Source organism: Topomyia yanbarensis, unplaced genomic scaffold (assembly GCF_030247195.1).
Source record: "Topomyia yanbarensis strain Yona2022 unplaced genomic scaffold, ASM3024719v1 HiC_scaffold_6, whole genome shotgun sequence".
Classification (NCBI taxonomy): domain Eukaryota; kingdom Metazoa; phylum Arthropoda; class Insecta; order Diptera; family Culicidae; genus Topomyia; species Topomyia yanbarensis.
In genome coordinates this window covers 83,210-334,817 of record NW_026683824.1, presented here as the reverse complement: position 1 = coordinate 334,817, position 251,608 = coordinate 83,210, and the positions used below count along the sequence as shown (strand labels likewise).

Sequence of the window (251,608 nt, the reverse complement as noted above, 5' to 3'; positions counted from 1 at the left end):
TGGCAGTTACTACCGCCTTTTCAGTGACTGCGTTTCTTAGCCTTTGGCTTTTTGGCCTTCTCACCGCCACCACCGTTTTTCCTCTCTCCGGTGGTAGCCAATTTGATTGGTCGTCCGATGCAGCTTCTCACGACCACGCACGTCTGTTATGCACTGCGTCTTACACACGTCTGGCTTTGAGAAAAGCTGCGACACCCCTATTTATAGGTTTTATCATTAATGTTGATTCTCATTTAAAGTAGTTTTTGAACTATTTAAACAAATTTTATATAGCAAACAACGTATCGGTAGCAAGCGTTGAACGTTTTCCTTCCGATTTATGAAACAAGATTGGCAATCCGTTTAGTAGAAGAAAAGTTATTAAGGTTCAAATTGTACGTAACGCTTTCGCTAATATTCACTACTATCGCTTTCTCGCTCGTTCTCGTGGCGTGCATATGGGCCTTTCCTTTCCGTCCGGCTTCTAATGGCATAACCAAAACTAATATGCCGGCTTTCCCCCACCAACTGCTCTCGTCAAGCAACCCAATACGAATAATCATAGGAACAAACATGTAGTGGACCTATATATAAACTTTTCATTATTTTATTGTTCGGTTGCTGCACAATATTGACGGCTGTGTGCGGGATGGGCTGAAAATTTTCACTTTTCCGAGTCGTTTTCGAAAGATTATTCAAAACACTATGTTTCCGTTGATAATGAATGTCCTACATATTCCAAAATTTAATACAACATTGGTACAAATATTTTCGACAAAATGCCGAAGAAATTGATTAAATCCATTCAGTACAACAAAAGATATAAGCGTTCAAAATCTTACATCATTTTTCTTCCGAAATTTTGAAAAGGGGCCCCTATATTGAAAGGTAAGTCGTTAGTCACGACAAAAGAAACTTTCTAATTAAATTCTTTTTCCATTTTGCCTTCGTCCTGATAAGGCCGGTTTGTCTATGTTGATACAAGACGGGAATCTTTTAAAACAATTCAAACCTTGCCGACGATTGTTTTTACTGCGTACATACATCTTTCCCCTTTCGCAGCTCACACCGAATGAGCACAGTTTTCATCATGGTGTTCCTATTTATAGACTTTACAATGCAGATGGAAGGCCGTCCTTTTGTTCGATAAATGAAAATATTTTCATCATTCGTTTTGGTGTAGCTTTCGCTTAGTGGCAGAGTTGCCACATTCACTGATTTTCTTGGAAGGATTTGCAAAAACCTTCGGGTTTGTAGATTAGAAAAACATTTTCTTACGATTCACAGGTAAAAGTACAGAATTACCAAGCGCAAACTTAATACTAGTTAAAAAAGAAACTTTCTAATTAAATTCTTTTTCCATTTTGCCTTCGTCCTGATAAGGCCGGTTTGTCTATGTTGATACAAGACGGGAATCTTTTAAAACAATTCAAACCTTGCCGACGATTGTTTTTACTGCGTACATACATCTTTCCCCTTTCGCAGCTCACACCGAATGAGCAGTTTTCATCATGGTGTTCCTATTTATAGACTTTACAATGCAGATGGAAGGCCGTCCTTTTGTTCGATAAATGAAAATATTTTCATCATTCGTTTTGGTGTAGCTTTCGCTTAGTAGCAGAGTTGCCACATTCACTGATTTTCTTGGAAGGATTTGCAAAAACCTTCGAGTTTGTAGATTAGAAAAACATTTTCTCATGATTCACTGGTAAAAGTACAGAATTACCAAGCGCAAACTTAATACTAGTTAATAAAAGAAACTTTCTAATTAAATTCTATGTTTGTCTATGTTGATACAAGACGGGAATCTTTTAAAACAATTCAAACCTTGCCGACGATTGTTTTTACTGCGTACATACATCTTTCCCCTTTCGCAGCTCACACCGAATGAGCACAGTTTTCATCATGGTGTTCCTATTTATAGACTTTACAATGCAGATGGAAGGCCGTCCTTTTGTTCGATAAATGAAAATATTTTCATCATTCGTTTTGGTGTAGCTTTCGCTTAGTGGCAGAGTTGCCACATTCACTGATTTTCTTGGAAGGATTTGCAAAAACCTTCGGGTTTGTAGATTAGAAAAACATTTTCTTACGATTCACAGGTAAAAGTACAGAATTATCAAGCGCAAACTTAATACTAGTTAATAAAAGAAACTTTCTAATTTAATTCTTTTTCCATTTTGCCTTCGTCCTGATAAGGCCGGTTTGTCTATGTTGATACAAGACGGGAATCTTTTAAAACAATTCAAACCTTGCCGACGATTGTTTTTACTGCGTACATACATCTTTCCCCTTTCGCAGCTCACACCGAATGAGCACAGTTTTCATCATGGTGTTCCTATTTATTGACTTTACAATGCAGATGGAAGGCCGTCCTTTTGTTCGATAAATGAAAATATTTTCATCATTCGTTTTGGTGTAGCTTTCGCTTAGTAGCAGAGTTGCCACATTCACTGATTTTCTTGGAAGGATTTGCAAAAACCTTCGAGTTTGTAGATTAGAAAAACATTTTCTCATGATTCACTGGTAAAAGTACAGAATTACCAAGCGCAAACTTAATACTAGTTAATAAAAGAAACTTTCTAATTAAATTCTATGTTTGTCTATGTTGATACAAGACGGGAATCTTTTAAAACAATTCAAACCTTGCCGACGATTGTTTTTACTGCGTACATACATCTTTCCCCTTTCGCAGCTCACACCGAATGAGCACAGTTTTCATCATGGTGTTCCTATTTATAGACTTTACAATGCAGATGGAAGGCCGTCCTTTTGTTCGATAAATGAAAATATTTTCATCATTCGTTTTGGTGTAGCTTTCGCTTAGTAGCAGAGTTGCCACATTCACTGATTTTCTTGGAAGGATTTGCAAAAACCTTCGAGTTTGTAGATTAGAAAAACATTTTCTCATGATTCACTGGTAAAAGTACAGAATTACCAAGCGCAAACTTAATACTAGTTAATAAAAGAAACTTTCTAATTAAATTCTTTTTCCATTTTGCCTTCGTCCTGATAAGGACAGTTTGTCTATGTTGATACAAGACAGGAATCTTTTAAAACAATTCAAACCTTGCCGACGATTGTTTTTACTGCGTACATACATCTTTCCCCTTTCGCAGCTCACACCGAATGAGCACAGTTTTCATCATGGTGTTCCTATTTATAGACTTTACAATGCAGATGGAAGGCCGTCCTTTTGTTCGATAAATGAAAATATTTTCATCATTCGTTTTGGTGTAGCTTTCGCTTAGTGGCAGAGTTGCCACATTCACTGATTTTCTTGGAAGGATTTGCAAAAACCTTCGGATTTGTAGATTAGAAAAACATTTTCTCATGATTCACTGGTAAAAATACAGAATTACCAAGCGCAAACTTAATACTGGTTAATAAAAGAAACTTTCTAATTAAATTCTTTTTCCATTTTGCATTCGTCCTAATAAGGACGGTTTGTAGATAACTATGTTGATACAAGACGGGAATCTTTTGAAACAATTCAAACCTTGCCGACGATTGTTTTTACTGCGTACATCCATACGATCTTTCCCCTTTCGTAGCTCACACCGAATGAGTACGCTTTGCAGCCTTCGATGTTTTGGTAGCATTTTTAGTGGCAGTTACTACCGCCTTTTCAGTGACTGCGTTTCTTAGCCTTTGGCTTTTTGGCCTTCTCACCGCCACCACCGTTTTTCCTCTCTCCGGTGGTAGCCAATTTGATTGGTCGTCCGATGCAGCTTCTCACGACCACGCACGTCTGTTATGCACTGCGTCTTACACACGTCTGGCTTTGAGAAAAGCTGCGACACCCCTATTTATAGGTTTTATCATTAATGTTGATTCTCATTTAAAGTAGTTTTTGAACTATTTAAACAAATTTTATATAGCAAACAACGTATCGGTAGCAAGCGTTGAACGTTTTCCTTCCGATTTATGAAACAAGATTGGCAATCCGTTTAGTAGAAGAAAAGTTATTAAGGTTCAAATTGTACGTAACGCTTTCGCTAATATTCACTACTATCGCTTTCTCGCTCGTTCTCGTGGCGTGCATATGGGCCTTTCCTTTCCGTCCGGCTTCTAATGGCATAACCAAAACTAATATGCCGGCTTTCCCCCACCAACTGCTCTCGTCAAGCAACCCAATACGAATAATCATAGGAACAAACATGTAGTGGACCTATATATAAACTTTTCATTATTTTATTGTTCGGTTGCTGCACAATATTGACGGCTGTGTGCGGGATGGGCTGAAAATTTTCACTTTTCCGAGTCGTTTTCGAAAGATTATTCAAAACACTATGTTTCCGTTGATAATGAATGTCCTACATATTCCAAAATTTAATACAACATTGGTACAAATATTTTCGACAAAATGCCGAAGAAATTGATTAAATCCATTCAGTACAACAAAAGATATAAGCGTTCAAAATCTTACATCATTTTTCTTCCGAAATTTTGAAAAGGGGCCCCTATATTGAAAGGTAAGTCGTTAGTCACGACAAAAAATACTTACGAGTAGACGGCATATTTACCGATGTACCTTCTGAAATGGCCGATTCACTTGCCGATCACTTTGCAGCAGTTTCGGCTACTGATGGCTACTCCAAAGATTTTCAGGAACGGAAAGCTGAAGAGGAGAAAAATATGCCTGACCTCGACGTAGCGCCATCGCCGTTGGATGCCAATTTTAGCTTCAGAGAATTAAATTGGGCACTCAACAAGGCTGCCGGACTATCAGAAGGCCCCGATCGAATAGGGTATCCACTTTTGAAGCATCTTCCCACAAGAGCAAAGCTGATTCTGCTTGACATATACAACAGCGTCTGGAGTTGCGGTATCGTCCCCGATGAGTGGAAAGAAGCCACAGTAATACCCATCAAGAAACCCGGAAAAGAAGGTACCGAAGCGGACGAATACAGACCGATATCGCTAACGAGCTGTGTTGGGAAGATCCTAGAGCGCATGATCAATAGGCGATTGATCCAGGAAATTGAAAATAACAATCGAATTGGAAACCGGCAGTTTGCCTTTCGGCCAGGCAAAGGCGTTGACAGCCATCTAGCCGAATTGGAAACAATTCTTGAAGACACACTTGAATCTGGCATGCACGCGGACGTAATAATGCTTGATCTATCCAAAGCATTTGACAGAACCTGGAGACACCCGATTATTACTACTCTCAACGAATGGAACGTAGGGAGCAGGATGTTGAAATACGTCTACAGTTTCCTGGACGAGAGAAGTTTCAGAGTATTTGTTGACGGCTCTCTTTCAGATCTGCGACTACTAGAAAACGGCATACCACAAGGCTCAGTTATTTCACCAACACTATTCAATGTTGCAATCAGCTCGATCTGTAAACACATCCCGGAAAACATTGAAATATTGCTGTATGCCGATGACTTGATGCTCATCGCTATAGGGAGTTTTGCTCGAGCCGTTCGACTAAAAGCCCAAGCTGCGCTTAACAATGTGCTGACCTGGGCTGAACAGCATGGACTGCAGTTCTCGACCACAAAATCCAAGCTACTTCACATATGCAACGGTGGCAGACACAAAAACGTGCCAAACCTTGAAACCGAGGATGGTACCATTGAAAAAGTTCCAAGCGCCCGAGTCCTTGGAGTACAAGTAGATGCCAAACTGAAATTCACGAAACACACCGAGATTCTAGTCAAAGAGTGCCAAAACCGATTGAGTATAATAAAAGCAATAAGTAGAAGGTACGCCGGCGGCAACCGTCAAACACTGTTCAGAATCTGCGACAGTCTTCTTATAGCCAAAATCTCCCATGGTTTTGGGCTTTACAGTCGAGGTGGAGAAAAAAGATGGGTGGGTAATGTCTAGGACATAACCGGAGTGTCGTGACTACTCGTTTGACTTGTAATTCAAATCGAATGATACTCAATGAAATATGTGGGATTGTTTCAAGTTATTCTTTATAATAATTATGGTGGTTTTGAAAAGAACCTTTATTGTTGGCGTCTGCGTTGATAGGGGATGCGCTGGATTCTAAGCTGGTTGAGACATTCATTCATGAAATGAACAATTTTCTTCCTTTGAAATATCAATGTTAAAATCTCTCGAAACAACCATCGGAATCTTTTTCGTACAAAAATGAACACACTTAGCAAAAACCTAGGAGCGGGTAATGTCCGGGACATAACCGCGATGATCATATTCTTAAAATTCTGCTTGTATCTCTTTCAAATGGCTAAATTTTACGCATTAAGTTCGATTCACCGGGCTCAGCGAAATTTTCCTGGGGATCCCGTTCGTTAGTATATTCAGCAAAACAATTTTATTAACGAGTTCTCCGCATTGAATACAGGTCAATAATTTCATATAATGATTTCAACAAGCAGACAATGTGCATGTATGACAGGTGGGAGTGTTCTGAAGTGTTTTTAGTGGAGGTAACAACATAAAATCATGTATTGGACATTTTACAATGATTCTCCTTAACCCTGCAAAACCACGGGGTTGGCAGCAGAGGGTTAAGTTGTTTGGAAGAGATGACAGTTAATATATGATAACTAAAAATATAAAATTGTTCTATAAATTGCAAAGTTATTGCCGCGTTGACCTGAAAATTTGTCATTTCATTCATAAAGGAACAATCATTGAAATTATGTCAATTTATGCTTTGCAAGATTTGAAATAACTTCGAAGTGTGGTCACGACACCCCTGTTATGTCATATACATCACCAACCCATCTTTTCATCATTCGTTTTGGTGTAGCTTTCGCTTAGTGTCAGAGTTGCGACATTCACTGATTTTCTTGGAAGGATTTGCAAAAACCTTCGAGTTTGTAGATTAGAAAAACATTTTCTCATGATTCACTGGTAAAAGTACAGAATTACCAAGCGCAAACTTAATACTAGTTAATAAAAGAAACTTTCTAATTAAATTCTTTTTCCATTTTACATTCGTCCTAATAAGGACGGTTTGTAGATAGCTATGTTGATACAAGACGGGAATCTTTTAAAACAATTAAAACCTTACCGACGATTGTTTTTACTGCGTACATACATCTTTCCCCTTTCGCAGCTCACTCCGAATGAGTACGCCTCGCATCAAGGTGTTCCTATTTATAGACTTTACAATGCAGATGGAAGGCCGTCCTTTTGTTCGATAAATGAAAATATTTTCATCATTCGTTTTGGTGTAGCTTTCGCTTAGTAGTAGAGTTGCCACATTCTATGATTTTCTTGGAAGGATTTGCAAAAACCTTCGAGTTTGTAGATTAGAAAAACATTTTCTCATGATTCACTGGTAAAAGTACAGAATTACCAAGCGCAAACTTAATACTAGTTAATAAAAGAAACTTTCTAATTAAATTCTTTTTCCATTTTGCCTTCGTCCTGATAAGGACGGTTTGTCTATGTTGATACAAGACGGGAATCTTTTAAAACAATTCAAACCTTGCCGACGATTGTTTTTACTGCGTACATACATCTTTCCCCTTTCGCAGCTCACACCGAATGAGCACAGTTTTCATCATGGTGTTCCTATTTATAGACTTTACAATGCAGATGGAAGGCCGTCCTTTTGTTCGATTAATGAAAATATTTTCATCATTCGTTTTGGTGTAGCTTTCGCTTAGTAGCAGAGTTGCCACATTCACTGATTTTCTTGGAAGGATTTGCAAAAACCTTCGAGTTTGTAGATTAGAAAAACATTTTCTCATGATTCACTGGTAAAAGTACAGAATTACCAAGCGCAAACTTAATACTAGTTAATAAAAGAAACTTTCTAATTAAATTCTATGTTTGTCTATGTTGATACAAGACGGGAATCTTTTAAAACAATTCAAACCTTGCCGACGATTGTTTTTACTGCGTACATACATCTTTCCCCTTTCGCAGCTCACACCGAATGAGCACAGTTTTCATCATGGTGTTCCTATTTATAGACTTTACAATGCAGATGGAAGGCCGTCCTTTTGTTCGATAAATGAAAATATTTTCATCATTCGTTTTGGTGTAGCTTTCGCTTAGTGGCAGAGTTGCCACATTCACTGATTTTCTTGGAAGGATTTGCAAAAACCTTCGGGTTTGTAGATTAGAAAAACATTTTCTTACGATTCACAGGTAAAAGTACAGAATTACCAAGTGCAAACTTAATACTAGTTAATAAAAGAAACTTTCTAATTAAATTCTTTTTCCATTTTGCCTTCGTCCTGATAAGGACGGTTTGTCTATGTTGATACAAGACGGGAATCTTTTAAAACAATTCAAACCTTGCCGAAGATTGTTTTTACTGCGTACATACATCTTTCCCCTTTCGCAGCTCACACCGAATGAGCACAGTTTTCATCATGGTGTTCCTATTTATAGACTTTACAATGCAGATGGAAGGCCGTCCTTTTGTTCGATAAATGAAAATATTTTCATCATTCGTTTTGGTGTAGCTTTCGCTTAGTAGCAGAGTTGCCACATTCACTGATTTTCTTGGAAGGATTTGCAAAAACCTTCGAGTTTGTAGATTAGAAAAACATTTTCTCATGATTCACTGGTAAAAGTACAGAATTACCAAGCGCAAACTTAATACTAGTTAATAAAAGAAACTTTCTAATTAAATTCTTTTTCCATTTTGCCTTCGTCCTGATAAGGACGGTTTGTCTATGTTGATACAAGACGGGAATCTTTTAAAACAATTCAAACCTTGCCGACGATTGTTTTTACTGCGTACATACATCTTTCCCCTTTCGCAGCTCACACCGAATGAGCACAGTTTTCATCATGGTGTTCCTATTTATAGACTTTACAATGCAGATGGAAGGCCGTCCTTTTGTTCGATAAATGAAAATATTTTCATCATTCGTTTTGGTGTAGCTTTCGCTTAGTGGCAGAGTTGCCACATTCACTGATTTTCTTGGAAGGATTTGCAAAAACCTTCGGGTTTGTAGATTAGAAAAACATTTTCTTACGATTCACAGGTAAAAGTACAGAATTACCAAGTGCAAACTTAATACTAGTTAATAAAAGAAACTTTCTAATTAAATTCTTTTTCCATTTTGCCTTCGTCCTGATAAGGACGGTTTGTCTATGTTGATACAAGACGGGAATCTTTTAAAACAATTCAAACCTTGCCGAAGATTGTTTTTACTGCGTACATACATCTTTCCCCTTTCGCAGCTCACACCGAATGAGCACAGTTTTCATCATGGTGTTCCTATTTATAGACTTTACAATGCAGATGGAAGGCCGTCCTTTTGTTCGATAAATGAAAATATTTTCATCATTCGTTTTGGTGTAGCTTTCGCTTAGTAGCAGAGTTGTCACATTCACTGATTTTCTTGGAAGGATTTGCAAAAACCTTCGAGTTTGTAGATTAGAAAAACATTTTCTCATGATTCACTGGTAAAAGTACAGAATTACCAAGCGCAAACTTAATACTAGTTAATAAAAGAAACTTTCTAATTAAATTCTTTTTCCATTTTGCCTTCGTCCTGATAAGGACGGTTTGTCTATGTTGATACAAGACGGGAATCTTTTAAAACAATTCAAACCTTGCCGAAGATTGTTTTTACTGCGTACATCCATACAATCTTTCCCCTTTCGTAGCTCACACCGAATGAGTACGCTTTGCAGCCTTCGATGTTTTGGTAGCATTTTTAGTGGCAGTTACTACCGCCTTTTCAGTGACTGCGTTTCTTAGCCTTTGGCTTTTTGGCCTTCTCACCGCCACCACCGTTTTTCCTCTCTCCGGTGGTAGCCAATTTGATTGGTCGTCCGATGCAGCTTCTCACGACCACGCACGTCTGTTATGCACTGCGTCTTACACACGTCTGGCTTTGAGAAAAGCTGCGACACCCCTATTTATAGGTTTTATCATTAATGTTGATTCTCATTTAAAGTAGTTTTTGAACTATTTAAACAAATTTTATATAGCAAACAACGTATCGGTAGCAAGCGTTGAACGTTTTCCTTCCGATTTATGAAACAAGATTGGCAATCCGTTTAGTAGAAGAAAAGTTATTAAGGTTCAAATTGTACGTAACGCTTTCGCTAATATTCACTACTATCGCTTTCTCGCTCGTTCTCGTGGCGTGCATGAGCCTTTCCTTTCCGCCCGGGTTCTAATGACATAACCGAAACTAATATGCCGGCTTTCCCCCACCAACTGCTCTCGTCAAGCAACCCAATACGAATAATCAAAGGAACAAACATGTAGTGAACCTATATATAAACTTTTCATTATTTTATTGTTTATTTGCTGCACCATTTTGACGGCTCTGTGCGGGATGGGCTGAAAATTTTCACTTTTCCGAGTCGTTTTCGAAAGATTTTTCAAAACACTATTTTTCCGTTGATAATGAATGTCCTACATATTCCAAAATTTAATACAACATTGGTACAAATATTTTCGACAAAATGCCGAAGAAATTGATTAAATCCATTCAGTACAACAAAAGATATAAGCGTTCAAAATCTTACATCATTTTTCTGCCGAAATTTTGAAAAGGGGCCCCTATATTGAAAGGTAAGTCGTTAGTCACGACAAAATATTCCTAAAAAGAAAAACTATGTATGAGCAAAAAAAATCGCCTAGAAATCAATAAAATTCCAACAGTAGAAGAATATCAAACAGAAATAGTTTGTTCATCAGTAACAATTTGTTCCATCATAGATCAGTATCAGATATCGATATTTAAGTACCATAGAAGCCAATATAACGTACCATGTAGACGGATGTATAGAAAATCTTTATAAGTTAAAAAAAAAACCCGTTTGTTTTTCGATTTACTTTTTCTTTCTTTCTTTTTCAGGAGAATCAATTTCCGGGCAATCGTTTTCCAGGGAAAATGCTACCATGTCAGCATTAGTCCGGATAAAGCAGATTTCGGCAATCCCAAGCTACTAAAACAGTGGCAACAGTGAACTTCGTGTTCGCGCTATTTCCCCTTCAAACCAACACATCACGAGTAAGCATATAGATAGCAGCCATGGTAATCTTCCTATGCGGCGGCGACTGAGAATGTGTGTGCATCAGTATAAAAGCGCTACTCAATGGGCCGAATTGCAACATTCGGTATTGGAATCTCGCTGCTGCAGGTGTGCTGCGCTAGCCTACTAAGTTATTACCTACAACAACCAAGAAGATGACTGGCCGTGGCAAAGGGCTCGGCAAGGGAGGCGCTAAGCGGCACCGCAAGGTGCTTCGTGACAATATCCAGGGCATCACCAAACCCGCCATTCGTCGTCTGGCTCGACGTGGAGGAGTGAAGCGAATCTCCGGTTTGATATACGAGGAAACCCGTGGTGTGCTGAAGATTTTTCTGGAAAACGTTATCCGGGACGCTGTGACGTACACTGAACATGCCAAACGGAAGACCGTCACTGCGATGGATGTCGTCTATGCGCTTAAACGCCAGGGACGCACATTGTACGGTTTTGGTGGTTAAGCCCTACCACGACGTTCACGACAACACAAAAGGCCCTTTTCAGGGCCACCAAATGTTTAGAAAAAAGAATTAGTTTGAAATGTATCCTTCATAATTTTCATCCACGTTGCAGGGGCGTACTGTTTAATGTGCGATTTTGATGGATATGCGAGAGACCGTCGTAACACTACAACGCGCTCAGTCGCTGGGTTTCCCTTTTTTCATATATGCATTTCCTTTTTCTTTCTCCTGAGCTTGCGTATCATGGGACAAAACGGCTCGTTTCTCGATAGCAACGAACCGCCGACCGACTCTTTTTTTCGCGCGCGCACGTTTTAGCTTACCACGCTTTCACCTACCTGTCTACCTATGAATTTGCGTACCTTTAATTGGTCTGAATGATAAAAGTAAAGTTGATGGCTGGTGAGTTAGTACTGTATCAATCAGGAAGCAATTACAACACACACACACACACACACACACACACACACACACACAGGAAGAGAGAGAGAGAGAGAGAGAGAGAGAGAGAGAGAGAGAGAGAGAGAGAGAGAGAGAGAGAGAGAGAGAGAGAGAGAGAGAGAGATTGAGCAACCGTAAAAAGATGGGTGGGTAATGTCTAGGACATAACCGGAGTGTCGTGACTACTCGTTTGACTTGTAATTCAAATCGAATGATACTCAATGAAATATGTGGGATTGTTTCAAGTTATTCTTTATAATAATTATGGTGGTTTTGAAAAGAACCTTTATTGTTGGCGTCTGCGTTGATAGGGGATGCGCTGGATTCTAAGCTGGTTGAGACATTCATTCATGAAATGAACAATTTTCTTCCTTTGAAATATCAATGTTAAAATCTCTCGAAACAACCATCGGAATCTTTTTCGTACAAAAATGAACACACTTAGCAAAAACCTAGGAGCGGGTAATGTCCGGGACATAACCGCGATGATCATATTCTTAAAATTCTGCTTGTATCTCTTTCAAATGGCTAAATTTTACGCATTAAGTTCGATTCACCGGGCTCAGCGAAATTTTCCTGGGGATCCCGTTCGTTAGTATATTCAGCAAAACAATTTTATTAACGAGTTCTCCGCATTGAATACAGGTCAATAATTTCATATAATGATTTCAACAAGCAGACAATGTGCATGTATGACAGGTGGGAGTGTTCTGAAGTGTTTTTAGTGGAGGTAACAACATAAAATCATGTATTGGACATTTTACAATGATTCTCCTTAACCCTGCAAAACCACGGGGTTGGCAGCAGAGGGTTAAGTTGTTTGGAAGAGATGACAGTTAATATATGATAACTAAAAATATAAAATTGTTCTATAAATTGCAAAGTTATTGCCGCGTTGACCTGAAAATTTGTCATTTCATTCATAAAGGAACAATCATTGAAATTATGTCAATTTATGCTTTGCAAGATTTGAAATAACTTCGAAGTGTGGTCACGACACCCCTGTTATGTCATATACATCACCAACCCATCTTTTCATCATTCGTTTTGGTGTAGCTTTCGCTTAGTGTCAGAGTTGCGACATTCACTGATTTTCTTGGAAGGATTTGCAAAAACCTTCGAGTTTGTAGATTAGAAAAACATTTTCTCATGATTCACTGGTAAAAGTACAGAATTACCAAGCGCAAACTTAATACTAGTTAATAAAAGAAACTTTCTAATTAAATTCTTTTTCCATTTTACATTCGTCCTAATAAGGACGGTTTGTAGATAGCTATGTTGATACAAGACGGGAATCTTTTAAAACAATTAAAACCTTACCGACGATTGTTTTTACTGCGTACATACATCTTTCCCCTTTCGCAGCTCACTCCGAATGAGTACGCCTCGCATCAAGGTGTTCCTATTTATAGACTTTACAATGCAGATGGAAGGCCGTCCTTTTGTTCGATAAATGAAAATATTTTCATCATTCGTTTTGGTGTAGCTTTCGCTTAGTAGTAGAGTTGCCACATTCTATGATTTTCTTGGAAGGATTTGCAAAAACCTTCGAGTTTGTAGATTAGAAAAACATTTTCTCATGATTCACTGGTAAAAGTACAGAATTACCAAGCGCAAACTTAATACTAGTTAATAAAAGAAACTTTCTAATTAAATTCTTTTTCCATTTTGCCTTCGTCCTGATAAGGACGGTTTGTCTATGTTGATACAAGACGGGAATCTTTTAAAACAATTCAAACCTTGCCGACGATTGTTTTTACTGCGTACATACATCTTTCCCCTTTCGCAGCTCACACCGAATGAGCACAGTTTTCATCATGGTGTTCCTATTTATAGACTTTACAATGCAGATGGAAGGCCGTCCTTTTGTTCGATTAATGAAAATATTTTCATCATTCGTTTTGGTGTAGCTTTCGCTTAGTAGCAGAGTTGCCACATTCACTGATTTTCTTGGAAGGATTTGCAAAAACCTTCGAGTTTGTAGATTAGAAAAACATTTTCTCATGATTCACTGGTAAAAGTACAGAATTACCAAGTGCAAACTTAATACTAGTTAATAAAAGAAACTTTCTAATTAAATTCTTTTTCCATTTTGCCTTCGTCCTGATAAGGACGGTTTGTCTATGTTGATACAAGACGGGAATCTTTTAAAACAATTCAAACCTTGCCGAAGATTGTTTTTACTGCGTACATACATCTTTCCCCTTTCGCAGCTCACACCGAATGAGCACAGTTTTCATCATGGTGTTCCTATTTATAGACTTTACAATGCAGATGGAAGGCCGTCCTTTTGTTCGATAAATGAAAATATTTTCATCATTCGTTTTGGTGTAGCTTTCGCTTAGTAGCAGAGTTGCCACATTCACTGATTTTCTTGGAAGGATTTGCAAAAACCTTCGAGTTTGTAGATTAGAAAAACATTTTCTCATGATTCACTGGTAAAAGTACAGAATTACCAAGCGCAAACTTAATACTAGTTAATAAAAGAAACTTTCTAATTAAATTCTTTTTCCATTTTGCCTTCGTCCTGATAAGGACGGTTTGTCTATGTTGATACAAGACGGGAATCTTTTAAAACAATTCAAACCTTGCCGACGATTGTTTTTACTGCGTACATACATCTTTCCCCTTTCGCAGCTCACACCGAATGAGCACAGTTTTCATCATGGTGTTCCTATTTATAGACTTTACAATGCAGATGGAAGGCCGTCCTTTTGTTCGATAAATGAAAATATTTTCATCATTCGTTTTGGTGTAGCTTTCGCTTAGTGGCAGAGTTGCCACATTCACTGATTTTCTTGGAAGGATTTGCAAAAACCTTCGGGTTTGTAGATTAGAAAAACATTTTCTTACGATTCACAGGTAAAAGTACAGAATTACCAAGTGCAAACTTAATACTAGTTAATAAAAGAAACTTTCTAATTAAATTCTTTTTCCATTTTGCCTTCGTCCTGATAAGGACGGTTTGTCTATGTTGATACAAGACGGGAATCTTTTAAAACAATTCAAACCTTGCCGAAGATTGTTTTTACTGCGTACATACATCTTTCCCCTTTCGCAGCTCACACCGAATGAGCACAGTTTTCATCATGGTGTTCCTATTTATAGACTTTACAATGCAGATGGAAGGCCGTCCTTTTGTTCGATAAATAAAAATATTTTCATCATTCGTTTTGGTGTAGCTTTCGCTTAGTAGCAGAGTTGTCACATTCACTGATTTTCTTGGAAGGATTTGCAAAAACCTTCGAGTTTGTAGATTAGAAAAACATTTTCTCATGATTCACTGGTAAAAGTACAGAATTACCAAGCGCAAACTTAATACTAGTTAATAAAAGAAACTTTCTAATTAAATTCTTTTTCCATTTTGCCTTCGTCCTGATAAGGACGGTTTGTCTATGTTGATACAAGACGGGAATCTTTTAAAACAATTCAAACCTTGCCGAAGATTGTTTTTACTGCGTACATCCATACAATCTTTCCCCTTTCGTAGCTCACACCGAATGAGTACGCTTTGCAGCCTTCGATGTTTTGGTAGCATTTTTAGTGGCAGTTACTACCGCCTTTTCAGTGACTGCGTTTCTTAGCCTTTGGCTTTTTGGCCTTCTCACCGCCACCACCGTTTTTCCTCTCTCCGGTGGTAGCCAATTTGATTGGTCGTCCGATGCAGCTTCTCACGACCACGCACGTCTGTTATGCACTGCGTCTTACACACGTCTGGCTTTGAGAAAAGCTGCGACACCCCTATTTATAGGTTTTATCATTAATGTTGATTCTCATTTAAAGTAGTTTTTGAACTATTTAAACAAATTTTATATAGCAAACAACGTATCGGTAGCAAGCGTTGAACGTTTTCCTTCCGATTTATGAAACAAGATTGGCAATCCGTTTAGTAGAAGAAAAGTTATTAAGGTTCAAATTGTACGTAACGCTTTCGCTAATATTCACTACTATCGCTTTCTCGCTCGTTCTCGTGGCGTGCATGAGCCTTTCCTTTCCGCCCGGGTTCTAATGACATAACCGAAACTAATATGCCGGCTTTCCCCCACCAACTGCTCTCGTCAAGCAACCCAATACGAATAATCAAAGGAACAAACATGTAGTGAACCTATATATAAACTTTTCATTATTTTATTGTTTATTTGCTGCACCATTTTGACGGCTCTGTGCGGGATGGGCTGAAAATTTTCACTTTTCCGAGTCGTTTTCGAAAGATTTTTCAAAACACTATTTTTCCGTTGATAATGAATGTCCTACATATTCCAAAATTTAATACAACATTGGTACAAATATTTTCGACAAAATGCCGAAGAAATTGATTAAATCCATTCAGTACAACAAAAGATATAAGCGTTCAAAATCTTACATCATTTTTCTGCCGAAATTTTGAAAAGGGGCCCCTATATTGAAAGGTAAGTCGTTAGTCACGACAAAATACTAGAACGGCTTCAACCTGTTTATCATACCGCCATCAGATCCATCTCAAGAGCACTTAGAACCAGCCCCATCCTTTCGCTGCTTGCTGAAAGCGGACAGCTTCCGTTCAAACACCTCATGACCGGTCGACTTGTCAGCAAAGCGTGTAGCTGGCTGGAAAAACGACCTGTTGAACAGGCAATGATATGCCCGATGGTTAGACGTGCATCGGAATGGTTGGAACGATTGACATCTTCTCAAATAGCTACTATTAGTTCGCTTAAACGAGTCAGTGACCGAGCTTGGGACGCGGTTGAACCCAAAATCGACTGGAGCCTCAAGAATGAACTACGAGCTCATGAAGCCCCATCTAAGATACAGGCCATCTTCAGGGAGACACAAACGAGGCAATATTCGACATCAGTTCAATTTTTCACTGACGGCTCCCTGGACAAAGACAGTGTTGGACTGGGAGTGCACGGCGAAAATATTGACATCTCCATGCGTATACCTGACTGCTGCACCATATTTTCGGCCGAAGCTTTGGCACTATTGATAGCCACCGAAAATGCCCCGACCTCAGGACATTCTGTCATCTTCAGCGATTCTGCAAGCTGCATACAGGCAATCGACCATGGAAAATCCCGACATCCGTGGATACAAGCGGTGGAAGATGCTTCCACTAAAAAGATGGGTGGGTAATGTCTAGGACATAACCGGAGTGTCGTGACTACTCGTTTGACTTGTAATTCAAATCGAATGATACTCAATGAAATATGTGGGAATGTTTCAAGTTATTCTTTATAATAATTATGGTGGTTCTGAAAAGAACCTTTGTTGTTGGCGTCTGCGTTGATCGGGGATGCGCTGGATTCTAAGCTCGTTGAGACATTCATTCATGAAATGAACAAATTTCATATTTTCTTGCTTTGAACTATCAATGTTAAAATCTCTCGAAACAACCATCGGAATCTTTTCCGTACAGAAATGAACACGCTTAGCGAAAAACTAGGGGCGGGTAATGTCCGGGACATAACCGCGATGCTCATATTCTTAAAATTCTGCTTGTATCTCCTTCAAATGGCTAAATTTTGCGCATTAAGTTCGATTCACCGGGCTCAGCGAAATTTTCCTGGGGATCCCGTTCGTTAGTATATTCAGCAAAACAATTTTATTACCGAGTTCTCCGCGTTGAATACAGGTCAATAATTTCATATAATGATTTCAACATGCAGACAATGTACATGTATGACAGGTGGGAGTGTTCTGAAGTGGTTTTAGTGGAGGTAACAACATAAAATCATGTATTGGACATTTTACAATGATTCTCCTTAACCCTGCAAAACCACGTGGTTGGCAGCAGAGGGTTAAGTTGTTTGGAAGAGATGACAGTTAATATATGATAACTAAAAATATAAAATTGTTCTATAAATTGCAAAGTTATTGCCGCGTTGACCTGAAAATTTGTCATTTCATTCATAAAGGAACAATCATTGAAATTATGTCAATTTATGCTTTGCAAGATTTGAAATAACTTCGAAGTGTGGTCACGACACCCCTGTTATGTCATATACATTACCAACCCATCTTTTTCCATTTTGCCTTTGTCCTAATAAGGACGGTTTGTGGATAACTATGTTGATACAAGACGGGAATCTTTTAAAACAATTCAAACCTTGCAGACGATTGTTTTTACTGCGTACATCCATACGATCTTTCCCCTTTCGCAGCTCACGCCGAATGAGCACACTTTTCATCAAGCTGTTCCTATTTATTGACTTTACAATGCAGATGGAAGGATGTCCTTTTGTTCGATAAATGAAAATATTTTCATCATTCGTTTTGGTGTAGCTTTCGCTTAGTGGCAGAGTTGCCACATTCACTGATTTTCTTGGAAGGATTTGCAAAAACCTTCGGGTTTGTAGATTGGAAAAACATTTTCTTATGATTCACTGGTAAAAGTACAGAATTACCAAGTGCAAACTTAATACTAGTTAATAAAAGAAACTTTCTAATTAAATTCTTTTTCCATTTTGCCTTCGTCCTAATAAGGACGGTTTGTGGATAACTATGTTGATACAAGACGGGAATCTTTTAAAACAATTCAAACCTTGCAGACGATTGTTTTTACTGCGTACATCCATACGATCTTTCCCCTTTCGCAGCTCACGCCGAATGAGCACACTTTTCATCAAGCTGTTCCTATTTATTGACTTTACAATGCAGATGGAAGGACGTCCTTTTGTTCGATAAATGAAAATATTTTCATCATTCGTTTTGGTGTAGCTTTCGCTTAGTGGCAGAGTTGCCACATTCACTGATTTTCTTGGAAGGATTTGCAAAAACCTTCGGGTTTGTAGATTGGAAAAACATTTTCTTATGATTCACTGGTAAAAGCACAGAATTACCAAGCGCAAACTTAATACTAGTTAATAAAAGAAACTTTCTAATTAAATTCTTTTTCCATTTTGCCTTTGTCCTAATAAGGACGGTTTGTGGATAACTATGTTGATTCAAGACGGGAATCTTTTAAAACAATTCAAACCTTGCCGACGATTGTTTTTACTGCGTACATCCGTACGATCTTTCCCCTTTCGCAGCTCACACCGAATGAGCACACTTTTCATCATGGTGTTCCTTTTTATTGACTTTACAATGCAGATGGAAGGACGTCCTTTTGTTCGATAAATGAAAATATTTTCATCATTCGTTTTGGTGTAGCTTTCGCTTAGTGGCAGAGTTGCCACATTCACTGATTTTCTAGGAGGGATTTGCAAAAACCTTCGGGTTTGTAGATTGGAAAAACATTTTCTTATGATTCACTGGTAAAAGTACAGAATTACCAAGGGCAAACTTAACACTAGTTAATAAAAGAAACTTTCTAATTAAATTCTTTTTCCATTTTGCCTTCGTCCTAATAAGGACGGTTTGTGGATAACTATGTTGATACAAGACGGGAATCTTTTAAAACAATTCAAACCTTGCAGACGATTGTTTTTACTGCGTACATCCATACGATCTTTCCCCTTTCGCAGCTCACACCGAATGAGCACGGTTTTCATCATGGTGTTCCTTTTTATTGACTTTACAATGCAGATGGAAGGACGTCCTTTTGTTCGATAAATGAAAATATTTTCATCATTCGTTTTGGTGTAGCTTTCGCTTAGTTGCCACATTCACTGATTTTCTTGGAAGGATTTGCAAAAACCTTCGGGTTTGTAGATTGGAAAAACATTTTCTTATGATTCACTGGTAAAAGTACAGAATTACCAAGCGCAAACTTAATACTAGTTAATAAAAGAAACTTTCTAATTAAATTCTTTTTCCATTTTGCATTCGTCCTAATAAGGACGGTTTGTGGATAACTATGTTGATACAAGACGGGAATCTTTTAAAACAATTCAAACCTTGCCGACGATTGTTTTTACTGCGTACATCCATACGATCTTTCCCCTTTCGCAGCTCACACCGAATGAGTACGCTTTGCAGTCTTCGATGTTTTGGTGGCATTTTTAGTGGCAGTTACTACCGCTTTTTCAGTGACTGCGTTTCTTAGCCTTTGGCTTTTTGGCCTTCTCACCGCCACCACCTCCACCAACGTTTTTCTGCTTCTCTCCGATGGTAGCTGATTTGATTGGTCGTCCGATGCAGCTTCTCACGACCACGCACGTCTGTTATGCACTGCGTCTTACACACGTCTGGTTTTGAGATAAACTGCGACACCCCTATTTATTGGTTTTATCATTAATGTTGATTCTCATTTAAAGTAGTTTTTGAACTATTTAAACAAATTTTATATAGCAAACAACGTATCGGTAGCAAGCGTTGAACGTTTTCCTTCCGATTTATGAAACAAGATTGGCAATCCGTTTAGTAGAAGAAAAGTTATTAACGTTCAAAATGTACGTAACGCTTTCGCTAATATGCACTACTATCGCTTTCTCGCTCGTTCTCGTGGCGTGCATGAGCCTTTCCTTTCCGTCCGACTTCTAATGGCTTAACCAAAATTAATATCCCGGCTTTCCCCCACCAACTGCTCTCGTCAAGCAACCCAATACGAATAATCATAGGAACAAACATGTAGTGGACCTTTATATAAACTTTTCATTATTTTATTGTTCATTTGCTGCACCATTTTGACGGCTCTGTGCGGGATGGGCTGAAAATTTTCACTTTTCCGAGTCGTTTTCGAAAGATTTTTCAAAACACTATTTTTCCGTTGATAATGAATATCCTACATATTCCAAAATTTAATACAACATTGGTACAAATATTTTCGACAAAATGCCGAAGAAATTGATTAAATCCATTCAGTACAACAAAAGATATAAGCGTTCAAAATCTTACATCACTTTTCTTCCGAAATTTTGAAAAGGGGCCCCTATATTGAAAGGTAAGTCGTTAGTCACGACAAAAGAACGTCACATTCTCCTGGGTGCCCAGCCACTCGGGCATATCAGGGAACGAAAGAGCCGATTTTCTAGCCGCCCAAGGACGAACAAATGAGTGCACCGATATTCCAGTACCGGTGAAGGATTTTGTTAAATCAGTCCATTCTAAACTCCGACAAGCTTGGGAAATAGAATGGGGGAAATGCAACACCTTCACAAGAAGTATTAAGTCGACAACTCTATCCTGGAAGGACGTGCCTGATACTTCAGAACAGACGGCAATTACCCGTCTACGTATAGGACATACGAAACTGACGCACAACTTCATCATCAACAAAGAAGAAAAACCACAGTGCTGCGGAGAAGACCTCACCGTGCGACACCTGCTCCTTGACTGTCAACGGTACCAACAGAGCAGGGACCAACATCTCGGAAACATGACTCTAGGAGAAATACTTCACCCCGAAAACGAAGAAAAAATAATAAACTTTTTAAAAGAATTGTCATTGCTAGATAAAATTTAGTTTTTTAAGACATTATACTCAATGAAATGTAAATATTATTCTGAATTGACGTGACGAATGAAAATTTTTTTTAAAGTCACGTAAATAAAAAAAAAAAAAAAAAAGATGGGTGGGTAATGTCTAGGACATAACCGGAGTGTCGTGACTACTCGTTTGACTTGTAATTCAAATCGAATGATACTCAATGAAATATGTGGGATTGTTTCAAGTTATTCTTTATAATAATTATGGTGGTTTTGAAAAGAACCTTTATTGTTGGCGTCTGCGTTGATAGGGGATGCGCTGGATTCTAAGCTGGTTGAGACATTCATTCATGAAATGAACAATTTTCTTCCTTTGAAATATCAATGTTAAAATCTCTCGAAACAACCATCGGAATCTTTTTCGTACAAAAATGAACACACTTAGCAAAAACCTAGGAGCGGGTAATGTCCGGGACATAACCGCGATGATCATATTCTTAAAATTCTGCTTGTATCTCTTTCAAATGGCTAAATTTTACGCATTAAGTTCGATTCACCGGGCTCAGCGAAATTTTCCTGGGGATCCCGTTCGTTAGTATATTCAGCAAAACAATTTTATTAACGAGTTCTCCGCATTGAATACAGGTCAATAATTTCATATAATGATTTCAACAAGCAGACAATGTGCATGTATGACAGGTGGGAGTGTTCTGAAGTGTTTTTAGTGGAGGTAACAACATAAAATCATGTATTGGACATTTTACAATGATTCTCCTTAACCCTGCAAAACCACGGGGTTGGCAGCAGAGGGTTAAGTTGTTTGGAAGAGATGACAGTTAATATATGATAACTAAAAATATAAAATTGTTCTATAAATTGCAAAGTTATTGCCGCGTTGACCTGAAAATTTGTCATTTCATTCATAAAGGAACAATCATTGAAATTATGTCAATTTATGCTTTGCAAGATTTGAAATAACTTCGAAGTGTGGTCACGACACCCCTGTTATGTCATATACATCACCAACCCATCTTTTCATCATTCGTTTTGGTGTAGCTTTCGCTTAGTGTCAGAGTTGCGACATTCACTGATTTTCTTGGAAGGATTTGCAAAAACCTTCGAGTTTGTAGATTAGAAAAACATTTTCTCATGATTCACTGGTAAAAGTACAGAATTACCAAGCGCAAACTTAATACTAGTTAATAAAAGAAACTTTCTAATTAAATTCTTTTTCCATTTTACATTCGTCCTAATAAGGACGGTTTGTAGATAGCTATGTTGATACAAGACGGGAATCTTTTAAAACAATTAAAACCTTACCGACGATTGTTTTTACTGCGTACATACATCTTTCCCCTTTCGCAGCTCACTCCGAATGAGTACGCCTCGCATCAAGGTGTTCCTATTTATAGACTTTACAATGCAGATGGAAGGCCGTCCTTTTGTTCGATAAATGAAAATATTTTCATCATTCGTTTTGGTGTAGCTTTCGCTTAGTAGTAGAGTTGCCACATTCTATGATTTTCTTGGAAGGATTTGCAAAAACCTTCGAGTTTGTAGATTAGAAAAACATTTTCTCATGATTCACTGGTAAAAGTACAGAATTACCAAGCGCAAACTTAATACTAGTTAATAAAAGAAACTTTCTAATTAAATTCTTTTTCCATTTTGCCTTCGTCCTGATAAGGACGGTTTGTCTATGTTGATACAAGACGGGAATCTTTTAAAACAATTCAAACCTTGCCGACGATTGTTTTTACTGCGTACATACATCTTTCCCCTTTCGCAGCTCACACCGAATGAGCACAGTTTTCATCATGGTGTTCCTATTTATAGACTTTACAATGCAGATGGAAGGCCGTCCTTTTGTTCGATTAATGAAAATATTTTCATCATTCGTTTTGGTGTAGCTTTCGCTTAGTAGCAGAGTTGCCACATTCACTGATTTTCTTGGAAGGATTTGCAAAAACCTTCGAGTTTGTAGATTAGAAAAACATTTTCTCATGATTCACTGGTAAAAGTACAGAATTACCAAGCGCAAACTTAATACTAGTTAATAAAAGAAACTTTCTAATTAAATTCTATGTTTGTCTATGTTGATACAAGACGGGAATCTTTTAAAACAATTCAAACCTTGCCGACGATTGTTTTTACTGCGTACATACATCTTTCCCCTTTCGCAGCTCACACCGAATGAGCACAGTTTTCATCATGGTGTTCCTATTTATAGACTTTACAATGCAGATGGAAGGCCGTCCTTTTGTTCGATAAATGAAAATATTTTCATCATTCGTTTTGGTGTAGCTTTCGCTTAGTGGCAGAGTTGCCACATTCACTGATTTTCTTGGAAGGATTTGCAAAAACCTTCGGGTTTGTAGATTAGAAAAACATTTTCTTACGATTCACAGGTAAAAGTACAGAATTACCAAGTGCAAACTTAATACTAGTTAATAAAAGAAACTTTCTAATTAAATTCTTTTTCCATTTTGCCTTCGTCCTGATAAGGACGGTTTGTCTATGTTGATACAAGACGGGAATCTTTTAAAACAATTCAAACCTTGCCGAAGATTGTTTTTACTGCGTACATACATCTTTCCCCTTTCGCAGCTCACACCGAATGAGCACAGTTTTCATCATGGTGTTCCTATTTATAGACTTTACAATGCAGATGGAAGGCCGTCCTTTTGTTCGATAAATGAAAATATTTTCATCATTCGTTTTGGTGTAGCTTTCGCTTAGTAGCAGAGTTGCCACATTCACTGATTTTCTTGGAAGGATTTGCAAAAACCTTCGAGTTTGTAGATTAGAAAAACATTTTCTCATGATTCACTGGTAAAAGTACAGAATTACCAAGCGCAAACTTAATACTAGTTAATAAAAGAAACTTTCTAATTAAATTCTTTTTCCATTTTGCCTTCGTCCTGATAAGGACGGTTTGTCTATGTTGATACAAGACGGGAATCTTTTAAAACAATTCAAACCTTGCCGACGATTGTTTTTACTGCGTACATACATCTTTCCCCTTTCGCAGCTCACACCGAATGAGCACAGTTTTCATCATGGTGTTCCTATTTATAGACTTTACAATGCAGATGGAAGGCCGTCCTTTTGTTCGATAAATAAAAATATTTTCATCATTCGTTTTGGTGTAGCTTTCGCTTAGTAGCAGAGTTGTCACATTCACTGATTTTCTTGGAAGGATTTGCAAAAACCTTCGAGTTTGTAGATTAGAAAAACATTTTCTCATGATTCACTGGTAAAAGTACAGAATTACCAAGCGCAAACTTAATACTAGTTAATAAAAGAAACTTTCTAATTAAATTCTTTTTCCATTTTGCCTTCGTCCTGATAAGGACGGTTTGTCTATGTTGATACAAGACGGGAATCTTTTAAAACAATTCAAACCTTGCCGAAGATTGTTTTTACTGCGTACATCCATACAATCTTTCCCCTTTCGTAGCTCACACCGAATGAGTACGCTTTGCAGCCTTCGATGTTTTGGTAGCATTTTTAGTGGCAGTTACTACCGCCTTTTCAGTGACTGCGTTTCTTAGCCTTTGGCTTTTTGGCCTTCTCACCGCCACCACCGTTTTTCCTCTCTCCGGTGGTAGCCAATTTGATTGGTCGTCCGATGCAGCTTCTCACGACCACGCACGTCTGTTATGCACTGCGTCTTACACACGTCTGGCTTTGAGAAAAGCTGCGACACCCCTATTTATAGGTTTTATCATTAATGTTGATTCTCATTTAAAGTAGTTTTTGAACTATTTAAACAAATTTTATATAGCAAACAACGTATCGGTAGCAAGCGTTGAACGTTTTCCTTCCGATTTATGAAACAAGATTGGCAATCCGTTTAGTAGAAGAAAAGTTATTAAGGTTCAAATTGTACGTAACGCTTTCGCTAATATTCACTACTATCGCTTTCTCGCTCGTTCTCGTGGCGTGCATGAGCCTTTCCTTTCCGCCCGGGTTCTAATGACATAACCGAAACTAATATGCCGGCTTTCCCCCACCAACTGCTCTCGTCAAGCAACCCAATACGAATAATCAAAGGAACAAACATGTAGTGAACCTATATATAAACTTTTCATTATTTTATTGTTTATTTGCTGCACCATTTTGACGGCTCTGTGCGGGATGGGCTGAAAATTTTCACTTTTCCGAGTCGTTTTCGAAAGATTTTTCAAAACACTATTTTTCCGTTGATAATGAATGTCCTACATATTCCAAAATTTAATACAACATTGGTACAAATATTTTCGACAAAATGCCGAAGAAATTGATTAAATCCATTCAGTACAACAAAAGATATAAGCGTTCAAAATCTTACATCATTTTTCTGCCGAAATTTTGAAAAGGGGCCCCTATATTGAAAGGTAAGTCGTTAGTCACGACAAAAAAAAAAAAAAAAATTTGCTACCAATCAGTCAGCGCAGTTCGCATCGAGAGCGTTAACAGCAGCACAACCACGTCGTTACTATGGCACCGAAAGCCAGCGGAAAGGCTGTGAAAAAATCCGGCGGCGGCGGTGGCAAGGCACAGAAGAACATCGCCACAAAAGCAGGAGGAGGAGAGAAGAAGAAGCGAAAGCAACGGCGCAAGGAAAGCTACGCTATCTACATCTACAAGGTGCTGAAGCAGGTCCATCCGGACACCGGTGTCTCGTCGAAGGCGATGAGCATCATGAATAGCTTCGTGAACGACATCTTCGAGCGTATTGCTAACGAAGCATCTCGTCTGGCCCATTACAACCGACGGTCGACGATCACCTCCCGCGAGGTACAGACCGCCGTTCGTTTGCTGTTACCGGGAGAGCTGGCGAAACATGCCGTATCGGAAGGTACCAAGGCCGTTACCAAGTATACCAGCTCGAAGTAAACGTGTCGCCCGCCCCGCCGCCGGATGTCACACACCACCACCCCATCGTCATCGGCCCTTTTCAGGGCCACCAAAACACGTTCTGGTAAAGAGTTGAATTGAAATGTGTACACATAGTTTATATAAACATTAGTTGTTGTTGTTTGTTTGTTTGTTTGTTTCATTAGAGCAAAAACGTCGTTGTCATTTTTGTTTCTCTGTCCATTTTTCAAATCATCACCAAATCAATTGCTGTAGTTTGTGGAAGTAGTCTTTCCCCTTACCGCTAGTTGATTGTTTTTGTTAAGACGGAAAACGGTCTTTTTTCTACCCCTTTATCGTCTATATTCTACTCAGTCAGTCTAAAACAGCCCCTGCGTATGAAAATTCTGCCGCAAAAAGAACACATTTCTGGATCATACTTGTTAATACAATGCACTTCCCAGCCTTCAAACTTCTGATCTGCGTTGAACGTTAATAATTAAATACCCAACACAATTCATAATCGCAAAGTTGAACAATACAATACGTTCGTCAATTTAGGCTAAAAAATCGGTAATTATCGTTCGTTCGTTTGTTTATTGTGCCAGCCAATTTTTCTCTGTTTTATTATAGCCAAAATAAGCGCGTTGTTTGCTAATCAGAGTAATATTATACTTGCTCTGTTTGTTTGTTTGTTTGTTAAGGCAACAGAAAACCACGGCCTACTATTAATTTACCTGTACGTACGTACGTTTATCTGAGCAAGAAACCGCGCCTATTTACTATAGTGATTTGTTTAATCAAACTAACGACGACTGATTTATCTTGCCAATCGGCAGCCAGTTGAATGCGGGTGTGTGCGCGCGCTGCTGCTCAAGCTAGAAAACTCATGGGGGGAACGGAGCATTAACGGAAAATAAGCATCAATCAATTCTTTACAATTTTGTTAGTCCTGAAAAGGACTGTTGTTTTGGGGGGACGCGCACGTTGTCGGGAATTTACTTCTTGCCGGCGGTGACCTTCTTCGGGGCGGTGGCGGCCTTCTTTGGCTTAGGTGCCCTCGGCTTGTTCGCTGCAGCCTTCGATGGTTTGGTGGCTTTCTGTTTAGTGGCAGCCGTTACCGCCTTTGCAGGGGCAGCAGCTTTCGCTTTCTTCGTAGCCGATTTCTTAGCGGCCGGGATCGCCGCCTTTGGCTTGCTGGTCTTCTCACCACCACCAGCCGGCGGATTTTTCTTCTCCCCGGATTTAGTAGCCGATTTCTTCGGTTTTTTCGCTGCACCCGATGGTGGTTTCTTATCGCCAGCCGGTTTCTTTGCTTCGACCGTCACCTTAAACGATCCGGAAGCACCGGTACCCTTGGTCTGGGTGATGTTTCCCTTCTCGACACCCGTTTTCAAAGCCTTCCGGATAAACGGAGCCAGCCTGGCGACGTCACACATGTAGTTGGCGGCGATGTACTTTTTGATCGCCTGCAGTGATGATCCGCTCCGTTCCTTCAGGGTCCGGATGGCAGCCAGAACCATCTCACTCACTGGTGGATGGGTTGAAGATTTTTTCGGTTTCTTGGCGTCACTCTTGCTAGCCTTGGCCGCCTGCTTCGGTGGCGCTTTGGCGGCTGGCGGAGAGGCGACGACGGCAGGGGCCGTAGCAGCAACGTCGATAGCAGTTTCAGCCATTGCGCGTTCGTTTGGTTTGGTTTTCTTCCACACACACAGTTGTAGACGACGAGTCGATGGATGCACGATGATGCAAGTCTGCGAATATGATAACCGGGGGTCCGGTGTCTGTTGTTTAGGATCGTATTCATCGGCTCTGTTTGGGAACGCGTAGATGACGGTTGGAAGTTACTATTCGATCGGTGCCGGTAAAATTTTACGGACTGTTGTTTTAAATCAACCAAAATCGAATTACTGCTTGTGAAAAGTACACTGGAAGTTTGCATTCAATTTACTGCACTGTCCGCACCGTCCAAACTAACACCCGCTGAACATTCTGTTTTAAGCGTATGGCCGAATATTATCAAATCATGTATCCGACTATGGCGGCACGTGCAAACTGAATTGTGGAAAATAGGTTAATTTGAACCTTCTAGCAATTGGAAAACCTTTTCGGTGCTATCCAATCGAAAGAAAACTTCTCTCTATATAAAATTATTTCATTTTTGTACATATTTGCTCGAGCGGAAGTGCTCGTAATTTGGCGACCTGCGGAAAACGTTTCGGTCGGCTGGTCCTTTGCTGAAAACTTTCGTTATTAAAATTACTAAAACAAAAAAAGTTAACGGGTGGCAACACAAATTTTGGATTTTTTTTCTCAACCTGTCAAAAAAAAAGACAAACGATTCGATTGAAATTAGAAGATACGTTCTCCATTGTTGGCCAAAAATTAGTGAACATTTCAAACCGATCCGTAATTGGATGCTGTTCGGCGAAGCTTCCGTTTGATGTCGGAACAGGCGCGTAGTACGGCGTCTACGTCAACTTTGCTAATGCATTTCGTGATCTTCTACCAATCAACTTGTTTGCAATTCGTGGCTCTCAAAACGAAATCCCGAAGAAATCTGCGATTGGGCGACACTGAAGCAAATTGTGAAGCGGGTTGTGCTTTTTAGGGTACAAATGGGATCGAGTGGGTATTCGGGAACGATTGTTTTTTTTTTTTTTTTGCTTTTTTTTGCGAGGGAAGTAACTTGCTTCGTGCAAAACAAAATATTTAGCCAAAATAATTTTTTTTATCAACCGGCAAGCGGCATTGAGATTGCACCGTCGAAAGGTGTTGTAAACAGTCGACGGCGCAACGTTTTCCCCTTTGAAATATTGTACCGTGCACTTTTCGCCGAGATTCTTGTGTTGCTCGTAGAACCGTACAACGCGCTCGCGAAATGCTTTCTTGTTTCGACGGCAGAGACAGACAGAGAGAAATACCTCGAAAAAAATCCAACATTTTAGTTGCGGATTTTGATTTTAGTGCTCTAATCATCAGTGTTATTTCGAATTGCTTTGGCTAACTCAAAATTCTATTATTTAGGATGTACTGATCAACTCGCTACATCGTTGTGTACATGGCTGTGAGCTGATAAACCGCACGCGTCGACCATCACACCCAGGCGCTTCAGCGCACGCATCGATGGGAACGCTTGTCCCCCGACACAGATCACAAGCTGGACTTTTTTACGGTTGCTCAATCTCTCTCTCTCTCTCTCTCTCTCTCTCTCTCTCTCTCTCTCTCTCTCTCTCTCTCTCTCTCTCTCTCTCTCTCTCTCTCTCTTCCTGTGTGTGTGTGTGTGTGTGTGTTGTAATTGCTTCCTGATTGATACAGTACTAACTCACCAGCCATCAACTTTACTTTTATCATTCAGACCAATTAAAGGTACGCAAATTCATAGGTAGACAGGTAGGTGAAAGCGTGGTAAGCTAAAACGTGCGCGCGCGAAAAAAAGAGTCGGTCGGCGGTTCGTTGCTATCGAGAAACGAGCCGTTTTGTCCCATGATACGCAAGCTCAGGAGAAAGAAAAAGATAGGTGGGTAATGTCTGCGACATAACCGGAGAGATGTAGAATACATAAGGAACACGTTCTTCAAATATGTTGATACTCATTAGGATTTTCGGACAAAAGGTGATTTGGGCGAGGAATATTTCAAATTATTCTTTACAAAAATGATGGTGGTCCTGAAAAGGACCGGTTTTGTTGGCGTTGTTGGCCTTGGTGAGGGAGATGGCTAACGATGAAATTAATTGTTAGCATGAGGAAGTCGCGTAGTACTGGCCAATGGAAGAACAGATAATAATTGATTCCTGAAAATCAATTTTTCTTTATTCATGTAAATTATACATACTTACAAATCTAACAGAAGATTCCTGATCATATTTCTGAATCATTAGTGCGAACATTGTGTAATTTGGTTAAGTACAATGAAAGTTACAAACTTTCCAAACTCGACCTTCTGTTCATTCAGAAATATTGAAATGGGGTGTCGTGGTCACAATAAAAAAAGATGGGTAGGTAATGTCTGTCACATAACCGGAGCGTCGTGATTTCAATTCGAGACGTTAATTTAAATCTAATAATATTCAACAGAATCACGTTTGAATGGGAAATTTTCAAATAATTCTCTATGGTAATAATGGTGGTTCTGAAAAGAACCTTTGGTATCGGCGTTGGTGTTGATGGTGATGCGCTGGATCGTTGGATATTTTTGGCATGATAGTTACGTGCCTGGTGAACTGTTTTGTAGCCTCGAACAAAACGACAAGACTGGCTTCTTCGGGTACCATTACGGCTGAACTTTATAAGCTTAGCTCGACTTTGAAATCCTGCACAATCTCACGAATCAGACACTGGTAGGGCCATTTTGTTTGCTACTAGCACGGAGCTGCACAAAAAATCATTTAATGCAGTTAGTTCACGGGGGCTGCCAAAAAGCTTGAATAGAAGCATGCGACTTCAACGTTTCTCTTAAACACATGCAACAACACATTCGTTTTGGTAATACTGATAATAACAGTAGAAAGGAATGGAAAAGCAGTGCACGAAACGAGCGAGAGGATAATTTAAATTTTTGTTCCGTGTGCAAGCTACTTCTTTCCACACAACGTATTATGTTGCTTGTTGAAAATTTGCTACACACCTTAAAATAAAAGTTTCAGTTTAACTCTCACTAGAACACAATTGATTGGTCCTGAAAAGAACCGTTGCTTTTATTGTAATTTACGCCCACTCCCACAAACCGACCAAGTAGGCATCAGTGGCTTCATTACGGCTGAGTTTTGTAAGCGTAGCTCGACTTTGAAGTAATACACAACCTTACGAACCAGACGCTGGAATGTTAGCCAGCGGATTAGTTGCTCCGTTGCCCTTTAGTTGGGGCGAAATACTAGCATGGCGACAGTTCCTGATCGGTAGTTGGTTGCGATGGGCCACCAGTAGCTGGGGCACTTTTGCGGACAGTCATCATCGCCAACTGCTTTCCTCCGGTGGACTGGCTGCTTGCTAGTGCTTGAACGAATACGAATGATAAGAAAAACCGACCGACCAATATTCATATATGAAAACACAAGAAAGCACTACTATCGCTCTCCCGCTCGTTTTCGTGCCATTCCTGTGCCTTTCCTTTCCGTTCGGCTACCAATACTAGCATAACCAAAACGAATATTCTGTCTTTCCATCGCCTTCAATCTAGTGGCCAGTGCTAGCAAACTTGCATGTTCAGTTTTTCAATAACAACATTCAAACAATATTTTCAAAGAATGCTGCAGATTTGAAAAGAAGGAAATGATTTTCACAAATTTAAATTCTTTCGTGTTATTTGTTAGCGCTGATAAAGGCTATTTAGTTTGCTACTAGCAAGGAGCTGCACAAACAAATCGATTTATGCAGTTAATCAACGGAGGCTGCCAAAAAGTTCGAATAAAAGCATGCGACTAGTGTACTTTGCATGTTCTATATTTTATCAATACTAGAGAGGATCAATAAAATAATTCAAATTGTTATAGCGACATGCAATTGTGGCAACACTGGCCATGAGATGGTGGGGGAACACGCACATTCGTTTTAGTTATGATGGTAGTAGCAGCAGAAAGGAATGGAAAAGCAGTGCACGAAAACGAGCGAGAGAAGATAATTTAAATTCTCTTTCTTTCTTTCCACACATCGTATTTCTTATATTGCTTTCTGAAAATTATTGGTTATACACCATAAAATGTAAATTTCAGTTTAACTCTTATTGGAACACAATTAATTGGTCCTGTAAAGAACCGTTTATTGTTTTATTGAGGGAGCATAATTCAGACGCACTCCCCGCGGACACGGTGAGCTAGAAAGCACTATTTTGCATTCTCGAACAAACCGACCAAGTAGGCATCGTTGGCTTCTCGGGGCATCATTACGACTGAGCTTTGTAAGCGTACCTCGACTTTGCAGTCCTGCACAATCTCACGACCCAGACGCTGGAACGATAGCCTACTCTGTTGCCCTTTAGTTGGGGCGAAATTCTTGCAGGGCGACAGTTCCTGATCGGGTTGCGATGAGTCACCAGTAGCTGGGGCACTTTTTCCGCCGTCGTCATCGCCGACTGCTTTTCTTCGGTGGACTGGCTGCTTGCTAGTGCTTGAACGAATACGAATGATGAGAAAAACCGACCGACAGATATTTATATAATCGCGCTAATATGCACTACTATCGCTTTCTCGCTCGTTCTCGTGCCGTGCATGAGCCTTTCCTTTCCGTCCGGCTTCTAATGGCCTAACCAAAGGAATATGCCGTCTTTCCCCCACCAAGTGCTCTCGTCAAGCAACCCAATGCGAATAACCATACGAACAAACATGTAATGGACCTATATATAAACTTTTCATTATTTTATTGTTCGGTTGGTCTACCATAACGACGGCTCTGTGCGGGATGGGCTGAAAATTTTCACTTTTCCGAGTCGTTTTCGAAAGATTTTTCAAAACACATTTTTTTGTTATTAGTACATGTTATACATACTTCAAATTTTAATACAGCATAGAGGAACATATTTGCAACAAATTGGCCTAAAAATCAAATCATTCTGTTAAGTATGATAAAAGTTATTAACGTTCAAAATCTGACGCGGCGCCGCAGCCGATATTTTGAAACGGGACCCCTATATTGAAACCTTAAATGTATTCTACATTAAAAGGAAATGCATATATGAAAAAAGGGAAACCCAGCGACTGAGCGCGTTGTAGTGTTACGACGGTCTCTCGCATATCCATCAAAATCGCACATTAAACAGTACGCCCCTGCAACGTGGATGAAAATTATGAAGGATACATTTCAAACTAATTCTTTTTTCTAAACATTTGGTCGTGGTAGGGCTTAACCACCAAAACCGTACAATGTGCGTCCCTGGCGTTTAAGCGCATAGACGACATCCATCGCAGTGACGGTCTTCCGTTTGGCATGTTCAGTGTACGTCACAGCGTCCCGGATAACGTTTTCCAGAAAAATCTTCAGCACACCACGGGTTTCCTCGTATATCAAACCGGAGATTCGCTTCACTCCTCCACGTCGAGCCAGACGACGAATGGCGGGTTTGGTGATGCCCTGGATATTGTCACGAAGCACCTTGCGGTGCCGCTTAGCGCCTCCCTTGCCGAGCCCTTTGCCTCCTTTGCCACGGCCAGTCATCTTCTTGGTTGTTGTAGGTAATAACTTAGTAGGCTAGCGCAGCACACCTGCAGCAGCGAGATTCCAATACCGAATGTTGCAATTCGGCCCATTGAGTAGCGCTTTTATACTGATGCACACACATTCTCAGTCGCCGCCGCATAGGAAGATTACCATGGCTGCTATCTATATGCTTACTCGTGATGTGTTGGTTTGAAGGGGAAATAGCGCGAACACGAAGTTCACTGTTGCCACTGTTTTAGTAGCTTGGGATTGCCGAAATCTGCTTTATCCGGACTAATGCTGACATGGTAGCATTTTCCCTGGAAAACGATTGCCCGGAAATTGATTCTCCTGAAAAAGAAAGAAAGAAAAAGTAAATCGAAAAACAAACGGGTTTTTTTTTTTAACTTATAAAGATTTTCTATACATCCGTCTACATGGTACGTTATATTGGCTTCTATGGTACTTAAATATCGATATCTGATACTGATCTATGATGGAACAAATTGTTACTGATGAACAAACTATTTCTGTTTGATATTCTTCTACTGTTGGAATTTTATTGATTTCTAGGCGATTTTTTTTGCTCATACATAGTTTTTCTTTTTAGGAATATTTTTTTGCAAATCTAATGAAAAGCTGAAAAAATCAAGTCTGGCAACACTGGCTCCGGAATGGAAATGGTGGGGGAAGTATAGTAGCCGAATCGAACCGTATACAGAACGAAAAGGCACATGGCACGTACACGAGCGAGACAGGCGATAGTAGTGTTTATTCGCGACTATAAAAAAAGATGGGTGGGTAATGTCTAGGACATAACCGGAGTGTCGTGACTACTCGTTTGACTTGTAATTCAAATCGAATGATACTCAATGAAATATGTGGGATTGTTTCAAGTTATTCTTTATAATAATTATGGTGGTTTTGAAAAGAACCTTTATTGTTGGCGTCTGCGTTGATAGGGGATGCGCTGGATTCTAAGCTGGTTGAGACATTCATTCATGAAATGAACAATTTTCTTCCTTTGAAATATCAATGTTAAAATCTCTCGAAACAACCATCGGAATCTTTTTCGTACAAAAATGAACACACTTAGCAAAAACCTAGGAGCGGGTAATGTCCGGGACATAACCGCGATGATCATATTCTTAAAATTCTGCTTGTATCTCTTTCAAATGGCTAAATTTTACGCATTAAGTTCGATTCACCGGGCTCAGCGAAATTTTCCTGGGGATCCCGTTCGTTAGTATATTCAGCAAAACAATTTTATTAACGAGTTCTCCGCATTGAATACAGGTCAATAATTTCATATAATGATTTCAACAAGCAGACAATGTGCATGTATGACAGGTGGGAGTGTTCTGAAGTGTTTTTAGTGGAGGTAACAACATAAAATCATGTATTGGACATTTTACAATGATTCTCCTTAACCCTGCAAAACCACGGGGTTGGCAGCAGAGGGTTAAGTTGTTTGGAAGAGATGACAGTTAATATATGATAACTAAAAATATAAAATTGTTCTATAAATTGCAAAGTTATTGCCGCGTTGACCTGAAAATTTGTCATTTCATTCATAAAGGAACAATCATTGAAATTATGTCAATTTATGCTTTGCAAGATTTGAAATAACTTCGAAGTGTGGTCACGACACCCCTGTTATGTCATATACATCACCAACCCATCTTTTCATCATTCGTTTTGGTGTAGCTTTCGCTTAGTGTCAGAGTTGCGACATTCACTGATTTTCTTGGAAGGATTTGCAAAAACCTTCGAGTTTGTAGATTAGAAAAACATTTTCTCATGATTCACTGGTAAAAGTACAGAATTACCAAGCGCAAACTTAATACTAGTTAATAAAAGAAACTTTCTAATTAAATTCTTTTTCCATTTTACATTCGTCCTAATAAGGACGGTTTGTAGATAGCTATGTTGATACAAGACGGGAATCTTTTAAAACAATTAAAACCTTACCGACGATTGTTTTTACTGCGTACATACATCTTTCCCCTTTCGCAGCTCACTCCGAATGAGTACGCCTCGCATCAAGGTGTTCCTATTTATAGACTTTACAATGCAGATGGAAGGCCGTCCTTTTGTTCGATAAATGAAAATATTTTCATCATTCGTTTTGGTGTAGCTTTCGCTTAGTAGTAGAGTTGCCACATTCTATGATTTTCTTGGAAGGATTTGCAAAAACCTTCGAGTTTGTAGATTAGAAAAACATTTTCTCATGATTCACTGGTAAAAGTACAGAATTACCAAGCGCAAACTTAATACTAGTTAATAAAAGAAACTTTCTAATTAAATTCTTTTTCCATTTTGCCTTCGTCCTGATAAGGACGGTTTGTCTATGTTGATACAAGACGGGAATCTTTTAAAACAATTCAAACCTTGCCGACGATTGTTTTTACTGCGTACATACATCTTTCCCCTTTCGCAGCTCACACCGAATGAGCACAGTTTTCATCATGGTGTTCCTATTTATAGACTTTACAATGCAGATGGAAGGCCGTCCTTTTGTTCGATTAATGAAAATATTTTCATCATTCGTTTTGGTGTAGCTTTCGCTTAGTAGCAGAGTTGCCACATTCACTGATTTTCTTGGAAGGATTTGCAAAAACCTTCGAGTTTGTAGATTAGAAAAACATTTTCTCATGATTCACTGGTAAAAGTACAGAATTACCAAGCGCAAACTTAATACTAGTTAATAAAAGAAACTTTCTAATTAAATTCTATGTTTGTCTATGTTGATACAAGACGGGAATCTTTTAAAACAATTCAAACCTTGCCGACGATTGTTTTTACTGCGTACATACATCTTTCCCCTTTCGCAGCTCACACCGAATGAGCACAGTTTTCATCATGGTGTTCCTATTTATAGACTTTACAATGCAGATGGAAGGCCGTCCTTTTGTTCGATAAATGAAAATATTTTCATCATTCGTTTTGGTGTAGCTTTCGCTTAGTGGCAGAGTTGCCACATTCACTGATTTTCTTGGAAGGATTTGCAAAAACCTTCGGGTTTGTAGATTAGAAAAACATTTTCTTACGATTCACAGGTAAAAGTACAGAATTACCAAGTGCAAACTTAATACTAGTTAATAAAAGAAACTTTCTAATTAAATTCTTTTTCCATTTTGCCTTCGTCCTGATAAGGACGGTTTGTCTATGTTGATACAAGACGGGAATCTTTTAAAACAATTCAAACCTTGCCGAAGATTGTTTTTACTGCGTACATACATCTTTCCCCTTTCGCAGCTCACACCGAATGAGCACAGTTTTCATCATGGTGTTCCTATTTATAGACTTTACAATGCAGATGGAAGGCCGTCCTTTTGTTCGATAAATGAAAATATTTTCATCATTCGTTTTGGTGTAGCTTTCGCTTAGTAGCAGAGTTGCCACATTCACTGATTTTCTTGGAAGGATTTGCAAAAACCTTCGAGTTTGTAGATTAGAAAAACATTTTCTCATGATTCACTGGTAAAAGTACAGAATTACCAAGCGCAAACTTAATACTAGTTAATAAAAGAAACTTTCTAATTAAATTCTTTTTCCATTTTGCCTTCGTCCTGATAAGGACGGTTTGTCTATGTTGATACAAGACGGGAATCTTTTAAAACAATTCAAACCTTGCCGACGATTGTTTTTACTGCGTACATACATCTTTCCCCTTTCGCAGCTCACACCGAATGAGCACAGTTTTCATCATGGTGTTCCTATTTATAGACTTTACAATGCAGATGGAAGGCCGTCCTTTTGTTCGATAAATGAAAATATTTTCATCATTCGTTTTGGTGTAGCTTTCGCTTAGTGGCAGAGTTGCCACATTCACTGATTTTCTTGGAAGGATTTGCAAAAACCTTCGGGTTTGTAGATTAGAAAAACATTTTCTTACGATTCACAGGTAAAAGTACAGAATTACCAAGTGCAAACTTAATACTAGTTAATAAAAGAAACTTTCTAATTAAATTCTTTTTCCATTTTGCCTTCGTCCTGATAAGGACGGTTTGTCTATGTTGATACAAGACGGGAATCTTTTAAAACAATTCAAACCTTGCCGAAGATTGTTTTTACTGCGTACATACATCTTTCCCCTTTCGCAGCTCACACCGAATGAGCACAGTTTTCATCATGGTGTTCCTATTTATAGACTTTACAATGCAGATGGAAGGCCGTCCTTTTGTTCGATAAATAAAAATATTTTCATCATTCGTTTTGGTGTAGCTTTCGCTTAGTAGCAGAGTTGTCACATTCACTGATTTTCTTGGAAGGATTTGCAAAAACCTTCGAGTTTGTAGATTAGAAAAACATTTTCTCATGATTCACTGGTAAAAGTACAGAATTACCAAGCGCAAACTTAATACTAGTTAATAAAAGAAACTTTCTAATTAAATTCTTTTTCCATTTTGCCTTCGTCCTGATAAGGACGGTTTGTCTATGTTGATACAAGACGGGAATCTTTTAAAACAATTCAAACCTTGCCGAAGATTGTTTTTACTGCGTACATCCATACAATCTTTCCCCTTTCGTAGCTCACACCGAATGAGTACGCTTTGCAGCCTTCGATGTTTTGGTAGCATTTTTAGTGGCAGTTACTACCGCCTTTTCAGTGACTGCGTTTCTTAGCCTTTGGCTTTTTGGCCTTCTCACCGCCACCACCGTTTTTCCTCTCTCCGGTGGTAGCCAATTTGATTGGTCGTCCGATGCAGCTTCTCACGACCACGCACGTCTGTTATGCACTGCGTCTTACACACGTCTGGCTTTGAGAAAAGCTGCGACACCCCTATTTATAGGTTTTATCATTAATGTTGATTCTCATTTAAAGTAGTTTTTGAACTATTTAAACAAATTTTATATAGCAAACAACGTATCGGTAGCAAGCGTTGAACGTTTTCCTTCCGATTTATGAAACAAGATTGGCAATCCGTTTAGTAGAAGAAAAGTTATTAAGGTTCAAATTGTACGTAACGCTTTCGCTAATATTCACTACTATCGCTTTCTCGCTCGTTCTCGTGGCGTGCATGAGCCTTTCCTTTCCGCCCGGGTTCTAATGACATAACCGAAACTAATATGCCGGCTTTCCCCCACCAACTGCTCTCGTCAAGCAACCCAATACGAATAATCAAAGGAACAAACATGTAGTGAACCTATATATAAACTTTTCATTATTTTATTGTTTATTTGCTGCACCATTTTGACGGCTCTGTGCGGGATGGGCTGAAAATTTTCACTTTTCCGAGTCGATTTCGAAAGATTTTTCAAAACACTATTTTTCCGTTGATAATGAATGTCCTACATATTCCAAAATTTAATACAACATTGGTACAAATATTTTCGACAAAATGCCGAAGAAATTGATTAAATCCATTCAGTACAACAAAAGATATAAGCGTTCAAAATCTTACATCATTTTTCTGCCGAAATTTTGAAAAGGGGCCCCTATATTGAAAGGTAAGTCGTTAGTCACGACAAAAAATCGGTCGGTCTGTTTTGGTCATCATTCGTCGTTTGAACAGCATCACAGTGGTATCAGTAGTAGAGCAGAATTTTCGCGCCATGGCCCGTACGAAACAGACCGCCCGCAAGTCCACCGGAGGGAAAGCTCCCCGCAAACAGTTGGCAACGAAGGCTGCCCGTAAAAGTGCCCCAGCTACGGGTGGCGTTAAGAAGCCCCATCGCTACAGACCAGGAACTGTCGCGCTGCGAGAAATTCGTCGCTATCAGAAGTCGACAGAGCTACTAATCCGCAAGCTGCCCTTCCAGCGTCTGGTTCGTGAGATCGCGCAGGACTTCAAAACCGATCTGCGCTTCCAGAGCTCAGCCGTCATGGCCCTTCAAGAAGCCAGCGAGGCTTACCTGGTTGGTTTGTTCGAGGATACCAATCTGTGCGCTATCCATGCCAAGCGAGTGACCATCATGCCGAAAGACATCCAACTGGCTCGCCGGATCCGTGGGGAGCGGGCCTAAATTTGGTGTGTGCCCATCACCCCCCAGAACGAAACAGCAACAAACGGTCCTTTTCAGGACCACAACCAATCATATTTTACTAAGAATTATTAGCAGAAATTTTCCGTTTCCCTCCAAAAATGCTCAGGCGGGTGGCTGTGTGTGTTTGTTAGACAGCACGCCGATGGGGGATTTTTTGCCAGCAGCACCACCTCGTACCGATCGACAGTAGTAGCGTGTGAAAAACAAGACCCATTGAGGGAAATCTTGCGCGGCCGATTTGTGATTTAGCACCAAATCGATGAGTGAACTTTTGAGAGATTGGGTGAAATCGTCAATGCCATGATATGAGGGAAACTATTATTAAGCGTCTGACGAGCATTGCAAAAAAAAAAAACTTGTGCAATGCTCACAGAAATGTACGTTGATGATTATCGGAGTGAAAATCAAATTAACTCTTTTTATCAGAAGAAAATAGTCGCCCTGAAAAGGGCGGTTTTTACGGCTAGAAAGGAGCGGGATTTAAGTTGCTGCGGAGGCCCTCTTTTCAGTCTTCTTCGGCAGCAGTGCGGCCTGTATGTTAGGCAACACGCCACCCTGAGCAATGGTCACACCGGAGAGCAGTTTGTTCAGCTCTTCGTCATTTCGAATGGCCAGCTGCAGATGACGGGGGATGATTCTGGTCTTTTTGTTATCGCGAGCAGCGTTTCCTGCCAGCTCCAGTACTTCGGCGGCAAGATATTGTTGATAATACCGTAAGAAAACACGAAGTATTTCTGTAGGTAGGTTTGAGATAACTTTATTTGATTCTTGTTCGTCAAGTTATATAATGCTAACATAGTTCGATATCGATTGATATTTCATGCACTGTTTATCACAGTCCCTTATTGACTGCCATACCCTGTCATACCCTCTGCCTATAGTAAACAACACATCCATGCGCGGCGTCCATATGCAAAAGCTCAAGTTACCCACTTGAAGCTTTTGTCACATGACGTTCTGTCAGATGACATCTCAGAGCTTTTTATAGCACGTTCCGTATGACAGTTCTTACTGTCAACTGCCGTCCCGTGAATGGCAAATTGTTTATATACAAAGAATATTTCGTACGTATATCACTGCGAAATATTCTTTTTCAACACTTCCCCACAATTTGCACATTCAATACACCGAATAACTTTCTGTGTATATTTTTAGGTAACCCCTTAGTGAAGGCATCTGCAGGTTGATCGACGCTTGGGATGAACTGTAGTTTTACTCTACCATTTTTGATGAGATCCCGGATGAAAAGGTATTTGATATCCAAGTGTTTCATCCGTTGATGTGATCTTGGCTCCTGTGCTATGTTGATACATGGGATGCTATCTTCCATTATGATGAATGGTGTTATGTTTACATCCAATTCATTGAGAAGTTGTGTTAACCACACTCCTTCTTTCGTAGCAGCGCAAAGTGCTATCAGTTCTGCTTCACTTGTTGATAAGCTTACAGTCGGTTGTCGTTTCGTTGACCACGAAATAAGATTACCGTATAGTAGAAATGCGTATCCTGAAACTGATTTCCTATCATCAGGATCATTTGCAAAATCTGCATCGGCAAATCCTACTAAAGCTGGATATTCGGTATTTGATGAATAAATTATTTTTGTATTGCTCGTTCCCCTCAAATATCGCAATATTCGTTTTAATCCTGACCAGTGCCAATCGGTGGCGCAGTTAGCATATTTGCTTAGGGTGTTTACCGCAGAGCAAATATCAGGTCTAGAAGTTAGTGAAAGATATTGTAAGCATCCCAGCAGTTCTCTGTATGGCTCTTCAGTGATTTTTGCCTCAGATTTTGACCATTTCGTGTTGATATCCAATGGTGTCCCCACTGGTTTACAATCAGCCATCCCAAATCTACTAAGAAGTTTCTCCACGTATATTGTTTGAGAAATTTCAATAGTCTGGCTTTCCAAATCACGATTTATCTCCATTCCCAGGAAGTGCTTAATCTCTAACATGTCTTTCATTTGGAATAACCTTCCAAGTTTCTTTTTAATCCACGTAATTGCTTCGATGTTTTTGGCAAGTAGTAAAATGTCGTCTACATATAGTATTACTATAATGCCTCTAGATTTTGACTTATAGATGCAGTTGTCATTTTTGAGAGGGACAAAACCTAATGTTTTCATTGCATCATCAAAATGTTTATTCCAAGATCTGCTTGCCTGTTTCAATCCATACAAACATTTGTGTAGACGAACAGTTTGTCTTTGCCCATTTACGTTTGGTGGAAGTTTCGTGTATATTTCTTCTTCTAACTTCCCATGTAGAAATGCAGTTTTGACATCCATTTGATGTACTAACAATTTATGCTCGTTAGCAAGGGCTAGTGCTAACCGAACACTCTCTAGTTTGGCGACTGGTGCAAATGTTTCACAGTAATCGAATCCAGGACGCTGTGAACACCCTTTTGCCACTAATCGTGCTTTATATCTTCCATCTTCTTTCATTGAGAAAACCCATTTTGAGTTAATTGGTTTAACTCCTTTTGGCAAACAGTTAACCACTGTCCAAGTACCATTTTGATGTAATGCATCAAACTCTTCTTGAATAGCATGCTTCCATTCTTGCCAATCAGAAACTTTCTTCAATTCCTCAATAGTTTGCGGAATCTCTTCGTTGAAAATCATTGCTGTTTTTGCTGTATAATCGGAATACCAACCCGGTATCTTTCTCTCCCTCTTGCTTCGACGCAATGATTGACCATCATCGACGTCCTCTCTTTCGTCTGTTGGATTTTCATTTGTACTTTCATAGTCAGTTTCGCCAACTGATTCTTCAAGTGAATCTAGATTATCTTGCTCTGTTTCGATGAGTGTGCATTCTTCATGCTGTTCTTCATCAGAAGGAAGGATAGCATCATCCTCGTCTTCGTTCTGTTCTCCTTGGTTTAAGCGTGTACATCTAATTAAATCTTGACCAGATGATTCTACGAAATCCATGTTTGTGTGGTCAATATCTTGATTGGCTCTGGTAGATTCATTGAATACTACATTTCTGCCAATTTCTATTGAACGCGTATCCTTGTTCCATAATCTAAAACCATTATTTGCGTACCCCACAAATATCAAAGGTTTTGTTTTGAAATCTAATTTCTGACGCCTCTCTTTAGGTATTTGTTTAAATGCTTTACACCCAAAAACTCTTAAATGATTCAAGTTTGGTCGCTTTTTGAACCATTTTTCATACGGAGTTTTGTCCTCTTCTATCCCACTTGTTGGAGATCTATTGATTAGATATGTTGCTGCATATAATGCTTCTCCCCACATATCTTTCGCTAATCCACTTTCGTAAAGCAAAGTTCTGACCTTTTCCATTAAAGATCTGTTCATACGTTCACTTACACCATTTTGCTGCGGTGTGTATGGAACAGTGAACGTCATTCTAACACCATTTCTTTTGCAATGAGCTTGAAATTCGTTACTTGTATATTCCCCTCCATTATCACACCTTAGCATTGAAATACGTCTTTCGAAGAATGCTGTCGCCATTGCTTCGAATTCTTTAAATTTCTCGAAAACCTCCGATTTCTGTTTCATGAGGTAAACCACGAGAAAGTGCGTATAATCATCTATAAAGGTTACAAAGTAACGATAGCCATCATAGGTTTCCTGCTCCATGCTTCCACAAACATCCGAATGTATGAGTTCCAGTGGTCGTTTTGATCTTGGCAGCTGCAAGTGTTTAAATTTGGATGCAGCCTGCTTCCCCGCCATACAACCATCACATACATTTGTTTCACTAATATTTCCAGAAGTTAGATTGATACCCTCAACCATTCCCTTCTTAATTAGTTTCTCCAAACTCGTATCACTGATATGGCCAAGTCTTTTATGCCATGTTTCCAAACTCACCTTCTTTCCGAACAATGCTAAGTTTGTTCCATCTTCCGCCGACTTTTCTTCCCGAAATAGATCAAGGTGGAATAAACCATCAACGAAGATTCCTGAAGCAATTACTTCATCTTCAAATTCAAAGATAACCTCTTCATCCGTAAAAGTAACCCTTTTACCATTTTTGCTAACCCTTCTAACCGAAAGGAGATTTTCTTCAAGACCCGGAGTAAAAAGAACGTTGTACAATTTCAATTCTTTTATTGTATTGTTACCCACAACACTCTTTAATCGCATTTTTCCAACTTTTGTTGCCCGTAAATTCTGGCCCGCTTTCGCCGTCGAAATGGTGATTGGCTTCTCTAATTCTTGGACATCTTCCAGCAGCTTCTCGTCATTAACCATATGGTCGCTTGCTCCTGAGTCAATTACGAATCTGACTCTCCTACCACGATCCGCTTTGGTCATCATTGCAAAGCTCTTTTTAGGCTCCATCTTTTGCTGCTTCTTGAACTTATCTTTCTCCTTCGCGTTAAACTTTTTCATTAGTGGGCATTTATTTTTAAAATGCCCAGTTTCGTTGCAACCGAAGCATCGGGTTACCTCTCTCCTTGGCTTGTACTTTGAAGACAGCGCAACGTTTTTCGTTTCTGTCTGCTTCTCTTCCCCAGCTTCAGCATCAATAAACATTCGTTTGATCTCCATGATCGGCTTGGCACACAGTTCTTCATTCGTCAGTACCATCAGAGCGCCTTTGACGTGTCGGTACTTGTCTGGCATGGAGATCAGTAGAGCATGAACTTTTTCCGATGCTGTCATTTTTGAACCCATACGATCTAGCTCGCGAATAATCAGATCGTACTCATCAAAAATCATGGACAATTTGTCGTGATGTCTTTGTTTGATGGTATACAACCGGTCCCGCATATTAACCATAGCGGCTGTACCGCCCTTTTGGTACGTTCTGACCAGAGTATCCATGGCTTCTTTCGCATAGTTGAGCCCAATGAGTTTATTCAAAACATCATTGTTGACCATCATGACAATCTCGTCCAATGCTTCGACGTCGTCATCAAGCCGTTTTCTGAGCTTAGCCTTCCTGGCTGTTTCTAGCTCTTCCGAGGCACCTACTACTGGTTCGTAGAAGTCCTCTTCTTCGGGCGTTCGTAGCAACGTGTGCTGGAGTTTCATCTTTATAAGATGATGTTCCATTCGCCATTTCCAGGCTGGGAACCGCAACTCCGAACCGTCGAATATCGATTCGCGGTTGACGCTACCGAAGTATGCCGTCGTCGGCACGGTGCGCTCGAGAGTTCCCCTCTCGTAGCCACCACCTCTTCTGTCCTCGAGAGTAACCCTCTCGGCAGATCCTCCAGCTTGCTGCTGGGTTGCCATCCTCTCGGCAGATCCTCCAGCTTGCTGCTGGGTCGCCATCCTCTGCTTGCTCCCGAAACGCTGGTGCTCGCTGGATGCCGTTTCTTCCCGAAACGCTGGTCCTCGCCGGATGTCGCTTCTGTCCGAAACGATGGTTCTCGCTGGCCGTTTCTACCCGAAACGCTGGTCCTCGCCGGATGCCGTTTCTGCCCGAAACGCTGGTCGTCGCTGGATGCCGCTGCTACCGGAACGATGGTTCTCGCCGGCCGTTTCTACCCGAAACATGTATCTTCCAAAACAACTATTTTACAATAGTCCAGGTGGCTAGTTCCAGTTAACTACTGGGCCCATAACCTGTTGATAATACCGTAAGAAAACACGAAGTATTTCTGTAGGTAGGTTTGAGATAACTTTATTTGATTCTTGTTCGTCAAGTTATATAATGCTAACATAGTTCGATATCGATTGATATTTCATGCACTGTTTATCACAGTCCCTTATTGACTGCCATACCCTGTCATACCCTCTGCCTATAGTAAACAACACATCCATGCGCGGCGTCCATATGCAAAAGCTCAAGTTACCCACTTGAAGCTTTTGTCACATGACGTTCTGTCAGATGACATCTCAGAGCTTTTTATAGCACGTTCCGTATGACAGTTCTTACTGTCAACTGCCGTCCCGTGAATGGCAAATTGTTTATATACAAAGAATATTTCGTACGTATATCACTGCGAAATATTCTTTTTCAACAGATATTCCATCACAGCTGCCAAGTAGACGGGTGCTCCGGCACCGACACGTTCAGCATAATTTCCCTTCCTCAGCAGACGGTGAATTCGGCCAACAGGGAACTGGAGACCGGCACGAACTGAGCGGGATTTTGGCTTTCCCTTCACTTTTCCTCCTTTACCGCGTGCAGACATTGTTGTAGGTTTATCGCTGTGCGCGTTCGTGTGTAGTCACGTAGACAATACGAGTAACACTGATGCCACTCGCGCACACAGCACCCCTTGTTATGCATTCGCTTCATTGCACATCGTTCGCCAAAGGGGCGGAGTAGCGAACGAACGAAACGCGCTAAACACAAAAAAGGACGAACCTTCGTCTCGCTACACGATCGTATATAAGCGATATGTAGTGATTTTTGCTACCAATCAGTCAGCGCAGTTCGCATCGAGAGCGTTAACAGCAGCACAACCACGTCGTTACTATGGCACCGAAAGCCAGCGGAAAGGCTGTGAAAAAATCCGGCGGCGGCGGTGGCAAGGCACAGAAGAACATCGCCACAAAAGCAGGAGGAGGAGAGAAGAAGAAGCGAAAGCAACGGCGCAAGGAAAGCTACGCTATCTACATCTACAAGGTGCTGAAGCAGGTCCATCCGGACACCGGTGTCTCGTCGAAGGCGATGAGCATCATGAATAGCTTCGTGAACGACATCTTCGAGCGTATTGCTAACGAAGCATCTCGTCTGGCCCATTACAACCGACGGTCGACGATCACCTCCCGCGAGGTACAGACCGCCGTTCGTTTGCTGTTACCGGGAGAGCTGGCGAAACATGCCGTATCGGAAGGTACCAAGGCCGTTACCAAGTATACCAGCTCGAAGTAAACGTGTCGCCCGCCCCGCCGCCGGATGTCACACACCACCACCCCATCGTCATCGGCCCTTTTCAGGGCCACCAAAACACGTTCTGGTAAAGAGTTGAATTGAAATGTGTACACATAGTTTATATAAACATTAGTTGTTGTTGTTTGTTTGTTTGTTTGTTTCATTAGAGCAAAAACGTCGTTGTCATTTTTGTTTCTCTGTCCATTTTTCAAATCATCACCAAATCAATTGCTGTAGTTTGTGGAAGTAGTCTTTCCCCTTACCGCTAGTTGATTGTTTTTGTTAAGACGGAAAACGGTCTTTTTTCTACCCCTTTATCGTCTATATTCTACTCAGTCAGTCTAAAACAGCCCCTGCGTATGAAAATTCTGCCGCAAAAAGAACACATTTCTGGATCATACTTGTTAATACAATGCACTTCCCAGCCTTCAAACTTCTGATCTGCGTTGAACGTTAATAATTAAATACCCAACACAATTCATAATCGCAAAGTTGAACAATACAATACGTTCGTCAATTTAGGCTAAAAAATCGGTAATTATCGTTCGTTCGTTTGTTTATTGTGCCAGCCAATTTTTCTCTGTTTTATTATAGCCAAAATAAGCGCGTTGTTTGCTAATCAGAGTAATATTATACTTGCTCTGTTTGTTTGTTTGTTTGTTAAGGCAACAGAAAACCACGGCCTACTATTAATTTACCTGTACGTACGTACGTTTATCTGAGCAAGAAACCGCGCCTATTTACTATAGTGATTTGTTTAATCAAACTAACGACGACTGATTTATCTTGCCAATCGGCAGCCAGTTGAATGCGGGTGTGTGCGCGCGCTGCTGCTCAAGCTAGAAAACTCATGGGGGGAACGGAGCATTAACGGAAAATAAGCATCAATCAATTCTTTACAATTTTGTTAGTCCTGAAAAGGACTGTTGTTTTGGGGGGACGCGCACGTTGTCGGGAATTTACTTCTTGCCGGCGGTGACCTTCTTCGGGGCGGTGGCGGCCTTCTTTGGCTTAGGTGCCCTCGGCTTGTTCGCTGCAGCCTTCGATGGTTTGGTGGCTTTCTGTTTAGTGGCAGCCGTTACCGCCTTTGCAGGGGCAGCAGCTTTCGCTTTCTTCGTAGCCGATTTCTTAGCGGCCGGGATCGCCGCCTTTGGCTTGCTGGTCTTCTCACCACCACCAGCCGGCGGATTTTTCTTCTCCCCGGATTTAGTAGCCGATTTCTTCGGTTTTTTCGCTGCACCCGATGGTGGTTTCTTATCGCCAGCCGGTTTCTTTGCTTCGACCGTCACCTTAAACGATCCGGAAGCACCGGTACCCTTGGTCTGGGTGATGTTTCCCTTCTCGACACCCGTTTTCAAAGCCTTCCGGATAAACGGAGCCAGCCTGGCGACGTCACACATGTAGTTGGCGGCGATGTACTTTTTGATCGCCTGCAGTGATGATCCGCTCCGTTCCTTCAGGGTCCGGATGGCAGCCAGAACCATCTCACTCACTGGTGGATGGGTTGAAGATTTTTTCGGTTTCTTGGCGTCACTCTTGCTAGCCTTGGCCGCCTGCTTCGGTGGCGCTTTGGCGGCTGGCGGAGAGGCGACGACGGCAGGGGCCGTAGCAGCAACGTCGATAGCAGTTTCAGCCATTGCGCGTTCGTTTGGTTTGGTTTTCTTCCACACACACAGTTGTAGACGACGAGTCGATGGATGCACGATGATGCAAGTCTGCGAATATGATAACCGGGGGTCCGGTGTCTGTTGTTTAGGATCGTATTCATCGGCTCTGTTTGGGAACGCGTAGATGACGGTTGGAAGTTACTATTCGATCGGTGCCGGTAAAATTTTACGGACTGTTGTTTTAAATCAACCAAAATCGAATTACTGCTTGTGAAAAGTACACTGGAAGTTTGCATTCAATTTACTGCACTGTCCGCACCGTCCAAACTAACACCCGCTGAACATTCTGTTTTAAGCGTATGGCCGAATATTATCAAATCATGTATCCGACTATGGCGGCACGTGCAAACTGAATTGTGGAAAATAGGTTAATTTGAACCTTCTAGCAATTGGAAAACCTTTTCGGTGCTATCCAATCGAAAGAAAACTTCTCTCTATATAAAATTATTTCATTTTTGTACATATTTGCTCGAGCGGAAGTGCTCGTAATTTGGCGACCTGCGGAAAACGTTTCGGTCGGCTGGTCCTTTGCTGAAAACTTTCGTTATTAAAATTACTAAAACAAAAAAAGTTAACGGGTGGCAACACAAATTTTGGATTTTTTTTCTCAACCTGTCAAAAAAAAAGACAAACGATTCGATTGAAATTAGAAGATACGTTCTCCATTGTTGGCCAAAAATTAGTGAACATTTCAAACCGATCCGTAATTGGATGCTGTTCGGCGAAGCTTCCGTTTGATGTCGGAACAGGCGCGTAGTACGGCGTCTACGTCAACTTTGCTAATGCATTTCGTGATCTTCTACCAATCAACTTGTTTGCAATTCGTGGCTCTCAAAACGAAATCCCGAAGAAATCTGCGATTGGGCGACACTGAAGCAAATTGTGAAGCGGGTTGTGCTTTTTAGGGTACAAATGGGATCGAGTGGGTATTCGGGAACGATTGTTTTTTTTTTTTTTTTGCTTTTTTTTGCGAGGGAAGTAACTTGCTTCGTGCAAAACAAAATATTTAGCCAAAATAATTTTTTTTATCAACCGGCAAGCGGCATTGAGATTGCACCGTCGAAAGGTGTTGTAAACAGTCGACGGCGCAACGTTTTCCCCTTTGAAATATTGTACCGTGCACTTTTCGCCGAGATTCTTGTGTTGCTCGTAGAACCGTACAACGCGCTCGCGAAATGCTTTCTTGTTTCGACGGCAGAGACAGACAGAGAGAAATACCTCGAAAAAAATCCAACATTTTAGTTGCGGATTTTGATTTTAGTGCTCTAATCATCAGTGTTATTTCGAATTGCTTTGGCTAACTCAAAATTCTATTATTTAGGATGTACTGATCAACTCGCTACATCGTTGTGTACATGGCTGTGAGCTGATAAACCGCACGCGTCGACCATCACACCCAGGCGCTTCAGCGCACGCATCGATGGGAACGCTTGTCCCCCGACACAGATCACAAGCTGGACTTTTTTACGGTTGCTCAATCTCTCTCTCTCTCTCTCTCTCTCTCTCTCTCTCTCTCTCTCTCTCTTCCTGTGTGTGTGTGTGTGTGTGTTGTAATTGCTTCCTGATTGATACAGTACTAACTCACCAGCCATCAACTTTACTTTTATCATTCAGACCAATTAAAGGTACGCAAATTCATAGGTAGACAGGTAGGTGAAAGCGTGGTAAGCTAAAACGTGCGCGCGCGAAAAAAAGAGTCGGTCGGCGGTTCGTTGCTATCGAGAAACGAGCCGTTTTGTCCCATGATACGCAAGCTCAGGAGAAAGAAAAAGGAAATGCATATATGAAAAAAGGGAAACCCAGCGACTGAGCGCGTTGTAGTGTTACGACGGTCTCTCGCATATCCATCAAAATCGCACATTAAACAGTACGCCCCTGCAACGTGGATGAAAATTATGAAGGATACATTTCAAACTAATTCTTTTTTCTAAACATTTGGTGGCCCTGAAAAGGGCCTTTTGTGTTGTCGTGAACGTCGTGGTAGGGCTTAACCACCAAAACCGTACAATGTGCGTCCCTGGCGTTTAAGCGCATAGACGACATCCATCGCAGTGACGGTCTTCCGTTTGGCATGTTCAGTGTACGTCACAGCGTCCCGGATAACGTTTTCCAGAAAAATCTTCAGCACACCACGGGTTTCCTCGTATATCAAACCGGAGATTCGCTTCACTCCTCCACGTCGAGCCAGACGACGAATGGCGGGTTTGGTGATGCCCTGGATATTGTCACGAAGCACCTTGCGGTGCCGCTTAGCGCCTCCCTTGCCGAGCCCTTTGCCTCCTTTGCCACGGCCAGTCATCTTCTTGGTTGTTGTAGGTAATAACTTAGTAGGCTAGCGCAGCACACCTGCAGCAGCGAGATTCCAATACCGAATGTTGCAATTCGGCCCATTGAGTAGCGCTTTTATACTGATGCACACACATTCTCAGTCGCCGCCGCATAGGAAGATTACCATGGCTGCTATCTATATGCTTACTCGTGATGTGTTGGTTTGAAGGGGAAATAGCGCGAACACGAAGTTCACTGTTGCCACTGTTTTAGTAGCTTGGGATTGCCGAAATCTGCTTTATCCGGACTAATGCTGACATGGTAGCATTTTCCCTGGAAAACGATTGCCCGGAAATTGATTCTCCTGAAAAAGAAAGAAAGAAAAAGTAAATCGAAAAACAAACGGGTTTTTTTTTTAACTTATAAAGATTTTCTATACATCCGTCTACATGGTACGTTATATTGGCTTCTATGGTACTTAAATATCGATATCTGATACTGATCTATGATGGAACAAATTGTTACTGATGAACAAACTATTTCTGTTTGATATTCTTCTACTGTTGGAATTTTATTGATTTCTAGGCGATTTTTTTTGCTCATACATAGTTTTTCTTTTTAGGAATATTTTTTTGCAAATCTAATGAAAAGCTGAAAAAATCAAGTCTGGCAACACTGGCTCCGGAATGGAAATGGTGGGGGAAGTATAGTAGCCGAATCGAACCGTATACAGAACGAAAAGGCACATGGCACGTACACGAGCGAGACAGGCGATAGTAGTGTTTATTCGCGACTATAAAAAGATAGGTGGGTAATGTCTGCGACATAACCGGAGAGATGTAGAATACATAAGGAACACGTTCTTCAAATATGTTGATACTCATTAGGATTTTCGGACAAAAGGTGATTTGGGCGAGGAATATTTCAAATTATTCTTTACAAAAATGATGGTGGTCCTGAAAAGGACCGGTTTTGTTGGCGTTGTTGGCCTTGGTGAGGGAGATGGCTAACGATGAAATTAATTGTTAGCATGAGGAAGTCGCGTAGTACTGGCCAATGGAAGAACAGATAATAATTGATTCCTGAAAATCAATTTTTCTTTATTCATGTAAATTATACATACTTACAAATCTAACAGAAGATTCCTGATCATATTTCTGAATCATTAGTGCGAACATTGTGTAATTTGGTTAAGTACAATGAAAGTTACAAACTTTCCAAACTCGACCTTCTGTTCCTTCAGAAATATTGAAATGGGGTGTCTATATTAAACCGTTAGTCGTGGTCACAATAAAAAAAGATGGGTGGGTAATGTCTGTCACATAACCGGAGCGTCGTGATTTCAATTCGAGACGTTAATTTAAATCTAATAATATTCAACAGAATCACGTTTGAATGGGAAATTTTCAAATAATTCTCTATGGTAATAATGGTGGTTCTGAAAAGAACCTTTGGTATCGGCGTTGGTGTTGATGGTGATGCGCTGGATCGTTGGATATTTTTGGCATGATAGTTACGTGCCTGGCGAACTGTTTTGTAGCCTCGAACAAAACGACAAGACTGGCTTCTTCGGGTACCATTACGGCTGAACTTTATAAGCTTAGCTCGACTTTGAAATCCTGCACAATCTCACGAATCAGACACTGGTAGGGCCATTTTGTTTGCTACTAGCACGGAGCTGCACAAAAAAATCATTTAATGCAGTTAGTTCACGGGGGCTGCCAAAAAGCTTGAATAGAAGCATGCGACTTCAACGTTTCTCTTAAACACATGCAACAACACATTCGTTTTGGTAATACTGATAATAACAGTAGAAAGGAATGGAAAAGCAGTGCACGAAACGAGCGAGAGGATAATATAAATTTTTGTTCCGTGTGCAAGCTACTTCTTTCCACCCAACGTATTATGTTGCTTGTTGAAAATATGCTACACACCTTAAAATGAATGTTTCAGTTTAACTCTCACTAGAACACAATTGATTGGTCCTGAAAAGAACCGTTGCTTTTATTGTAATTTACGCCCACTCCCACAAACCGACCAAGTAGGCATCACTGGCTTCATTACGGCTGAGTTTTGTAAGCGTAGCTCGACTTTGAAGTAATACACAACCTTACAAACCAGACGCTGGAATGTTAGCCAGCGGATTAGTTGCTCCGTTGCCCTTTAGTTGGGGCGAAATACTAGCATGGCGACAGTTCCTGATCGGTAGCTGGTTGCGATGGGCCACCAGCAGCTGGGGCACTTTTGCGGACCGTCATCATCGCCAACTGTTTTCCTCCGGTGGACTGGCTGCTTGCTAGTGCTTGAACGAATACGAATGATGAGAAAAACCGACCGACCAATATTCATATATGAAAACACGAGAAAGCACTACTATCGCTCTCCCGCTCGTTTTCGTGCCATTCCTGTGCCTTTCCTTTCCGTTCGGCTACCGATACTAGCATAACCAAAACGAATATTCTGTCTTTCCATCGCCTTCAATCTAGTGGCCAGTGCTAGCAAACTTGCATGTTCAGTTTTTCAATAACAACATTCCAACAATATTTTCAAAGAATGTTGCAGATTTGAAAAGAAGGAAGGAGAAGATTTTCACAAATTTAAATTCTTTTGTCTTATTTGTTAGCGCTGATAAAGGCTATTTAGTTTGCTACTAGCAAGGAGCTGCACAAACAAATCGATTTATGCAGTTAATCAACGGAGGCTGCCAAAAAGTTCGAATAAAAGCATGCGACTAGTGTACTTTGCATGTTCTATATTTTATCAATACTAGAGAGGATCAATAAAATAATTCAAATTGTTATAGCGACATGCATTTGTGGCAACACTGGCCATGAGATGGTGGGGGAACACGCACATTCGTTTTAGTTATGACGGTAGTAGCAGCAGAAAGGAATGGAAAAGCAGTGCACGAAAACGAGCGAGAGAGGATAATTTAAATTCTCTTTCTTTCTTTCCACACATCGTATTTCTTATATTGCTTTCTGAAAATTATTTGTTATACACTATAAAATGTAAATTTCAGTTTAACTCTTATTAGAACACAATTAATTGGTCCTGTAAAGAACCGTTTATTGTTTTATTGCGGGAGCATAATTCAGACGCACTCCCCGCGGACACGGTGAGCTAGAAAGCACTATTTTGCATTCTCGAACAAACCGACCAAGTAGGCATCGTTGGCTTCTCGGGGCATCATTACGACTGAGCTTTGTAAGCGTAGCTCGACTTTGCAGTCCTGCACAATCTCACGACCCAGACGCTGGAACGATAGCCTACTCTGTTGCCCTTTAGTTGGGGCGAAATTCTTGCAGGGCGACAGTTCCGATGAGTCACCAGTAGCTGGGGCATTTTTTCCGTCCGTCGCTATTGCCAACTGCTTTCCTTCGGTGGACTGGCTGCTTGCTAGTGCTTGAACGAATACGAATGATGAGAAAAACCGAACGACCAATATTCATATATGAACACACGAGAAAGCACTACTATCGCTCTCTCGCTCGTTTTCGTGCCATTCCTGCGCCTTTCCTTTCCGTTCGGCTACCAATACTAGCATAACCAAAACGAATATTCTGTCTTTCCATCGCCTTCAATCTAGTGGCCAGTGCTAGCAAACTTGCATGTTCAGTTTTTCAATAACATTCAAACAATATTTTCAAAGAATGTTGCAGATTTGAAAAGAAGGAAGGAAAAGATTTTCACAAATTTAAATTCTTTCGTGTTATTTGTTAGCGCTGATAAAGGCTATTTAGTTTGCTACTAGCAAGGAGCTGCACAAACAAATCGATTTATGCAGTTAATCAACGGAGGCTGCCAAAAAGTTCGAATAAAAGCATGCGACTAGTGTACTTTGCATGTTCTATATTTTATCAATACTAGAGAGGATCAATAAAATAATTCAAATTGTTATAGCGACATGCAATTTTGGCAACACTGGCCATGAGATGGTGAGGGAACACGCACATTCGTTTTAGTTATGATGGTAGTAGCAGCAGAAAGGAATGGAAAAGCAGTGCACGAAAACGAGCGAGAGAAGATAATTTAAATTCTCTTTCTTTCTTTCCACACATCGTATTTCTTATATTGCTTTCTGAAAATTATTTGTTATACACCATAAAATGTAAATTTCAGTTTAACTCTTATTAGAACACAATTAATTGGTCCTGTAAAGAACCGTTTATTGTTTTATTGCGGGAGCATAATTCAGACGCACTCCCCGCGGACACGGTGAGCTAGAAAGCACTATTTTGCATTCTCGAACAAACCGACCAAGTAGGCATCGTTGGCTTCTCGGGGCATCATTACGACTGAGCTTTGTAAGCGTAGCTCGACTTTGCAGTCCTGCACAATCTCACGACCCAGACGCTGGAACGATAGCCTACTCTGTTGCCCTTTAGTTGGGGCGAAATTCTTGCAGGGCGAAATTCTTGCAGGGCGACAGTTCCTGATCGGGTTGCGATGAGTCACCAGTAGCTGGGGCACTTTTTCCGCCGTCGTCATTGCCAACTGCTTTTCTTCGATGGACTGGCTGCCTGCTAGTGCTTGAACGAATACGAATGATGAGAAAAACCGACCGACAGATATTTATATAATCGCGCTAATATGCACTACTATCACTTTCTCGCTCGTTCTCGTGCCGTGCATGAGCCTTTCCTTTCCGTCCGGCTTCTAATGGCCTAACCAAAGGAATATGCCGTCTTTCCCCCACCAAGTGCTCTCGCCAAGCAACCCAATGCGAATAACCATACGAACAAACATGTAGTGGACCTATATATAAACTTTTCATTATTTTATTGTTCGGTTGGTCTACCATAACGACGGCTCTGTGCGGGATGGGCTGAAAATTTTCACTTTTCCGAGTCGTTTTCGAAAGATTTTTCAAAACACTTTTTTTTGTTATTAGTACATGTTATACATACTTCAAATTTTAATACACCATAGAGGAACATATTTGCAACAAATTGGCCTAAAAATCAAATCATTCTGTTAAGTATGATAAAAGTTATTAACGTTCAAAATCTGACGCGGCGCCGCAGCCGATATTTTGAAACGGGACCCCTATATTGAAACCTTAAATGTATTCTACATTAAAAAATCGGTCGGTCTGTTTTGGTCATCATTCGTCGTTTGAACAGCATCACAGTGGTATCAGTAGTAGAGCAGAATTTTCGCGCCATGGCCCGTACGAAACAGACCGCCCGCAAGTCCACCGGAGGGAAAGCTCCCCGCAAACAGTTGGCAACGAAGGCTGCCCGTAAAAGTGCCCCAGCTACGGGTGGCGTTAAGAAGCCCCATCGCTACAGACCAGGAACTGTCGCGCTGCGAGAAATTCGTCGCTATCAGAAGTCGACAGAGCTACTAATCCGCAAGCTGCCCTTCCAGCGTCTGGTTCGTGAGATCGCGCAGGACTTCAAAACCGATCTGCGCTTCCAGAGCTCAGCCGTCATGGCCCTTCAAGAAGCCAGCGAGGCTTACCTGGTTGGTTTGTTCGAGGATACCAATCTGTGCGCTATCCATGCCAAGCGAGTGACCATCATGCCGAAAGACATCCAACTGGCTCGCCGGATCCGTGGGGAGCGGGCCTAAATTTGGTGTGTGCCCATCACCCCCCAGAACGAAACAGCAACAAACGGTCCTTTTCAGGACCACAACCAATCATATTTTACTAAGAATTATTAGCAGAAATTTTCCGTTTCCCTCCAAAAATGCTCAGGCGGGTGGCTGTGTGTGTTTGTTAGACAGCACGCCGATGGGGGATTTTTTGCCAGCAGCACCACCTCGTACCGATCGACAGTAGTAGCGTGTGAAAAACAAGACCCATTGAGGGAAATCTTGCGCGGCCGATTTGTGATTTAGCACCAAATCGATGAGTGAACTTTTGAGAGATTGGGTGAAATCGTCAATGCCATGATATGAGGGAAACTATTATTAAGCGTCTGACGAGCATTGCAAAAAAAAAAAACTTGTGCAATGCTCACAGAAATGTACGTTGATGATTATCGGAGTGAAAATCAAATTAACTCTTTTTATCAGAAGAAAATAGTCGCCCTGAAAAGGGCGGTTTTTACGGCTAGAAAGGAGCGGGATTTAAGTTGCTGCGGAGGCCCTCTTTTCAGTCTTCTTCGGCAGCAGTGCGGCCTGTATGTTAGGCAACACGCCACCCTGAGCAATGGTCACACCGGAGAGCAGTTTGTTCAGCTCTTCGTCATTTCGAATGGCCAGCTGCAGATGACGGGGGATGATTCTGGTCTTTTTGTTATCGCGAGCAGCGTTTCCTGCCAGCTCCAGTACTTCGGCGGCAAGATATTCCATCACAGCTGCCAAGTAGACGGGTGCTCCGGCACCGACACGTTCAGCATAATTTCCCTTCCTCAGCAGACGGTGAATTCGGCCAACAGGGAACTGGAGACCGGCACGAACTGAGCGGGATTTTGGCTTTCCCTTCACTTTTCCTCCTTTACCGCGTGCAGACATTGTTGTAGGTTTATCGCTGTGCGCGTTCGTGTGTAGTCACGTAGACAATACGAGTAACACTGATGCCACTCGCGCACACAGCACCCCTTGTTATGCATTCGCTTCATTGCACATCGTTCGCCAAAGGGGCGGAGTAGCGAACGAACGAAACGCGCTAAACACAAAAAAGGACGAACCTTCGTCTCGCTACACGATCGTATATAAGCGATATGTAGTGATTTTTGCTACCAATCAGTCAGCGCAGTTCGCATCGAGAGCGTTAACAGCAGCACAACCACGTCGTTACTATGGCACCGAAAGCCAGCGGAAAGGCTGTGAAAAAATCCGGCGGCGGCGGTGGCAAGGCACAGAAGAACATCGCCACAAAAGCAGGAGGAGGAGAGAAGAAGAAGCGAAAGCAACGGCGCAAGGAAAGCTACGCTATCTACATCTACAAGGTGCTGAAGCAGGTCCATCCGGACACCGGTGTCTCGTCGAAGGCGATGAGCATCATGAATAGCTTCGTGAACGACATCTTCGAGCGTATTGCTAACGAAGCATCTCGTCTGGCCCATTACAACCGACGGTCGACGATCACCTCCCGCGAGGTACAGACCGCCGTTCGTTTGCTGTTACCGGGAGAGCTGGCGAAACATGCCGTATCGGAAGGTACCAAGGCCGTTACCAAGTATACCAGCTCGAAGTAAACGTGTCGCCCGCCCCGCCGCCGGATGTCACACACCACCACCCCATCGTCATCGGCCCTTTTCAGGGCCACCAAAACACGTTCTGGTAAAGAGTTGAATTGAAATGTGTACACATAGTTTATATAAACATTAGTTGTTGTTGTTTGTTTGTTTGTTTGTTTCATTAGAGCAAAAACGTCGTTGTCATTTTTGTTTCTCTGTCCATTTTTCAAATCATCACCAAATCAATTGCTGTAGTTTGTGGAAGTAGTCTTTCCCCTTACCGCTAGTTGATTGTTTTTGTTAAGACGGAAAACGGTCTTTTTTCTACCCCTTTATCGTCTATATTCTACTCAGTCAGTCTAAAACAGCCCCTGCGTATGAAAATTCTGCCGCAAAAAGAACACATTTCTGGATCATACTTGTTAATACAATGCACTTCCCAGCCTTCAAACTTCTGATCTGCGTTGAACGTTAATAATTAAATACCCAACACAATTCATAATCGCAAAGTTGAACAATACAATACGTTCGTCAATTTAGGCTAAAAAATCGGTAATTATCGTTCGTTCGTTTGTTTATTGTGCCAGCCAATTTTTCTCTGTTTTATTATAGCCAAAATAAGCGCGTTGTTTGCTAATCAGAGTAATATTATACTTGCTCTGTTTGTTTGTTTGTTTGTTAAGGCAACAGAAAACCACGGCCTACTATTAATTTACCTGTACGTACGTACGTTTATCTGAGCAAGAAACCGCGCCTATTTACTATAGTGATTTGTTTAATCAAACTAACGACGACTGATTTATCTTGCCAATCGGCAGCCAGTTGAATGCGGGTGTGTGCGCGCGCTGCTGCTCAAGCTAGAAAACTCATGGGGGGAACGGAGCATTAACGGAAAATAAGCATCAATCAATTCTTTACAATTTTGTTAGTCCTGAAAAGGACTGTTGTTTTGGGGGGACGCGCACGTTGTCGGGAATTTACTTCTTGCCGGCGGTGACCTTCTTCGGGGCGGTGGCGGCCTTCTTTGGCTTAGGTGCCCTCGGCTTGTTCGCTGCAGCCTTCGATGGTTTGGTGGCTTTCTGTTTAGTGGCAGCCGTTACCGCCTTTGCAGGGGCAGCAGCTTTCGCTTTCTTCGTAGCCGATTTCTTAGCGGCCGGGATCGCCGCCTTTGGCTTGCTGGTCTTCTCACCACCACCAGCCGGCGGATTTTTCTTCTCCCCGGATTTAGTAGCCGATTTCTTCGGTTTTTTCGCTGCACCCGATGGTGGTTTCTTATCGCCAGCCGGTTTCTTTGCTTCGACCGTCACCTTAAACGATCCGGAAGCACCGGTACCCTTGGTCTGGGTGATGTTTCCCTTCTCGACACCCGTTTTCAAAGCCTTCCGGATAAACGGAGCCAGCCTGGCGACGTCACACATGTAGTTGGCGGCGATGTACTTTTTGATCGCCTGCAGTGATGATCCGCTCCGTTCCTTCAGGGTCCGGATGGCAGCCAGAACCATCTCACTCACTGGTGGATGGGTTGAAGATTTTTTCGGTTTCTTGGCGTCACTCTTGCTAGCCTTGGCCGCCTGCTTCGGTGGCGCTTTGGCGGCTGGCGGAGAGGCGACGACGGCAGGGGCCGTAGCAGCAACGTCGATAGCAGTTTCAGCCATTGCGCGTTCGTTTGGTTTGGTTTTCTTCCACACACACAGTTGTAGACGACGAGTCGATGGATGCACGATGATGCAAGTCTGCGAATATGATAACCGGGGGTCCGGTGTCTGTTGTTTAGGATCGTATTCATCGGCTCTGTTTGGGAACGCGTAGATGACGGTTGGAAGTTACTATTCGATCGGTGCCGGTAAAATTTTACGGACTGTTGTTTTAAATCAACCAAAATCGAATTACTGCTTGTGAAAAGTACACTGGAAGTTTGCATTCAATTTACTGCACTGTCCGCACCGTCCAAACTAACACCCGCTGAACATTCTGTTTTAAGCGTATGGCCGAATATTATCAAATCATGTATCCGACTATGGCGGCACGTGCAAACTGAATTGTGGAAAATAGGTTAATTTGAACCTTCTAGCAATTGGAAAACCTTTTCGGTGCTATCCAATCGAAAGAAAACTTCTCTCTATATAAAATTATTTCATTTTTGTACATATTTGCTCGAGCGGAAGTGCTCGTAATTTGGCGACCTGCGGAAAACGTTTCGGTCGGCTGGTCCTTTGCTGAAAACTTTCGTTATTAAAATTACTAAAACAAAAAAAGTTAACGGGTGGCAACACAAATTTTGGATTTTTTTTCTCAACCTGTCAAAAAAAAAGACAAACGATTCGATTGAAATTAGAAGATACGTTCTCCATTGTTGGCCAAAAATTAGTGAACATTTCAAACCGATCCGTAATTGGATGCTGTTCGGCGAAGCTTCCGTTTGATGTCGGAACAGGCGCGTAGTACGGCGTCTACGTCAACTTTGCTAATGCATTTCGTGATCTTCTACCAATCAACTTGTTTGCAATTCGTGGCTCTCAAAACGAAATCCCGAAGAAATCTGCGATTGGGCGACACTGAAGCAAATTGTGAAGCGGGTTGTGCTTTTTAGGGTACAAATGGGATCGAGTGGGTATTCGGGAACGATTGTTTTTTTTTTTTTTTTGCTTTTTTTTGCGAGGGAAGTAACTTGCTTCGTGCAAAACAAAATATTTAGCCAAAATAATTTTTTTTATCAACCGGCAAGCGGCATTGAGATTGCACCGTCGAAAGGTGTTGTAAACAGTCGACGGCGCAACGTTTTCCCCTTTGAAATATTGTACCGTGCACTTTTCGCCGAGATTCTTGTGTTGCTCGTAGAACCGTACAACGCGCTCGCGAAATGCTTTCTTGTTTCGACGGCAGAGACAGACAGAGAGAAATACCTCGAAAAAAATCCAACATTTTAGTTGCGGATTTTGATTTTAGTGCTCTAATCATCAGTGTTATTTCGAATTGCTTTGGCTAACTCAAAATTCTATTATTTAGGATGTACTGATCAACTCGCTACATCGTTGTGTACATGGCTGTGAGCTGATAAACCGCACGCGTCGACCATCACACCCAGGCGCTTCAGCGCACGCATCGATGGGAACGCTTGTCCCCCGACACAGATCACAAGCTGGACTTTTTTACGGTTGCTCAATCTCTCTCTCTCTCTCTCTCTCTCTCTCTCTCTCTCTCTCTCTCTCTCTCTCTCTCTCTCTCTCTCTCTCTCTCTCTCTCTCTCTCTCTCTCTCTCTCTCTCTCTCTCTCTCTCTTCCTGTGTGTGTGTGTGTGTGTGTGTTGTAATTGCTTCCTGATTGATACAGTACTAACTCACCAGCCATCAACTTTACTTTTATCATTCAGACCAATTAAAGGTACGCAAATTCATAGGTAGACAGGTAGGTGAAAGCGTGGTAAGCTAAAACGTGCGCGCGCGAAAAAAAGAGTCGGCGGTTCGTTGCTATCGAGAAACGAGCCGTTTTGTCCCATGATACGCAAGCTCAGGAGAAAGAAAAAGGAAATGCATATATGAAAAAAGGGAAACCCAGCGACTGAGCGCGTTGTAGTGTTACGACGGTCTCTCGCATATCCATCAAAATCGCACATTAAACAGTACGCCCCTGCAACGTGGATGAAAATTATGAAGGATACATTTCAAACTAATTCTTTTTTCTAAACATTTGGTGGCCCTGAAAAGGGCCTTTTGTGTTGTCGTGAACGTCGTGGTAGGGCTTAACCACCAAAACCGTACAATGTGCGTCCCTGGCGTTTAAGCGCATAGACGACATCCATCGCAGTGACGGTCTTCCGTTTGGCATGTTCAGTGTACGTCACAGCGTCCCGGATAACGTTTTCCAGAAAAATCTTCAGCACACCACGGGTTTCCTCGTATATCAAACCGGAGATTCGCTTCACTCCTCCACGTCGAGCCAGACGACGAATGGCGGGTTTGGTGATGCCCTGGATATTGTCACGAAGCACCTTGCGGTGCCGCTTAGCGCCTCCCTTGCCGAGCCCTTTGCCTCCTTTGCCACGGCCAGTCATCTTCTTGGTTGTTGTAGGTAATAACTTAGTAGGCTAGCGCAGCACACCTGCAGCAGCGAGATTCCAATACCGAATGTTGCAATTCGGCCCATTGAGTAGCGCTTTTATACTGATGCACACACATTCTCAGTCGCCGCCGCATAGGAAGATTACCATGGCTGCTATCTATATGCTTACTCGTGATGTGTTGGTTTGAAGGGGAAATAGCGCGAACACGAAGTTCACTGTTGCCACTGTTTTAGTAGCTTGGGATTGCCGAAATCTGCTTTATCCGGACTAATGCTGACATGGTAGCATTTTCCCTGGAAAACGATTGCCCGGAAATTGATTCTCCTGAAAAAGAAAGAAAGAAAAAGTAAATCGAAAAACAAACGGGTTTTTTTTTTAACTTATAAAGATTTTCTATACATCCGTCTACATGGTACGTTATATTGGCTTCTATGGTACTTAAATATCGATATCTGATACTGATCTATGATGGAACAAATTGTTACTGATGAACAAACTATTTCTGTTTGATATTCTTCTACTGTTGGAATTTTATTGATTTCTAGGCGATTTTTTTTGCTCATACATAGTTTTTCTTTTTAGGAATATTTTTTTGCAAATCTAATGAAAAGCTGAAAAAATCAAGTCTGGCAACACTGGCTCCGGAATGGAAATGGTGGGGGAAGTATAGTAGCCGAATCGAACCGTATACAGAACGAAAAGGCACATGGCACGTACACGAGCGAGACAGGCGATAGTAGTGTTTATTCGCGACTATAAAAAAAATCGGTCGGTCTGTTTTGGTCATCATTCGTCGTTTGAACAGCATCACAGTGGTATCAGTAGTAGAGCAGAATTTTCGCGCCATGGCCCGTACGAAACAGACCGCCCGCAAGTCCACCGGAGGGAAAGCTCCCCGCAAACAGTTGGCAACGAAGGCTGCCCGTAAAAGTGCCCCAGCTACGGGTGGCGTTAAGAAGCCCCATCGCTACAGACCAGGAACTGTCGCGCTGCGAGAAATTCGTCGCTATCAGAAGTCGACAGAGCTACTAATCCGCAAGCTGCCCTTCCAGCGTCTGGTTCGTGAGATCGCGCAGGACTTCAAAACCGATCTGCGCTTCCAGAGCTCAGCCGTCATGGCCCTTCAAGAAGCCAGCGAGGCTTACCTGGTTGGTTTGTTCGAGGATACCAATCTGTGCGCTATCCATGCCAAGCGAGTGACCATCATGCCGAAAGACATCCAACTGGCTCGCCGGATCCGTGGGGAGCGGGCCTAAATTTGGTGTGTGCCCATCACCCCCCAGAACGAAACAGCAACAAACGGTCCTTTTCAGGACCACAACCAATCATATTTTACTAAGAATTATTAGCAGAAATTTTCCGTTTCCCTCCAAAAATGCTCAGGCGGGTGGCTGTGTGTGTTTGTTAGACAGCACGCCGATGGGGGATTTTTTGCCAGCAGCACCACCTCGTACCGATCGACAGTAGTAGCGTGTGAAAAACAAGACCCATTGAGGGAAATCTTGCGCGGCCGATTTGTGATTTAGCACCAAATCGATGAGTGAACTTTTGAGAGATTGGGTGAAATCGTCAATGCCATGATATGAGGGAAACTATTATTAAGCGTCTGACGAGCATTGCAAAAAAAAAAAACTTGTGCAATGCTCACAGAAATGTACGTTGATGATTATCGGAGTGAAAATCAAATTAACTCTTTTTATCAGAAGAAAATAGTCGCCCTGAAAAGGGCGGTTTTTACGGCTAGAAAGGAGCGGGATTTAAGTTGCTGCGGAGGCCCTCTTTTCAGTCTTCTTCGGCAGCAGTGCGGCCTGTATGTTAGGCAACACGCCACCCTGAGCAATGGTCACACCGGAGAGCAGTTTGTTCAGCTCTTCGTCATTTCGAATGGCCAGCTGCAGATGACGGGGGATGATTCTGGTCTTTTTGTTATCGCGAGCAGCGTTTCCTGCCAGCTCCAGTACTTCGGCGGCAAGATATTCCATCACAGCTGCCAAGTAGACGGGTGCTCCGGCACCGACACGTTCAGCATAATTTCCCTTCCTCAGCAGACGGTGAATTCGGCCAACAGGGAACTGGAGACCGGCACGAACTGAGCGGGATTTTGGCTTTCCCTTCACTTTTCCTCCTTTACCGCGTGCAGACATTGTTGTAGGTTTATCGCTGTGCGCGTTCGTGTGTAGTCACGTAGACAATACGAGTAACACTGATGCCACTCGCGCACACAGCACCCCTTGTTATGCATTCGCTTCATTGCACATCGTTCGCCAAAGGGGCGGAGTAGCGAACGAACGAAACGCGCTAAACACAAAAAAGGACGAACCTTCGTCTCGCTACACGATCGTATATAAGCGATATGTAGTGATTTTTGCTACCAATCAGTCAGCGCAGTTCGCATCGAGAGCGTTAACAGCAGCACAACCACGTCGTTACTATGGCACCGAAAGCCAGCGGAAAGGCTGTGAAAAAATCCGGCGGCGGCGGTGGCAAGGCACAGAAGAACATCGCCACAAAAGCAGGAGGAGGAGAGAAGAAGAAGCGAAAGCAACGGCGCAAGGAAAGCTACGCTATCTACATCTACAAGGTGCTGAAGCAGGTCCATCCGGACACCGGTGTCTCGTCGAAGGCGATGAGCATCATGAATAGCTTCGTGAACGACATCTTCGAGCGTATTGCTAACGAAGCATCTCGTCTGGCCCATTACAACCGACGGTCGACGATCACCTCCCGCGAGGTACAGACCGCCGTTCGTTTGCTGTTACCGGGAGAGCTGGCGAAACATGCCGTATCGGAAGGTACCAAGGCCGTTACCAAGTATACCAGCTCGAAGTAAACGTGTCGCCCGCCCCGCCGCCGGATGTCACACACCACCACCCCATCGTCATCGGCCCTTTTCAGGGCCACCAAAACACGTTCTGGTAAAGAGTTGAATTGAAATGTGTACACATAGTTTATATAAACATTAGTTGTTGTTGTTTGTTTGTTTGTTTGTTTCATTAGAGCAAAAACGTCGTTGTCATTTTTGTTTCTCTGTCCATTTTTCAAATCATCACCAAATCAATTGCTGTAGTTTGTGGAAGTAGTCTTTCCCCTTACCGCTAGTTGATTGTTTTTGTTAAGACGGAAAACGGTCTTTTTTCTACCCCTTTATCGTCTATATTCTACTCAGTCAGTCTAAAACAGCCCCTGCGTATGAAAATTCTGCCGCAAAAAGAACACATTTCTGGATCATACTTGTTAATACAATGCACTTCCCAGCCTTCAAACTTCTGATCTGCGTTGAACGTTAATAATTAAATACCCAACACAATTCATAATCGCAAAGTTGAACAATACAATACGTTCGTCAATTTAGGCTAAAAAATCGGTAATTATCGTTCGTTCGTTTGTTTATTGTGCCAGCCAATTTTTCTCTGTTTTATTATAGCCAAAATAAGCGCGTTGTTTGCTAATCAGAGTAATATTATACTTGCTCTGTTTGTTTGTTTGTTTGTTAAGGCAACAGAAAACCACGGCCTACTATTAATTTACCTGTACGTACGTACGTTTATCTGAGCAAGAAACCGCGCCTATTTACTATAGTGATTTGTTTAATCAAACTAACGACGACTGATTTATCTTGCCAATCGGCAGCCAGTTGAATGCGGGTGTGTGCGCGCGCTGCTGCTCAAGCTAGAAAACTCATGGGGGGAACGGAGCATTAACGGAAAATAAGCATCAATCAATTCTTTACAATTTTGTTAGTCCTGAAAAGGACTGTTGTTTTGGGGGGACGCGCACGTTGTCGGGAATTTACTTCTTGCCGGCGGTGACCTTCTTCGGGGCGGTGGCGGCCTTCTTTGGCTTAGGTGCCCTCGGCTTGTTCGCTGCAGCCTTCGATGGTTTGGTGGCTTTCTGTTTAGTGGCAGCCGTTACCGCCTTTGCAGGGGCAGCAGCTTTCGCTTTCTTCGTAGCCGATTTCTTAGCGGCCGGGATCGCCGCCTTTGGCTTGCTGGTCTTCTCACCACCACCAGCCGGCGGATTTTTCTTCTCCCCGGATTTAGTAGCCGATTTCTTCGGTTTTTTCGCTGCACCCGATGGTGGTTTCTTATCGCCAGCCGGTTTCTTTGCTTCGACCGTCACCTTAAACGATCCGGAAGCACCGGTACCCTTGGTCTGGGTGATGTTTCCCTTCTCGACACCCGTTTTCAAAGCCTTCCGGATAAACGGAGCCAGCCTGGCGACGTCACACATGTAGTTGGCGGCGATGTACTTTTTGATCGCCTGCAGTGATGATCCGCTCCGTTCCTTCAGGGTCCGGATGGCAGCCAGAACCATCTCACTCACTGGTGGATGGGTTGAAGATTTTTTCGGTTTCTTGGCGTCACTCTTGCTAGCCTTGGCCGCCTGCTTCGGTGGCGCTTTGGCGGCTGGCGGAGAGGCGACGACGGCAGGGGCCGTAGCAGCAACGTCGATAGCAGTTTCAGCCATTGCGCGTTCGTTTGGTTTGGTTTTCTTCCACACACACAGTTGTAGACGACGAGTCGATGGATGCACGATGATGCAAGTCTGCGAATATGATAACCGGGGGTCCGGTGTCTGTTGTTTAGGATCGTATTCATCGGCTCTGTTTGGGAACGCGTAGATGACGGTTGGAAGTTACTATTCGATCGGTGCCGGTAAAATTTTACGGACTGTTGTTTTAAATCAACCAAAATCGAATTACTGCTTGTGAAAAGTACACTGGAAGTTTGCATTCAATTTACTGCACTGTCCGCACCGTCCAAACTAACACCCGCTGAACATTCTGTTTTAAGCGTATGGCCGAATATTATCAAATCATGTATCCGACTATGGCGGCACGTGCAAACTGAATTGTGGAAAATAGGTTAATTTGAACCTTCTAGCAATTGGAAAACCTTTTCGGTGCTATCCAATCGAAAGAAAACTTCTCTCTATATAAAATTATTTCATTTTTGTACATATTTGCTCGAGCGGAAGTGCTCGTAATTTGGCGACCTGCGGAAAACGTTTCGGTCGGCTGGTCCTTTGCTGAAAACTTTCGTTATTAAAATTACTAAAACAAAAAAAGTTAACGGGTGGCAACACAAATTTTGGATTTTTTTTCTCAACCTGTCAAAAAAAAAGACAAACGATTCGATTGAAATTAGAAGATACGTTCTCCATTGTTGGCCAAAAATTAGTGAACATTTCAAACCGATCCGTAATTGGATGCTGTTCGGCGAAGCTTCCGTTTGATGTCGGAACAGGCGCGTAGTACGGCGTCTACGTCAACTTTGCTAATGCATTTCGTGATCTTCTACCAATCAACTTGTTTGCAATTCGTGGCTCTCAAAACGAAATCCCGAAGAAATCTGCGATTGGGCGACACTGAAGCAAATTGTGAAGCGGGTTGTGCTTTTTAGGGTACAAATGGGATCGAGTGGGTATTCGGGAACGATTGTTTTTTTTTTTTTTTTGCTTTTTTTTGCGAGGGAAGTAACTTGCTTCGTGCAAAACAAAATATTTAGCCAAAATAATTTTTTTTATCAACCGGCAAGCGGCATTGAGATTGCACCGTCGAAAGGTGTTGTAAACAGTCGACGGCGCAACGTTTTCCCCTTTGAAATATTGTACCGTGCACTTTTCGCCGAGATTCTTGTGTTGCTCGTAGAACCGTACAACGCGCTCGCGAAATGCTTTCTTGTTTCGACGGCAGAGACAGACAGAGAGAAATACCTCGAAAAAAATCCAACATTTTAGTTGCGGATTTTGATTTTAGTGCTCTAATCATCAGTGTTATTTCGAATTGCTTTGGCTAACTCAAAATTCTATTATTTAGGATGTACTGATCAACTCGCTACATCGTTGTGTACATGGCTGTGAGCTGATAAACCGCACGCGTCGACCATCACACCCAGGCGCTTCAGCGCACGCATCGATGGGAACGCTTGTCCCCCGACACAGATCACAAGCTGGACTTTTTTACGGTTGCTCAATCTCTCTCTCTCTCTCTCTCTCTCTCTCTCTCTCTCTCTCTCTCTTCCTGTGTGTGTGTGTGTGTGTGTGTTGTAATTGCTTCCTGATTGATACAGTACTAACTCACCAGCCATCAACTTTACTTTTATCATTCAGACCAATTAAAGGTACGCAAATTCATAGGTAGACAGGTAGGTGAAAGCGTGGTAAGCTAAAACGTGCGCGCGCGAAAAAAAGAGTCGGTCGGCGGTTCGTTGCTATCGAGAAACGAGCCGTTTTGTCCCATGATACGCAAGCTCAGGAGAAAGAAAAAGGAAATGCATATATGAAAAAAGGGAAACCCAGCGACTGAGCGCGTTGTAGTGTTACGACGGTCTCTCGCATATCCATCAAAATCGCACATTAAACAGTACGCCCCTGCAACGTGGATGAAAATTATGAAGGATACATTTCAAACTAATTCTTTTTTCTAAACATTTGGTGGCCCTGAAAAGGGCCTTTTGTGTTGTCGTGAACGTCGTGGTAGGGCTTAACCACCAAAACCGTACAATGTGCGTCCCTGGCGTTTAAGCGCATAGACGACATCCATCGCAGTGACGGTCTTCCGTTTGGCATGTTCAGTGTACGTCACAGCGTCCCGGATAACGTTTTCCAGAAAAATCTTCAGCACACCACGGGTTTCCTCGTATATCAAACCGGAGATTCGCTTCACTCCTCCACGTCGAGCCAGACGACGAATGGCGGGTTTGGTGATGCCCTGGATATTGTCACGAAGCACCTTGCGGTGCCGCTTAGCGCCTCCCTTGCCGAGCCCTTTGCCTCCTTTGCCACGGCCAGTCATCTTCTTGGTTGTTGTAGGTAATAACTTAGTAGGCTAGCGCAGCACACCTGCAGCAGCGAGATTCCAATACCGAATGTTGCAATTCGGCCCATTGAGTAGCGCTTTTATACTGATGCACACACATTCTCAGTCGCCGCCGCATAGGAAGATTACCATGGCTGCTATCTATATGCTTACTCGTGATGTGTTGGTTTGAAGGGGAAATAGCGCGAACACGAAGTTCACTGTTGCCACTGTTTTAGTAGCTTGGGATTGCCGAAATCTGCTTTATCCGGACTAATGCTGACATGGTAGCATTTTCCCTGGAAAACGATTGCCCGGAAATTGATTCTCCTGAAAAAGAAAGAAAGAAAAAGTAAATCGAAAAACAAACGGGTTTTTTTTTTAACTTATAAAGATTTTCTATACATCCGTCTACATGGTACGTTATATTGGCTTCTATGGTACTTAAATATCGATATCTGATACTGATCTATGATGGAACAAATTGTTACTGATGAACAAACTATTTCTGTTTGATATTCTTCTACTGTTGGAATTTTATTGATTTCTAGGCGATTTTTTTTGCTCATACATAGTTTTTCTTTTTAGGAATATTTTTTTGCAAATCTAATGAAAAGCTGAAAAAATCAAGTCTGGCAACACTGGCTCCGGAATGGAAATGGTGGGGGAAGTATAGTAGCCGAATCGAACCGTATACGGAACGAAAAGGCACATGGCACGTACACGAGCGAGACAGGCGATAGTAGTGTTTATTCGCGACTATAAAAAAAATCGGTCGGTCTGTTTTGGTCATCATTCGTCGTTTGAACAGCATCACAGTGGTATCAGTAGTAGAGCAGAATTTTCGCGCCATGGCCCGTACGAAACAGACCGCCCGCAAGTCCACCGGAGGGAAAGCTCCCCGCAAACAGTTGGCAACGAAGGCTGCCCGTAAAAGTGCCCCAGCTACGGGTGGCGTTAAGAAGCCCCATCGCTACAGACCAGGAACTGTCGCGCTGCGAGAAATTCGTCGCTATCAGAAGTCGACAGAGCTACTAATCCGCAAGCTGCCCTTCCAGCGTCTGGTTCGTGAGATCGCGCAGGACTTCAAAACCGATCTGCGCTTCCAGAGCTCAGCCGTCATGGCCCTTCAAGAAGCCAGCGAGGCTTACCTGGTTGGTTTGTTCGAGGATACCAATCTGTGCGCTATCCATGCCAAGCGAGTGACCATCATGCCGAAAGACATCCAACTGGCTCGCCGGATCCGTGGGGAGCGGGCCTAAATTTGGTGTGTGCCCATCACCCCCCAGAACGAAACAGCAACAAACGGTCCTTTTCAGGACCACAACCAATCATATTTTACTAAGAATTATTAGCAGAAATTTTCCGTTTCCCTCCAAAAATGCTCAGGCGGGTGGCTGTGTGTGTTTGTTAGACAGCACGCCGATGGGGGATTTTTTGCCAGCAGCACCACCTCGTACCGATCGACAGTAGTAGCGTGTGAAAAACAAGACCCATTGAGGGAAATCTTGCGCGGCCGATTTGTGATTTAGCACCAAATCGATGAGTGAACTTTTGAGAGATTGGGTGAAATCGTCAATGCCATGATATGAGGGAAACTATTATTAAGCGTCTGACGAGCATTGCAAAAAAAAAAACTTGTGCAATGCTCACAGAAATGTACGTTGATGATTATCGGAGTGAAAATCAAATTAACTCTTTTTATCAGAAGAAAATAGTCGCCCTGAAAAGGGCGGTTTTTACGGCTAGAAAGGAGCGGGATTTAAGTTGCTGCGGAGGCCCTCTTTTCAGTCTTCTTCGGCAGCAGTGCGGCCTGTATGTTAGGCAACACGCCACCCTGAGCAATGGTCACACCGGAGAGCAGTTTGTTCAGCTCTTCGTCATTTCGAATGGCCAGCTGCAGATGACGGGGGATGATTCTGGTCTTTTTGTTATCGCGAGCAGCGTTTCCTGCCAGCTCCAGTACTTCGGCGGCAAGATATTCCATCACAGCTGCCAAGTAGACGGGTGCTCCGGCACCGACACGTTCAGCATAATTTCCCTTCCTCAGCAGACGGTGAATTCGGCCAACAGGGAACTGGAGACCGGCACGAACTGAGCGGGATTTTGGCTTTCCCTTCACTTTTCCTCCTTTACCGCGTGCAGACATTGTTGTAGGTTTATCGCTGTGCGCGTTCGTGTGTAGTCACGTAGACAATACGAGTAACACTGATGCCACTCGCGCACACAGCATCCCTTGTTATGCATTCGCTTCATTGCACATCGTTCGCCAAAGGGGCGGAGTAGCGAACGAACGAAACGCGCTAAACACAAAAAAGGACGAACCTTCGTCTCGCTACACGATCGTATATAAGCGATATGTAGTGATTTTTGCTACCAATCAGTCAGCGCAGTTCGCATCGAGAGCGTTAACAGCAGCACAACCACGTCGTTACTATGGCACCGAAAGCCAGCGGAAAGGCTGTGAAAAAATCCGGCGGCGGCGGTGGCAAGGCACAGAAGAACATCGCCACAAAAGCAGGAGGAGGAGAGAAGAAGAAGCGAAAGCAACGGCGCAAGGAAAGCTACGCTATCTACATCTACAAGGTGCTGAAGCAGGTCCATCCGGACACCGGTGTCTCGTCGAAGGCGATGAGCATCATGAATAGCTTCGTGAACGACATCTTCGAGCGTATTGCTAACGAAGCATCTCGTCTGGCCCATTACAACCGACGGTCGACGATCACCTCCCGCGAGGTACAGACCGCCGTTCGTTTGCTGTTACCGGGAGAGCTGGCGAAACATGCCGTATCGGAAGGTACCAAGGCCGTTACCAAGTATACCAGCTCGAAGTAAACGTGTCGCCCGCCCCGCCGCCGGATGTCACACACCACCACCCCATCGTCATCGGCCCTTTTCAGGGCCACCAAAACACGTTCTGGTAAAGAGTTGAATTGAAATGTGTACACATAGTTTATATAAACATTAGTTGTTGTTGTTTGTTTGTTTGTTTGTTTCATTAGAGCAAAAACGTCGTTGTCATTTTTGTTTCTCTGTCCATTTTTCAAATCATCACCAAATCAATTGCTGTAGTTTGTGGAAGTAGTCTTTCCCCTTACCGCTAGTTGATTGTTTTTGTTAAGACGGAAAACGGTCTTTTTTCTACCCCTTTATCGTCTATATTCTACTCAGTCAGTCTAAAACAGCCCCTGCGTATGAAAATTCTGCCGCAAAAAGAACACATTTCTGGATCATACTTGTTAATACAATGCACTTCCCAGCCTTCAAACTTCTGATCTGCGTTGAACGTTAATAATTAAATACCCAACACAATTCATAATCGCAAAGTTGAACAATACAATACGTTCGTCAATTTAGGCTAAAAAATCGGTAATTATCGTTCGTTCGTTTGTTTATTGTGCCAGCCAATTTTTCTCTGTTTTATTATAGCCAAAATAAGCGCGTTGTTTGCTAATCAGAGTAATATTATACTTGCTCTGTTTGTTTGTTTGTTTGTTAAGGCAACAGAAAACCACGGCCTACTATTAATTTACCTGTACGTACGTACGTTTATCTGAGCAAGAAACCGCGCCTATTTACTATAGTGATTTGTTTAATCAAACTAACGACGACTGATTTATCTTGCCAATCGGCAGCCAGTTGAATGCGGGTGTGTGCGCGCGCTGCTGCTCAAGCTAGAAAACTCATGGGGGGAACGGAGCATTAACGGAAAATAAGCATCAATCAATTCTTTACAATTTTGTTAGTCCTGAAAAGGACTGTTGTTTTGGGGGGACGCGCACGTTGTCGGGAATTTACTTCTTGCCGGCGGTGACCTTCTTCGGGGCGGTGGCGGCCTTCTTTGGCTTAGGTGCCCTCGGCTTGTTCGCTGCAGCCTTCGATGGTTTGGTGGCTTTCTGTTTAGTGGCAGCCGTTACCGCCTTTGCAGGGGCAGCAGCTTTCGCTTTCTTCGTAGCCGATTTCTTAGCGGCCGGGATCGCCGCCTTTGGCTTGCTGGTCTTCTCACCACCACCAGCCGGCGGATTTTTCTTCTCCCCGGATTTAGTAGCCGATTTCTTCGGTTTTTTCGCTGCACCCGATGGTGGTTTCTTATCGCCAGCCGGTTTCTTTGCTTCGACCGTCACCTTAAACGATCCGGAAGCACCGGTACCCTTGGTCTGGGTGATGTTTCCCTTCTCGACACCCGTTTTCAAAGCCTTCCGGATAAACGGAGCCAGCCTGGCGACGTCACACATGTAGTTGGCGGCGATGTACTTTTTGATCGCCTGCAGTGATGATCCGCTCCGTTCCTTCAGGGTCCGGATGGCAGCCAGAACCATCTCACTCACTGGTGGATGGGTTGAAGATTTTTTCGGTTTCTTGGCGTCACTCTTGCTAGCCTTGGCCGCCTGCTTCGGTGGCGCTTTGGCGGCTGGCGGAGAGGCGACGACGGCAGGGGCCGTAGCAGCAACGTCGATAGCAGTTTCAGCCATTGCGCGTTCGTTTGGTTTGGTTTTCTTCCACACACACAGTTGTAGACGACGAGTCGATGGATGCACGATGATGCAAGTCTGCGAATATGATAACCGGGGGTCCGGTGTCTGTTGTTTAGGATCGTATTCATCGGCTCTGTTTGGGAACGCGTAGATGACGGTTGGAAGTTACTATTCGATCGGTGCCGGTAAAATTTTACGGACTGTTGTTTTAAATCAACCAAAATCGAATTACTGCTTGTGAAAAGTACACTGGAAGTTTGCATTCAATTTACTGCACTGTCCGCACCGTCCAAACTAACACCCGCTGAACATTCTGTTTTAAGCGTATGGCCGAATATTATCAAATCATGTATCCGACTATGGCGGCACGTGCAAACTGAATTGTGGAAAATAGGTTAATTTGAACCTTCTAGCAATTGGAAAACCTTTTCGGTGCTATCCAATCGAAAGAAAACTTCTCTCTATATAAAATTATTTCATTTTTGTACATATTTGCTCGAGCGGAAGTGCTCGTAATTTGGCGACCTGCGGAAAACGTTTCGGTCGGCTGGTCCTTTGCTGAAAACTTTCGTTATTAAAATTACTAAAACAAAAAAAGTTAACGGGTGGCAACACAAATTTTGGATTTTTTTTCTCAACCTGTCAAAAAAAAAGACAAACGATTCGATTGAAATTAGAAGATACGTTCTCCATTGTTGGCCAAAAATTAGTGAACATTTCAAACCGATCCGTAATTGGATGCTGTTCGGCGAAGCTTCCGTTTGATGTCGGAACAGGCGCGTAGTACGGCGTCTACGTCAACTTTGCTAATGCATTTCGTGATCTTCTACCAATCAACTTGTTTGCAATTCGTGGCTCTCAAAACGAAATCCCGAAGAAATCTGCGATTGGGCGACACTGAAGCAAATTGTGAAGCGGGTTGTGCTTTTTAGGGTACAAATGGGATCGAGTGGGTATTCGGGAACGATTGTTTTTTTTTTTTTTTTGCTTTTTTTTGCGAGGGAAGTAACTTGCTTCGTGCAAAACAAAATATTTAGCCAAAATAATTTTTTTTATCAACCGGCAAGCGGCATTGAGATTGCACCGTCGAAAGGTGTTGTAAACAGTCGACGGCGCAACGTTTTCCCCTTTGAAATATTGTACCGTGCACTTTTCGCCGAGATTCTTGTGTTGCTCGTAGAACCGTACAACGCGCTCGCGAAATGCTTTCTTGTTTCGACGGCAGAGACAGACAGAGAGAAATACCTCGAAAAAAATCCAACATTTTAGTTGCGGATTTTGATTTTAGTGCTCTAATCATCAGTGTTATTTCGAATTGCTTTGGCTAACTCAAAATTCTATTATTTAGGATGTACTGATCAACTCGCTACATCGTTGTGTACATGGCTGTGAGCTGATAAACCGCACGCGTCGACCATCACACCCAGGCGCTTCAGCGCACGCATCGATGGGAACGCTTGTCCCCCGACACAGATCACAAGCTGGACTTTTTTACGGTTGCTCAATCTCTCTCTCTCTCTCTCTCTCTCTCTCTCTCTCTCTCTCTCTCTCTCTCTTCCTGTGTGTGTGTGTGTGTGTGTGTTGTAATTGCTTCCTGATTGATACAGTACTAACTCACCAGCCATCAACTTTACTTTTATCATTCAGACCAATTAAAGGTACGCAAATTCATAGGTAGACAGGTAGGTGAAAGCGTGGTAAGCTAAAACGTGCGCGCGCGAAAAAAAGAGTCGGTCGGCGGTTCGTTGCTATCGAGAAACGAGCCGTTTTGTCCCATGATACGCAAGCTCAGGAGAAAGAAAAAGGAAATGCATATATGAAAAAAGGGAAACCCAGCGACTGAGCGCGTTGTAGTGTTACGACGGTCTCTCGCATATCCATCAAAATCGCACATTAAACAGTACGCCCCTGCAACGTGGATGAAAATTATGAAGGATACATTTCAAACTAATTCTTTTTTCTAAACATTTGGTGGCCCTGAAAAGGGCCTTTTGTGTTGTCGTGAACGTCGTGGTAGGGCTTAACCACCAAAACCGTACAATGTGCGTCCCTGGCGTTTAAGCGCATAGACGACATCCATCGCAGTGACGGTCTTCCGTTTGGCATGTTCAGTGTACGTCACAGCGTCCCGGATAACGTTTTCCAGAAAAATCTTCAGCACACCACGGGTTTCCTCGTATATCAAACCGGAGATTCGCTTCACTCCTCCACGTCGAGCCAGACGACGAATGGCGGGTTTGGTGATGCCCTGGATATTGTCACGAAGCACCTTGCGGTGCCGCTTAGCGCCTCCCTTGCCGAGCCCTTTGCCTCCTTTGCCACGGCCAGTCATCTTCTTGGTTGTTGTAGGTAATAACTTAGTAGGCTAGCGCAGCACACCTGCAGCAGCGAGATTCCAATACCGAATGTTGCAATTCGGCCCATTGAGTAGCGCTTTTATACTGATGCACACACATTCTCAGTCGCCGCCGCATAGGAAGATTACCATGGCTGCTATCTATATGCTTACTCGTGATGTGTTGGTTTGAAGGGGAAATAGCGCGAACACGAAGTTCACTGTTGCCACTGTTTTAGTAGCTTGGGATTGCCGAAATCTGCTTTATCCGGACTAATGCTGACATGGTAGCATTTTCCCTGGAAAACGATTGCCCGGAAATTGATTCTCCTGAAAAAGAAAGAAAGAAAAAGTAAATCGAAAAACAAACGGGTTTTTTTTTTAACTTATAAAGATTTTCTATACATCCGTCTACATGGTACGTTATATTGGCTTCTATGGTACTTAAATATCGATATCTGATACTGATCTATGATGGAACAAATTGTTACTGATGAACAAACTATTTCTGTTTGATATTCTTCTACTGTTGGAATTTTATTGATTTCTAGGCGATTTTTTTTGCTCATACATAGTTTTTCTTTTTAGGAATATTTTTTTGCAAATCTAATGAAAAGCTGAAAAAATCAAGTCTGGCAACACTGGCTCCGGAATGGAAATGGTGGGGGAAGTATAGTAGCCGAATCGAACCGTATACAGAACGAAAAGGCACATGGCACGTACACGAGCGAGACAGGCGATAGTAGTGTTTATTCGCGACTATAAAAAAAATCGGTCGGTCTGTTTTGGTCATCCAAGATCATTCGTTCGTCGTGTCTTAACGTGTTCAGACGTGTATTTTTTTTTTTTAATGTAGAATACATTTAAGGTTTCAATATAGGGGTCCCGTTTCAAAATATCGGCTGCGGCGCCGCGTCAGATTTTGAACGTTAATAACTTTTATCATACTTAACAGAATGATTTGATTTTTAGACCAATTTGTTGCAAATATGTTCCTCTATGCTGTATTAAAATTTGAAGTATGTATAACATGTACTAATAACAAAAAAAATGTGTTTTGAAAAATCTTTCGAAAACGACTCGGAAAAGTGAAAATTTTCAGCCCATCCCGCACAGAGCCGTCGTTATGGTAGACCAACCGAACAATAAAATAATGAAAAGTTTATATATAGGTCCATTACATGTTTGTTCGTATGGTTATTCGCATTGGGTTGCTTGACGAGAGCACTTGGTGGGGGAAAGACGGCATATTCCTTTGGTTAGGCCATTAGAAGCCGGACGGAAAGGAAAGGCTCATGCACGGCACGAGAACGAGCGAGAAAGCGATAGTAGTGCATATTAGCGCGATTATATAAATATCTGTCGGTCGGTTTTTCTCATCATTCGTATTCGTTCAAGCACTAGCAAGCAGCCAGTCCACCGAAGAAAAGCAGTCGGCGATGACGACGGCGGAAAAAGTGCCCCAGCTACTGGTGACTCATCGCAACCCGATCAGGAACTGTCGCCCTGCAAGAATTTCGCCCCAACTAAAGGGCAACAGAGTAGGCTATCGTTCCAGCGTCTGGGTCGTGAGATTGTGCAGGACTGCAAAGTCGAGCTACGCTTACAAAGCTCAGTCGTAATGATGCCCCGAGAAGCCAACGATGCCTACTTGGTCGGTTTGTTCGAGAATGCAAAATAGTGCTTTCTAGCTCACCGTGTCCGCGGGGAGTGCGTCTGAATTATGCTCCCGCAATAAAACAATAAACGGTTCTTTACAGGACCAATTAATTGTGTTCTAATAAGAGTTAAACTGAAATTTACATTTTATGGTGTATAACAAATAATTTTCAGAAAGCAATATAAGAAATACGATGTGTGGAAAGAAAGAAAGAGAATTTAAATTATCTTCTCTCGCTCGTTTTCGTGCACTGCTTTTCCATTCCTTTCTGCTGCTACTACCATCATAACTGAAACGAATGTGCGTGTTCCCCCACCATCTCATGGCCAGTGTTGCCACAATTGCATGTCGCTATAACAATTTGAATTATTTTATTGATCCTCTCTAGTATTGATAAAATATAGAACATGCAAAGTACACTAGTCGCATGCTTTTATTCGAACTTTTTGGCAGCCTCCATTGATTAACTGCATAAATCGATTTGTTTGTGCAGCTCCTTGCTAGTAGCAAACTAAATAGCCTTTATCAGCGCTAACAAATAAAACAAAAGAATTTAAGTTTGTGAAAATCTTTTCCTTCCTTCTTTTCAAATCTGCAACATTCTTTGAAAATATTGTTGGAATGTTGTTATTGAAAAACTGAACATGCAAGTTTGCTAGCACTGGCCACTAGATTGAAGGCGATGGAAAGACAGAATATTCGTTTTGGTTATGCTAGTATTGGTAGCCGAACGGAAAGGAAAGGCACAGGAATGGCACGAAAACGAGCGGGAGAGCGATAGTAGTGCTTTCTTGTGTTTTCATATATGAATATTGGTCGGTCGGTTTTTCTCATCATTCGTATTCGTTCAAGCACTAGCAAGCAGCCAGTCCACCGGAGGAAAGGAGTTGGCGATGATGACGGTCCGCAAAAGTGCCCCAGCTACTGGTGGCCCATCGCAACCAACTACCGATCAGGAACTGTCGCCATGCTAGTATTTCGCCCCAACTAAAGGGCAACGGAGCAACTAATCCGCTGGCTAACATTCCAGCGTCTGGTTCGTAAGGTTGTGTATTACTTCAAAGTCGAGCTACGCTTACAAAACTCAGCCGTAATGAAGCCACTGATGCCTACTTGGTCGGTTTGTGGGAGTGGGCGTAAATTACAATAAAAGCAACGGTTCTTTTCAGGACCAATCAATTGTGTTCTAGTAAGAGTTAAACTGAAACTTTTATTTTAAGGTGTGTAGCAAATTTTCAACAAGCAACATAATACGTTGGGTAGAAAGAAGTAGCTTGCACACGGAACAAAAATTTAAATTATCCTCTCGCTCGTTTCGTGCACTGCTTTTCCATTACTTTCTACTGTTATTATCAGTATTACCAAAACGAATGTGTTGTTGCATGTGTTTAAGAGAAACGTTGAAGTCGCATGCTTCTATTCAAGCTTTTTGGCAGCCCCCGTGAACTAACTGCATTAAATGATTTTTTGTGCAGCTCCGTGCTAGTAGCAAACAAAATGGCCCTACCAGTGTCTGATTCGTGAGATTGTGCAGGATTTCAAAGTCGAGCTAAGCTTATAAAGTTCAGCCGTAATGGTACCCGAAGAAGCCAGTCTTGTCGTTTTGTTCGAGGCTACAAAACAGTTCGCCAGGCACGTAACTATCATGCCAAAAATATCCAACGATCCAGCGCATCACCATCAACACCAACGCCGATACCAAAGGTTCTTTTCAGAACCACCATTATTACCATAGAGAATTATTTGAAAATTTCCCATTCAAACGTGATTCTGTTGAATATTATTAGATTTAAATTAACGTCTCGAATTGAAATAACGACGCTCCGGTTATGTGACAGACATTACCCACCCATCTTTTTTTATTGTGACCACGACACCCCATTTCAATATTTCTGAATGAACAGAAGGTCGAGTTTGGAAAGTTTGTAACTTTCATTGTACTTAACCAAATTACACAATGTTCGCACTAATGATTCAGAAATATGATCAGGAATCTTCTGTTAGATTTGTAAGCATGTATAATTTACATGAATAAAGAAAAATTGATTTTCAGGAATCAATTATTATCTGTTCTTCCATTGGCCAGTACTACGCGACTTCCTCATGCTAACAATTAATTTCATCGTTAGCCATCTCCCTCACCAAGGCCAACAACGCCAACAAAACCGGTCCTTTTCAGGACCACCATCATTTTTGTAAAGAATAATTTGAAATATTCCTCGCCCAAATCACCTTTTGTCCGAAAATTCCAATGAGTATCAACATATTTGAAGAGCGTGTTCCTTATGTATTCTACATCTCTCCGGTTATGTCGCAGACATTACCCACCCATCTTTTGTCGCCGCGTGTTTAGTTTTTCGTTCGGTAGCTAGTTGGTTCGGTTGCGGTGTCCGTTCGACAATTCGGTCGTATGTCGAAACGGAAACGCCGGTCGGGCGGCTCGAAGGCCAGCCCCAAACAAAGCAAGAGCGCAAAAGCGCTGAAAAGTCCAAAGGAACCGGACGGCAAGAGATTGCGGTCAGAAAGAGACCGAATGTCAGTGTATTCGGCTCCCCCAGCGAGCATTGCGAGCGCAGCGAAAACTACAACCAATATCAGTGACGTTGGTGATTTCGGCGGATCCATGCAGGATTTGCTTGAAGAAGATTTACAGCCGCCAGTGAAAATTAAAATTCCACCCATCATGGTTAAGTCGGTCCCGCTCGAAAAGCTGATGAAAACCATGAAAGCGCTAGGTGTTTCGGCTGAATACAAAATCTGCCGAATCGGCATAAAAGTGATGGTGCAAACAAAAGAAAATTTCGGAAAAGCTACGGCATATCTGAAAAGCAGTAAAACGCAGTTTTTCACCCACGACTTTGCCGGTGAAAAGCCGTTCAAGGCGGTGATACGCGGGCTGCCTGTGATGGCAACTGAAGATATCAAGGAGGAACTGCGCGTTCACTACAAGCTGGAGCCAATAGAAGTTTTCCAGATGTCACGCCGCGAAAAAGTTAAAACCTTTCGGGACTGCCTGTTTCTAGTGCATTTTCCAAAAGGTACCGTAACGCTAAATGCACTTCAGGCGGTGCGTTCAATCGGATCAATAGTTATTCGCTGGGAGCCATATCGTGGCACAAATCGCGACGTAACACAATGTCAACGATGCTTAAATTTCGGCCATGGTACCCGGAACTGCAATGTAAAGCCCCGTTGCGACTATTGTGCTCAGCCGCATAGCACTGCCGACTGTTTGGTGGAAGGTGCCATCGAATACCGTTGTGCAAACTGTGGTGGGAAGCATCGAGGTTCAAATCGTTCCTGCTGGAAGAGAGAGGAATACAAAAATATTCGGAAACAAGCCTCTACACAGAACCAAGCCGGAAGGAAGCGACAGGAAGTGCCTGCGTTTACAACCACAAATTTCCCCATGCTGGCTCCCAGCAGATCAGGGACTGCGACTCCTCCAATAAGTCCTCCTGATAGTCATCCGGTGGTCCCTACCACTCAACTCAGCACTTCTACCGTTCGTCAGGATACGTCTTTATCTCGACCGTGGGCACCCACCACTAACCCGTGGGCACTTCCAACCAATGGTGGCCAAGATGGTTCTCCGGACCAGCAATCCGCGACATTGTTTTCAGCTGAGCAGCTGACGGGCATCTTTACTGAAATGTGTGGCCAGTTACGACAGTGCCGCACTCGCCAAGACCAGATCTACGTTCTGGGGCTGATGGTCATTCGTTATGGCTGTTAAACCCCTCCGTCTGATGAACTGGAATGCTCACTCTATCCGAGTGAAAAAGATCGAGCTTGTAGACTTCATCAACACAAACGCCATCGATGTAAGTATCGTAACCGAAACATATCTTTCCCCTGATATCCCGTTCTCCATACCAAACTACACCACGGTGCGTATGGATCGAACACACTCTCGCGGAGGAGGCGTAGCGATCATAGTGAAAAAGGGCATCAAATTTCTAATGCTGCCGCAACCTGTCACAACCGTCATCGAATGTTTAGGAGTTGAAATCGAAACTTCAGAAGGGATAATTAAAATCTTCGCTGTCTATTGTCCACATCAATGCTATACTACCAATGGTTTGGCTAGACAATTCAAAAATGACTTGTCCAAACTTACGAGATCGAACGCTAAATACATAATCGGTGGTGACCTTAACGCTCGACATAACCTGTGGAGGAATAGCAGGAAAAATCAGAATGGTTCCCTACTCTTTGAAGATGCCCAACTTGGCTATTATAGTGTTCATTTTCCTGACGAGCCCACATTCCTCTCTCCGGCTGGTGTGCCCTCTACTCTGGATATTTTCTTGTCCAACACCGAAATCTCTAAGCCGCAAACCCTCTCTGAACTCAGCTCCGATCACTTTCCGGTAACTTGCGAATTCGGTGGTGAAGTTGTTGCGTCCCCGATCCATCTTAGGAAAGATTTCCACAGGGTTAATTGGGTGGTCTTCCAGAGAACTGTTGACTCGCTACTGGAAGAAAATCCTCCTCTTACTGATACAAACGACGTCGACAGCTGTCTGGAAAGGTTTCAGCAAGCGTTGGATGGTGCAGATAGGGCATGCATCAGAAAAGTTCCGGTGAAAGCAAACACCATTTCCATTGACCGTGACACAAAATACCACATTCGCCTTCGTAACATTTTTAGACGGCAGTTCCAAAGAACTGGTGACCTGGTTAAAAAACAGCTCGTCTCGGACCTCAACGAAGTTATTAAGAGTAGAATGGATCGGCTGAAAAATGAGAACTTCGGTAAGGTAGTGCAGGGCCTTAAGGATCATTCCAGGCCATTCTGGAAAGTTGCCAAGGTGCTAAAATCCCGACCCAAACAAATCCCACCATTGAAATCTGCCAACAATCTGCATGTTTCTCCCCTCGAAAAAGCAAATATCATCGGTGACCACTTTGCACGCTCGCACAACATTGGCAATGGTATGCGAAGTCCACTCGAAACGGCAGTAGAGGATAAAATGCGCTTGCTAGATGAGACAATCTGCGTTGTCCCTCAGGATCAGCTGGTGACAGTTGACGAAGTTCGCATGGCAATAAGAAAGACCAAGAACATGAAGGCCCCCGGGTTTGATGAAGTGTTCAATCTGATACTGAAAAATCTCAGTCACCGAGCCCTAACATCACTGGCAAACATTTTTAACAAATGTTTGGAGTTACGATATTTCCCTTCCGCGTGGAAAATCGCCAAAATAATCCCTATTCTCAAACCCGGTAAAGATCCCACCGCACCCACCAGCTACAGACCTATCAGTTTATTGTCATCGCTGAGTAAAATCTTCGAGAAGTTGCTTCTGGACCGTCTACTAGTGTTTGTGGAAACAAATAACATCCTCCTGACTGAACAGTTTGGCTTCAGGAGAGGCCACTCAACGACGCACCAACTAACGAGAGTGATAAATATTATAAGGCAGAACTAAGCTGTCTCCAAGTCGACTGCAATGGCTCTACTGGATGTAGAGAAAGCGTTCGACAACGTGTGGCACGATGGGCTCATCTACAAGCTTTGCGTGTCTAACGTTCCAATCTATCTCACACAAATCGTTAGAAGCTATCTCCGCGATAGAACATTTAAAGTCGCACTTCAGGGAGCAGTCTCCAACGTTTATAGCATACCAGCTGGTGTCCCCCAGGGAAGTCTCCTCGGTCCGATGCTATACAACCTGTTTACTTCGGATATTCCTCGCATGCCCGACGGCTCATGGCTGTCGTTGTTTGCGGACGACACTGCTCTCCTTGTGAAAGGGAGGAAAGTGACCGAGCTTCGAAGTAAGCTGCAACGATGCCTCGACATCTTCGTCGACTATACCAACAAATGGAAGATAAAATTGAACCTCCCAAAAACACAAACGATCCTGTTTAAGCATCGGCAAACAGCGAGACTGGATCCTCCGACCAACTGCAGAGTGTCACTTGGAGGAACACAAATCGATTGGACTACAGAAGCAATTTACCTTGGTCTGCTGATGGACTCCAAGCTACTGTTTCGTCAGCACATCGAAAAAACAGTCACCAAGTGTTCTCTTATGGTTAAGTGCCTCTACCCTCTCATCAACAGGCGCTCTAAACTCTCCGACCGCAATAAGTTGGCTGTTTACAAGCAGATCTTCATTCCCGTGATTGACTACGCCAGTGTTGTGTGGCAGACCAGCGCGATTTCACACAAGAAGAAACTACAAGTGTTCCAAAACAGAACATTAAAAATGATTTTAAATTTACCGTTCGATACCAGAACCAATTTAGTTCACACACTTGCGGGTATTGATACCGTCATCGCAAGATTAGATAAAACATATGCAAATTTCAGAGAAAAATGCCAAAATTCAAATTTCGAGCTAATACGCAGACTTTTTTAGAGTTAAGTTGTAAATTTTGTAAATAGTAGGTTAGGATTTAGGTTAGGAAAAACAATCAAACAAACAAATTCCGTCAATTCGGTAGTGCCTGAACAATCAATAATTACCATCAAACAAACACAAAATTGATATAACAAAGATGAAGAGAAAACAATCTATATCACTTAAACTACCAATTACATGTATATACTAAAACAAAATATTGAAATAAACATATATTAAATCGTTAAAAAAAATGTTTTGGTCATCATTCGTCGTTTGAACAGCATCACAGTGGTATCAGTAGTAGAGCAGAATTTTCGCGCCATGGCCCGTACGAAACAGACCGCCCGCAAGTCCACCGGAGGGAAAGCTCCCCGCAAACAGTTGGCAACGAAGGCTGCCCGTAAAAGTGCCCCAGCTACGGGTGGCGTTAAGAAGCCCCATCGCTACAGACCAGGAACTGTCGCGCTGCGAGAAATTCGTCGCTATCAGAAGTCGACAGAGCTACTAATCCGCAAGCTGCCCTTCCAGCGTCTGGTTCGTGAGATCGCGCAGGACTTCAAAACCGATCTGCGCTTCCAGAGCTCAGCCGTCATGGCCCTTCAAGAAGCCAGCGAGGCTTACCTGGTTGGTTTGTTCGAGGATACCAATCTGTGCGCTATCCATGCCAAGCGAGTGACCATCATGCCGAAAGACATCCAACTGGCTCGCCGGATCCGTGGGGAGCGGGCCTAAATTTGGTGTGTGCCCATCACCCCCCAGAACGAAACAGCAACAAACGGTCCTTTTCAGGACCACAACCAATCATATTTTACTAAGAATTATTAGCAGAAATTTTCCGTTTCCCTCCAAAAATGCTCAGGCGGGTGGCTGTGTGTGTTTGTTAGACAGCACGCCGATGGGGGATTTTTTGCCAGCAGCACCACCTCGTACCGATCGACAGTAGTAGCGTGTGAAAAACAAGACCCATTGAGGGAAATCTTGCGCGGCCGATTTGTGATTTAGCACCAAATCGATGAGTGAACTTTTGAGAGATTGGGTGAAATCGTCAATGCCATGATATGAGGGAAACTATTATTAAGCGTCTGACGAGCATTGCAAAAAAAAAAACTTGTGCAATGCTCACAGAAATGTACGTTGATGATTATCGGAGTGAAAATCAAATTAACTCTTTTTATCAGAAGAAAATAGTCGCCCTGAAAAGGGCGGTTTTTACGGCTAGAAAGGAGCGGGATTTAAGTTGCTGCGGAGGCCCTCTTTTCAGTCTTCTTCGGCAGCAGTGCGGCCTGTATGTTAGGCAACACGCCACCCTGAGCAATGGTCACACCGGAGAGCAGTTTGTTCAGCTCTTCGTCATTTCGAATGGCCAGCTGCAGATGACGGGGGATGATTCTGGTCTTTTTGTTATCGCGAGCAGCGTTTCCTGCCAGCTCCAGTACTTCGGCGGCAAGATATTCCATCACAGCTGCCAAGTAGACGGGTGCTCCGGCACCGACACGTTCAGCATAATTTCCCTTCCTCAGCAGACGGTGAATTCGGCCAACAGGGAACTGGAGACCGGCACGAACTGAGCGGGATTTTGGCTTTCCCTTCACTTTTCCTCCTTTACCGCGTGCAGACATTGTTGTAGGTTTATCGCTGTGCGCGTTCGTGTGTAGTCACGTAGACAATACGAGTAACACTGATGCCACTCGCGCACACAGCATCCCTTGTTATGCATTCGCTTCATTGCACATCGTTCGCCAAAGGGGCGGAGTAGCGAACGAACGAAACGCGCTAAACACAAAAAAGGACGAACCTTCGTCTCGCTACACGATCGTATATAAGCGATATGTAGTGATTTTTGCTACCAATCAGTCAGCGCAGTTCGCATCGAGAGCGTTAACAGCAGCACAACCACGTCGTTACTATGGCACCGAAAGCCAGCGGAAAGGCTGTGAAAAAATCCGGCGGCGGCGGTGGCAAGGCACAGAAGAACATCGCCACAAAAGCAGGAGGAGGAGAGAAGAAGAAGCGAAAGCAACGGCGCAAGGAAAGCTACGCTATCTACATCTACAAGGTGCTGAAGCAGGTCCATCCGGACACCGGTGTCTCGTCGAAGGCGATGAGCATCATGAATAGCTTCGTGAACGACATCTTCGAGCGTATTGCTAACGAAGCATCTCGTCTGGCCCATTACAACCGACGGTCGACGATCACCTCCCGCGAGGTACAGACCGCCGTTCGTTTGCTGTTACCGGGAGAGCTGGCGAAACATGCCGTATCGGAAGGTACCAAGGCCGTTACCAAGTATACCAGCTCGAAGTAAACGTGTCGCCCGCCCCGCCGCCGGATGTCACACACCACCACCCCATCGTCATCGGCCCTTTTCAGGGCCACCAAAACACGTTCTGGTAAAGAGTTGAATTGAAATGTGTACACATAGTTTATATAAACATTAGTTGTTGTTGTTTGTTTGTTTGTTTGTTTCATTAGAGCAAAAACGTCGTTGTCATTTTTGTTTCTCTGTCCATTTTTCAAATCATCACCAAATCAATTGCTGTAGTTTGTGGAAGTAGTCTTTCCCCTTACCGCTAGTTGATTGTTTTTGTTAAGACGGAAAACGGTCTTTTTTCTACCCCTTTATCGTCTATATTCTACTCAGTCAGTCTAAAACAGCCCCTGCGTATGAAAATTCTGCCGCAAAAAGAACACATTTCTGGATCATACTTGTTAATACAATGCACTTCCCAGCCTTCAAACTTCTGATCTGCGTTGAACGTTAATAATTAAATACCCAACACAATTCATAATCGCAAAGTTGAACAATACAATACGTTCGTCAATTTAGGCTAAAAAATCGGTAATTATCGTTCGTTCGTTTGTTTATTGTGCCAGCCAATTTTTCTCTGTTTTATTATAGCCAAAATAAGCGCGTTGTTTGCTAATCAGAGTAATATTATACTTGCTCTGTTTGTTTGTTTGTTAAGGCAACAGAAAACCACGGCCTACTATTAATTTACCTGTACGTACGTACGTTTATCTGAGCAAGAAACCGCGCCTATTTACTATAGTGATTTGTTTAATCAAACTAACGACGACTGATTTATCTTGCCAATCGGCAGCCAGTTGAATGCGGGTGTGTGCGCGCGCTGCTGCTCAAGCTAGAAAACTCATGGGGGGAACGGAGCATTAACGGAAAATAAGCATCAATCAATTCTTTACAATTTTGTTAGTCCTGAAAAGGACTGTTGTTTTGGGGGGACGCGCACGTTGTCGGGAATTTACTTCTTGCCGGCGGTGACCTTCTTCGGGGCGGTGGCGGCCTTCTTTGGCTTAGGTGCCCTCGGCTTGTTCGCTGCAGCCTTCGATGGTTTGGTGGCTTTCTGTTTAGTGGCAGCCGTTACCGCCTTTGCAGGGGCAGCAGCTTTCGCTTTCTTCGTAGCCGATTTCTTAGCGGCCGGGATCGCCGCCTTTGGCTTGCTGGTCTTCTCACCACCACCAGCCGGCGGATTTTTCTTCTCCCCGGATTTAGTAGCCGATTTCTTCGGTTTTTTCGCTGCACCCGATGGTGGTTTCTTATCGCCAGCCGGTTTCTTTGCTTCGACCGTCACCTTAAACGATCCGGAAGCACCGGTACCCTTGGTCTGGGTGATGTTTCCCTTCTCGACACCCGTTTTCAAAGCCTTCCGGATAAACGGAGCCAGCCTGGCGACGTCACACATGTAGTTGGCGGCGATGTACTTTTTGATCGCCTGCAGTGATGATCCGCTCCGTTCCTTCAGGGTCCGGATGGCAGCCAGAACCATCTCACTCACTGGTGGATGGGTTGAAGATTTTTTCGGTTTCTTGGCGTCACTCTTGCTAGCCTTGGCCGCCTGCTTCGGTGGCGCTTTGGCGGCTGGCGGAGAGGCGACGACGGCAGGGGCCGTAGCAGCAACGTCGATAGCAGTTTCAGCCATTGCGCGTTCGTTTGGTTTGGTTTTCTTCCACACACACAGTTGTAGACGACGAGTCGATGGATGCACGATGATGCAAGTCTGCGAATATGATAACCGGGGGTCCGGTGTCTGTTGTTTAGGATCGTATTCATCGGCTCTGTTTGGGAACGCGTAGATGACGGTTGGAAGTTACTATTCGATCGGTGCCGGTAAAATTTTACGGACTGTTGTTTTAAATCAACCAAAATCGAATTACTGCTTGTGAAAAGTACACTGGAAGTTTGCATTCAATTTACTGCACTGTCCGCACCGTCCAAACTAACACCCGCTGAACATTCTGTTTTAAGCGTATGGCCGAATATTATCAAATCATGTATCCGACTATGGCGGCACGTGCAAACTGAATTGTGGAAAATAGGTTAATTTGAACCTTCTAGCAATTGGAAAACCTTTTCGGTGCTATCCAATCGAAAGAAAACTTCTCTCTATATAAAATTATTTCATTTTTGTACATATTTGCTCGAGCGGAAGTGCTCGTAATTTGGCGACCTGCGGAAAACGTTTCGGTCGGCTGGTCCTTTGCTGAAAACTTTCGTTATTAAAATTACTAAAACAAAAAAAGTTAACGGGTGGCAACACAAATTTTGGATTTTTAATGTAGAATACATTTAAGGTTTCAATATAGGGGTCCCGTTTCAAAATATCGGCTGCGGCGCCGCGTCAGATTTTGAACGTTAATAACTTTTATCATACTTAACAGAATGATTTGATTTTTAGACCAATTTGTTGCAAATATGTTCCTCTATGCTGTATTAAAATTTGAAGTATGTATAACATGTACTAATAACAAAAAAAATGTGTTTTGAAAAATCTTTCGAAAACGACTCGGAAAAGTGAAAATTTTCAGCCCATCCCGCACAGAGCCGTCGTTATGGTAGACCAACCGAACAATAAAATAATGAAAAGTTTATATATAGGTCCATTACATGTTTGTTCGTATGGTTATTCGCATTGGGTTGCTTGACGAGAGCACTTGGTGGGGGAAAGACGGCATATTCCTTTGGTTAGGCCATTAGAAGCCGGACGGAAAGGAAAGGCTCATGCACGGCACGAGAACGAGCGAGAAAGCGATAGTAGTGCATATTAGCGCGATTATATAAATATCTGTCGGTCGGTTTTTCTCATCATTCGTATTCGTTCAAGCACTAGCAAGCAGCCAGTCCACCGAAGAAAAGCAGTCGGCGATGACGACGGCGGAAAAAGTGCCCCAGCTACTGGTGACTCATCGCAACCCGATCAGGAACTGTCGCCCTGCAAGAATTTCGCCCCAACTAAAGGGCAACAGAGTAGGCTATCGTTCCAGCGTCTGGGTCGTGAGATTGTGCAGGACTGCAAAGTCGAGCTACGCTTACAAAGCTCAGTCGTAATGATGCCCCGAGAAGCCAACGATGCCTACTTGGTCGGTTTGTTCGAGAATGCAAAATAGTGCTTTCTAGCTCACCGTGTCCGCGGGGAGTGCGTCTGAATTATGCTCCCGCAATAAAACAATAAACGGTTCTTTACAGGACCAATTAATTGTGTTCTAATAAGAGTTAAACTGAAATTTACATTTTATGGTGTATAACAAATAATTTTCAGAAAGCAATATAAGAAATACGATGTGTGGAAAGAAAGAAAGAGAATTTAAATTATCTTCTCTCGCTCGTTTTCGTGCACTGCTTTTCCATTCCTTTCTGCTGCTACTACCATCATAACTGAAACGAATGTGCGTGTTCCCCCACCATCTCATGGCCAGTGTTGCCACAATTGCATGTCGCTATAACAATTTGAATTATTTTATTGATCCTCTCTAGTATTGATAAAATATAGAACATGCAAAGTACACTAGTCGCATGCTTTTATTCGAACTTTTTGGCAGCCTCCATTGATTAACTGCATAAATCGATTTGTTTGTGCAGCTCCTTGCTAGTAGCAAACTAAATAGCCTTTATCAGCGCTAACAAATAAAACAAAAGAATTTAAGTTTGTGAAAATCTTTTCCTTCCTTCTTTTCAAATCTGCAACATTCTTTGAAAATATTGTTGGAATGTTGTTATTGAAAAACTGAACATGCAAGTTTGCTAGCACTGGCCACTAGATTGAAGGCGATGGAAAGACAGAATATTCGTTTTGGTTATGCTAGTATTGGTAGCCGAACGGAAAGGAAAGGCACAGGAATGGCACGAAAACGAGCGGGAGAGCGATAGTAGTGCTTTCTTGTGTTTTCATATATGAATATTGGTCGGTCGGTTTTTCTCATCATTCGTATTCGTTCAAGCACTAGCAAGCAGCCAGTCCACCGGAGGAAAGGAGTTGGCGATGATGACGGTCCGCAAAAGTGCCCCAGCTACTGGTGGCCCATCGCAACCAACTACCGATCAGGAACTGTCGCCATGCTAGTATTTCGCCCCAACTAAAGGGCAACGGAGCAACTAATCCGCTGGCTAACATTCCAGCGTCTGGTTCGTAAGGTTGTGTATTACTTCAAAGTCGAGCTACGCTTACAAAACTCAGCCGTAATGAAGCCACTGATGCCTACTTGGTCGGTTTGTGGGAGTGGGCGTAAATTACAATAAAAGCAACGGTTCTTTTCAGGACCAATCAATTGTGTTCTAGTAAGAGTTAAACTGAAACTTTTATTTTAAGGTGTGTAGCAAATTTTCAACAAGCAACATAATACGTTGGGTAGAAAGAAGTAGCTTGCACACGGAACAAAAATTTAAATTATCCTCTCGCTCGTTTCGTGCACTGCTTTTCCATTACTTTCTACTGTTATTATCAGTATTACCAAAACGAATGTGTTGTTGCATGTGTTTAAGAGAAACGTTGAAGTCGCATGCTTCTATTCAAGCTTTTTGGCAGCCCCCGTGAACTAACTGCATTAAATGATTTTTTGTGCAGCTCCGTGCTAGTAGCAAACAAAATGGCCCTACCAGTGTCTGATTCGTGAGATTGTGCAGGATTTCAAAGTCGAGCTAAGCTTATAAAGTTCAGCCGTAATGGTACCCGAAGAAGCCAGTCTTGTCGTTTTGTTCGAGGCTACAAAACAGTTCGCCAGGCACGTAACTATCATGCCAAAAATATCCAACGATCCAGCGCATCACCATCAACACCAACGCCGATACCAAAGGTTCTTTTCAGAACCACCATTATTACCATAGAGAATTATTTGAAAATTTCCCATTCAAACGTGATTCTGTTGAATATTATTAGATTTAAATTAACGTCTCGAATTGAAATAACGACGCTCCGGTTATGTGACAGACATTACCCACCCATCTTTTTTTATTGTGACCACGACACCCCATTTCAATATTTCTGAATGAACAGAAGGTCGAGTTTGGAAAGTTTGTAACTTTCATTGTACTTAACCAAATTACACAATGTTCGCACTAATGATTCAGAAATATGATCAGGAATCTTCTGTTAGATTTGTAAGCATGTATAATTTACATGAATAAAGAAAAATTGATTTTCAGGAATCAATTATTATCTGTTCTTCCATTGGCCAGTACTACGCGACTTCCTCATGCTAACAATTAATTTCATCGTTAGCCATCTCCCTCACCAAGGCCAACAACGCCAACAAAACCGGTCCTTTTCAGGACCACCATCATTTTTGTAAAGAATAATTTGAAATATTCCTCGCCCAAATCACCTTTTGTCCGAAAATTCCAATGAGTATCAACATATTTGAAGAGCGTGTTCCTTATGTATTCTACATCTCTCCGGTTATGTCGCAGACATTACCCACCCATCTTTTTATTCGAACTTTTTGGCAGCCTCCATTGATTAACTGCATAAATCGATTTGTTTGTGCAGCTCCTTGCTAGTAGCAAACTAAATAGCCTTTATCAGCGCTAACAAATAAAACAAAAGAATTTAAGTTTGTGAAAATCTTTTCCTTCCTTCTTTTCAAATCTGCAACATTCTTTGAAAATATTGTTGGAATGTTGTTATTGAAAAACTGAACATGCAAGTTTGCTAGCACTGGCCACTAGATTGAAGGCGATGGAAAGACAGAATATTCGTTTTGGTTATGCTAGTATTGGTAGCCGAACGGAAAGGAAAGGCACAGGAATGGCACGAAAACGAGCGGGAGAGCGATAGTAGTGCTTTCTTGTGTTTTCATATATGAATATTGGTCGGTCGGTTTTTCTCATCATTCGTATTCGTTCAAGCACTAGCAAGCAGCCAGTCCACCGGAGGAAAGGAGTTGGCGATGATGACGGTCCGCAAAAGTGCCCCAGCTACTGGTGGCCCATCGCAACCAACTACCGATCAGGAACTGTCGCCATGCTAGTATTTCGCCCCAACTAAAGGGCAACGGAGCAACTAATCCGCTGGCTAACATTCCAGCGTCTGGTTCGTAAGGTTGTGTATTACTTCAAAGTCGAGCTACGCTTACAAAACTCAGCCGTAATGAAGCCACTGATGCCTACTTGGTCGGTTTGTGGGAGTGGGCGTAAATTACAATAAAAGCAACGGTTCTTTTCAGGACCAATCAATTGTGTTCTAGTAAGAGTTAAACTGAAACTTTTATTTTAAGGTGTGTAGCAAATTTTCAACAAGCAACATAATACGTTGGGTAGAAAGAAGTAGCTTGCACACGGAACAAAAATTTAAATTATCCTCTCGCTCGTTTCGTGCACTGCTTTTCCATTACTTTCTACTGTTATTATCAGTATTACCAAAACGAATGTGTTGTTGCATGTGTTTAAGAGAAACGTTGAAGTCGCATGCTTCTATTCAAGCTTTTTGGCAGCCCCCGTGAACTAACTGCATTAAATGATTTTTTGTGCAGCTCCGTGCTAGTAGCAAACAAAATGGCCCTACCAGTGTCTGATTCGTGAGATTGTGCAGGATTTCAAAGTCGAGCTAAGCTTATAAAGTTCAGCCGTAATGGTACCCGAAGAAGCCAGTCTTGTCGTTTTGTTCGAGGCTACAAAACAGTTCGCCAGGCACGTAACTATCATGCCAAAAATATCCAACGATCCAGCGCATCACCATCAACACCAACGCCGATACCAAAGGTTCTTTTCAGAACCACCATTATTACCATAGAGAATTATTTGAAAATTTCCCATTCAAACGTGATTCTGTTGAATATTATTAGATTTAAATTAACGTCTCGAATTGAAATAACGACGCTCCGGTTATGTGACAGACATTACCCACCCATCTTTTTAATGTAGAATACATTTAAGGTTTCAATATAGGGGTCCCGTTTCAAAATATCGGCTGCGGCGCCGCGTCAGATTTTGAACGTTAATAACTTTTATCATACTAAACAGAATGATTTGATTTTTAGGCCAATTTGTTGCAAATATGTTCCTCTATGCTGTATTAAAATTTGAAGTATGTATAACATGCACTAATAACAAAAAAATGTGTTTTGAAAAATCTTTCGAAAACGACTCGGAAAAGTGAAATTTTTCAGCCCATTCCGCACAGAGCCGTCAAAATCGTGGACCAACCGAGCAATAAAATAATGAAAAGTTTATATATAGGTCCACTACATGTTTGTTTTATGATTATTCGCATTGGGTTGCTTGACGAGAGCAGTTGGTGGGGGAAAGACGGCATATTCCTTTGGTTAGGCCATTAGAAGCCGGACGGAAAGGAAAGGCTCATGCACGGCACGAGAACGAGCGAGAAAGCGATAGTAGTGCATATTAGCGCGATTATATAAATATCTGTCGGTCGGTTTTTCTCATCATTCGTATTCGTTCAAGCACTAGCAAGCAGCCAGTCCACCGAAGGAAAGCAGTTGGCGATGACGACGGCGGAAAAAGTGCCCCAGCTACTGGTGACTCATCGCAACCCGATCAGGAACTGTCGCCCTGCAAGAATTTCGCCCCAACTAAAGGGCAACAGAGAAACTAATCTGTGTTCTAATAAGAGTTAAACGGGCTCATCGTGTCCGCGGGGAGTGCGTCTGAATTATGCTCCCGCAATAAAACAATAAACGGTTCTTTACAGGACCAATTAATTGTGTTGTAATAAGAGTTAAACTGAAATTTACATTTTATGGTGCATAACAAATAATTTTCAGAAAGCTATATAAGAAATATGATGTGTGGAAAGAAAGAAAGAGAATTTAAATTATCCTCTCTCGCTCGTTTTCGTGCACTGCTTTTCCATTCCTTTCTGCTGCTACTACCATCATAACTAAAACGAATGTGCGTGTTCCCCCACAATCTCTTGGCCAGTGTTGCCACAATTGCATGTCGCTATTACAATTTGAATTATTTTATTGATCCTCTCTAGTATTGATAAAATATAGAACGTGCAAAGTACACTAGTCGCATGCTTTTATTCGAACTTTTTGGCAGCCTCCATTGATTAACTGCATAAATCGATTTGTTTGTGCAGCTCCTTGCTAGTAGCAAACTAAATAGCCTTTATCAGCGCTAACAAATAAGACAAAAGAATTTAAATTTGTGAAAATCTTCTCCTTCCTTCTTTTCAAATCTGCAACATTCTTTGAAAATATTGTTGGAATGTTGTTATTGAAAAACTGAACATGCAAGTTTGCTAGCACTGGCCACTGATTGAAGGCGATGGAAAGACAGAATATTCGTTTTGGTTATGCTAGTATTGGTAGCCGAACGGAAAGGAAAGACACAGGAATGGCACGAAAACGAGCGAGAGAGCGATAGTAGTGCTTTCTCGTGTGTTCATATATGAATATTGGTCGGTCGGTTTTTCTCATCATTCGTATTCGTTCAAGCACTAGCAAGCAGCCAGTCCACCGAAGGAAAGAAGTTGGCGATGACGACGGTCGGAAAAAGTGCCCCAGCTACTGGTGACTCATCGCAACCCGATCAGGAACTGTCGCCCTGCAAGAATTTCGCCCCAACTAAAGGGCAACAGAGAAACTAATCTGTGTTCTAATAAGAGTTAAACGGGCTCATCGTGTCCGCGGGGAGTGCGTCTGAATTATGCTCCCGCAATAAAACAATAAACGGTTCTTTACAGGACCAATTAATTGTGTTGTAATAAGAGTTAAACTGAAATTTACATTTTATGGTGCATAACAAATAATTTTCAGAAAGCTATATAAGAAATATGATGTGTGGAAAGAAAGAAAGAGAATTTAAATTATCCTCTCTCGCTCGTTTTCGTGCACTGCTTTTCCATTCCTTTCTGCTGCTACTACCATCATAACTAAAACGAATGTGCGTGTTCCCCCACAATCTCTTGGCCAGTGTTGCCACAATTGCATGTCGCTATTACAATTTGAATTATTTTATTGATCCTCTCTAGTATTGATAAAATATAGAACGTGCAAAGTACACTAGTCGCATGCTTTTATTCGAACTTTTTGGCAGCCTCCATTGATTAACTGCATAAATCGATTTGTTTGTGCAGCTCCATGCTAGTAGAAAACTAAATAGCCTTTATCAGCGCTAACAAATAAGACAAAAGAATTTAAATTTGCGAAAATCTTCTCCTTCCTTCTTTTCAAATCTGCAACATTCTTTGAAAATATTGTTGGAATGTTGTTATTGAAAAACTGAACATGCAAGTTTGCTAGCACTGGCCACTAGATTGAAGGCGATGGAAAGACAGAATATTCGTTTTGGTTATGCTAGTATTGGTAGCCGAACGGAAAGGAAAGGCACAGGAATGGCACGAAAACGAGCGGGAGAGCGATAGTAGTGCTTTCTCGTGTTTTCATATATGAATATTGGTCGGTTGGTTTTTCTCATCATTCGTATTCGTTCAAGCACTAGCAAGCAGCCAGTCCACCGGAGGAAAGCAGTTGGCGATGATTACGGTCCGCAAAAGTGCCCCAGCTACTGGTGGCCCATCGCAACCAACTACCGATCAGGAACTATCGCCATGCTAGTATTTCGCCCCAACTAAAGGGCAACGGAGCAACTAATCCGCTGGCTAACATTCCAGCGTCTGGTTCGTAAGGTTGTGTATTACTTCAAAGTCGAGCTACGCTTACAAAACTCAGCCGTAATGAAGCCAGTGATGCCTACTTGGTCGGTTTGTGGGAGTGGGCGTAAATTACAATAAAAGCAACGGTTCTTTTCAGGACCAATCAATTGTGTTCTAGTAAGAGTTAAACTGAAACTTTCATTTTAAGGTGTGTAGCAAATTTTCAACAAGCAACATAATACGTTGTGTGGAAAGAAGTAGCTTGCACATGGAAAAAAAAATTAAATTATCCTCTCGCTCGTTTCGTGCACTGCTTTTCCATTCCTTTCTACTGTTATTATCAGTATTACCAAAACGAATGTGTTGTTGCATGTGTTTAAGAGAAACGTTGAAGTCGCATGCTTCTATTCAAGCTTTTTGGCAGCCCCCGTGAACTAACTGCATATGATTTTTTTGTGCAGCTCCGTGCTAGTAGCAAACAAAATGGCTCTACTAGTGTCTGATTCGTGAGATTGTGCAGGATTTCAAAGTCGAGCTAAGTTTATAAAGTTCAGCCGTAATGGTACCCGAAGAAGCCAGTCTTGTCGTTTTGTTCGAGGCTACAAAACAGTTCGCTAGGCACGTAACTATCATGCCAAAAAAGATGGGTGGGTAATGTCTGCGACATAACCGGAGAGATGTAGAATACATAAGGAACACGCTCTTCAAATATGTTGATACTCATTGGAATTTTCGGACAAAAGGTGATTTGGGCGAGGAATATTTCAAATTATTCTTTACAAAAATGATGGTGGTCCTGAAAAGGACCGGTTTTGTTGGCGTTGTTGGCCTTGGTGAGGGAGATGGCTAACGATGAAATTAATTGTTAGCATGAGGAAGTCGCGTAGTACTGGCCAATGGAAGAACAGATAATAATTGATTCCTGAAAATCAATTTTTCTTTATTCATGTAAATTATACATGCTTACAAATCTAACAGAAGATTCCTGATCATATTTCTGAATCATTAGTGCGAACATTGTGTAATTTGGTTAAGTACAATGAAAGTTACAAACTTTCCAAACTCGACCTTCTGTTCATTCAGAAATATTGAAATGGGGTGTCGTGGTCACAATAAAAAAGATGGGTGGGTAATGTCTGCGACATAACCGGAGAGATGTAGAATACATAAGGAACACGTTCTTCAAATATGTTGATACTCATTGGAATTTTCGGACAAAAGGTGATTTGGGCGAGGAATATTTCAAATTATTCTTTACAAAAATGATGGTGGTCCTGAAAAGGTACCAGTTTTGTTGGCGTTGTTGGCCTTGGTGAGGGAGATGGCTAACGATGAAATTAATTGTTAGCATGAGGAAGTCGCGTAGTACTGGCCAATGGAACAACAGATAATAATTGATTCCTGAAAATCAATTTTTCTTTATTCATGTAAATTATACATACTTACAAATCTAACAGAAGATTCCTGATCATATTTCTGAATCATTAGTGCGAACATTGTGTAATTTGGTTAAGTACAATGAAAGTTACAAACTTTCCAAACTCGACCTTCTGTTCCTTCAGAAATATTGAAATGGGGTGTCTATATTAAACCGTTAGTCGTGGTCACAATAAAAAATGAAATGGGTAATGTCTGTCACATAACCAGAGCGTCGTGATTTCAATTCGAGACGTTAATTTAAATCTAATAATATTCAACAGAATCACGTTTGAATGGGAAATTTTCAAATAATTCTCTATGGTAATAATGGTGGTTCTGAAAAGAACCTTTGGTATCGGCGTTGGTGTTGATGGTGATGCGCTGGATCGTTGGATATTTTTGGCATGATAGTTACGTGCCTAGCGAACTGTTTTGTAGCCTCGAACAAAACGACAAGACTGGCTTCTTCGGGTACCATTACGGCTGAACTTTATAAACTTAGCTCGACTTTGAAATCCTGCACAATCTCACGAATCAGACACTAGTAGAGCCATTTTGTTTGCTACTAGCACGGAGCTGCACAAAAAAATCATATGCAGTTAGTTCACGGGGGCTGCCAAAAAGCTTGAATAGAAGCATGCGACTTCAACGTTTCTCTTAAACACATGCAACAACACATTCGTTTTGGTAATACTGATAATAACAGTAGAAAGGAATGGAAAAGCAGTGCACGAAACGAGCGAGAGGATAATTTAATTTTTTTTTCCATGTGCAAGCTACTTCTTTCCACACAACGTATTATGTTGCTTGTTGAAAATTTGCTACACACCTTAAAATGAAAGTTTCAGTTTAACTCTCGCTAGAACACAATTGATTGGTCCTGAAAAGAACCGTTGCTTTTATTGTAATTTACGCCCACTCCCACAAACCGACCAAGTAGGCATCACTGGCTTCATTACGGCTGAGTTTTGTAAGCGTAGCTCGACTTTGAAGTAATACACAACCTTACGAACCAGACGCTGGAATGTTAGCCAGCGGATTAGTTGCTCCGTTGCCCTTTAGTTGGGGCGAAATACTAGCATGGCGATAGTTCCTGATCGGTAGTTGGTTGCGATGGGCCACCAGTAGCTGGGGCACTTTTGCGGACCGTAATCATCGCCAACTGCTTTCCTCCGGTGGACTGGCTGCTTGCTAGTGCTTGAACGAATACGAATGATGAGAAAAACCAACCGACCAATATTCATATATGAAAACACGAGAAAGCACTACTATCGCTCTCCCGCTCGTTTTCGTGCCATTCCTGTGCCTTTCCTTTCCGTTCGGCTACCAATACTAGCATAACCAAAACGAATATTCTGTCTTTCCATCGCCTTCAATCTAGTGGCCAGTGCTAGCAAACTTGCATGTTCAGTTTTTCAATAACAACATTCCAACAATATTTTCAAAGAATGTTGCAGATTTGAAAAGAAGGAAGGAGAAGATTTTCGCAAATTTAAATTCTTTTGTCTTATTTGTTAGCGCTGATAAAGGCTATTTAGTTTTCTACTAGCATGGAGCTGCACAAACAAATCGATTTATGCAGTTAATCAATGGAGGCTGCCAAAAAGTTCGAATAAAAGCATGCGACTAGTGTACTTTGCATGTTCTATATTTTATCAATACTAGAGAGGATCAATAAAATAATTCAAATTGTAATAGCGACATGCAATTGTGGCAACACTGGCCAAGAGATTGTGGGGGAACACGCACATTCGTTTTAGTTATGATGGTAGTAGCAGCAGAAAGGAATGGAAAAGCAGTGCACGAAAACGAGCGAGAGAGGATAATTTAAATTCTCTTTCTTTCTTTCCACACATCATATTTCTTATATAGCTTTCTGAAAATTATTTGTTATGCACCATAAAATGTAAATTTCAGTTTAACTCTTATTACAACACAATTAATTGGTCCTGTAAAGAACCGTTTATTGTTTTATTGCGGGAGCATAATTCAGACGCACTCCCCGCGGACACGATGAGCCCGTTTAACTCTTATTAGAACACAGATTAGTTTCTCTGTTGCCCTTTAGTTGGGGCGAAATTCTTGCAGGGCGACAGTTCCTGATCGGGTTGCGATGAGTCACCAGTAGCTGGGGCACTTTTTCCGACCGTCGTCATCGCCAACTTCTTTCCTTCGGTGGACTGGCTGCTTGCTAGTGCTTGAACGAATACGAATGATGAGAAAAACCGACCGACCAATATTCATATATGAACACACGAGAAAGCACTACTATCGCTCTCTCGCTCGTTTTCGTGCCATTCCTGTGTCTTTCCTTTCCGTTCGGCTACCAATACTAGCATAACCAAAACGAATATTCTGTCTTTCCATCGCCTTCAATCAGTGGCCAGTGCTAGCAAACTTGCATGTTCAGTTTTTCAATAACAACATTCCAACAATATTTTCAAAGAATGTTGCAGATTTGAAAAGAAGGAAGGAGAAGATTTTCACAAATTTAAATTCTTTTGTCTTATTTGTTAGCGCTGATAAAGGCTATTTAGTTTGCTACTAGCAAGGAGCTGCACAAACAAATCGATTTATGCAGTTAATCAATGGAGGCTGCCAAAAAGTTCGAATAAAAGCATGCGACTAGTGTACTTTGCACGTTCTATATTTTATCAATACTAGAGAGGATCAATAAAATAATTCAAATTGTAATAGCGACATGCAATTGTGGCAACACTGGCCAAGAGATTGTGGGGGAACACGCACATTCGTTTTAGTTATGATGGTAGTAGCAGCAGAAAGGAATGGAAAAGCAGTGCACGAAAACGAGCGAGAGAGGATAATTTAAATTCTCTTTCTTTCTTTCCACACATCATATTTCTTATATAGCTTTCTGAAAATTATTTGTTATGCACCATAAAATGTAAATTTCAGTTTAACTCTTATTACAACACAATTAATTGGTCCTGTAAAGAACCGTTTATTGTTTTATTGCGGGAGCATAATTCAGACGCACTCCCCGCGGACACGATGAGCCCGTTTAACTCTTATTAGAACACAGATTAGTTTCTCTGTTGCCCTTTAGTTGGGGCGAAATTCTTGCAGGGCGACAGTTCCTGATCGGGTTGCGATGAGTCACCAGTAGCTGGGGCACTTTTTCCGCCGTCGTCATCGCCAACTGCTTTCCTTCGGTGGACTGGCTGCTTGCTAGTGCTTGAACGAATACGAATGATGAGAAAAACCGACCGACAGATATTTATATAATCGCGCTAATATGCACTACTATCGCTTTCTCGCTCGTTCTCGTGCCGTGCATGAGCCTTTCCTTTCCGTCCGGCTTCTAATGGCCTAACCAAAGGAATATGCCGTCTTTCCCCCACCAACTGCTCTCGTCAAGCAACCCAATGCGAATAATCATAAAACAAACATGTAGTGGACCTATATATAAACTTTTCATTATTTTATTGCTCGGTTGGTCCACGATTTTGACGGCTCTGTGCGGAATGGGCTGAAAAATTTCACTTTTCCGAGTCGTTTTCGAAAGATTTTTCAAAACACATTTTTTTGTTATTAGTGCATGTTATACATACTTCAAATTTTAATACAGCATAGAGGAACATATTTGCAACAAATTGGCCTAAAAATCAAATCATTCTGTTTAGTATGATAAAAGTTATTAACGTTCAAAATCTGACGCGGCGCCGCAGCCGATATTTTGAAACGGGACCCCTATATTGAAACCTTAAATGTATTCTACATTAAAATATCCAACGATCCAGCGCATCACCATCAACACCAACGCCGATACCAAAGGTTCTTTTCAGAACCACCATTATTACCATAGAGAATTATTTGAAAATTTCCCATTCAAACGTGATTCTGTTGAATATTATTAGATTTAAATTAACGTCTCGAATTGAAATCACGACGCTCTGGTTATGTGACAGACATTACCCATTTCATTTTTTATTGTGACCACGACTAACGGTTTAATATAGACACCCCATTTCAATATTTCTGAAGGAACAGAAGGTCGAGTTTGGAAAGTTTGTAACTTTCATTGTACTTAACCAAATTACACAATGTTCGCACTAATGATTCAGAAATATGATCAGGAATCTTCTGTTAGATTTGTAAGTATGTATAATTTACATGAATAAAGAAAAATTGATTTTCAGGAATCAATTATTATCTGTTGTTCCATTGGCCAGTACTACGCGACTTCCTCATGCTAACAATTAATTTCATCGTTAGCCATCTCCCTCACCAAGGCCAACAACGCCAACAAAACTGGTACCTTTTCAGGACCACCATCATTTTTGTAAAGAATAATTTGAAATATTCCTCGCCCAAATCACCTTTTGTCCGAAAATTCCAATGAGTATCAACATATTTGAAGAACGTGTTCCTTATGTATTCTACATCTCTCCGGTTATGTCGCAGACATTACCCACCCATCTTTTTTATTGTGACCACGACACCCCATTTCAATATTTCTGAATGAACAGAAGGTCGAGTTTGGAAAGTTTGTAACTTTCATTGTACTTAACCAAATTACACAATGTTCGCACTAATGATTCAGAAATATGATCAGGAATCTTCTGTTAGATTTGTAAGCATGTATAATTTACATGAATAAAGAAAAATTGATTTTCAGGAATCAATTATTATCTGTTCTTCCATTGGCCAGTACTACGCGACTTCCTCATGCTAACAATTAATTTCATCGTTAGCCATCTCCCTCACCAAGGCCAACAACGCCAACAAAACCGGTCCTTTTCAGGACCACCATCATTTTTGTAAAGAATAATTTGAAATATTCCTCGCCCAAATCACCTTTTGTCCGAAAATTCCAATGAGTATCAACATATTTGAAGAGCGTGTTCCTTATGTATTCTACATCTCTCCGGTTATGTCGCAGACATTACCCACCCATCTTTTTTTCTCAACCTGTCAAAAAAAAAGACAAACGATTCGATTGAAATTAGAAGATACGTTCTCCATTGTTGGCCAAAAATTAGTGAACATTTCAAACCGATCCGTAATTGGATGCTGTTCGGCGAAGCTTCCGTTTGATGTCGGAACAGGCGCGTAGTACGGCGTCTACGTCAACTTTGCTAATGCATTTCGTGATCTTCTACCAATCAACTTGTTTGCAATTCGTGGCTCTCAAAACGAAATCCCGAAGAAATCTGCGATTGGGCGACACTGAAGCAAATTGTGAAGCGGGTTGTGCTTTTTAGGGTACAAATGGGATCGAGTGGGTATTCGGGAACGATTGTTTTTTTTTTTTTTTTGCTTTTTTTTGCGAGGGAAGTAACTTGCTTCGTGCAAAACAAAATATTTAGCCAAAATAATTTTTTTTATCAACCGGCAAGCGGCATTGAGATTGCACCGTCGAAAGGTGTTGTAAACAGTCGACGGCGCAACGTTTTCCCCTTTGAAATATTGTACCGTGCACTTTTCGCCGAGATTCTTGTGTTGCTCGTAGAACCGTACAACGCGCTCGCGAAATGCTTTCTTGTTTCGACGGCAGAGACAGACAGAGAGAAATACCTCGAAAAAAATCCAACATTTTAGTTGCGGATTTTGATTTTAGTGCTCTAATCATCAGTGTTATTTCGAATTGCTTTGGCTAACTCAAAATTCTATTATTTAGGATGTACTGATCAACTCGCTACATCGTTGTGTACATGGCTGTGAGCTGATAAACCGCACGCGTCGACCATCACACCCAGGCGCTTCAGCGCACGCATCGATGGGAACGCTTGTCCCCCGACACAGATCACAAGCTGGACTTTTTTACGGTTGCTCAATCTCTCTCTCTCTCTCTCTCTCTCTCTCTCTCTCTCTCTCTCTCTCTCTCTCTCTCTCTCTCTCTCTCTCTCTCTCTCTCTCTCTCTCTCTCCTGTGTGTGTGTGTGTGTGTTGTAATTGCTTCCTGATTGATACAGTACTAACTCACCAGCCATCAACTTTACTTTTATCATTCAGACCAATTAAAGGTACGCAAATTCATAGGTAGACAGGTAGGTGAAAGCGTGGTAAGCTAAAACGTGCGCGCGCGAAAAAAAGAGTCGGTCGGCGGTTCGTTGCTATCGAGAAACGAGCCGTTTTGTCCCATGATACGCAAGCTCAGGAGAAAGAAAAAGGAAATGCATATATGAAAAAAGGGAAACCCAGCGACTGAGCGCGTTGTAGTGTTACGACGGTCTCTCGCATATCCATCAAAATCGCACATTAAACAGTACGCCCCTGCAACGTGGATGAAAATTATGAAGGATACATTTCAAACTAATTCTTTTTTCTAAACATTTGGTGGCCCTGAAAAGGGCCTTTTGTGTTGTCGTGAACGTCGTGGTAGGGCTTAACCACCAAAACCGTACAATGTGCGTCCCTGGCGTTTAAGCGCATAGACGACATCCATCGCAGTGACGGTCTTCCGTTTGGCATGTTCAGTGTACGTCACAGCGTCCCGGATAACGTTTTCCAGAAAAATCTTCAGCACACCACGGGTTTCCTCGTATATCAAACCGGAGATTCGCTTCACTCCTCCACGTCGAGCCAGACGACGAATGGCGGGTTTGGTGATGCCCTGGATATTGTCACGAAGCACCTTGCGGTGCCGCTTAGCGCCTCCCTTGCCGAGCCCTTTGCCTCCTTTGCCACGGCCAGTCATCTTCTTGGTTGTTGTAGGTAATAACTTAGTAGGCTAGCGCAGCACACCTGCAGCAGCGAGATTCCAATACCGAATGTTGCAATTCGGCCCATTGAGTAGCGCTTTTATACTGATGCACACACATTCTCAGTCGCCGCCGCATAGGAAGATTACCATGGCTGCTATCTATATGCTTACTCGTGATGTGTTGGTTTGAAGGGGAAATAGCGCGAACACGAAGTTCACTGTTGCCACTGTTTTAGTAGCTTGGGATTGCCGAAATCTGCTTTATCCGGACTAATGCTGACATGGTAGCATTTTCCCTGGAAAACGATTGCCCGGAAATTGATTCTCCTGAAAAAGAAAGAAAGAAAAAGTAAATCGAAAAACAAACGGGTTTTTTTTTTAACTTATAAAGATTTTCTATACATCCGTCTACATGGTACGTTATATTGGCTTCTATGGTACTTAAATATCGATATCTGATACTGATCTATGATGGAACAAATTGTTACTGATGAACAAACTATTTCTGTTTGATATTCTTCTACTGTTGGAATTTTATTGATTTCTAGGCGATTTTTTTTGCTCATACATAGTTTTTCTTTTTAGGAATATTTTTTTGCAAATCTAATGAAAAGCTGAAAAAATCAAGTCTGGCAACACTGGCTCCGGAATGGAAATGGTGGGGGAAGTATAGTAGCCGAATCGAACCGTATACAGAACGAAAAGGCACATGGCACGTACACGAGCGAGACAGGCGATAGTAGTGTTTATTCGCGACTATAAAAAAAATCGGTCGGTCTGTTTTGGTCATCATTCGTCGTTTGAACAGCATCACAGTGGTATCAGTAGTAGAGCAGAATTTTCGCGCCATGGCCCGTACGAAACAGACCGCCCGCAAGTCCACCGGAGGGAAAGCTCCCCGCAAACAGTTGGCAACGAAGGCTGCCCGTAAAAGTGCCCCAGCTACGGGTGGCGTTAAGAAGCCCCATCGCTACAGACCAGGAACTGTCGCGCTGCGAGAAATTCGTCGCTATCAGAAGTCGACAGAGCTACTAATCCGCAAGCTGCCCTTCCAGCGTCTGGTTCGTGAGATCGCGCAGGACTTCAAAACCGATCTGCGCTTCCAGAGCTCAGCCGTCATGGCCCTTCAAGAAGCCAGCGAGGCTTACCTGGTTGGTTTGTTCGAGGATACCAATCTGTGCGCTATCCATGCCAAGCGAGTGACCATCATGCCGAAAGACATCCAACTGGCTCGCCGGATCCGTGGGGAGCGGGCCTAAATTTGGTGTGTGCCCATCACCCCCCAGAACGAAACAGCAACAAACGGTCCTTTTCAGGACCACAACCAATCATATTTTACTAAGAATTATTAGCAGAAATTTTCCGTTTCCCTCCAAAAATGCTCAGGCGGGTGGCTGTGTGTGTTTGTTAGACAGCACGCCGATGGGGGATTTTTTGCCAGCAGCACCACCTCGTACCGATCGACAGTAGTAGCGTGTGAAAAACAAGACCCATTGAGGGAAATCTTGCGCGGCCGATTTGTGATTTAGCACCAAATCGATGAGTGAACTTTTGAGAGATTGGGTGAAATCGTCAATGCCATGATATGAGGGAAACTATTATTAAGCGTCTGACGAGCATTGCAAAAAAAAAAAACTTGTGCAATGCTCACAGAAATGTACGTTGATGATTATCGGAGTGAAAATCAAATTAACTCTTTTTATCAGAAGAAAATAGTCGCCCTGAAAAGGGCGGTTTTTACGGCTAGAAAGGAGCGGGATTTAAGTTGCTGCGGAGGCCCTCTTTTCAGTCTTCTTCGGCAGCAGTGCGGCCTGTATGTTAGGCAACACGCCACCCTGAGCAATGGTCACACCGGAGAGCAGTTTGTTCAGCTCTTCGTCATTTCGAATGGCCAGCTGCAGATGACGGGGGATGATTCTGGTCTTTTTGTTATCGCGAGCAGCGTTTCCTGCCAGCTCCAGTACTTCGGCGGCAAGATATTCCATCACAGCTGCCAAGTAGACGGGTGCTCCGGCACCGACACGTTCAGCATAATTTCCCTTCCTCAGCAGACGGTGAATTCGGCCAACAGGGAACTGGAGACCGGCACGAACTGAGCGGGATTTTGGCTTTCCCTTCACTTTTCCTCCTTTACCGCGTGCAGACATTGTTGTAGGTTTATCGCTGTGCGCGTTCGTGTGTAGTCACGTAGACAATACGAGTAACACTGATGCCACTCGCGCACACAGCACCCCTTGTTATGCATTCGCTTCATTGCACATCGTTCGCCAAAGGGGCGGAGTAGCGAACGAACGAAACGCGCTAAACACAAAAAAGGACGAACCTTCGTCTCGCTACACGATCGTATATAAGCGATATGTAGTGATTTTTGCTACCAATCAGTCAGCGCAGTTCGCATCGAGAGCGTTAACAGCAGCACAACCACGTCGTTACTATGGCACCGAAAGCCAGCGGAAAGGCTGTGAAAAAATCCGGCGGCGGCGGTGGCAAGGCACAGAAGAACATCGCCACAAAAGCAGGAGGAGGAGAGAAGAAGAAGCGAAAGCAACGGCGCAAGGAAAGCTACGCTATCTACATCTACAAGGTGCTGAAGCAGGTCCATCCGGACACCGGTGTCTCGTCGAAGGCGATGAGCATCATGAATAGCTTCGTGAACGACATCTTCGAGCGTATTGCTAACGAAGCATCTCGTCTGGCCCATTACAACCGACGGTCGACGATCACCTCCCGCGAGGTACAGACCGCCGTTCGTTTGCTGTTACCGGGAGAGCTGGCGAAACATGCCGTATCGGAAGGTACCAAGGCCGTTACCAAGTATACCAGCTCGAAGTAAACGTGTCGCCCGCCCCGCCGCCGGATGTCACACACCACCACCCCATCGTCATCGGCCCTTTTCAGGGCCACCAAAACACGTTCTGGTAAAGAGTTGAATTGAAATGTGTACACATAGTTTATATAAACATTAGTTGTTGTTGTTTGTTTGTTTGTTTGTTTCATTAGAGCAAAAACGTCGTTGTCATTTTTGTTTCTCTGTCCATTTTTCAAATCATCACCAAATCAATTGCTGTAGTTTGTGGAAGTAGTCTTTCCCCTTACCGCTAGTTGATTGTTTTTGTTAAGACGGAAAACGGTCTTTTTTCTACCCCTTTATCGTCTATATTCTACTCAGTCAGTCTAAAACAGCCCCTGCGTATGAAAATTCTGCCGCAAAAAGAACACATTTCTGGATCATACTTGTTAATACAATGCACTTCCCAGCCTTCAAACTTCTGATCTGCGTTGAACGTTAATAATTAAATACCCAACACAATTCATAATCGCAAAGTTGAACAATACAATACGTTCGTCAATTTAGGCTAAAAAATCGGTAATTATCGTTCGTTCGTTTGTTTATTGTGCCAGCCAATTTTTCTCTGTTTTATTATAGCCAAAATAAGCGCGTTGTTTGCTAATCAGAGTAATATTATACTTGCTCTGTTTGTTTGTTTGTTTGTTAAGGCAACAGAAAACCACGGCCTACTATTAATTTACCTGTACGTACGTACGTTTATCTGAGCAAGAAACCGCGCCTATTTACTATAGTGATTTGTTTAATCAAACTAACGACGACTGATTTATCTTGCCAATCGGCAGCCAGTTGAATGCGGGTGTGTGCGCGCGCTGCTGCTCAAGCTAGAAAACTCATGGGGGGAACGGAGCATTAACGGAAAATAAGCATCAATCAATTCTTTACAATTTTGTTAGTCCTGAAAAGGACTGTTGTTTTGGGGGGACGCGCACGTTGTCGGGAATTTACTTCTTGCCGGCGGTGACCTTCTTCGGGGCGGTGGCGGCCTTCTTTGGCTTAGGTGCCCTCGGCTTGTTCGCTGCAGCCTTCGATGGTTTGGTGGCTTTCTGTTTAGTGGCAGCCGTTACCGCCTTTGCAGGGGCAGCAGCTTTCGCTTTCTTCGTAGCCGATTTCTTAGCGGCCGGGATCGCCGCCTTTGGCTTGCTGGTCTTCTCACCACCACCAGCCGGCGGATTTTTCTTCTCCCCGGATTTAGTAGCCGATTTCTTCGGTTTTTTCGCTGCACCCGATGGTGGTTTCTTATCGCCAGCCGGTTTCTTTGCTTCGACCGTCACCTTAAACGATCCGGAAGCACCGGTACCCTTGGTCTGGGTGATGTTTCCCTTCTCGACACCCGTTTTCAAAGCCTTCCGGATAAACGGAGCCAGCCTGGCGACGTCACACATGTAGTTGGCGGCGATGTACTTTTTGATCGCCTGCAGTGATGATCCGCTCCGTTCCTTCAGGGTCCGGATGGCAGCCAGAACCATCTCACTCACTGGTGGATGGGTTGAAGATTTTTTCGGTTTCTTGGCGTCACTCTTGCTAGCCTTGGCCGCCTGCTTCGGTGGCGCTTTGGCGGCTGGCGGAGAGGCGACGACGGCAGGGGCCGTAGCAGCAACGTCGATAGCAGTTTCAGCCATTGCGCGTTCGTTTGGTTTGGTTTTCTTCCACACACACAGTTGTAGACGACGAGTCGATGGATGCACGATGATGCAAGTCTGCGAATATGATAACCGGGGGTCCGGTGTCTGTTGTTTAGGATCGTATTCATCGGCTCTGTTTGGGAACGCGTAGATGACGGTTGGAAGTTACTATTCGATCGGTGCCGGTAAAATTTTACGGACTGTTGTTTTAAATCAACCAAAATCGAATTACTGCTTGTGAAAAGTACACTGGAAGTTTGCATTCAATTTACTGCACTGTCCGCACCGTCCAAACTAACACCCGCTGAACATTCTGTTTTAAGCGTATGGCCGAATATTATCAAATCATGTATCCGACTATGGCGGCACGTGCAAACTGAATTGTGGAAAATAGGTTAATTTGAACCTTCTAGCAATTGGAAAACCTTTTCGGTGCTATCCAATCGAAAGAAAACTTCTCTCTATATAAAATTATTTCATTTTTGTACATATTTGCTCGAGCGGAAGTGCTCGTAATTTGGCGACCTGCGGAAAACGTTTCGGTCGGCTGGTCCTTTGCTGAAAACTTTCGTTATTAAAATTACTAAAACAAAAAAAGTTAACGGGTGGCAACACAAATTTTGGATTTTTTTTCTCAACCTGTCAAAAAAAAAGACAAACGATTCGATTGAAATTAGAAGATACGTTCTCCATTGTTGGCCAAAAATTAGTGAACATTTCAAACCGATCCGTAATTGGATGCTGTTCGGCGAAGCTTCCGTTTGATGTCGGAACAGGCGCGTAGTACGGCGTCTACGTCAACTTTGCTAATGCATTTCGTGATCTTCTACCAATCAACTTGTTTGCAATTCGTGGCTCTCAAAACGAAATCCCGAAGAAATCTGCGATTGGGCGACACTGAAGCAAATTGTGAAGCGGGTTGTGCTTTTTAGGGTACAAATGGGATCGAGTGGGTATTCGGGAACGATTGTTTTTTTTTTTTTTTTGCTTTTTTTTGCGAGGGAAGTAACTTGCTTCGTGCAAAACAAAATATTTAGCCAAAATAATTTTTTTTATCAACCGGCAAGCGGCATTGAGATTGCACCGTCGAAAGGTGTTGTAAACAGTCGACGGCGCAACGTTTTCCCCTTTGAAATATTGTACCGTGCACTTTTCGCCGAGATTCTTGTGTTGCTCGTAGAACCGTACAACGCGCTCGCGAAATGCTTTCTTGTTTCGACGGCAGAGACAGACAGAGAGAAATACCTCGAAAAAAATCCAACATTTTAGTTGCGGATTTTGATTTTAGTGCTCTAATCATCAGTGTTATTTCGAATTGCTTTGGCTAACTCAAAATTCTATTATTTAGGATGTACTGATCAACTCGCTACATCGTTGTGTACATGGCTGTGAGCTGATAAACCGCACGCGTCGACCATCACACCCAGGCGCTTCAGCGCACGCATCGATGGGAACGCTTGTCCCCCGACACAGATCACAAGCTGGACTTTTTTACGGTTGCTCAATCTCTCTCTCTCTCTCTCTCTCTCTCTCTCTCTCTCTCTCTCTTCCTGTGTGTGTGTGTGTGTGTGTTGTAATTGCTTCCTGATTGATACAGTACTAACTCACCAGCCATCAACTTTACTTTTATCATTCAGACCAATTAAAGGTACGCAAATTCATAGGTAGACAGGTAGGTGAAAGCGTGGTAAGCTAAAACGTGCGCGCGCGAAAAAAAGAGTCGGTCGGCGGTTCGTTGCTATCGAGAAACGAGCCGTTTTGTCCCATGATACGCAAGCTCAGGAGAAAGAAAAAGGAAATGCATATATGAAAAAAGGGAAACCCAGCGACTGAGCGCGTTGTAGTGTTACGACGGTCTCTCGCATATCCATCAAAATCGCACATTAAACAGTACGCCCCTGCAACGTGGATGAAAATTATGAAGGATACATTTCAAACTAATTCTTTTTTCTAAACATTTGGTGGCCCTGAAAAGGGCCTTTTGTGTTGTCGTGAACGTCGTGGTAGGGCTTAACCACCAAAACCGTACAATGTGCGTCCCTGGCGTTTAAGCGCATAGACGACATCCATCGCAGTGACGGTCTTCCGTTTGGCATGTTCAGTGTACGTCACAGCGTCCCGGATAACGTTTTCCAGAAAAATCTTCAGCACACCACGGGTTTCCTCGTATATCAAACCGGAGATTCGCTTCACTCCTCCACGTCGAGCCAGACGACGAATGGCGGGTTTGGTGATGCCCTGGATATTGTCACGAAGCACCTTGCGGTGCCGCTTAGCGCCTCCCTTGCCGAGCCCTTTGCCTCCTTTGCCACGGCCAGTCATCTTCTTGGTTGTTGTAGGTAATAACTTAGTAGGCTAGCGCAGCACACCTGCAGCAGCGAGATTCCAATACCGAATGTTGCAATTCGGCCCATTGAGTAGCGCTTTTATACTGATGCACACACATTCTCAGTCGCCGCCGCATAGGAAGATTACCATGGCTGCTATCTATATGCTTACTCGTGATGTGTTGGTTTGAAGGGGAAATAGCGCGAACACGAAGTTCACTGTTGCCACTGTTTTAGTAGCTTGGGATTGCCGAAATCTGCTTTATCCGGACTAATGCTGACATGGTAGCATTTTCCCTGGAAAACGATTGCCCGGAAATTGATTCTCCTGAAAAAGAAAGAAAGAAAAAGTAAATCGAAAAACAAACGGGTTTTTTTTTTAACTTATAAAGATTTTCTATACATCCGTCTACATGGTACGTTATATTGGCTTCTATGGTACTTAAATATCGATATCTGATACTGATCTATGATGGAACAAATTGTTACTGATGAACAAACTATTTCTGTTTGATATTCTTCTACTGTTGGAATTTTATTGATTTCTAGGCGATTTTTTTTGCTCATACATAGTTTTTCTTTTTAGGAATATTTTTTTGCAAATCTAATGAAAAGCTGAAAAAATCAAGTCTGGCAACACTGGCTCCGGAATGGAAATGGTGGGGGAAGTATAGTAGCCGAATCGAACCGTATACAGAACGAAAAGGCACATGGCACGTACACGAGCGAGACAGGCGATAGTAGTGTTTATTCGCGACTATAAAAAGATAGGTGGGTAATGTCTGCGACATAACCGGAGAGATGTAGAATACATAAGGAACACGTTCTTCAAATATGTTGATACTCATTAGGATTTTCGGACAAAAGGTGATTTGGGCGAGGAATATTTCAAATTATTCTTTACAAAAATGATGGTGGTCCTGAAAAGGACCGGTTTTGTTGGCGTTGTTGGCCTTGGTGAGGGAGATGGCTAACGATGAAATTAATTGTTAGCATGAGGAAGTCGCGTAGTACTGGCCAATGGAAGAACAGATAATAATTGATTCCTGAAAATCAATTTTTCTTTATTCATGTAAATTATACATACTTACAAATCTAACAGAAGATTCCTGATCATATTTCTGAATCATTAGTGCGAACATTGTGTAATTTGGTTAAGTACAATGAAAGTTACAAACTTTCCAAACTCGACCTTCTGTTCATTCAGAAATATTGAAATGGGGTGTCGTGGTCACAATAAAAGATGGGTGGGTAATGTCTGCGACATAACCGGAGAGATGTAGAATACATAAGGAACACGTTCTTCAAATATGTTGATACTCATTGGAATTTTCGGACAAAAGGTGATTTGGGCGAGGAATATTTCAAATTATTCTTTACAAAAATGATGGTTGTCCTAAAAAGGACCGGTTTTGTTGTCGTTGTTGGCCTTGGTGAGGGAGATGGCTAACGATGAAATTAATTGTTAGCATGAGGAAGTCGCGTAGTACTGGCCAATGGAAGAACAGATAATAATTGATTCCTGAAAATCAATTTTTCTTTATTCATGTAAATTATACATACTTACAAATCTAATAGAAGATTCCTGGTCATATTTCTGAATCATTAGTGCGAACATTGTGTAATTTGGTGAAGTACAATGAAAGTTACAAACTTTCCAAACTCGACCTTCTGTTCCTTCAGAAATATTGAAATGGGGTGTCTATATTAAACCGTTAGTCGTGGTCACAATAAAAAAAGATGGGTGGGTAATGTCTGTCACATAACCGGAGCGTCGTGATTTCAATTCGAGACGTTAATTTAAATCTAATAATATTCAACAGAACCACGTTTGAATGGGAAATTTTCAAATAATTCTCTATGAAAATAATGGTGGTTCTGAAAAGAACCTTTGGTATCGGCGTTGGTGTTGATGGTGATGCGCTGGATCGTTGGATATTTTTGGCATGATAGTTACGTGCCTGGCGAACTGTTTTGTAGCCTCGAACAAAACGACAAGACTGGCTTCTTCGGGTACCATTACGGCTGAACTTTATAAGCTTAGCTCGACTTTGAAATCCTGCACAATCTCACGAATCAGACACTGGTAGGGCCATTTTGTTTGCTACTAGCACGGAGCTGCACAAAAAAATTATTTAATGCAGTTAGTTCACAGAGGCTGCTAAAAAGCTCGAATAGAAGCATGCGACTTCAACATTTCTCTTAAACACATGCAACAACACATTCGTTTTGGTAATACTGATAATAACAGTAGAAAGGAATGGAAAAACAGTGCACGAAACGAGCGAGAGGATAATTTAATTTTTTGTTCCGTGTGCAAGCTGCTTCTTTCCACACAACGTATTATGTTGATTGTTGAAAATTTGTTACACACCTTAAAATGAAAGTTTCAGTTTAACTCTCACTAGAACACAATTGATTGGTCCTGAAAAGAACCGTTGCTTTTATTATAATTTACGCCCACTCCCAGCGGACACTGTGAGCCAGTTTGATTTCTTTTGCGAGAAAGTTACGTACTTGGCGCACTATTTTGTATCCTCAAACAAACCGACCAAGTAGGCATCACTGGCTTCATCACGGCTGAGTTTTGTAAGCGTAGCTCGACTTTGAAGTAATACACAACCTTACGAACCAGACGCTGGAATGTTAGCCAGCGGATTAGTTTCTTTGTTGCCCTTTATTTGGGGCGAAATACTGGCATGGCGACAGTTCCTGATCGGTAATTGGTTGCGATGGGCCACCAGTAGCTGGGGCACTTTTGCGGACCGTCATCATTGCCAACTGTTTTCCTCCGGTGGACTGGCTGCTTGCTAGCGCTTGAACGAATACGAATGATGAGAAAAACCGACCGACCAATATTCATATATGAAAACACGAGAAAGCACTACTATCACTCTCTCGCTCGTTTTCGTGCCATTCCTGTGCCTTTCCTTTCCGTTCGGCTACCAATACTAGCATAACCAAAACGAATATTCTGTCTTTCCATCGCCTTCAATCTAGTGGCCAGTGCTAGCAAACTTGTATGTTCAGTTTTTCAATAACAACATTCCAACAATATTTTCAAAGAATGTTGCAGATTTGAAAAGAAGGAAGGAAAAGATTTTCACAAATTTAAATTCTTTTGTCTTATTTGTTAGCGGTGATACTGGCCATGGGATGGTGGGGGAACACCCACATTCGTTTGTTATGATAGTATTAGCAGCAGAAAGGAATGGAAAAGCAGTGCACGAAAACGAGCGAGAGAGGATAATTTAAATTCTCTTTCTTTCTTTCCACACATCGTATTTCTTATATAGCTTTCTGAAAATTATTTATTATACACCATAAAATGTAAATTTCAGTTTAACTCTTATTAGAACACAATTAATTGGTCCTGTAAAGAACCGTTTATTGTTTTATTGCGGGAGCATAATTCAGACGCACTCCCCGCGGACACGGTGAGCTAGAAAGCACTATTTTGCATTCTCGAACAAACCGACCAAGTAGGCATCGTTGGCTTCTCGGGGCATCATTACGACTGAGCTTTGTAAGCGTAGCTCGACTTTGCAGTCCTGCACAATCTCACGACCCAGACGCTGGAACGATAGCCTACTCTGTTGCCCTTTAGTTGGGGCGAAAATCTTGCAGGGCGACAGTTCCGATGAGTCACCAGTAGCTGGGGCACTTTTTCCGTCCGTCGCTATTGCCAACTGCTTTCCTTCGCTGGACTGGCTGCTTGCTAGTGCTTGAACGAATACGAATGATGAGAAAAACCGAACGACCAATATTCATATACGAGAAAGCACTACTATCGCTCTCTCGCTCGTTTTCGTGCCATTCCTGTGCCTTTCCTTTCCGTTCGGCTACCAATACTAGCATAACCAAAACGAATATTCTGTCTTTCCATCGCCTTCAATCTAGTGGCCAGTGCTAGCAAACTTGCATGTTCAGTTTTTCAATAACAACATTCCAACAATATTTTCAAAGAATGTTGCAGATTTGAAAAGAAGGAAGGAGAAGATTTTCACAAATTTAAATTCTTTTGTTTTATTTGTTAGCGCTGATAAAGGCTATTTAGTTTGCTACTAGCAAGGAGCTGCACAAACAAATCGATTTATGCAGTTAATCAACGGAGGCTGCCAAAAAGTTCGAATAAAAGCATGCGACTAGTGTACTTTGCATGTTCTATATTTTATCAATACTAGAGAGGATCAATAAAATAATTCAAATTGTTATAGCGACATGGAATTGTGGCAACACTGGCCATGAGATGGTGGGGGAACATGCACATTCGTTTTAGTTATGATGGTAGTAGCAGCAGAAAGGAATGGAAAAGCAGTGCACGAAAACGAGCGAGAGAAGATAATTTAAATTCTCTTTCTTTCTTTCCACACATCGTATTTCTTATATTGCTTTCTGAAAATTATTTGTTATACACCATAAAATGTAAATTTCAGTTTAACTCTTATTAGAACACAATTAATTGGTCCTGTAAAGAACCGTTTATTGTTTTATTGCGGGAGCATAATTCAGACGCACTCCCCGCGGTCACGGTGAGCTAGAAAGCACTATTTTGCATTCTCGAACAAACCGACCAAGTAGGCATCGTTGGCTTCTCGGGCCATCATTACGACTGAGCTTTGTAAGCGTAGCTCGACTTTGCAGTCCTGCACAATCTCACGACCCAGACGCTGGAACGATAGCCTACTCTGTTGCCCTTTAGTTGGGGCGAAATTCTTGCAGGGCGACAGTTCCTGATCGGGTTGCGATGAGTCACCAGTAGCTGGGGCACTTTTTCCGCCGTCGTCATCGCCGACTGCTTTTCTTCGGTGGACTGGCTGCTTGCTAGTGCTTGAACGAATACGAATGATGAGAAAAACCGACCGACAGATATTTATATAATCGCGCTAATATGCACTACTATCGCTTTCTCGCTCGTTCTCGTGCCGTGCATGAGCCTTTCCTTTCCGTCCGGCTTCTAATGGCCTAACCAAAGGAATATGCCGTCTTTCCCCCACCAAGTGCTCTCGTCAAGCAACCCAATGCGAATAACCATACGAACAAACATGTAATGGACCTATATATAAACTTTTCATTATTTTATTGTTCGGTTGGTCTACCATAACGACGGCTCTGTGCGGGATGGGCTGAAAATTTTCACTTTTCCGAGTCGTTTTCGAAAGATTTTTCAAAACACATTTTTTTTGTTATTAGTACATGTTATACATACTTCAAATTTTAATACAGCATAGAGGAACATATTTGCAACAAATTGGTCTAAAAATCAAATCATTCTGTTAAGTATGATAAAAGTTATTAACGTTCAAAATCTGACGCGGCGCCGCAGCCGATATTTTGAAACGGGACCCCTATATTGAAACCTTAAATGTATTCTACATTAAAAAAAGATGGGTAGGTAATGTCTGTCACATAACCGGAGCGTCGTGATTTCAATTCGAGACGTTAATTTAAATCTAATAATATTCAACAGAATCACGTTTGAATGGGAAATTTTCAAATAATTCTCTATGGTAATAATGGTGGTTCTGAAAAGAACCTTTGGTATCGGCGTTGGTGTTGATGGTGATGCGCTGGATCGTTGGATATTTTTGGCATGATAGTTACGTGCCTGGTGAACTGTTTTGTAGCCTCGAACAAAACGACAAGACTGGCTTCTTCGGGTACCATTACGGCTGAACTTTATAAGCTTAGCTCGACTTTGAAATCCTGCACAATCTCACGAATCAGACACTGGTAGGGCCATTTTGTTTGCTACTAGCACGGAGCTGCACAAAAAATCATTTAATGCAGTTAGTTCACGGGGGCTGCCAAAAAGCTTGAATAGAAGCATGCGACTTCAACGTTTCTCTTAAACACATGCAACAACACATTCGTTTTGGTAATACTGATAATAACAGTAGAAAGGAATGGAAAAGCAGTGCACGAAACGAGCGAGAGGATAATTTAAATTTTTGTTCCGTGTGCAAGCTACTTCTTTCCACACAACGTATTATGTTGCTTGTTGAAAATTTGCTACACACCTTAAAATAAAAGTTTCAGTTTAACTCTCACTAGAACACAATTGATTGGTCCTGAAAAGAACCGTTGCTTTTATTGTAATTTACGCCCACTCCCACAAACCGACCAAGTAGGCATCAGTGGCTTCATTACGGCTGAGTTTTGTAAGCGTAGCTCGACTTTGAAGTAATACACAACCTTACGAACCAGACGCTGGAATGTTAGCCAGCGGATTAGTTGCTCCGTTGCCCTTTAGTTGGGGCGAAATACTAGCATGGCGACAGTTCCTGATCGGTAGTTGGTTGCGATGGGCCACCAGTAGCTGGGGCACTTTTGCGGACAGTCATCATCGCCAACTGCTTTCCTCCGGTGGACTGGCTGCTTGCTAGTGCTTGAACGAATACGAATGATAAGAAAAACCGACCGACCAATATTCATATATGAAAACACAAGAAAGCACTACTATCGCTCTCCCGCTCGTTTTCGTGCCATTCCTGTGCCTTTCCTTTCCGTTCGGCTACCAATACTAGCATAACCAAAACGAATATTCTGTCTTTCCATCGCCTTCAATCTAGTGGCCAGTGCTAGCAAACTTGCATGTTCAGTTTTTCAATAACAACATTCAAACAATATTTTCAAAGAATGCTGCAGATTTGAAAAGAAGGAAATGATTTTCACAAATTTAAATTCTTTCGTGTTATTTGTTAGCGCTGATAAAGGCTATTTAGTTTGCTACTAGCAAGGAGCTGCACAAACAAATCGATTTATGCAGTTAATCAACGGAGGCTGCCAAAAAGTTCGAATAAAAGCATGCGACTAGTGTACTTTGCATGTTCTATATTTTATCAATACTAGAGAGGATCAATAAAATAATTCAAATTGTTATAGCGACATGCAATTGTGGCAACACTGGCCATGAGATGGTGGGGGAACACGCACATTCGTTTTAGTTATGATGGTAGTAGCAGCAGAAAGGAATGGAAAAGCAGTGCACGAAAACGAGCGAGAGAAGATAATTTAAATTCTCTTTCTTTCTTTCCACACATCGTATTTCTTATATTGCTTTCTGAAAATTATTGGTTATACACCATAAAATGTAAATTTCAGTTTAACTCTTATTGGAACACAATTAATTGGTCCTGTAAAGAACCGTTTATTGTTTTATTGAGGGAGCATAATTCAGACGCACTCCCCGCGGACACGGTGAGCTAGAAAGCACTATTTTGCATTCTCGAACAAACCGACCAAGTAGGCATCGTTGGCTTCTCGGGGCATCATTACGACTGAGCTTTGTAAGCGTACCTCGACTTTGCAGTCCTGCACAATCTCACGACCCAGACGCTGGAACGATAGCCTACTCTGTTGCCCTTTAGTTGGGGCGAAATTCTTGCAGGGCGACAGTTCCTGATCGGGTTGCGATGAGTCACCAGTAGCTGGGGCACTTTTTCCGCCGTCGTCATCGCCGACTGCTTTTCTTCGGTGGACTGGCTGCTTGCTAGTGCTTGAACGAATACGAATGATGAGAAAAACCGACCGACAGATATTTATATAATCGCGCTAATATGCACTACTATCGCTTTCTCGCTCGTTCTCGTGCCGTGCATGAGCCTTTCCTTTCCGTCCGGCTTCTAATGGCCTAACCAAAGGAATATGCCGTCTTTCCCCCACCAAGTGCTCTCGTCAAGCAACCCAATGCGAATAACCATACGAACAAACATGTAATGGACCTATATATAAACTTTTCATTATTTTATTGTTCGGTTGGTCTACCATAACGACGGCTCTGTGCGGGATGGGCTGAAAATTTTCACTTTTCCGAGTCGTTTTCGAAAGATTTTTCAAAACACATTTTTTTGTTATTAGTACATGTTATACATACTTCAAATTTTAATACAGCATAGAGGAACATATTTGCAACAAATTGGCCTAAAAATCAAATCATTCTGTTAAGTATGATAAAAGTTATTAACGTTCAAAATCTGACGCGGCGCCGCAGCCGATATTTTGAAACGGGACCCCTATATTGAAACCTTAAATGTATTCTACATTAAAAAAATCGGTCGGTCTGTTTTGGTCATCATTCGTCGTTTGAACAGCATCACAGTGGTATCAGTAGTAGAGCAGAATTTTCGCGCCATGGCCCGTACGAAACAGACCGCCCGCAAGTCCACCGGAGGGAAAGCTCCCCGCAAACAGTTGGCAACGAAGGCTGCCCGTAAAAGTGCCCCAGCTACGGGTGGCGTTAAGAAGCCCCATCGCTACAGACCAGGAACTGTCGCGCTGCGAGAAATTCGTCGCTATCAGAAGTCGACAGAGCTACTAATCCGCAAGCTGCCCTTCCAGCGTCTGGTTCGTGAGATCGCGCAGGACTTCAAAACCGATCTGCGCTTCCAGAGCTCAGCCGTCATGGCCCTTCAAGAAGCCAGCGAGGCTTACCTGGTTGGTTTGTTCGAGGATACCAATCTGTGCGCTATCCATGCCAAGCGAGTGACCATCATGCCGAAAGACATCCAACTGGCTCGCCGGATCCGTGGGGAGCGGGCCTAAATTTGGTGTGTGCCCATCACCCCCCAGAACGAAACAGCAACAAACGGTCCTTTTCAGGACCACAACCAATCATATTTTACTAAGAATTATTAGCAGAAATTTTCCGTTTCCCTCCAAAAATGCTCAGGCGGGTGGCTGTGTGTGTTTGTTAGACAGCACGCCGATGGGGGATTTTTTGCCAGCAGCACCACCTCGTACCGATCGACAGTAGTAGCGTGTGAAAAACAAGACCCATTGAGGGAAATCTTGCGCGGCCGATTTGTGATTTAGCACCAAATCGATGAGTGAACTTTTGAGAGATTGGGTGAAATCGTCAATGCCATGATATGAGGGAAACTATTATTAAGCGTCTGACGAGCATTGCAAAAAAAAAAAACTTGTGCAATGCTCACAGAAATGTACGTTGATGATTATCGGAGTGAAAATCAAATTAACTCTTTTTATCAGAAGAAAATAGTCGCCCTGAAAAGGGCGGTTTTTACGGCTAGAAAGGAGCGGGATTTAAGTTGCTGCGGAGGCCCTCTTTTCAGTCTTCTTCGGCAGCAGTGCGGCCTGTATGTTAGGCAACACGCCACCCTGAGCAATGGTCACACCGGAGAGCAGTTTGTTCAGCTCTTCGTCATTTCGAATGGCCAGCTGCAGATGACGGGGGATGATTCTGGTCTTTTTGTTATCGCGAGCAGCGTTTCCTGCCAGCTCCAGTACTTCGGCGGCAAGATATTCCATCACAGCTGCCAAGTAGACGGGTGCTCCGGCACCGACACGTTCAGCATAATTTCCCTTCCTCAGCAGACGGTGAATTCGGCCAACAGGGAACTGGAGACCGGCACGAACTGAGCGGGATTTTGGCTTTCCCTTCACTTTTCCTCCTTTACCGCGTGCAGACATTGTTGTAGGTTTATCGCTGTGCGCGTTCGTGTGTAGTCACGTAGACAATACGAGTAACACTGATGCCACTCGCGCACACAGCACCCCTTGTTATGCATTCGCTTCATTGCACATCGTTCGCCAAAGGGGCGGAGTAGCGAACGAACGAAACGCGCTAAACACAAAAAAGGACGAACCTTCGTCTCGCTACACGATCGTATATAAGCGATATGTAGTGATTTTTGCTACCAATCAGTCAGCGCAGTTCGCATCGAGAGCGTTAACAGCAGCACAACCACGTCGTTACTATGGCACCGAAAGCCAGCGGAAAGGCTGTGAAAAAATCCGGCGGCGGCGGTGGCAAGGCACAGAAGAACATCGCCACAAAAGCAGGAGGAGGAGAGAAGAAGAAGCGAAAGCAACGGCGCAAGGAAAGCTACGCTATCTACATCTACAAGGTGCTGAAGCAGGTCCATCCGGACACCGGTGTCTCGTCGAAGGCGATGAGCATCATGAATAGCTTCGTGAACGACATCTTCGAGCGTATTGCTAACGAAGCATCTCGTCTGGCCCATTACAACCGACGGTCGACGATCACCTCCCGCGAGGTACAGACCGCCGTTCGTTTGCTGTTACCGGGAGAGCTGGCGAAACATGCCGTATCGGAAGGTACCAAGGCCGTTACCAAGTATACCAGCTCGAAGTAAACGTGTCGCCCGCCCCGCCGCCGGATGTCACACACCACCACCCCATCGTCATCGGCCCTTTTCAGGGCCACCAAAACACGTTCTGGTAAAGAGTTGAATTGAAATGTGTACACATAGTTTATATAAACATTAGTTGTTGTTGTTTGTTTGTTTGTTTGTTTCATTAGAGCAAAAACGTCGTTGTCATTTTTGTTTCTCTGTCCATTTTTCAAATCATCACCAAATCAATTGCTGTAGTTTGTGGAAGTAGTCTTTCCCCTTACCGCTAGTTGATTGTTTTTGTTAAGACGGAAAACGGTCTTTTAATGTAGAATACATTTAAGGTTTCAATATAGGGGTCCCGTTTCAAAATATCGGCTGCGGCGCCGCGTCAGATTTTGAACGTTAATAACTTTTATCATACTTAACAGAATGATTTGATTTTTAGACCAATTTGTTGCAAATATGTTCCTCTATGCTGTATTAAAATTTGAAGTATGTATAACATGTACTAATAACAAAAAAAATGTGTTTTGAAAAATCTTTCGAAAACGACTCGGAAAAGTGAAAATTTTCAGCCCATCCCGCACAGAGCCGTCGTTATGGTAGACCAACCGAACAATAAAATAATGAAAAGTTTATATATAGGTCCATTACATGTTTGTTCGTATGGTTATTCGCATTGGGTTGCTTGACGAGAGCACTTGGTGGGGGAAAGACGGCATATTCCTTTGGTTAGGCCATTAGAAGCCGGACGGAAAGGAAAGGCTCATGCACGGCACGAGAACGAGCGAGAAAGCGATAGTAGTGCATATTAGCGCGATTATATAAATATCTGTCGGTCGGTTTTTCTCATCATTCGTATTCGTTCAAGCACTAGCAAGCAGCCAGTCCACCGAAGAAAAGCAGTCGGCGATGACGACGGCGGAAAAAGTGCCCCAGCTACTGGTGACTCATCGCAACCCGATCAGGAACTGTCGCCCTGCAAGAATTTCGCCCCAACTAAAGGGCAACAGAGTAGGCTATCGTTCCAGCGTCTGGGTCGTGAGATTGTGCAGGACTGCAAAGTCGAGCTACGCTTACAAAGCTCAGTCGTAATGATGCCCCGAGAAGCCAACGATGCCTACTTGGTCGGTTTGTTCGAGAATGCAAAATAGTGCTTTCTAGCTCACCGTGTCCGCGGGGAGTGCGTCTGAATTATGCTCCCGCAATAAAACAATAAACGGTTCTTTACAGGACCAATTAATTGTGTTCTAATAAGAGTTAAACTGAAATTTACATTTTATGGTGTATAACAAATAATTTTCAGAAAGCAATATAAGAAATACGATGTGTGGAAAGAAAGAAAGAGAATTTAAATTATCTTCTCTCGCTCGTTTTCGTGCACTGCTTTTCCATTCCTTTCTGCTGCTACTACCATCATAACTGAAACGAATGTGCGTGTTCCCCCACCATCTCATGGCCAGTGTTGCCACAATTGCATGTCGCTATAACAATTTGAATTATTTTATTGATCCTCTCTAGTATTGATAAAATATAGAACATGCAAAGTACACTAGTCGCATGCTTTTATTCGAACTTTTTGGCAGCCTCCATTGATTAACTGCATAAATCGATTTGTTTGTGCAGCTCCTTGCTAGTAGCAAACTAAATAGCCTTTATCAGCGCTAACAAATAAAACAAAAGAATTTAAGTTTGTGAAAATCTTTTCCTTCCTTCTTTTCAAATCTGCAACATTCTTTGAAAATATTGTTGGAATGTTGTTATTGAAAAACTGAACATGCAAGTTTGCTAGCACTGGCCACTAGATTGAAGGCGATGGAAAGACAGAATATTCGTTTTGGTTATGCTAGTATTGGTAGCCGAACGGAAAGGAAAGGCACAGGAATGGCACGAAAACGAGCGGGAGAGCGATAGTAGTGCTTTCTTGTGTTTTCATATATGAATATTGGTCGGTCGGTTTTTCTCATCATTCGTATTCGTTCAAGCACTAGCAAGCAGCCAGTCCACCGGAGGAAAGGAGTTGGCGATGATGACGGTCCGCAAAAGTGCCCCAGCTACTGGTGGCCCATCGCAACCAACTACCGATCAGGAACTGTCGCCATGCTAGTATTTCGCCCCAACTAAAGGGCAACGGAGCAACTAATCCGCTGGCTAACATTCCAGCGTCTGGTTCGTAAGGTTGTGTATTACTTCAAAGTCGAGCTACGCTTACAAAACTCAGCCGTAATGAAGCCACTGATGCCTACTTGGTCGGTTTGTGGGAGTGGGCGTAAATTACAATAAAAGCAACGGTTCTTTTCAGGACCAATCAATTGTGTTCTAGTAAGAGTTAAACTGAAACTTTTATTTTAAGGTGTGTAGCAAATTTTCAACAAGCAACATAATACGTTGGGTAGAAAGAAGTAGCTTGCACACGGAACAAAAATTTAAATTATCCTCTCGCTCGTTTCGTGCACTGCTTTTCCATTACTTTCTACTGTTATTATCAGTATTACCAAAACGAATGTGTTGTTGCATGTGTTTAAGAGAAACGTTGAAGTCGCATGCTTCTATTCAAGCTTTTTGGCAGCCCCCGTGAACTAACTGCATTAAATGATTTTTTGTGCAGCTCCGTGCTAGTAGCAAACAAAATGGCCCTACCAGTGTCTGATTCGTGAGATTGTGCAGGATTTCAAAGTCGAGCTAAGCTTATAAAGTTCAGCCGTAATGGTACCCGAAGAAGCCAGTCTTGTCGTTTTGTTCGAGGCTACAAAACAGTTCGCCAGGCACGTAACTATCATGCCAAAAATATCCAACGATCCAGCGCATCACCATCAACACCAACGCCGATACCAAAGGTTCTTTTCAGAACCACCATTATTACCATAGAGAATTATTTGAAAATTTCCCATTCAAACGTGATTCTGTTGAATATTATTAGATTTAAATTAACGTCTCGAATTGAAATAACGACGCTCCGGTTATGTGACAGACATTACCCACCCATCTTTTTTTATTGTGACCACGACACCCCATTTCAATATTTCTGAATGAACAGAAGGTCGAGTTTGGAAAGTTTGTAACTTTCATTGTACTTAACCAAATTACACAATGTTCGCACTAATGATTCAGAAATATGATCAGGAATCTTCTGTTAGATTTGTAAGCATGTATAATTTACATGAATAAAGAAAAATTGATTTTCAGGAATCAATTATTATCTGTTCTTCCATTGGCCAGTACTACGCGACTTCCTCATGCTAACAATTAATTTCATCGTTAGCCATCTCCCTCACCAAGGCCAACAACGCCAACAAAACCGGTCCTTTTCAGGACCACCATCATTTTTGTAAAGAATAATTTGAAATATTCCTCGCCCAAATCACCTTTTGTCCGAAAATTCCAATGAGTATCAACATATTTGAAGAGCGTGTTCCTTATGTATTCTACATCTCTCCGGTTATGTCGCAGACATTACCCACCCATCTTTTTTCTACCCCTTTATCGTCTATATTCTACTCAGTCAGTCTAAAACAGCCCCTGCGTATGAAAATTCTGCCGCAAAAAGAACACATTTCTGGATCATACTTGTTAATACAATGCACTTCCCAGCCTTCAAACTTCTGATCTGCGTTGAACGTTAATAATTAAATACCCAACACAATTCATAATCGCAAAGTTGAACAATACAATACGTTCGTCAATTTAGGCTAAAAAATCGGTAATTATCGTTCGTTCGTTTGTTTATTGTGCCAGCCAATTTTTCTCTGTTTTATTATAGCCAAAATAAGCGCGTTGTTTGCTAATCAGAGTAATATTATACTTGCTCTGTTTGTTTGTTTGTTTGTTAAGGCAACAGAAAACCACGGCCTACTATTAATTTACCTGTACGTACGTACGTTTATCTGAGCAAGAAACCGCGCCTATTTACTATAGTGATTTGTTTAATCAAACTAACGACGACTGATTTATCTTGCCAATCGGCAGCCAGTTGAATGCGGGTGTGTGCGCGCGCTGCTGCTCAAGCTAGAAAACTCATGGGGGGAACGGAGCATTAACGGAAAATAAGCATCAATCAATTCTTTACAATTTTGTTAGTCCTGAAAAGGACTGTTGTTTTGGGGGGACGCGCACGTTGTCGGGAATTTACTTCTTGCCGGCGGTGACCTTCTTCGGGGCGGTGGCGGCCTTCTTTGGCTTAGGTGCCCTCGGCTTGTTCGCTGCAGCCTTCGATGGTTTGGTGGCTTTCTGTTTAGTGGCAGCCGTTACCGCCTTTGCAGGGGCAGCAGCTTTCGCTTTCTTCGTAGCCGATTTCTTAGCGGCCGGGATCGCCGCCTTTGGCTTGCTGGTCTTCTCACCACCACCAGCCGGCGGATTTTTCTTCTCCCCGGATTTAGTAGCCGATTTCTTCGGTTTTTTCGCTGCACCCGATGGTGGTTTCTTATCGCCAGCCGGTTTCTTTGCTTCGACCGTCACCTTAAACGATCCGGAAGCACCGGTACCCTTGGTCTGGGTGATGTTTCCCTTCTCGACACCCGTTTTCAAAGCCTTCCGGATAAACGGAGCCAGCCTGGCGACGTCACACATGTAGTTGGCGGCGATGTACTTTTTGATCGCCTGCAGTGATGATCCGCTCCGTTCCTTCAGGGTCCGGATGGCAGCCAGAACCATCTCACTCACTGGTGGATGGGTTGAAGATTTTTTCGGTTTCTTGGCGTCACTCTTGCTAGCCTTGGCCGCCTGCTTCGGTGGCGCTTTGGCGGCTGGCGGAGAGGCGACGACGGCAGGGGCCGTAGCAGCAACGTCGATAGCAGTTTCAGCCATTGCGCGTTCGTTTGGTTTGGTTTTCTTCCACACACACAGTTGTAGACGACGAGTCGATGGATGCACGATGATGCAAGTCTGCGAATATGATAACCGGGGGTCCGGTGTCTGTTGTTTAGGATCGTATTCATCGGCTCTGTTTGGGAACGCGTAGATGACGGTTGGAAGTTACTATTCGATCGGTGCCGGTAAAATTTTACGGACTGTTGTTTTAAATCAACCAAAATCGAATTACTGCTTGTGAAAAGTACACTGGAAGTTTGCATTCAATTTACTGCACTGTCCGCACCGTCCAAACTAACACCCGCTGAACATTCTGTTTTAAGCGTATGGCCGAATATTATCAAATCATGTATCCGACTATGGCGGCACGTGCAAACTGAATTGTGGAAAATAGGTTAATTTGAACCTTCTAGCAATTGGAAAACCTTTTCGGTGCTATCCAATCGAAAGAAAACTTCTCTCTATATAAAATTATTTCATTTTTGTACATATTTGCTCGAGCGGAAGTGCTCGTAATTTGGCGACCTGCGGAAAACGTTTCGGTCGGCTGGTCCTTTGCTGAAAACTTTCGTTATTAAAATTACTAAAACAAAAAAAGTTAACGGGTGGCAACACAAATTTTGGATTTTTTTTCTCAACCTGTCAAAAAAAAAGACAAACGATTCGATTGAAATTAGAAGATACGTTCTCCATTGTTGGCCAAAAATTAGTGAACATTTCAAACCGATCCGTAATTGGATGCTGTTCGGCGAAGCTTCCGTTTGATGTCGGAACAGGCGCGTAGTACGGCGTCTACGTCAACTTTGCTAATGCATTTCGTGATCTTCTACCAATCAACTTGTTTGCAATTCGTGGCTCTCAAAACGAAATCCCGAAGAAATCTGCGATTGGGCGACACTGAAGCAAATTGTGAAGCGGGTTGTGCTTTTTAGGGTACAAATGGGATCGAGTGGGTATTCGGGAACGATTGTTTTTTTTTTTTTTTGCTTTTTTTTGCGAGGGAAGTAACTTGCTTCGTGCAAAACAAAATATTTAGCCAAAATAATTTTTTTTATCAACCGGCAAGCGGCATTGAGATTGCACCGTCGAAAGGTGTTGTAAACAGTCGACGGCGCAACGTTTTCCCCTTTGAAATATTGTACCGTGCACTTTTCGCCGAGATTCTTGTGTTGCTCGTAGAACCGTACAACGCGCTCGCGAAATGCTTTCTTGTTTCGACGGCAGAGACAGACAGAGAGAAATACCTCGAAAAAAATCCAACATTTTAGTTGCGGATTTTGATTTTAGTGCTCTAATCATCAGTGTTATTTCGAATTGCTTTGGCTAACTCAAAATTCTATTATTTAGGATGTACTGATCAACTCGCTACATCGTTGTGTACATGGCTGTGAGCTGATAAACCGCACGCGTCGACCATCACACCCAGGCGCTTCAGCGCACGCATCGATGGGAACGCTTGTCCCCCGACACAGATCACAAGCTGGACTTTTTTACGGTTGCTCAATCTCTCTCTCTCTCTCTCTCTCTCTCTCTCTCTCTCTCTCTCTCTCTCTCTCTCTCTCTCTCTCTCTCTCTCTCTCTCTCTCTCTCTCTCTCTCTCTCTCTCTCTCTCTCTCTCTGTGTGTGTGTGTGTGTGTGTGTTGTAATTGCTTCCTGATTGATACAGTACTAACTCACCAGCCATCAACTTTACTTTTATCATTCAGACCAATTAAAGGTACGCAAATTCATAGGTAGACAGGTAGGTGAAAGCGTGGTAAGCTAAAACGTGCGCGCGCGAAAAAAAGAGTCGGTCGGCGGTTCGTTGCTATCGAGAAACGAGCCGTTTTGTCCCATGATACGCAAGCTCAGGAGAAAGAAAAAGGAAATGCATATATGAAAAAAGGGAAACCCAGCGACTGAGCGCGTTGTAGTGTTACGACGGTCTCTCGCATATCCATCAAAATCGCACATTAAACAGTACGCCCCTGCAACGTGGATGAAAATTATGAAGGATACATTTCAAACTAATTCTTTTTTCTAAACATTTGGTGGCCCTGAAAAGGGCCTTTTGTGTTGTCGTGAACGTCGTGGTAGGGCTTAACCACCAAAACCGTACAATGTGCGTCCCTGGCGTTTAAGCGCATAGACGACATCCATCGCAGTGACGGTCTTCCGTTTGGCATGTTCAGTGTACGTCACAGCGTCCCGGATAACGTTTTCCAGAAAAATCTTCAGCACACCACGGGTTTCCTCGTATATCAAACCGGAGATTCGCTTCACTCCTCCACGTCGAGCCAGACGACGAATGGCGGGTTTGGTGATGCCCTGGATATTGTCACGAAGCACCTTGCGGTGCCGCTTAGCGCCTCCCTTGCCGAGCCCTTTGCCTCCTTTGCCACGGCCAGTCATCTTCTTGGTTGTTGTAGGTAATAACTTAGTAGGCTAGCGCAGCACACCTGCAGCAGCGAGATTCCAATACCGAATGTTGCAATTCGGCCCATTGAGTAGCGCTTTTATACTGATGCACACACATTCTCAGTCGCCGCCGCATAGGAAGATTACCATGGCTGCTATCTATATGCTTACTCGTGATGTGTTGGTTTGAAGGGGAAATAGCGCGAACACGAAGTTCACTGTTGCCACTGTTTTAGTAGCTTGGGATTGCCGAAATCTGCTTTATCCGGACTAATGCTGACATGGTAGCATTTTCCCTGGAAAACGATTGCCCGGAAATTGATTCTCCTGAAAAAGAAAGAAAGAAAAAGTAAATCGAAAAACAAACGGGTTTTTTTTTTAACTTATAAAGATTTTCTATACATCCGTCTACATGGTACGTTATATTGGCTTCTATGGTACTTAAATATCGATATCTGATACTGATCTATGATGGAACAAATTGTTACTGATGAACAAACTATTTCTGTTTGATATTCTTCTACTGTTGGAATTTTATTGATTTCTAGGCGATTTTTTTTGCTCATACATAGTTTTTCTTTTTAGGAATATTTTTTTGCAAATCTAATGAAAAGCTGAAAAAATCAAGTCTGGCAACACTGGCTCCGGAATGGAAATGGTGGGGGAAGTATAGTAGCCGAATCGAACCGTATACAGAACGAAAAGGCACATGGCACGTACACGAGCGAGACAGGCGATAGTAGTGTTTATTCGCGACTATAAAAAAAATCGGTCGGTCTGTTTTGGTCATCATTCGTCGTTTGAACAGCATCACAGTGGTATCAGTAGTAGAGCAGAATTTTCGCGCCATGGCCCGTACGAAACAGACCGCCCGCAAGTCCACCGGAGGGAAAGCTCCCCGCAAACAGTTGGCAACGAAGGCTGCCCGTAAAAGTGCCCCAGCTACGGGTGGCGTTAAGAAGCCCCATCGCTACAGACCAGGAACTGTCGCGCTGCGAGAAATTCGTCGCTATCAGAAGTCGACAGAGCTACTAATCCGCAAGCTGCCCTTCCAGCGTCTGGTTCGTGAGATCGCGCAGGACTTCAAAACCGATCTGCGCTTCCAGAGCTCAGCCGTCATGGCCCTTCAAGAAGCCAGCGAGGCTTACCTGGTTGGTTTGTTCGAGGATACCAATCTGTGCGCTATCCATGCCAAGCGAGTGACCATCATGCCGAAAGACATCCAACTGGCTCGCCGGATCCGTGGGGAGCGGGCCTAAATTTGGTGTGTGCCCATCACCCCCCAGAACGAAACAGCAACAAACGGTCCTTTTCAGGACCACAACCAATCATATTTTACTAAGAATTATTAGCAGAAATTTTCCGTTTCCCTCCAAAAATGCTCAGGCGGGTGGCTGTGTGTGTTTGTTAGACAGCACGCCGATGGGGGATTTTTTGCCAGCAGCACCACCTCGTACCGATCGACAGTAGTAGCGTGTGAAAAACAAGACCCATTGAGGGAAATCTTGCGCGGCCGATTTGTGATTTAGCACCAAATCGATGAGTGAACTTTTGAGAGATTGGGTGAAATCGTCAATGCCATGATATGAGGGAAACTATTATTAAGCGTCTGACGAGCATTGCAAAAAAAAAAAACTTGTGCAATGCTCACAGAAATGTACGTTGATGATTATCGGAGTGAAAATCAAATTAACTCTTTTTATCAGAAGAAAATAGTCGCCCTGAAAAGGGCGGTTTTTACGGCTAGAAAGGAGCGGGATTTAAGTTGCTGCGGAGGCCCTCTTTTCAGTCTTCTTCGGCAGCAGTGCGGCCTGTATGTTAGGCAACACGCCACCCTGAGCAATGGTCACACCGGAGAGCAGTTTGTTCAGCTCTTCGTCATTTCGAATGGCCAGCTGCAGATGACGGGGGATGATTCTGGTCTTTTTGTTATCGCGAGCAGCGTTTCCTGCCAGCTCCAGTACTTCGGCGGCAAGATATTCCATCACAGCTGCCAAGTAGACGGGTGCTCCGGCACCGACACGTTCAGCATAATTTCCCTTCCTCAGCAGACGGTGAATTCGGCCAACAGGGAACTGGAGACCGGCACGAACTGAGCGGGATTTTGGCTTTCCCTTCACTTTTCCTCCTTTACCGCGTGCAGACATTGTTGTAGGTTTATCGCTGTGCGCGTTCGTGTGTAGTCACGTAGACAATACGAGTAACACTGATGCCACTCGCGCACACAGCACCCCTTGTTATGCATTCGCTTCATTGCACATCGTTCGCCAAAGGGGCGGAGTAGCGAACGAACGAAACGCGCTAAACACAAAAAAGGACGAACCTTCGTCTCGCTACACGATCGTATATAAGCGATATGTAGTGATTTTTGCTACCAATCAGTCAGCGCAGTTCGCATCGAGAGCGTTAACAGCAGCACAACCACGTCGTTACTATGGCACCGAAAGCCAGCGGAAAGGCTGTGAAAAAATCCGGCGGCGGCGGTGGCAAGGCACAGAAGAACATCGCCACAAAAGCAGGAGGAGGAGAGAAGAAGAAGCGAAAGCAACGGCGCAAGGAAAGCTACGCTATCTACATCTACAAGGTGCTGAAGCAGGTCCATCCGGACACCGGTGTCTCGTCGAAGGCGATGAGCATCATGAATAGCTTCGTGAACGACATCTTCGAGCGTATTGCTAACGAAGCATCTCGTCTGGCCCATTACAACCGACGGTCGACGATCACCTCCCGCGAGGTACAGACCGCCGTTCGTTTGCTGTTACCGGGAGAGCTGGCGAAACATGCCGTATCGGAAGGTACCAAGGCCGTTACCAAGTATACCAGCTCGAAGTAAACGTGTCGCCCGCCCCGCCGCCGGATGTCACACACCACCACCCCATCGTCATCGGCCCTTTTCAGGGCCACCAAAACACGTTCTGGTAAAGAGTTGAATTGAAATGTGTACACATAGTTTATATAAACATTAGTTGTTGTTGTTTGTTTGTTTGTTTGTTTCATTAGAGCAAAAACGTCGTTGTCATTTTTGTTTCTCTGTCCATTTTTCAAATCATCACCAAATCAATTGCTGTAGTTTGTGGAAGTAGTCTTTCCCCTTACCGCTAGTTGATTGTTTTTGTTAAGACGGAAAACGGTCTTTTTTCTACCCCTTTATCGTCTATATTCTACTCAGTCAGTCTAAAACAGCCCCTGCGTATGAAAATTCTGCCGCAAAAAGAACACATTTCTGGATCATACTTGTTAATACAATGCACTTCCCAGCCTTCAAACTTCTGATCTGCGTTGAACGTTAATAATTAAATACCCAACACAATTCATAATCGCAAAGTTGAACAATACAATACGTTCGTCAATTTAGGCTAAAAAATCGGTAATTATCGTTCGTTCGTTTGTTTATTGTGCCAGCCAATTTTTCTCTGTTTTATTATAGCCAAAATAAGCGCGTTGTTTGCTAATCAGAGTAATATTATACTTGCTCTGTTTGTTTGTTTGTTTGTTAAGGCAACAGAAAACCACGGCCTACTATTAATTTACCTGTACGTACGTACGTTTATCTGAGCAAGAAACCGCGCCTATTTACTATAGTGATTTGTTTAATCAAACTAACGACGACTGATTTATCTTGCCAATCGGCAGCCAGTTGAATGCGGGTGTGTGCGCGCGCTGCTGCTCAAGCTAGAAAACTCATGGGGGGAACGGAGCATTAACGGAAAATAAGCATCAATCAATTCTTTACAATTTTGTTAGTCCTGAAAAGGACTGTTGTTTTGGGGGGACGCGCACGTTGTCGGGAATTTACTTCTTGCCGGCGGTGACCTTCTTCGGGGCGGTGGCGGCCTTCTTTGGCTTAGGTGCCCTCGGCTTGTTCGCTGCAGCCTTCGATGGTTTGGTGGCTTTCTGTTTAGTGGCAGCCGTTACCGCCTTTGCAGGGGCAGCAGCTTTCGCTTTCTTCGTAGCCGATTTCTTAGCGGCCGGGATCGCCGCCTTTGGCTTGCTGGTCTTCTCACCACCACCAGCCGGCGGATTTTTCTTCTCCCCGGATTTAGTAGCCGATTTCTTCGGTTTTTTCGCTGCACCCGATGGTGGTTTCTTATCGCCAGCCGGTTTCTTTGCTTCGACCGTCACCTTAAACGATCCGGAAGCACCGGTACCCTTGGTCTGGGTGATGTTTCCCTTCTCGACACCCGTTTTCAAAGCCTTCCGGATAAACGGAGCCAGCCTGGCGACGTCACACATGTAGTTGGCGGCGATGTACTTTTTGATCGCCTGCAGTGATGATCCGCTCCGTTCCTTCAGGGTCCGGATGGCAGCCAGAACCATCTCACTCACTGGTGGATGGGTTGAAGATTTTTTCGGTTTCTTGGCGTCACTCTTGCTAGCCTTGGCCGCCTGCTTCGGTGGCGCTTTGGCGGCTGGCGGAGAGGCGACGACGGCAGGGGCCGTAGCAGCAACGTCGATAGCAGTTTCAGCCATTGCGCGTTCGTTTGGTTTGGTTTTCTTCCACACACACAGTTGTAGACGACGAGTCGATGGATGCACGATGATGCAAGTCTGCGAATATGATAACCGGGGGTCCGGTGTCTGTTGTTTAGGATCGTATTCATCGGCTCTGTTTGGGAACGCGTAGATGACGGTTGGAAGTTACTATTCGATCGGTGCCGGTAAAATTTTACGGACTGTTGTTTTAAATCAACCAAAATCGAATTACTGCTTGTGAAAAGTACACTGGAAGTTTGCATTCAATTTACTGCACTGTCCGCACCGTCCAAACTAACACCCGCTGAACATTCTGTTTTAAGCGTATGGCCGAATATTATCAAATCATGTATCCGACTATGGCGGCACGTGCAAACTGAATTGTGGAAAATAGGTTAATTTGAACCTTCTAGCAATTGGAAAACCTTTTCGGTGCTATCCAATCGAAAGAAAACTTCTCTCTATATAAAATTATTTCATTTTTGTACATATTTGCTCGAGCGGAAGTGCTCGTAATTTGGCGACCTGCGGAAAACGTTTCGGTCGGCTGGTCCTTTGCTGAAAACTTTCGTTATTAAAATTACTAAAACAAAAAAAGTTAACGGGTGGCAACACAAATTTTGGATTTTTTTTCTCAACCTGTCAAAAAAAAAGACAAACGATTCGATTGAAATTAGAAGATACGTTCTCCATTGTTGGCCAAAAATTAGTGAACATTTCAAACCGATCCGTAATTGGATGCTGTTCGGCGAAGCTTCCGTTTGATGTCGGAACAGGCGCGTAGTACGGCGTCTACGTCAACTTTGCTAATGCATTTCGTGATCTTCTACCAATCAACTTGTTTGCAATTCGTGGCTCTCAAAACGAAATCCCGAAGAAATCTGCGATTGGGCGACACTGAAGCAAATTGTGAAGCGGGTTGTGCTTTTGTCGTGACTAACGACTTACCTTTCAATATAGGGGCCCCTTTTCAAAATTTCGGAAGAAAAATGATGTAAGATTTTGAACGCTTATATCTTTTGTTGTACTGAATGGATTTAATCAATTTATTCGGCATTTTGTCGAAAATATTTGTACCAATGTTGTATTAAATTTTGGAATATGTAGGATATTCATTATCAACGGAAAAATAGTGTTTTGAAAAATCTTTCGAAAACGACTCGGAAAAGTGAAAATTTTCAGCCCATCCCGCACAGAGCCGTCAAAATGGTGCAGCAAATGAACAATAAAATAATGAAAAGTTTATATAAAGGTCCACTACATGTTTGTTCCTATGATTATTCGTATTGGGTTGCTTGACGAGAGCAGTTGGTGGGGGAAAGCCGGGATATTAATTTTGGTTAAGCCATTAGAAGTCGCACGGAAAGGAAAGGCTCATGCACGCCACGAGAACGAGCGAGAAAGCGATAGTAGTGCATATTAGCGAAAGCGTTACGTACATTTTGAACCTTAATAACTTTTCTTCTACAAAACGGATTGCCAATCTTGTTTCATAAATCGGAAGGAAAACGTTCAATGCTTGCTACCGATGCGTTCTTTGCTATATAAAATTTGTTTAAATAGTTCGAAAACTACTTTAAATGAAATCAACATTAATGATAAAACCTATAAATAGGGGTGTCGCAGCTTTTCTCTAAGCCAGACGTGTGTAAGACGCAGTGCATAACAGACGTGCGTGGTCGTGAGAAGCTGCATCGGACGACCAATCAAATCAGCTACCATCGGAGAGAAGAAGAAAAACGTTGGTGGAGGTGGTGGCGGTGAGAAGTCCAAAAAGCCAAAGGCTAAGAAACGCAGTCACTGAAAAGGCGGTAGTAACTGCCACTAAAAATGCCACCAAAACATCGAAGGCTGCAAAGCGTACTCATTCGGTGTGAGCTGCGAAAGGGGAAAGATCGTACGGATGTACGCAGTAAAAACAATCGTCGGCAAGGTTTGAATTGTTTTAAAAGATTCCCGTCTTGTATCAACATAGTTATCTACAAACCGTCCTTATTAGGACGAATACAAAATGGAAAAAGAATTTAATTAGAAAGTTTCTTTTATTAACTGGTATTAAGCTTGCGCTTGGTAATTCTGTACTTTTACCAGTGAATCATAAGAAAATGTTTTTCTAATTTACAAACCCGAAGGTTTTTGCAAATCCTTCCAAGAAAATCAGTGAATGTGCCAACTCTGCCACTAAGCGAAAGCTACACCAAAACGAATGATGAAAATATTTTCATTTATCGAACAAAAGGACGTCCTTCCATCTGCATTGTAAAGCCAATAAATAGGAACACCATGATGAAAACCGTGCTCATTCGGTGTGAGCTGCGAAAGGGGAAAGATCGTACGGATGTACGCAGTAAAAACAATCGTCGGCAAGGTTTGAATTGTTTTAAAAGATTCCCGTCTTGTATCAACATAGTTATCAACAAACCGTCCTTATTAGGACGAAGGCAAAATGAAAAAAGAATTTAATTAGAAAGTTTCTTTTATTAACTAGTATTAAGTTTGCGCTTGGTAATTCTGTACTTTTACCAGTGAATCAGAAAATGTTTTTCTTATCTACAAACCCGAAGGTTTTTGCAAATCCTTCCAAAAAAATCAGTGAATGTGGCAACTCTACCACTAAGCGAAAGCTACACCAAAACGAATGATGAAAATATTTTCATTTATCGAACAAAAGGACGTCCTTCCATCTGCATTGTAAAGTCAATAAATAGGAACACCATGATGAAAACCGTGCTCATTCGGTGTGAGCTGCGAAAGGGGAAAGATCGTACGGATGTACGCAGTAAAAACAATCGTCGGCAAGGTTTGAATTGTTTTAAAAGATTCCCGTCTTGTATCAACATAGTTATCAACAAACCGTCCTTATTAGGACGAAGGCAAAATGGAAAAAGAATTTAATTAGAAAGTTTCTTTTATTAACTAGTATTAAGTTTGCACTTGGTAATTCTGTACTTTTACCAGTGAATCAGAAAATGTTTTTCTTATCTACAAACCCGAAGGTTTTTGCAAATCCTTCTGAAAAAATCAGTGAATGTGGCAACTCTGCCACTAAGCGAAAGCTACACCAAAACGAATGATGAAAATATTTTCATTTATCGAACAAAAGGACGTCCTTCCATCTGCATTGTAAAGCCAATAAATAGGAACACCATGATGAAAACCGTGCTCATTCGGTGTGAGCTGCGAAAGGGGAAAGATCGTACGGATGTACGCAGTAAAAACAATCGTCGGCAAGGTTTGAATTGTTTTAAAAGATTCCCGTCTTGTATCAACATAGTTATCAACAAACCGTCCTTATTAGGACGAAGGCAAAATGGAAAAAGAATTTAATTAGAAAGTTTCTTTTATTAACTAGTATTAAGTTTGCGCTTGGTAATTCTGTACTTTTACCAGTGAATCAGAAAATGTTTTTCTTATCTACAAACCCGAAGGTTTTTGCAAATCCTTCCAAAAAAATCAGTGAATGTGGCAACTCTACCACTAAGCGAAAGCTACACCAAAACGAATGATGAAAATATTTTCATTTATCGAACAAAAGGACGTCCTTCCATCTGCATTGTAAAGTCAATAAATAGGAACACCATGATGAAAACCGTGCTCATTCGGTGTGAGCTGCGAAAGGGGAAAGATCGTACGGATGTACGCAGTAAAAACAATCGTCGGCAAGGTTTGAATTGTTTTAAAAGATTCCCGTCTTGTATCAACATAGTTATCCACAAACCGTCCTTATTAGGACGAAGGCAAAATGGAAAAAGAATTTAATTAGAAAGTTTCTTTTATTAACTAGTATTAAGTTTGCACTTGGTAATTCTGTACTTTTACCAGTGAATCATAAGAAAATGTTTTTCCAATCTACAAACCCGAAGGTTTTTGCAAATCCTTCCAAGAAAATCAGTGAATGTGGCAACTCTGCCACTAAGCGAAAGCTACACCAAAACGAATGATGAAAATATTTTCATTTATCGAACAAAAGGACGTCCTTCCATCTGCATTGTAAAGCCAATAAATAGGAACACCATGATGAAAACCGTGCTCATTCGGTGTGAGCTGCGAAAGGGGAAAGATCGTACGGATGTACGCAGTAAAAACAATCGTCGGCAAGGTTTGAATTGTTTTAAAAGATTCCCGTCTTGTATCAACATAGTTATCAACAAACCGTCCTTATTAGGACGAAGGCAAAATGGAAAAAGAATTTAATTAGAAAGTTTCTTTTATTAACTAGTATTAAGTTTGCGCTTGGTAATTCTGTACTTTTACCAGTGAATCAGAAAATGTTTTTCTTATCTACAAACCCGAAGGTTTTTGCAAATCCTTCCAAAAAAATCAGTGAATGTGGCAACTCTACCACTAAGCGAAAGCTACACCAAAACGAATGATGAAAATATTTTCATTTATCGAACAAAAGGACGTCCTTCCATCTGCATTGTAAAGTCAATAAATAGGAACACCATGATGAAAACCGTGCTCATTCGGTGTGAGCTGCGAAAGGGGAAAGATCGTACGGAAGTACGCAGTAAAAACAATCGTCGGCAAGGTTTGAATTGTTTTAAAAGATTCCCGTCTTGTATCAACATAGTTATCCACAAACCGTCCTTATTAGGACGAAGGCAAAATGGAAAAAGAATTTAATTAGAAAGTTTCTTTTATTAACTAGTATTAAGTTTGCACTTGGTAATTCTGTACTTTTACCAGTGAATCATAAGAAAATGTTTTTCCAATCTACAAACCCGAAGGTTTTTGCAAATCCTTCCAAGAAAATCAGTGAATGTGGCAACTCTGCCACTAAGCGAAAGCTACACCAAAACGAATGATGAAAATATTTTCATTTATCGAACAAAAGGACGTCCTTCCATCTGCATTGTAAAGTCAATAAATAGGAACAGCTTGATGAAAAGTGTGCTCATTCGGCGTGAGCTGCGAAAGGGGAAAGATCGTATGGATGTACGCAGTAAAAACAATCGTCTGCAAGGTTTGAATTGTTTTAAAAGATTCCCGTCTTGTATCAACATAGTTATCCACAAACCGTCCTTATTAGGACAAAGGCAAAATGGAAAGAGATGGGTTGGTAATGTATATGACATAACAGGGGTGTCGTGACCACACTTCGAAGTTATTTCAAATCTTGCAAAGCATAAATTGACATAATTTCAATGATTGTTCCTTTATGAATGAAATAACAAATTTTCAGGTCAACGCGGCAATAACTTTGCAATTTATAGAACAATTTTATATTTTTAGTTATCATATATTAACTGTCATCTCTTCCAAACAACTTAACCCTCTGCTGCCAACCACGTGGTTTTGCAGGGTTAAGGAGAATCATTGTAAAATGTCCAATACATGATTTTATGTTGTTACCTCCACTAAAACCACTTCAGAACACTCCCACCTGTCATACATGTACATTGTCTGCATGTTGAAATCATTATATGAAATTATTGACCTGTATTCAACGCGGAGAACTCGGTAATAAAATTGTTTTGCTGAATATACTAACGAACGGGATCCCCAGGAAAATTTCGCTGAGCCCGGTGAATCGAACTTAATGCGCAAAATTTAGCCATTTGAAGGAGATACAAGCAGAATTTTAAGAATATGAGCATCGCGGTTATGTCCCGGACATTACCCGCCCCTAGTTTTTCGCTAAGCGTGTTCATTTCTGTACGGAAAAGATTCCGATGGTTGTTTCGAGAGATTTTAACATTGATAGTTCAAAGCAAGAAAATATGAAATTTGTTCATTTCATGAATGAATGTCTCAACGAGCTTAGAATCCAGCGCATCCCCGATCAACGCAGACGCCAACAACAAAGGTTCTTTTCAGAACCACCATAATTATTATAAAGAATAACTTGAAACATTCCCACATATTTCATTGAGTATCATTCGATTTGAATTACAAGTCAAACGAGTAGTCACGACACTCCGGTTATGTCCTAGACATTACCCACCCATCTTTTTTTTAGGGTACAAATGGGATCGAGTGGGTATTCGGGAACGATTGTTTTTTTTTTTTTTTTTGCTTTTTTTTGCGAGGGAAGTAACTTGCTTCGTGCAAAACAAAATATTTAGCCAAAATAATTTTTTTTATCAACCGGCAAGCGGCATTGAGATTGCACCGTCGAAAGGTGTTGTAAACAGTCGACGGCGCAACGTTTTCCCCTTTGAAATATTGTACCGTGCACTTTTCGCCGAGATTCTTGTGTTGCTCGTAGAACCGTACAACGCGCTCGCGAAATGCTTTCTTGTTTCGACGGCAGAGACAGACAGAGAGAAATACCTCGAAAAAAATCCAACATTTTAGTTGCGGATTTTGATTTTAGTGCTCTAATCATCAGTGTTATTTCGAATTGCTTTGGCTAACTCAAAATTCTATTATTTAGGATGTACTGATCAACTCGCTACATCGTTGTGTACATGGCTGTGAGCTGATAAACCGCACGCGTCGACCATCACACCCAGGCGCTTCAGCGCACGCATCGATGGGAACGCTTGTCCCCCGACACAGATCACAAGCTGGACTTTTTTACGGTTGCTCAATCTCTCTCTCTCTCTCTCTCTCTCTCTCTCTCTCTCTCTCTCTCTCTCTCTCTCTCTCTCTCTTCCTGTGTGTGTGTGTGTGTGTGTGTGTTGTAATTGCTTCCTGATTGATACAGTACTAACTCACCAGCCATCAACTTTACTTTTATCATTCAGACCAATTAAAGGTACGCAAATTCATAGGTAGACAGGTAGGTGAAAGCGTGGTAAGCTAAAACGTGCGCGCGCGAAAAAAAGAGTCGGTCGGCGGTTCGTTGCTATCGAGAAACGAGCCGTTTTGTCCCATGATACGCAAGCTCAGGAGAAAGAAAAAGGAAATGCATATATGAAAAAAGGGAAACCCAGCGACTGAGCGCGTTGTAGTGTTACGACGGTCTCTCGCATATCCATCAAAATCGCACATTAAACAGTACGCCCCTGCAACGTGGATGAAAATTATGAAGGATACATTTCAAACTAATTCTTTTTTCTAAACATTTGGTGGCCCTGAAAAGGGCCTTTTGTGTTGTCGTGAACGTCGTGGTAGGGCTTAACCACCAAAACCGTACAATGTGCGTCCCTGGCGTTTAAGCGCATAGACGACATCCATCGCAGTGACGGTCTTCCGTTTGGCATGTTCAGTGTACGTCACAGCGTCCCGGATAACGTTTTCCAGAAAAATCTTCAGCACACCACGGGTTTCCTCGTATATCAAACCGGAGATTCGCTTCACTCCTCCACGTCGAGCCAGACGACGAATGGCGGGTTTGGTGATGCCCTGGATATTGTCACGAAGCACCTTGCGGTGCCGCTTAGCGCCTCCCTTGCCGAGCCCTTTGCCTCCTTTGCCACGGCCAGTCATCTTCTTGGTTGTTGTAGGTAATAACTTAGTAGGCTAGCGCAGCACACCTGCAGCAGCGAGATTCCAATACCGAATGTTGCAATTCGGCCCATTGAGTAGCGCTTTTATACTGATGCACACACATTCTCAGTCGCCGCCGCATAGGAAGATTACCATGGCTGCTATCTATATGCTTACTCGTGATGTGTTGGTTTGAAGGGGAAATAGCGCGAACACGAAGTTCACTGTTGCCACTGTTTTAGTAGCTTGGGATTGCCGAAATCTGCTTTATCCGGACTAATGCTGACATGGTAGCATTTTCCCTGGAAAACGATTGCCCGGAAATTGATTCTCCTGAAAAAGAAAGAAAGAAAAAGTAAATCGAAAAACAAACGGGTTTTTTTTTTTAACTTATAAAGATTTTCTATACATCCGTCTACATGGTACGTTATATTGGCTTCTATGGTACTTAAATATCGATATCTGATACTGATCTATGATGGAACAAATTGTTACTGATGAACAAACTATTTCTGTTTGATATTCTTCTACTGTTGGAATTTTATTGATTTCTAGGCGATTTTTTTTGCTCATACATAGTTTTTCTTTTTAGGAATATTTTTTTGCAAATCTAATGAAAAGCTGAAAAAATCAAGTCTGGCAACACTGGCTCCGGAATGGAAATGGTGGGGGAAGTATAGTAGCCGAATCGAACCGTATACAGAACGAAAAGGCACATGGCACGTACACGAGCGAGACAGGCGATAGTAGTGTTTATTCGCGACTATAAAAAAAATCGGTCGGTCTGTTTTGGTCATCATTCGTCGTTTGAACAGCATCACAGTGGTATCAGTAGTAGAGCAGAATTTTCGCGCCATGGCCCGTACGAAACAGACCGCCCGCAAGTCCACCGGAGGGAAAGCTCCCCGCAAACAGTTGGCAACGAAGGCTGCCCGTAAAAGTGCCCCAGCTACGGGTGGCGTTAAGAAGCCCCATCGCTACAGACCAGGAACTGTCGCGCTGCGAGAAATTCGTCGCTATCAGAAGTCGACAGAGCTACTAATCCGCAAGCTGCCCTTCCAGCGTCTGGTTCGTGAGATCGCGCAGGACTTCAAAACCGATCTGCGCTTCCAGAGCTCAGCCGTCATGGCCCTTCAAGAAGCCAGCGAGGCTTACCTGGTTGGTTTGTTCGAGGATACCAATCTGTGCGCTATCCATGCCAAGCGAGTGACCATCATGCCGAAAGACATCCAACTGGCTCGCCGGATCCGTGGGGAGCGGGCCTAAATTTGGTGTGTGCCCATCACCCCCCAGAACGAAACAGCAACAAACGGTCCTTTTCAGGACCACAACCAATCATATTTTACTAAGAATTATTAGCAGAAATTTTCCGTTTCCCTCCAAAAATGCTCAGGCGGGTGGCTGTGTGTGTTTGTTAGACAGCACGCCGATGGGGGATTTTTTGCCAGCAGCACCACCTCGTACCGATCGACAGTAGTAGCGTGTGAAAAACAAGACCCATTGAGGGAAATCTTGCGCGGCCGATTTGTGATTTAGCACCAAATCGATGAGTGAACTTTTGAGAGATTGGGTGAAATCGTCAATGCCATGATATGAGGGAAACTATTATTAAGCGTCTGACGAGCATTGCAAAAAAAAAAAACTTGTGCAATGCTCACAGAAATGTACGTTGATGATTATCGGAGTGAAAATCAAATTAACTCTTTTTATCAGAAGAAAATAGTCGCCCTGAAAAGGGCGGTTTTTACGGCTAGAAAGGAGCGGGATTTAAGTTGCTGCGGAGGCCCTCTTTTCAGTCTTCTTCGGCAGCAGTGCGGCCTGTATGTTAGGCAACACGCCACCCTGAGCAATGGTCACACCGGAGAGCAGTTTGTTCAGCTCTTCGTCATTTCGAATGGCCAGCTGCAGATGACGGGGGATGATTCTGGTCTTTTTGTTATCGCGAGCAGCGTTTCCTGCCAGCTCCAGTACTTCGGCGGCAAGATATTCCATCACAGCTGCCAAGTAGACGGGTGCTCCGGCACCGACACGTTCAGCATAATTTCCCTTCCTCAGCAGACGGTGAATTCGGCCAACAGGGAACTGGAGACCGGCACGAACTGAGCGGGATTTTGGCTTTCCCTTCACTTTTCCTCCTTTACCGCGTGCAGACATTGTTGTAGGTTTATCGCTGTGCGCGTTCGTGTGTAGTCACGTAGACAATACGAGTAACACTGATGCCACTCGCGCACACAGCACCCCTTGTTATGCATTCGCTTCATTGCACATCGTTCGCCAAAGGGGCGGAGTAGCGAACGAACGAAACGCGCTAAACACAAAAAAGGACGAACCTTCGTCTCGCTACACGATCGTATATAAGCGATATGTAGTGATTTTTGCTACCAATCAGTCAGCGCAGTTCGCATCGAGAGCGTTAACAGCAGCACAACCACGTCGTTACTATGGCACCGAAAGCCAGCGGAAAGGCTGTGAAAAAATCCGGCGGCGGCGGTGGCAAGGCACAGAAGAACATCGCCACAAAAGCAGGAGGAGGAGAGAAGAAGAAGCGAAAGCAACGGCGCAAGGAAAGCTACGCTATCTACATCTACAAGGTGCTGAAGCAGGTCCATCCGGACACCGGTGTCTCGTCGAAGGCGATGAGCATCATGAATAGCTTCGTGAACGACATCTTCGAGCGTATTGCTAACGAAGCATCTCGTCTGGCCCATTACAACCGACGGTCGACGATCACCTCCCGCGAGGTACAGACCGCCGTTCGTTTGCTGTTACCGGGAGAGCTGGCGAAACATGCCGTATCGGAAGGTACCAAGGCCGTTACCAAGTATACCAGCTCGAAGTAAACGTGTCGCCCGCCCCGCCGCCGGATGTCACACACCACCACCCCATCGTCATCGGCCCTTTTCAGGGCCACCAAAACACGTTCTGGTAAAGAGTTGAATTGAAATGTGTACACATAGTTTATATAAACATTAGTTGTTGTTGTTTGTTTGTTTGTTTGTTTCATTAGAGCAAAAACGTCGTTGTCATTTTTGTTTCTCTGTCCATTTTTCAAATCATCACCAAATCAATTGCTGTAGTTTGTGGAAGTAGTCTTTCCCCTTACCGCTAGTTGATTGTTTTTGTTAAGACGGAAAACGGTCTTTTTTCTACCCCTTTATCGTCTATATTCTACTCAGTCAGTCTAAAACAGCCCCTGCGTATGAAAATTCTGCCGCAAAAAGAACACATTTCTGGATCATACTTGTTAATACAATGCACTTCCCAGCCTTCAAACTTCTGATCTGCGTTGAACGTTAATAATTAAATACCCAACACAATTCATAATCGCAAAGTTGAACAATACAATACGTTCGTCAATTTAGGCTAAAAAATCGGTAATTATCGTTCGTTCGTTTGTTTATTGTGCCAGCCAATTTTTCTCTGTTTTATTATAGCCAAAATAAGCGCGTTGTTTGCTAATCAGAGTAATATTATACTTGCTCTGTTTGTTTGTTTGTTTGTTAAGGCAACAGAAAACCACGGCCTACTATTAATTTACCTGTACGTACGTACGTTTATCTGAGCAAGAAACCGCGCCTATTTACTATAGTGATTTGTTTAATCAAACTAACGACGACTGATTTATCTTGCCAATCGGCAGCCAGTTGAATGCGGGTGTGTGCGCGCGCTGCTGCTCAAGCTAGAAAACTCATGGGGGGAACGGAGCATTAACGGAAAATAAGCATCAATCAATTCTTTACAATTTTGTTAGTCCTGAAAAGGACTGTTGTTTTGGGGGGACGCGCACGTTGTCGGGAATTTACTTCTTGCCGGCGGTGACCTTCTTCGGGGCGGTGGCGGCCTTCTTTGGCTTAGGTGCCCTCGGCTTGTTCGCTGCAGCCTTCGATGGTTTGGTGGCTTTCTGTTTAGTGGCAGCCGTTACCGCCTTTGCAGGGGCAGCAGCTTTCGCTTTCTTCGTAGCCGATTTCTTAGCGGCCGGGATCGCCGCCTTTGGCTTGCTGGTCTTCTCACCACCACCAGCCGGCGGATTTTTCTTCTCCCCGGATTTAGTAGCCGATTTCTTCGGTTTTTTCGCTGCACCCGATGGTGGTTTCTTATCGCCAGCCGGTTTCTTTGCTTCGACCGTCACCTTAAACGATCCGGAAGCACCGGTACCCTTGGTCTGGGTGATGTTTCCCTTCTCGACACCCGTTTTCAAAGCCTTCCGGATAAACGGAGCCAGCCTGGCGACGTCACACATGTAGTTGGCGGCGATGTACTTTTTGATCGCCTGCAGTGATGATCCGCTCCGTTCCTTCAGGGTCCGGATGGCAGCCAGAACCATCTCACTCACTGGTGGATGGGTTGAAGATTTTTTCGGTTTCTTGGCGTCACTCTTGCTAGCCTTGGCCGCCTGCTTCGGTGGCGCTTTGGCGGCTGGCGGAGAGGCGACGACGGCAGGGGCCGTAGCAGCAACGTCGATAGCAGTTTCAGCCATTGCGCGTTCGTTTGGTTTGGTTTTCTTCCACACACACAGTTGTAGACGACGAGTCGATGGATGCACGATGATGCAAGTCTGCGAATATGATAACCGGGGGTCCGGTGTCTGTTGTTTAGGATCGTATTCATCGGCTCTGTTTGGGAACGCGTAGATGACGGTTGGAAGTTACTATTCGATCGGTGCCGGTAAAATTTTACGGACTGTTGTTTTAAATCAACCAAAATCGAATTACTGCTTGTGAAAAGTACACTGGAAGTTTGCATTCAATTTACTGCACTGTCCGCACCGTCCAAACTAACACCCGCTGAACATTCTGTTTTAAGCGTATGGCCGAATATTATCAAATCATGTATCCGACTATGGCGGCACGTGCAAACTGAATTGTGGAAAATAGGTTAATTTGAACCTTCTAGCAATTGGAAAACCTTTTCGGTGCTATCCAATCGAAAGAAAACTTCTCTCTATATAAAATTATTTCATTTTTGTACATATTTGCTCGAGCGGAAGTGCTCGTAATTTGGCGACCTGCGGAAAACGTTTCGGTCGGCTGGTCCTTTGCTGAAAACTTTCGTTATTAAAATTACTAAAACAAAAAAAGTTAACGGGTGGCAACACAAATTTTGGATTTTTTTTCTCAACCTGTCAAAAAAAAAGACAAACGATTCGATTGAAATTAGAAGATACGTTCTCCATTGTTGGCCAAAAATTAGTGAACATTTCAAACCGATCCGTAATTGGATGCTGTTCGGCGAAGCTTCCGTTTGATGTCGGAACAGGCGCGTAGTACGGCGTCTACGTCAACTTTGCTAATGCATTTCGTGATCTTCTACCAATCAACTTGTTTGCAATTCGTGGCTCTCAAAACGAAATCCCGAAGAAATCTGCGATTGGGCGACACTGAAGCAAATTGTGAAGCGGGTTGTGCTTTTTAGGGTACAAATGGGATCGAGTGGGTATTCGGGAACGATTGTTTTTTTTTTTTTTTGCTTTTTTTTGCGAGGGAAGTAACTTGCTTCGTGCAAAACAAAATATTTAGCCAAAATAATTTTTTTTATCAACCGGCAAGCGGCATTGAGATTGCACCGTCGAAAGGTGTTGTAAACAGTCGACGGCGCAACGTTTTCCCCTTTGAAATATTGTACCGTGCACTTTTCGCCGAGATTCTTGTGTTGCTCGTAGAACCGTACAACGCGCTCGCGAAATGCTTTCTTGTTTCGACGGCAGAGACAGACAGAGAGAAATACCTCGAAAAAAATCCAACATTTTAGTTGCGGATTTTGATTTTAGTGCTCTAATCATCAGTGTTATTTCGAATTGCTTTGGCTAACTCAAAATTCTATTATTTAGGATGTACTGATCAACTCGCTACATCGTTGTGTACATGGCTGTGAGCTGATAAACCGCACGCGTCGACCATCACACCCAGGCGCTTCAGCGCACGCATCGATGGGAACGCTTGTCCCCCGACACAGATCACAAGCTGGACTTTTTGTCGTGACTAACGACTTACCTTTCAATATAGGGGCCCCTTTTCAAAATTTCGGCAGAAAAATGATGTAAGATTTTGAACGCTTATATCTTTTGTTGTACTGAATGGATTTAATCAATTTCTTCGGCATTTTGTCGAAAATATTTGTACCAATGTTGTATTAAATTTTGGAATATGTAGGACATTCATTATCAACGGAAAAATAGTGTTTTGAAAAATCTTTCGAAAACGACTCGGAAAAGTGAAAATTTTCAGCCCATCCCGCACAGAGCCGTCAAAATGGTGCAGCAAATAAACAATAAAATAATGAAAAGTTTATATATAGGTTCACTACATGTTTGTTCCTTTGATTATTCGTATTGGGTTGCTTGACGAGAGCAGTTGGTGGGGGAAAGCCGGCATATTAGTTTCGGTTATGTCATTAGAACCCGGGCGGAAAGGAAAGGCTCATGCACGCCACGAGAACGAGCGAGAAAGCGATAGTAGTGAATATTAGCGAAAGCGTTACGTACAATTTGAACCTTAATAACTTTTCTTCTACTAAACGGATTGCCAATCTTGTTTCATAAATCGGAAGGAAAACGTTCAACGCTTGCTACCGATACGTTGTTTGCTATATAAAATTTGTTTAAATAGTTCAAAAACTACTTTAAATGAGAATCAACATTAATGATAAAACCTATAAATAGGGGTGTCGCAGCTTTTCTCAAAGCCAGACGTGTGTAAGACGCAGTGCATAACAGACGTGCGTGGTCGTGAGAAGCTGCATCGGACGACCAATCAAATTGGCTACCACCGGAGAGAGGAAAAACGGTGGTGGCGGTGAGAAGGCCAAAAAGCCAAAGGCTAAGAAACGCAGTCACTGAAAAGGCGGTAGTAACTGCCACTAAAAATGCTACCAAAACATCGAAGGCTGCAAAGCGTACTCATTCGGTGTGAGCTACGAAAGGGGAAAGATTGTATGGATGTACGCAGTAAAAACAATCTTCGGCAAGGTTTGAATTGTTTTAAAAGATTCCCGTCTTGTATCAACATAGACAAACCGTCCTTATCAGGACGAAGGCAAAATGGAAAAAGAATTTAATTAGAAAGTTTCTTTTATTAACTAGTATTAAGTTTGCGCTTGGTAATTCTGTACTTTTACCAGTGAATCATGAGAAAATGTTTTTCTAATCTACAAACTCGAAGGTTTTTGCAAATCCTTCCAAGAAAATCAGTGAATGTGACAACTCTGCTACTAAGCGAAAGCTACACCAAAACGAATGATGAAAATATTTTTATTTATCGAACAAAAGGACGGCCTTCCATCTGCATTGTAAAGTCTATAAATAGGAACACCATGATGAAAACTGTGCTCATTCGGTGTGAGCTGCGAAAGGGGAAAGATGTATGTACGCAGTAAAAACAATCTTCGGCAAGGTTTGAATTGTTTTAAAAGATTCCCGTCTTGTATCAACATAGACAAACCGTCCTTATCAGGACGAAGGCAAAATGGAAAAAGAATTTAATTAGAAAGTTTCTTTTATTAACTAGTATTAAGTTTGCACTTGGTAATTCTGTACTTTTACCTGTGAATCGTAAGAAAATGTTTTTCTAATCTACAAACCCGAAGGTTTTTGCAAATCCTTCCAAGAAAATCAGTGAATGTGGCAACTCTGCCACTAAGCGAAAGCTACACCAAAACGAATGATGAAAATATTTTCATTTATCGAACAAAAGGACGGCCTTCCATCTGCATTGTAAAGTCTATAAATAGGAACACCATGATGAAAACTGTGCTCATTCGGTGTGAGCTGCGAAAGGGGAAAGATGTATGTACGCAGTAAAAACAATCGTCGGCAAGGTTTGAATTGTTTTAAAAGATTCCCGTCTTGTATCAACATAGACAAACCGTCCTTATCAGGACGAAGGCAAAATGGAAAAAGAATTTAATTAGAAAGTTTCTTTTATTAACTAGTATTAAGTTTGCGCTTGGTAATTCTGTACTTTTACCAGTGAATCATGAGAAAATGTTTTTCTAATCTACAAACTCGAAGGTTTTTGCAAATCCTTCCAAGAAAATCAGTGAATGTGGCAACTCTGCTACTAAGCGAAAGCTACACCAAAACGAATGATGAAAATATTTTCATTTATCGAACAAAAGGACGGCCTTCCATCTGCATTGTAAAGTCTATAAATAGGAACACCATGATGAAAACTGTGCTCATTCGGTGTGAGCTGCGAAAGGGGAAAGATGTATGTACGCAGTAAAAACAATCTTCGGCAAGGTTTGAATTGTTTTAAAAGATTCCCGTCTTGTATCAACATAGACAAACCGTCCTTATCAGGACGAAGGCAAAATGGAAAAAGAATTTAATTAGAAAGTTTCTTTTATTAACTAGTATTAAGTTTGCACTTGGTAATTCTGTACTTTTACCAGTGAATCATGAGAAAATGTTTTTCTAATCTACAAACTCGAAGGTTTTTGCAAATCCTTCCAAGAAAATCAGTGAATGTGGCAACTCTGCTACTAAGCGAAAGCTACACCAAAACGAATGATGAAAATATTTTCATTAATCGAACAAAAGGACGGCCTTCCATCTGCATTGTAAAGTCTATAAATAGGAACACCATGATGAAAACTGTGCTCATTCGGTGTGAGCTGCGAAAGGGGAAAGATGTATGTACGCAGTAAAAACAATCGTCGGCAAGGTTTGAATTGTTTTAAAAGATTCCCGTCTTGTATCAACATAGACAAACCGTCCTTATCAGGACGAAGGCAAAATGGAAAAAGAATTTAATTAGAAAGTTTCTTTTATTAACTAGTATTAAGTTTGCGCTTGGTAATTCTGTACTTTTACCAGTGAATCATGAGAAAATGTTTTTCTAATCTACAAACTCGAAGGTTTTTGCAAATCCTTCCAAGAAAATCATAGAATGTGGCAACTCTACTACTAAGCGAAAGCTACACCAAAACGAATGATGAAAATATTTTCATTTATCGAACAAAAGGACGGCCTTCCATCTGCATTGTAAAGTCTATAAATAGGAACACCTTGATGCGAGGCGTACTCATTCGGAGTGAGCTGCGAAAGGGGAAAGATGTATGTACGCAGTAAAAACAATCGTCGGTAAGGTTTTAATTGTTTTAAAAGATTCCCGTCTTGTATCAACATAGCTATCTACAAACCGTCCTTATTAGGACGAATGTAAAATGGAAAAAGAATTTAATTAGAAAGTTTCTTTTATTAACTAGTATTAAGTTTGCGCTTGGTAATTCTGTACTTTTACCAGTGAATCATGAGAAAATGTTTTTCTAATCTACAAACTCGAAGGTTTTTGCAAATCCTTCCAAGAAAATCAGTGAATGTCGCAACTCTGACACTAAGCGAAAGCTACACCAAAACGAATGATGAAAAGATGGGTTGGTGATGTATATGACATAACAGGGGTGTCGTGACCACACTTCGAAGTTATTTCAAATCTTGCAAAGCATAAATTGACATAATTTCAATGATTGTTCCTTTATGAATGAAATGACAAATTTTCAGGTCAACGCGGCAATAACTTTGCAATTTATAGAACAATTTTATATTTTTAGTTATCATATATTAACTGTCATCTCTTCCAAACAACTTAACCCTCTGCTGCCAACCCCGTGGTTTTGCAGGGTTAAGGAGAATCATTGTAAAATGTCCAATACATGATTTTATGTTGTTACCTCCACTAAAAACACTTCAGAACACTCCCACCTGTCATACATGCACATTGTCTGCTTGTTGAAATCATTATATGAAATTATTGACCTGTATTCAATGCGGAGAACTCGTTAATAAAATTGTTTTGCTGAATATACTAACGAACGGGATCCCCAGGAAAATTTCGCTGAGCCCGGTGAATCGAACTTAATGCGTAAAATTTAGCCATTTGAAAGAGATACAAGCAGAATTTTAAGAATATGATCATCGCGGTTATGTCCCGGACATTACCCGCTCCTAGGTTTTTGCTAAGTGTGTTCATTTTTGTACGAAAAAGATTCCGATGGTTGTTTCGAGAGATTTTAACATTGATATTTCAAAGGAAGAAAATTGTTCATTTCATGAATGAATGTCTCAACCAGCTTAGAATCCAGCGCATCCCCTATCAACGCAGACGCCAACAATAAAGGTTCTTTTCAAAACCACCATAATTATTATAAAGAATAACTTGAAACAATCCCACATATTTCATTGAGTATCATTCGATTTGAATTACAAGTCAAACGAGTAGTCACGACACTCCGGTTATGTCCTAGACATTACCCACCCATCTTTTTACGGTTGCTCAATCTCTCTCTCTCTCTCTCTCTCTCTCTCTCTCTCTCTCTCTCTCTCTCTCTCTCTCTCTCTCTCTCTCTCTCTCTCTCTCTTCCTGTGTGTGTGTGTGTGTGTGTGTGTGTGTGTGTGTTGTAATTGCTTCCTGATTGATACAGTACTAACTCACCAGCCATCAACTTTACTTTTATCATTCAGACCAATTAAAGGTACGCAAATTCATAGGTAGACAGGTAGGTGAAAGCGTGGTAAGCTAAAACGTGCGCGCGCGAAAAAAAGAGTCGGTCGGCGGTTCGTTGCTATCGAGAAACGAGCCGTTTTGTCCCATGATACGCAAGCTCAGGAGAAAGAAAAAGGAAATGCATATATGAAAAAAGGGAAACCCAGCGACTGAGCGCGTTGTAGTGTTACGACGGTCTCTCGCATATCCATCAAAATCGCACATTAAACAGTACGCCCCTGCAACGTGGATGAAAATTATGAAGGATACATTTCAAACTAATTCTTTTTTCTAAACATTTGGTGGCCCTGAAAAGGGCCTTTTGTGTTGTCGTGAACGTCGTGGTAGGGCTTAACCACCAAAACCGTACAATGTGCGTCCCTGGCGTTTAAGCGCATAGACGACATCCATCGCAGTGACGGTCTTCCGTTTGGCATGTTCAGTGTACGTCACAGCGTCCCGGATAACGTTTTCCAGAAAAATCTTCAGCACACCACGGGTTTCCTCGTATATCAAACCGGAGATTCGCTTCACTCCTCCACGTCGAGCCAGACGACGAATGGCGGGTTTGGTGATGCCCTGGATATTGTCACGAAGCACCTTGCGGTGCCGCTTAGCGCCTCCCTTGCCGAGCCCTTTGCCACGGCCAGTCATCTTCTTGGTTGTTGTAGGTAATAACTTAGTAGGCTAGCGCAGCACACCTGCAGCAGCGAGATTCCAATACCGAATGTTGCAATTCGGCCCATTGAGTAGCGCTTTTATACTGATGCACACACATTCTCAGTCGCCGCCGCATAGGAAGATTACCATGGCTGCTATCTATATGCTTACTCGTGATGTGTTGGTTTGAAGGGGAAATAGCGCGAACACGAAGTTCACTGTTGCCACTGTTTTAGTAGCTTGGGATTGCCGAAATCTGCTTTATCCGGACTAATGCTGACATGGTAGCATTTTCCCTGGAAAACGATTGCCCGGAAATTGATTCTCCTGAAAAAGAAAGAAAGAAAAAGTAAATCGAAAAACAAACGGGTTTTTTTTTTAACTTATAAAGATTTTCTATACATCCGTCTACATGGTACGTTATATTGGCTTCTATGGTACTTAAATATCGATATCTGATACTGATCTATGATGGAACAAATTGTTACTGATGAACAAACTATTTCTGTTTGATATTCTTCTACTGTTGGAATTTTATTGATTTCTAGGCGATTTTTTTTGCTCATACATAGTTTTTCTTTTTAGGAATATTTTGTCGTGACTAACGACTTACCTTTCAATATAGGGGCCCCTTTTCAAAATTTCGGCAGAAAAATGATGTAAGATTTTGAACGCTTATATCTTTTGTTGTACTGAATGGATTTAATCAATTTCTTCGGCATTTTGTCGAAAATATTTGTACCAATGTTGTATTAAATTTTGGAATATGTAGGACATTCATTATCAACGGAAAAATAGTGTTTTGAAAAATCTTTCGAAAACGACTCGGAAAAGTGAAAATTTTCAGCCCATCCCGCACAGAGCCGTCAAAATGGTGCAGCAAATAAACAATAAAATAATGAAAAGTTTATATATAGGTTCACTACATGTTTGTTCCTTTGATTATTCGTATTGGGTTGCTTGACGAGAGCAGTTGGTGGGGGAAAGCCGGCATATTAGTTTCGGTTATGTCATTAGAACCCGGGCGGAAAGGAAAGGCTCATGCACGCCACGAGAACGAGCGAGAAAGCGATAGTAGTGAATATTAGCGAAAGCGTTACGTACAATTTGAACCTTAATAACTTTTCTTCTACTAAACGGATTGCCAATCTTGTTTCATAAATCGGAAGGAAAACGTTCAACGCTTGCTACCGATACGTTGTTTGCTATATAAAATTTGTTTAAATAGTTCAAAAACTACTTTAAATGAGAATCAACATTAATGATAAAACCTATAAATAGGGGTGTCGCAGCTTTTCTCAAAGCCAGACGTGTGTAAGACGCAGTGCATAACAGACGTGCGTGGTCGTGAGAAGCTGCATCGGACGACCAATCAAATTGGCTACCACCGGAGAGAGGAAAAACGGTGGTGGCGGTGAGAAGGCCAAAAAGCCAAAGGCTAAGAAACGCAGTCACTGAAAAGGCGGTAGTAACTGCCACTAAAAATGCTACCAAAACATCGAAGGCTGCAAAGCGTACTCATTCGGTGTGAGCTACGAAAGGGGAAAGATTGTATGGATGTACGCAGTAAAAACAATCTTCGGCAAGGTTTGAATTGTTTTAAAAGATTCCCGTCTTGTATCAACATAGACAAACCGTCCTTATCAGGACGAAGGCAAAATGGAAAAAGAATTTAATTAGAAAGTTTCTTTTATTAACTAGTATTAAGTTTGCGCTTGGTAATTCTGTACTTTTACCAGTGAATCATGAGAAAATGTTTTTCTAATCTACAAACTCGAAGGTTTTTGCAAATCCTTCCAAGAAAATCAGTGAATGTGACAACTCTGCTACTAAGCGAAAGCTACACCAAAACGAATGATGAAAATATTTTCATTTATCGAACAAAAGGACGGCCTTCCATCTGCATTGTAAAGTCTATAAATAGGAACACCATGATGAAAACTGTGCTCATTCGGTGTGAGCTGCGAAAGGGGAAAGATGTATGTACGCAGTAAAAACAATCTTCGGCAAGGTTTGAATTGTTTTAAAAGATTCCCGTCTTGTATCAACATAGACAAACCGTCCTTATCAGGACGAAGGCAAAATGGAAAAAGAATTTAATTAGAAAGTTTCTTTTATTAACTAGTATTAAGTTTGCACTTGGTAATTCTGTACTTTTACCTGTGAATCGTAAGAAAATGTTTTTCTAATCTACAAACCCGAAGGTTTTTGCAAATCCTTCCAAGAAAATCAGTGAATGTGGCAACTCTGCCACTAAGCGAAAGCTACACCAAAACGAATGATGAAAATATTTTCATTTATCGAACAAAAGGACGGCCTTCCATCTGCATTGTAAAGTCTATAAATAGGAACACCATGATGAAAACTGTGCTCATTCGGTGTGAGCTGCGAAAGGGGAAAGATGTATGTACGCAGTAAAAACAATCGTCGGCAAGGTTTGAATTGTTTTAAAAGATTCCCGTCTTGTATCAACATAGACAAACCGTCCTTATCAGGACGAAGGCAAAATGGAAAAAGAATTTAATTAGAAAGTTTCTTTTATTAACTAGTATTAAGTTTGCGCTTGGTAATTCTGTACTTTTACCAGTGAATCATGAGAAAATGTTTTTCTAATCTACAAACTCGAAGGTTTTTGCAAATCCTTCCAAGAAAATCAGTGAATGTGGCAACTCTGCTACTAAGCGAAAGCTACACCAAAACGAATGATGAAAATATTTTCATTTATCGAACAAAAGGACGGCCTTCCATCTGCATTGTAAAGTCTATAAATAGGAACACCATGATGAAAACTGTGCTCATTCGGTGTGAGCTGCGAAAGGGGAAAGATGTATGTACGCAGTAAAAACAATCTTCGGCAAGGTTTGAATTGTTTTAAAAGATTCCCGTCTTGTATCAACATAGACAAACCGTCCTTATCAGGACGAAGGCAAAATGGAAAAAGAATTTAATTAGAAAGTTTCTTTTATTAACTAGTATTAAGTTTGCACTTGGTAATTCTGTACTTTTACCTGTGAATCGTAAGAAAATGTTTTTCTAATCTACAAACCCGAAGGTTTTTGCAAATCCTTCCAAGAAAATCAGTGAATGTGGCAACTCTGCCACTAAGCGAAAGCTACACCAAAACGAATGATGAAAATATTTTCATTTATCGAACAAAAGGACGGCCTTCCATCTGCATTGTAAAGTCTATAAATAGGAACACCATGATGAAAACTGTGCTCATTCGGTGTGAGCTGCGAAAGGGGAAAGATGTATGTACGCAGTAAAAACAATCGTCGGCAAGGTTTGAATTGTTTTAAAAGATTCCCGTCTTGTATCAACATAGACAAACATAGAATTTAATTAGAAAGTTTCTTTTATTAACTAGTATTAAGTTTGCGCTTGGTAATTCTGTACTTTTACCAGTGAATCATGAGAAAATGTTTTTCTAATCTACAAACTCGAAGGTTTTTGCAAATCCTTCCAAGAAAATCAGTGAATGTGGCAACTCTGCTACTAAGCGAAAGCTACACCAAAACGAATGATGAAAATATTTTCATTAATCGAACAAAAGGACGGCCTTCCATCTGCATTGTAAAGTCTATAAATAGGAACACCATGATGAAAACTGTGCTCATTCGGTGTGAGCTGCGAAAGGGGAAAGATGTATGTACGCAGTAAAAACAATCGTCGGCAAGGTTTGAATTGTTTTAAAAGATTCCCGTCTTGTATCAACATAGACAAACCGTCCTTATCAGGACGAAGGCAAAATGGAAAAAGAATTTAATTAGAAAGTTTCTTTTATTAACTAGTATTAAGTTTGCGCTTGGTAATTCTGTACTTTTACCAGTGAATCATGAGAAAATGTTTTTCTAATCTACAAACTCGAAGGTTTTTGCAAATCCTTCCAAGAAAATCATAGAATGTGGCAACTCTACTACTAAGCGAAAGCTACACCAAAACGAATGATGAAAATATTTTCATTTATCGAACAAAAGGACGGCCTTCCATCTGCATTGTAAAGTCTATAAATAGGAACACCTTGATGCGAGGCGTACTCATTCGGAGTGAGCTGCGAAAGGGGAAAGATGTATGTACGCAGTAAAAACAATCGTCGGTAAGGTTTTAATTGTTTTAAAAGATTCCCGTCTTGTATCAACATAGCTATCTACAAACCGTCCTTATTAGGACGAATGTAAAATGGAAAAAGAATTTAATTAGAAAGTTTCTTTTATTAACTAGTATTAAGTTTGCGCTTGGTAATTCTGTACTTTTACCAGTGAATCATGAGAAAATGTTTTTCTAATCTACAAACTCGAAGGTTTTTGCAAATCCTTCCAAGAAAATCAGTGAATGTCGCAACTCTGACACTAAGCGAAAGCTACACCAAAACGAATGATGAAAAGATGGGTTGGTGATGTATATGACATAACAGGGGTGTCGTGACCACACTTCGAAGTTATTTCAAATCTTGCAAAGCATAAATTGACATAATTTCAATGATTGTTCCTTTATGAATGAAATGACAAATTTTCAGGTCAACGCGGCAATAACTTTGCAATTTATAGAACAATTTTATATTTTTAGTTATCATATATTAACTGTCATCTCTTCCAAACAACTTAACCCTCTGCTGCCAACCCCGTGGTTTTGCAGGGTTAAGGAGAATCATTGTAAAATGTCCAATACATGATTTTATGTTGTTACCTCCACTAAAAACACTTCAGAACACTCCCACCTGTCATACATGCACATTGTCTGCTTGTTGAAATCATTATATGAAATTATTGACCTGTATTCAATGCGGAGAACTCGTTAATAAAATTGTTTTGCTGAATATACTAACGAACGGGATCCCCAGGAAAATTTCGCTGAGCCCGGTGAATCGAACTTAATGCGTAAAATTTAGCCATTTGAAAGAGATACAAGCAGAATTTTAAGAATATGATCATCGCGGTTATGTCCCGGACATTACCCGCTCCTAGGTTTTTGCTAAGTGTGTTCATTTTTGTACGAAAAAGATTCCGATGGTTGTTTCGAGAGATTTTAACATTGATATTTCAAAGGAAGAAAATTGTTCATTTCATGAATGAATGTCTCAACCAGCTTAGAATCCAGCGCATCCCCTATCAACGCAGACGCCAACAATAAAGGTTCTTTTCAAAACCACCATAATTATTATAAAGAATAACTTGAAACAATCCCACATATTTCATTGAGTATCATTCGATTTGAATTACAAGTCAAACGAGTAGTCACGACACTCCGGTTATGTCCTAGACATTACCCACCCATCTTTTTTTTTTTGCAAATCTAATGAAAAGCTGAAAAAATCAAGTCTGGCAACACTGGCTCCGGAATGGAAATGGTGGGGGAAGTATAGTAGCCGAATCGAACCGTATACAGAACGAAAAGGCACATGGCACGTACACGAGCGAGACAGGCGATAGTAGTGTTTATTCGCGACTATAAAAAAAATCGGTCGGTCTGTTTTGGTCATCATTCGTCGTTTGAACAGCATCACAGTGGTATCAGTAGTAGAGCAGAATTTTCGCGCCATGGCCCGTACGAAACAGACCGCCCGCAAGTCCACCGGAGGGAAAGCTCCCCGCAAACAGTTGGCAACGAAGGCTGCCCGTAAAAGTGCCCCAGCTACGGGTGGCGTTAAGAAGCCCCATCGCTACAGACCAGGAACTGTCGCGCTGCGAGAAATTCGTCGCTATCAGAAGTCGACAGAGCTACTAATCCGCAAGCTGCCCTTCCAGCGTCTGGTTCGTGAGATCGCGCAGGACTTCAAAACCGATCTGCGCTTCCAGAGCTCAGCCGTCATGGCCCTTCAAGAAGCCAGCGAGGCTTACCTGGTTGGTTTGTTCGAGGATACCAATCTGTGCGCTATCCATGCCAAGCGAGTGACCATCATGCCGAAAGACATCCAACTGGCTCGCCGGATCCGTGGGGAGCGGGCCTAAATTTGGTGTGTGCCCATCACCCCCCAGAACGAAACAGCAACAAACGGTCCTTTTCAGGACCACAACCAATCATATTTTACTAAGAATTATTAGCAGAAATTTTCCGTTTCCCTCCAAAAATGCTCAGGCGGGTGGCTGTGTGTGTTTGTTAGACAGCACGCCGATGGGGGATTTTTTGCCAGCAGCACCACCTCGTACCGATCGACAGTAGTAGCGTGTGAAAAACAAGACCCATTGAGGGAAATCTTGCGCGGCCGATTTGTGATTTAGCACCAAATCGATGAGTGAACTTTTGAGAGATTGGGTGAAATCGTCAATGCCATGATATGAGGGAAACTATTATTAAGCGTCTGACGAGCATTGCAAAAAAAAAAAACTTGTGCAATGCTCACAGAAATGTACGTTGATGATTATCGGAGTGAAAATCAAATTAACTCTTTTTATCAGAAGAAAATAGTCGCCCTGAAAAGGGCGGTTTTTACGGCTAGAAAGGAGCGGGATTTAAGTTGCTGCGGAGGCCCTCTTTTCAGTCTTCTTCGGCAGCAGTACGGCCTGTATGTTAGGCAACACGCCACCCTGAGCAATGGTCACACCGGAGAGCAGTTTGTTCAGCTCTTCGTCATTTCGAATGGCCAGCTGCAGATGACGGGGGATGATTCTGGTCTTTTTGTTATCGCGAGCAGCGTTTCCTGCCAGCTCCAGTACTTCGGCGGCAAGATATTCCATCACAGCTGCCAAGTAGACGGGTGCTCCGGCACCGACACGTTCAGCATAATTTCCCTTCCTCAGCAGACGGTGAATTCGGCCAACAGGGAACTGGAGACCGGCACGAACTGAGCGGGATTTTGGCTTTCCCTTCACTTTTCCTCCTTTACCGCGTGCAGACATTGTTGTAGGTTTATCGCTGTGCGCGTTCGTGTGTAGTCACGTAGACAATACGAGTAACACTGATGCCACTCGCGCACACAGCACCCCTTGTTATGCATTCGCTTCATTGCACATCGTTCGCCAAAGGGGCGGAGTAGCGAACGAACGAAACGCGCTAAACACAAAAAAGATGGGTGGGTAATGTCTAGGACATAACCGGAGTGTCGTGACTACTCGTTTGACTTGTAATTCAAATCGAATGATACTCAATGAAATATGTGGGAATGTTTCAAGTTATTCTTTATAATAATTATGGTGGTTCTGAAAAGAACCTTTGTTGTTGGCGTCTGCGTTGATCGGGGATGCGCTGGATTCTAAGCTCGTTGAGACATTCATTCATGAAATGAACAAATTTCATATTTTCTTGCTTTGAACTATCAATGTTAAAATCTCTCGAAACAACCATCGGAATCTTTTCCGTACAGAAATGAACACGCTTAGCGAAAAACTAGGGGCGGGTAATGTCCGGGACATAACCGCGATGCTCATATTCTTAAAATTCTGCTTGTATCTCCTTCAAATGGCTAAATTTTGCGCATTAAGTTCGATTCACCGGGCTCAGCGAAATTTTCCTGGGGATCCCGTTCGTTAGTATATTCAGCAAAACAATTTTATTACCGAGTTCTCCGCGTTGAATACAGGTCAATAATTTCATATAATGATTTCAACATGCAGACAATGTACATGTATGACAGGTGGGAGTGTTCTGAAGTGGTTTTAGTGGAGGTAACAACATAAAATCATGTATTGGACATTTTACAATGATTCTCCTTAACCCTGCAAAACCACGTGGTTGGCAGCAGAGGGTTAAGTTGTTTGGAAGAGATGACAGTTAATATATGATAACTAAAAATATAAAATTGTTCTATAAATTGCAAAGTTATTGCCGCGTTGACCTGAAAATTTGTCATTTCATTCATAAAGGAACAATCATTGAAATTATGTCAATTTATGCTTTGCAAGATTTGAAATAACTTCGAAGTGTGGTCACGACACCCCTGTTATGTCATATACATTACCAACCCATCTTTTTCCATTTTGCCTTTGTCCTAATAAGGACGGTTTGTGGATAACTATGTTGATACAAGACGGGAATCTTTTAAAACAATTCAAACCTTGCAGACGATTGTTTTTACTGCGTACATCCATACGATCTTTCCCCTTTCGCAGCTCACGCCGAATGAGCACACTTTTCATCAAGCTGTTCCTATTTATTGACTTTACAATGCAGATGGAAGGATGTCCTTTTGTTCGATAAATGAAAATATTTTCATCATTCGTTTTGGTGTAGCTTTCGCTTAGTGGCAGAGTTGCCACATTCACTGATTTTCTTGGAAGGATTTGCAAAAACCTTCGGGTTTGTAGATTGGAAAAACATTTTCTTATGATTCACTGGTAAAAGTACAGAATTACCAAGTGCAAACTTAATACTAGTTAATAAAATAAACTTTCTAATTAAATTCTTTTTCCATTTTGCCTTCGTCCTAATAAGGACGGTTTGTGGATAACTATGTTGATACAAGACGGGAATCTTTTAAAACAATTCAAACCTTGCAGACGATTGTTTTTACTGCGTACATCCATACGATCTTTCCCCTTTCGCAGCTCACGCCGAATGAGCACACTTTTCATCAAGCTGTTCCTATTTATTGACTTTACAATGCAGATGGAAGGACGTCCTTTTGTTCGATAAATGAAAATATTTTCATCATTCGTTTTGGTGTAGCTTTCGCTTAGTGGCAGAGTTGCCACATTCACTGATTTTCTTGGAAGGATTTGCAAAAAACCTTCGGGTTTGTAGATTGGAAAAACATTTTCTTATGATTCACTGGTAAAAGTACAGAATTACCAAGCGCAAACTTAATACTAGTTAATAAAAGAAACTTTCTAATTAAATTCTTTTTCCATTTTGCCTTTGTCCTAATAAGGACGGTTTGTGGATAACTATGTTGATTCAAGACGGGAATCTTTTAAAACAATTCAAACCTTGCCGACGATTGTTTTTACTGCGTACATCCGTACGATCTTTCCCCTTTCGCAGCTCACACCGAATGAGCACGGTTTTCATCATGGTGTTCCTTTTTATTGACTTTACAATGCAGATGGAAGGACGTCCTTTTGTTCGATAAATGAAAATATTTTCATCATTCGTTTTGGTGTAGCTTTCGCTTAGTGGCAGAGTTGCCACATTCACTGATTTTCTAGGAGGGATTTGCAAAAACCTTCGGGTTTGTAGATTGGAAAAACATTTTCTTATGATTCACTGGTAAAAGTACAGAATTACCAAGGGCAAACTTAACACTAGTTAATAAAAGAAACTTTCTAATTAAATTCTTTTTCCATTTTGCCTTCGTCCTAATAAGGACGGTTTGTGGATAACTATGTTGATACAAGACGGGAATCTTTTAAAACAATTCAAACCTTGCAGACGATTGTTTTTACTGCGTACATCCATACGATCTTTCCCCTTTCGCAGCTCACACCGAATGAGCACGGTTTTCATCATGGTGTTCCTTTTTATTGACTTTACAATGCAGATGGAAGGACGTCCTTTTGTTCGATAAATGAAAATATTTTCATCATTCGTTTTGGTGTAGCTTTCGCTTAGTTGCCACATTCACTGATTTTCTTGGAAGGATTTGCAAAAACCTTCGGGTTTGTAGATTGGAAAAACATTTTCTTATGATTCACTGGTAAAAGTACAGAATTACCAAGCGCAAACTTAATACTAGTTAATAAAAGAAACTTTCTAATTAAATTCTTTTTCCATTTTGCATTCGTCCTAATAAGGACGGTTTGTGGATAACTATGTTGATACAAGACGGGAATCTTTTAAAACAATTCAAACCTTGCCGACGATTGTTTTTACTGCGTACATCCATACGATCTTTCCCCTTTCGCAGCTCACACCGAATGAGTACGCTTTGCAGTCTTCGATGTTTTGGTGGCATTTTTAGTGGCAGTTACTACCGCTTTTTCAGTGACTGCGTTTCTTAGCCTTTGGCTTTTTGGCCTTCTCACCGCCACCACCTCCACCAACGTTTTTCTGCTTCTCTCCGATGGTAGCTGATTTGATTGGTCGTCCGATGCAGCTTCTCACGACCACGCACGTCTGTTATGCACTGCGTCTTACACACGTCTGGTTTTGAGATAAACTGCGACACCCCTATTTATTGGTTTTATCATTAATGTTGATTCTCATTTAAAGTAGTTTTTGAACTATTTAAACAAATTTTATATAGCAAACAACGTATCGGTAGCAAGCGTTGAACGTTTTCCTTCCGATTTATGAAACAAGATTGGCAATCCGTTTAGTAGAAGAAAAGTTATTAACGTTCAAAATGTACGTAACGCTTTCGCTAATATGCACTACTATCGCTTTCTCGCTCGTTCTCGTGGCGTGCATGAGCCTTTCCTTTCCGTCCGACTTCTAATGGCTTAACCAAAATTAATATCCCGGCTTTCCCCCACCAACTGCTCTCGTCAAGCAACCCAATACGAATAATCATAGGAACAAACATGTAGTGGACCTTTATATAAACTTTTCATTATTTTATTGTTCATTTGCTGCACCATTTTGACGGCTCTGTGCGGGATGGGCTGAAAATTTTCACTTTTCCGAGTCGTTTTCGAAAGATTTTTCAAAACACTATTTTTCCGTTGATAATGAATATCCTACATATTCCAAAATTTAATACAACATTGGTACAAATATTTTCGACAAAATGCCGAAGAAATTGATTAAATCCATTCAGTACAACAAAAGATATAAGCGTTCAAAATCTTACATCATTTTTCTTCCGAAATTTTGAAAAGGGGCCCCTATATTGAAAGGTAAGTCGTTAGTCACGACAAAAAGGACGAACCTTCGTCTCGCTACACGATCGTATATAAGCGATATGTAGTGATTTTTGCTACCAATCGAATCATTCGTGTTTCGACTAGCGAGCTGAACGGACGCTCCCGAATAAGCGAGCATAGGCAAGCAATCGGAGTTCATACAGTAGCAAAGTGGAAAAAAAACTGCGCATTTAGTTTCGTCTCCCGCGAGTGCGACAACCGGCATAGACCGGGAAAGCCTCCGCTGCCCTTTGCGTTAGGGTAGTGTCCGCCGGAATAGAAAAACAAATTGCCATTGGAAATAAAAACAGTGTGAAAGTGAAAAAACAGTTCTGCCGTCGATCGGACAGGTTATTTTTGAGTGCAAAGTGAAGTGAAAAACCACGTAACTCGACTCGTTTCCCGTGATAGTGAAAACCGGTATCGACCGGGAAGCACTACCGGATGCAAAAACCCGCGAAAAGTGACGCTATAGGTGTGAAATCGATAAGTGACGCTGTAAGCAGTGAAAAAACCGCCTGCCGCGAGTGACGCGGTCGGACGTGTCGCAACAGGTAGTGAAAAAATCGCCAGTGAAGCCAACTGTTGTGCAAAAGCTTAGCTTACGGAAGTGAAGTGACGCTATCGGCACAGACAAACAGACGTATCGCCGCTATCAGAACGCGGCCAGTGTTGTGCAAAAGTGACGGAATCGGTAAATAAAAATCCTACAACGGATAGTGATTGCAAACGGCACAGTGCGTAAAACCAGTTTTTAGTTGATTGTATTTTTTGCCTCTTCAATTTCCCTGCAATAAATCTGCAACGTTACCAGTGATCGGCTAGATTATTTCGGCCGGCCGAATGGCCTCAACATCGACGTACGGGCTGCCTCGGCCGCCGGATGATACTGGAGCTGGATGTCCGAGCTGGATGGACCCAGAGGGAAAGCACGGCAAGGTGATCGTACTTTCACTCAAGGCTGCTAATGAGGGAGTGTTGCCAAAAAACCATCCCTTCACCGTCGGTAAGTCAATCCAACTTTTAATTGGTAATGCATATACCGCTACAACCGAATCAAAAGGGACCAAATATATTTTAAAAGTAAGACAGCAAGTTCACGCCACCAAACTGCTTGGGATGAAAACATTGTTCGACGGCACACCGGTTGAAATTACAGCGCATCCCACGCTTAACTACAGTAGGTGCATTGTAAACTGTTCGGAGGTCAATGAAATGTCACAGGAAGATTTGCTAACCGAGCTTGCTCCCCAAGGAGTGATAGCAATACGCCGGTTCACCAAAATGGTGGACAAGGTGAAAGTCAATACGTCCACCATGGTACTTACGATGGAAGGAACCACCTGGCCACAGTTCATATATTTTGGAGCACTCAGAGTACCGACGCGATTTTATTACCCCGTACCCATGCTATGCTTCAACTGTCTCGAGTATGGACACACAAAAGCTCGCTGCAAAAGTGCATCCAGATGCCAAAACTGCTCGGCCCACGAGCACAAGGCTGAAGACTGTAAGGGGGCAGCTAACTGTTTCCACTGTAAGGAAGGGCATAAACCAACCGACCGGAACTGCCCGGTATATAAACGGGAAAATGAAATTGTCAAGATAAAGGCGGAACAAGGGTTATCGTTCGGAGAGGCTAAAAAAATATACGACAGTCGCGTTGGTGCAAAATCGTACGCCAACATAAGCAAAAGGCTAATAGTACCACAAGAAAGCAACAGCAAGGACAAAGAAATTGAAAGTCTAAAAGCAGAGATAACTGCCCTTCGGAACCAGCTCACTTCTGTCATCGCCGAACTTAAGAGTCGCCCAAGCTGCCAATGCAAAAAAACTGTTGAAGGGAAAATATCAAAGCAAGAACAACGGAACAAACGTGCTAAGGAAATATCACCGGAAATAACAACTGGAACCGAATTTCGTCCTCCCCCTTTGAAAAAAGTTTCTTCAAAAATGAATAATAGCACCCAACCTGGCAACAATAGTCAAATAGTAACAACACAACCGATGTTAGAAGACCCGATTGAAACCGTCAATTCTGATACTAATACGGAAGAAATGAGCATCACGGATAATGAATCTGACCGATCCGATACAATTGTCATTAATCGAAAGGGGAAAAAGAAATTTTATCGAACCAATAATGCAACCACCAACCAACAATAATAGAAGGAAGAACCGAGTTAATTTAGTTGACAACAATTTTGCACTACAATGGAACATCAGAGGATTAAGAGGCAGACTACCGGAACTGCAGTTGCTAATTAACCAATACTCTCCTAGTATATTGGCACTGCAAGAAACTATGACGCCAATCAATTCAACCCCTACCATCAAAGACTATGAAATGCACCTGATTGAAGGATCCAACAATAATATCAAACACGGAGTTGCACTTGGTGTGAGAAAGGGCATTCCTCACAACAGACTGCAAATTAAAACCGACATGCAAGCAGTAGCCGTCCAAATAGATACTGGTTCCAAAACAACGGTTGCCAGTATATACATACCCCCAAGCGAATATTCATCCAAGAAAATCGAAGAACAGCTTAATGAACTGATTCTACAGTTGCCTGAACCAGTAGTGCTGCTGGGGGACTTCAATGCCGCTAGCACCGAGTGGGGTTCCAAGTACACTGATCGGAAAGGACAAATGCTAGAAAAATTCCTCAGAGACAAAGGACTGATTTGTCTCAACGACGGCACGGACACCAGAATCGATTTCTCAAACGGTAAAATGACTGCAATTGACCTCTCGATAGTATCCTGGCAAATTTCAGACAAATTCAGCTGGCAAGTGGAGGATGACAACCATGGCAGTGATCACTTCCCTGTCAGACTGATCACTGGCCGTTCGTCTCCGACAGTTTGTGCAAGACCTCGATGGCGATACGACGACGGGAATTGGGAGAAATTCCAGGAAGAGATAAATCGAAATCTGAATCTATCGAAAGAATATACGGCCAATGAATTCAGCCAGCTCATTTTCAACGCGGCCAAGAAATCGATTCCACGGACTAGTGGCCGCCCGGGACCCAAATCGGTACCGTGGTGGAATGATGAAGTAAAGAAAGCTGTAAAATACAGAAGGAAAACACTTCGAGCACTCCGACGGTTGAACAACAACGATGCAAAAAAGGATCAGGCCCTAAAAGAGTTTCAGACAGCACGAAAGAATGCAAGGACTGCTATCGATGAAGCTAAGAAGTCCAGTTGGAAGAAATTCGTCGAAGAAATCAATCCGGCCACAAATTCCAAGAAGATTTGGGAAAAAATCGATGCTCTTAGCGGTAAAAGGCGGAACAATAAAAGATGGGTGGGTAATGTCTAGGACATAACCGGAGTGTCGTGACTACTCGTTTGACTTGTAATTCAAATCGAATGATACTCAATGAAATATGTGGGAATGTTTCAAGTTATTCTTTATAATAATTATGGTGGTTTTGAAAAGAACCTTTATTGTTGGCGTCTGCGTTGATAGGGGATGCGCTGGATTCTAAGCTGGTTGAGACATTCATTCATGAAATGAACAATTTTCTTGCTTTGAAATATCAATGTTAAAATCTCTCGAAACAACCATCGGAATCTTTTTCGTACAGAAATGAACACACTTAGCAAAAAACTAGGAGCGGGTAATGTCCGGGACATAACCGCGATGATCATATTCTTAAAATTCTGCTTGTATCTCTTTCAAATGGCTAAATTTTACGCATTAAGTTCGATTCACCGGGCTCAGTGAAATTTTCCTGGGGATCCCGTTCGTTAGTATATTCAGCAAAACAATTTTATTACCGAGTTCTCCGTATTGAATACAGGTCAATAATTTCATATAATGATTTCAACAAGCAGACAATGTGCATGTATGACAGGTGGGAGTGTTCTGAAGTGGTTTTAGTGGAGGTAACAACATAAAATCATGTATTGGACATTTTACAATGATTCTCCTTAACCCTGCAAAACCACGGGGTTGGCAGCAGAGGGTTAAGTTGTTTGGAAGAGATGACAGTTAATATATGATAACTAAAAATATAAAATTGTTCTATAAATTGCAAAGTTATTGCCGCGTTGACCTGAAAATTTGTCATTTCATTCATAAAGGAACAATCATTGAAATTACGTCAATTTATGCTTTGCAAGATTTGAAATAACTTCGAAGTGTGGTCACGACACCCCTGTTATGTCATATACATCACCAACCTATCTTTTCATCATTCGTTTTGGTGTAGCTTTCGCTTAGTGGCAGAGTTGCGACATTCACTGATTTTCTTGGAAGGATTTGCAAAAACCTTCGAGTTTGTAGATTAGAAAAACATTTTCTTATAATTCACTGGTAAAAGTACAGAATTACCAAGCGCAAACTTAATACTAGTTAATAAAAGAAACTTTCTAATTAAATTCTTTTTCCATTTTACATTCGTCCTAATAAGGACGGTTTGTAGATAACTATGTTGATACAAGACGGGAATCTTTTAAAACAATTAAAACCTTACCGACGATTGTTTTTACTGCGTACATACATCTTTCCCCTTTCGCAGCTCACACCGAATGAGTACGCTTCGCATCAAGGTGTTCCTATTTATAGAATTTACAATGCAGATGGAAGGCCGTCCTTTTGTTCGATAAATGAAAATATTTTCATCATTCGTTTTGGTGTAGCTTTCGCTTAGTGGCAGAGTTGCCACATTCACTGATTTTCTTGGAAGGATTTGCAAAAACCTTCGGGTTTGTAGATTAGAAAAACATTTTCTTACGATTCACAGGTAAAAGTACAGAATTACCAAGCGCAAACTTAATACTAGTTAAAAAAGATGGGTGGGTAATGTCTAGGACATAACCGGAGTGTCGTGACTACTCGTTTGACTTGTAATTCAAATCGAATGATACTCAATGAAATATGTGGGAATGTTTCAAGTTATTCTTTATAATAATTATGGTGGTTTTGAAAAGAACCTTTATTGTTGGCGTCTGCGTTGATAGGGGATGCGCTGGATTCTAAGCTGGTTGAGACATTCATTCATGAAATGAACAATTTTCTTGCTTTGAAATATCAATGTTAAAATCTCTCGAAACAACCATCGGAATCTTTTTCGTACAGAAATGAACACACTTAGCAAAAAACTAGGAGCGGGTAATGTCCGGGACATAACCGCGATGATCATATTCTTAAAATTCTGCTTGTATCTCTTTCAAATGGCTAAATTTTACGCATTAAGTTCGATTCACCGGGCTCAGTGAAATTTTCCTGGGGATCCCGTTCGTTAGTATATTCAGCAAAACAATTTTATTACCGAGTTCTCCGTATTGAATACAGGTCAATAATTTCATATAATGATTTCAACAAGCAGACAATGTGCATGTATGACAGGTGGGAGTGTTCTGAAGTGGTTTTAGTGGAGGTAACAACATAAAATCATGTATTGGACATTTTACAATGATTCTCCTTAACCCTGCAAAACCACGGGGTTGGCAGCAGAGGGTTAAGTTGTTTGGAAGAGATGACAGTTAATATATGATAACTAAAAATATAAAATTGTTCTATAAATTGCAAAGTTATTGCCGCGTTGACCTGAAAATTTGTCATTTCATTCATAAAGGAACAATCATTGAAATTACGTCAATTTATGCTTTGCAAGATTTGAAATAACTTCGAAGTGTGGTCACGACACCCCTGTTATGTCATATACATCACCAACCTATCTTTTCATCATTCGTTTTGGTGTAGCTTTCGCTTAGTGGCAGAGTTGCGACATTCACTGATTTTCTTGGAAGGATTTGCAAAAACCTTCGAGTTTGTAGATTAGAAAAACATTTTCTTATAATTCACTGGTAAAAGTACAGAATTACCAAGCGCAAACTTAATACTAGTTAATAAAAGAAACTTTCTAATTAAATTCTTTTTCCATTTTACATTCGTCCTAATAAGGACGGTTTGTAGATAACTATGTTGATACAAGACGGGAATCTTTTAAAACAATTAAAACCTTACCGACGATTGTTTTTACTGCGTACATACATCTTTCCCCTTTCGCAGCTCACACCGAATGAGTACGCTTCGCATCAAGGTGTTCCTATTTATAGAATTTACAATGCAGATGGAAGGCCGTCCTTTTGTTCGATAAATGAAAATATTTTCATCATTCGTTTTGGTGTAGCTTTCGCTTAGTGGCAGAGTTGCCACATTCACTGATTTTCTTGGAAGGATTTGCAAAAACCTTCGGGTTTGTAGATTAGAAAAACATTTTCTTACGATTCACAGGTAAAAGTACAGAATTACCAAGCGCAAACTTAATACTAGTTAAAAAAGAAACTTTCTAATTAAATTCTTTTTCCATTTTGCCTTCGTCCTGATAAGGCCGGTTTGTCTATGTTGATACAAGACGGGAATCTTTTAAAACAATTCAAACCTTGCCGACGATTGTTTTTACTGCGTACATACATCTTTCCCCTTTCGCAGCTCACACCGAATGAGCACAGTTTTCATCATGGTGTTCCTATTTATAGACTTTACAATGCAGATGGAAGGCCGTCCTTTTGTTCGATAAATGAAAATATTTTCATCATTCGTTTTGGTGTAGCTTTCGCTTAGTGGCAGAGTTGCCACATTCACTGATTTTCTTGGAAGGATTTGCAAAAACCTTCGGGTTTGTAGATTAGAAAAACATTTTCTTACGATTCACAGGTAAAAGTACAGAATTACCAAGCGCAAACTTAATACTAGTTAAAAAAGAAACTTTCTAATTAAATTCTTTTTCCATTTTGCCTTCGTCCTGATAAGGCCGGTTTGTCTATGTTGATACAAGACGGGAATCTTTTAAAACAATTCAAACCTTGCCGACGATTGTTTTTACTGCGTACATACATCTTTCCCCTTTCGCAGCTCACACCGAATGAGCAGTTTTCATCATGGTGTTCCTATTTATAGACTTTACAATGCAGATGGAAGGCCGTCCTTTTGTTCGATAAATGAAAATATTTTCATCATTCGTTTTGGTGTAGCTTTCGCTTAGTAGCAGAGTTGCCACATTCACTGATTTTCTTGGAAGGATTTGCAAAAACCTTCGAGTTTGTAGATTAGAAAAACATTTTCTCATGATTCACTGGTAAAAGTACAGAATTACCAAGCGCAAACTTAATACTAGTTAATAAAAGAAACTTTCTAATTAAATTCTATGTTTGTCTATGTTGATACAAGACGGGAATCTTTTAAAACAATTCAAACCTTGCCGACGATTGTTTTTACTGCGTACATACATCTTTCCCCTTTCGCAGCTCACACCGAATGAGCACAGTTTTCATCATGGTGTTCCTATTTATAGACTTTACAATGCAGATGGAAGGCCGTCCTTTTGTTCGATAAATGAAAATATTTTCATCATTCGTTTTGGTGTAGCTTTCGCTTAGTGGCAGAGTTGCCACATTCACTGATTTTCTTGGAAGGATTTGCAAAAACCTTCGGGTTTGTAGATTAGAAAAACATTTTCTTACGATTCACAGGTAAAAGTACAGAATTATCAAGCGCAAACTTAATACTAGTTAATAAAAGAAACTTTCTAATTTAATTCTTTTTCCATTTTGCCTTCGTCCTGATAAGGCCGGTTTGTCTATGTTGATACAAGACGGGAATCTTTTAAAACAATTCAAACCTTGCCGACGATTGTTTTTACTGCGTACATACATCTTTCCCCTTTCGCAGCTCACACCGAATGAGCACAGTTTTCATCATGGTGTTCCTATTTATTGACTTTACAATGCAGATGGAAGGCCGTCCTTTTGTTCGATAAATGAAAATATTTTCATCATTCGTTTTGGTGTAGCTTTCGCTTAGTAGCAGAGTTGCCACATTCACTGATTTTCTTGGAAGGATTTGCAAAAACCTTCGAGTTTGTAGATTAGAAAAACATTTTCTCATGATTCACTGGTAAAAGTACAGAATTACCAAGCGCAAACTTAATACTAGTTAATAAAAGAAACTTTCTAATTAAATTCTATGTTTGTCTATGTTGATACAAGACGGGAATCTTTTAAAACAATTCAAACCTTGCCGACGATTGTTTTTACTGCGTACATACATCTTTCCCCTTTCGCAGCTCACACCGAATGAGCACAGTTTTCATCATGGTGTTCCTATTTATAGACTTTACAATGCAGATGGAAGGCCGTCCTTTTGTTCGATAAATGAAAATATTTTCATCATTCGTTTTGGTGTAGCTTTCGCTTAGTAGCAGAGTTGCCACATTCACTGATTTTCTTGGAAGGATTTGCAAAAACCTTCGAGTTTGTAGATTAGAAAAACATTTTCTCATGATTCACTGGTAAAAGTACAGAATTACCAAGCGCAAACTTAATACTAGTTAATAAAAGAAACTTTCTAATTAAATTCTTTTTCCATTTTGCCTTCGTCCTGATAAGGACAGTTTGTCTATGTTGATACAAGACAGGAATCTTTTAAAACAATTCAAACCTTGCCGACGATTGTTTTTACTGCGTACATACATCTTTCCCCTTTCGCAGCTCACACCGAATGAGCACAGTTTTCATCATGGTGTTCCTATTTATAGACTTTACAATGCAGATGGAAGGCCGTCCTTTTGTTCGATAAATGAAAATATTTTCATCATTCGTTTTGGTGTAGCTTTCGCTTAGTGGCAGAGTTGCCACATTCACTGATTTTCTTGGAAGGATTTGCAAAAACCTTCGGATTTGTAGATTAGAAAAACATTTTCTCATGATTCACTGGTAAAAATACAGAATTACCAAGCGCAAACTTAATACTGGTTAATAAAAGAAACTTTCTAATTAAATTCTTTTTCCATTTTGCATTCGTCCTAATAAGGACGGTTTGTAGATAACTATGTTGATACAAGACGGGAATCTTTTGAAACAATTCAAACCTTGCCGACGATTGTTTTTACTGCGTACATCCATACGATCTTTCCCCTTTCGTAGCTCACACCGAATGAGTACGCTTTGCAGCCTTCGATGTTTTGGTAGCATTTTTAGTGGCAGTTACTACCGCCTTTTCAGTGACTGCGTTTCTTAGCCTTTGGCTTTTTGGCCTTCTCACCGCCACCACCGTTTTTCCTCTCTCCGGTGGTAGCCAATTTGATTGGTCGTCCGATGCAGCTTCTCACGACCACGCACGTCTGTTATGCACTGCGTCTTACACACGTCTGGCTTTGAGAAAAGCTGCGACACCCCTATTTATAGGTTTTATCATTAATGTTGATTCTCATTTAAAGTAGTTTTTGAACTATTTAAACAAATTTTATATAGCAAACAACGTATCGGTAGCAAGCGTTGAACGTTTTCCTTCCGATTTATGAAACAAGATTGGCAATCCGTTTAGTAGAAGAAAAGTTATTAAGGTTCAAATTGTACGTAACGCTTTCGCTAATATTCACTACTATCGCTTTCTCGCTCGTTCTCGTGGCGTGCATATGGGCCTTTCCTTTCCGTCCGGCTTCTAATGGCATAACCAAAACTAATATGCCGGCTTTCCCCCACCAACTGCTCTCGTCAAGCAACCCAATACGAATAATCATAGGAACAAACATGTAGTGGACCTATATATAAACTTTTCATTATTTTATTGTTCGGTTGCTGCACAATATTGACGGCTGTGTGCGGGATGGGCTGAAAATTTTCACTTTTCCGAGTCGTTTTCGAAAGATTATTCAAAACACTATGTTTCCGTTGATAATGAATGTCCTACATATTCCAAAATTTAATACAACATTGGTACAAATATTTTCGACAAAATGCCGAAGAAATTGATTAAATCCATTCAGTACAACAAAAGATATAAGCGTTCAAAATCTTACATCATTTTTCTTCCGAAATTTTGAAAAGGGGCCCCTATATTGAAAGGTAAGTCGTTAGTCACGACAAAAGAAACTTTCTAATTAAATTCTTTTTCCATTTTGCCTTCGTCCTGATAAGGCCGGTTTGTCTATGTTGATACAAGACGGGAATCTTTTAAAACAATTCAAACCTTGCCGACGATTGTTTTTACTGCGTACATACATCTTTCCCCTTTCGCAGCTCACACCGAATGAGCACAGTTTTCATCATGGTGTTCCTATTTATAGACTTTACAATGCAGATGGAAGGCCGTCCTTTTGTTCGATAAATGAAAATATTTTCATCATTCGTTTTGGTGTAGCTTTCGCTTAGTGGCAGAGTTGCCACATTCACTGATTTTCTTGGAAGGATTTGCAAAAACCTTCGGGTTTGTAGATTAGAAAAACATTTTCTTACGATTCACAGGTAAAAGTACAGAATTACCAAGCGCAAACTTAATACTAGTTAAAAAAGAAACTTTCTAATTAAATTCTTTTTCCATTTTGCCTTCGTCCTGATAAGGCCGGTTTGTCTATGTTGATACAAGACGGGAATCTTTTAAAACAATTCAAACCTTGCCGACGATTGTTTTTACTGCGTACATACATCTTTCCCCTTTCGCAGCTCACACCGAATGAGCAGTTTTCATCATGGTGTTCCTATTTATAGACTTTACAATGCAGATGGAAGGCCGTCCTTTTGTTCGATAAATGAAAATATTTTCATCATTCGTTTTGGTGTAGCTTTCGCTTAGTAGCAGAGTTGCCACATTCACTGATTTTCTTGGAAGGATTTGCAAAAACCTTCGAGTTTGTAGATTAGAAAAACATTTTCTCATGATTCACTGGTAAAAGTACAGAATTACCAAGCGCAAACTTAATACTAGTTAATAAAAGAAACTTTCTAATTAAATTCTATGTTTGTCTATGTTGATACAAGACGGGAATCTTTTAAAACAATTCAAACCTTGCCGACGATTGTTTTTACTGCGTACATACATCTTTCCCCTTTCGCAGCTCACACCGAATGAGCACAGTTTTCATCATGGTGTTCCTATTTATAGACTTTACAATGCAGATGGAAGGCCGTCCTTTTGTTCGATAAATGAAAATATTTTCATCATTCGTTTTGGTGTAGCTTTCGCTTAGTGGCAGAGTTGCCACATTCACTGATTTTCTTGGAAGGATTTGCAAAAACCTTCGGGTTTGTAGATTAGAAAAACATTTTCTTACGATTCACAGGTAAAAGTACAGAATTATCAAGCGCAAACTTAATACTAGTTAATAAAAGAAACTTTCTAATTTAATTCTTTTTCCATTTTGCCTTCGTCCTGATAAGGCCGGTTTGTCTATGTTGATACAAGACGGGAATCTTTTAAAACAATTCAAACCTTGCCGACGATTGTTTTTACTGCGTACATACATCTTTCCCCTTTCGCAGCTCACACCGAATGAGCACAGTTTTCATCATGGTGTTCCTATTTATTGACTTTACAATGCAGATGGAAGGCCGTCCTTTTGTTCGATAAATGAAAATATTTTCATCATTCGTTTTGGTGTAGCTTTCGCTTAGTAGCAGAGTTGCCACATTCACTGATTTTCTTGGAAGGATTTGCAAAAACCTTCGAGTTTGTAGATTAGAAAAACATTTTCTCATGATTCACTGGTAAAAGTACAGAATTACCAAGCGCAAACTTAATACTAGTTAATAAAAGAAACTTTCTAATTAAATTCTATGTTTGTCTATGTTGATACAAGACGGGAATCTTTTAAAACAATTCAAACCTTGCCGACGATTGTTTTTACTGCGTACATACATCTTTCCCCTTTCGCAGCTCACACCGAATGAGCACAGTTTTCATCATGGTGTTCCTATTTATAGACTTTACAATGCAGATGGAAGGCCGTCCTTTTGTTCGATAAATGAAAATATTTTCATCATTCGTTTTGGTGTAGCTTTCGCTTAGTAGCAGAGTTGCCACATTCACTGATTTTCTTGGAAGGATTTGCAAAAACCTTCGAGTTTGTAGATTAGAAAAACATTTTCTCATGATTCACTGGTAAAAGTACAGAATTACCAAGCGCAAACTTAATACTAGTTAATAAAAGAAACTTTCTAATTAAATTCTTTTTCCATTTTGCCTTCGTCCTGATAAGGACAGTTTGTCTATGTTGATACAAGACAGGAATCTTTTAAAACAATTCAAACCTTGCCGACGATTGTTTTTACTGCGTACATACATCTTTCCCCTTTCGCAGCTCACACCGAATGAGCACAGTTTTCATCATGGTGTTCCTATTTATAGACTTTACAATGCAGATGGAAGGCCGTCCTTTTGTTCGATAAATGAAAATATTTTCATCATTCGTTTTGGTGTAGCTTTCGCTTAGTGGCAGAGTTGCCACATTCACTGATTTTCTTGGAAGGATTTGCAAAAACCTTCGGATTTGTAGATTAGAAAAACATTTTCTCATGATTCACTGGTAAAAATACAGAATTACCAAGCGCAAACTTAATACTGGTTAATAAAAGAAACTTTCTAATTAAATTCTTTTTCCATTTTGCATTCGTCCTAATAAGGACGGTTTGTAGATAACTATGTTGATACAAGACGGGAATCTTTTGAAACAATTCAAACCTTGCCGACGATTGTTTTTACTGCGTACATCCATACGATCTTTCCCCTTTCGTAGCTCACACCGAATGAGTACGCTTTGCAGCCTTCGATGTTTTGGTAGCATTTTTAGTGGCAGTTACTACCGCCTTTTCAGTGACTGCGTTTCTTAGCCTTTGGCTTTTTGGCCTTCTCACCGCCACCACCGTTTTTCCTCTCTCCGGTGGTAGCCAATTTGATTGGTCGTCCGATGCAGCTTCTCACGACCACGCACGTCTGTTATGCACTGCGTCTTACACACGTCTGGCTTTGAGAAAAGCTGCGACACCCCTATTTATAGGTTTTATCATTAATGTTGATTCTCATTTAAAGTAGTTTTTGAACTATTTAAACAAATTTTATATAGCAAACAACGTATCGGTAGCAAGCGTTGAACGTTTTCCTTCCGATTTATGAAACAAGATTGGCAATCCGTTTAGTAGAAGAAAAGTTATTAAGGTTCAAATTGTACGTAACGCTTTCGCTAATATTCACTACTATCGCTTTCTCGCTCGTTCTCGTGGCGTGCATATGGGCCTTTCCTTTCCGTCCGGCTTCTAATGGCATAACCAAAACTAATATGCCGGCTTTCCCCCACCAACTGCTCTCGTCAAGCAACCCAATACGAATAATCATAGGAACAAACATGTAGTGGACCTATATATAAACTTTTCATTATTTTATTGTTCGGTTGCTGCACAATATTGACGGCTGTGTGCGGGATGGGCTGAAAATTTTCACTTTTCCGAGTCGTTTTCGAAAGATTATTCAAAACACTATGTTTCCGTTGATAATGAATGTCCTACATATTCCAAAATTTAATACAACATTGGTACAAATATTTTCGACAAAATGCCGAAGAAATTGATTAAATCCATTCAGTACAACAAAAGATATAAGCGTTCAAAATCTTACATCATTTTTCTTCCGAAATTTTGAAAAGGGGCCCCTATATTGAAAGGTAAGTCGTTAGTCACGACAAAAAATACTTACGAGTAGACGGCATATTTACCGATGTACCTTCTGAAATGGCCGATTCACTTGCCGATCACTTTGCAGCAGTTTCGGCTACTGATGGCTACTCCAAAGATTTTCAGGAACGGAAAGCTGAAGAGGAGAAAAATATGCCTGACCTCGACGTAGCGCCATCGCCGTTGGATGCCAATTTTAGCTTCAGAGAATTAAATTGGGCACTCAACAAGGCTGCCGGACTATCAGAAGGCCCCGATCGAATAGGGTATCCACTTTTGAAGCATCTTCCCACAAGAGCAAAGCTGATTCTGCTTGACATATACAACAGCGTCTGGAGTTGCGGTATCGTCCCCGATGAGTGGAAAGAAGCCACAGTAATACCCATCAAGAAACCCGGAAAAGAAGGTACCGAAGCGGACGAATACAGACCGATATCGCTAACGAGCTGTGTTGGGAAGATCCTAGAGCGCATGATCAATAGGCGATTGATCCAGGAAATTGAAAATAACAATCGAATTGGAAACCGGCAGTTTGCCTTTCGGCCAGGCAAAGGCGTTGACAGCCATCTAGCCGAATTGGAAACAATTCTTGAAGACACACTTGAATCTGGCATGCACGCGGACGTAATAATGCTTGATCTATCCAAAGCATTTGACAGAACCTGGAGACACCCGATTATTACTACTCTCAACGAATGGAACGTAGGGAGCAGGATGTTGAAATACGTCTACAGTTTCCTGGACGAGAGAAGTTTCAGAGTATTTGTTGACGGCTCTCTTTCAGATCTGCGACTACTAGAAAACGGCATACCACAAGGCTCAGTTATTTCACCAACACTATTCAATGTTGCAATCAGCTCGATCTGTAAACACATCCCGGAAAACATTGAAATATTGCTGTATGCCGATGACTTGATGCTCATCGCTATAGGGAGTTTTGCTCGAGCCGTTCGACTAAAAGCCCAAGCTGCGCTTAACAATGTGCTGACCTGGGCTGAACAGCATGGACTGCAGTTCTCGACCACAAAATCCAAGCTACTTCACATATGCAACGGTGGCAGACACAAAAACGTGCCAAACCTTGAAACCGAGGATGGTACCATTGAAAAAGTTCCAAGCGCCCGAGTCCTTGGAGTACAAGTAGATGCCAAACTGAAATTCACGAAACACACCGAGATTCTAGTCAAAGAGTGCCAAAACCGATTGAGTATAATAAAAGCAATAAGTAGAAGGTACGCCGGCGGCAACCGTCAAACACTGTTCAGAATCTGCGACAGTCTTCTTATAGCCAAAATCTCCCATGGTTTTGGGCTTTACAGTCGAGGTGGAGAAAAAAGATGGGTGGGTAATGTCTAGGACATAACCGGAGTGTCGTGACTACTCGTTTGACTTGTAATTCAAATCGAATGATACTCAATGAAATATGTGGGATTGTTTCAAGTTATTCTTTATAATAATTATGGTGGTTTTGAAAAGAACCTTTATTGTTGGCGTCTGCGTTGATAGGGGATGCGCTGGATTCTAAGCTGGTTGAGACATTCATTCATGAAATGAACAATTTTCTTCCTTTGAAATATCAATGTTAAAATCTCTCGAAACAACCATCGGAATCTTTTTCGTACAAAAATGAACACACTTAGCAAAAACCTAGGAGCGGGTAATGTCCGGGACATAACCGCGATGATCATATTCTTAAAATTCTGCTTGTATCTCTTTCAAATGGCTAAATTTTACGCATTAAGTTCGATTCACCGGGCTCAGCGAAATTTTCCTGGGGATCCCGTTCGTTAGTATATTCAGCAAAACAATTTTATTAACGAGTTCTCCGCATTGAATACAGGTCAATAATTTCATATAATGATTTCAACAAGCAGACAATGTGCATGTATGACAGGTGGGAGTGTTCTGAAGTGTTTTTAGTGGAGGTAACAACATAAAATCATGTATTGGACATTTTACAATGATTCTCCTTAACCCTGCAAAACCACGGGGTTGGCAGCAGAGGGTTAAGTTGTTTGGAAGAGATGACAGTTAATATATGATAACTAAAAATATAAAATTGTTCTATAAATTGCAAAGTTATTGCCGCGTTGACCTGAAAATTTGTCATTTCATTCATAAAGGAACAATCATTGAAATTATGTCAATTTATGCTTTGCAAGATTTGAAATAACTTCGAAGTGTGGTCACGACACCCCTGTTATGTCATATACATCACCAACCCATCTTTTCATCATTCGTTTTGGTGTAGCTTTCGCTTAGTGTCAGAGTTGCGACATTCACTGATTTTCTTGGAAGGATTTGCAAAAACCTTCGAGTTTGTAGATTAGAAAAACATTTTCTCATGATTCACTGGTAAAAGTACAGAATTACCAAGCGCAAACTTAATACTAGTTAATAAAAGAAACTTTCTAATTAAATTCTTTTTCCATTTTACATTCGTCCTAATAAGGACGGTTTGTAGATAGCTATGTTGATACAAGACGGGAATCTTTTAAAACAATTAAAACCTTACCGACGATTGTTTTTACTGCGTACATACATCTTTCCCCTTTCGCAGCTCACTCCGAATGAGTACGCCTCGCATCAAGGTGTTCCTATTTATAGACTTTACAATGCAGATGGAAGGCCGTCCTTTTGTTCGATAAATGAAAATATTTTCATCATTCGTTTTGGTGTAGCTTTCGCTTAGTAGTAGAGTTGCCACATTCTATGATTTTCTTGGAAGGATTTGCAAAAACCTTCGAGTTTGTAGATTAGAAAAACATTTTCTCATGATTCACTGGTAAAAGTACAGAATTACCAAGCGCAAACTTAATACTAGTTAATAAAAGAAACTTTCTAATTAAATTCTTTTTCCATTTTGCCTTCGTCCTGATAAGGACGGTTTGTCTATGTTGATACAAGACGGGAATCTTTTAAAACAATTCAAACCTTGCCGACGATTGTTTTTACTGCGTACATACATCTTTCCCCTTTCGCAGCTCACACCGAATGAGCACAGTTTTCATCATGGTGTTCCTATTTATAGACTTTACAATGCAGATGGAAGGCCGTCCTTTTGTTCGATTAATGAAAATATTTTCATCATTCGTTTTGGTGTAGCTTTCGCTTAGTAGCAGAGTTGCCACATTCACTGATTTTCTTGGAAGGATTTGCAAAAACCTTCGAGTTTGTAGATTAGAAAAACATTTTCTCATGATTCACTGGTAAAAGTACAGAATTACCAAGCGCAAACTTAATACTAGTTAATAAAAGAAACTTTCTAATTAAATTCTATGTTTGTCTATGTTGATACAAGACGGGAATCTTTTAAAACAATTCAAACCTTGCCGACGATTGTTTTTACTGCGTACATACATCTTTCCCCTTTCGCAGCTCACACCGAATGAGCACAGTTTTCATCATGGTGTTCCTATTTATAGACTTTACAATGCAGATGGAAGGCCGTCCTTTTGTTCGATAAATGAAAATATTTTCATCATTCGTTTTGGTGTAGCTTTCGCTTAGTGGCAGAGTTGCCACATTCACTGATTTTCTTGGAAGGATTTGCAAAAACCTTCGGGTTTGTAGATTAGAAAAACATTTTCTTACGATTCACAGGTAAAAGTACAGAATTACCAAGTGCAAACTTAATACTAGTTAATAAAAGAAACTTTCTAATTAAATTCTTTTTCCATTTTGCCTTCGTCCTGATAAGGACGGTTTGTCTATGTTGATACAAGACGGGAATCTTTTAAAACAATTCAAACCTTGCCGAAGATTGTTTTTACTGCGTACATACATCTTTCCCCTTTCGCAGCTCACACCGAATGAGCACAGTTTTCATCATGGTGTTCCTATTTATAGACTTTACAATGCAGATGGAAGGCCGTCCTTTTGTTCGATAAATGAAAATATTTTCATCATTCGTTTTGGTGTAGCTTTCGCTTAGTAGCAGAGTTGCCACATTCACTGATTTTCTTGGAAGGATTTGCAAAAACCTTCGAGTTTGTAGATTAGAAAAACATTTTCTCATGATTCACTGGTAAAAGTACAGAATTACCAAGCGCAAACTTAATACTAGTTAATAAAAGAAACTTTCTAATTAAATTCTTTTTCCATTTTGCCTTCGTCCTGATAAGGACGGTTTGTCTATGTTGATACAAGACGGGAATCTTTTAAAACAATTCAAACCTTGCCGACGATTGTTTTTACTGCGTACATACATCTTTCCCCTTTCGCAGCTCACACCGAATGAGCACAGTTTTCATCATGGTGTTCCTATTTATAGACTTTACAATGCAGATGGAAGGCCGTCCTTTTGTTCGATAAATGAAAATATTTTCATCATTCGTTTTGGTGTAGCTTTCGCTTAGTGGCAGAGTTGCCACATTCACTGATTTTCTTGGAAGGATTTGCAAAAACCTTCGGGTTTGTAGATTAGAAAAACATTTTCTTACGATTCACAGGTAAAAGTACAGAATTACCAAGTGCAAACTTAATACTAGTTAATAAAAGAAACTTTCTAATTAAATTCTTTTTCCATTTTGCCTTCGTCCTGATAAGGACGGTTTGTCTATGTTGATACAAGACGGGAATCTTTTAAAACAATTCAAACCTTGCCGAAGATTGTTTTTACTGCGTACATACATCTTTCCCCTTTCGCAGCTCACACCGAATGAGCACAGTTTTCATCATGGTGTTCCTATTTATAGACTTTACAATGCAGATGGAAGGCCGTCCTTTTGTTCGATAAATGAAAATATTTTCATCATTCGTTTTGGTGTAGCTTTCGCTTAGTAGCAGAGTTGTCACATTCACTGATTTTCTTGGAAGGATTTGCAAAAACCTTCGAGTTTGTAGATTAGAAAAACATTTTCTCATGATTCACTGGTAAAAGTACAGAATTACCAAGCGCAAACTTAATACTAGTTAATAAAAGAAACTTTCTAATTAAATTCTTTTTCCATTTTGCCTTCGTCCTGATAAGGACGGTTTGTCTATGTTGATACAAGACGGGAATCTTTTAAAACAATTCAAACCTTGCCGAAGATTGTTTTTACTGCGTACATCCATACAATCTTTCCCCTTTCGTAGCTCACACCGAATGAGTACGCTTTGCAGCCTTCGATGTTTTGGTAGCATTTTTAGTGGCAGTTACTACCGCCTTTTCAGTGACTGCGTTTCTTAGCCTTTGGCTTTTTGGCCTTCTCACCGCCACCACCGTTTTTCCTCTCTCCGGTGGTAGCCAATTTGATTGGTCGTCCGATGCAGCTTCTCACGACCACGCACGTCTGTTATGCACTGCGTCTTACACACGTCTGGCTTTGAGAAAAGCTGCGACACCCCTATTTATAGGTTTTATCATTAATGTTGATTCTCATTTAAAGTAGTTTTTGAACTATTTAAACAAATTTTATATAGCAAACAACGTATCGGTAGCAAGCGTTGAACGTTTTCCTTCCGATTTATGAAACAAGATTGGCAATCCGTTTAGTAGAAGAAAAGTTATTAAGGTTCAAATTGTACGTAACGCTTTCGCTAATATTCACTACTATCGCTTTCTCGCTCGTTCTCGTGGCGTGCATGAGCCTTTCCTTTCCGCCCGGGTTCTAATGACATAACCGAAACTAATATGCCGGCTTTCCCCCACCAACTGCTCTCGTCAAGCAACCCAATACGAATAATCAAAGGAACAAACATGTAGTGAACCTATATATAAACTTTTCATTATTTTATTGTTTATTTGCTGCACCATTTTGACGGCTCTGTGCGGGATGGGCTGAAAATTTTCACTTTTCCGAGTCGTTTTCGAAAGATTTTTCAAAACACTATTTTTCCGTTGATAATGAATGTCCTACATATTCCAAAATTTAATACAACATTGGTACAAATATTTTCGACAAAATGCCGAAGAAATTGATTAAATCCATTCAGTACAACAAAAGATATAAGCGTTCAAAATCTTACATCATTTTTCTGCCGAAATTTTGAAAAGGGGCCCCTATATTGAAAGGTAAGTCGTTAGTCACGACAAAATATTCCTAAAAAGAAAAACTATGTATGAGCAAAAAAAATCGCCTAGAAATCAATAAAATTCCAACAGTAGAAGAATATCAAACAGAAATAGTTTGTTCATCAGTAACAATTTGTTCCATCATAGATCAGTATCAGATATCGATATTTAAGTACCATAGAAGCCAATATAACGTACCATGTAGACGGATGTATAGAAAATCTTTATAAGTTAAAAAAAAAACCCGTTTGTTTTTCGATTTACTTTTTCTTTCTTTCTTTTTCAGGAGAATCAATTTCCGGGCAATCGTTTTCCAGGGAAAATGCTACCATGTCAGCATTAGTCCGGATAAAGCAGATTTCGGCAATCCCAAGCTACTAAAACAGTGGCAACAGTGAACTTCGTGTTCGCGCTATTTCCCCTTCAAACCAACACATCACGAGTAAGCATATAGATAGCAGCCATGGTAATCTTCCTATGCGGCGGCGACTGAGAATGTGTGTGCATCAGTATAAAAGCGCTACTCAATGGGCCGAATTGCAACATTCGGTATTGGAATCTCGCTGCTGCAGGTGTGCTGCGCTAGCCTACTAAGTTATTACCTACAACAACCAAGAAGATGACTGGCCGTGGCAAAGGGCTCGGCAAGGGAGGCGCTAAGCGGCACCGCAAGGTGCTTCGTGACAATATCCAGGGCATCACCAAACCCGCCATTCGTCGTCTGGCTCGACGTGGAGGAGTGAAGCGAATCTCCGGTTTGATATACGAGGAAACCCGTGGTGTGCTGAAGATTTTTCTGGAAAACGTTATCCGGGACGCTGTGACGTACACTGAACATGCCAAACGGAAGACCGTCACTGCGATGGATGTCGTCTATGCGCTTAAACGCCAGGGACGCACATTGTACGGTTTTGGTGGTTAAGCCCTACCACGACGTTCACGACAACACAAAAGGCCCTTTTCAGGGCCACCAAATGTTTAGAAAAAAGAATTAGTTTGAAATGTATCCTTCATAATTTTCATCCACGTTGCAGGGGCGTACTGTTTAATGTGCGATTTTGATGGATATGCGAGAGACCGTCGTAACACTACAACGCGCTCAGTCGCTGGGTTTCCCTTTTTTCATATATGCATTTCCTTTTTCTTTCTCCTGAGCTTGCGTATCATGGGACAAAACGGCTCGTTTCTCGATAGCAACGAACCGCCGACCGACTCTTTTTTTCGCGCGCGCACGTTTTAGCTTACCACGCTTTCACCTACCTGTCTACCTATGAATTTGCGTACCTTTAATTGGTCTGAATGATAAAAGTAAAGTTGATGGCTGGTGAGTTAGTACTGTATCAATCAGGAAGCAATTACAACACACACACACACACACACACACACACACACACACACAGGAAGAGAGAGAGAGAGAGAGAGAGAGAGAGAGAGAGAGAGAGAGAGAGAGAGAGAGAGAGAGAGAGAGAGAGAGAGAGAGAGAGAGATTGAGCAACCGTAAAAAGATGGGTGGGTAATGTCTAGGACATAACCGGAGTGTCGTGACTACTCGTTTGACTTGTAATTCAAATCGAATGATACTCAATGAAATATGTGGGATTGTTTCAAGTTATTCTTTATAATAATTATGGTGGTTTTGAAAAGAACCTTTATTGTTGGCGTCTGCGTTGATAGGGGATGCGCTGGATTCTAAGCTGGTTGAGACATTCATTCATGAAATGAACAATTTTCTTCCTTTGAAATATCAATGTTAAAATCTCTCGAAACAACCATCGGAATCTTTTTCGTACAAAAATGAACACACTTAGCAAAAACCTAGGAGCGGGTAATGTCCGGGACATAACCGCGATGATCATATTCTTAAAATTCTGCTTGTATCTCTTTCAAATGGCTAAATTTTACGCATTAAGTTCGATTCACCGGGCTCAGCGAAATTTTCCTGGGGATCCCGTTCGTTAGTATATTCAGCAAAACAATTTTATTAACGAGTTCTCCGCATTGAATACAGGTCAATAATTTCATATAATGATTTCAACAAGCAGACAATGTGCATGTATGACAGGTGGGAGTGTTCTGAAGTGTTTTTAGTGGAGGTAACAACATAAAATCATGTATTGGACATTTTACAATGATTCTCCTTAACCCTGCAAAACCACGGGGTTGGCAGCAGAGGGTTAAGTTGTTTGGAAGAGATGACAGTTAATATATGATAACTAAAAATATAAAATTGTTCTATAAATTGCAAAGTTATTGCCGCGTTGACCTGAAAATTTGTCATTTCATTCATAAAGGAACAATCATTGAAATTATGTCAATTTATGCTTTGCAAGATTTGAAATAACTTCGAAGTGTGGTCACGACACCCCTGTTATGTCATATACATCACCAACCCATCTTTTCATCATTCGTTTTGGTGTAGCTTTCGCTTAGTGTCAGAGTTGCGACATTCACTGATTTTCTTGGAAGGATTTGCAAAAACCTTCGAGTTTGTAGATTAGAAAAACATTTTCTCATGATTCACTGGTAAAAGTACAGAATTACCAAGCGCAAACTTAATACTAGTTAATAAAAGAAACTTTCTAATTAAATTCTTTTTCCATTTTACATTCGTCCTAATAAGGACGGTTTGTAGATAGCTATGTTGATACAAGACGGGAATCTTTTAAAACAATTAAAACCTTACCGACGATTGTTTTTACTGCGTACATACATCTTTCCCCTTTCGCAGCTCACTCCGAATGAGTACGCCTCGCATCAAGGTGTTCCTATTTATAGACTTTACAATGCAGATGGAAGGCCGTCCTTTTGTTCGATAAATGAAAATATTTTCATCATTCGTTTTGGTGTAGCTTTCGCTTAGTAGTAGAGTTGCCACATTCTATGATTTTCTTGGAAGGATTTGCAAAAACCTTCGAGTTTGTAGATTAGAAAAACATTTTCTCATGATTCACTGGTAAAAGTACAGAATTACCAAGCGCAAACTTAATACTAGTTAATAAAAGAAACTTTCTAATTAAATTCTTTTTCCATTTTGCCTTCGTCCTGATAAGGACGGTTTGTCTATGTTGATACAAGACGGGAATCTTTTAAAACAATTCAAACCTTGCCGACGATTGTTTTTACTGCGTACATACATCTTTCCCCTTTCGCAGCTCACACCGAATGAGCACAGTTTTCATCATGGTGTTCCTATTTATAGACTTTACAATGCAGATGGAAGGCCGTCCTTTTGTTCGATTAATGAAAATATTTTCATCATTCGTTTTGGTGTAGCTTTCGCTTAGTAGCAGAGTTGCCACATTCACTGATTTTCTTGGAAGGATTTGCAAAAACCTTCGAGTTTGTAGATTAGAAAAACATTTTCTCATGATTCACTGGTAAAAGTACAGAATTACCAAGTGCAAACTTAATACTAGTTAATAAAAGAAACTTTCTAATTAAATTCTTTTTCCATTTTGCCTTCGTCCTGATAAGGACGGTTTGTCTATGTTGATACAAGACGGGAATCTTTTAAAACAATTCAAACCTTGCCGAAGATTGTTTTTACTGCGTACATACATCTTTCCCCTTTCGCAGCTCACACCGAATGAGCACAGTTTTCATCATGGTGTTCCTATTTATAGACTTTACAATGCAGATGGAAGGCCGTCCTTTTGTTCGATAAATGAAAATATTTTCATCATTCGTTTTGGTGTAGCTTTCGCTTAGTAGCAGAGTTGCCACATTCACTGATTTTCTTGGAAGGATTTGCAAAAACCTTCGAGTTTGTAGATTAGAAAAACATTTTCTCATGATTCACTGGTAAAAGTACAGAATTACCAAGCGCAAACTTAATACTAGTTAATAAAAGAAACTTTCTAATTAAATTCTTTTTCCATTTTGCCTTCGTCCTGATAAGGACGGTTTGTCTATGTTGATACAAGACGGGAATCTTTTAAAACAATTCAAACCTTGCCGACGATTGTTTTTACTGCGTACATACATCTTTCCCCTTTCGCAGCTCACACCGAATGAGCACAGTTTTCATCATGGTGTTCCTATTTATAGACTTTACAATGCAGATGGAAGGCCGTCCTTTTGTTCGATAAATGAAAATATTTTCATCATTCGTTTTGGTGTAGCTTTCGCTTAGTGGCAGAGTTGCCACATTCACTGATTTTCTTGGAAGGATTTGCAAAAACCTTCGGGTTTGTAGATTAGAAAAACATTTTCTTACGATTCACAGGTAAAAGTACAGAATTACCAAGTGCAAACTTAATACTAGTTAATAAAAGAAACTTTCTAATTAAATTCTTTTTCCATTTTGCCTTCGTCCTGATAAGGACGGTTTGTCTATGTTGATACAAGACGGGAATCTTTTAAAACAATTCAAACCTTGCCGAAGATTGTTTTTACTGCGTACATACATCTTTCCCCTTTCGCAGCTCACACCGAATGAGCACAGTTTTCATCATGGTGTTCCTATTTATAGACTTTACAATGCAGATGGAAGGCCGTCCTTTTGTTCGATAAATAAAAATATTTTCATCATTCGTTTTGGTGTAGCTTTCGCTTAGTAGCAGAGTTGTCACATTCACTGATTTTCTTGGAAGGATTTGCAAAAACCTTCGAGTTTGTAGATTAGAAAAACATTTTCTCATGATTCACTGGTAAAAGTACAGAATTACCAAGCGCAAACTTAATACTAGTTAATAAAAGAAACTTTCTAATTAAATTCTTTTTCCATTTTGCCTTCGTCCTGATAAGGACGGTTTGTCTATGTTGATACAAGACGGGAATCTTTTAAAACAATTCAAACCTTGCCGAAGATTGTTTTTACTGCGTACATCCATACAATCTTTCCCCTTTCGTAGCTCACACCGAATGAGTACGCTTTGCAGCCTTCGATGTTTTGGTAGCATTTTTAGTGGCAGTTACTACCGCCTTTTCAGTGACTGCGTTTCTTAGCCTTTGGCTTTTTGGCCTTCTCACCGCCACCACCGTTTTTCCTCTCTCCGGTGGTAGCCAATTTGATTGGTCGTCCGATGCAGCTTCTCACGACCACGCACGTCTGTTATGCACTGCGTCTTACACACGTCTGGCTTTGAGAAAAGCTGCGACACCCCTATTTATAGGTTTTATCATTAATGTTGATTCTCATTTAAAGTAGTTTTTGAACTATTTAAACAAATTTTATATAGCAAACAACGTATCGGTAGCAAGCGTTGAACGTTTTCCTTCCGATTTATGAAACAAGATTGGCAATCCGTTTAGTAGAAGAAAAGTTATTAAGGTTCAAATTGTACGTAACGCTTTCGCTAATATTCACTACTATCGCTTTCTCGCTCGTTCTCGTGGCGTGCATGAGCCTTTCCTTTCCGCCCGGGTTCTAATGACATAACCGAAACTAATATGCCGGCTTTCCCCCACCAACTGCTCTCGTCAAGCAACCCAATACGAATAATCAAAGGAACAAACATGTAGTGAACCTATATATAAACTTTTCATTATTTTATTGTTTATTTGCTGCACCATTTTGACGGCTCTGTGCGGGATGGGCTGAAAATTTTCACTTTTCCGAGTCGTTTTCGAAAGATTTTTCAAAACACTATTTTTCCGTTGATAATGAATGTCCTACATATTCCAAAATTTAATACAACATTGGTACAAATATTTTCGACAAAATGCCGAAGAAATTGATTAAATCCATTCAGTACAACAAAAGATATAAGCGTTCAAAATCTTACATCATTTTTCTGCCGAAATTTTGAAAAGGGGCCCCTATATTGAAAGGTAAGTCGTTAGTCACGACAAAATACTAGAACGGCTTCAACCTGTTTATCATACCGCCATCAGATCCATCTCAAGAGCACTTAGAACCAGCCCCATCCTTTCGCTGCTTGCTGAAAGCGGACAGCTTCCGTTCAAACACCTCATGACCGGTCGACTTGTCAGCAAAGCGTGTAGCTGGCTGGAAAAACGACCTGTTGAACAGGCAATGATATGCCCGATGGTTAGACGTGCATCGGAATGGTTGGAACGATTGACATCTTCTCAAATAGCTACTATTAGTTCGCTTAAACGAGTCAGTGACCGAGCTTGGGACGCGGTTGAACCCAAAATCGACTGGAGCCTCAAGAATGAACTACGAGCTCATGAAGCCCCATCTAAGATACAGGCCATCTTCAGGGAGACACAAACGAGGCAATATTCGACATCAGTTCAATTTTTCACTGACGGCTCCCTGGACAAAGACAGTGTTGGACTGGGAGTGCACGGCGAAAATATTGACATCTCCATGCGTATACCTGACTGCTGCACCATATTTTCGGCCGAAGCTTTGGCACTATTGATAGCCACCGAAAATGCCCCGACCTCAGGACATTCTGTCATCTTCAGCGATTCTGCAAGCTGCATACAGGCAATCGACCATGGAAAATCCCGACATCCGTGGATACAAGCGGTGGAAGATGCTTCCACTAAAAAGATGGGTGGGTAATGTCTAGGACATAACCGGAGTGTCGTGACTACTCGTTTGACTTGTAATTCAAATCGAATGATACTCAATGAAATATGTGGGAATGTTTCAAGTTATTCTTTATAATAATTATGGTGGTTCTGAAAAGAACCTTTGTTGTTGGCGTCTGCGTTGATCGGGGATGCGCTGGATTCTAAGCTCGTTGAGACATTCATTCATGAAATGAACAAATTTCATATTTTCTTGCTTTGAACTATCAATGTTAAAATCTCTCGAAACAACCATCGGAATCTTTTCCGTACAGAAATGAACACGCTTAGCGAAAAACTAGGGGCGGGTAATGTCCGGGACATAACCGCGATGCTCATATTCTTAAAATTCTGCTTGTATCTCCTTCAAATGGCTAAATTTTGCGCATTAAGTTCGATTCACCGGGCTCAGCGAAATTTTCCTGGGGATCCCGTTCGTTAGTATATTCAGCAAAACAATTTTATTACCGAGTTCTCCGCGTTGAATACAGGTCAATAATTTCATATAATGATTTCAACATGCAGACAATGTACATGTATGACAGGTGGGAGTGTTCTGAAGTGGTTTTAGTGGAGGTAACAACATAAAATCATGTATTGGACATTTTACAATGATTCTCCTTAACCCTGCAAAACCACGTGGTTGGCAGCAGAGGGTTAAGTTGTTTGGAAGAGATGACAGTTAATATATGATAACTAAAAATATAAAATTGTTCTATAAATTGCAAAGTTATTGCCGCGTTGACCTGAAAATTTGTCATTTCATTCATAAAGGAACAATCATTGAAATTATGTCAATTTATGCTTTGCAAGATTTGAAATAACTTCGAAGTGTGGTCACGACACCCCTGTTATGTCATATACATTACCAACCCATCTTTTTCCATTTTGCCTTTGTCCTAATAAGGACGGTTTGTGGATAACTATGTTGATACAAGACGGGAATCTTTTAAAACAATTCAAACCTTGCAGACGATTGTTTTTACTGCGTACATCCATACGATCTTTCCCCTTTCGCAGCTCACGCCGAATGAGCACACTTTTCATCAAGCTGTTCCTATTTATTGACTTTACAATGCAGATGGAAGGATGTCCTTTTGTTCGATAAATGAAAATATTTTCATCATTCGTTTTGGTGTAGCTTTCGCTTAGTGGCAGAGTTGCCACATTCACTGATTTTCTTGGAAGGATTTGCAAAAACCTTCGGGTTTGTAGATTGGAAAAACATTTTCTTATGATTCACTGGTAAAAGTACAGAATTACCAAGTGCAAACTTAATACTAGTTAATAAAAGAAACTTTCTAATTAAATTCTTTTTCCATTTTGCCTTCGTCCTAATAAGGACGGTTTGTGGATAACTATGTTGATACAAGACGGGAATCTTTTAAAACAATTCAAACCTTGCAGACGATTGTTTTTACTGCGTACATCCATACGATCTTTCCCCTTTCGCAGCTCACGCCGAATGAGCACACTTTTCATCAAGCTGTTCCTATTTATTGACTTTACAATGCAGATGGAAGGACGTCCTTTTGTTCGATAAATGAAAATATTTTCATCATTCGTTTTGGTGTAGCTTTCGCTTAGTGGCAGAGTTGCCACATTCACTGATTTTCTTGGAAGGATTTGCAAAAACCTTCGGGTTTGTAGATTGGAAAAACATTTTCTTATGATTCACTGGTAAAAGCACAGAATTACCAAGCGCAAACTTAATACTAGTTAATAAAAGAAACTTTCTAATTAAATTCTTTTTCCATTTTGCCTTTGTCCTAATAAGGACGGTTTGTGGATAACTATGTTGATTCAAGACGGGAATCTTTTAAAACAATTCAAACCTTGCCGACGATTGTTTTTACTGCGTACATCCGTACGATCTTTCCCCTTTCGCAGCTCACACCGAATGAGCACACTTTTCATCATGGTGTTCCTTTTTATTGACTTTACAATGCAGATGGAAGGACGTCCTTTTGTTCGATAAATGAAAATATTTTCATCATTCGTTTTGGTGTAGCTTTCGCTTAGTGGCAGAGTTGCCACATTCACTGATTTTCTAGGAGGGATTTGCAAAAACCTTCGGGTTTGTAGATTGGAAAAACATTTTCTTATGATTCACTGGTAAAAGTACAGAATTACCAAGGGCAAACTTAACACTAGTTAATAAAAGAAACTTTCTAATTAAATTCTTTTTCCATTTTGCCTTCGTCCTAATAAGGACGGTTTGTGGATAACTATGTTGATACAAGACGGGAATCTTTTAAAACAATTCAAACCTTGCAGACGATTGTTTTTACTGCGTACATCCATACGATCTTTCCCCTTTCGCAGCTCACACCGAATGAGCACGGTTTTCATCATGGTGTTCCTTTTTATTGACTTTACAATGCAGATGGAAGGACGTCCTTTTGTTCGATAAATGAAAATATTTTCATCATTCGTTTTGGTGTAGCTTTCGCTTAGTTGCCACATTCACTGATTTTCTTGGAAGGATTTGCAAAAACCTTCGGGTTTGTAGATTGGAAAAACATTTTCTTATGATTCACTGGTAAAAGTACAGAATTACCAAGCGCAAACTTAATACTAGTTAATAAAAGAAACTTTCTAATTAAATTCTTTTTCCATTTTGCATTCGTCCTAATAAGGACGGTTTGTGGATAACTATGTTGATACAAGACGGGAATCTTTTAAAACAATTCAAACCTTGCCGACGATTGTTTTTACTGCGTACATCCATACGATCTTTCCCCTTTCGCAGCTCACACCGAATGAGTACGCTTTGCAGTCTTCGATGTTTTGGTGGCATTTTTAGTGGCAGTTACTACCGCTTTTTCAGTGACTGCGTTTCTTAGCCTTTGGCTTTTTGGCCTTCTCACCGCCACCACCTCCACCAACGTTTTTCTGCTTCTCTCCGATGGTAGCTGATTTGATTGGTCGTCCGATGCAGCTTCTCACGACCACGCACGTCTGTTATGCACTGCGTCTTACACACGTCTGGTTTTGAGATAAACTGCGACACCCCTATTTATTGGTTTTATCATTAATGTTGATTCTCATTTAAAGTAGTTTTTGAACTATTTAAACAAATTTTATATAGCAAACAACGTATCGGTAGCAAGCGTTGAACGTTTTCCTTCCGATTTATGAAACAAGATTGGCAATCCGTTTAGTAGAAGAAAAGTTATTAACGTTCAAAATGTACGTAACGCTTTCGCTAATATGCACTACTATCGCTTTCTCGCTCGTTCTCGTGGCGTGCATGAGCCTTTCCTTTCCGTCCGACTTCTAATGGCTTAACCAAAATTAATATCCCGGCTTTCCCCCACCAACTGCTCTCGTCAAGCAACCCAATACGAATAATCATAGGAACAAACATGTAGTGGACCTTTATATAAACTTTTCATTATTTTATTGTTCATTTGCTGCACCATTTTGACGGCTCTGTGCGGGATGGGCTGAAAATTTTCACTTTTCCGAGTCGTTTTCGAAAGATTTTTCAAAACACTATTTTTCCGTTGATAATGAATATCCTACATATTCCAAAATTTAATACAACATTGGTACAAATATTTTCGACAAAATGCCGAAGAAATTGATTAAATCCATTCAGTACAACAAAAGATATAAGCGTTCAAAATCTTACATCACTTTTCTTCCGAAATTTTGAAAAGGGGCCCCTATATTGAAAGGTAAGTCGTTAGTCACGACAAAAGAACGTCACATTCTCCTGGGTGCCCAGCCACTCGGGCATATCAGGGAACGAAAGAGCCGATTTTCTAGCCGCCCAAGGACGAACAAATGAGTGCACCGATATTCCAGTACCGGTGAAGGATTTTGTTAAATCAGTCCATTCTAAACTCCGACAAGCTTGGGAAATAGAATGGGGGAAATGCAACACCTTCACAAGAAGTATTAAGTCGACAACTCTATCCTGGAAGGACGTGCCTGATACTTCAGAACAGACGGCAATTACCCGTCTACGTATAGGACATACGAAACTGACGCACAACTTCATCATCAACAAAGAAGAAAAACCACAGTGCTGCGGAGAAGACCTCACCGTGCGACACCTGCTCCTTGACTGTCAACGGTACCAACAGAGCAGGGACCAACATCTCGGAAACATGACTCTAGGAGAAATACTTCACCCCGAAAACGAAGAAAAAATAATAAACTTTTTAAAAGAATTGTCATTGCTAGATAAAATTTAGTTTTTTAAGACATTATACTCAATGAAATGTAAATATTATTCTGAATTGACGTGACGAATGAAAATTTTTTTTAAAGTCACGTAAATAAAAAAAAAAAAAAAAAAGATGGGTGGGTAATGTCTAGGACATAACCGGAGTGTCGTGACTACTCGTTTGACTTGTAATTCAAATCGAATGATACTCAATGAAATATGTGGGATTGTTTCAAGTTATTCTTTATAATAATTATGGTGGTTTTGAAAAGAACCTTTATTGTTGGCGTCTGCGTTGATAGGGGATGCGCTGGATTCTAAGCTGGTTGAGACATTCATTCATGAAATGAACAATTTTCTTCCTTTGAAATATCAATGTTAAAATCTCTCGAAACAACCATCGGAATCTTTTTCGTACAAAAATGAACACACTTAGCAAAAACCTAGGAGCGGGTAATGTCCGGGACATAACCGCGATGATCATATTCTTAAAATTCTGCTTGTATCTCTTTCAAATGGCTAAATTTTACGCATTAAGTTCGATTCACCGGGCTCAGCGAAATTTTCCTGGGGATCCCGTTCGTTAGTATATTCAGCAAAACAATTTTATTAACGAGTTCTCCGCATTGAATACAGGTCAATAATTTCATATAATGATTTCAACAAGCAGACAATGTGCATGTATGACAGGTGGGAGTGTTCTGAAGTGTTTTTAGTGGAGGTAACAACATAAAATCATGTATTGGACATTTTACAATGATTCTCCTTAACCCTGCAAAACCACGGGGTTGGCAGCAGAGGGTTAAGTTGTTTGGAAGAGATGACAGTTAATATATGATAACTAAAAATATAAAATTGTTCTATAAATTGCAAAGTTATTGCCGCGTTGACCTGAAAATTTGTCATTTCATTCATAAAGGAACAATCATTGAAATTATGTCAATTTATGCTTTGCAAGATTTGAAATAACTTCGAAGTGTGGTCACGACACCCCTGTTATGTCATATACATCACCAACCCATCTTTTCATCATTCGTTTTGGTGTAGCTTTCGCTTAGTGTCAGAGTTGCGACATTCACTGATTTTCTTGGAAGGATTTGCAAAAACCTTCGAGTTTGTAGATTAGAAAAACATTTTCTCATGATTCACTGGTAAAAGTACAGAATTACCAAGCGCAAACTTAATACTAGTTAATAAAAGAAACTTTCTAATTAAATTCTTTTTCCATTTTACATTCGTCCTAATAAGGACGGTTTGTAGATAGCTATGTTGATACAAGACGGGAATCTTTTAAAACAATTAAAACCTTACCGACGATTGTTTTTACTGCGTACATACATCTTTCCCCTTTCGCAGCTCACTCCGAATGAGTACGCCTCGCATCAAGGTGTTCCTATTTATAGACTTTACAATGCAGATGGAAGGCCGTCCTTTTGTTCGATAAATGAAAATATTTTCATCATTCGTTTTGGTGTAGCTTTCGCTTAGTAGTAGAGTTGCCACATTCTATGATTTTCTTGGAAGGATTTGCAAAAACCTTCGAGTTTGTAGATTAGAAAAACATTTTCTCATGATTCACTGGTAAAAGTACAGAATTACCAAGCGCAAACTTAATACTAGTTAATAAAAGAAACTTTCTAATTAAATTCTTTTTCCATTTTGCCTTCGTCCTGATAAGGACGGTTTGTCTATGTTGATACAAGACGGGAATCTTTTAAAACAATTCAAACCTTGCCGACGATTGTTTTTACTGCGTACATACATCTTTCCCCTTTCGCAGCTCACACCGAATGAGCACAGTTTTCATCATGGTGTTCCTATTTATAGACTTTACAATGCAGATGGAAGGCCGTCCTTTTGTTCGATTAATGAAAATATTTTCATCATTCGTTTTGGTGTAGCTTTCGCTTAGTAGCAGAGTTGCCACATTCACTGATTTTCTTGGAAGGATTTGCAAAAACCTTCGAGTTTGTAGATTAGAAAAACATTTTCTCATGATTCACTGGTAAAAGTACAGAATTACCAAGCGCAAACTTAATACTAGTTAATAAAAGAAACTTTCTAATTAAATTCTATGTTTGTCTATGTTGATACAAGACGGGAATCTTTTAAAACAATTCAAACCTTGCCGACGATTGTTTTTACTGCGTACATACATCTTTCCCCTTTCGCAGCTCACACCGAATGAGCACAGTTTTCATCATGGTGTTCCTATTTATAGACTTTACAATGCAGATGGAAGGCCGTCCTTTTGTTCGATAAATGAAAATATTTTCATCATTCGTTTTGGTGTAGCTTTCGCTTAGTGGCAGAGTTGCCACATTCACTGATTTTCTTGGAAGGATTTGCAAAAACCTTCGGGTTTGTAGATTAGAAAAACATTTTCTTACGATTCACAGGTAAAAGTACAGAATTACCAAGTGCAAACTTAATACTAGTTAATAAAAGAAACTTTCTAATTAAATTCTTTTTCCATTTTGCCTTCGTCCTGATAAGGACGGTTTGTCTATGTTGATACAAGACGGGAATCTTTTAAAACAATTCAAACCTTGCCGAAGATTGTTTTTACTGCGTACATACATCTTTCCCCTTTCGCAGCTCACACCGAATGAGCACAGTTTTCATCATGGTGTTCCTATTTATAGACTTTACAATGCAGATGGAAGGCCGTCCTTTTGTTCGATAAATGAAAATATTTTCATCATTCGTTTTGGTGTAGCTTTCGCTTAGTAGCAGAGTTGCCACATTCACTGATTTTCTTGGAAGGATTTGCAAAAACCTTCGAGTTTGTAGATTAGAAAAACATTTTCTCATGATTCACTGGTAAAAGTACAGAATTACCAAGCGCAAACTTAATACTAGTTAATAAAAGAAACTTTCTAATTAAATTCTTTTTCCATTTTGCCTTCGTCCTGATAAGGACGGTTTGTCTATGTTGATACAAGACGGGAATCTTTTAAAACAATTCAAACCTTGCCGACGATTGTTTTTACTGCGTACATACATCTTTCCCCTTTCGCAGCTCACACCGAATGAGCACAGTTTTCATCATGGTGTTCCTATTTATAGACTTTACAATGCAGATGGAAGGCCGTCCTTTTGTTCGATAAATAAAAATATTTTCATCATTCGTTTTGGTGTAGCTTTCGCTTAGTAGCAGAGTTGTCACATTCACTGATTTTCTTGGAAGGATTTGCAAAAACCTTCGAGTTTGTAGATTAGAAAAACATTTTCTCATGATTCACTGGTAAAAGTACAGAATTACCAAGCGCAAACTTAATACTAGTTAATAAAAGAAACTTTCTAATTAAATTCTTTTTCCATTTTGCCTTCGTCCTGATAAGGACGGTTTGTCTATGTTGATACAAGACGGGAATCTTTTAAAACAATTCAAACCTTGCCGAAGATTGTTTTTACTGCGTACATCCATACAATCTTTCCCCTTTCGTAGCTCACACCGAATGAGTACGCTTTGCAGCCTTCGATGTTTTGGTAGCATTTTTAGTGGCAGTTACTACCGCCTTTTCAGTGACTGCGTTTCTTAGCCTTTGGCTTTTTGGCCTTCTCACCGCCACCACCGTTTTTCCTCTCTCCGGTGGTAGCCAATTTGATTGGTCGTCCGATGCAGCTTCTCACGACCACGCACGTCTGTTATGCACTGCGTCTTACACACGTCTGGCTTTGAGAAAAGCTGCGACACCCCTATTTATAGGTTTTATCATTAATGTTGATTCTCATTTAAAGTAGTTTTTGAACTATTTAAACAAATTTTATATAGCAAACAACGTATCGGTAGCAAGCGTTGAACGTTTTCCTTCCGATTTATGAAACAAGATTGGCAATCCGTTTAGTAGAAGAAAAGTTATTAAGGTTCAAATTGTACGTAACGCTTTCGCTAATATTCACTACTATCGCTTTCTCGCTCGTTCTCGTGGCGTGCATGAGCCTTTCCTTTCCGCCCGGGTTCTAATGACATAACCGAAACTAATATGCCGGCTTTCCCCCACCAACTGCTCTCGTCAAGCAACCCAATACGAATAATCAAAGGAACAAACATGTAGTGAACCTATATATAAACTTTTCATTATTTTATTGTTTATTTGCTGCACCATTTTGACGGCTCTGTGCGGGATGGGCTGAAAATTTTCACTTTTCCGAGTCGTTTTCGAAAGATTTTTCAAAACACTATTTTTCCGTTGATAATGAATGTCCTACATATTCCAAAATTTAATACAACATTGGTACAAATATTTTCGACAAAATGCCGAAGAAATTGATTAAATCCATTCAGTACAACAAAAGATATAAGCGTTCAAAATCTTACATCATTTTTCTGCCGAAATTTTGAAAAGGGGCCCCTATATTGAAAGGTAAGTCGTTAGTCACGACAAAAAAAAAAAAAAAAATTTGCTACCAATCAGTCAGCGCAGTTCGCATCGAGAGCGTTAACAGCAGCACAACCACGTCGTTACTATGGCACCGAAAGCCAGCGGAAAGGCTGTGAAAAAATCCGGCGGCGGCGGTGGCAAGGCACAGAAGAACATCGCCACAAAAGCAGGAGGAGGAGAGAAGAAGAAGCGAAAGCAACGGCGCAAGGAAAGCTACGCTATCTACATCTACAAGGTGCTGAAGCAGGTCCATCCGGACACCGGTGTCTCGTCGAAGGCGATGAGCATCATGAATAGCTTCGTGAACGACATCTTCGAGCGTATTGCTAACGAAGCATCTCGTCTGGCCCATTACAACCGACGGTCGACGATCACCTCCCGCGAGGTACAGACCGCCGTTCGTTTGCTGTTACCGGGAGAGCTGGCGAAACATGCCGTATCGGAAGGTACCAAGGCCGTTACCAAGTATACCAGCTCGAAGTAAACGTGTCGCCCGCCCCGCCGCCGGATGTCACACACCACCACCCCATCGTCATCGGCCCTTTTCAGGGCCACCAAAACACGTTCTGGTAAAGAGTTGAATTGAAATGTGTACACATAGTTTATATAAACATTAGTTGTTGTTGTTTGTTTGTTTGTTTGTTTCATTAGAGCAAAAACGTCGTTGTCATTTTTGTTTCTCTGTCCATTTTTCAAATCATCACCAAATCAATTGCTGTAGTTTGTGGAAGTAGTCTTTCCCCTTACCGCTAGTTGATTGTTTTTGTTAAGACGGAAAACGGTCTTTTTTCTACCCCTTTATCGTCTATATTCTACTCAGTCAGTCTAAAACAGCCCCTGCGTATGAAAATTCTGCCGCAAAAAGAACACATTTCTGGATCATACTTGTTAATACAATGCACTTCCCAGCCTTCAAACTTCTGATCTGCGTTGAACGTTAATAATTAAATACCCAACACAATTCATAATCGCAAAGTTGAACAATACAATACGTTCGTCAATTTAGGCTAAAAAATCGGTAATTATCGTTCGTTCGTTTGTTTATTGTGCCAGCCAATTTTTCTCTGTTTTATTATAGCCAAAATAAGCGCGTTGTTTGCTAATCAGAGTAATATTATACTTGCTCTGTTTGTTTGTTTGTTTGTTAAGGCAACAGAAAACCACGGCCTACTATTAATTTACCTGTACGTACGTACGTTTATCTGAGCAAGAAACCGCGCCTATTTACTATAGTGATTTGTTTAATCAAACTAACGACGACTGATTTATCTTGCCAATCGGCAGCCAGTTGAATGCGGGTGTGTGCGCGCGCTGCTGCTCAAGCTAGAAAACTCATGGGGGGAACGGAGCATTAACGGAAAATAAGCATCAATCAATTCTTTACAATTTTGTTAGTCCTGAAAAGGACTGTTGTTTTGGGGGGACGCGCACGTTGTCGGGAATTTACTTCTTGCCGGCGGTGACCTTCTTCGGGGCGGTGGCGGCCTTCTTTGGCTTAGGTGCCCTCGGCTTGTTCGCTGCAGCCTTCGATGGTTTGGTGGCTTTCTGTTTAGTGGCAGCCGTTACCGCCTTTGCAGGGGCAGCAGCTTTCGCTTTCTTCGTAGCCGATTTCTTAGCGGCCGGGATCGCCGCCTTTGGCTTGCTGGTCTTCTCACCACCACCAGCCGGCGGATTTTTCTTCTCCCCGGATTTAGTAGCCGATTTCTTCGGTTTTTTCGCTGCACCCGATGGTGGTTTCTTATCGCCAGCCGGTTTCTTTGCTTCGACCGTCACCTTAAACGATCCGGAAGCACCGGTACCCTTGGTCTGGGTGATGTTTCCCTTCTCGACACCCGTTTTCAAAGCCTTCCGGATAAACGGAGCCAGCCTGGCGACGTCACACATGTAGTTGGCGGCGATGTACTTTTTGATCGCCTGCAGTGATGATCCGCTCCGTTCCTTCAGGGTCCGGATGGCAGCCAGAACCATCTCACTCACTGGTGGATGGGTTGAAGATTTTTTCGGTTTCTTGGCGTCACTCTTGCTAGCCTTGGCCGCCTGCTTCGGTGGCGCTTTGGCGGCTGGCGGAGAGGCGACGACGGCAGGGGCCGTAGCAGCAACGTCGATAGCAGTTTCAGCCATTGCGCGTTCGTTTGGTTTGGTTTTCTTCCACACACACAGTTGTAGACGACGAGTCGATGGATGCACGATGATGCAAGTCTGCGAATATGATAACCGGGGGTCCGGTGTCTGTTGTTTAGGATCGTATTCATCGGCTCTGTTTGGGAACGCGTAGATGACGGTTGGAAGTTACTATTCGATCGGTGCCGGTAAAATTTTACGGACTGTTGTTTTAAATCAACCAAAATCGAATTACTGCTTGTGAAAAGTACACTGGAAGTTTGCATTCAATTTACTGCACTGTCCGCACCGTCCAAACTAACACCCGCTGAACATTCTGTTTTAAGCGTATGGCCGAATATTATCAAATCATGTATCCGACTATGGCGGCACGTGCAAACTGAATTGTGGAAAATAGGTTAATTTGAACCTTCTAGCAATTGGAAAACCTTTTCGGTGCTATCCAATCGAAAGAAAACTTCTCTCTATATAAAATTATTTCATTTTTGTACATATTTGCTCGAGCGGAAGTGCTCGTAATTTGGCGACCTGCGGAAAACGTTTCGGTCGGCTGGTCCTTTGCTGAAAACTTTCGTTATTAAAATTACTAAAACAAAAAAAGTTAACGGGTGGCAACACAAATTTTGGATTTTTTTTCTCAACCTGTCAAAAAAAAAGACAAACGATTCGATTGAAATTAGAAGATACGTTCTCCATTGTTGGCCAAAAATTAGTGAACATTTCAAACCGATCCGTAATTGGATGCTGTTCGGCGAAGCTTCCGTTTGATGTCGGAACAGGCGCGTAGTACGGCGTCTACGTCAACTTTGCTAATGCATTTCGTGATCTTCTACCAATCAACTTGTTTGCAATTCGTGGCTCTCAAAACGAAATCCCGAAGAAATCTGCGATTGGGCGACACTGAAGCAAATTGTGAAGCGGGTTGTGCTTTTTAGGGTACAAATGGGATCGAGTGGGTATTCGGGAACGATTGTTTTTTTTTTTTTTTTGCTTTTTTTTGCGAGGGAAGTAACTTGCTTCGTGCAAAACAAAATATTTAGCCAAAATAATTTTTTTTATCAACCGGCAAGCGGCATTGAGATTGCACCGTCGAAAGGTGTTGTAAACAGTCGACGGCGCAACGTTTTCCCCTTTGAAATATTGTACCGTGCACTTTTCGCCGAGATTCTTGTGTTGCTCGTAGAACCGTACAACGCGCTCGCGAAATGCTTTCTTGTTTCGACGGCAGAGACAGACAGAGAGAAATACCTCGAAAAAAATCCAACATTTTAGTTGCGGATTTTGATTTTAGTGCTCTAATCATCAGTGTTATTTCGAATTGCTTTGGCTAACTCAAAATTCTATTATTTAGGATGTACTGATCAACTCGCTACATCGTTGTGTACATGGCTGTGAGCTGATAAACCGCACGCGTCGACCATCACACCCAGGCGCTTCAGCGCACGCATCGATGGGAACGCTTGTCCCCCGACACAGATCACAAGCTGGACTTTTTTACGGTTGCTCAATCTCTCTCTCTCTCTCTCTCTCTCTCTCTCTCTCTCTCTCTCTCTCTCTCTCTCTCTCTCTCTCTCTCTCTCTCTCTCTCTCTTCCTGTGTGTGTGTGTGTGTGTGTGTTGTAATTGCTTCCTGATTGATACAGTACTAACTCACCAGCCATCAACTTTACTTTTATCATTCAGACCAATTAAAGGTACGCAAATTCATAGGTAGACAGGTAGGTGAAAGCGTGGTAAGCTAAAACGTGCGCGCGCGAAAAAAAGAGTCGGTCGGCGGTTCGTTGCTATCGAGAAACGAGCCGTTTTGTCCCATGATACGCAAGCTCAGGAGAAAGAAAAAGATAGGTGGGTAATGTCTGCGACATAACCGGAGAGATGTAGAATACATAAGGAACACGTTCTTCAAATATGTTGATACTCATTAGGATTTTCGGACAAAAGGTGATTTGGGCGAGGAATATTTCAAATTATTCTTTACAAAAATGATGGTGGTCCTGAAAAGGACCGGTTTTGTTGGCGTTGTTGGCCTTGGTGAGGGAGATGGCTAACGATGAAATTAATTGTTAGCATGAGGAAGTCGCGTAGTACTGGCCAATGGAAGAACAGATAATAATTGATTCCTGAAAATCAATTTTTCTTTATTCATGTAAATTATACATACTTACAAATCTAACAGAAGATTCCTGATCATATTTCTGAATCATTAGTGCGAACATTGTGTAATTTGGTTAAGTACAATGAAAGTTACAAACTTTCCAAACTCGACCTTCTGTTCATTCAGAAATATTGAAATGGGGTGTCGTGGTCACAATAAAAAAAGATGGGTAGGTAATGTCTGTCACATAACCGGAGCGTCGTGATTTCAATTCGAGACGTTAATTTAAATCTAATAATATTCAACAGAATCACGTTTGAATGGGAAATTTTCAAATAATTCTCTATGGTAATAATGGTGGTTCTGAAAAGAACCTTTGGTATCGGCGTTGGTGTTGATGGTGATGCGCTGGATCGTTGGATATTTTTGGCATGATAGTTACGTGCCTGGTGAACTGTTTTGTAGCCTCGAACAAAACGACAAGACTGGCTTCTTCGGGTACCATTACGGCTGAACTTTATAAGCTTAGCTCGACTTTGAAATCCTGCACAATCTCACGAATCAGACACTGGTAGGGCCATTTTGTTTGCTACTAGCACGGAGCTGCACAAAAAATCATTTAATGCAGTTAGTTCACGGGGGCTGCCAAAAAGCTTGAATAGAAGCATGCGACTTCAACGTTTCTCTTAAACACATGCAACAACACATTCGTTTTGGTAATACTGATAATAACAGTAGAAAGGAATGGAAAAGCAGTGCACGAAACGAGCGAGAGGATAATTTAAATTTTTGTTCCGTGTGCAAGCTACTTCTTTCCACACAACGTATTATGTTGCTTGTTGAAAATTTGCTACACACCTTAAAATAAAAGTTTCAGTTTAACTCTCACTAGAACACAATTGATTGGTCCTGAAAAGAACCGTTGCTTTTATTGTAATTTACGCCCACTCCCACAAACCGACCAAGTAGGCATCAGTGGCTTCATTACGGCTGAGTTTTGTAAGCGTAGCTCGACTTTGAAGTAATACACAACCTTACGAACCAGACGCTGGAATGTTAGCCAGCGGATTAGTTGCTCCGTTGCCCTTTAGTTGGGGCGAAATACTAGCATGGCGACAGTTCCTGATCGGTAGTTGGTTGCGATGGGCCACCAGTAGCTGGGGCACTTTTGCGGACAGTCATCATCGCCAACTGCTTTCCTCCGGTGGACTGGCTGCTTGCTAGTGCTTGAACGAATACGAATGATAAGAAAAACCGACCGACCAATATTCATATATGAAAACACAAGAAAGCACTACTATCGCTCTCCCGCTCGTTTTCGTGCCATTCCTGTGCCTTTCCTTTCCGTTCGGCTACCAATACTAGCATAACCAAAACGAATATTCTGTCTTTCCATCGCCTTCAATCTAGTGGCCAGTGCTAGCAAACTTGCATGTTCAGTTTTTCAATAACAACATTCAAACAATATTTTCAAAGAATGCTGCAGATTTGAAAAGAAGGAAATGATTTTCACAAATTTAAATTCTTTCGTGTTATTTGTTAGCGCTGATAAAGGCTATTTAGTTTGCTACTAGCAAGGAGCTGCACAAACAAATCGATTTATGCAGTTAATCAACGGAGGCTGCCAAAAAGTTCGAATAAAAGCATGCGACTAGTGTACTTTGCATGTTCTATATTTTATCAATACTAGAGAGGATCAATAAAATAATTCAAATTGTTATAGCGACATGCAATTGTGGCAACACTGGCCATGAGATGGTGGGGGAACACGCACATTCGTTTTAGTTATGATGGTAGTAGCAGCAGAAAGGAATGGAAAAGCAGTGCACGAAAACGAGCGAGAGAAGATAATTTAAATTCTCTTTCTTTCTTTCCACACATCGTATTTCTTATATTGCTTTCTGAAAATTATTGGTTATACACCATAAAATGTAAATTTCAGTTTAACTCTTATTGGAACACAATTAATTGGTCCTGTAAAGAACCGTTTATTGTTTTATTGAGGGAGCATAATTCAGACGCACTCCCCGCGGACACGGTGAGCTAGAAAGCACTATTTTGCATTCTCGAACAAACCGACCAAGTAGGCATCGTTGGCTTCTCGGGGCATCATTACGACTGAGCTTTGTAAGCGTACCTCGACTTTGCAGTCCTGCACAATCTCACGACCCAGACGCTGGAACGATAGCCTACTCTGTTGCCCTTTAGTTGGGGCGAAATTCTTGCAGGGCGACAGTTCCTGATCGGGTTGCGATGAGTCACCAGTAGCTGGGGCACTTTTTCCGCCGTCGTCATCGCCGACTGCTTTTCTTCGGTGGACTGGCTGCTTGCTAGTGCTTGAACGAATACGAATGATGAGAAAAACCGACCGACAGATATTTATATAATCGCGCTAATATGCACTACTATCGCTTTCTCGCTCGTTCTCGTGCCGTGCATGAGCCTTTCCTTTCCGTCCGGCTTCTAATGGCCTAACCAAAGGAATATGCCGTCTTTCCCCCACCAAGTGCTCTCGTCAAGCAACCCAATGCGAATAACCATACGAACAAACATGTAATGGACCTATATATAAACTTTTCATTATTTTATTGTTCGGTTGGTCTACCATAACGACGGCTCTGTGCGGGATGGGCTGAAAATTTTCACTTTTCCGAGTCGTTTTCGAAAGATTTTTCAAAACACATTTTTTTGTTATTAGTACATGTTATACATACTTCAAATTTTAATACAGCATAGAGGAACATATTTGCAACAAATTGGCCTAAAAATCAAATCATTCTGTTAAGTATGATAAAAGTTATTAACGTTCAAAATCTGACGCGGCGCCGCAGCCGATATTTTGAAACGGGACCCCTATATTGAAACCTTAAATGTATTCTACATTAAAAGGAAATGCATATATGAAAAAAGGGAAACCCAGCGACTGAGCGCGTTGTAGTGTTACGACGGTCTCTCGCATATCCATCAAAATCGCACATTAAACAGTACGCCCCTGCAACGTGGATGAAAATTATGAAGGATACATTTCAAACTAATTCTTTTTTCTAAACATTTGGTCGTGGTAGGGCTTAACCACCAAAACCGTACAATGTGCGTCCCTGGCGTTTAAGCGCATAGACGACATCCATCGCAGTGACGGTCTTCCGTTTGGCATGTTCAGTGTACGTCACAGCGTCCCGGATAACGTTTTCCAGAAAAATCTTCAGCACACCACGGGTTTCCTCGTATATCAAACCGGAGATTCGCTTCACTCCTCCACGTCGAGCCAGACGACGAATGGCGGGTTTGGTGATGCCCTGGATATTGTCACGAAGCACCTTGCGGTGCCGCTTAGCGCCTCCCTTGCCGAGCCCTTTGCCTCCTTTGCCACGGCCAGTCATCTTCTTGGTTGTTGTAGGTAATAACTTAGTAGGCTAGCGCAGCACACCTGCAGCAGCGAGATTCCAATACCGAATGTTGCAATTCGGCCCATTGAGTAGCGCTTTTATACTGATGCACACACATTCTCAGTCGCCGCCGCATAGGAAGATTACCATGGCTGCTATCTATATGCTTACTCGTGATGTGTTGGTTTGAAGGGGAAATAGCGCGAACACGAAGTTCACTGTTGCCACTGTTTTAGTAGCTTGGGATTGCCGAAATCTGCTTTATCCGGACTAATGCTGACATGGTAGCATTTTCCCTGGAAAACGATTGCCCGGAAATTGATTCTCCTGAAAAAGAAAGAAAGAAAAAGTAAATCGAAAAACAAACGGGTTTTTTTTTTTAACTTATAAAGATTTTCTATACATCCGTCTACATGGTACGTTATATTGGCTTCTATGGTACTTAAATATCGATATCTGATACTGATCTATGATGGAACAAATTGTTACTGATGAACAAACTATTTCTGTTTGATATTCTTCTACTGTTGGAATTTTATTGATTTCTAGGCGATTTTTTTTGCTCATACATAGTTTTTCTTTTTAGGAATATTTTTTTGCAAATCTAATGAAAAGCTGAAAAAATCAAGTCTGGCAACACTGGCTCCGGAATGGAAATGGTGGGGGAAGTATAGTAGCCGAATCGAACCGTATACAGAACGAAAAGGCACATGGCACGTACACGAGCGAGACAGGCGATAGTAGTGTTTATTCGCGACTATAAAAAAAGATGGGTGGGTAATGTCTAGGACATAACCGGAGTGTCGTGACTACTCGTTTGACTTGTAATTCAAATCGAATGATACTCAATGAAATATGTGGGATTGTTTCAAGTTATTCTTTATAATAATTATGGTGGTTTTGAAAAGAACCTTTATTGTTGGCGTCTGCGTTGATAGGGGATGCGCTGGATTCTAAGCTGGTTGAGACATTCATTCATGAAATGAACAATTTTCTTCCTTTGAAATATCAATGTTAAAATCTCTCGAAACAACCATCGGAATCTTTTTCGTACAAAAATGAACACACTTAGCAAAAACCTAGGAGCGGGTAATGTCCGGGACATAACCGCGATGATCATATTCTTAAAATTCTGCTTGTATCTCTTTCAAATGGCTAAATTTTACGCATTAAGTTCGATTCACCGGGCTCAGCGAAATTTTCCTGGGGATCCCGTTCGTTAGTATATTCAGCAAAACAATTTTATTAACGAGTTCTCCGCATTGAATACAGGTCAATAATTTCATATAATGATTTCAACAAGCAGACAATGTGCATGTATGACAGGTGGGAGTGTTCTGAAGTGTTTTTAGTGGAGGTAACAACATAAAATCATGTATTGGACATTTTACAATGATTCTCCTTAACCCTGCAAAACCACGGGGTTGGCAGCAGAGGGTTAAGTTGTTTGGAAGAGATGACAGTTAATATATGATAACTAAAAATATAAAATTGTTCTATAAATTGCAAAGTTATTGCCGCGTTGACCTGAAAATTTGTCATTTCATTCATAAAGGAACAATCATTGAAATTATGTCAATTTATGCTTTGCAAGATTTGAAATAACTTCGAAGTGTGGTCACGACACCCCTGTTATGTCATATACATCACCAACCCATCTTTTCATCATTCGTTTTGGTGTAGCTTTCGCTTAGTGTCAGAGTTGCGACATTCACTGATTTTCTTGGAAGGATTTGCAAAAACCTTCGAGTTTGTAGATTAGAAAAACATTTTCTCATGATTCACTGGTAAAAGTACAGAATTACCAAGCGCAAACTTAATACTAGTTAATAAAAGAAACTTTCTAATTAAATTCTTTTTCCATTTTACATTCGTCCTAATAAGGACGGTTTGTAGATAGCTATGTTGATACAAGACGGGAATCTTTTAAAACAATTAAAACCTTACCGACGATTGTTTTTACTGCGTACATACATCTTTCCCCTTTCGCAGCTCACTCCGAATGAGTACGCCTCGCATCAAGGTGTTCCTATTTATAGACTTTACAATGCAGATGGAAGGCCGTCCTTTTGTTCGATAAATGAAAATATTTTCATCATTCGTTTTGGTGTAGCTTTCGCTTAGTAGTAGAGTTGCCACATTCTATGATTTTCTTGGAAGGATTTGCAAAAACCTTCGAGTTTGTAGATTAGAAAAACATTTTCTCATGATTCACTGGTAAAAGTACAGAATTACCAAGCGCAAACTTAATACTAGTTAATAAAAGAAACTTTCTAATTAAATTCTTTTTCCATTTTGCCTTCGTCCTGATAAGGACGGTTTGTCTATGTTGATACAAGACGGGAATCTTTTAAAACAATTCAAACCTTGCCGACGATTGTTTTTACTGCGTACATACATCTTTCCCCTTTCGCAGCTCACACCGAATGAGCACAGTTTTCATCATGGTGTTCCTATTTATAGACTTTACAATGCAGATGGAAGGCCGTCCTTTTGTTCGATTAATGAAAATATTTTCATCATTCGTTTTGGTGTAGCTTTCGCTTAGTAGCAGAGTTGCCACATTCACTGATTTTCTTGGAAGGATTTGCAAAAACCTTCGAGTTTGTAGATTAGAAAAACATTTTCTCATGATTCACTGGTAAAAGTACAGAATTACCAAGCGCAAACTTAATACTAGTTAATAAAAGAAACTTTCTAATTAAATTCTATGTTTGTCTATGTTGATACAAGACGGGAATCTTTTAAAACAATTCAAACCTTGCCGACGATTGTTTTTACTGCGTACATACATCTTTCCCCTTTCGCAGCTCACACCGAATGAGCACAGTTTTCATCATGGTGTTCCTATTTATAGACTTTACAATGCAGATGGAAGGCCGTCCTTTTGTTCGATAAATGAAAATATTTTCATCATTCGTTTTGGTGTAGCTTTCGCTTAGTGGCAGAGTTGCCACATTCACTGATTTTCTTGGAAGGATTTGCAAAAACCTTCGGGTTTGTAGATTAGAAAAACATTTTCTTACGATTCACAGGTAAAAGTACAGAATTACCAAGTGCAAACTTAATACTAGTTAATAAAAGAAACTTTCTAATTAAATTCTTTTTCCATTTTGCCTTCGTCCTGATAAGGACGGTTTGTCTATGTTGATACAAGACGGGAATCTTTTAAAACAATTCAAACCTTGCCGAAGATTGTTTTTACTGCGTACATACATCTTTCCCCTTTCGCAGCTCACACCGAATGAGCACAGTTTTCATCATGGTGTTCCTATTTATAGACTTTACAATGCAGATGGAAGGCCGTCCTTTTGTTCGATAAATGAAAATATTTTCATCATTCGTTTTGGTGTAGCTTTCGCTTAGTAGCAGAGTTGCCACATTCACTGATTTTCTTGGAAGGATTTGCAAAAACCTTCGAGTTTGTAGATTAGAAAAACATTTTCTCATGATTCACTGGTAAAAGTACAGAATTACCAAGCGCAAACTTAATACTAGTTAATAAAAGAAACTTTCTAATTAAATTCTTTTTCCATTTTGCCTTCGTCCTGATAAGGACGGTTTGTCTATGTTGATACAAGACGGGAATCTTTTAAAACAATTCAAACCTTGCCGACGATTGTTTTTACTGCGTACATACATCTTTCCCCTTTCGCAGCTCACACCGAATGAGCACAGTTTTCATCATGGTGTTCCTATTTATAGACTTTACAATGCAGATGGAAGGCCGTCCTTTTGTTCGATAAATGAAAATATTTTCATCATTCGTTTTGGTGTAGCTTTCGCTTAGTGGCAGAGTTGCCACATTCACTGATTTTCTTGGAAGGATTTGCAAAAACCTTCGGGTTTGTAGATTAGAAAAACATTTTCTTACGATTCACAGGTAAAAGTACAGAATTACCAAGTGCAAACTTAATACTAGTTAATAAAAGAAACTTTCTAATTAAATTCTTTTTCCATTTTGCCTTCGTCCTGATAAGGACGGTTTGTCTATGTTGATACAAGACGGGAATCTTTTAAAACAATTCAAACCTTGCCGAAGATTGTTTTTACTGCGTACATACATCTTTCCCCTTTCGCAGCTCACACCGAATGAGCACAGTTTTCATCATGGTGTTCCTATTTATAGACTTTACAATGCAGATGGAAGGCCGTCCTTTTGTTCGATAAATAAAAATATTTTCATCATTCGTTTTGGTGTAGCTTTCGCTTAGTAGCAGAGTTGTCACATTCACTGATTTTCTTGGAAGGATTTGCAAAAACCTTCGAGTTTGTAGATTAGAAAAACATTTTCTCATGATTCACTGGTAAAAGTACAGAATTACCAAGCGCAAACTTAATACTAGTTAATAAAAGAAACTTTCTAATTAAATTCTTTTTCCATTTTGCCTTCGTCCTGATAAGGACGGTTTGTCTATGTTGATACAAGACGGGAATCTTTTAAAACAATTCAAACCTTGCCGAAGATTGTTTTTACTGCGTACATCCATACAATCTTTCCCCTTTCGTAGCTCACACCGAATGAGTACGCTTTGCAGCCTTCGATGTTTTGGTAGCATTTTTAGTGGCAGTTACTACCGCCTTTTCAGTGACTGCGTTTCTTAGCCTTTGGCTTTTTGGCCTTCTCACCGCCACCACCGTTTTTCCTCTCTCCGGTGGTAGCCAATTTGATTGGTCGTCCGATGCAGCTTCTCACGACCACGCACGTCTGTTATGCACTGCGTCTTACACACGTCTGGCTTTGAGAAAAGCTGCGACACCCCTATTTATAGGTTTTATCATTAATGTTGATTCTCATTTAAAGTAGTTTTTGAACTATTTAAACAAATTTTATATAGCAAACAACGTATCGGTAGCAAGCGTTGAACGTTTTCCTTCCGATTTATGAAACAAGATTGGCAATCCGTTTAGTAGAAGAAAAGTTATTAAGGTTCAAATTGTACGTAACGCTTTCGCTAATATTCACTACTATCGCTTTCTCGCTCGTTCTCGTGGCGTGCATGAGCCTTTCCTTTCCGCCCGGGTTCTAATGACATAACCGAAACTAATATGCCGGCTTTCCCCCACCAACTGCTCTCGTCAAGCAACCCAATACGAATAATCAAAGGAACAAACATGTAGTGAACCTATATATAAACTTTTCATTATTTTATTGTTTATTTGCTGCACCATTTTGACGGCTCTGTGCGGGATGGGCTGAAAATTTTCACTTTTCCGAGTCGATTTCGAAAGATTTTTCAAAACACTATTTTTCCGTTGATAATGAATGTCCTACATATTCCAAAATTTAATACAACATTGGTACAAATATTTTCGACAAAATGCCGAAGAAATTGATTAAATCCATTCAGTACAACAAAAGATATAAGCGTTCAAAATCTTACATCATTTTTCTGCCGAAATTTTGAAAAGGGGCCCCTATATTGAAAGGTAAGTCGTTAGTCACGACAAAAAATCGGTCGGTCTGTTTTGGTCATCATTCGTCGTTTGAACAGCATCACAGTGGTATCAGTAGTAGAGCAGAATTTTCGCGCCATGGCCCGTACGAAACAGACCGCCCGCAAGTCCACCGGAGGGAAAGCTCCCCGCAAACAGTTGGCAACGAAGGCTGCCCGTAAAAGTGCCCCAGCTACGGGTGGCGTTAAGAAGCCCCATCGCTACAGACCAGGAACTGTCGCGCTGCGAGAAATTCGTCGCTATCAGAAGTCGACAGAGCTACTAATCCGCAAGCTGCCCTTCCAGCGTCTGGTTCGTGAGATCGCGCAGGACTTCAAAACCGATCTGCGCTTCCAGAGCTCAGCCGTCATGGCCCTTCAAGAAGCCAGCGAGGCTTACCTGGTTGGTTTGTTCGAGGATACCAATCTGTGCGCTATCCATGCCAAGCGAGTGACCATCATGCCGAAAGACATCCAACTGGCTCGCCGGATCCGTGGGGAGCGGGCCTAAATTTGGTGTGTGCCCATCACCCCCCAGAACGAAACAGCAACAAACGGTCCTTTTCAGGACCACAACCAATCATATTTTACTAAGAATTATTAGCAGAAATTTTCCGTTTCCCTCCAAAAATGCTCAGGCGGGTGGCTGTGTGTGTTTGTTAGACAGCACGCCGATGGGGGATTTTTTGCCAGCAGCACCACCTCGTACCGATCGACAGTAGTAGCGTGTGAAAAACAAGACCCATTGAGGGAAATCTTGCGCGGCCGATTTGTGATTTAGCACCAAATCGATGAGTGAACTTTTGAGAGATTGGGTGAAATCGTCAATGCCATGATATGAGGGAAACTATTATTAAGCGTCTGACGAGCATTGCAAAAAAAAAAAACTTGTGCAATGCTCACAGAAATGTACGTTGATGATTATCGGAGTGAAAATCAAATTAACTCTTTTTATCAGAAGAAAATAGTCGCCCTGAAAAGGGCGGTTTTTACGGCTAGAAAGGAGCGGGATTTAAGTTGCTGCGGAGGCCCTCTTTTCAGTCTTCTTCGGCAGCAGTGCGGCCTGTATGTTAGGCAACACGCCACCCTGAGCAATGGTCACACCGGAGAGCAGTTTGTTCAGCTCTTCGTCATTTCGAATGGCCAGCTGCAGATGACGGGGGATGATTCTGGTCTTTTTGTTATCGCGAGCAGCGTTTCCTGCCAGCTCCAGTACTTCGGCGGCAAGATATTGTTGATAATACCGTAAGAAAACACGAAGTATTTCTGTAGGTAGGTTTGAGATAACTTTATTTGATTCTTGTTCGTCAAGTTATATAATGCTAACATAGTTCGATATCGATTGATATTTCATGCACTGTTTATCACAGTCCCTTATTGACTGCCATACCCTGTCATACCCTCTGCCTATAGTAAACAACACATCCATGCGCGGCGTCCATATGCAAAAGCTCAAGTTACCCACTTGAAGCTTTTGTCACATGACGTTCTGTCAGATGACATCTCAGAGCTTTTTATAGCACGTTCCGTATGACAGTTCTTACTGTCAACTGCCGTCCCGTGAATGGCAAATTGTTTATATACAAAGAATATTTCGTACGTATATCACTGCGAAATATTCTTTTTCAACACTTCCCCACAATTTGCACATTCAATACACCGAATAACTTTCTGTGTATATTTTTAGGTAACCCCTTAGTGAAGGCATCTGCAGGTTGATCGACGCTTGGGATGAACTGTAGTTTTACTCTACCATTTTTGATGAGATCCCGGATGAAAAGGTATTTGATATCCAAGTGTTTCATCCGTTGATGTGATCTTGGCTCCTGTGCTATGTTGATACATGGGATGCTATCTTCCATTATGATGAATGGTGTTATGTTTACATCCAATTCATTGAGAAGTTGTGTTAACCACACTCCTTCTTTCGTAGCAGCGCAAAGTGCTATCAGTTCTGCTTCACTTGTTGATAAGCTTACAGTCGGTTGTCGTTTCGTTGACCACGAAATAAGATTACCGTATAGTAGAAATGCGTATCCTGAAACTGATTTCCTATCATCAGGATCATTTGCAAAATCTGCATCGGCAAATCCTACTAAAGCTGGATATTCGGTATTTGATGAATAAATTATTTTTGTATTGCTCGTTCCCCTCAAATATCGCAATATTCGTTTTAATCCTGACCAGTGCCAATCGGTGGCGCAGTTAGCATATTTGCTTAGGGTGTTTACCGCAGAGCAAATATCAGGTCTAGAAGTTAGTGAAAGATATTGTAAGCATCCCAGCAGTTCTCTGTATGGCTCTTCAGTGATTTTTGCCTCAGATTTTGACCATTTCGTGTTGATATCCAATGGTGTCCCCACTGGTTTACAATCAGCCATCCCAAATCTACTAAGAAGTTTCTCCACGTATATTGTTTGAGAAATTTCAATAGTCTGGCTTTCCAAATCACGATTTATCTCCATTCCCAGGAAGTGCTTAATCTCTAACATGTCTTTCATTTGGAATAACCTTCCAAGTTTCTTTTTAATCCACGTAATTGCTTCGATGTTTTTGGCAAGTAGTAAAATGTCGTCTACATATAGTATTACTATAATGCCTCTAGATTTTGACTTATAGATGCAGTTGTCATTTTTGAGAGGGACAAAACCTAATGTTTTCATTGCATCATCAAAATGTTTATTCCAAGATCTGCTTGCCTGTTTCAATCCATACAAACATTTGTGTAGACGAACAGTTTGTCTTTGCCCATTTACGTTTGGTGGAAGTTTCGTGTATATTTCTTCTTCTAACTTCCCATGTAGAAATGCAGTTTTGACATCCATTTGATGTACTAACAATTTATGCTCGTTAGCAAGGGCTAGTGCTAACCGAACACTCTCTAGTTTGGCGACTGGTGCAAATGTTTCACAGTAATCGAATCCAGGACGCTGTGAACACCCTTTTGCCACTAATCGTGCTTTATATCTTCCATCTTCTTTCATTGAGAAAACCCATTTTGAGTTAATTGGTTTAACTCCTTTTGGCAAACAGTTAACCACTGTCCAAGTACCATTTTGATGTAATGCATCAAACTCTTCTTGAATAGCATGCTTCCATTCTTGCCAATCAGAAACTTTCTTCAATTCCTCAATAGTTTGCGGAATCTCTTCGTTGAAAATCATTGCTGTTTTTGCTGTATAATCGGAATACCAACCCGGTATCTTTCTCTCCCTCTTGCTTCGACGCAATGATTGACCATCATCGACGTCCTCTCTTTCGTCTGTTGGATTTTCATTTGTACTTTCATAGTCAGTTTCGCCAACTGATTCTTCAAGTGAATCTAGATTATCTTGCTCTGTTTCGATGAGTGTGCATTCTTCATGCTGTTCTTCATCAGAAGGAAGGATAGCATCATCCTCGTCTTCGTTCTGTTCTCCTTGGTTTAAGCGTGTACATCTAATTAAATCTTGACCAGATGATTCTACGAAATCCATGTTTGTGTGGTCAATATCTTGATTGGCTCTGGTAGATTCATTGAATACTACATTTCTGCCAATTTCTATTGAACGCGTATCCTTGTTCCATAATCTAAAACCATTATTTGCGTACCCCACAAATATCAAAGGTTTTGTTTTGAAATCTAATTTCTGACGCCTCTCTTTAGGTATTTGTTTAAATGCTTTACACCCAAAAACTCTTAAATGATTCAAGTTTGGTCGCTTTTTGAACCATTTTTCATACGGAGTTTTGTCCTCTTCTATCCCACTTGTTGGAGATCTATTGATTAGATATGTTGCTGCATATAATGCTTCTCCCCACATATCTTTCGCTAATCCACTTTCGTAAAGCAAAGTTCTGACCTTTTCCATTAAAGATCTGTTCATACGTTCACTTACACCATTTTGCTGCGGTGTGTATGGAACAGTGAACGTCATTCTAACACCATTTCTTTTGCAATGAGCTTGAAATTCGTTACTTGTATATTCCCCTCCATTATCACACCTTAGCATTGAAATACGTCTTTCGAAGAATGCTGTCGCCATTGCTTCGAATTCTTTAAATTTCTCGAAAACCTCCGATTTCTGTTTCATGAGGTAAACCACGAGAAAGTGCGTATAATCATCTATAAAGGTTACAAAGTAACGATAGCCATCATAGGTTTCCTGCTCCATGCTTCCACAAACATCCGAATGTATGAGTTCCAGTGGTCGTTTTGATCTTGGCAGCTGCAAGTGTTTAAATTTGGATGCAGCCTGCTTCCCCGCCATACAACCATCACATACATTTGTTTCACTAATATTTCCAGAAGTTAGATTGATACCCTCAACCATTCCCTTCTTAATTAGTTTCTCCAAACTCGTATCACTGATATGGCCAAGTCTTTTATGCCATGTTTCCAAACTCACCTTCTTTCCGAACAATGCTAAGTTTGTTCCATCTTCCGCCGACTTTTCTTCCCGAAATAGATCAAGGTGGAATAAACCATCAACGAAGATTCCTGAAGCAATTACTTCATCTTCAAATTCAAAGATAACCTCTTCATCCGTAAAAGTAACCCTTTTACCATTTTTGCTAACCCTTCTAACCGAAAGGAGATTTTCTTCAAGACCCGGAGTAAAAAGAACGTTGTACAATTTCAATTCTTTTATTGTATTGTTACCCACAACACTCTTTAATCGCATTTTTCCAACTTTTGTTGCCCGTAAATTCTGGCCCGCTTTCGCCGTCGAAATGGTGATTGGCTTCTCTAATTCTTGGACATCTTCCAGCAGCTTCTCGTCATTAACCATATGGTCGCTTGCTCCTGAGTCAATTACGAATCTGACTCTCCTACCACGATCCGCTTTGGTCATCATTGCAAAGCTCTTTTTAGGCTCCATCTTTTGCTGCTTCTTGAACTTATCTTTCTCCTTCGCGTTAAACTTTTTCATTAGTGGGCATTTATTTTTAAAATGCCCAGTTTCGTTGCAACCGAAGCATCGGGTTACCTCTCTCCTTGGCTTGTACTTTGAAGACAGCGCAACGTTTTTCGTTTCTGTCTGCTTCTCTTCCCCAGCTTCAGCATCAATAAACATTCGTTTGATCTCCATGATCGGCTTGGCACACAGTTCTTCATTCGTCAGTACCATCAGAGCGCCTTTGACGTGTCGGTACTTGTCTGGCATGGAGATCAGTAGAGCATGAACTTTTTCCGATGCTGTCATTTTTGAACCCATACGATCTAGCTCGCGAATAATCAGATCGTACTCATCAAAAATCATGGACAATTTGTCGTGATGTCTTTGTTTGATGGTATACAACCGGTCCCGCATATTAACCATAGCGGCTGTACCGCCCTTTTGGTACGTTCTGACCAGAGTATCCATGGCTTCTTTCGCATAGTTGAGCCCAATGAGTTTATTCAAAACATCATTGTTGACCATCATGACAATCTCGTCCAATGCTTCGACGTCGTCATCAAGCCGTTTTCTGAGCTTAGCCTTCCTGGCTGTTTCTAGCTCTTCCGAGGCACCTACTACTGGTTCGTAGAAGTCCTCTTCTTCGGGCGTTCGTAGCAACGTGTGCTGGAGTTTCATCTTTATAAGATGATGTTCCATTCGCCATTTCCAGGCTGGGAACCGCAACTCCGAACCGTCGAATATCGATTCGCGGTTGACGCTACCGAAGTATGCCGTCGTCGGCACGGTGCGCTCGAGAGTTCCCCTCTCGTAGCCACCACCTCTTCTGTCCTCGAGAGTAACCCTCTCGGCAGATCCTCCAGCTTGCTGCTGGGTTGCCATCCTCTCGGCAGATCCTCCAGCTTGCTGCTGGGTCGCCATCCTCTGCTTGCTCCCGAAACGCTGGTGCTCGCTGGATGCCGTTTCTTCCCGAAACGCTGGTCCTCGCCGGATGTCGCTTCTGTCCGAAACGATGGTTCTCGCTGGCCGTTTCTACCCGAAACGCTGGTCCTCGCCGGATGCCGTTTCTGCCCGAAACGCTGGTCGTCGCTGGATGCCGCTGCTACCGGAACGATGGTTCTCGCCGGCCGTTTCTACCCGAAACATGTATCTTCCAAAACAACTATTTTACAATAGTCCAGGTGGCTAGTTCCAGTTAACTACTGGGCCCATAACCTGTTGATAATACCGTAAGAAAACACGAAGTATTTCTGTAGGTAGGTTTGAGATAACTTTATTTGATTCTTGTTCGTCAAGTTATATAATGCTAACATAGTTCGATATCGATTGATATTTCATGCACTGTTTATCACAGTCCCTTATTGACTGCCATACCCTGTCATACCCTCTGCCTATAGTAAACAACACATCCATGCGCGGCGTCCATATGCAAAAGCTCAAGTTACCCACTTGAAGCTTTTGTCACATGACGTTCTGTCAGATGACATCTCAGAGCTTTTTATAGCACGTTCCGTATGACAGTTCTTACTGTCAACTGCCGTCCCGTGAATGGCAAATTGTTTATATACAAAGAATATTTCGTACGTATATCACTGCGAAATATTCTTTTTCAACAGATATTCCATCACAGCTGCCAAGTAGACGGGTGCTCCGGCACCGACACGTTCAGCATAATTTCCCTTCCTCAGCAGACGGTGAATTCGGCCAACAGGGAACTGGAGACCGGCACGAACTGAGCGGGATTTTGGCTTTCCCTTCACTTTTCCTCCTTTACCGCGTGCAGACATTGTTGTAGGTTTATCGCTGTGCGCGTTCGTGTGTAGTCACGTAGACAATACGAGTAACACTGATGCCACTCGCGCACACAGCACCCCTTGTTATGCATTCGCTTCATTGCACATCGTTCGCCAAAGGGGCGGAGTAGCGAACGAACGAAACGCGCTAAACACAAAAAAGGACGAACCTTCGTCTCGCTACACGATCGTATATAAGCGATATGTAGTGATTTTTGCTACCAATCAGTCAGCGCAGTTCGCATCGAGAGCGTTAACAGCAGCACAACCACGTCGTTACTATGGCACCGAAAGCCAGCGGAAAGGCTGTGAAAAAATCCGGCGGCGGCGGTGGCAAGGCACAGAAGAACATCGCCACAAAAGCAGGAGGAGGAGAGAAGAAGAAGCGAAAGCAACGGCGCAAGGAAAGCTACGCTATCTACATCTACAAGGTGCTGAAGCAGGTCCATCCGGACACCGGTGTCTCGTCGAAGGCGATGAGCATCATGAATAGCTTCGTGAACGACATCTTCGAGCGTATTGCTAACGAAGCATCTCGTCTGGCCCATTACAACCGACGGTCGACGATCACCTCCCGCGAGGTACAGACCGCCGTTCGTTTGCTGTTACCGGGAGAGCTGGCGAAACATGCCGTATCGGAAGGTACCAAGGCCGTTACCAAGTATACCAGCTCGAAGTAAACGTGTCGCCCGCCCCGCCGCCGGATGTCACACACCACCACCCCATCGTCATCGGCCCTTTTCAGGGCCACCAAAACACGTTCTGGTAAAGAGTTGAATTGAAATGTGTACACATAGTTTATATAAACATTAGTTGTTGTTGTTTGTTTGTTTGTTTGTTTCATTAGAGCAAAAACGTCGTTGTCATTTTTGTTTCTCTGTCCATTTTTCAAATCATCACCAAATCAATTGCTGTAGTTTGTGGAAGTAGTCTTTCCCCTTACCGCTAGTTGATTGTTTTTGTTAAGACGGAAAACGGTCTTTTTTCTACCCCTTTATCGTCTATATTCTACTCAGTCAGTCTAAAACAGCCCCTGCGTATGAAAATTCTGCCGCAAAAAGAACACATTTCTGGATCATACTTGTTAATACAATGCACTTCCCAGCCTTCAAACTTCTGATCTGCGTTGAACGTTAATAATTAAATACCCAACACAATTCATAATCGCAAAGTTGAACAATACAATACGTTCGTCAATTTAGGCTAAAAAATCGGTAATTATCGTTCGTTCGTTTGTTTATTGTGCCAGCCAATTTTTCTCTGTTTTATTATAGCCAAAATAAGCGCGTTGTTTGCTAATCAGAGTAATATTATACTTGCTCTGTTTGTTTGTTTGTTTGTTAAGGCAACAGAAAACCACGGCCTACTATTAATTTACCTGTACGTACGTACGTTTATCTGAGCAAGAAACCGCGCCTATTTACTATAGTGATTTGTTTAATCAAACTAACGACGACTGATTTATCTTGCCAATCGGCAGCCAGTTGAATGCGGGTGTGTGCGCGCGCTGCTGCTCAAGCTAGAAAACTCATGGGGGGAACGGAGCATTAACGGAAAATAAGCATCAATCAATTCTTTACAATTTTGTTAGTCCTGAAAAGGACTGTTGTTTTGGGGGGACGCGCACGTTGTCGGGAATTTACTTCTTGCCGGCGGTGACCTTCTTCGGGGCGGTGGCGGCCTTCTTTGGCTTAGGTGCCCTCGGCTTGTTCGCTGCAGCCTTCGATGGTTTGGTGGCTTTCTGTTTAGTGGCAGCCGTTACCGCCTTTGCAGGGGCAGCAGCTTTCGCTTTCTTCGTAGCCGATTTCTTAGCGGCCGGGATCGCCGCCTTTGGCTTGCTGGTCTTCTCACCACCACCAGCCGGCGGATTTTTCTTCTCCCCGGATTTAGTAGCCGATTTCTTCGGTTTTTTCGCTGCACCCGATGGTGGTTTCTTATCGCCAGCCGGTTTCTTTGCTTCGACCGTCACCTTAAACGATCCGGAAGCACCGGTACCCTTGGTCTGGGTGATGTTTCCCTTCTCGACACCCGTTTTCAAAGCCTTCCGGATAAACGGAGCCAGCCTGGCGACGTCACACATGTAGTTGGCGGCGATGTACTTTTTGATCGCCTGCAGTGATGATCCGCTCCGTTCCTTCAGGGTCCGGATGGCAGCCAGAACCATCTCACTCACTGGTGGATGGGTTGAAGATTTTTTCGGTTTCTTGGCGTCACTCTTGCTAGCCTTGGCCGCCTGCTTCGGTGGCGCTTTGGCGGCTGGCGGAGAGGCGACGACGGCAGGGGCCGTAGCAGCAACGTCGATAGCAGTTTCAGCCATTGCGCGTTCGTTTGGTTTGGTTTTCTTCCACACACACAGTTGTAGACGACGAGTCGATGGATGCACGATGATGCAAGTCTGCGAATATGATAACCGGGGGTCCGGTGTCTGTTGTTTAGGATCGTATTCATCGGCTCTGTTTGGGAACGCGTAGATGACGGTTGGAAGTTACTATTCGATCGGTGCCGGTAAAATTTTACGGACTGTTGTTTTAAATCAACCAAAATCGAATTACTGCTTGTGAAAAGTACACTGGAAGTTTGCATTCAATTTACTGCACTGTCCGCACCGTCCAAACTAACACCCGCTGAACATTCTGTTTTAAGCGTATGGCCGAATATTATCAAATCATGTATCCGACTATGGCGGCACGTGCAAACTGAATTGTGGAAAATAGGTTAATTTGAACCTTCTAGCAATTGGAAAACCTTTTCGGTGCTATCCAATCGAAAGAAAACTTCTCTCTATATAAAATTATTTCATTTTTGTACATATTTGCTCGAGCGGAAGTGCTCGTAATTTGGCGACCTGCGGAAAACGTTTCGGTCGGCTGGTCCTTTGCTGAAAACTTTCGTTATTAAAATTACTAAAACAAAAAAAGTTAACGGGTGGCAACACAAATTTTGGATTTTTTTTCTCAACCTGTCAAAAAAAAAGACAAACGATTCGATTGAAATTAGAAGATACGTTCTCCATTGTTGGCCAAAAATTAGTGAACATTTCAAACCGATCCGTAATTGGATGCTGTTCGGCGAAGCTTCCGTTTGATGTCGGAACAGGCGCGTAGTACGGCGTCTACGTCAACTTTGCTAATGCATTTCGTGATCTTCTACCAATCAACTTGTTTGCAATTCGTGGCTCTCAAAACGAAATCCCGAAGAAATCTGCGATTGGGCGACACTGAAGCAAATTGTGAAGCGGGTTGTGCTTTTTAGGGTACAAATGGGATCGAGTGGGTATTCGGGAACGATTGTTTTTTTTTTTTTTTTGCTTTTTTTTGCGAGGGAAGTAACTTGCTTCGTGCAAAACAAAATATTTAGCCAAAATAATTTTTTTTATCAACCGGCAAGCGGCATTGAGATTGCACCGTCGAAAGGTGTTGTAAACAGTCGACGGCGCAACGTTTTCCCCTTTGAAATATTGTACCGTGCACTTTTCGCCGAGATTCTTGTGTTGCTCGTAGAACCGTACAACGCGCTCGCGAAATGCTTTCTTGTTTCGACGGCAGAGACAGACAGAGAGAAATACCTCGAAAAAAATCCAACATTTTAGTTGCGGATTTTGATTTTAGTGCTCTAATCATCAGTGTTATTTCGAATTGCTTTGGCTAACTCAAAATTCTATTATTTAGGATGTACTGATCAACTCGCTACATCGTTGTGTACATGGCTGTGAGCTGATAAACCGCACGCGTCGACCATCACACCCAGGCGCTTCAGCGCACGCATCGATGGGAACGCTTGTCCCCCGACACAGATCACAAGCTGGACTTTTTTACGGTTGCTCAATCTCTCTCTCTCTCTCTCTCTCTCTCTCTCTCTCTCTCTCTCTCTCTTCCTGTGTGTGTGTGTGTGTGTGTTGTAATTGCTTCCTGATTGATACAGTACTAACTCACCAGCCATCAACTTTACTTTTATCATTCAGACCAATTAAAGGTACGCAAATTCATAGGTAGACAGGTAGGTGAAAGCGTGGTAAGCTAAAACGTGCGCGCGCGAAAAAAAGAGTCGGTCGGCGGTTCGTTGCTATCGAGAAACGAGCCGTTTTGTCCCATGATACGCAAGCTCAGGAGAAAGAAAAAGGAAATGCATATATGAAAAAAGGGAAACCCAGCGACTGAGCGCGTTGTAGTGTTACGACGGTCTCTCGCATATCCATCAAAATCGCACATTAAACAGTACGCCCCTGCAACGTGGATGAAAATTATGAAGGATACATTTCAAACTAATTCTTTTTTCTAAACATTTGGTGGCCCTGAAAAGGGCCTTTTGTGTTGTCGTGAACGTCGTGGTAGGGCTTAACCACCAAAACCGTACAATGTGCGTCCCTGGCGTTTAAGCGCATAGACGACATCCATCGCAGTGACGGTCTTCCGTTTGGCATGTTCAGTGTACGTCACAGCGTCCCGGATAACGTTTTCCAGAAAAATCTTCAGCACACCACGGGTTTCCTCGTATATCAAACCGGAGATTCGCTTCACTCCTCCACGTCGAGCCAGACGACGAATGGCGGGTTTGGTGATGCCCTGGATATTGTCACGAAGCACCTTGCGGTGCCGCTTAGCGCCTCCCTTGCCGAGCCCTTTGCCTCCTTTGCCACGGCCAGTCATCTTCTTGGTTGTTGTAGGTAATAACTTAGTAGGCTAGCGCAGCACACCTGCAGCAGCGAGATTCCAATACCGAATGTTGCAATTCGGCCCATTGAGTAGCGCTTTTATACTGATGCACACACATTCTCAGTCGCCGCCGCATAGGAAGATTACCATGGCTGCTATCTATATGCTTACTCGTGATGTGTTGGTTTGAAGGGGAAATAGCGCGAACACGAAGTTCACTGTTGCCACTGTTTTAGTAGCTTGGGATTGCCGAAATCTGCTTTATCCGGACTAATGCTGACATGGTAGCATTTTCCCTGGAAAACGATTGCCCGGAAATTGATTCTCCTGAAAAAGAAAGAAAGAAAAAGTAAATCGAAAAACAAACGGGTTTTTTTTTTAACTTATAAAGATTTTCTATACATCCGTCTACATGGTACGTTATATTGGCTTCTATGGTACTTAAATATCGATATCTGATACTGATCTATGATGGAACAAATTGTTACTGATGAACAAACTATTTCTGTTTGATATTCTTCTACTGTTGGAATTTTATTGATTTCTAGGCGATTTTTTTTGCTCATACATAGTTTTTCTTTTTAGGAATATTTTTTTGCAAATCTAATGAAAAGCTGAAAAAATCAAGTCTGGCAACACTGGCTCCGGAATGGAAATGGTGGGGGAAGTATAGTAGCCGAATCGAACCGTATACAGAACGAAAAGGCACATGGCACGTACACGAGCGAGACAGGCGATAGTAGTGTTTATTCGCGACTATAAAAAGATAGGTGGGTAATGTCTGCGACATAACCGGAGAGATGTAGAATACATAAGGAACACGTTCTTCAAATATGTTGATACTCATTAGGATTTTCGGACAAAAGGTGATTTGGGCGAGGAATATTTCAAATTATTCTTTACAAAAATGATGGTGGTCCTGAAAAGGACCGGTTTTGTTGGCGTTGTTGGCCTTGGTGAGGGAGATGGCTAACGATGAAATTAATTGTTAGCATGAGGAAGTCGCGTAGTACTGGCCAATGGAAGAACAGATAATAATTGATTCCTGAAAATCAATTTTTCTTTATTCATGTAAATTATACATACTTACAAATCTAACAGAAGATTCCTGATCATATTTCTGAATCATTAGTGCGAACATTGTGTAATTTGGTTAAGTACAATGAAAGTTACAAACTTTCCAAACTCGACCTTCTGTTCCTTCAGAAATATTGAAATGGGGTGTCTATATTAAACCGTTAGTCGTGGTCACAATAAAAAAAGATGGGTGGGTAATGTCTGTCACATAACCGGAGCGTCGTGATTTCAATTCGAGACGTTAATTTAAATCTAATAATATTCAACAGAATCACGTTTGAATGGGAAATTTTCAAATAATTCTCTATGGTAATAATGGTGGTTCTGAAAAGAACCTTTGGTATCGGCGTTGGTGTTGATGGTGATGCGCTGGATCGTTGGATATTTTTGGCATGATAGTTACGTGCCTGGCGAACTGTTTTGTAGCCTCGAACAAAACGACAAGACTGGCTTCTTCGGGTACCATTACGGCTGAACTTTATAAGCTTAGCTCGACTTTGAAATCCTGCACAATCTCACGAATCAGACACTGGTAGGGCCATTTTGTTTGCTACTAGCACGGAGCTGCACAAAAAAATCATTTAATGCAGTTAGTTCACGGGGGCTGCCAAAAAGCTTGAATAGAAGCATGCGACTTCAACGTTTCTCTTAAACACATGCAACAACACATTCGTTTTGGTAATACTGATAATAACAGTAGAAAGGAATGGAAAAGCAGTGCACGAAACGAGCGAGAGGATAATATAAATTTTTGTTCCGTGTGCAAGCTACTTCTTTCCACCCAACGTATTATGTTGCTTGTTGAAAATATGCTACACACCTTAAAATGAATGTTTCAGTTTAACTCTCACTAGAACACAATTGATTGGTCCTGAAAAGAACCGTTGCTTTTATTGTAATTTACGCCCACTCCCACAAACCGACCAAGTAGGCATCACTGGCTTCATTACGGCTGAGTTTTGTAAGCGTAGCTCGACTTTGAAGTAATACACAACCTTACAAACCAGACGCTGGAATGTTAGCCAGCGGATTAGTTGCTCCGTTGCCCTTTAGTTGGGGCGAAATACTAGCATGGCGACAGTTCCTGATCGGTAGCTGGTTGCGATGGGCCACCAGCAGCTGGGGCACTTTTGCGGACCGTCATCATCGCCAACTGTTTTCCTCCGGTGGACTGGCTGCTTGCTAGTGCTTGAACGAATACGAATGATGAGAAAAACCGACCGACCAATATTCATATATGAAAACACGAGAAAGCACTACTATCGCTCTCCCGCTCGTTTTCGTGCCATTCCTGTGCCTTTCCTTTCCGTTCGGCTACCGATACTAGCATAACCAAAACGAATATTCTGTCTTTCCATCGCCTTCAATCTAGTGGCCAGTGCTAGCAAACTTGCATGTTCAGTTTTTCAATAACAACATTCCAACAATATTTTCAAAGAATGTTGCAGATTTGAAAAGAAGGAAGGAGAAGATTTTCACAAATTTAAATTCTTTTGTCTTATTTGTTAGCGCTGATAAAGGCTATTTAGTTTGCTACTAGCAAGGAGCTGCACAAACAAATCGATTTATGCAGTTAATCAACGGAGGCTGCCAAAAAGTTCGAATAAAAGCATGCGACTAGTGTACTTTGCATGTTCTATATTTTATCAATACTAGAGAGGATCAATAAAATAATTCAAATTGTTATAGCGACATGCATTTGTGGCAACACTGGCCATGAGATGGTGGGGGAACACGCACATTCGTTTTAGTTATGACGGTAGTAGCAGCAGAAAGGAATGGAAAAGCAGTGCACGAAAACGAGCGAGAGAGGATAATTTAAATTCTCTTTCTTTCTTTCCACACATCGTATTTCTTATATTGCTTTCTGAAAATTATTTGTTATACACTATAAAATGTAAATTTCAGTTTAACTCTTATTAGAACACAATTAATTGGTCCTGTAAAGAACCGTTTATTGTTTTATTGCGGGAGCATAATTCAGACGCACTCCCCGCGGACACGGTGAGCTAGAAAGCACTATTTTGCATTCTCGAACAAACCGACCAAGTAGGCATCGTTGGCTTCTCGGGGCATCATTACGACTGAGCTTTGTAAGCGTAGCTCGACTTTGCAGTCCTGCACAATCTCACGACCCAGACGCTGGAACGATAGCCTACTCTGTTGCCCTTTAGTTGGGGCGAAATTCTTGCAGGGCGACAGTTCCGATGAGTCACCAGTAGCTGGGGCATTTTTTCCGTCCGTCGCTATTGCCAACTGCTTTCCTTCGGTGGACTGGCTGCTTGCTAGTGCTTGAACGAATACGAATGATGAGAAAAACCGAACGACCAATATTCATATATGAACACACGAGAAAGCACTACTATCGCTCTCTCGCTCGTTTTCGTGCCATTCCTGCGCCTTTCCTTTCCGTTCGGCTACCAATACTAGCATAACCAAAACGAATATTCTGTCTTTCCATCGCCTTCAATCTAGTGGCCAGTGCTAGCAAACTTGCATGTTCAGTTTTTCAATAACATTCAAACAATATTTTCAAAGAATGTTGCAGATTTGAAAAGAAGGAAGGAAAAGATTTTCACAAATTTAAATTCTTTCGTGTTATTTGTTAGCGCTGATAAAGGCTATTTAGTTTGCTACTAGCAAGGAGCTGCACAAACAAATCGATTTATGCAGTTAATCAACGGAGGCTGCCAAAAAGTTCGAATAAAAGCATGCGACTAGTGTACTTTGCATGTTCTATATTTTATCAATACTAGAGAGGATCAATAAAATAATTCAAATTGTTATAGCGACATGCAATTTTGGCAACACTGGCCATGAGATGGTGAGGGAACACGCACATTCGTTTTAGTTATGATGGTAGTAGCAGCAGAAAGGAATGGAAAAGCAGTGCACGAAAACGAGCGAGAGAAGATAATTTAAATTCTCTTTCTTTCTTTCCACACATCGTATTTCTTATATTGCTTTCTGAAAATTATTTGTTATACACCATAAAATGTAAATTTCAGTTTAACTCTTATTAGAACACAATTAATTGGTCCTGTAAAGAACCGTTTATTGTTTTATTGCGGGAGCATAATTCAGACGCACTCCCCGCGGACACGGTGAGCTAGAAAGCACTATTTTGCATTCTCGAACAAACCGACCAAGTAGGCATCGTTGGCTTCTCGGGGCATCATTACGACTGAGCTTTGTAAGCGTAGCTCGACTTTGCAGTCCTGCACAATCTCACGACCCAGACGCTGGAACGATAGCCTACTCTGTTGCCCTTTAGTTGGGGCGAAATTCTTGCAGGGCGAAATTCTTGCAGGGCGACAGTTCCTGATCGGGTTGCGATGAGTCACCAGTAGCTGGGGCACTTTTTCCGCCGTCGTCATTGCCAACTGCTTTTCTTCGATGGACTGGCTGCCTGCTAGTGCTTGAACGAATACGAATGATGAGAAAAACCGACCGACAGATATTTATATAATCGCGCTAATATGCACTACTATCACTTTCTCGCTCGTTCTCGTGCCGTGCATGAGCCTTTCCTTTCCGTCCGGCTTCTAATGGCCTAACCAAAGGAATATGCCGTCTTTCCCCCACCAAGTGCTCTCGCCAAGCAACCCAATGCGAATAACCATACGAACAAACATGTAGTGGACCTATATATAAACTTTTCATTATTTTATTGTTCGGTTGGTCTACCATAACGACGGCTCTGTGCGGGATGGGCTGAAAATTTTCACTTTTCCGAGTCGTTTTCGAAAGATTTTTCAAAACACTTTTTTTTGTTATTAGTACATGTTATACATACTTCAAATTTTAATACACCATAGAGGAACATATTTGCAACAAATTGGCCTAAAAATCAAATCATTCTGTTAAGTATGATAAAAGTTATTAACGTTCAAAATCTGACGCGGCGCCGCAGCCGATATTTTGAAACGGGACCCCTATATTGAAACCTTAAATGTATTCTACATTAAAAAATCGGTCGGTCTGTTTTGGTCATCATTCGTCGTTTGAACAGCATCACAGTGGTATCAGTAGTAGAGCAGAATTTTCGCGCCATGGCCCGTACGAAACAGACCGCCCGCAAGTCCACCGGAGGGAAAGCTCCCCGCAAACAGTTGGCAACGAAGGCTGCCCGTAAAAGTGCCCCAGCTACGGGTGGCGTTAAGAAGCCCCATCGCTACAGACCAGGAACTGTCGCGCTGCGAGAAATTCGTCGCTATCAGAAGTCGACAGAGCTACTAATCCGCAAGCTGCCCTTCCAGCGTCTGGTTCGTGAGATCGCGCAGGACTTCAAAACCGATCTGCGCTTCCAGAGCTCAGCCGTCATGGCCCTTCAAGAAGCCAGCGAGGCTTACCTGGTTGGTTTGTTCGAGGATACCAATCTGTGCGCTATCCATGCCAAGCGAGTGACCATCATGCCGAAAGACATCCAACTGGCTCGCCGGATCCGTGGGGAGCGGGCCTAAATTTGGTGTGTGCCCATCACCCCCCAGAACGAAACAGCAACAAACGGTCCTTTTCAGGACCACAACCAATCATATTTTACTAAGAATTATTAGCAGAAATTTTCCGTTTCCCTCCAAAAATGCTCAGGCGGGTGGCTGTGTGTGTTTGTTAGACAGCACGCCGATGGGGGATTTTTTGCCAGCAGCACCACCTCGTACCGATCGACAGTAGTAGCGTGTGAAAAACAAGACCCATTGAGGGAAATCTTGCGCGGCCGATTTGTGATTTAGCACCAAATCGATGAGTGAACTTTTGAGAGATTGGGTGAAATCGTCAATGCCATGATATGAGGGAAACTATTATTAAGCGTCTGACGAGCATTGCAAAAAAAAAAAACTTGTGCAATGCTCACAGAAATGTACGTTGATGATTATCGGAGTGAAAATCAAATTAACTCTTTTTATCAGAAGAAAATAGTCGCCCTGAAAAGGGCGGTTTTTACGGCTAGAAAGGAGCGGGATTTAAGTTGCTGCGGAGGCCCTCTTTTCAGTCTTCTTCGGCAGCAGTGCGGCCTGTATGTTAGGCAACACGCCACCCTGAGCAATGGTCACACCGGAGAGCAGTTTGTTCAGCTCTTCGTCATTTCGAATGGCCAGCTGCAGATGACGGGGGATGATTCTGGTCTTTTTGTTATCGCGAGCAGCGTTTCCTGCCAGCTCCAGTACTTCGGCGGCAAGATATTCCATCACAGCTGCCAAGTAGACGGGTGCTCCGGCACCGACACGTTCAGCATAATTTCCCTTCCTCAGCAGACGGTGAATTCGGCCAACAGGGAACTGGAGACCGGCACGAACTGAGCGGGATTTTGGCTTTCCCTTCACTTTTCCTCCTTTACCGCGTGCAGACATTGTTGTAGGTTTATCGCTGTGCGCGTTCGTGTGTAGTCACGTAGACAATACGAGTAACACTGATGCCACTCGCGCACACAGCACCCCTTGTTATGCATTCGCTTCATTGCACATCGTTCGCCAAAGGGGCGGAGTAGCGAACGAACGAAACGCGCTAAACACAAAAAAGGACGAACCTTCGTCTCGCTACACGATCGTATATAAGCGATATGTAGTGATTTTTGCTACCAATCAGTCAGCGCAGTTCGCATCGAGAGCGTTAACAGCAGCACAACCACGTCGTTACTATGGCACCGAAAGCCAGCGGAAAGGCTGTGAAAAAATCCGGCGGCGGCGGTGGCAAGGCACAGAAGAACATCGCCACAAAAGCAGGAGGAGGAGAGAAGAAGAAGCGAAAGCAACGGCGCAAGGAAAGCTACGCTATCTACATCTACAAGGTGCTGAAGCAGGTCCATCCGGACACCGGTGTCTCGTCGAAGGCGATGAGCATCATGAATAGCTTCGTGAACGACATCTTCGAGCGTATTGCTAACGAAGCATCTCGTCTGGCCCATTACAACCGACGGTCGACGATCACCTCCCGCGAGGTACAGACCGCCGTTCGTTTGCTGTTACCGGGAGAGCTGGCGAAACATGCCGTATCGGAAGGTACCAAGGCCGTTACCAAGTATACCAGCTCGAAGTAAACGTGTCGCCCGCCCCGCCGCCGGATGTCACACACCACCACCCCATCGTCATCGGCCCTTTTCAGGGCCACCAAAACACGTTCTGGTAAAGAGTTGAATTGAAATGTGTACACATAGTTTATATAAACATTAGTTGTTGTTGTTTGTTTGTTTGTTTGTTTCATTAGAGCAAAAACGTCGTTGTCATTTTTGTTTCTCTGTCCATTTTTCAAATCATCACCAAATCAATTGCTGTAGTTTGTGGAAGTAGTCTTTCCCCTTACCGCTAGTTGATTGTTTTTGTTAAGACGGAAAACGGTCTTTTTTCTACCCCTTTATCGTCTATATTCTACTCAGTCAGTCTAAAACAGCCCCTGCGTATGAAAATTCTGCCGCAAAAAGAACACATTTCTGGATCATACTTGTTAATACAATGCACTTCCCAGCCTTCAAACTTCTGATCTGCGTTGAACGTTAATAATTAAATACCCAACACAATTCATAATCGCAAAGTTGAACAATACAATACGTTCGTCAATTTAGGCTAAAAAATCGGTAATTATCGTTCGTTCGTTTGTTTATTGTGCCAGCCAATTTTTCTCTGTTTTATTATAGCCAAAATAAGCGCGTTGTTTGCTAATCAGAGTAATATTATACTTGCTCTGTTTGTTTGTTTGTTTGTTAAGGCAACAGAAAACCACGGCCTACTATTAATTTACCTGTACGTACGTACGTTTATCTGAGCAAGAAACCGCGCCTATTTACTATAGTGATTTGTTTAATCAAACTAACGACGACTGATTTATCTTGCCAATCGGCAGCCAGTTGAATGCGGGTGTGTGCGCGCGCTGCTGCTCAAGCTAGAAAACTCATGGGGGGAACGGAGCATTAACGGAAAATAAGCATCAATCAATTCTTTACAATTTTGTTAGTCCTGAAAAGGACTGTTGTTTTGGGGGGACGCGCACGTTGTCGGGAATTTACTTCTTGCCGGCGGTGACCTTCTTCGGGGCGGTGGCGGCCTTCTTTGGCTTAGGTGCCCTCGGCTTGTTCGCTGCAGCCTTCGATGGTTTGGTGGCTTTCTGTTTAGTGGCAGCCGTTACCGCCTTTGCAGGGGCAGCAGCTTTCGCTTTCTTCGTAGCCGATTTCTTAGCGGCCGGGATCGCCGCCTTTGGCTTGCTGGTCTTCTCACCACCACCAGCCGGCGGATTTTTCTTCTCCCCGGATTTAGTAGCCGATTTCTTCGGTTTTTTCGCTGCACCCGATGGTGGTTTCTTATCGCCAGCCGGTTTCTTTGCTTCGACCGTCACCTTAAACGATCCGGAAGCACCGGTACCCTTGGTCTGGGTGATGTTTCCCTTCTCGACACCCGTTTTCAAAGCCTTCCGGATAAACGGAGCCAGCCTGGCGACGTCACACATGTAGTTGGCGGCGATGTACTTTTTGATCGCCTGCAGTGATGATCCGCTCCGTTCCTTCAGGGTCCGGATGGCAGCCAGAACCATCTCACTCACTGGTGGATGGGTTGAAGATTTTTTCGGTTTCTTGGCGTCACTCTTGCTAGCCTTGGCCGCCTGCTTCGGTGGCGCTTTGGCGGCTGGCGGAGAGGCGACGACGGCAGGGGCCGTAGCAGCAACGTCGATAGCAGTTTCAGCCATTGCGCGTTCGTTTGGTTTGGTTTTCTTCCACACACACAGTTGTAGACGACGAGTCGATGGATGCACGATGATGCAAGTCTGCGAATATGATAACCGGGGGTCCGGTGTCTGTTGTTTAGGATCGTATTCATCGGCTCTGTTTGGGAACGCGTAGATGACGGTTGGAAGTTACTATTCGATCGGTGCCGGTAAAATTTTACGGACTGTTGTTTTAAATCAACCAAAATCGAATTACTGCTTGTGAAAAGTACACTGGAAGTTTGCATTCAATTTACTGCACTGTCCGCACCGTCCAAACTAACACCCGCTGAACATTCTGTTTTAAGCGTATGGCCGAATATTATCAAATCATGTATCCGACTATGGCGGCACGTGCAAACTGAATTGTGGAAAATAGGTTAATTTGAACCTTCTAGCAATTGGAAAACCTTTTCGGTGCTATCCAATCGAAAGAAAACTTCTCTCTATATAAAATTATTTCATTTTTGTACATATTTGCTCGAGCGGAAGTGCTCGTAATTTGGCGACCTGCGGAAAACGTTTCGGTCGGCTGGTCCTTTGCTGAAAACTTTCGTTATTAAAATTACTAAAACAAAAAAAGTTAACGGGTGGCAACACAAATTTTGGATTTTTTTTCTCAACCTGTCAAAAAAAAAGACAAACGATTCGATTGAAATTAGAAGATACGTTCTCCATTGTTGGCCAAAAATTAGTGAACATTTCAAACCGATCCGTAATTGGATGCTGTTCGGCGAAGCTTCCGTTTGATGTCGGAACAGGCGCGTAGTACGGCGTCTACGTCAACTTTGCTAATGCATTTCGTGATCTTCTACCAATCAACTTGTTTGCAATTCGTGGCTCTCAAAACGAAATCCCGAAGAAATCTGCGATTGGGCGACACTGAAGCAAATTGTGAAGCGGGTTGTGCTTTTTAGGGTACAAATGGGATCGAGTGGGTATTCGGGAACGATTGTTTTTTTTTTTTTTTTGCTTTTTTTTGCGAGGGAAGTAACTTGCTTCGTGCAAAACAAAATATTTAGCCAAAATAATTTTTTTTATCAACCGGCAAGCGGCATTGAGATTGCACCGTCGAAAGGTGTTGTAAACAGTCGACGGCGCAACGTTTTCCCCTTTGAAATATTGTACCGTGCACTTTTCGCCGAGATTCTTGTGTTGCTCGTAGAACCGTACAACGCGCTCGCGAAATGCTTTCTTGTTTCGACGGCAGAGACAGACAGAGAGAAATACCTCGAAAAAAATCCAACATTTTAGTTGCGGATTTTGATTTTAGTGCTCTAATCATCAGTGTTATTTCGAATTGCTTTGGCTAACTCAAAATTCTATTATTTAGGATGTACTGATCAACTCGCTACATCGTTGTGTACATGGCTGTGAGCTGATAAACCGCACGCGTCGACCATCACACCCAGGCGCTTCAGCGCACGCATCGATGGGAACGCTTGTCCCCCGACACAGATCACAAGCTGGACTTTTTTACGGTTGCTCAATCTCTCTCTCTCTCTCTCTCTCTCTCTCTCTCTCTCTCTCTCTCTCTCTCTCTCTCTCTCTCTCTCTCTCTCTCTCTCTCTCTCTCTCTCTCTCTCTCTCTCTCTCTCTCTCTCTTCCTGTGTGTGTGTGTGTGTGTGTGTTGTAATTGCTTCCTGATTGATACAGTACTAACTCACCAGCCATCAACTTTACTTTTATCATTCAGACCAATTAAAGGTACGCAAATTCATAGGTAGACAGGTAGGTGAAAGCGTGGTAAGCTAAAACGTGCGCGCGCGAAAAAAAGAGTCGGCGGTTCGTTGCTATCGAGAAACGAGCCGTTTTGTCCCATGATACGCAAGCTCAGGAGAAAGAAAAAGGAAATGCATATATGAAAAAAGGGAAACCCAGCGACTGAGCGCGTTGTAGTGTTACGACGGTCTCTCGCATATCCATCAAAATCGCACATTAAACAGTACGCCCCTGCAACGTGGATGAAAATTATGAAGGATACATTTCAAACTAATTCTTTTTTCTAAACATTTGGTGGCCCTGAAAAGGGCCTTTTGTGTTGTCGTGAACGTCGTGGTAGGGCTTAACCACCAAAACCGTACAATGTGCGTCCCTGGCGTTTAAGCGCATAGACGACATCCATCGCAGTGACGGTCTTCCGTTTGGCATGTTCAGTGTACGTCACAGCGTCCCGGATAACGTTTTCCAGAAAAATCTTCAGCACACCACGGGTTTCCTCGTATATCAAACCGGAGATTCGCTTCACTCCTCCACGTCGAGCCAGACGACGAATGGCGGGTTTGGTGATGCCCTGGATATTGTCACGAAGCACCTTGCGGTGCCGCTTAGCGCCTCCCTTGCCGAGCCCTTTGCCTCCTTTGCCACGGCCAGTCATCTTCTTGGTTGTTGTAGGTAATAACTTAGTAGGCTAGCGCAGCACACCTGCAGCAGCGAGATTCCAATACCGAATGTTGCAATTCGGCCCATTGAGTAGCGCTTTTATACTGATGCACACACATTCTCAGTCGCCGCCGCATAGGAAGATTACCATGGCTGCTATCTATATGCTTACTCGTGATGTGTTGGTTTGAAGGGGAAATAGCGCGAACACGAAGTTCACTGTTGCCACTGTTTTAGTAGCTTGGGATTGCCGAAATCTGCTTTATCCGGACTAATGCTGACATGGTAGCATTTTCCCTGGAAAACGATTGCCCGGAAATTGATTCTCCTGAAAAAGAAAGAAAGAAAAAGTAAATCGAAAAACAAACGGGTTTTTTTTTTAACTTATAAAGATTTTCTATACATCCGTCTACATGGTACGTTATATTGGCTTCTATGGTACTTAAATATCGATATCTGATACTGATCTATGATGGAACAAATTGTTACTGATGAACAAACTATTTCTGTTTGATATTCTTCTACTGTTGGAATTTTATTGATTTCTAGGCGATTTTTTTTGCTCATACATAGTTTTTCTTTTTAGGAATATTTTTTTGCAAATCTAATGAAAAGCTGAAAAAATCAAGTCTGGCAACACTGGCTCCGGAATGGAAATGGTGGGGGAAGTATAGTAGCCGAATCGAACCGTATACAGAACGAAAAGGCACATGGCACGTACACGAGCGAGACAGGCGATAGTAGTGTTTATTCGCGACTATAAAAAAAATCGGTCGGTCTGTTTTGGTCATCATTCGTCGTTTGAACAGCATCACAGTGGTATCAGTAGTAGAGCAGAATTTTCGCGCCATGGCCCGTACGAAACAGACCGCCCGCAAGTCCACCGGAGGGAAAGCTCCCCGCAAACAGTTGGCAACGAAGGCTGCCCGTAAAAGTGCCCCAGCTACGGGTGGCGTTAAGAAGCCCCATCGCTACAGACCAGGAACTGTCGCGCTGCGAGAAATTCGTCGCTATCAGAAGTCGACAGAGCTACTAATCCGCAAGCTGCCCTTCCAGCGTCTGGTTCGTGAGATCGCGCAGGACTTCAAAACCGATCTGCGCTTCCAGAGCTCAGCCGTCATGGCCCTTCAAGAAGCCAGCGAGGCTTACCTGGTTGGTTTGTTCGAGGATACCAATCTGTGCGCTATCCATGCCAAGCGAGTGACCATCATGCCGAAAGACATCCAACTGGCTCGCCGGATCCGTGGGGAGCGGGCCTAAATTTGGTGTGTGCCCATCACCCCCCAGAACGAAACAGCAACAAACGGTCCTTTTCAGGACCACAACCAATCATATTTTACTAAGAATTATTAGCAGAAATTTTCCGTTTCCCTCCAAAAATGCTCAGGCGGGTGGCTGTGTGTGTTTGTTAGACAGCACGCCGATGGGGGATTTTTTGCCAGCAGCACCACCTCGTACCGATCGACAGTAGTAGCGTGTGAAAAACAAGACCCATTGAGGGAAATCTTGCGCGGCCGATTTGTGATTTAGCACCAAATCGATGAGTGAACTTTTGAGAGATTGGGTGAAATCGTCAATGCCATGATATGAGGGAAACTATTATTAAGCGTCTGACGAGCATTGCAAAAAAAAAAAACTTGTGCAATGCTCACAGAAATGTACGTTGATGATTATCGGAGTGAAAATCAAATTAACTCTTTTTATCAGAAGAAAATAGTCGCCCTGAAAAGGGCGGTTTTTACGGCTAGAAAGGAGCGGGATTTAAGTTGCTGCGGAGGCCCTCTTTTCAGTCTTCTTCGGCAGCAGTGCGGCCTGTATGTTAGGCAACACGCCACCCTGAGCAATGGTCACACCGGAGAGCAGTTTGTTCAGCTCTTCGTCATTTCGAATGGCCAGCTGCAGATGACGGGGGATGATTCTGGTCTTTTTGTTATCGCGAGCAGCGTTTCCTGCCAGCTCCAGTACTTCGGCGGCAAGATATTCCATCACAGCTGCCAAGTAGACGGGTGCTCCGGCACCGACACGTTCAGCATAATTTCCCTTCCTCAGCAGACGGTGAATTCGGCCAACAGGGAACTGGAGACCGGCACGAACTGAGCGGGATTTTGGCTTTCCCTTCACTTTTCCTCCTTTACCGCGTGCAGACATTGTTGTAGGTTTATCGCTGTGCGCGTTCGTGTGTAGTCACGTAGACAATACGAGTAACACTGATGCCACTCGCGCACACAGCACCCCTTGTTATGCATTCGCTTCATTGCACATCGTTCGCCAAAGGGGCGGAGTAGCGAACGAACGAAACGCGCTAAACACAAAAAAGGACGAACCTTCGTCTCGCTACACGATCGTATATAAGCGATATGTAGTGATTTTTGCTACCAATCAGTCAGCGCAGTTCGCATCGAGAGCGTTAACAGCAGCACAACCACGTCGTTACTATGGCACCGAAAGCCAGCGGAAAGGCTGTGAAAAAATCCGGCGGCGGCGGTGGCAAGGCACAGAAGAACATCGCCACAAAAGCAGGAGGAGGAGAGAAGAAGAAGCGAAAGCAACGGCGCAAGGAAAGCTACGCTATCTACATCTACAAGGTGCTGAAGCAGGTCCATCCGGACACCGGTGTCTCGTCGAAGGCGATGAGCATCATGAATAGCTTCGTGAACGACATCTTCGAGCGTATTGCTAACGAAGCATCTCGTCTGGCCCATTACAACCGACGGTCGACGATCACCTCCCGCGAGGTACAGACCGCCGTTCGTTTGCTGTTACCGGGAGAGCTGGCGAAACATGCCGTATCGGAAGGTACCAAGGCCGTTACCAAGTATACCAGCTCGAAGTAAACGTGTCGCCCGCCCCGCCGCCGGATGTCACACACCACCACCCCATCGTCATCGGCCCTTTTCAGGGCCACCAAAACACGTTCTGGTAAAGAGTTGAATTGAAATGTGTACACATAGTTTATATAAACATTAGTTGTTGTTGTTTGTTTGTTTGTTTGTTTCATTAGAGCAAAAACGTCGTTGTCATTTTTGTTTCTCTGTCCATTTTTCAAATCATCACCAAATCAATTGCTGTAGTTTGTGGAAGTAGTCTTTCCCCTTACCGCTAGTTGATTGTTTTTGTTAAGACGGAAAACGGTCTTTTTTCTACCCCTTTATCGTCTATATTCTACTCAGTCAGTCTAAAACAGCCCCTGCGTATGAAAATTCTGCCGCAAAAAGAACACATTTCTGGATCATACTTGTTAATACAATGCACTTCCCAGCCTTCAAACTTCTGATCTGCGTTGAACGTTAATAATTAAATACCCAACACAATTCATAATCGCAAAGTTGAACAATACAATACGTTCGTCAATTTAGGCTAAAAAATCGGTAATTATCGTTCGTTCGTTTGTTTATTGTGCCAGCCAATTTTTCTCTGTTTTATTATAGCCAAAATAAGCGCGTTGTTTGCTAATCAGAGTAATATTATACTTGCTCTGTTTGTTTGTTTGTTTGTTAAGGCAACAGAAAACCACGGCCTACTATTAATTTACCTGTACGTACGTACGTTTATCTGAGCAAGAAACCGCGCCTATTTACTATAGTGATTTGTTTAATCAAACTAACGACGACTGATTTATCTTGCCAATCGGCAGCCAGTTGAATGCGGGTGTGTGCGCGCGCTGCTGCTCAAGCTAGAAAACTCATGGGGGGAACGGAGCATTAACGGAAAATAAGCATCAATCAATTCTTTACAATTTTGTTAGTCCTGAAAAGGACTGTTGTTTTGGGGGGACGCGCACGTTGTCGGGAATTTACTTCTTGCCGGCGGTGACCTTCTTCGGGGCGGTGGCGGCCTTCTTTGGCTTAGGTGCCCTCGGCTTGTTCGCTGCAGCCTTCGATGGTTTGGTGGCTTTCTGTTTAGTGGCAGCCGTTACCGCCTTTGCAGGGGCAGCAGCTTTCGCTTTCTTCGTAGCCGATTTCTTAGCGGCCGGGATCGCCGCCTTTGGCTTGCTGGTCTTCTCACCACCACCAGCCGGCGGATTTTTCTTCTCCCCGGATTTAGTAGCCGATTTCTTCGGTTTTTTCGCTGCACCCGATGGTGGTTTCTTATCGCCAGCCGGTTTCTTTGCTTCGACCGTCACCTTAAACGATCCGGAAGCACCGGTACCCTTGGTCTGGGTGATGTTTCCCTTCTCGACACCCGTTTTCAAAGCCTTCCGGATAAACGGAGCCAGCCTGGCGACGTCACACATGTAGTTGGCGGCGATGTACTTTTTGATCGCCTGCAGTGATGATCCGCTCCGTTCCTTCAGGGTCCGGATGGCAGCCAGAACCATCTCACTCACTGGTGGATGGGTTGAAGATTTTTTCGGTTTCTTGGCGTCACTCTTGCTAGCCTTGGCCGCCTGCTTCGGTGGCGCTTTGGCGGCTGGCGGAGAGGCGACGACGGCAGGGGCCGTAGCAGCAACGTCGATAGCAGTTTCAGCCATTGCGCGTTCGTTTGGTTTGGTTTTCTTCCACACACACAGTTGTAGACGACGAGTCGATGGATGCACGATGATGCAAGTCTGCGAATATGATAACCGGGGGTCCGGTGTCTGTTGTTTAGGATCGTATTCATCGGCTCTGTTTGGGAACGCGTAGATGACGGTTGGAAGTTACTATTCGATCGGTGCCGGTAAAATTTTACGGACTGTTGTTTTAAATCAACCAAAATCGAATTACTGCTTGTGAAAAGTACACTGGAAGTTTGCATTCAATTTACTGCACTGTCCGCACCGTCCAAACTAACACCCGCTGAACATTCTGTTTTAAGCGTATGGCCGAATATTATCAAATCATGTATCCGACTATGGCGGCACGTGCAAACTGAATTGTGGAAAATAGGTTAATTTGAACCTTCTAGCAATTGGAAAACCTTTTCGGTGCTATCCAATCGAAAGAAAACTTCTCTCTATATAAAATTATTTCATTTTTGTACATATTTGCTCGAGCGGAAGTGCTCGTAATTTGGCGACCTGCGGAAAACGTTTCGGTCGGCTGGTCCTTTGCTGAAAACTTTCGTTATTAAAATTACTAAAACAAAAAAAGTTAACGGGTGGCAACACAAATTTTGGATTTTTTTTCTCAACCTGTCAAAAAAAAAGACAAACGATTCGATTGAAATTAGAAGATACGTTCTCCATTGTTGGCCAAAAATTAGTGAACATTTCAAACCGATCCGTAATTGGATGCTGTTCGGCGAAGCTTCCGTTTGATGTCGGAACAGGCGCGTAGTACGGCGTCTACGTCAACTTTGCTAATGCATTTCGTGATCTTCTACCAATCAACTTGTTTGCAATTCGTGGCTCTCAAAACGAAATCCCGAAGAAATCTGCGATTGGGCGACACTGAAGCAAATTGTGAAGCGGGTTGTGCTTTTTAGGGTACAAATGGGATCGAGTGGGTATTCGGGAACGATTGTTTTTTTTTTTTTTTTGCTTTTTTTTGCGAGGGAAGTAACTTGCTTCGTGCAAAACAAAATATTTAGCCAAAATAATTTTTTTTATCAACCGGCAAGCGGCATTGAGATTGCACCGTCGAAAGGTGTTGTAAACAGTCGACGGCGCAACGTTTTCCCCTTTGAAATATTGTACCGTGCACTTTTCGCCGAGATTCTTGTGTTGCTCGTAGAACCGTACAACGCGCTCGCGAAATGCTTTCTTGTTTCGACGGCAGAGACAGACAGAGAGAAATACCTCGAAAAAAATCCAACATTTTAGTTGCGGATTTTGATTTTAGTGCTCTAATCATCAGTGTTATTTCGAATTGCTTTGGCTAACTCAAAATTCTATTATTTAGGATGTACTGATCAACTCGCTACATCGTTGTGTACATGGCTGTGAGCTGATAAACCGCACGCGTCGACCATCACACCCAGGCGCTTCAGCGCACGCATCGATGGGAACGCTTGTCCCCCGACACAGATCACAAGCTGGACTTTTTTACGGTTGCTCAATCTCTCTCTCTCTCTCTCTCTCTCTCTCTCTCTCTCTCTCTCTCTTCCTGTGTGTGTGTGTGTGTGTGTGTTGTAATTGCTTCCTGATTGATACAGTACTAACTCACCAGCCATCAACTTTACTTTTATCATTCAGACCAATTAAAGGTACGCAAATTCATAGGTAGACAGGTAGGTGAAAGCGTGGTAAGCTAAAACGTGCGCGCGCGAAAAAAAGAGTCGGTCGGCGGTTCGTTGCTATCGAGAAACGAGCCGTTTTGTCCCATGATACGCAAGCTCAGGAGAAAGAAAAAGGAAATGCATATATGAAAAAAGGGAAACCCAGCGACTGAGCGCGTTGTAGTGTTACGACGGTCTCTCGCATATCCATCAAAATCGCACATTAAACAGTACGCCCCTGCAACGTGGATGAAAATTATGAAGGATACATTTCAAACTAATTCTTTTTTCTAAACATTTGGTGGCCCTGAAAAGGGCCTTTTGTGTTGTCGTGAACGTCGTGGTAGGGCTTAACCACCAAAACCGTACAATGTGCGTCCCTGGCGTTTAAGCGCATAGACGACATCCATCGCAGTGACGGTCTTCCGTTTGGCATGTTCAGTGTACGTCACAGCGTCCCGGATAACGTTTTCCAGAAAAATCTTCAGCACACCACGGGTTTCCTCGTATATCAAACCGGAGATTCGCTTCACTCCTCCACGTCGAGCCAGACGACGAATGGCGGGTTTGGTGATGCCCTGGATATTGTCACGAAGCACCTTGCGGTGCCGCTTAGCGCCTCCCTTGCCGAGCCCTTTGCCTCCTTTGCCACGGCCAGTCATCTTCTTGGTTGTTGTAGGTAATAACTTAGTAGGCTAGCGCAGCACACCTGCAGCAGCGAGATTCCAATACCGAATGTTGCAATTCGGCCCATTGAGTAGCGCTTTTATACTGATGCACACACATTCTCAGTCGCCGCCGCATAGGAAGATTACCATGGCTGCTATCTATATGCTTACTCGTGATGTGTTGGTTTGAAGGGGAAATAGCGCGAACACGAAGTTCACTGTTGCCACTGTTTTAGTAGCTTGGGATTGCCGAAATCTGCTTTATCCGGACTAATGCTGACATGGTAGCATTTTCCCTGGAAAACGATTGCCCGGAAATTGATTCTCCTGAAAAAGAAAGAAAGAAAAAGTAAATCGAAAAACAAACGGGTTTTTTTTTTAACTTATAAAGATTTTCTATACATCCGTCTACATGGTACGTTATATTGGCTTCTATGGTACTTAAATATCGATATCTGATACTGATCTATGATGGAACAAATTGTTACTGATGAACAAACTATTTCTGTTTGATATTCTTCTACTGTTGGAATTTTATTGATTTCTAGGCGATTTTTTTTGCTCATACATAGTTTTTCTTTTTAGGAATATTTTTTTGCAAATCTAATGAAAAGCTGAAAAAATCAAGTCTGGCAACACTGGCTCCGGAATGGAAATGGTGGGGGAAGTATAGTAGCCGAATCGAACCGTATACGGAACGAAAAGGCACATGGCACGTACACGAGCGAGACAGGCGATAGTAGTGTTTATTCGCGACTATAAAAAAAATCGGTCGGTCTGTTTTGGTCATCATTCGTCGTTTGAACAGCATCACAGTGGTATCAGTAGTAGAGCAGAATTTTCGCGCCATGGCCCGTACGAAACAGACCGCCCGCAAGTCCACCGGAGGGAAAGCTCCCCGCAAACAGTTGGCAACGAAGGCTGCCCGTAAAAGTGCCCCAGCTACGGGTGGCGTTAAGAAGCCCCATCGCTACAGACCAGGAACTGTCGCGCTGCGAGAAATTCGTCGCTATCAGAAGTCGACAGAGCTACTAATCCGCAAGCTGCCCTTCCAGCGTCTGGTTCGTGAGATCGCGCAGGACTTCAAAACCGATCTGCGCTTCCAGAGCTCAGCCGTCATGGCCCTTCAAGAAGCCAGCGAGGCTTACCTGGTTGGTTTGTTCGAGGATACCAATCTGTGCGCTATCCATGCCAAGCGAGTGACCATCATGCCGAAAGACATCCAACTGGCTCGCCGGATCCGTGGGGAGCGGGCCTAAATTTGGTGTGTGCCCATCACCCCCCAGAACGAAACAGCAACAAACGGTCCTTTTCAGGACCACAACCAATCATATTTTACTAAGAATTATTAGCAGAAATTTTCCGTTTCCCTCCAAAAATGCTCAGGCGGGTGGCTGTGTGTGTTTGTTAGACAGCACGCCGATGGGGGATTTTTTGCCAGCAGCACCACCTCGTACCGATCGACAGTAGTAGCGTGTGAAAAACAAGACCCATTGAGGGAAATCTTGCGCGGCCGATTTGTGATTTAGCACCAAATCGATGAGTGAACTTTTGAGAGATTGGGTGAAATCGTCAATGCCATGATATGAGGGAAACTATTATTAAGCGTCTGACGAGCATTGCAAAAAAAAAAACTTGTGCAATGCTCACAGAAATGTACGTTGATGATTATCGGAGTGAAAATCAAATTAACTCTTTTTATCAGAAGAAAATAGTCGCCCTGAAAAGGGCGGTTTTTACGGCTAGAAAGGAGCGGGATTTAAGTTGCTGCGGAGGCCCTCTTTTCAGTCTTCTTCGGCAGCAGTGCGGCCTGTATGTTAGGCAACACGCCACCCTGAGCAATGGTCACACCGGAGAGCAGTTTGTTCAGCTCTTCGTCATTTCGAATGGCCAGCTGCAGATGACGGGGGATGATTCTGGTCTTTTTGTTATCGCGAGCAGCGTTTCCTGCCAGCTCCAGTACTTCGGCGGCAAGATATTCCATCACAGCTGCCAAGTAGACGGGTGCTCCGGCACCGACACGTTCAGCATAATTTCCCTTCCTCAGCAGACGGTGAATTCGGCCAACAGGGAACTGGAGACCGGCACGAACTGAGCGGGATTTTGGCTTTCCCTTCACTTTTCCTCCTTTACCGCGTGCAGACATTGTTGTAGGTTTATCGCTGTGCGCGTTCGTGTGTAGTCACGTAGACAATACGAGTAACACTGATGCCACTCGCGCACACAGCATCCCTTGTTATGCATTCGCTTCATTGCACATCGTTCGCCAAAGGGGCGGAGTAGCGAACGAACGAAACGCGCTAAACACAAAAAAGGACGAACCTTCGTCTCGCTACACGATCGTATATAAGCGATATGTAGTGATTTTTGCTACCAATCAGTCAGCGCAGTTCGCATCGAGAGCGTTAACAGCAGCACAACCACGTCGTTACTATGGCACCGAAAGCCAGCGGAAAGGCTGTGAAAAAATCCGGCGGCGGCGGTGGCAAGGCACAGAAGAACATCGCCACAAAAGCAGGAGGAGGAGAGAAGAAGAAGCGAAAGCAACGGCGCAAGGAAAGCTACGCTATCTACATCTACAAGGTGCTGAAGCAGGTCCATCCGGACACCGGTGTCTCGTCGAAGGCGATGAGCATCATGAATAGCTTCGTGAACGACATCTTCGAGCGTATTGCTAACGAAGCATCTCGTCTGGCCCATTACAACCGACGGTCGACGATCACCTCCCGCGAGGTACAGACCGCCGTTCGTTTGCTGTTACCGGGAGAGCTGGCGAAACATGCCGTATCGGAAGGTACCAAGGCCGTTACCAAGTATACCAGCTCGAAGTAAACGTGTCGCCCGCCCCGCCGCCGGATGTCACACACCACCACCCCATCGTCATCGGCCCTTTTCAGGGCCACCAAAACACGTTCTGGTAAAGAGTTGAATTGAAATGTGTACACATAGTTTATATAAACATTAGTTGTTGTTGTTTGTTTGTTTGTTTGTTTCATTAGAGCAAAAACGTCGTTGTCATTTTTGTTTCTCTGTCCATTTTTCAAATCATCACCAAATCAATTGCTGTAGTTTGTGGAAGTAGTCTTTCCCCTTACCGCTAGTTGATTGTTTTTGTTAAGACGGAAAACGGTCTTTTTTCTACCCCTTTATCGTCTATATTCTACTCAGTCAGTCTAAAACAGCCCCTGCGTATGAAAATTCTGCCGCAAAAAGAACACATTTCTGGATCATACTTGTTAATACAATGCACTTCCCAGCCTTCAAACTTCTGATCTGCGTTGAACGTTAATAATTAAATACCCAACACAATTCATAATCGCAAAGTTGAACAATACAATACGTTCGTCAATTTAGGCTAAAAAATCGGTAATTATCGTTCGTTCGTTTGTTTATTGTGCCAGCCAATTTTTCTCTGTTTTATTATAGCCAAAATAAGCGCGTTGTTTGCTAATCAGAGTAATATTATACTTGCTCTGTTTGTTTGTTTGTTTGTTAAGGCAACAGAAAACCACGGCCTACTATTAATTTACCTGTACGTACGTACGTTTATCTGAGCAAGAAACCGCGCCTATTTACTATAGTGATTTGTTTAATCAAACTAACGACGACTGATTTATCTTGCCAATCGGCAGCCAGTTGAATGCGGGTGTGTGCGCGCGCTGCTGCTCAAGCTAGAAAACTCATGGGGGGAACGGAGCATTAACGGAAAATAAGCATCAATCAATTCTTTACAATTTTGTTAGTCCTGAAAAGGACTGTTGTTTTGGGGGGACGCGCACGTTGTCGGGAATTTACTTCTTGCCGGCGGTGACCTTCTTCGGGGCGGTGGCGGCCTTCTTTGGCTTAGGTGCCCTCGGCTTGTTCGCTGCAGCCTTCGATGGTTTGGTGGCTTTCTGTTTAGTGGCAGCCGTTACCGCCTTTGCAGGGGCAGCAGCTTTCGCTTTCTTCGTAGCCGATTTCTTAGCGGCCGGGATCGCCGCCTTTGGCTTGCTGGTCTTCTCACCACCACCAGCCGGCGGATTTTTCTTCTCCCCGGATTTAGTAGCCGATTTCTTCGGTTTTTTCGCTGCACCCGATGGTGGTTTCTTATCGCCAGCCGGTTTCTTTGCTTCGACCGTCACCTTAAACGATCCGGAAGCACCGGTACCCTTGGTCTGGGTGATGTTTCCCTTCTCGACACCCGTTTTCAAAGCCTTCCGGATAAACGGAGCCAGCCTGGCGACGTCACACATGTAGTTGGCGGCGATGTACTTTTTGATCGCCTGCAGTGATGATCCGCTCCGTTCCTTCAGGGTCCGGATGGCAGCCAGAACCATCTCACTCACTGGTGGATGGGTTGAAGATTTTTTCGGTTTCTTGGCGTCACTCTTGCTAGCCTTGGCCGCCTGCTTCGGTGGCGCTTTGGCGGCTGGCGGAGAGGCGACGACGGCAGGGGCCGTAGCAGCAACGTCGATAGCAGTTTCAGCCATTGCGCGTTCGTTTGGTTTGGTTTTCTTCCACACACACAGTTGTAGACGACGAGTCGATGGATGCACGATGATGCAAGTCTGCGAATATGATAACCGGGGGTCCGGTGTCTGTTGTTTAGGATCGTATTCATCGGCTCTGTTTGGGAACGCGTAGATGACGGTTGGAAGTTACTATTCGATCGGTGCCGGTAAAATTTTACGGACTGTTGTTTTAAATCAACCAAAATCGAATTACTGCTTGTGAAAAGTACACTGGAAGTTTGCATTCAATTTACTGCACTGTCCGCACCGTCCAAACTAACACCCGCTGAACATTCTGTTTTAAGCGTATGGCCGAATATTATCAAATCATGTATCCGACTATGGCGGCACGTGCAAACTGAATTGTGGAAAATAGGTTAATTTGAACCTTCTAGCAATTGGAAAACCTTTTCGGTGCTATCCAATCGAAAGAAAACTTCTCTCTATATAAAATTATTTCATTTTTGTACATATTTGCTCGAGCGGAAGTGCTCGTAATTTGGCGACCTGCGGAAAACGTTTCGGTCGGCTGGTCCTTTGCTGAAAACTTTCGTTATTAAAATTACTAAAACAAAAAAAGTTAACGGGTGGCAACACAAATTTTGGATTTTTTTTCTCAACCTGTCAAAAAAAAAGACAAACGATTCGATTGAAATTAGAAGATACGTTCTCCATTGTTGGCCAAAAATTAGTGAACATTTCAAACCGATCCGTAATTGGATGCTGTTCGGCGAAGCTTCCGTTTGATGTCGGAACAGGCGCGTAGTACGGCGTCTACGTCAACTTTGCTAATGCATTTCGTGATCTTCTACCAATCAACTTGTTTGCAATTCGTGGCTCTCAAAACGAAATCCCGAAGAAATCTGCGATTGGGCGACACTGAAGCAAATTGTGAAGCGGGTTGTGCTTTTTAGGGTACAAATGGGATCGAGTGGGTATTCGGGAACGATTGTTTTTTTTTTTTTTTTGCTTTTTTTTGCGAGGGAAGTAACTTGCTTCGTGCAAAACAAAATATTTAGCCAAAATAATTTTTTTTATCAACCGGCAAGCGGCATTGAGATTGCACCGTCGAAAGGTGTTGTAAACAGTCGACGGCGCAACGTTTTCCCCTTTGAAATATTGTACCGTGCACTTTTCGCCGAGATTCTTGTGTTGCTCGTAGAACCGTACAACGCGCTCGCGAAATGCTTTCTTGTTTCGACGGCAGAGACAGACAGAGAGAAATACCTCGAAAAAAATCCAACATTTTAGTTGCGGATTTTGATTTTAGTGCTCTAATCATCAGTGTTATTTCGAATTGCTTTGGCTAACTCAAAATTCTATTATTTAGGATGTACTGATCAACTCGCTACATCGTTGTGTACATGGCTGTGAGCTGATAAACCGCACGCGTCGACCATCACACCCAGGCGCTTCAGCGCACGCATCGATGGGAACGCTTGTCCCCCGACACAGATCACAAGCTGGACTTTTTTACGGTTGCTCAATCTCTCTCTCTCTCTCTCTCTCTCTCTCTCTCTCTCTCTCTCTCTCTCTCTTCCTGTGTGTGTGTGTGTGTGTGTGTTGTAATTGCTTCCTGATTGATACAGTACTAACTCACCAGCCATCAACTTTACTTTTATCATTCAGACCAATTAAAGGTACGCAAATTCATAGGTAGACAGGTAGGTGAAAGCGTGGTAAGCTAAAACGTGCGCGCGCGAAAAAAAGAGTCGGTCGGCGGTTCGTTGCTATCGAGAAACGAGCCGTTTTGTCCCATGATACGCAAGCTCAGGAGAAAGAAAAAGGAAATGCATATATGAAAAAAGGGAAACCCAGCGACTGAGCGCGTTGTAGTGTTACGACGGTCTCTCGCATATCCATCAAAATCGCACATTAAACAGTACGCCCCTGCAACGTGGATGAAAATTATGAAGGATACATTTCAAACTAATTCTTTTTTCTAAACATTTGGTGGCCCTGAAAAGGGCCTTTTGTGTTGTCGTGAACGTCGTGGTAGGGCTTAACCACCAAAACCGTACAATGTGCGTCCCTGGCGTTTAAGCGCATAGACGACATCCATCGCAGTGACGGTCTTCCGTTTGGCATGTTCAGTGTACGTCACAGCGTCCCGGATAACGTTTTCCAGAAAAATCTTCAGCACACCACGGGTTTCCTCGTATATCAAACCGGAGATTCGCTTCACTCCTCCACGTCGAGCCAGACGACGAATGGCGGGTTTGGTGATGCCCTGGATATTGTCACGAAGCACCTTGCGGTGCCGCTTAGCGCCTCCCTTGCCGAGCCCTTTGCCTCCTTTGCCACGGCCAGTCATCTTCTTGGTTGTTGTAGGTAATAACTTAGTAGGCTAGCGCAGCACACCTGCAGCAGCGAGATTCCAATACCGAATGTTGCAATTCGGCCCATTGAGTAGCGCTTTTATACTGATGCACACACATTCTCAGTCGCCGCCGCATAGGAAGATTACCATGGCTGCTATCTATATGCTTACTCGTGATGTGTTGGTTTGAAGGGGAAATAGCGCGAACACGAAGTTCACTGTTGCCACTGTTTTAGTAGCTTGGGATTGCCGAAATCTGCTTTATCCGGACTAATGCTGACATGGTAGCATTTTCCCTGGAAAACGATTGCCCGGAAATTGATTCTCCTGAAAAAGAAAGAAAGAAAAAGTAAATCGAAAAACAAACGGGTTTTTTTTTTAACTTATAAAGATTTTCTATACATCCGTCTACATGGTACGTTATATTGGCTTCTATGGTACTTAAATATCGATATCTGATACTGATCTATGATGGAACAAATTGTTACTGATGAACAAACTATTTCTGTTTGATATTCTTCTACTGTTGGAATTTTATTGATTTCTAGGCGATTTTTTTTGCTCATACATAGTTTTTCTTTTTAGGAATATTTTTTTGCAAATCTAATGAAAAGCTGAAAAAATCAAGTCTGGCAACACTGGCTCCGGAATGGAAATGGTGGGGGAAGTATAGTAGCCGAATCGAACCGTATACAGAACGAAAAGGCACATGGCACGTACACGAGCGAGACAGGCGATAGTAGTGTTTATTCGCGACTATAAAAAAAATCGGTCGGTCTGTTTTGGTCATCCAAGATCATTCGTTCGTCGTGTCTTAACGTGTTCAGACGTGTATTTTTTTTTTTTAATGTAGAATACATTTAAGGTTTCAATATAGGGGTCCCGTTTCAAAATATCGGCTGCGGCGCCGCGTCAGATTTTGAACGTTAATAACTTTTATCATACTTAACAGAATGATTTGATTTTTAGACCAATTTGTTGCAAATATGTTCCTCTATGCTGTATTAAAATTTGAAGTATGTATAACATGTACTAATAACAAAAAAAATGTGTTTTGAAAAATCTTTCGAAAACGACTCGGAAAAGTGAAAATTTTCAGCCCATCCCGCACAGAGCCGTCGTTATGGTAGACCAACCGAACAATAAAATAATGAAAAGTTTATATATAGGTCCATTACATGTTTGTTCGTATGGTTATTCGCATTGGGTTGCTTGACGAGAGCACTTGGTGGGGGAAAGACGGCATATTCCTTTGGTTAGGCCATTAGAAGCCGGACGGAAAGGAAAGGCTCATGCACGGCACGAGAACGAGCGAGAAAGCGATAGTAGTGCATATTAGCGCGATTATATAAATATCTGTCGGTCGGTTTTTCTCATCATTCGTATTCGTTCAAGCACTAGCAAGCAGCCAGTCCACCGAAGAAAAGCAGTCGGCGATGACGACGGCGGAAAAAGTGCCCCAGCTACTGGTGACTCATCGCAACCCGATCAGGAACTGTCGCCCTGCAAGAATTTCGCCCCAACTAAAGGGCAACAGAGTAGGCTATCGTTCCAGCGTCTGGGTCGTGAGATTGTGCAGGACTGCAAAGTCGAGCTACGCTTACAAAGCTCAGTCGTAATGATGCCCCGAGAAGCCAACGATGCCTACTTGGTCGGTTTGTTCGAGAATGCAAAATAGTGCTTTCTAGCTCACCGTGTCCGCGGGGAGTGCGTCTGAATTATGCTCCCGCAATAAAACAATAAACGGTTCTTTACAGGACCAATTAATTGTGTTCTAATAAGAGTTAAACTGAAATTTACATTTTATGGTGTATAACAAATAATTTTCAGAAAGCAATATAAGAAATACGATGTGTGGAAAGAAAGAAAGAGAATTTAAATTATCTTCTCTCGCTCGTTTTCGTGCACTGCTTTTCCATTCCTTTCTGCTGCTACTACCATCATAACTGAAACGAATGTGCGTGTTCCCCCACCATCTCATGGCCAGTGTTGCCACAATTGCATGTCGCTATAACAATTTGAATTATTTTATTGATCCTCTCTAGTATTGATAAAATATAGAACATGCAAAGTACACTAGTCGCATGCTTTTATTCGAACTTTTTGGCAGCCTCCATTGATTAACTGCATAAATCGATTTGTTTGTGCAGCTCCTTGCTAGTAGCAAACTAAATAGCCTTTATCAGCGCTAACAAATAAAACAAAAGAATTTAAGTTTGTGAAAATCTTTTCCTTCCTTCTTTTCAAATCTGCAACATTCTTTGAAAATATTGTTGGAATGTTGTTATTGAAAAACTGAACATGCAAGTTTGCTAGCACTGGCCACTAGATTGAAGGCGATGGAAAGACAGAATATTCGTTTTGGTTATGCTAGTATTGGTAGCCGAACGGAAAGGAAAGGCACAGGAATGGCACGAAAACGAGCGGGAGAGCGATAGTAGTGCTTTCTTGTGTTTTCATATATGAATATTGGTCGGTCGGTTTTTCTCATCATTCGTATTCGTTCAAGCACTAGCAAGCAGCCAGTCCACCGGAGGAAAGGAGTTGGCGATGATGACGGTCCGCAAAAGTGCCCCAGCTACTGGTGGCCCATCGCAACCAACTACCGATCAGGAACTGTCGCCATGCTAGTATTTCGCCCCAACTAAAGGGCAACGGAGCAACTAATCCGCTGGCTAACATTCCAGCGTCTGGTTCGTAAGGTTGTGTATTACTTCAAAGTCGAGCTACGCTTACAAAACTCAGCCGTAATGAAGCCACTGATGCCTACTTGGTCGGTTTGTGGGAGTGGGCGTAAATTACAATAAAAGCAACGGTTCTTTTCAGGACCAATCAATTGTGTTCTAGTAAGAGTTAAACTGAAACTTTTATTTTAAGGTGTGTAGCAAATTTTCAACAAGCAACATAATACGTTGGGTAGAAAGAAGTAGCTTGCACACGGAACAAAAATTTAAATTATCCTCTCGCTCGTTTCGTGCACTGCTTTTCCATTACTTTCTACTGTTATTATCAGTATTACCAAAACGAATGTGTTGTTGCATGTGTTTAAGAGAAACGTTGAAGTCGCATGCTTCTATTCAAGCTTTTTGGCAGCCCCCGTGAACTAACTGCATTAAATGATTTTTTGTGCAGCTCCGTGCTAGTAGCAAACAAAATGGCCCTACCAGTGTCTGATTCGTGAGATTGTGCAGGATTTCAAAGTCGAGCTAAGCTTATAAAGTTCAGCCGTAATGGTACCCGAAGAAGCCAGTCTTGTCGTTTTGTTCGAGGCTACAAAACAGTTCGCCAGGCACGTAACTATCATGCCAAAAATATCCAACGATCCAGCGCATCACCATCAACACCAACGCCGATACCAAAGGTTCTTTTCAGAACCACCATTATTACCATAGAGAATTATTTGAAAATTTCCCATTCAAACGTGATTCTGTTGAATATTATTAGATTTAAATTAACGTCTCGAATTGAAATAACGACGCTCCGGTTATGTGACAGACATTACCCACCCATCTTTTTTTATTGTGACCACGACACCCCATTTCAATATTTCTGAATGAACAGAAGGTCGAGTTTGGAAAGTTTGTAACTTTCATTGTACTTAACCAAATTACACAATGTTCGCACTAATGATTCAGAAATATGATCAGGAATCTTCTGTTAGATTTGTAAGCATGTATAATTTACATGAATAAAGAAAAATTGATTTTCAGGAATCAATTATTATCTGTTCTTCCATTGGCCAGTACTACGCGACTTCCTCATGCTAACAATTAATTTCATCGTTAGCCATCTCCCTCACCAAGGCCAACAACGCCAACAAAACCGGTCCTTTTCAGGACCACCATCATTTTTGTAAAGAATAATTTGAAATATTCCTCGCCCAAATCACCTTTTGTCCGAAAATTCCAATGAGTATCAACATATTTGAAGAGCGTGTTCCTTATGTATTCTACATCTCTCCGGTTATGTCGCAGACATTACCCACCCATCTTTTGTCGCCGCGTGTTTAGTTTTTCGTTCGGTAGCTAGTTGGTTCGGTTGCGGTGTCCGTTCGACAATTCGGTCGTATGTCGAAACGGAAACGCCGGTCGGGCGGCTCGAAGGCCAGCCCCAAACAAAGCAAGAGCGCAAAAGCGCTGAAAAGTCCAAAGGAACCGGACGGCAAGAGATTGCGGTCAGAAAGAGACCGAATGTCAGTGTATTCGGCTCCCCCAGCGAGCATTGCGAGCGCAGCGAAAACTACAACCAATATCAGTGACGTTGGTGATTTCGGCGGATCCATGCAGGATTTGCTTGAAGAAGATTTACAGCCGCCAGTGAAAATTAAAATTCCACCCATCATGGTTAAGTCGGTCCCGCTCGAAAAGCTGATGAAAACCATGAAAGCGCTAGGTGTTTCGGCTGAATACAAAATCTGCCGAATCGGCATAAAAGTGATGGTGCAAACAAAAGAAAATTTCGGAAAAGCTACGGCATATCTGAAAAGCAGTAAAACGCAGTTTTTCACCCACGACTTTGCCGGTGAAAAGCCGTTCAAGGCGGTGATACGCGGGCTGCCTGTGATGGCAACTGAAGATATCAAGGAGGAACTGCGCGTTCACTACAAGCTGGAGCCAATAGAAGTTTTCCAGATGTCACGCCGCGAAAAAGTTAAAACCTTTCGGGACTGCCTGTTTCTAGTGCATTTTCCAAAAGGTACCGTAACGCTAAATGCACTTCAGGCGGTGCGTTCAATCGGATCAATAGTTATTCGCTGGGAGCCATATCGTGGCACAAATCGCGACGTAACACAATGTCAACGATGCTTAAATTTCGGCCATGGTACCCGGAACTGCAATGTAAAGCCCCGTTGCGACTATTGTGCTCAGCCGCATAGCACTGCCGACTGTTTGGTGGAAGGTGCCATCGAATACCGTTGTGCAAACTGTGGTGGGAAGCATCGAGGTTCAAATCGTTCCTGCTGGAAGAGAGAGGAATACAAAAATATTCGGAAACAAGCCTCTACACAGAACCAAGCCGGAAGGAAGCGACAGGAAGTGCCTGCGTTTACAACCACAAATTTCCCCATGCTGGCTCCCAGCAGATCAGGGACTGCGACTCCTCCAATAAGTCCTCCTGATAGTCATCCGGTGGTCCCTACCACTCAACTCAGCACTTCTACCGTTCGTCAGGATACGTCTTTATCTCGACCGTGGGCACCCACCACTAACCCGTGGGCACTTCCAACCAATGGTGGCCAAGATGGTTCTCCGGACCAGCAATCCGCGACATTGTTTTCAGCTGAGCAGCTGACGGGCATCTTTACTGAAATGTGTGGCCAGTTACGACAGTGCCGCACTCGCCAAGACCAGATCTACGTTCTGGGGCTGATGGTCATTCGTTATGGCTGTTAAACCCCTCCGTCTGATGAACTGGAATGCTCACTCTATCCGAGTGAAAAAGATCGAGCTTGTAGACTTCATCAACACAAACGCCATCGATGTAAGTATCGTAACCGAAACATATCTTTCCCCTGATATCCCGTTCTCCATACCAAACTACACCACGGTGCGTATGGATCGAACACACTCTCGCGGAGGAGGCGTAGCGATCATAGTGAAAAAGGGCATCAAATTTCTAATGCTGCCGCAACCTGTCACAACCGTCATCGAATGTTTAGGAGTTGAAATCGAAACTTCAGAAGGGATAATTAAAATCTTCGCTGTCTATTGTCCACATCAATGCTATACTACCAATGGTTTGGCTAGACAATTCAAAAATGACTTGTCCAAACTTACGAGATCGAACGCTAAATACATAATCGGTGGTGACCTTAACGCTCGACATAACCTGTGGAGGAATAGCAGGAAAAATCAGAATGGTTCCCTACTCTTTGAAGATGCCCAACTTGGCTATTATAGTGTTCATTTTCCTGACGAGCCCACATTCCTCTCTCCGGCTGGTGTGCCCTCTACTCTGGATATTTTCTTGTCCAACACCGAAATCTCTAAGCCGCAAACCCTCTCTGAACTCAGCTCCGATCACTTTCCGGTAACTTGCGAATTCGGTGGTGAAGTTGTTGCGTCCCCGATCCATCTTAGGAAAGATTTCCACAGGGTTAATTGGGTGGTCTTCCAGAGAACTGTTGACTCGCTACTGGAAGAAAATCCTCCTCTTACTGATACAAACGACGTCGACAGCTGTCTGGAAAGGTTTCAGCAAGCGTTGGATGGTGCAGATAGGGCATGCATCAGAAAAGTTCCGGTGAAAGCAAACACCATTTCCATTGACCGTGACACAAAATACCACATTCGCCTTCGTAACATTTTTAGACGGCAGTTCCAAAGAACTGGTGACCTGGTTAAAAAACAGCTCGTCTCGGACCTCAACGAAGTTATTAAGAGTAGAATGGATCGGCTGAAAAATGAGAACTTCGGTAAGGTAGTGCAGGGCCTTAAGGATCATTCCAGGCCATTCTGGAAAGTTGCCAAGGTGCTAAAATCCCGACCCAAACAAATCCCACCATTGAAATCTGCCAACAATCTGCATGTTTCTCCCCTCGAAAAAGCAAATATCATCGGTGACCACTTTGCACGCTCGCACAACATTGGCAATGGTATGCGAAGTCCACTCGAAACGGCAGTAGAGGATAAAATGCGCTTGCTAGATGAGACAATCTGCGTTGTCCCTCAGGATCAGCTGGTGACAGTTGACGAAGTTCGCATGGCAATAAGAAAGACCAAGAACATGAAGGCCCCCGGGTTTGATGAAGTGTTCAATCTGATACTGAAAAATCTCAGTCACCGAGCCCTAACATCACTGGCAAACATTTTTAACAAATGTTTGGAGTTACGATATTTCCCTTCCGCGTGGAAAATCGCCAAAATAATCCCTATTCTCAAACCCGGTAAAGATCCCACCGCACCCACCAGCTACAGACCTATCAGTTTATTGTCATCGCTGAGTAAAATCTTCGAGAAGTTGCTTCTGGACCGTCTACTAGTGTTTGTGGAAACAAATAACATCCTCCTGACTGAACAGTTTGGCTTCAGGAGAGGCCACTCAACGACGCACCAACTAACGAGAGTGATAAATATTATAAGGCAGAACTAAGCTGTCTCCAAGTCGACTGCAATGGCTCTACTGGATGTAGAGAAAGCGTTCGACAACGTGTGGCACGATGGGCTCATCTACAAGCTTTGCGTGTCTAACGTTCCAATCTATCTCACACAAATCGTTAGAAGCTATCTCCGCGATAGAACATTTAAAGTCGCACTTCAGGGAGCAGTCTCCAACGTTTATAGCATACCAGCTGGTGTCCCCCAGGGAAGTCTCCTCGGTCCGATGCTATACAACCTGTTTACTTCGGATATTCCTCGCATGCCCGACGGCTCATGGCTGTCGTTGTTTGCGGACGACACTGCTCTCCTTGTGAAAGGGAGGAAAGTGACCGAGCTTCGAAGTAAGCTGCAACGATGCCTCGACATCTTCGTCGACTATACCAACAAATGGAAGATAAAATTGAACCTCCCAAAAACACAAACGATCCTGTTTAAGCATCGGCAAACAGCGAGACTGGATCCTCCGACCA

At 42.1% G+C, this 251,608-nt stretch overlaps 43 protein-coding genes and 4 pseudogenes across 43 annotated transcripts; 19 read left to right on the top strand and 28 right to left on the bottom strand.

The window, feature by feature from the left end:
- Positions 1 to 11,081: 11,081 nt before the first annotated feature.
- On the top strand, positions 11,082 to 11,384 carry LOC131695942 (histone H4-like). The gene has a single exon (XM_058984471.1). It carries the CDS (start codon positions 11,082 to 11,084, stop codon positions 11,382 to 11,384), a length of 303 nt encoding a protein of 100 aa, XP_058840454.1.
- Positions 11,385 to 25,691: 14,307 nt separating this feature from the next.
- LOC131695941 (histone H2B, gonadal-like) lies at positions 25,692 to 25,997 on the top strand (the record flags this gene model as incomplete). The annotated part of the gene is made up of 1 exon (XM_058984470.1): positions 25,692 to 25,997. A coding segment is annotated over one exon (306 nt), but the record flags the coding sequence as incomplete, so codon positions are not given.
- A 341-nt stretch (positions 25,998 to 26,338) lies between these two features.
- Positions 26,339 to 27,634, bottom strand: LOC131695940 (histone H1A, sperm-like). The gene is made up of 2 exons (XM_058984469.1): positions 27,080 to 27,634; positions 26,339 to 26,365 (listed from the first exon to the last, which is right to left on the bottom strand). Exons 1-2 carry the CDS (start codon positions 27,632 to 27,634, stop codon positions 26,339 to 26,341), a joined length of 582 nt encoding a protein of 193 aa, XP_058840452.1.
- A 5,162-nt stretch (positions 27,635 to 32,796) lies between these two features.
- On the bottom strand, positions 32,797 to 33,108 carry LOC131695886 (histone H4-like). The gene has a single exon (XM_058984420.1). The coding sequence runs from the start codon at positions 33,106 to 33,108 to the stop codon at positions 32,797 to 32,799; it is 312 nt and encodes a 103-aa protein (XP_058840403.1).
- Positions 33,109 to 39,561: 6,453 nt separating this feature from the next.
- LOC131695939 (histone H2A-like) lies at positions 39,562 to 45,216 on the bottom strand. The gene is made up of 2 exons (XM_058984468.1): positions 45,042 to 45,216; positions 39,562 to 39,773 (listed from the first exon to the last, which is right to left on the bottom strand). The coding sequence occupies exons 1-2, from the start codon at positions 45,214 to 45,216 to the stop codon at positions 39,562 to 39,564; spliced, it is 387 nt and encodes a 128-aa protein (XP_058840451.1).
- A 380-nt stretch (positions 45,217 to 45,596) lies between these two features.
- LOC131695938 (histone H2B, gonadal-like) lies at positions 45,597 to 45,902 on the top strand (the record flags this gene model as incomplete). Its single annotated transcript, XM_058984467.1, has 1 exon — positions 45,597 to 45,902. A coding segment is annotated over one exon (306 nt), but the record flags the coding sequence as incomplete, so codon positions are not given.
- Positions 45,903 to 46,243: 341 nt separating this feature from the next.
- Positions 46,244 to 47,539, bottom strand: LOC131695937 (histone H1A, sperm-like). Its single transcript, XM_058984465.1, has 2 exons — positions 46,985 to 47,539; positions 46,244 to 46,270 (listed from the first exon to the last, which is right to left on the bottom strand). The coding sequence occupies exons 1-2, from the start codon at positions 47,537 to 47,539 to the stop codon at positions 46,244 to 46,246; spliced, it is 582 nt and encodes a 193-aa protein (XP_058840448.1).
- A 2,017-nt stretch (positions 47,540 to 49,556) lies between these two features.
- Positions 49,557 to 61,020, bottom strand: LOC131695936 (uncharacterized; annotated as a pseudogene).
- Positions 61,021 to 62,786: 1,766 nt separating this feature from the next.
- LOC131695935 (histone H2A-like) lies at positions 62,787 to 63,173 on the bottom strand. The gene has a single exon (XM_058984464.1). It carries the CDS (start codon positions 63,171 to 63,173, stop codon positions 62,787 to 62,789), a length of 387 nt encoding a protein of 128 aa, XP_058840447.1.
- Positions 63,174 to 63,553: 380 nt separating this feature from the next.
- LOC131695933 (histone H2B, gonadal-like) lies at positions 63,554 to 63,859 on the top strand (the record flags this gene model as incomplete). Its single annotated transcript, XM_058984463.1, has 1 exon — positions 63,554 to 63,859. A coding segment is annotated over one exon (306 nt), but the record flags the coding sequence as incomplete, so codon positions are not given.
- Positions 63,860 to 64,200: 341 nt separating this feature from the next.
- On the bottom strand, positions 64,201 to 65,496 carry LOC131695932 (histone H1A, sperm-like). Its single transcript, XM_058984462.1, has 2 exons — positions 64,942 to 65,496; positions 64,201 to 64,227 (listed from the first exon to the last, which is right to left on the bottom strand). Exons 1-2 carry the CDS (start codon positions 65,494 to 65,496, stop codon positions 64,201 to 64,203), a joined length of 582 nt encoding a protein of 193 aa, XP_058840445.1.
- Positions 65,497 to 67,513: 2,017 nt separating this feature from the next.
- On the bottom strand, positions 67,514 to 67,825 carry LOC131695889 (histone H4-like). The gene has a single exon (XM_058984423.1). The coding sequence runs from the start codon at positions 67,823 to 67,825 to the stop codon at positions 67,514 to 67,516; it is 312 nt and encodes a 103-aa protein (XP_058840406.1).
- A 1,765-nt stretch (positions 67,826 to 69,590) lies between these two features.
- LOC131695931 (histone H2A-like) lies at positions 69,591 to 69,977 on the bottom strand. Its single transcript, XM_058984461.1, has one exon. It carries the CDS (start codon positions 69,975 to 69,977, stop codon positions 69,591 to 69,593), a length of 387 nt encoding a protein of 128 aa, XP_058840444.1.
- A 374-nt stretch (positions 69,978 to 70,351) lies between these two features.
- On the top strand, positions 70,352 to 70,663 carry LOC131695930 (histone H2B, gonadal-like; the record flags this gene model as incomplete). The annotated part of the gene is made up of 1 exon (XM_058984460.1): positions 70,352 to 70,663. A coding segment is annotated over one exon (312 nt), but the record flags the coding sequence as incomplete, so codon positions are not given.
- Positions 70,664 to 71,004: 341 nt separating this feature from the next.
- Positions 71,005 to 72,300, bottom strand: LOC131695929 (histone H1A, sperm-like). The gene is made up of 2 exons (XM_058984459.1): positions 71,746 to 72,300; positions 71,005 to 71,031 (listed from the first exon to the last, which is right to left on the bottom strand). Exons 1-2 carry the CDS (start codon positions 72,298 to 72,300, stop codon positions 71,005 to 71,007), a joined length of 582 nt encoding a protein of 193 aa, XP_058840442.1.
- A 2,023-nt stretch (positions 72,301 to 74,323) lies between these two features.
- On the bottom strand, positions 74,324 to 102,582 carry LOC131695928 (uncharacterized; annotated as a pseudogene).
- Positions 102,583 to 104,348: 1,766 nt separating this feature from the next.
- Positions 104,349 to 104,735, bottom strand: LOC131695927 (histone H2A-like). Its single transcript, XM_058984458.1, has one exon. The coding sequence runs from the start codon at positions 104,733 to 104,735 to the stop codon at positions 104,349 to 104,351; it is 387 nt and encodes a 128-aa protein (XP_058840441.1).
- Positions 104,736 to 105,115: 380 nt separating this feature from the next.
- Positions 105,116 to 105,421, top strand: LOC131695926 (histone H2B, gonadal-like; the record flags this gene model as incomplete). Its single annotated transcript, XM_058984456.1, has 1 exon — positions 105,116 to 105,421. A coding segment is annotated over one exon (306 nt), but the record flags the coding sequence as incomplete, so codon positions are not given.
- Positions 105,422 to 105,762: 341 nt separating this feature from the next.
- LOC131695925 (histone H1A, sperm-like) lies at positions 105,763 to 107,058 on the bottom strand. Its single transcript, XM_058984455.1, has 2 exons — positions 106,504 to 107,058; positions 105,763 to 105,789 (listed from the first exon to the last, which is right to left on the bottom strand). The coding sequence occupies exons 1-2, from the start codon at positions 107,056 to 107,058 to the stop codon at positions 105,763 to 105,765; spliced, it is 582 nt and encodes a 193-aa protein (XP_058840438.1).
- Positions 107,059 to 109,071: 2,013 nt separating this feature from the next.
- LOC131695924 (histone H4-like) lies at positions 109,072 to 109,383 on the bottom strand. The gene has a single exon (XM_058984454.1). The coding sequence runs from the start codon at positions 109,381 to 109,383 to the stop codon at positions 109,072 to 109,074; it is 312 nt and encodes a 103-aa protein (XP_058840437.1).
- An 8,135-nt stretch (positions 109,384 to 117,518) lies between these two features.
- Positions 117,519 to 117,890, top strand: LOC131695891 (histone H3-like; the record flags this gene model as incomplete). Its single annotated transcript, XM_058984425.1, has 1 exon — positions 117,519 to 117,890. A coding segment is annotated over exon 1 (369 nt), but the record flags the coding sequence as incomplete, so codon positions are not given.
- Positions 117,891 to 118,433: 543 nt separating this feature from the next.
- LOC131695922 (histone H2A-like) lies at positions 118,434 to 118,820 on the bottom strand. Its single transcript, XM_058984453.1, has one exon. The coding sequence runs from the start codon at positions 118,818 to 118,820 to the stop codon at positions 118,434 to 118,436; it is 387 nt and encodes a 128-aa protein (XP_058840436.1).
- Positions 118,821 to 119,200: 380 nt separating this feature from the next.
- LOC131695921 (histone H2B, gonadal-like) lies at positions 119,201 to 119,506 on the top strand (the record flags this gene model as incomplete). The annotated part of the gene is made up of 1 exon (XM_058984452.1): positions 119,201 to 119,506. A coding segment is annotated over one exon (306 nt), but the record flags the coding sequence as incomplete, so codon positions are not given.
- Positions 119,507 to 123,415: 3,909 nt separating this feature from the next.
- Positions 123,416 to 124,291, bottom strand: LOC131695920 (histone H1A, sperm-like). The gene is made up of 2 exons (XM_058984451.1): positions 123,737 to 124,291; positions 123,416 to 123,493 (listed from the first exon to the last, which is right to left on the bottom strand). Exons 1-2 carry the CDS (start codon positions 124,289 to 124,291, stop codon positions 123,416 to 123,418), a joined length of 633 nt encoding a protein of 210 aa, XP_058840434.1.
- A 2,082-nt stretch (positions 124,292 to 126,373) lies between these two features.
- LOC131695888 (histone H4-like) lies at positions 126,374 to 126,685 on the bottom strand. The gene has a single exon (XM_058984422.1). It carries the CDS (start codon positions 126,683 to 126,685, stop codon positions 126,374 to 126,376), a length of 312 nt encoding a protein of 103 aa, XP_058840405.1.
- An 851-nt stretch (positions 126,686 to 127,536) lies between these two features.
- On the top strand, positions 127,537 to 127,908 carry LOC131695890 (histone H3-like; the record flags this gene model as incomplete). The annotated part of the gene is made up of 1 exon (XM_058984424.1): positions 127,537 to 127,908. A coding segment is annotated over exon 1 (369 nt), but the record flags the coding sequence as incomplete, so codon positions are not given.
- A 543-nt stretch (positions 127,909 to 128,451) lies between these two features.
- Positions 128,452 to 128,838, bottom strand: LOC131695918 (histone H2A-like). The gene has a single exon (XM_058984450.1). The coding sequence runs from the start codon at positions 128,836 to 128,838 to the stop codon at positions 128,452 to 128,454; it is 387 nt and encodes a 128-aa protein (XP_058840433.1).
- Positions 128,839 to 129,865: 1,027 nt separating this feature from the next.
- On the bottom strand, positions 129,866 to 131,161 carry LOC131695917 (histone H1A, sperm-like). Its single transcript, XM_058984449.1, has 2 exons — positions 130,607 to 131,161; positions 129,866 to 129,892 (listed from the first exon to the last, which is right to left on the bottom strand). Exons 1-2 carry the CDS (start codon positions 131,159 to 131,161, stop codon positions 129,866 to 129,868), a joined length of 582 nt encoding a protein of 193 aa, XP_058840432.1.
- Positions 131,162 to 138,229: 7,068 nt separating this feature from the next.
- LOC131695887 (histone H4-like) lies at positions 138,230 to 138,541 on the bottom strand. The gene has a single exon (XM_058984421.1). It carries the CDS (start codon positions 138,539 to 138,541, stop codon positions 138,230 to 138,232), a length of 312 nt encoding a protein of 103 aa, XP_058840404.1.
- Positions 138,542 to 139,384: 843 nt separating this feature from the next.
- Positions 139,385 to 155,630, top strand: LOC131695916 (uncharacterized). Its single transcript, XM_058984448.1, has 3 exons — positions 139,385 to 139,801; positions 141,133 to 141,377; positions 155,180 to 155,630. The coding sequence occupies exons 1-3, from the start codon at positions 139,397 to 139,399 to the stop codon at positions 155,628 to 155,630; spliced, it is 1,101 nt and encodes a 366-aa protein (XP_058840431.1). The 5' UTR covers positions 139,385 to 139,396.
- A 123-nt stretch (positions 155,631 to 155,753) lies between these two features.
- Positions 155,754 to 156,518, bottom strand: LOC131695915 (histone H2A-like; annotated as a pseudogene).
- A 4,722-nt stretch (positions 156,519 to 161,240) lies between these two features.
- On the top strand, positions 161,241 to 162,563 carry LOC131695914 (uncharacterized). The gene has a single exon (XM_058984446.1). The coding sequence runs from the start codon at positions 161,241 to 161,243 to the stop codon at positions 162,561 to 162,563; it is 1,323 nt and encodes a 440-aa protein (XP_058840429.1).
- Positions 162,564 to 180,478: 17,915 nt separating this feature from the next.
- LOC131695913 (histone H4-like) lies at positions 180,479 to 180,781 on the top strand. Its single transcript, XM_058984445.1, has one exon. It carries the CDS (start codon positions 180,479 to 180,481, stop codon positions 180,779 to 180,781), a length of 303 nt encoding a protein of 100 aa, XP_058840428.1.
- A 14,307-nt stretch (positions 180,782 to 195,088) lies between these two features.
- LOC131695893 (histone H2B, gonadal-like) lies at positions 195,089 to 195,394 on the top strand (the record flags this gene model as incomplete). The annotated part of the gene is made up of 1 exon (XM_058984426.1): positions 195,089 to 195,394. A coding segment is annotated over one exon (306 nt), but the record flags the coding sequence as incomplete, so codon positions are not given.
- Positions 195,395 to 195,735: 341 nt separating this feature from the next.
- On the bottom strand, positions 195,736 to 197,031 carry LOC131695911 (histone H1A, sperm-like). Its single transcript, XM_058984444.1, has 2 exons — positions 196,477 to 197,031; positions 195,736 to 195,762 (listed from the first exon to the last, which is right to left on the bottom strand). Exons 1-2 carry the CDS (start codon positions 197,029 to 197,031, stop codon positions 195,736 to 195,738), a joined length of 582 nt encoding a protein of 193 aa, XP_058840427.1.
- Positions 197,032 to 202,193: 5,162 nt separating this feature from the next.
- Positions 202,194 to 202,505, bottom strand: LOC131695885 (histone H4-like). Its single transcript, XM_058984419.1, has one exon. It carries the CDS (start codon positions 202,503 to 202,505, stop codon positions 202,194 to 202,196), a length of 312 nt encoding a protein of 103 aa, XP_058840402.1.
- A 5,532-nt stretch (positions 202,506 to 208,037) lies between these two features.
- Positions 208,038 to 224,811, top strand: LOC131695910 (uncharacterized). The gene is made up of 3 exons (XM_058984443.1): positions 208,038 to 208,451; positions 215,051 to 215,295; positions 224,361 to 224,811. The coding sequence occupies exons 1-3, from the start codon at positions 208,047 to 208,049 to the stop codon at positions 224,809 to 224,811; spliced, it is 1,101 nt and encodes a 366-aa protein (XP_058840426.1). The 5' UTR covers positions 208,038 to 208,046.
- On the top strand, positions 214,901 to 215,299 carry LOC131695883 (histone H2B-like). Its single transcript, XM_058984417.1, has one exon. It carries the CDS (start codon positions 214,901 to 214,903, stop codon positions 215,297 to 215,299), a length of 399 nt encoding a protein of 132 aa, XP_058840400.1.
- LOC131695881 (histone H4-like) lies at positions 218,954 to 222,380 on the bottom strand (annotated as a pseudogene).
- A 501-nt stretch (positions 224,812 to 225,312) lies between the features above and the next one.
- On the bottom strand, positions 225,313 to 225,699 carry LOC131695909 (histone H2A-like). Its single transcript, XM_058984442.1, has one exon. The coding sequence runs from the start codon at positions 225,697 to 225,699 to the stop codon at positions 225,313 to 225,315; it is 387 nt and encodes a 128-aa protein (XP_058840425.1).
- Positions 225,700 to 225,986: 287 nt separating this feature from the next.
- LOC131695882 (histone H2B-like) lies at positions 225,987 to 226,385 on the top strand. The gene has a single exon (XM_058984416.1). It carries the CDS (start codon positions 225,987 to 225,989, stop codon positions 226,383 to 226,385), a length of 399 nt encoding a protein of 132 aa, XP_058840399.1.
- Positions 226,386 to 227,146: 761 nt separating this feature from the next.
- On the bottom strand, positions 227,147 to 228,022 carry LOC131695908 (histone H1A, sperm-like). The gene is made up of 2 exons (XM_058984441.1): positions 227,468 to 228,022; positions 227,147 to 227,224 (listed from the first exon to the last, which is right to left on the bottom strand). Exons 1-2 carry the CDS (start codon positions 228,020 to 228,022, stop codon positions 227,147 to 227,149), a joined length of 633 nt encoding a protein of 210 aa, XP_058840424.1.
- Positions 228,023 to 230,105: 2,083 nt separating this feature from the next.
- On the bottom strand, positions 230,106 to 230,417 carry LOC131695884 (histone H4-like). Its single transcript, XM_058984418.1, has one exon. The coding sequence runs from the start codon at positions 230,415 to 230,417 to the stop codon at positions 230,106 to 230,108; it is 312 nt and encodes a 103-aa protein (XP_058840401.1).
- Positions 230,418 to 231,262: 845 nt separating this feature from the next.
- LOC131695907 (uncharacterized) lies at positions 231,263 to 238,487 on the top strand. Its single transcript, XM_058984440.1, has 3 exons — positions 231,263 to 231,676; positions 233,008 to 233,252; positions 238,037 to 238,487. Exons 1-3 carry the CDS (start codon positions 231,272 to 231,274, stop codon positions 238,485 to 238,487), a joined length of 1,101 nt encoding a protein of 366 aa, XP_058840423.1. The 5' UTR covers positions 231,263 to 231,271.
- On the top strand, positions 232,858 to 233,256 carry LOC131695843 (histone H2B-like). The gene has a single exon (XM_058984378.1). The coding sequence runs from the start codon at positions 232,858 to 232,860 to the stop codon at positions 233,254 to 233,256; it is 399 nt and encodes a 132-aa protein (XP_058840361.1).
- Positions 236,911 to 237,222, bottom strand: LOC131695844 (histone H4-like). Its single transcript, XM_058984380.1, has one exon. It carries the CDS (start codon positions 237,220 to 237,222, stop codon positions 236,911 to 236,913), a length of 312 nt encoding a protein of 103 aa, XP_058840363.1.
- Positions 238,488 to 239,661: 1,174 nt separating the features above from the next.
- On the top strand, positions 239,662 to 240,060 carry LOC131695842 (histone H2B-like). The gene has a single exon (XM_058984377.1). The coding sequence runs from the start codon at positions 239,662 to 239,664 to the stop codon at positions 240,058 to 240,060; it is 399 nt and encodes a 132-aa protein (XP_058840360.1).
- The last annotated feature ends 11,548 nt before the right edge of the window (positions 240,061 to 251,608 follow it).

Coding starts and splice junctions, on each gene's coding strand:
- LOC131695942 (XM_058984471.1), top strand. CDS start 11,082: ATGACTGGCCGTGGCAAAGGGCTCGGCAAGGGAGGCGCTAAGCGGCAC.
- LOC131695940 (XM_058984469.1), bottom strand. CDS start 27,634: ATGGCTGAAACTGCTATCGACGTTGCTGCTACGGCCCCTGCCGTCGTC. Junction 26,366..27,079: donor CTGCTGCCCCTGCAAAGGCG/GTAACGGCTGCC, acceptor TTTTTGCGGCAG/AATTTTCATACGCAGGGGCT.
- LOC131695886 (XM_058984420.1), bottom strand. CDS start 33,108: ATGACTGGCCGTGGCAAAGGAGGCAAAGGGCTCGGCAAGGGAGGCGCT.
- LOC131695939 (XM_058984468.1), bottom strand. CDS start 45,216: ATGTCTGCACGCGGTAAAGGAGGAAAAGTGAAGGGAAAGCCAAAATCC. Junction 39,774..45,041: donor AGCTGTGATGGAATATCTGT/TGAAAAAGAATA, acceptor AACAATATCTTG/CCGCCGAAGTACTGGAGCTG.
- LOC131695937 (XM_058984465.1), bottom strand. CDS start 47,539: ATGGCTGAAACTGCTATCGACGTTGCTGCTACGGCCCCTGCCGTCGTC. Junction 46,271..46,984: donor CTGCTGCCCCTGCAAAGGCG/GTAACGGCTGCC, acceptor TTTTTGCGGCAG/AATTTTCATACGCAGGGGCT.
- LOC131695935 (XM_058984464.1), bottom strand. CDS start 63,173: ATGTCTGCACGCGGTAAAGGAGGAAAAGTGAAGGGAAAGCCAAAATCC.
- LOC131695932 (XM_058984462.1), bottom strand. CDS start 65,496: ATGGCTGAAACTGCTATCGACGTTGCTGCTACGGCCCCTGCCGTCGTC. Junction 64,228..64,941: donor CTGCTGCCCCTGCAAAGGCG/GTAACGGCTGCC, acceptor TTTTTGCGGCAG/AATTTTCATACGCAGGGGCT.
- LOC131695889 (XM_058984423.1), bottom strand. CDS start 67,825: ATGACTGGCCGTGGCAAAGGAGGCAAAGGGCTCGGCAAGGGAGGCGCT.
- LOC131695931 (XM_058984461.1), bottom strand. CDS start 69,977: ATGTCTGCACGCGGTAAAGGAGGAAAAGTGAAGGGAAAGCCAAAATCC.
- LOC131695929 (XM_058984459.1), bottom strand. CDS start 72,300: ATGGCTGAAACTGCTATCGACGTTGCTGCTACGGCCCCTGCCGTCGTC. Junction 71,032..71,745: donor CTGCTGCCCCTGCAAAGGCG/GTAACGGCTGCC, acceptor TTTTTGCGGCAG/AATTTTCATACGCAGGGGCT.
- LOC131695927 (XM_058984458.1), bottom strand. CDS start 104,735: ATGTCTGCACGCGGTAAAGGAGGAAAAGTGAAGGGAAAGCCAAAATCC.
- LOC131695925 (XM_058984455.1), bottom strand. CDS start 107,058: ATGGCTGAAACTGCTATCGACGTTGCTGCTACGGCCCCTGCCGTCGTC. Junction 105,790..106,503: donor CTGCTGCCCCTGCAAAGGCG/GTAACGGCTGCC, acceptor TTTTTGCGGCAG/AATTTTCATACGCAGGGGCT.
- LOC131695924 (XM_058984454.1), bottom strand. CDS start 109,383: ATGACTGGCCGTGGCAAAGGAGGCAAAGGGCTCGGCAAGGGAGGCGCT.
- LOC131695922 (XM_058984453.1), bottom strand. CDS start 118,820: ATGTCTGCACGCGGTAAAGGAGGAAAAGTGAAGGGAAAGCCAAAATCC.
- LOC131695920 (XM_058984451.1), bottom strand. CDS start 124,291: ATGGCTGAAACTGCTATCGACGTTGCTGCTACGGCCCCTGCCGTCGTC. Junction 123,494..123,736: donor CTGCTGCCCCTGCAAAGGCG/GTAACGGCTGCC, acceptor TGAGTTTTCTAG/CTTGAGCAGCAGCGCGCGCA.
- LOC131695888 (XM_058984422.1), bottom strand. CDS start 126,685: ATGACTGGCCGTGGCAAAGGAGGCAAAGGGCTCGGCAAGGGAGGCGCT.
- LOC131695918 (XM_058984450.1), bottom strand. CDS start 128,838: ATGTCTGCACGCGGTAAAGGAGGAAAAGTGAAGGGAAAGCCAAAATCC.
- LOC131695917 (XM_058984449.1), bottom strand. CDS start 131,161: ATGGCTGAAACTGCTATCGACGTTGCTGCTACGGCCCCTGCCGTCGTC. Junction 129,893..130,606: donor CTGCTGCCCCTGCAAAGGCG/GTAACGGCTGCC, acceptor TTTTTGCGGCAG/AATTTTCATACGCAGGGGCT.
- LOC131695887 (XM_058984421.1), bottom strand. CDS start 138,541: ATGACTGGCCGTGGCAAAGGAGGCAAAGGGCTCGGCAAGGGAGGCGCT.
- LOC131695916 (XM_058984448.1), top strand. CDS start 139,397: ATGGCCCGTACGAAACAGACCGCCCGCAAGTCCACCGGAGGGAAAGCT. Junction 139,802..141,132: donor GCCGGATCCGTGGGGAGCGG/GCCTAAATTTGG, acceptor TACATCTACAAG/GTGCTGAAGCAGGTCCATCC. Junction 141,378..155,179: donor ACCAAGTATACCAGCTCGAA/GTAAACGTGTCG, acceptor TCGTTTGAACAG/CATCACAGTGGTATCAGTAG.
- LOC131695914 (XM_058984446.1), top strand. CDS start 161,241: ATGGCCTCAACATCGACGTACGGGCTGCCTCGGCCGCCGGATGATACT.
- LOC131695913 (XM_058984445.1), top strand. CDS start 180,479: ATGACTGGCCGTGGCAAAGGGCTCGGCAAGGGAGGCGCTAAGCGGCAC.
- LOC131695911 (XM_058984444.1), bottom strand. CDS start 197,031: ATGGCTGAAACTGCTATCGACGTTGCTGCTACGGCCCCTGCCGTCGTC. Junction 195,763..196,476: donor CTGCTGCCCCTGCAAAGGCG/GTAACGGCTGCC, acceptor TTTTTGCGGCAG/AATTTTCATACGCAGGGGCT.
- LOC131695885 (XM_058984419.1), bottom strand. CDS start 202,505: ATGACTGGCCGTGGCAAAGGAGGCAAAGGGCTCGGCAAGGGAGGCGCT.
- LOC131695910 (XM_058984443.1), top strand. CDS start 208,047: ATGGCCCGTACGAAACAGACCGCCCGCAAGTCCACCGGAGGGAAAGCT. Junction 208,452..215,050: donor GCCGGATCCGTGGGGAGCGG/GCCTAAATTTGG, acceptor TACATCTACAAG/GTGCTGAAGCAGGTCCATCC. Junction 215,296..224,360: donor ACCAAGTATACCAGCTCGAA/GTAAACGTGTCG, acceptor TCGTTTGAACAG/CATCACAGTGGTATCAGTAG.
- LOC131695883 (XM_058984417.1), top strand. CDS start 214,901: ATGGCACCGAAAGCCAGCGGAAAGGCTGTGAAAAAATCCGGCGGCGGC.
- LOC131695909 (XM_058984442.1), bottom strand. CDS start 225,699: ATGTCTGCACGCGGTAAAGGAGGAAAAGTGAAGGGAAAGCCAAAATCC.
- LOC131695882 (XM_058984416.1), top strand. CDS start 225,987: ATGGCACCGAAAGCCAGCGGAAAGGCTGTGAAAAAATCCGGCGGCGGC.
- LOC131695908 (XM_058984441.1), bottom strand. CDS start 228,022: ATGGCTGAAACTGCTATCGACGTTGCTGCTACGGCCCCTGCCGTCGTC. Junction 227,225..227,467: donor CTGCTGCCCCTGCAAAGGCG/GTAACGGCTGCC, acceptor TGAGTTTTCTAG/CTTGAGCAGCAGCGCGCGCA.
- LOC131695884 (XM_058984418.1), bottom strand. CDS start 230,417: ATGACTGGCCGTGGCAAAGGAGGCAAAGGGCTCGGCAAGGGAGGCGCT.
- LOC131695907 (XM_058984440.1), top strand. CDS start 231,272: ATGGCCCGTACGAAACAGACCGCCCGCAAGTCCACCGGAGGGAAAGCT. Junction 231,677..233,007: donor GCCGGATCCGTGGGGAGCGG/GCCTAAATTTGG, acceptor TACATCTACAAG/GTGCTGAAGCAGGTCCATCC. Junction 233,253..238,036: donor ACCAAGTATACCAGCTCGAA/GTAAACGTGTCG, acceptor TCGTTTGAACAG/CATCACAGTGGTATCAGTAG.
- LOC131695843 (XM_058984378.1), top strand. CDS start 232,858: ATGGCACCGAAAGCCAGCGGAAAGGCTGTGAAAAAATCCGGCGGCGGC.
- LOC131695844 (XM_058984380.1), bottom strand. CDS start 237,222: ATGACTGGCCGTGGCAAAGGAGGCAAAGGGCTCGGCAAGGGAGGCGCT.
- LOC131695842 (XM_058984377.1), top strand. CDS start 239,662: ATGGCACCGAAAGCCAGCGGAAAGGCTGTGAAAAAATCCGGCGGCGGC.